Here is a 262,819-nt window from a genome sequence, read left to right as displayed (position 1 = left end):
AACTAAGTTGTATTGGTAGTCAAAGTACAGAAACAACAATAGATGACATGACATCTAAGTTGTATTGGTAGTCAAAGTACAGAAACAACAATAGATGACATGACATCTAATTTGTATTGGTAGTCAAAGTACAGAAACAACAATAGATGACATGTCATCTAAGTTGTATTGGTAGCCAAAGACAGAAACAACAATAGATGACATCACGACTAAGTTGTATTGGTAGGCAAAGACAGAAAAAAACAATAGATGACATCATCTAAGTTGTACAAAGACAGAAACAACAATAGATGACATACACTAAGTTGTATTGGTAGTCAAAGTACAGAAACAACAATAGATGACATGACATCTAAGTTGTATTGGTAGTCAAAGTACAGAAACAACAATAGATGACATGACATAAGTTTATTGGTAGCCAAGACAGAAACAACAATAAGACATTGTATTGTAGGTACAAAGTACAGAAACAACAATAGATGACATCACAACTAAGTTATATTGGTAGCCAAAGACAGAAACAACAATAGATGACATGATATCTAAGTTGTATTGGTGACCAAAGACAGAAACAACAATAGATGACATGACATCTAAGTTGTATTGGTAGCCAAAGACAGAAACAACAATAGATGACATGACATCTAAGTTGTATTGGTAGCAAAGACAAAACAAAATAGATGACATACAGTTGTACAAAGAAGAAACAACAATAGATGACATGAAGTTAGGCAGACATCTAATATTGTATTGGTAGCCAAAGACAGAAACAACAATAGATGACATCACAACTAAGTTGTATTGGTAGTCAAAGTACAGAAACAACAAAAGATGACATCACAACTAAGTTGTATTGGTAGCCAAAGACAGAAACAACAATAGATGACATCACAACTAAGTTGTATTGGTAGCCAAAGTACAGAAACAACAATAGATGACATGACATCTAAGTTGTATTGGTAGCCAAAGACAGAAACAACAATAGATGACATCACAACTAAGTTGTATTGGTAGCCAAAGACAGAAACAACAATAGATGACATCACAACTAAGTTGTATTGGTAGCCAAAGACAGAAACAACAATAGATGACATGACATCTAAGTTGTATTGGTAGCCAAAGACAGAAACAACAATAGATAACATCACAACTAAGTTGTACTGGTAGTCAAAGTACAGAAACAACAATAGATGACATGACATCTAAGTTGTATTGGTAGTCAAAGTACAGAAACAACAATAGATGACATCACAACTAAGTTGTATTGGTAGCCAAAGACAGAAACAACAATAGATGACATCACAACTAAGTTGTATTGGTAGTCAAAGTACAGAAACAACAATAGATGACATCACAACTAAGTTGTATTGGTAGTCAAAGTACAGAAACAACAATAGATGACATGACATCTAAGTTGTATTGGTAGCCAAAGACAGAAACAACAATAGATGACATGACATCTAAGTTGTATTGGTAGCCAAAGACAGAAACAACAAATAGATGACATACATCTAAGTTGTATTGGTAGCCAAAGACAGAAACAACAATAGATGACATCACATTAAGTTGTATTGGTAGTCAAAGTACAGAAACAACAATAGATGACATGACATCTAAGTTGTATTGGTAGCCAAAGACAGAAACAACAATAGATGACATGACATCTAAGTTGTATTGGTAGTCAAAGTACAGAAAAAACAACAATAGATGACATGACATCTAAGTTGTATTGGTAGCCAAAGACAGAAACAACAATAGATGACATCACATCTAAGTTGTATTGGTAGCCAAAGACAGAAACAACAATAGATGACATCACATCTAAGTTGTATTGGTAGCCAAAGTACAGAAACAACAATAGATGACATGACATCTAAGTTGTATTGGTAGCCAAAGTACAGAAACAACAATAGATGACATACAACTAAGTTGTATTGGTAGCCAAAGACAGAAACAACAATAGATGACATGACATCTAAGTTGTATTGGTAGCAAAGTACAGAAACAACAATAGATGACATGACACTAAGTTGTATTGGTAGCCAAAGACAGAAACAACAATAGATGACATGACATCTAAGTTGTATTGGTAGCCAAAGACAGAAACAACAATAGATGACATCACAACTAAGTTGTATTGGTAGCCAAAGACAGAAACAACAATAGATGACATCACAACTAAGTTGTATTGGTAGTCAAAGTACAGAAACAACAATAGATGACATGACAACTAAGTTGTATTGGTAGTCAAAGTACAGAAACAACAATAGATGACATGACATCTAAGTTGTATTGGTAGTCAAAGTACAGAAACAACAATAGATGACATCACAACTAAGTTGTATTGGTAGCCAAAGACAGAAACAACAATAGATGACATCACAACTAAGTTGTATTGGTAGCCAAAGTACAGAAACAACAATAGATGACATGACATCTAAGTTGTATTGGTAGCCAAAGACAGAAACAACAATAGATGACATGACAACTAAGTTGTATTGGTAGCCAAAGTACAGAAACAACAATACAAATAGATGTAGCAACGACAACAATAGATGACATACAACTAAGTTGTATTGGTAGTCAAAGACAGAAACAACAATAGATGACATGACATCTAAGTTGTATTGGTAGTCAAAGACAGAAACAACAATAGATGACATGACATCTAAGTTGTATTGGTAGTCAAAGTACAGAAACAACAATAGATGACATGACAACTAAGTTGTATTGGTAGCCAAAGTACAGAAACAACAATAGATGACATGACATCTAAGTTGTATTGGTAGTCAAAGTACAGAAACAACAATAGATGACATGACATCTAAGTTGTATTGGTAGCCAAAGACAGAAACAACAATAGATGACATGACATCACTAAGTTGTATTGGTAGTCAAAGTACAGAAACAACAATAGATGACATGACATCTAAGTTGTATTGGTAGCCAAAGACAGAAACAACAATAGATGACATGACAACTAAGTTGTATTGGTAGTCAAAGTACAGAAACAACAATAGATGACATCACAACTAAGTTGTATTGGTAGTCAAAGTACAGAAACAACAATAGATGACATACATCTAAGTTGTATTGGTAGCAAAGACAGAAACAACAATAGATGACATCACACTAAGTTGTATTGGTAGCAAAGTACAGAAACAACAATAGATGACATCACAACTAAGTTGTATTGGTAGCAAAGACAGAAACAACAATAGATGACATACACTAAGTTGTATTGGTAGCCAAAGACAGAAACAACAATAGATGACATCAAAGTTGTATTGGTAGCAAAGACAGAAACAACAATAGATGACATCACAACTAAGTTGTACTGGTAGTCAAAGTACAGAAACAACAATAGATGACATGACATCTAAGTTGTATTGGTAGCCAAAGACAGAAACAACAATAGATGACATGACATCTAAGTTGTATTGGTAGCCAAAGACAGAAACAACAATAGATGACATGACATCTAAGTTGTATTGGTAGCCAAAGACAGAAACAACAATAGATGACATGACATCTAAGTTGTATTGGTAGTCAAAGTACAGAAACAACAATAGATGACACATAGTTGTATGGTACAAAGACAAAACAAAGTTGTATTGGTAGCCAAAGACAGAAACAACAATAGATGACATCACAACTAAGTTGTATTGGTAGCCAAAGACAGAAACAACAATAGATGACATCACAACTAAGTTGTATTGGTAGTCAAAGTACAGAAACAACAATAGATGACATCACAACTAAGTTGTATTGGTAGCCAAAGACAGAAACAACAATAGATGACATCACAACTAAGTTGTATTGGTAGCCAAAGACAGAAACAACAATAGATGACATCACAACTAAGTTGTATTGGTAGCCAAAGACAGAAACAACAATAGATGACATGACATCTAAGTTGTATTGGTAGCCAAAGACAGAAACAACAATAGATGACATCACAACTAATTTGTATTGGTAGTCAAAGTACAGAAACAACAATAGATGACATCACATCTAAGTTGTATTGGTAGCCAAAGACAGAAACAACAATAGATGACATCACAACTAATTGTATTGGTAGCAAAGACAGAAACAACAATAGATGACATGCATCTAAGTTGTATTGGTAGTCAAAGACAGAAACAACAATAGATAGACATACAACTAAGTTGTATTGGTAGTCAAAGTACAGAAACAACAATAAGATGACATCACAACTAAGTTGTATTGGTAGCCAAAGTACAGAAACAACAATAGATGACATGACATCTAAGTTGTATTGGTAGCCAAAGTACAGAAACAACAATAGATGACATACAATAAGTTGTATTGGTAGCAAAGACAGAAACAACAATAGATGACATGACATCTAAGTTGTATTGGTAGCCAAAGACAGAAACAACAATAGATGACATCACAACTAAGTTGTATTGGTAGCCAAAGACAGAAACAACAATAGATGACATCACAACTAAGTTGTATTGGTAGCCAAAGTACAGAAACAACAATAGATGACATGACATCTAAGTTGTATTGGTAGCCAAAGTACAGAAACAACAATAGATGACATCACATCTAAGTTGTATTGGTAGCCAAAGACAGAAACAACAATAGATGACATGACATCTAAGTTGTATTGGTAGCCAAAGACAGAAACAACAATAGATGACATCACAACTAAGTTGTATTGGTAGCCAAAGTACAGAAACAACAATAGATGACATCACAACTAAGTTGTATTGGTAGCCAAAGACAGAAACAACAATAGATGACATGACATCTAAGTTGTATTGGTAGCCAAAGACAGAAACAACAATAGATGACATGACATCTAAGTTGTATTGGTAGCCAAAGACAGAAACAACAATAGATGACATCACATCTAAGTTGTATTGGTAGCCAAAGACAGAAACAACAATAGATGACATCACAACTAAGTTGTATTGGTAGCCAAAGACATAAACAATAATAGATGACATCACAACTAAGTTGTATTGGTAGCCAAAGACAGAAACAACAATAGATGACATGACATCTAAGTTGTATTGGTAGCCAAAGACAGAAACAACAATAGATGACATCACAACTAAGTTGTATTGGTAGCCAAAGACAGAAACAACAATAGATGACATGACATCTAAGTTGTATTGGTAGCCAAAGACAGAAACAACAAATAGATGACATCACAACTAAGTTGTATTGGTAGCCAAAGTACAGAAACAACAATAGATGACATGACATCTAAGTTGTATTGGTAGCCAAAGACAGAAACAACAATAGATGACATGACATCTAAGTTGTATTGGTAGCCAAAGACAGAAACAACAATAGATGACATGACATCTAAGTTGTATTGGTAGTCAAAGACAGAAACAACAATAGATGACATGACATCTAAGTTGTATTGGTAGCCAAAGACAGAAACAACAATAGATGACATGACATCTAAGTTGTATTGGTAGCCAAAGACAGAAACAACAATAGATAACATAACATCTAAGTTGTATTGGTAGCCAAAGTACAGAAACAACAATAGATGACATGACAACTAAGTTGTATTGGTAGCCAAAGACAGAAACAACAAATAGATGACATCACAACTAAGTTGTATTGGTAGCCAAAGTACAGAAACAACAATAGATGACATGAATACATCTAAGTTGTATTGGTAGCCAAAGACAGAAACAACAATAGATGACATCACAACTAAGTTGTATTGGTAGCCAAAGACAGAAACAACAATAGATGACATCACAACTAAGTTGTATTGGTAGTCAAAGTACAGAAACAACAATAGATGACATGACAACTAAGTTGTATTGGTAGCCAAAGTACAGAAACAACAATAGATGACATGACATCTAAGTTGTATTGGTAGCCAAAGACAGAAACAACAATAGATGACATGACATCTAAGTTGTATTGGTAGCCAAAGACAGAAACAACAATAGATGACATCACAACTAAGTTGTATTGGTAGCCAAAGACAGAAACAACAATAGATGACATGACATCTAAGTTGTATTGGTAGTCAAAGACAGAAACAACAATAGATGACATCACAACTAAGTTGTATTGGTAGCCAAAGACAGAAACAACAATAGATGACATGACATCTAAGTTGTATTGGTAGTCAAAGTACAAGACAGAAACAACAATAGATGACATGACATCTAAGTTGTATTGGTAGCCAAAGACAGAAACAACAATAGATGACATCACAACTAAGTTGTATTGGTAGCCAAAGACAGAAACAACAATAGATGACATCACAACTAAGTTGTATTGGTAGTCAAAGACAGAAACAACAATAGATGACATCACAACTAAGTTGTATTGGTAGCCAAAGACAGAAACAACAATAGATGACATCACAACTAAGTTGTATTGGTAGTCAAAGTACAGAAACAACAATAGATGACATCACAACTAAGTTGTATTGGTAGTCAAAGTACAGAAACAACAATAGATGACATGACATCTAAGTTGTATTGGTAGCCAAAGACAGAAACAACAATAGATGACATGACATCTAAGTTGTATTGGTAGCCAAAGACAGAAACAACAATAGATGACATCACATCTAAGTTGTATTGGTAGCCAAAGACAGAAACAACAATAGATGACATGACATCTAAGTTGTATTGGTAGCCAAAGACAGAAACAACAATAGATGACATCACAACTAAGTTGTATTGGTAGCCAAAGACAGAAACAACAATAGATGACATCACATCTAAGTTGTATTGGTAGCCAAAGACAGAAACAACAATAGATGACATGACATCTAAGTTGTATTGGTAGCCAAAGACAGAAACAACAATAGATGACATCACAACTAAGTTGTATTGGTAGCCAAAGACAGAAACAACAATAGATGACATCACAACTAAGTTGTATTGGTAGCCAAAGTACAGAAACAACAATAGATGACATGACATCTAAGTTGTATTGGTAGCCAAAGACAGAAACAACAATAGATGACATCACATCTAAGTTGTATTGGTAGCCAAAGACAGAAACAACAATAGATGACATGACATCTAAGTTGTATTGGTAGCCAAAGTACAGAAACAACAATAGATGACATCACAACTAAGTTGTATTGGTAGCCAAAGACAGAAACAACAATAGATGACATGACATCTAAGTTGTATTGGTAGTCAAAGTACAGAAACAACAATAGATGACATGACATCTAAGTTGTATTGGTAGTCAAAGTACAGAAACAACAATAGATGACATACACTAAGTTGTATTGGTAGCCAAAGACAGAGAAAGCAACAAAACAACAATAGATGACATGACATCTAAGTTGTATTGGTAGCCAAAGTACAGAAACAACAATAGATGACATACACTAAGTTGTATGGTAGTCAAAGTACAGAAACAACAATAGATGACATGCATCTAAGTTGTATTGGTAGCCAAAGACAGAAACAACAATAGATGACATCACAACTAAGTTGTATTGGTAGTCAAAGTACAGAAACAACAATAGATGACATGACATCTAAGTTGTATTGGTAGCCAAAGACAGAAACAACAATAGATGACATCACAACTAAGTTGTATTGGTAGTCAAAGTACAGAAACAACAATAGATGACATGACATCTAAGTTGTATTGGTAGCCAAAGACAGAAACAACAATAGATGACATCACATCTAAGTTGTATTGGTAGCCAAAGACAGAAACAACAATAGATGACATGACATCTAAGTTGTATTGGTAGCCAAAGACAGAAACAACAATAGATGACATGACATCTAAGTTGTATTGGTAGCCAAAGACAGAAAAAAACAATAGATGACATCACAACTAAGTTGTATTGGTAGTCAAAGTACAGAAACAACAATAGATGACATGACATCTAAGTTGTATTGGTAGCCAAAGTACAGAAACAACAATAGATGACATGACATCTAAGTTGTATTGGTAGTCAAAGTACAGAAACAACAATAGATGACATGACATCTAAGTTGTATTGGTAGCCAAAGACAGAAACAACAATAGATGACATGACATCTAAGTTGTATTGGTAGTCAAAGACAGAAACAACAATAGATGACATGACATCTAAGTTGTATTGGTAGCCAAAGACAGAAACAACAATAGATGACATCACAACTAAGTTGTATTGGTAGTCAAAGTACAGAAACAACAATAGATGACATGACATCTAAGTTGTATTGGTAGCCAAAGACAGAAACAACAATAGATACAAATAGATGACAAATCTAAGTTGTATTGGTAGTCAAAGTACAGAAACAACAATAGATGACATGACATCTAAGTTGTATTGGTAGCCAAAGACAGAAACAACAATAGATGACATCACAACTAAGTTGTATTGGTAGCCAAAGTACAGAAACAACAATAGATGACATGACATCTAAGTTGTATTGGTAGCCAAAGTACAGAAACAACAATAGATGACATGACATCTAAGTTGTATTGGTAGCCAAAGACAGAAACAACAATAGATGACATGACATCTAAGTTGTATTGGTAGCCAAAGTACAGAAACAACAATAGATAGATGACATGACATCTAAGTTGTATTGGTAGCCAAAGACAGAAACAACAATAGATGACATCACAACTAAGTTGTATTGGTAGCCAAAGTACAGAAACAACAATAGATGACATGACATCTAAGTTGTATTGGTAGCCAAAGACAGAAACAACAATAGATGACATCACAACTAAGTTGTATTGGTAGCCAAAGACAGAAACAACAATAGATGACATCACAACTAAGTTGTATTGGTAGTCAAAGTACAGAAACAACAATAGATGAGATGACATCTAAGTTGTATTGGTAGCCGAAGTACAGAAACAACAATAGATGACATGACATCTAAGTTGTATTGGTAGTCAAAGACAGAAACAACAATAGATGACATGACATCTAAGTTGTATTGGTAGCCAAAGACAGAAACAACAATAGATGACATGACAACTAAGTTGTATTGGTAGCCAAAGACAGAAACAACAATAGATGACATCACAACTAAGTTGTATTGGTAGTCAAAGACAGAAACAACAATAGATGACATGACATCTAAGTTGTATTGGTAGCCAAAGACAGAAACAACAATAGATGACATCACAACTAAGTTGTATTGGTAGCCAAAGACAGAAACAACAATAGATGACATGACATCTAAGTTGTATTGGTAGTCAAAGTACAGAAACAACAATAGATGACATGACATCTAAGTTGTATTGGTAGCCAAAGACAGAAACAACAATAGATGACATGACATCTAAGTTGTATTGGTAGCCAAAGACAGAAACAACAATAGATGAATGAATAAGTTGTATGTACAAACAGAACAAATGTACATGGTAGTCAAAGTACAGAAACAGAAACAAATAGATGACATGACATCTAAGTTGTATTGGTAGCCAAAGACAGAAACAACAATAGATGACATGACATCTAAGTTGTATTGGTAGTCAAAGTACAGAAACAACAATAGATGACATGACATCTAAGTTGTATTGGTAGCCAAAGACAGAAACAACAATAGATGACATGACATCTAAGTTGTATTGGTAGCCAAAGACAGAAACAACAATAGATGACATGACATCTAAGTTGTATTGGTAGCCAAAGACAGAAACAACAATAGATGACATCACAACTAAGTTGTATTGGTAGTCCAAAGTACAGAAACAACAATAGATGACATGACATCTAAGTTGTATTGGTAGTCAAAGTACAGAAACAACAATAGATGACATGACATCTAAGTTGTATTGGTAGCCAAAGTACAGAAACAACAATAGATGACATCACAACTAAGTTGTATTGGTAGTCAAAGACAGAAACAACAATAGATGACATCACAACTAAGTTGTACTGGTAGTCAAAGTTGAGAAACAACAATAGATGACATGACATCTAAGTTGTATTGGTAGCCAAAGACAGAAACAACAATAGATGACATCACAACTAAGTTGTATTGGTAGTCAAAGTACAGAAACAACAATAGATGACATGACATCTAAGTTGTATTGGTAGCCAAAGACAGAAACAACAATAGATGACATCACAACTAAGTTGTATTGGTAGCCAAAGACAGAAACAACAATAGATGACATGACATCTAAGTTGTATTGGTAGCCAAAGACAGAAACAACAATAGATGACATGACATCTAAGTTGTATTGGTAGCCAAAGTACAGAAACAACAATAGATGACATGACATCTAAGTTGTATTGGTAGCCAAAGACAGAAACAACAATAGATGACATGTCATCTAAGTTGTATTGGTAGCCAAAGACAGAAACAACAATAGATGACATCACAACTAAGTTGTATTGGTAGCCAAAGTACAGAAACAACAATAGATGACATGACATCTAAGTTGTATTGGTAGCAAAGACAGAAACAACAATAGATGACATACATAAGTTGTATTGGTAGCAAAGTACAGAAACAACAAAGATGACATAGTTGTATTGGTAGCCAAAGACAGAAACAACAATAGATGACATACATCTAAGTTGTATTGGTAGCCAAAGTACAGAAACAACAATAGATGACATGACATCTAAGTTGTATTGGTAGTCAAAGTACAGAAACAACAATAGATGACATACAATATTGTAGAAAGACAGAAACAACAATAGAGAATACATAAGTTGTATTGGTAGTCAAAGTACAGAAACAACAATAGATGACATGACATCTAAGTTGTATTGGTAGCCAAAGACAGAAACAACAATAGATGACATCACAACTAAGTTGTATTGGTAGTCAAAGTACAGAAACAACAATAGATGACATGACATCTAAGTTGTATTGGTAGCCAAAGTACAGAAACAACAATAGATGACATGACATCTAAGTTGTATTGGTAGTCAAAGAACAGAAACAACAATAGATGACATGACAACTAAGTTGTATTGGTAGTCAAAGTACAGAAACAACAATAGATGACATGACATCTAAGTTGTATTGGTAGTCAAAGTACAGAAACAACAATAGATGACATGACATCTAAGTTGTATTGGTAGCCAAAGACAGAAACAACAATAGATGACATCACAACTAAGTTGTATTGGTAGTCAAAGTACAGAAACAACAATAGATGACATGACATCTAAGTTGTATTGGTAGCCAAAGACAGAAACAACAATAGATGACATCACAACTAAGTTGTATTGGTAGTCAAAGACAGAAACAACAATAGATGACAAATACAACAATAATGTACACTAAGTGTACTGGTAGTCAAAGTACAGAAACAACAATAGATGACATGTCATCTAAGTTGTATTGGTAGCCAAAGACAGAAACAACAATAGATAACATCACAACTAAGTTGTACTGGTAGTCAAAGTACAGAAACAACAATAGATGACATGACATCTAAGTTGTATTGGTAGCCAAAGTACAGAAACAACAAAAGATGACATCACAACTAAGTTGTATTGGTAGTCAAAGTACAGAAACAACAATAGATGACATGACATCTAAGTTGTATTGGTAGCCAAAGACAGAAACAACAATAGAAGATATCACAACTAAGTTGTATTGGTAGCCAAAGACAGAAACAACAATAGATGACATGACATCTAAGTTGTATTGGTAGCCAAAGACAGAAACAACAATAGATGACATCACAACTAAGTTGTATTGGTAGTCAAAGTACAGAAACAACAATAGATGACATGACATCTAAGTTGTATTGGTAGCCAAAGTACAGAAACAACAATAGATGACATCACAACTAAGTTGTACTGGTAGTCAAAGTACAGAAACAACAATAGATGACATGTCATCTAAGTTGTATTGGTAGCCAAAGACAGAAACAACAATAGATAACATCACAACTAAGTTGTACTGGTAGTCAAAGTACAGAAACAACAATAGATGACATGTCATCTAAGTTGTATTGGTAGCCAAAGACAGAAACAACAATAGATAACATCACAACTAAGTTGTACTGGTAGTCAAAGTACAGAAACAACAATAGATTACATGACATCTTAGTTGTATTGGTAGCCAAAGAAGAAACAACAATAGATACATCACAACTAAGTTGTATTGGTAGCCAAAGACAGAAACAACAATAGATTACATGACATCTAAGTTGTATTGGTAGCCAAAGACAGAAACAACAATAGATGACATCACAACTAAGTTGTATTGGTAGTCAAAGTACAGAAACAACAATAGATGACATGACAACTTAGTTGTATTGGTAGCCAAAGACAGAAACAACAATAGATGACATGACAACTTAGTTGTATTGGTAGCCAAAGACAGAAACAACAATAGATTACATGACATCTTAGTTGTATTGGTAGCCAAAGACAGAAACAACAAAAGATGATATTTACATTATGTTACTGTTGAGCCAATGTTGGCAGCTCTACAACCCTGGTGTAGTAATACCTTCATTATAATTCAAGAGTAACATTAACTGATCTCTGTAATCATTCCTAATGGTGATATTATTGTATATTGTGACTCATTTGATAAAATAATAAATAATTGGCCATAGATGAAAAAATGTTCATAAATATAGAGGATATTGATGTTGTAAACGAATCTTTCTTTTATTACATAAACGATACACTGACAAATGTAGATTTGTAAAAGAAATTAAAAGATACATGTATGTAATATTTTTTTATAAAATGTCAATATTAATTGTATTTGTATACGTTGTGTACATTCAAATACACAAAATATTGGAACCTTAGAACTACAAACTACTATCACAACATGTTCACATAAAAAAATCAAATCGAAACTACGTCAGTCGTGGCAATAATGTAATATGGCACACATGTAACTCGTTTATATATTTTATAATGAACACAAAAAGAACGTAGAAAAGGAACATGTGCATATCTTTTTGGTAAAAAAATGTAAGGAGATCATAAAATCAAAACCGAAGATAAAAACATCTATTCGTGGAATGTCAAGAGAAAAACTTAATTCAAACACACGTTCGAAAAAAATCAATTATCTTTAAAAAAAAAGTGGCTGACAAAATGAAACAAAGGGAAGTAATTTTTAAAAGTTATTATCTGTTACATGCTACATGTACCTGTCTTTAATGAGTTTTTTTTTAAAGATTTTGCTCATGTTACTCGGCGGTTGTGTGGTCTCATAGCAGGCAACTTTTTATTTTTGGCTTTCCAGTGAATGTTTAGTATGGACTTGAACTGCTAAATATAGAGTTTCAGAAGAAATGACATTTTCGGGCGAAAAAAGTTCCAGTACAGTTAAGTCTTCATTGTGAAAACCTAGTTTTCCTAATGTTGAGTCTAGAACCACTTTTCACAAGCTTTTCACTATGTCCTGATTTGTGTTTGAATCAAGGTGGATAACTTTATTTTATCATGCACGTGAATGTCATTCAGAATTCTGTATTCTTCATTCAGAATTCTGTATACTTCCGTAAGTCACTCCTGAGACACCTGTAGTCTAGGGTTGGTAGTCGTCCTAAGTCTAATAGATTTTCTGTGAGATTTGTTTCGGATGGATATGATATCTATGACTCTGTACATTTTAAAGTGCAATCTTGTCTTTGTGTTTGTTGTCCAGTCGGTTGAAGCGTATTCTAGGTTCGGTCTCATGACTGCTATAAACGTATTTGGTTAGCTCTTTTTACTGATGCTTGAATGCAGTTTGTAAATTCCAATTGATAATTACGCCTAGGTCTTTCTCTTCAGTGAAATGTCGGATTGAAGTATCCCACATAATCTAGTTTCCAGTGCTTTGCTTTTTTGTTCCAAAAGGTAGGTGTTTCCATGTCTTTGTACTGACTTTGAGTTGTCAATAGTCGGACCATTTCTTTAGATTGTTGATGTCATGCTGCAATATCTGTTCATCGTTGGTATTGTTGACCACGAAAAACAAGGTTTCTGACGTTGGCGAAAAGTTTGGCAGCATTTTCAACTTCTTTTGGTAAGTAGCTTGTGGCATTTATAAATCAAAGTGCCAAGGCCACTCATAGATGCTGTGATTGAAGGATTCAAACCAAATAATAAAGAAATTGGTTTTTCATTTAAATATTGAATTTAGTATACTTTAAGTGTGCAGTGTTGAATTTCGGAGTTTAACCAAATATATTTACGGTATTTTCCTGAAATAACTGTAATAAATTTTATATCGAAATTATTTCTGAAATAACGATTTCGACATCAATGAAACCGTTCAGAATCTGAGTATCATTTTATATAATTCTTTTCTAATTACTAAATTATCAATTTCATCAATGTCTCTTCAAAACAAAAAATAATAAGTAAACATATCCGTATCCTAATATCCACTTAACATTGAAGAATATTTTCGGAAAAATATAACATTGGAAATATTACCATTTCCGGATATGTTTTGGTTTCCTTTTCAGAAAATTTACATGGGTTACTTTGACGATTTTTTACTAATAAATTATGGCCAGGTACTTTTGTCGAATAAAAGGTACATTATTTCATTACTATATCACTCTGATTTCTTTTAAATTCACAAGATAGCTAGCCGTTAACATCAAGAAAACTTCATGTAATGTACCGGACTTAAAAAGCAAGTCTTCGTAAGCCTAACGGTAATTTGTTGGCGAGATTATCGTGCAGAACATTATACCGTGAGTTGTGCTTTGCCGACTTTTGACTCATAATAAAACAGGGTGTGGTGAAAATGGATTTCACTAGGCTTTGTTAATTTGTAACTGATGATATTTACAATGTATAATCTGTCTAGTATACACACGTAAACTGACGTAATTATTCTAGCATTTTACATAACAATTACAAATTAACAAAGCCTAGTGAAATCCATTTTCACCACACATGGCCATATAATTTTGCCAAGTAAAGGGTACATTATTTGGTTACTTGGTTGGTTAGTGTTATTACTTATAACACTCAAATTTCTTTTGAATTCATAAGAACGCTAACATCAAGAAAACTTCATGCAATACATCGGACTTTAGCAAGTCTTCATAAGGCTACCGTACATTACACGGCAATATAAGTTTATTTGTCACTTTAAAATGCTCGCACATATATAGATCTATATTATCATTATATTGTAAGTTTATGTTGATAAATTTTGTACCTTTCCCCCTTCAATATAACGCAGTTGTCGATAAACAAAAGACACAACTCCCAGTGACAGTTCAAGAGAGGAAACGCATACTCAAAACTATAAACTATTAACGTTTACTGCGCAATAATTACATATATATAATACCATCGGATATAGTTCGTCAATGCAACCAACACAAAAACTTTATAAGCGTTATAAGAACTTTCTTTTGTAGTAACCTTCCTAACATTTGATTACAATAATCGATCAGTAACATGAATTACGTAAAATTTAAATAAACATACACAATCAAAAAACCACCGAAAGTCTGCCGCGGAGGAAGACAGCGAAGAAGGCGTTGTTCGTGATTTTCGGGAGACTACTATCTCGGAGTAATATCAATATCATAGAGTCCCAACTGAACACTTAAAACACTCCATCCGTGGTGTATATGTACGTAAAAATTCAATGACTGAGGTTTTGAATATTAGGGTTTTATTTTTCTGTACTGCAAATATTACACATCAGAAACAGAACAAGAGATCCCAGAGGGATCTTGGCGCCCACCAAAGAATGATCAATGTCTGACGATGGAAAGAGGGATCTTTTCCCTGCTTTTCAAACTTTTTCAAACACACTACATATAAAATTTGAGACAGATCGCTATAGTATTTCTAAGAAATAGTGGTAACAAACTTCAACAATGAAATCTAAGATGGCGGCCGGTTGCCTATCTTGTTTACCGATCAGTCCCGAAAGGCATTATGCGTCAGTCCTAAAAGGTACTATGCATAACTAGGGCACAAGGGGAACCTATGCATGGAATTTGAGAAAGATCCCTTCAGTACTTTCTGAGAAATAGCGATAACAAACTTTAACTATCAAAATCCACGATGGCCGTCAGTCGGCCATCTTGTTTACCGATCGGTCCCAAAATACAATATGCACAACTAGGATCCTAGGAGAACCTGTATATGAAAATTGAGAAAGATCCCTTCCGCACTTTTTGAGAAATAGCTGTAACAAACTTTAACTATCAAAATCCAAGATGGCGGCCTGTCAGCCATCTTGTTCATCGATCGGTCCCAAAATGCAATATGCACAACTAGGGCCCTAGGGAAACCTATATATGAAATTTGAGAAAGATCCCTTCAGTACTTTTTGAGAAATAGCGGTAACAAACTTTCACTATCAAAATCCAAGATGGCCGCCTGTCGGCCATCTTGTTCACCGATCGGTCCCAAAATGCAATATGCACAACTAGAGTCCTAGAGGAACCTACATATGAAATTTGAAAAAGATCCCTTTAGCACTTTCTGAGAAATAGCGGTAACAACAATTGTTAACGGACGGACGGACGGACGGACGACGGACCACGGACGAAAGGCGATTTGAATAGCCCACCATCTGATGCACCATCTGATGATGGTGGGCTAAAAAAGCCAGAATGAAATCAAATGAATTTCCCAAATCAAAATATATAAACCTACATTAAATATGCAAATGCCAGAAGATGTCCCATCCCCTAGAAAACAGATATACTGTATACATGTCCTAGAAAAATAAGCTTACTTAAAGGCTTTGTGTATCTATCAGTAATCAAATATCTTGTGGCCGACTTTGATATCATTTTTTTTTCAAGAATATATATACGACTGATCACAGAAAATAAAAATACGTTTTGTTTGACATTCTTCTTAATTAAAATTTCTACATAAAATAACAGATTTCCAAAAAAGAAGTCTTATATTCATATATAAAAAATGACTTTTTGTCCTAAGCTCTTGAGTCTTGTGTTGCACAGTTATTTAGGTACATGAGGGCAGCATTACATTGCCTTTACCTCAGATCTGTTTTCAACAATCATTAAAAAAAACCTTTAATTTAATGTACACAGAAAGAAACTCTTTTTAGTGTACTTTATAATTCGCATATCTATAAGCCTTAGATTGTAAGTCCAATTTTTATCATTGTTAACAGATTATGTAAGTTAGACAGATTGACCTAGATGTAGCTTCGGCTGCAATCTCATTTGCCGGTGTAACGTTGAAAATGGACCTCCGTTGAAAATTGACCTCGGGTCAGTTTTCAACGTTGAAAACGGACCCCGAATGCCGTTGAAAATTGAACATGCCGTTGAAAATTGACAGTGTCTAGGGTCAATTCTCAACGACAGGTCTGTTGAAAAATGACCGTTGAAAAATGACCTTGGCAAACTATCAACGGATGGTCTGTTGAAATATGATCCTAGTACAACATAATTCTCGAATTCTGTTATCGCAATTCCTTATATAAGCGACCCTTCTGTGCTGGTATTTAAATAACGTAATCACCTCGATTTGAATTGAGATTTGGTATTGTTATCGTCGTAACAAATACCTAATTTAAATATTTTAGGTGCTTGTATGTTTATTATGGAGAATACGGCACAACAAAACTTTCATTTTTTCTATAGTCATTTTGTTCGTCCGTGTAAATAATGTTAATTTAATTGTTCTCAGACTGAGGAATTGCTATATAACAACGAGGTAACGTAGTAAATAAAAATGAATTGTTGTTATCAACTGCATGCAAAGTTTGTACTATGTGGTGTTCACTTCCGAGTACCAGTGGATAGTGTTACAAAACTATAATTATGGGATATTATTAATTTGTTTCTTAATGATTTTTTATGATTATATTTTCGACGATTTAACGTTTGTCAGATATTCAGTAATTGTTAATATATATTTATTCCCTGCAATACAAGAATGCATGTATTATATATCTGCGTATGGATCAGTTATATTGTGTTCTGCGTATGGTTGTGTTTTTGTGTTGTTTTGTGGTTGTGTGTTTTTATGTTGTGTGTTGTGCCAGTGGTGTTGTTTTGTTGTTGTGTGATGTTGTGTTGTGTGGTTTTGTATTGTTGTGTGTTTTGATGTATTGTTATGTGTGGTTGTGTCATGTTATTGTATTGTGTGTCATTGGTGTGTTGTTGTGTTTTGTGTTGTTGTGTGTTGTGTGGCTGTGTTTTGTGTTGTGTTGTTGTTCCGTGTTTGTGTAATGTGTTGTTACGTGATGTTTTTGTGATGTGTTGTTGCGTTATGTTGTGTTGTGTAGTGTTGTGGTTGTTGGATGTTGTTGTATTGTTGTTGCGTGATTGTGTGTTGTGGTGTGGTTGTGTTGTGTGATGTTTTGTTGCGATGTTGTGTTGTGTTGTTGTGTAATGTTGTCTTGTGTTGTGTGTTTTGTGATGTTGGGTTTAGTGTGATGCGTTGTTGTGTTGTGTGATGTTATGTTGTTTAATGTTGTATTGTGTGATGTTGTGTTTTGTTGTGTGATGTGATGTGTTGTTGTGTGGTGTTGTGTTGTGTAGTGTTGTTGTATTGTGTAGTGTTGTTGTGTTGTTGGTGTGTTGCTGTGCCGTGTGATGCTGTGTGGTTTCGTGGTGTTGTGGTGTCGTGTTGTGTTGTTTTATAAAAACGAGTTCTTGTGGGGCCACTTTTCAACGGGGTCTATTTTCAACGGGTCGGTGTAAAAAGTGCGCTGAAAGTTCAGTTTCAACGGTTTTCGGGGTCATTTTTCAACGTTGAAAAATGACCCGAAGTCAGTTTTCAACAGGGGTCCATTTTCAACGTTACACCGGCTATAAAAAAGGACTAGTCTCTCTTCTCGGGACGTTATACATTTATATATGGATTTCGCCGTTACTATTATAAGATATACAACTTTGAATTTTTTATAGCCGGCATGTGACATTGCAGCCGAAGTCTCGCTCATGCATATTATATCGTCAGAACAGACAGTATGAATTTGAATTAGATGATTTTCAAGGTGTTTGTCATAATGGGGCTTATATCGTCTTAATGACGGCACTTTGTATAGATGTGTAGGATGATTTTGAAAGGAAAATTATCGCTCTTTCAAACGGTAGTAACCGTTTTTATGACGATGTACTAGAAATGTGCTTTTATAACCGCTTTAGGTATAGGCGGGTTAGAAATTTTGAGTCTATGAGTTTCCACCCTTCTCGTATATAGTACCATGTAGAGTATGATTTTTAATCGTTTTTTTTTATCTAGACCTCTAAAACGTCTAAAAATTTTCTTAGTGCATTCTGTTGGGTCCATGATTATATAATCAGTAACTAATTATCAGATCCCCGTGCTGGCGACGGCCTGAAACACAGGAATCTACGGCGGCTGGGAACGCACATAAAAAGAGAATTACTACCGTGTATACTGTGCGCGAACGAAATATTATTGTGTGTGAACTATATATCTAAAAACCAAAAATGTTATTATTTCAGTTAACATACAAATTAGAGACGGATTAATATACATGTAAGTACATCGTACTTGTTTCTGAATCCAAAACTCTCATGACATGCATGTTCTGTATTGCCCATATTGTTACTGTCATATCATTTATACTTCATTTGATAATGAGGTCAAAAGTATTTCGCTCGAACCCAATAATTATTTCGTTCCGACACAATATTTCTTTCGAATGCAATATTTCCTTCAAACGCAATAACATTTCATTCCCACGCAATAAAATTTCTTTTTAATACAAATTTGTTCAAAATCAAATAATAAATTCCTATGCAAAATTCTTTGTAAAGGACTGTGAGTAGCCGAGTATTTTTAATCATTGTAAGGCCCTTCTTCTGCATAGGAAGTTCAGCAATAAGTTCTATAGTTTTGAAGAAGAAAATATGTTAGTGACTTATTTATAATTGAGCAACACAGAATGGATGAAGATAAAGTGCTGGCGATTAGAATATGTTATTTCTTCACTAATCACCCAAAAATCCCTAAATAGTGCTGGGAGATTACATTAATGATTAACTTTTAGGTTATCAAAGGGTCAAAAACCTTCAAACTGCCAAGAAGCATTTGAAATATTAAATAATAGAAGGAATGACTAAGATAGAATATGATGTGTAAAAGGATTTATTCTGAACAACTTTCAACTAGAACTTCATGAATGCAGGTTATAGCAGTAAAATTACTAAGTAGAAAGTACAACACATTTATACATAATTCCCATTTATCAATTTACAAAAAACACATTTACTGGAAAATAAATACACACACTATAAATGACTTTGTATCACATAATCAACATCCGTATAACATTCAAACCTATAGGATGTTTTCAATGCCGTCCTTATGAATAATGCAGCCAATCATCACATGATTGATCCACTTCTCGTCAACATACATAAACAACTAGATCAATCTTCGTATCAACCACATACTCCTATATCCCATGTTCTATAAACAAACTTAGTTGCTTCATGTTAACGAAATTCATAATGTCACTTATCATATCCAGATCTATCATAAATAGAGATTGTCTTTATCGATAGGTATTTTTTCAGGAGGAATTAGTGCAGCTGCTACATTTCTCCCCTCTGTACTTAACATGTTAAACAAGCCACAAGCTTCTTCCTGAAACAAAACAAACAGTTTCTCATGTAAGAAAATAACCCTACAGTTTGCAGCTTTCTGAAATTAATCTATAAAATGATAATGACTTTAAACCAGACTTAGTACCCCCTGAAAAGATTTGATAAAAACTACCGTTAATCTATAAAATGATAATGACTTTAAGCCAGACACAGTACCCCCTGGAAAGATTTGATAAGAACTACCGTTGTCCAATCACAAATGGAAAGAGTCTTGGTTTACTCTTGTAGCCATATGGTTTTGTAAGATACTGTTCTAAAGTTTTCATTGCTTAGTAATACTGTTTTACTGCTTATAATATTTAGTATACTTACTGTAGGTAAAATTTCTGTGTTTATGCCCTTTGTTTTAAGGAACTGGTGAACTTCAGGATTGACCTGATCAATAAACATTCCTTTTCCAATGATCAGCATATCTAACAGAAAAATAGAATAAGAATTAGTATATAATACATGATTACATGCCTAGAGAGAACATGATACATTGCTGTATATTTACATTTATCCTGCAACTGTCCCACACACTGACCGATAACTACTGCCGGATAAACTTGTGCTTTATCCGTCAATACAAAATGCTTTATCCGTCAATACGATCACGTGAATTTGTTCCATATCTGACGGAACTTTTTCTAACTCGACCCAGAACTTGAACTTTCCGGTAAATGAAATGTCATTCAGTCCCGCTAAAACGTGACGTCACATTCATCGGAATAACGTCATTTTTACGGTATCCAAAATCTCGTATGGCGGTGTGGTTTTTTTCTTGGCTCATGGCAAAGGTATGTATTGCAAAGTAATTTTTAAACGGGTATATATTGTTTTTTGAGTATTTTCATATTGTTTCAGTGATATATTACACTGAATGGATTTACGGATGGTGTTTGTGAATGCGCTTATTTATTTCCCACGGCAGTAAAAAGGAGTACACTCTCATTCGGTTTAGTGAATGAATATTTACCTCCGCATCAAAGAAGCGTCACGCTTCGAGCGAAACCAAGTAAATAACTGTCAATTTGCTTTCGTTTTGAATGCCATAATAGTTGCAGGATAAACAGAATACACGATTAGTATCTTACAATACAAGTTTTATTTTGGTGCTCGACACGGAAAGCCGAGATGACTCGGCAAAGCCTCGTCATCTCGGCTTTCCTAAGTCTCGCACCAAAATAAACCTTGTATTGTAAGATACTAACCATATATTCTCTATTTTCACTGCAGTCCCACTATGTAACCTTACCAAGCGCAGTTGGCAGTCGTATAGACAATGAACTTCAAGCGCTTATTATGACTTCATTATCATTGTGACCTCACAATTGTCGTACCAGCGATCATGGTAAACGGCTGTTCAAATGGCTGTTCCATCCTTGACGATAACGAATGATTAATTCATTATAGATGCAAAATTGTTACCAAATGTAAATATAAGCATTGAATGTCAGTTGGCATTCATAGCCAAAATGAATGCAAACTGGACAGAGTCAAATCCAACATGAAGCGTGCTTCATGGAATTTGTCTGTCTAGTTCGCATTCATATTTGCTGTGAATACCTGACATATAGGTTCTCAAGCACTTATGATCAGTGCTGCTTATGTTTAGCTAAATGCTCTGCTTTCATCCATACATTTTTACTCTTAATATCTTTATGATGATATGTTCTTAATGATTTTATTTTTCTCTTACCCTTGACAAATATCTCTGCACTTCAGTTTATACAGAAGATATATCTTGCTTCCCATCATTCCCTGCCAGATACGTCAACAGTTTTATTCATGAGATATCTCTCTGTCAACCCCTAGAGTAGGACAGATTGTGTGTGCTAACCTTTTAAATTGAACACAACCCTCAGAGGAATGTCCACCCATCAGCTTTATTTTACTTGGATATTCATGGATTAGTCCTTTTGATTTAAAGGATTTGTGCAGTCAAAAATGATAATTTCAGTTTATGATGGAAATGGCTTTATTAGACCATGTAGAAACCTCTCCGTGCCGTGTGCGACCGGAATAACCTGTAAACCGCCGATATCGAGGTCAAATTTTCTGACCATCCGATTATGCATATTTTCTAGCTCTAAACCGTGTGACATCATAATAGTCCGTGGCTTATAGCTGTACTATAACTGATGTGCTATCACTTACATCGACGGTCACAGATAAAGCCGATAAAAGTTTTTTTATGATTATTTTTGAGTAAAGTTAATAGTTGGTTTGTTTATTTTTAAGTCCTATTAACAGCAAGGGTCAGGTAAGGACGTGCCAGGTTTGTTGGTGGAGGAAAGCCGGAGTACCCGGAGAAAAACCACCGACCAGCGGTCAGTACCTGGCAACTGCCCCACATGGGATTCGAACCCGCTTCCCAGAGGTGGAGGGCTTGTGGTAATATGTCGGGACATCTTAACCACTCGGCCACCGCGGCCCCTAAAAAGTTAATCGTACAATAACTCTGGCTCGAATATGAATAACTAAACGAGTGAAATTTGATGTTTCAAATACTCTAATTTATGCTCTAATAGCAGGTATCTTCGTGTAATTATGAAAGAAAATCCACACAGAAATAAAAGTTTCAGATTTTTTGTCGAGGAGTTCAGCAACGAATAAGTTTTAATTAGATAAAATTATCCTGTATCTTTGATACATTGTGAATTGCAAAGTTTGTGACAGTAATATGAAATTTTACGTAACAATTTAAGAAATCCTTGATTAAAGCATCAATGATATGATGCTTGACATATGTACACACCGATGATTGATCATTACAAACATTGTGTTGTGTGTTGTTAACCGAATAAATCGAGATACATTTATTACAATACCGTAAAACGTTTCAACATGGGGTAGAAAAAATTTACTTTTGATATTATAAAAGATCAAATACTTGAGATATTAAGCAAAACAAACTATTTTTTCAGACCGTGCGGTCGCTTTCAATTTTTAATCAATATACGAGTAGATACACTGATATTATAGATATATAATTAGCCATGCCTTTGGTTTGGTTGTTATGTAATACCTGGACCAGGATGTTGTTTACCTGTACACAACGCTATTCATCGAACTCACCTGTAATTACCTGGCCCCGGGCTATTTGCTATTCGGTGGACTATATCGGGTATTTGCTATTGTCTTACTGTCAATCGATCAGGTTAGGACATCTGTTAATTGGCTTGTGATTTGAATTATGGAAACCCCGTACATCTATGCTCTAGGTTTTTTGTTGTCACCTCCATTTTTAAAATGAAAATGTAAAAGCAAATGGAAGTAAACTATACCTGATCATACCTAGGAATATATATTACATACACACATATATATGTCGTACACAGGTAAAACAATCAAAGTACTGAAAGTACTAAATGGCTCGGTCTCAATGATTGGAGGATATATTTCTAAAGTCAACATTTTTTGGACAATAAGAAATAAAGTTTGCTAGTGTTCCTTCCAGTTTGGACTTTTGAGGATTCCTTGGACACCAAGGTGTTAAATAAGAAACATATACTAAACTCTTAGGAGCCCATTCTAATATTTCCTATGGTGTTATATGCCAAATGACTTTATAGCATCTTTAACCTTTTCCTTGTTAATTTGATGTCAATTAAAACATCCATTCTGAATTGCTATTCTCATTAAGTTCCTGGGACCAAAGTATCAGTTAACAAGTATTGTTTTGCAGCAGAGACAGACAAGAGGCATATTTTTCTATGCCAAAATGTCTTAAATATAGAATATGTCAGTCCTCAAGAAGACTTATCAATATAGTCATACCATTTCTGAATAAACTGGTCAATTGGTCTACTTTTAACAAGTTTTTGTAATTAGTCTTTTGTAAAACAGCAAGTTGATTGATATATCCAAACATGATTTAAACTAGCTCTGATAAAATATCTTAAACATCTTACAGCCATTTAAACAAGAGCTGTCGGAGAACAGCAAAGCTCGCCTATTCAGAAGAAGTTGTTGTTCAAGTATTTACTATTTAAACATGGAAATATGACAAATTAACAGACTAAAAAAACCTAAAGGGCCCCAAATTGGTTGTATTATCACGTTCAGCATCCATACACATTAGGAAAATAAAATCATAAACATTTATGATGACTTAAGCTTAAACAATAGACAAAATAGAAACTTGCTCAAAAACTTTAACGTGAAAAGGGACGCCAACGCTGACGCCGACGCCGACGCCGGGGTGACAACATTAGCTCCCCCTATTCTTCGAATAGGCGAGCTAAAAACGTCTGGTCTATTTTCATGTTAAGTATACATTATGCCAAAAAGTAATCATTCTACATTTTATTCCAATATCAATTGGATATCTTGTTAGCTCGCCATAAACCATTAATTGTTTTATACACTTTTTTAACTTGAGGAAATTACAAATAACTTTTTCTACAATATTTGTATTTTCAAAGCCCCATACTTCTGATGAGTATAATAAAACTGGCATTACAAGTGACTAAAATATTTTCAGTTTAAAATCAACAGGAAGGGATACATTCCTTTGTTTCTTAAAAATAGTAGACACTGATTTAATTGTTTGTTCAGCAGTTTTTTCCTTTTCTTTAAAAACGCTACCATTAATGTTAAAAAATATACATATATATGTATACCCTTCTTTTCAAAATAATTCTATATCCCATAACGTAAACTGGTGTTGTTGGGCCAATTTATGTTTTGAGAATATTACAACTTTTATCTTTCTGATATATTAGATTATAATTTCCATGTAATGCAATAATGTAATGCAATATTATTCAAATCCGTTTAACATTTGTTGTAGAACAGTGTCATCGCCATATAAAATGATAAAAGTTTGGGTTACATTTCAATATTATCTGTAAATAATTTGTCAATAGTTGTCAGACAATTAACATTCTTTTTCCGCCAGATAAGATTCCAAGTCATCAAGGTATATTGAAAATAGGAAAGGAGATATAAATAAGGTACCATACTGTGCATGTATATGTTCAATGTAAATTAACAATGTAAGCTGATCTTGCAGAATTGCCTTACAGTGTTATAATAAATGCAGTTGTCTCATTGCATTGGATATAATTGATTTAAGGCAGTTCATGTGGCGACCGAAAAAGGTAAAATCACCATTTTCAGAGTGATCAGAGAAGATTGATAGTCAAGGAGGGAAAACATAAGACAACCTGTGTTATGCAAATTAATATCTAATTTATTTTGAATAAAGTATGCCGAAGATGATGATTAGTGTATTATTAACAATAATCTTAATATGTTTTCTAAAAATATTAACAACTAATGTCATATTGTGTTATAAATTTAATGTTTTATTTTTATTCTTTTTATTTCAAGCATGTAGATGTCATAGAAAATAAACAAATACCAAGTATATGCATATTAAAGTAAAATTCACAAATCACAACACTAATGTGTATTGTATATATGGAATGAAGATGATGATGTTAATTATTTGGATCAAAAATGTTTACAACATTAAATGTATTATATATATGGAATTTGAATATGATGATAGTAATTATTTTCATATCAAAAACTATTACAGTATGAAGCTACCACAGTTGAAAATGATTTCTTTCATTTTGTTCACACATTTTTTCTCCTGGACTGGTTCCAATTGAAATGATACTTGCATGTAGACATTCTGTAAAACATAAGAAAACAATAAATGTATTAACAGAGTAATTACCGAAAAGGCTAATATCATATAATTAAACATTTTTTTTATAAATAACAATACCAGTTTAGAGTAAATATTATTGAAATTTATTTTCTGTTGTTCTTTAGTCCTCCTGTTCTTTAGAGTTTTGTCCTTCATAAATTGATTGTAATACAGCAGTTGTCATATAATGTATCTGATAATGTGCACACAGAAGTATAAGTATATGCATATGCATGTGTGCATGGGCACGGTGATAAGTTTATTTTGCCGAGTAAAAAGTTCAAAGAACTAGTATTGTTCATACTCAAAGATGTAATCGCACTAAAAACAGTGATCGTGTAGGCTTTTGTGTGATTGCATTTGTAAGGGGTGTATCTCTGAACGCCAACATTTTGGATTTAGCTGTAGGGTAGTTTGTTTTGACAGTGGTTATAGTCTTTTTCCTAAAGGCAGACCCAATGCCACAGGTAAATTTACCTGTAAAAGTTACCTGTGTTGATACTTATCTAAGTGTATAATGATTAATTTTCATTTCAATAAGTGTTCATATTTAATATCAGATACATATATACATAATATATGTTTCTGTTAATATCTATGAAAATATAACAACAGAATCTATGAATGAAATTAAATTAAATTCACAATGATTTTATTTCAAGAATTTTAAAGATTTCCTTGATATATCTAAAATCTCTGGTATAAATCTCTATAAACTTATTTCACATGGAAGTAACTTTACAATTCAGTAATATCAAAGAAAAAATCCAAAAAGGAATTATCCAATTTCAACTTAGTGTAACACCAATTTGATTAAAAGTTTGAAATAATATAAGCCTTTTGCCTGTTGAAACGTGATATATTTCCACAAGGTCTTCCATATATGTCTGTTAAGTGACCTTATATACATATATAGTACATGTACATGTAACATCTGCGTTAATAACCTACCAAAGAGTAAGTGAATTTATGTCAAATATGATTTCCAAATTTTACTTGTACTTGACTGACCTTTTTAAGGTAACAGAACATACAATATATTTTGAAAGTTGCATTAGGATGCATCATTTATCATAATTATATAATTTTCCTGCTTTCTTATCCTAAGATGGTATTTCTAGACCAGCGTGATGTTACATTATAATGTAAATGTACATGTACATTTGTATATCATTATAGCAAAAGAGCACCCAATAATTAAACTGTTGTCCGTTAACAGCGCAGTAAAATTATATATTTTTGTGCATGTTAGAAATAACATATAAATTTCTTTCCTATGGTTGAATTTCGGTCAAACATTGTTACTAGATACAAATTGGTATATGTACTATAATCTCTAAACAGAAAAAACTAGAACACTGACACGTCAGAAAGGGCCCCGCTATGTGTCTGACGTGCTTAAGTGGAAAAGTAGTATATTGACAACGAATTCTTCAGTGTTAGCTATATGTTGCTAATAAATAATTAATGTCAACATTAATTGGGAAACCGATGATGGTACATTATTATAATTCTTTGGAAAAAGTCTTCCAAGTATTTAACTTGAATCCTGATTCCAAGCTAACATTACATTAAGAGCATACAATTAACTCAAATACCCCTTTTAAACAAGGTAAACCTCATAGTTTGCTGAAGAAACACATAACAAATGTGAAAGGAAGGGAATAAAGGTCTTGCTCAAATATTTTAATCATGTAAAAGTGCATTAAGCAGTAAAACTCTGGTGAGTTGACTTCTTGTTTAATTCTGAACAACTCTGCTTCATTATAAATGTTGTAGCAAAATGTTCATGAGAAAATATTTTTTTTTAAATTTGACCTTGACCTTTGACTTAGTAACCTTGGCCCATGACCTTACCTTTGGACAGTCAACTCCTTGTTTAATTCTGAACAACTTTGCATCATAATGTTATAACAAAATGTTTATCAGTTAAGAGCAACAACATTGTGATTTTTTTAAATGTTAAAATCCAAGATGGCCGATTTTTTAATTTAATTTCAGCCTGAAAAATTACCAAGCAGATCTAGGATGGATGGGGAATCATCATGTAAAATATGGGGAAAATACTCCACTCCCTTCCATCATTAATGTGCAAAAGAAAAAAAAACGGACAGACGGACGGACGGACAGACGGACAGACGGACGGACAACCTGATTACTATATAATAGGGCACCCGCATCTCGATGCGGGGCCCTAATTAGAAAACTGTTAATTTGATATTCTGAGCACTAAAAGTTTGCAACATTTTGAGAATTACAAGACCTTCAACATATGGACTTGAAATAATTTTGCCAGTATTGCAACATTAACATCTATAATGTGTATTAAAATGAATATGGTTAGGACCCTAAGTAACAGTCTTCAATCTCATTTCATTTAGTATTTTTACATTATTAAGTGACTTCTAAAAATATTTTGTATCAAAAATACATATAGAGCATTAAACCCCAATGATATATTATTACCAATGTTTATAAAACATCATATATGTGTGTTTGTGTCGGCTTCAATAGATTACCAACTTAAACTATAATCAACAGGTCAAAATTTCCGACAATATTAATTTAAACTTTCGTGATATTGTTTTTCTCCACTCATTTTCTAACCAAATACTTCACGGTGTACGTCTATGCGATAAGAGAAATCATGCGCAACTATGCACGGTCACAAGAAATGAAAGTTGGCTAAGAATGTACACTGAAACCTGTTTTTCTGATAAAATTGAGATATGATTTGTAAAAAAATATTTCACCTGGAACTCAAAATGCATCGTTCTTAATAATCCACATGTAGCTCCATATTATCTGTGATTAATAATTTACGTTGTATATAATACGGAATATATTGAAGGAATTTTTATCCAAAACCCACCAATGTTACCTATGATACTGATTGAAATACAGGTAAATCTCAAGTGACTTTACAGGTGAAAATAAAGACAGCTTATATGAAACAGTATATAATTGCCTTCCTATTGTTTCCTAAAACTGTTGGCGTTAAAGTGTACACGGAATGGTTTGGTATATAAGGCTTGATAAATACGTCTTTGGATAAAATTTAGAACGGAGAAAGTACGAGTTTCATAGCGATTACGGTATTAGAGATAATGCGACTTTTCTCTAAAACACACCTGAAGCCCCAAGCCATTGACCCCGATTCGGGACCCCTGACCTGTGACGTCACGAGGACAACGGGACCTATTCTACTCGCATAAGATAGAGAGGCGATTTTTGGTGTCTGCCATCTAATATAAACTATCTGTTTGTAAATATCAATTTTGAAGACACAAATACCTGTGTTCATGTCCGATACCTATTTAATATTATCCTTAATCACAGATATGAGTTTGAAAAACGCTTGAAAACAGGGATTTATGCCATGCATACATGTATATTGATGTACCTGTCTTAGATAAATGAACATCTCTACGCAATTACTGCATAATTTTACACAATAAAATGTTCATAAAAATCCACGTACGTTGTATATCTGCGGTGGTTGGAACCACATATATGTGAATATTATATCAAGGATTCTTGATTATGTTATCCAAAGCCCGACTCGGGTCTTTGAATGTCTACTGGGCAAACCCGCTTAACAGATTTCTGACTTTTTTTTTTATAAAACCTGCCCATACGATTAAGTTATGATTCCAAACAGAATTTTTTGCATATATGTAAATGCATCTACATCTGAAATCGATCTATTTGTTTTTTGACGAAATATATTCAGCTTACATATAATACAGTACACTCGACGACTTGTTGATATTTCGCTCAAGTTCATTCATTAGTGTCTTTAATTGAAAAATAAATCATGCACGGGTCAGACGAAAACAATGAGACTGAAGATGTCTACAGTGTATGTGACAAGTCTAATCCAAGAAGCAGATATCGAATACAGAACAAAAACAGAACTGTCATTCCGAATAGCCAATGTCGTGCTGCGTTAATCTCTATACCTGTATACTGCAGTAACTAAACCGCGTGGTCAACCGAGACTAATGAGGGGGCTAACCATATTACGTAAGAAAGGTGTTTAGTGACCTGTCACGCTTTGTTGATTAGCTCGCGTCAGGTGTCAAAAGTGAGATCACAGGCAAGTTAGCGATTGACCATCATGTAATTGTTGTATAATGTAATATTTGTTTACACTTAAAAATCCCTGGTTTACAGTAAAATATACCGTTCTAACATAACATATAACAAGTGTATCAATTACTAGATGTACAGTATATATTTCAGAAAGACTCATTATACATTTGTCTTGTTTATATGTTCTGGTTACACGTAAATGTATTTTTATAACAAAAACTACAAAATTATCTACAAATGGCATGTCGAGAAAGAACAATGCAAATATAATGCTCAATGTCAGAATTTTGATATTTCTGATAGTAGATTTCGGATATCCATTTTTTACTCCCCTCCTAATTTATGTCTATGATATCTACGTGTATTGAACTATGAAATACATTTAAAACATTTTCTTTTCGTTATGTTGGTTCTTGAAATCAGAAACATACATACATATATATTTCTGTTGAAATCCATAGGCCTAGAGAGAATTTTTATTTATACAGAAACATATTCAAATGAATAATTATATAACCATCATTTTTCTAATTCGTCCCTTTTTAGATCACATTATGAAAATGGAATATTCCCGAGGTTTGATAATTTAGAAAGTTGTTAAAACAGAGATAAGATCTCTAGTTAAATGTACCAGAAACATAAATAACGTATACATGTTTCCGCTTATCTACATATGTATTTAGCCTGATTTCAGTTGTAATATTTCCTATTATATATATAATTAAATCGTCAACATAACTGTATACTGTATATATATTTGTAAAATTCTCGTAACCCCATTTCAGGAATACATATATGTCCCCCTTTTTGCTATAACCCCACTACCAAACACCTCACTGCCGTTGTCCTCGTGACGTCACATCCGGTTATTCCTCAAATTAGCGTGAGCGGCCGATTCCCTGATTAGCAGTCGATATACAGGTAAAAATCGAGCACTTCGGAGGGCTGTATCTCGGTACTGAAGCGGCCGATTTTGATACAGATTTCAACATTCTTGTCAGGAGATCAAACAGAATAACATATCTAAATATTATTTTCCGTTCCGTGTACACTTTAAGAGAACACCCCTTTGTAAGACTGTGCCAGGTGGTAGAGATTAGTTCCACTCGAGTGATCACACAATGCAAGTGAGAATCGGGAGTATGTTTATGTAAGTAAGTTTAATTACTAATCTCTGATGATTGTTGATAAAATATAACTCAGGATAATTGCTAAACATTTAACCGTTTTCTCCACGTTTGTTGTAGATTGAAACAGCTTTTTAAGTGCCGTTCTACGGAAGAATTATAAAAAAGAAATCGGCATTTTCATCGATCTACAAATGAAGTAGTCCAAAAAAATCTCACTTCGAGTTATACGAACATTTTATGTATGATTTTTGTCATTCGGACCAAAAATACTTCGTTAATTACGTAGTTTACTAAATACGTTATATATATTATCAGAACGTCAAGCTCCTGTAGGCCTACATGTGATGAAAGTGGCTAAAATGTTTTTAGTGACAACCTCTATACGTGCTTTAATAAGAGCGCAGCTCTCTGCGCGGCCGAAGGCCGCGTAGAGCGAAGCTCTACTAACCATAACATGTGTGTAAGCATAAAGTTCCAATACATTCCAGTACCCCTTTGGACTTTGAAATTGTGTCCCGCGGTCCCAAAATGCAATATGCACAACTAGGGCCCTTGGGGAACCTACATATGAAATTTGAGAAAGATCCCTTCTGTACTTTCTGAGAAATAGTGGTAACAAACTATAACTACCAAAATACAAGATGGCCGCCTGTTGGCCATCTTGTTAATCGATCGGTCCCAAAATGCAAAATGCACAACTAGGGTCCTAGGGGAACCTACATATAAAATTTGAGAAAGATCCCTTCTGTACTTTTTGAGAAATAGCGGTAACAAACTTTAACTACCAAAATCCAAGATGGCCGCTTGGCAGCCATCTTGTTAACTGATCAGTCCCAAAATGCAATATGCACAACTTGGGTCCTAGGAGAACCTACATATAAAATTTGAGAAAGATCCCTTCAGAACTTTTTGAGATCGTTCCCAAAATGCAATATGCGCAACAAGGGTCCCAGGGGAACCTACATATGAAATTTGAGAAAGATCCCTTCGGTACTTTCTGAGAAATAGCGGTAACAAACTTCAACTATCAAAATCCAAGATGGCTGCCTGTTGGCCATATTGTTGACCGATCGGTCCAAGATGGCTGCCTGTTGGCCATATTGTTGACCGATCGGTCCCAAAATGCAATATGCACAACTAAGGTCCTAGGGGAACCTACATATAAAATTTGAGAAAGATCCCTTCAGTACTTTCTGAGAAATAGCGGTAACAAACTTTAACTACCAAAATCCAAGATGGCCGCCTGTCGGCCATATTGTTGACCGATCGGTCCCAAAATGCAAAATGCACAACTAGGGTCCTAGGGGAACATACATATAAAATTTGAGAAAGATCCCTTCTGTACTTTTTGAGAAATAGCGGTAACAAACTTTAACTACCAAAATCCAAGATGGCCGCCTGTCGGCCATATTGTAGACCGATCGGTCCCAAAATGCAAAATGCACAACAAGGGTCCTAGGGGAACATACATATAAAATTTGAGAAAGATCCCTTCTGTACTTTTTGAGAAATAGCGGTAACAAACTTTAACTACCAAAATCCAAGATGGCCGCCTAGCAGCCATCTTTTTAACTGATCAGTCCCAAAATGTAATATGCACAACTAGGGCCATAGGGGAACCTACATATGAAATTTGAGAAAGATCACTTCAGTACTTTCTGAGAAATAGCGGTAACAAGAATTGTTAACGGACTGACGGATGGACGGACGGACCACGGACCACGGACGAAAGGCGATTTGAATAGCCCACCATCTGCATCTGATGATGGTGGGCTAAAAATGGAAGGGTGACTTATTCAGAAACAAAAATGGTTCTAAGAACTATTTCAACTAAAGGTTTAACCTTAAAAATTATTCAAGTCTAGTACTGTAATTACGGAATCGTGGCATATAGCAATCTTCCGTAATTTCTAAGGTATCAGTAAAAATTCTAAGCATGTATTTTCACCGTTTCGAATCTAAATGTACATGTATAGTCATACAAGAAGGGTTACAACATTATCACACTAAATATGCTTATCTAAATATCACTAAGTATATTTTCAAAAAGGTACAAGATATTATGTCTATTTATAATGCCTGTATACAAGTAATTTCAATTTTCATTTGAACACTTTATGTGGTTACTTTTTGGATTATACGATAAATGTTCATATATCATACTATTAAATCTCAGTAAGATATACAAAACGGTCGACAATGAATATACTATTTTAAGGATTTAGTATAATTTTGAAATAATTAATTTAAATTTAAACTTAAACTGTGATTTAGGAACATATATCAGAAATACCATTGATGTATTTCTGCTTTTTAGTAAACGTTATGGATAAAGTTTCAAAGGCAACAATATAGATATACATATTATTTTCGGAATAAGTTTGGTACTGCTACTCCAATATCACATAGCTGATAACCGTCCACATTTTATTTTTACTCAAAAACTGTGCCGTGTTTGCATCGTTATAGCAGAAGTTTGAAATAAAAACACGGATTCCAGATATATTCATGCTAAATTTTGGGATTTCACTCTGAAAAGATAGTGTTACATTATACTGTTTTTTTATTACACTGAAATTTACATCATATGCTATCTAAATCTCAGTCCAGACTGATCCGAACATCATTTTGATATCGCTATCAAATTGGACTGATTATCTAATCTAAAGTTAGATATATGCTTGTCTGAATTTTTTAAGTCGTGTAAATTGAATGTTTTGAAACTGAAAACATCTACATCATAAAGCTAGAATAACCATTTACTCGAAAAACTCAAATTGTAGATCTATTAACGTATACGTATATATGCTGTATACATGTATAGTACTAGGCTTACCTTGTGTAGCCGCGGATTACTCTGACATCACAAGACCATGTGACCACCTAGCTCATTATCTCTGAAGCGTAGTCGACACTACCCGTAAATCACGACCAAAACCAACCGATAGCGCTAAAATCCAAAGCATCCAAAGCAATATCCTGACGTATTATCAAAAAAAATTTTGGCTGCACAAATCCTTTAATACGAATTGATTTTAACCAGGACAGAGACAGTCTGCATACATAAATGCATGCACAGAACAATTTAATAACGTCATATGCATGACAATACATGTACTGTGTAGATTCTAGACATAACAGCAATTAAATTCCAATGCTTCACATAAACTTCACAACAACATTGTCATGCATATGTGTTATGTCAGAACTAGATACATCAGAAAGTAAACTGGATGGGGAAAAATAATCATTCAACCCTTGAATAGTGAGACAGGGTGGATCTCAAACCTTGAGACAAGATGCTGAAGCTGTTAAGATACTCGCAAGCATCACGCTGAACAACTAAATATCTTATCCTCAGGTTGAGATTCATCATCTGTCTCACCAATTGGCTGAAAGATTCTATGAATTTATGGACAAATAATTCCAGTATGTACCAAAGACATGTTCTTTATTAACATCATAAACAAATTTTCTGATAATTTCAAAATTGTGATAAGGGAATCAATGGTTAAGATAATCTTACCTAGTTTTGGTTCAAGTAAGTGGAATAAGACAAGACTGTTTTTGTCTAAATGCTTGGCTGACTTCACCTGCAAGAGGAAATTTATTGTAAAGTATATATATATGTATAAGAATATCATACCAGTACCAATATTTTCTTTTGCCAAGTATACTCTGAATTTGCAATCACTTTTAATTGAGTTAATAGTTCTTGGGATGAAAATATCGTCAATATTTCATTTCCTACACATTTTTTTCTTCTTCGGCAGTTTTCAACACTGATGAGTTAGGACACCTGTGGTTCATGCACCAAAACTTATTCTGTATTTGCATATTACAGAGTTATCTGCCCTTGCAGTTAGGTATTGATTGTCATATGTTTGCGAGTGTAACATCATACTTTTCAAAGACAAGAGGCCCAGAGGGCCTGTATCGCTCACCTGGTTTGTAATGCCAAGTAATGTTCTGGATACAGGTTCATTGTATCTTTTCTGAAGGAATTTGAATAATTACCTCTAATTCCCCTATTGAGCCCCTACCCTCCTGCCCCTAGGGGGTCAGAGCCAAAATTTATACAAGTTCATTTACCCTTCACCCAAGGATGGTTGTGGCTAAAGTTGGTTACAATCCATGCAGAACTCTAAGATAAGTAGCTATTTATAGAATTAACCTTTATTTCCCCTATTGGACCCTGCCCCTCCTGCCCCTGGGGGGGTCAGAGCCAAAACTTAGGCAAGCTCTTTTCCTTTCTCCAAAGGATGTTTGTGGCCAAATTTAGTTACAAACAATGCAGAACTCTAGGACAAGTAGCGATTTATAGGATTTACCTCTATTTCCCCTATTGGGCCCCGCCCCTCCTGCCCCCCGGGGGGTCAGAGCCAAAATTTAAACAAGTTCTATTCATCTTCCCCCAAGGATGTTTGTGGCCAAATTTAGTTACAATCCATGCAGAACTCTATGACTAGTAGCCATTTAAAGGAAATGTTGACACACAGACGGACGGACGCCGGACGCCGCGCCATGACATAAGCTCACCGGCCCTTTGGGCCAGGTGAGCTAAAAATGTTGTGGATTGCGCACACAAAATAAAGACGTAACAATCAACACCTACCCACAAGGGAGCTAACTCTGTAATATGCAGAGACAGCACATAGACTATGTACATTTTTAGATTACAGTATACATGTATGATTATTAACTTACATTCCAGTGGAGAACTGTCTGAGGGAAGATGGCTATTGGCCCCACCAGCTGAACATAGGGACTGACACGGAATCCCAGACAACTGTAGCTGGATATAATCATGCGCTCCTCATTCAAGTCAAAAATAGGCTTCATGTTGGTTGGAGCGTAATCTGATCGATCACACATGCCTCGTACAGCAGTTCTATAAACATGAATAAAACATTGTGAAAACCAATTTAACACATTATGTATATCAACATGTTTAGCATGTGATGTCCATGACCTAATCTTGTGCTTGAAACTCCAGATGAGTTGAATCACACAGCTATCATCATTTATTATTTCAAACCCTAAACCAATCCCATAAGAACAGTGGAAATTTTTCCCACCTGAAATTGCAGTAAAACTAATGAACCATATCTTCTTTTAAATCTGCTATTTGTATGCTCAATAATTAATCACACTAGTACTACTACAGTATCCCCTCAGGTGGGGCAAACACTGCATGCCAGGGGTTTTTCGTAGATTTTCATCTTTCATGAAGTAACAGGCACTATCATTTGACTGGTCGAAATATATCTCGATGGAATGGTTTAGTAATGAGTGATGAGGTATAAGATAAATGTTTCCTGAATAATATTGTACATCTAGCTTTCAAAGGAACTATTACCATGAAAATAACTGTTTTCTCTAGTTACTTCCCTTTCATCTATTTTTCTTTTATAAAAATAGTACTTTCATTTTCATTTTTTTTTTAATTTATTGAAATATTACATTGTGTTGATTTAAACATTCTAACAGATGTGTTTTAATTTTTTTGTCATTTTTGTTTTTTAATCAAAATCCTGTTGCATTTAACACTTTACATATTTTTTCTCTGTCTTGATTTGATATAATTTTGAAATACTTATTTTATTTACTAAAACGGATGAAATATATAAAATATCCATGTGCATTGCTGATAATAGTCGAATCTTTGCTGTAATTACCTGCCTTTAACTAACTGGGTACTGATATATAAAAGAGCAAGTCCAACTGGGTACTGAGTTACTGAGGCCAACATTTTGTTACATTACTACAATGTAAGTACAATATGTAACAGTTAGGCTATAAGATTAGAGCTGGTCGTCCTCCATAATCCAGGGGTTCCGATCACTTAACGATCTCTGCGCCTCTGGACTATCTCATAGTCAAACTGAAGGCAGCTTGATCAGGCCTAGGGGAACAAATCTGAACCAAACACAGACCTGCAAAAATAAATCCTTGGAAGACTACAGCGAGAGCGCCGCCCATATCCAAAGCCATGTGACACATACAGTCAACCACAGTGTGCCGTAATAAGGCTCTTTTGATGTACATCAAAGGACTAGCTTCCAGTTTTACTATGAGATAGTCCAGGTGTACTAGTTGGTTTACTATGAGATAGTCCAGGGGTGCACTATTTGGTAAAGATGGGAGCTGTTACACACTTCAAAGTACACCGTGATATGTATTTGCTATTTGAAATTAGCATTATTTTTAAAAAAAAACATAATATCAGAGATTTAGAAGTCCCTGATAACACTTTTAACTAAACATAAGTTACCTGTTGCGGTGCATTAGCCTTAGGCACAATTGCCTCATAGCTAAGCCTGTCTTCCACATGTTTTCAATGTCAGGATTTCATAACTAAATTGGAGTTATCTCCCGTGGACACGGTAAAGTTTGAGTCGGAGTCCGGAAACAAATTATCCGAACCGGTTACTTTGAGCAAAGAATTATACCGTCGAACTTTATAGATCCATATTGAATTGTTTAGGATGACCTCAATAGCTTCCATTTAGTAACCATGATGGGCGTATTTGAGTTTATACACAATCACAATGTGGTAAAGATAGTAAGATACTCATATACACTGTATAGATTCATTGGTCTTAGAACATCAGAATGAAAGCTAATCTAACCACAGGGGCCCGTTACTACTGTTTATATTATAATATATATTTTTAGTCACTGGGTACGTTATATCCCAGTGACTGAAAATACATATTATAATATAAACAGTAGTAACGGGCCCCTGTGATCTAACCCAGGCAATATACAATATCAGGCAAACAAGAAAGTAACTAGTTTTAACATTGGTGACATGATTTTTCATTGTGAGGATGCTGTAAAGCTTCTGGATTTAACTATCAACTCATATCTAAATCTCAATGCACGTGTCAGAAATAAATGTCCTTGGGCGTCTTGGAAGGTATCTTACCTCAGAGGAAGTCCGCTAAACCTGCTTATATTATTAGGCTTATTATTTAGTTTTTTGTCTAACATGTATTAGACAATAAATAAAATGAAAATAGTTAAAAATAAATAAATAAATAAATAAATAATATAGACAGGTTTAGCGGACTACTTAGAGGAACCATTTATCATGTTTTTGTAATGTCCTATTTGAACTTTTGTCCTTTGGTTTAGCATTTTGGCTCGAGGTCTAATACCCAAAAGCTTGAAAAAAATCCATTTCATAGCACTTAAATTAATGTACCAGGATTTTAACTAAAGTTATGAAGGAAGGTGAATTTACATTATGTGAATATAAATATTACTATTTGCAAAGAGAAATTCTACTCAAATACATTGTAGATACAGTTCAAATATCATCCAGTATTTTCATTGAAAATATGCAATAATTAAATTTTTCGGATATTTACCATTACAACTACCTACAATCTAGTCAGCTAAACCTGCCTATATTTTAAGGCTTTTTTTATATTTTTTTTGCCTAATATAGCGGTACCGCTTATTAAGTTTGGATCCCTTTGATCTCCCACACAGCTCAGCGACGTTCAGTTTGCAAAACTTTTCTGATTGGCCGACCAGGGAACAGTATCGGCGTTACTGTAACACATAGATTCTAGTTTTGCTTGTAGGTGGGACCGATGTTAAGTTGAACGTTTAAGGTAAAAGCCATTTCTTTCTTTTTGCTTTACAAGTATTTGGATAATTTCATTTGTCACTCTTAGTAGCTCGTATATATATTCTATATTATCATTATATTTTGTAAGTTAAGTTGATAAACTTCTTTTTCCCTTTCAATATAACGCAGTTGTCGATAAACAAAAGACACAGTTCTAGCTCACAGCGACAGAACAAGGGAGGAACGTCATAACCATAAACTTTTACTGCGCAATAATATCATCAGATATAGTTCGTCAATGCAACCGTAACAAAAACATCTATAACCGTTATAAGAACTTTCTTTTGCAATTGTCTTCCTAACATTTCATTACATTAATCGATCAATAGCATGAATTACGTAAAATTGAAAAAAAAACATACACAATCCAAAATCCATCAAAAGTCTGCCGCGGAGGAAGACATCGAAGGAGGCGTTGTTCGTGATTTTTGGGACCATACATGACGCGTAGGTATACAAAAATCATAGAGTCCCTACTGAACACTTAAAACATACCGTCTATGGTGCATATGTATTTACAAATTCAATGTTTGTGTTTTTGAATACTAAGGTTCGATTTACTCATAATATCAAGTAATATGTAAAATGAAAAAAACCACATTACATTTTCATCGTGGAGTGGTTTTATTGCTTAGATGTGCACAGGCTCTCCGAGCGTACCTAAGATGGCTGTTTCACAGCATCAAAAAACTAATGAAAATGTTTTCAGTGAAAAAAGAAAGGTGTCTGTTCCGGTGTAACGTTGAAAATGGACACCCGTTGAAAACTGACCTTGGGTCATTTTTCAACGTTGAAAAATGACCCTGAAAACCGTTGAAAACTGAACTTTAAGCGCACTTTTTACACCGACCCGTTGAAAATTGACCCTGTTGAAAAGTGACCCCATCAGAATTTGTTTTCACACAACAACACGAAACCACACAGCATCACACAGCACAGCACAACACAACAAATCACAACAAAATAACACAACATCACACAACACAACAACGCATCACATTAAACACAACGTCACACAACACACAACTACACATCACAAGACAACATTACACAACAACACGACACAACATCACAACAAAACATCACACAACACAACCACACCACCACACACAACCACGTAACAACAATACAACAACATCCAACAACAACATTCAACAACACTACACAACACAATATCACACAAAATAACACAACATATCACACAAAAACGCAACAACAACACAACAATACCCAATAACAACACACAACAACACAACACGCCTCACAACACAACACAACATAACAACAAAACATCACACAACAACACACAACACAACCACAACACACATTCACGCAACAACAATACAACGCCACTTAAAAACCACACAACCCAATAATACACAACAACACAACAAACAACACAACATCACACAACACAATATAACACAACAGCACATCACACTAAACACAACATCACACAACACACAACAACACAACACAAGACAACATTACACAACAACACGACACAACATCACAACAAAAACATCACACAACACAACAACACACAACCACACCACAACACACAACCACGTAACAACAATATAACAAAATCCAACAACAACACTCAACAACACTACACAACACAATATCACACAAAATAACACAACATATCACACAAAAACGCAACAACAACACAACAATACCCAATAACAACACACAACAACACAACACGCCTCACAACACAACACAACATAACAACAAAACATCACACAACAACACACAACACAACCACAACACACATTCACGCAACAACAATACAACGCCACTTAAAAACCACACAACCCAATAATACACAACAACACAACAAACAACACAACATCACACAACACAATATAACACAACAGCACATCACACAACATAACACAACATATCACACAAAAACGCAACAACAACACAACAACACCCAATAACAACACACAACAACACAACATGCCTCACAACACAACACAACACAACATCACACAACACAACATCACACAGCATCACACAACAACAACACATAACAAACAACACACAAACACACAACACAAAACACACAACCACAAAACAACACAAAAACAAAACCATACGCAGAACACAACATAACTGATCCATACGCAGATATATAATACATGTATTCTTGTATTGCAGAATAAATATATATTAACAATTACTGAAAACCTGACAAACGTAAAATTGTCGAAAATATAATAATATCATAGTGCCAAGGCCACTCATAGATGCTGTGAATGAAGGACTCAAACAAAGGAATAAAGAAATTGGTTTTTCATTTAAATATAGAATTTAGTAAACTATACATAAGTGTGCAGTGTTGAATTTCGGAGTTTGATAAAAAATATTTACGATATACCGTATTTATTTTATGATATTTGAAGTTTTTCAAGAACAATAAGTTGAATAACTTATTATCCTGAAATAACTGTTATAGATTTTATTTCTAATTACTTTTGAAATAACGATTTCAACACCAATGAAACCGTTCAGAATCTGAATAGGCCTATCATTTTTTTTTATTATTCTTTATTAATTGCTAAATTATCAATTTCATCAATGTCTCTTCAAATACAAAAAAAATAATAAGTAAACATTTTCGTATCTTAATATCCACTTAACACTGAAGAATATTTTCGGAAAAAATATAACATTAAAAGCATTACTATTTCCGGATATATGTTTGTTTCCTTTTTAGATAACGAACATGGGTTGCTTTGACGACTTTTGACTAATAAATCATGGCCAGATACTTTTGCCAAATAAAAGGTACATTATTTCATTACGTATATCACTCGGATTTCTTTTAAATTCACAAGAACGCTAGCCGTTAACATCAAGAAAACTTCATGTAATGTATCGGACTTTAGCAAGTCTTCGTAAGCCTAACAGTAACTGGTTGGCGAGATATTATCGTGCAGAACATTTATCGTGAGTTTTGCTTTGCCGACTTTTGACTTATAATAAAACATGGCCATATACGTTTGTCAAGTAAAGGGTACATTATTTGGTTACTTATAACAGTCAAATTTCTTTTGAATTCATAAGAACGCTATCGGACTTTAGCAAGTCTTCATATGGCTACCGTGCATTACACGGCAATATAAGTTCATTTGTCACTTTAAGTTGCTCGTACATAAATAAATCTATATTATCATTATATTTTGTAAGTTTATGTTGATAGATTTAATACTTTTTCCCTTTCAATATACCGCAGTTGTCGATAAACAAAAGACAGAACTCCCACTGACAGATCAAGTGAGGAGGCACGTACTGATGTGAAGAGTTTTACGTACCGTGAGCAAAGTATATAGAGAAAGCATAGAGTGAGGAGTCGTCTGCTATACCTATATATCTATTAATTTGGAAGACGACTCCTAAATCCTAAATGGTCCTACCATGGCATCGCCTAGCAGTAACTAGCCCTACCCATCAAGAGCAGGGGGAAAGGAAGGAACCTAGCCTATCAATTTGGTATATAGATTCTATAATTTTGAAGCCCTTCTAATTTATCTATGTAAAATATTTAAACTACAGAATGTATAACCTGTACCTATACCTATCCCCTGGGCCGGCGTTATCTCACCTACTCTTCATCCAAAGACCGCAGAGGGGTTTTTATCGTGCAAGGCTGGGCATCCTCACACGGGACACCGTCTTTAAGTCCCATCCGACGGACTAAGTGTTAGTAGTTAGTGGTTGCCGTGCGCATGCCTGTGAATTTTTTATGGTGTCCCTACATTAAAACACAAACTAAGACTGACTTCTTACGAAAACTATTCATCTTGCCAATGTCTCTTCTTTCTGTATAACCATACCTTTCTTTCGACACATAATACTGATTTTTTTAACGTACAATGTATGATTGTGCATATTGCGACATTAGTTTTGTGAGGGAGTAGAGAATTTTAGTAGGACGACTATGGGAAGTTATTATAGATATATGAATAATTTGGAGAGTAAATAGATAAAAAAAGGCATGAATATAATAGATAAATAAATAAATAAATAGATAAATATTTCCACGATAGTGGACAACAGGGTTGGAGATGAAAATAGGAGGACAGGAATGGGGATTGTATATGGGGCTGGGGGGGGAGTGGGTGGTTGTCGATGGATAATACTTGGATGTGTGGTGTGTGAACTTCCGATGCCATTTGTTGTGATATTTGTATTATCAATGTCAATATTGATATACGTTTGTGGAGAAAAGGAATAGACAGAAGATAATGGGGAGGAATTTAGTGCTATGTTCATTATGCAATTGATATGGATCGTTCAATGGCTAAATTGTCCCTGACGAGGGAAGAAGCCATACAATCAACATAATTTCCTACCGTATGTGTATGCTTGATGTGATCTATTTGATTATTTTGGTATGTTTTATAGTGCGATTGATATGGATCGTTCAATAGCTAAATTGTCCCTGACGAGGGAAGAAGCCATACAATCAACACCATTTCCTATCGTAGGTGAATGCCTGTTGTGATATTAGTGGTTATGAGGGGTGTGTGTGGGGAGAGGGGGTGGTTGAGAGAGAAAAAGATAGAGTGGAAGGAGGGTGGTGGAAAAAGATAGAATTTTAGGTAGTGAGTGAGGACGTAGAAGATATAGGGGAAATAAAGAACAGGGTGTGGTGGCCAATCAGGTTCACCACCCCGACCCATTTCTGGGCAACCCATAGTAAGGATATGGTGATGGTTTATTGAATGGATTTCACTCTTAGGTAGTGTGAAGATAGCTGAGAGGGGTTGGACGAAGTATGATGGTCATTCAGATCCCCCGCCCGACCTATTTCTAGGCATCCCATAGTAAGGAAATGGTGACGGCTTATTGAATGGGGTACTTACTTAGTTCCAGTTATGTGTTTGTTGTATATGGAAACTGAGAAGAGAGGAGAGAGAGAAAAAGGTATGTTGGCCAATTAGGTCCACCGCCCCGACCTATTTCTAGGCAACCCATAGTAAGGAAATGGTGACGGTCAGGCACGTACATGTACTCAAAACTATTAACTTTTACTGCGCAATAATATCTCAGATATAGTTCGTCAATACAACCAACGCAAAAAAAGTACATGTACTCATAACTATTAACTTTTACTGCGCAATAATATCTCAGATATAGTTCGTCAATACAACCAACGCAAAAAACTTTATAAGCGTTATAAGAACTTTCTTTTGCAGTTACCTTCCTAACATTTGATTACAATAATCGATTATTAGCATGAATTACGTAAAATTTAAATAAACATACACAATCCAAAATCCACCGAAAGTCTGTCGCAGAGGAAGACAGCGAAGAAGGCGTTGTTCGTGATTTTCGGGAGACCAGTGTTCTCGGAGTAATACAAATGTCATAGAGTCCCAACTGAACACTTAAAACACTCCATCCATAGTGTATACGTATGAACAAATGCTATGTCTGTGGTTTTGAATATTGGGGTTTTATTTTTTCATACTACCAAGTATTACGTGAAATGAACAAAACAACTTTTAAGTTTCATCGCGGAGTGGTTTCATTGTTTTATGTGCACAGGCTCTCCGAGCGTACCTAAGAATGCTGTTTCACAGCATCAGAAACAAATTAATAATATCACATAATTATATTTTTTGTAACACTATCCACTGGTACTCGGAAGTGAACACCACATAGTACAAACTTTTCAAAAGACCATTCGTTGATAGTTTGCCAAGGTCATTTTTCAACAGACCTGCCGTTGAGAATTGACCCTAGACACTGTCAATTTTCAACGGCATTCGGGGTCCGTTTTCAACGTTGAAAACTGACCCGAGGTCAATTTTCAACGGAGGTCCATTTTCAACGTTTACACCGTCACTTGTTACGTCGGGCATATCATTCATATCGAAGTGGTCCCAACACAGATCCTTGTGGTATGCCGTTTAAAACTGGATTCCTACTTCGACGTCTTTCCATTCACTACGACTCTTTTGTTTTCTTCCAAACAAAAACTTGGATCCAAGAGGAAAACTGACCACCAATGCCATATTTTGCGATTTTACCATAACAGACTTTATCGAACGCTTTCATAAAGTCTCAGTATATGATGTCCACGCATGCACCTCTTTTTCCAAAATATCTGTCCATCTATCCAGGACATTGTGAAGTTGAACATAGCAAGGACGTATATGAGATAAATCCTTGAACATAGTTAGAAAACATAATTGTGGCCGATATAATATACATGACCGAGGCTTCGGCTGCAATCTCATTGGCCGGCTATAAAAAAGTCTATCTTTTCAGGACGTTGTACATCTATAATATGGATTTCGCCGTTACTATTCAAACATATACATTGCAGCCGAAGCCCCTCGCTCCTGCATATTATATCGGCCATACAGCCAGGATGAATATTAATTAACCGCTGTTCAAGGTGTATGTCATAATGGGGCTTATATCGTCTTAATGATGGCACTTTGTGTAGATGATTTATAGAAAGATTTTGAATGGAAAATTATCGCTCTTTCCAACGGTAGTAACCGTATTTATGACGATGTATGTACTAGAAATGTGTTTGTATAGCCGCTAAAGGTAAGCGGGTTAGAAATTTCGAGACAGTGACAGAAATAATGTATAACTTTATACTTTCAATATTGGCGTTTAATTATTTACCATTGACAGATAAAAAGATTCTAGATTTTTATTTTAGATAAAATAACATGTATCATAAAAAAGTTTATGACATGGCTTTTTGATATCAGAGCGTCCATTGCGTCTTCGAACTTCAGGCCGATAATTAATTATATAAGGGTACGATACCAAAATGGTCATGTGATATTTCAAACCGAAAAAAAACCACTAGCCAACCTGGCACGTACACAGCTATTGGTAACTAGAGTAGAATAAGAAGAAACAATCACACAATGGTTCTTTAGTCGTGGTCAACCACAGTGTACCATTATTGATTCGTTTGATGTACATGAAAGGACAAAACTACAGGTACCTGTGTCATCTGTTGTTGCACGCAGAATTGTCAGTTTTGCTATGTCAAGACAGATACATGCACAGTATACGTAACCCCCTGGAGTATCGAGGATGGCCACGCTAATGCAATTGAGTATTTTCTACATCGCCTCTGGATTTTACAAACAAACTGGCCCAGGTAAACTATAAAGAAACACACAAAGACACCAACCTTAAAATTATCATTGTTAATTTTTTTTGTTTCTTCAAATACAAATGACATGCATCAAAGTAAATTGAAATTTTCACGTACAGTACAACTTGAAAGTGCCGAAAGTATCATTACAGACCAACAGCAACATTACTTCCCCCACAAAACAATACTTATCTGGCATACAAATGTGATAGTGTACTTGTATGGTGCGTGTACAACTAATTAATGGACAAAATCTCAGTATCATTTCTCTGGAACCTGTAAAATGTACTACTATAAAAGTACATATATTGTTGAAATAAATAAACACAAATGAAATATACACAGAATAAACTTGAAAACAAAACAATTTAATGGATTACAATGTGCATGCATGTACAATTGTATTTTATACCTACATGTACATTTGTAATATCATCCAGATCAAAGAGGGCCATATAAAAAATCTTTGACATACAAAAAGATGTAGAGATAAGAAAATCTGCGTATAAACTATTTTTTGCAGTACAGTACTATTTTTAAAACAAGAGGAGAGGAATATATCAGACAAATGTTTAATACCACAAGAAAAAATATATCTGGTAATTAATGTGGCATTTCCATGTCATTTCATTTTCAATGTATGTAAAGAAAACTTGGAGATCGATGCAGATGATGACTGAAAAATATTTTAAAAATTATCCACTTCTGAAAAATCTCTATTTTGTGACTTTGATACATTTCTGTCAATATCATAGTAATCTAATGTGAATATTTGTTACAAGCCCTATTACACAATGTAATTTTTAACAAAAAATAAACAGTAAAACAATCATACAATTTTAAAGCTTCAATAAACCCCATGCAGAATACAATGTATAACATAAAATTTGCATAAAGATTATTAATATCAAACACAACCTGATACACATACATGTACATGTAGGCACTTCCACAAAGTTATTAGGAAGGAAGTAACTATACAGTAGACATCCAACAAGCAGACTATGATCAACTGTTGCATAATGTAGACAAGTCAGAAAATATATTATATAATATTATTTATAAAAGGATGATTCCATAATAAATAGGAGTATATCTTCTATGGATGTCCACACATGAGCAGGTTTTTCTCATCAAATCAAAGTTATCACACTTCCTCAGTCAACATTCCACTGAAATGACAAAAACATATTGAATTAATAATTATAAGAAAAGAAGGATGGAAACAATATTATAGACAGTGTTCAGCTGACTAATCTGAATATCAAATTGAAGAGAAGAACCCCTTCTAATTAGCAGTGTCAACTAGAAATATCAATTGAAATAGTGTACTAGTTAAAAGACAAGAAAGCGGGATGATAGTACACAATGAACTAGCCCGAGAGACTCTGGCCCTGACACCAGACTTAGACATTATGACTGATAGATATCTGGCTTAACCTTAAATTAAGGTTGAAGGCGTCATATATATGCTGCAAAATTCCATGCAACTTCTTAACATGCCACCAGATGTGCATACTGTAAACACCTTAATTGAAACTTTATATTGGACAGGTTACTATACACATTGCACAGTTTGTTCAAATAAATGACATTGACTTTGATTCCATGTTAAATTTTCTATGTCCTTTTGATCAGTTACACACGAACCTTCCTTCTACCTATCTATACATGTACATTTTGTACTGTACACAAACGTACAGCATTAATACAATTCCATACACAGTACAGTATAATGAACATACTCTAAGGTTCCCGCCTTCTCCCCCTCCCATTCTGGCCCGTTTATTTTCTTCCTCTTCCAGCCTTTTTTGAGCTTCTTGTTTGCGTTTGACTGATGCGGGGTCTTTGATTCCACGATTTGTTGTGTCTTCTTGTCTCTTCATGGCTGCTGCTGCCATCTGTTCACGTCGTGATTCCTGCAATTATTGAGTATTATATTTTTGCATAATGAATTTTTTGATCATGCTTTAACAATAATTGCTACACATTTTCATGTCAACTTACACGAGTCTCGTTGTCATCGTATGAATCGCCGCCATCGAAACAAGGAAAACAAATGCCCATGTTACTGGTAGATGTTTTGACAGAAGAAAATTATTTTTGTGCGTGTTATATGCGACCTTTTAGTTAATTTGTAAATGATTCCAAATGACTCATGGGGGGATGGCTATAACTTTTCGAATTTTCAATTTGATTTATTGACACTGAATACTGTGTACATTGTATTTCGCGCAACATGTACAGTATAGAAAATAAATAAATAACTGATGTTGTTTTTTCCGTTTCCGCAATCCGTCGACAAATTAGTATCGCCTTACAAAAAAGATCGCTTAGGTATCGTAAAAGACAACAAACATTTTTTTCTGGGATCGGTCAGTGAAATCTACGATCTACATTTATGTATTTGACGGTACATATATGTCTATATTGAAAATGTTTTCGTGTTTTTTCAATACTTAGTACACGTTTGTGTTTAACAGTTCAAAATTTATCAGTTCACAGGATTGTTTACGACTGGTCAATAGAAGGCCTAACGTTACAGTACATTTCCATTTTTTACAGGACATGCCAGGATATACATTGTACTTATTATATAGACTGTAACAGGTGCTTGAAGTTTTGAATTTGAAGTAGTATCTTATTCATGTGTATACAAGTGTATACAGTGCTAAATATTTCATAGTGGTAAGAACTCCAGCACCAGGCCTATGGATATTATTTGTATTGTCAAGAAAAAATTGCAATATAAATTTTGTTGAAATATGGATCAAGCATATGCAATTAACACTTCCTGTGTGCCATTCATCTCTAGATATATGAATACTTGTCCATGTATTTTGTAAGATAATTTTATTGAAATTATGTTATTCACAATGAGTATTAAAAGTATATAAAGTATATGCAATATGCTCATAAATTTCTTACATGAAATGTACATTGTAATTCATAACACATGTACAAATAAAGGATCATATTATAGATTCAACTCCAGAAAATATTTAGGATATTTTGTTATTCCTAAATATACATGTACAATAATTACATTTATTTAAAAAGAAAAAATAATCCAAATGTAATATTTTTCAGGTTTTTGGGAGCTCATGGTGAGACAGAGATAGTCAAGACCAAGCCATAATGCTGCTGTAATCGATGGTCCACAATGTTGAGGCATAGTGTCAAAAAGACTTACCGGTAAGGAAATGGATTTTACAACTTCAAATTTGTCAAATGCTACAATCAAAGTAATGATCATGATTAAATCATTATGCAATATAATTTTTATTATATCAAACGCACAAACTTTTGGTTTATGTCTTAATGTTTATCCCCGTATTTTTAATTGTTACATGTGTATAACATTCATTTAACAAATCATATAATTACATAATCTCTATATACTGTATATAAAATTTCTTTTAAAATAGTTTAGGGAAATTATAAAAAATATATATCTTCACTTCTTACAAGTTTTGATAACCTCATACAGGTTATAATTAATTCTTGTATTTTTTCGTTGCAGTACTAGGGAGAAGTTCATATTTGACCCTACACAGAGATGGCTGTCCGACATTCGCTGGTCCACGGAAGCAGAATGTATGAGTGTCCTTCAGGGAAAGTCACTCCTTACAGAAATGGACAAATACAGTCTTAATGCTGCTGTTGTAAAAAGTAAGAAAAAAAGAGAGCATTTATACATTATCAGTGTTCCAGCTAGGATTTGAAAAGGGCAGGGCGCTGGGCGAAAAAAGGGCATTTTTTTCGCGACATAAAACTTTTAGGGCATTTTATATACAACATAGTACAGCTAATATCAGAAACAACTGTACAATATGTATATCATTGCATCATAATCATCAATGATTATAATATCATTACCTCTATTATGGCATCAAGAAGACTTTGGGAGTGTTTTGTGAATTTTCCAAAATGTCTGAGACATAGAAAGAAAATGTTGACTGTTTTGATAATGATTCGTTTAATTTTTATTTGGATTAACATGTACAGGATGCCACAATATCTGCTTTGTTTCAGTTCTGTATTTGTCTCTGTACTCTCTGCTGATTCCTTAAAGCTGACAATGCAAGTTAAAAACATGCAGTTGAAATTTAAAAAAAAAATATTAACGAAATATTTTTTTTTTCAAAAATTGTTTCTGAGACATCCCCTAGTTATGACAGTGTGGTATCTAAGGAAGTGGCAGCCATTTTTCTTTTGCTCTGCTTAGTAACCTTCACTGGCCAACCCCCTATATAAAGCACGGGACACTTGACACACGTGTATCATTCAAAACATATCTTGTCTCAGATACACATGCCCCGATATTGCAAATAACAATGTCAAATTGAAAATAAACACTGCACTCACCTAATAATATTTCATTGAAGTAATAGATGAATGTGTTGCCAGCTATATCCCAACATATGTCCAATACGCACTAATAAAACACTTCAATATACACTAAGTTTTACACGTACATGTACAACGACACGTGTGTGTCCTTGATAGTTGTCGCTCGTTCGGATCAGGTACGTAGGCACGTGTATATGGTCAGTTGAGTGCGTCGGGTACGATGATATACGTGGAGATATGTGGACGGATTATTTTTGGATTTCTATTCACTTGCGTTGGAATTTTATTTTGAGAAACATCTAAATGACAACTTCGAGGAGTTGACATGTTTTCTTGCTAAAAAAAGTCCCATATAGTTTTACAGGTGAGGGTTTTGTTTACCTATTTGTAGGTGACATAACCTGTGGACTGCTAGGTGTATAGGTACATGAATGAGCGCACGTGTGTCGATTCACGCGCTTTATATAGGGGTCAGTGAGTCGTCGGAATGTAAAACAAAAATGGCTGTCCTCAACCGGGGAATGTCTCATAAACGATTCTTGGAAAAACGAGTATACTTATTTAAAAAAAAATCATGTTAATAATTTTAACTTGCATTGTCAGCTTTAAGTCTTACTTCAAGAAACATCTTCCATATATTTATCTTTGCAATTTGTGTTGTCATTTACAAAGTCCATTCAGTCTCGCATCAAGTAACATTAACCAAATAAGTATTATAAATTGCCACAATTTGTCTTTAAGTGATCATGTGTTTACCATTTTGTTTCAGAATTTAGTTCTATCCATGAGCTTGAATGGATTTACAGAATGAAAAGAGAAGAAACAAAATTTTTTCAATTAAATTAAATTTATTTAACAACAAGTAAATAATTTATGATGTAGATATTATAAATCGTAGGATTATGATGTAAGATATTATGTGGATTGGTTATTAATTCAATGACAAATCATTTGTTATGTAATATCATTGAACATTTTTACAAAATCGTATATTAATTACACTACTAGTCAATAATATCATTTGATTGGATATCATTGGTTTTTAAATTTGGAAAGGAAATATTAAAATTGCTGATTTTGTTTCCACAGATGGGATTGACACTATACGTGACGATTCTCACCATATAAGCAACGAGTTCACTAAACTTTTCAAGTGAGTTTTGTAAATTTCTCGTAACAATGAGACTGTTTCATTTATAAGTACCAGGTAGTATTAAGTAGGAGCGGAAAAATTAATGGCCAAGCTGGGATCCAAATCCGGGACCTGGAGTGCTCTACTACTTTTTTGTAATTGGGCTATCAATTAGATCCAGAACTGTCACACTCTTCCCTTCCTTTATTAATCTTTGCCTCAAAGGTTCAGTTATTCCTCTGCTAAGCGTACCACCAATTCTTAAAACAGAGTTTGGTGAAAGGCTTCAAATGTAGTAGGAGCCGAAAAATGCACAGTCACAAAGTCCAGGGTTCGAACATGGGACCCTTTGAACAATACCTGCAGTAATCTACCAATTGAGTTACCTAGTCATCAAGGATCAGCCTAGTACTCCTCATTCCTTTTTTATAGAGTCTAGGCTTTCCAAACCCTGTTTCAAGTATTGGGAGTTACGTTTAGCAGGGGGATATGCAAACTTGTGAGTTGTTGTGTCTTCAATGTGAAGAATCCAGACTTGGAGAAAGAAGCCCTGGTCTGGATGCAACATTTTCTCCTCTCCTGTTACAAACTTATGCCAAACAAAATACCAATGTAGTGGTTTAATGTCTTGATATAAAGACCATCCTGTCATATAATAACGTGCTGTAAACCAACCTCTTTGTGATTTTAATGAGACATTTAATTATCTTGTTCTTTGTTTCTAGGTATGTGGAGGCAGAAAAGTGGCCTACGGTACAGTCCCTGGTGATCCAATTAACTTGTCACATCAGATCCCTTATCCAAGAATGTAACCTCTGCCTCCCAGATCCACCTTCCTATATTCTTGAGGTACTTTTGATTATCAGTTCATAATGTACTCTGATAGTCATGGTTACGTGCATTTGTTATGCTCTGAGAGCTTTAGTGTGGAGACAAAGAAACAGTTGCTATCGTTTCTCACATTCTCATCAATATTTTGAAATTGGACAAAGAGGAGCCAATATTTCTTTTAAACCATTGAATAATTTACATTTGATAGCTAAGACTCTATGATTTCTATAACATAATGTGCATGTCTTGAATCGGTTTTCAATTCAGATTGTACTTACATCGCCTTAATTAACCACACTCACCAGGCCCTGAGGGCTTTAAGGAGGGAGAGAGGAATAGGATTGAAAAACAGTCTATACTTCTCACACATATGACATAAAGGATTCATTATGCTAGACTGCTAAGATCCTATGTGTATATTAAGATCAGTTTTGGTCATTACATAACAATTTACTGTTACTTTGATTTTCAACAGCAACAAGAGACAGTGATGGGAGAATGTGCTAAGTTAGCCCAACAGGTGGAAAGGTAGAGTATTGAGTAGAGTATAGGGCCTGAGAGACGGGGCCAAAAGGTGTCAATTTGGCTATGGGTTAATTGTGGTCAATTTGGTTATTTCCATATAAACGACTTCTATGAAACTAAGCATGGGATAGCATTCATAATGCAATGGTAGCATCTGTATAGGGCGGGTATTCAAAATTGTACAAATTCTGGTATGCTTGTAAGAGTCTTTATGATAATTACTAAAAAAAACCAGGTGAGCAATATAGGCCTACTGGGCCTCTTGTTTTGTTATCACATTGGTTTACCATCCGATAATGAAGGAGCAGACTACATGTACATTTGATTAAAGTTGGAATAGTGAATTAATTACAAACTCACAAGGATGATCAGGTTAATTGTTTATAATACATTGGTTCCCATTTCAATCTTGTCCATTTACTGTTGATTTAAAGGTCAAAAAACAAAATCATTGATGATAGCTATAATTTACAGTTCATTGAAGAGAGTTAGAAACTATTATATCTATGATCTGATATGTATTTTTCACAGGAGTAGCAGTTCAGTGAAGGAGGATCGTACACCACCTAAAATTCCTGTCACTAACCAACTAACGTTTCTCGGTCAAGCCTTTAGTAGACTTGTAGACCTAGCTCTCGGCCATTTATTACAGGTATGTTATACTGTATAGGTTAAATGATAGGCCCATGTATATGTACTTTTAAATCAATCAGTTAGTGTTAGGTATGAGAGATGATAAGTCCATACCTGAATGGTAATTATGAGTCGGTGTATTGTAATACCTGGTAAGTTTACATGTATGTGTATGTCTGGTAATCTTAAAAAGTCTATTTTGCTGTTTCATATGATAAAATATCTGATTCATATCCTGTCATGTTTAATTTTGAATATTCAATGTTCAGTTTAGGAAACAAATCCACCATGTTGTAAAAGACAATATTTTGTCCTGTGAGATCTGTAGAAAAGATGTATGGCAGGCTATTTGTTGTCCCTTGGAGTTATCTACTCTTGATTGGCAAATGATACAAAAAATAGAAATATATATATATATACAAAGATGATAAATATAAAATATTAAATGCACTAACTGGCAGCTTATTCTTGCTAAGTAATTTTGTGTTGAAATGTTTTTAAAACTACTTGAAAGATATAACTTTCTGACAATCATATGTTATCATACCAATTAATCTTTAGATGTTATTATATAATATGACAATATGCTACTTCCGAATAATTTAGCAGAGTTTATATACAGAAGCAGATTTCAGCATGTTTTATTTGTTGTACATTACAGAAGGTAGTGGAAACTTTGGACGAGGCCAATAATCCTGTGACATTGTCCAGTGCCCTCGGGACAGTGGTCAGTCTAGGACTGGAAGGAGAACACATGTGCTATATCTTTGCTAGAGTAAGAGAAAGTCATGATTTAAAGATACAATGGTATCTGATAGACCTGTAAATAAGGGTTCTCCAATATGACCATTAATAATAGAATTTGTATCAAATTATTTTCTTCAACTTGCTAATTATTTTATTTGAAAATTGACAATAATTAATCGATAGCTAATTATTGGAACTGTAGAGGTAACATAATAACTATCATTTCTAATTTTTCCTAATGTACTATCTTGAAAAAAACAACATAGTGTAATTGTTTGATATTAAAAATATGAGGATTTGTGTATAGATTCCATGGAGTAAAGTCCTTTTGTGTATAGCTTTTCTATGTGTTACACAGGAGGGTGGTGTGCGGGCATTACTGGACATCTGTAGGACAGAATCACTGAGCTTCATTCACCCACAGACACTTAGAGCTCTGGCTACAATATGCTGTGTCGCAGAGGGAATATTTGAAATAGAAAAGGTATGCAATTTATTAGATATATAACAGGTATATAAATAATATAATTTATGTTGGAATTGATTTGATAATTTTATTTAGAAAAGTTTCCAGTTTATTTACTATTAATGAACGGAAGACACGCTTCTTGGTGCTAATTCTAAAAAAAAATTATAGAAAATTTGCACTAAACTTTAAAGTAAACATTGTACAAGATGGTACAAGCAGGAAAATTTGAAGTCTTCTACCTATATTTACTGAACATTAATAATGTTATTGACCTGTATGTAACACCATGTCTGCACAGGAGGGAGGCGTGGAATGTCTGATGGACATCTTGTGTGACTACTCTAATGGTGAAAAGGTACGAGGAGAAGTGGCTGGAGTATTTGCACAAGTTACCTCCCCCTGTCTGGAAAATTTTCAACAGCTTTCTGGCCTGGTTGAAAACATAGATGAAATTCTACGGGCATTGATAGGTAGGCCATTGGAAGAAAAACATTATTCATTTGTTTTTTATTTCACATAGAAAATATAATGTAAGCTTTTATTTCTAAATTTTGTTATTATTATTACTAGTTTTGCAAAAATATTTCACATAGAAAATGTAACGGGATACAATCATTGTACATGTACCAGTAAAGTGAAACAATATAGTTATATCACCCCAGTATATACACATTTATAGGGTTGAATTGAGTTACACTTAGAGCTATACATGTATATTGTAGAGGTGTGAATTGAAAAAGTTAAATTGTTTAATTCTTTTGAACCTGAGGTAGTATAATGTTAAATACAAAAACACGTTAATGTTGGAGTATGTAGAAGTCAATCAATCACTCTGTCTTTGTTTAATAGCAGTACCAGACAAGTCAGTGCCAATAAGAAAGATGATACAAAGATTTCATTATAACTCTTGTTGTCTTCATCCCTGTTTGATTTTAAGGTTTATGTGCCAATACTCTATCCCATGAAGTCTTCCTGTTGTCATCAGCGGCTATTGCTAACATCACATTTATGGACAGCATGGCTTGTGATATTTTACTTAAGTATGACGCCCCTCGTGTTCTTATCCAGTCATGCGGAACCAGTGTTGCTCAGTCTCTTTTTGCTAAAGACCAGGTGGGTTTGAAAACACTTTTCAAAAATGAAGGGGAAAAAATGATTACTGCCCATAGTTTTTTTTAATTTTGGCCTAGCTAGCTACTGCATTTGTGACAGCTAAATGAAAAAATGTAATGTTTTATTCATGTTTGACAGAAACTGTTACAGTTATTGACAAGTGATTTACCTCACATTAGTAGATACTGTATGGAATCCAACTGACAGAAATGAATCAATTATTGAATTTAAGGACCACATAATTTCATTGCAGGTAGCTACAGTCCTTGCAAACATGGTTGCTGTTGACAACTGCAGACAGTGTATTATAAATAGTGGTGGCCTTGACCTTTGCCTGCAGTTACTACAGGAACGACCTTTAAGCTACAAGTCTCCTTCCGAGATTGCTGCTTGTGAAAGAGTTCAGCAAAAATCAGCCATTGCCCTGGCTCGACTGTGCAGGGAGGAAGAAATAGCACAAATCATTGTTGAAATGGAAGGTATGATACTGAAGCATGATAAATGTGTTATAGAGTTACATATCATGATAAAAGAACTTGTTATAAATAAATCATATCTCATTGCTAAGTGACAGAGTACTAACTTTATTTGCCTCACTCCAGCCTTGAATGATAATTTGTGATGTTTCTATGGTTACTGTAGGTATACCCCGCCTGGTGGAGCTCTGTAGAATCAAAGGGGAGAGAAATAATAGTGACGCAGTATTAGTGGCTTGTCTGGTGAGTTCTCCTCCTATATCTGTTTGTGTGTAAAACTTAAGATAGTTTGGATCTATATAGTTAAATGTTAATAGGTGTTTCACCTTCACTTAAGGCATAAATCATAAGCTAGAAAGGAAACTTCAATTTTACTGAACTAAAATTTTGTGATTGGACTGTAAGAATTTATTGTCTAGTATTTCCTTATGCTTAGCTTTCCTTATTCCTTGAATTTATAGCATCGATAACAATGTCTTGGAAAATATATTTCTTAGAAAAATAACCAGAACTAGTCATTATCTTTGTTTAATTTGTAGGCTGTTGTTATAGCTCTTGTTAGCATTATAATGCTACTTCACGGTTGGTACTGATGGCTAAATAATACATAAAGAACTCCTGGAGAGTGATATTGAAACTTGACTACACCATCATAATTATAATGTATATAATGTAATATCAAAGCATTCTTACATGCTTTTAACTCATTCTGAAAAAAACCTGAAAAATAAAATGTTAAATAATATCATATTTCAGGCTGCCCTAAGAAAAGTGAGTGCATTATATAAAACAGAGAACATTATTGATATTGACTTTAAACAGCTGATTCAGCCTCGGCTAATGGACTCCTTCCTTATCTGTACAAACACAGACGAGAACTTTGTATGAGTGAGTTCGAATTGGAGAAATGGTTGCAACATTATTCATTTAAACCCCTATGTGTGAGATGCTGGTCAGACTACATACAAATGCTATCTTAGGTTATGAATATTAGAAATAAACTTTATAGATTTTCAAATCAAAAGAAACAAAAAATGAAAATTAAAGCAAATAAAAATAAATACTCAACTTTTATATGGGTCAATGTCACATCAGGCGACAATTTGAATACTGAATTTTTACGGAATAGCATTATCTGAAATCTCAACAAAAAATCACTCACTAAACAAGATTTGCAATGAAGAAATTGTTTAGCTAGTTATTTTCCGTGTGTCAAAATATTCACAATTTAGACTTAACACGAGAGAATCTTGTTTTAACTGTTTTAAGATTTCACTTTAAGGGTTTGCATCACTCATCCATTTCTTAATTTTTCACAAATTAAATTTTCACAACTATGGCAACGTCCTGTGAAACACGAAAATAATAGCCTTACAGTAATAACTGTACAAGTTTCCGACCTTGACAACATAGTAATAACATATCAAAATGATTAGAAATAATGATGTCTTTATATGGATAAAGTACCAATAGGTAGAAATATAACAGATTTGATAATTGTTATTAAAAAGAGTCAATGATATTGATTGATTTTTGAAAAATTTATTTCTTTATCAAATCTGATATAATGAAACTGTCAAAACATATTTTTCTAGTATGACACATGTTCATGTATTTTATCACAAAAAAAAAAATCATTATAATATTTTACCAGAAATTTTATTATACAGATATAAAGTATATTTGTATATTTATATTAAAAGTATATTTATATAAGCATATTTAGCCTTTATCTCTGGTTTTAATTTTAACTGACTTACAAATTATCTTGATATATCTAAAATATTTAGTAACGTTATTTGGTAATTTGAAACTTTTAAGATGTGAAGTACTCCATTTATCCATTAGATATATAATTTCTTTAGACCAATTGATGATACACATTTATTCATTAGATATATAACTTCGTTAGACCTATAGATGATACACATGTATGCGTTAGATATATAATTTCTTTAGACCAAGTGATGATACACATTGTCCTCTAGTGAGATATTGACCCATATCTACAAGATCTGTGATATTTACGTGAAGTCTTGCATTTTTCCTTTACTTGTAATGCAGTGGATATGTAAGTAAGGAACAGTTGATTTGGTTGTATTGAATATACATGTATTAGGTTTGGCAATAAGTATAACTATTATGTTAGAATATTATTTTTGAAAATCTAAACGTGAATAAGATATATGATCGTGAATCAGATATATGATCATTGATACAATATTACTTGCTGTTTTTATCAGTTTTTAATCATCTTTGACATCATTTTGATCTTGCGCCAAACATATATTGGAAAGTAATGCCAATTAATAAGTTAATTGTAAGGAAACATTTAGTGTTATGCATATTATATACCTTGTATAGACTGGAATACAAAAATGTATGTATTATATGTCCCCATGAAGCAAACAATTAATCATTCCATTATTCCAAGCTTAACTTAACTAAAATCGAAAAATGTAATAAGAATAGCGTAATATATATATGTACATTTAATTATATCTATATATATATACTCAATATTGGGAGGGGTTTATTTCAATTATGAGTTGTTTTATTTATACTTTTTATGATTTTAATCTCAATAGCATCCAAATATTGTATCCTTTGAATTAAGTTTTTGATATGTATATACATGTACATGCGTATGACGTCCTGATTCAATTCTTTTATGTCTATTATTTCTTTAATATCAATATTAAGAAATATAGATCTATCAATGACACATATATACAGAGTTAATATAGAATATTTACACATGTTTGTATACTTACCCAAAACCTTATATTGGTCTGAAAAAAGTTAAACTAATTGTTAAAGTCAAAGAGTATTTGTTAGTAATGTATCTGTATGTTTTGAGGTTAAATTTGACGTTTAAATTGTATGAAAATGTTTCATATTAGTGATCTTCAAAGAAGATGTGTGTTACCATGTCCCAATCTTTTTTATGAAGTGAAGAAAGAAAATATTACATTAAATTATACCTGTGATGACATTGTTTCATAATGCACATAACCAATAAGTTTTGTTCTGATGTTAATACTGGTGATATATCTGCTTTGTATATAGAAAAGATCCCCAGGACATTCAGACTAAGTTCTTTAAATTGCTCCAGAGTAAAAATTCCTGATGCATGTAACTGATTTATATTTTGAAAGCCAGTGGAGTGTTCAAAAAACCAAATACTTGTCACGTGTTTGTTCCCAAATAGACTTTCAAATTGAAAAGTTATTCAACATACTATAAGAGTCACATGTAAAGAATGAGAGAAAATGATGATGATCAAACGCAGAACTGCACATAACTGTACAAAGTCAATGGTAATGGATATGTATTGTGAAGGTCCCCAAAATCACTGTGATTCAAAATAAAGTACAAATATTATCTCTTATGACCAATGTGCGTATATACACCACTGTTACACTATCTGTCTGAGTGATGTACAATCCTCGTAGCATTAGACGTGTACGTAAGTTCAAACGTGGTGCTAATTTATTACATGTGTTTTCCAGAAAATTTTGAATGTTTGTAAACATAAGAATTAAACGTTTGATCTTACTTGCTTTTTTGTAAGCCATGTTTTACAATGGAAATTTGTATTTTCCAAGTCATATGATTATTGCTTAGAGCACTATGTTTATAATCATCCTATTTGTTACATTTACAATGACAAGATACATTGTTATTACTATTGACGTCTTCTATAATTCTATCAGATGTCCTATGAGCTGCCGTGTTAAGTGCTAAGAAGGCGAGGATGGAAGACGCTGTATAGTCTTTGCGTCGTTATGTCTCACAGATGTGTTACTGTTTTGATTAAAGAAAGTTTGTTTCAGCACATTTTAATGTTTTTAATATTGCTTTTAAAATTAGATATGTCAGTACTGAATAAACAATATATCATCTGTCTTTACATAAAGACAAAAGTAAAATCAATAATCAAAATACTTCATTAGTCATTAATGATATGTGATATAATTGGTTTCCCAACCTTATTCAACCTTATTCTACATGATTTTTGAAATATTTATTTTGAAATGTTAGGCTTTTTATCACATATTTTTGATATATTAATGTTATTTTAATCACACCAACAACTACACACATTTGATGTATAGTTCTTCTTGTCTGAATAATATCCTATTCCTTTGTATGACGATACAGGTAATTGATTTATATTTAATAAACGATCACTAGAATCACAGTTGCGTCATTATTTAGTTAGATATTGTTTTAGTGTATTGACCGTTACTTTCAATGGTTTGATGAAGTAAAATGATATAATGGAAACAAAACCATGTATGAAGCGTGTCAATTGACGTTCCACTGTCGTTCATTTTTTATCTTTGAGCTGAATGTAATAAAGGTGTGTTTTTGGGAGGCAGTATGTGTAAGTGTCCGCCTCGTGGTACAGACAGTAAAAGGATGCCACCTTGATAATCTTACCATGATTAAGCATACGTTTTGACTATCAATATCAACCAATGCTGAGTGCTGACAATCAGCGGCCACTATGGCTCTGCAGTCCTAAAAATCAGCGGCCACGATGGCTCTGCAGTACTAACAATCAACGGCCACTATGGCTCTGCAGTCCTAACAATCAGCGGTCACTATGGCTCTAAAGTACTAACAATCAGCGGCCACCATGGCTCTGCAGTACTAACAATCAGCGGCCACTATGGCTCTGCAGTACTAACAATCAGCAATCACTATGGCTCTGCAGTGCTGACAATCAGCGGCCACTATGGCTCTGCAGTCCTAACAATCAGCGGCCACTATGGTTCTGCAGTACTAACAATCAGCGGCCACTATGGCTCTGCAGTACTAACAATCAGCGGCCACTATGGCTCTGCAGTACTAACAATCAGCGGTCACTATGGCTCTGCAGTGCTGACAATCAGCGGCCACTATGGCTCTGCAGTCCTAACAAACAGCGGCCACTATGGCTCTGCAGTCCTAACAAAAAGCGGCCACTATGGCTCTGCAGTGCTAACAATCAGCTGCCATTATGGCTCTGCAGTACTAACAATCAGCGGTCACTATGGCTCTGCAGTACTAACAATCAGACAGCGGTCACTGTGGCTCTGCAGTACTAACAATCAGCGGCCACTATTGCTCTGCAGTGCTAACAATCACGGCCACTATGGCTCTGCAGTACTAACAATCAGCGACCACTATGGCTCTGCAGTACTAATAATCAGCGGTCACTATGGCTCTGCAGTACTAACAATCAGCGGTCACTATGGCTCTGCAGTACTAACAATCAGCGGCCACAATGGCTCTGCAGTACTAACAATCAGCGGCCACTATGGCTCTGCAGTACTAAAAATCAGCGGTCACTATGGCTCTGCAGTACTAACAATCAGCGGCCACTATGTCTCTGCAGTGCTAACAATCAGCGGCCACTATGGCTCTGCAGTACTAACAATCACCGGTCACTATGGCTCTGCAGTACTAACAATCAGCGGCCACTATATCTCTGCTGTACTAACAATCAGCGGTCACTATGGCTCTGCAGTACTAACAATCAGGGGCCACTATGGCTCTGCAGTACTAACAATCAGGCGCCAGTATGGCTCTGCACTACTAACAATCAGCGGCCACTATGACTCTGCAGTACTAAAAATCAGCGGCCACTATGGCTCTGCAGTACTAACAATCATCGGTCACTATGGCTCTGCAGTACTTACAATCAGCGGCCATTATGACTCTGCAGTACTAACAATCAGCGGTCACTATGGCTCTGCAGTACTAACAATCAGCGGCCACTGTAGCTCTGCAGTACTAACAATCAGCGGTCACTATGGCTCTGCAGTACTAACAATCAGCGGCCCCCATGGCTCTGCAGTACTCACAATCAGCGGCCACTATGGCTCTGCAGTATTAACAATCAGCGGTCACTATGGCTCTGTAGTACTAACAATCAGCGGCCACTATGACTCTGCAGTACTAACAATCAGCGGCCACTATGACTCTGCAGTACTAACAATCAGCGGCCACTATGGCTCTGCAGTACTAACAATCAGCGGTCACTATGGCTCTGCAGTACTAACAATCAGCGGTCACTATGGCTCTGTAGTACTAACAATCAGCGGCCACTATGACTCTGCAGTACTAACAATCAGCGGTCACTATGGCTTTGCAGTACTAACAATCAGCGGCCACTATGGCTCTGCAGTACTAACAATCAGCGGCCACTTTGGCTCCGCAGTACTAAAAATCAGCGGTCACTATGGCTCTGCAGTACTAACAATCAGCGGCCACTATGGCTCTGCAGTGCTAACAATCAGCGGCCACTATGGCTCTGCAGTACTAACAATCACCGGTCACTAAGGCTCTGCAGTACTAACAATCAGCGGCCACTATATCTCTGCTGTACTAACAATCAGCGGTCACTATGGCTCTGCAGTACTAACAATCAGGGGCCACTATGGCTCTGCAGTACTAACAATCAGGCGCCAGTATGGCTCTGCACTACTAACAATCAGCGGCCACTATGACTCTGCAGTACTAAAAATCAGCGGCCACTATGGCTCTGCAGTACTAACAATCATCGGTCACTATGGCTCTGCAGTACTTACAATCAGCGGCCATTATGACTCTGCAGTACTAACAATCAGCGGTCACTATGGCTCTGCAGTACTAACAATCAGCGGCCACTGTAGCTCTGCAGTACTAACAATCAGCGGTCACTATGGCTCTGCAGTACTAACAATCAGCGGCCCCCATGGCTCTGCAGTACTAACAATCAGCGGCCACTATGGCTCTGCAGTATTAACAATCAGCGGTCACTATGGCTCTGTAGTACTAACAATCAGCGGCCACTATGACTCTGCAGTACTAACAATCAGCGGCCACTATGACTCTGCAGTACTAACAATCAGCGGCCACTATGGCTCTGCAGTACTAACAATCAGCGGTCACTATGGCTCTGCAGTACTAACAATCAGCGGTCACTATGGCTCTGTAGTACTAACAATCAGCGGCCACTATGACTCTGCAGTACTAACAATCAGCGGTCACTATGGCTTTGCAGTACTAACAATCAGCGGCCACTATGGCTCTGCAGTACTAACAATCAGCGGCCACTATGGCTCTGCAGTACTTACAATCAACGGCAACTATAACTCTGCAGTACTAACAATCGGACAGCGGTCACTATGGTTCTGCAGTTCTAACAATCAGCGGCCACTATAACTATGCAATACAAACAATCAGCGGCCACTATAACTCTGCAGTACTAACAATCAGCGGCCACTATTGCTCTGCAGTACTAACAATCAGCGGCCACTATAGCTCTGCAGTACTAACAATCAGCGGTCACTATGGCTCTGCAGTACTATCAATCAGCGGCCACTATGGCTAGATGCAGTACTAACAGTCATTGGTCACTATGGCTCTACAGTACGTTATCTAGGTTTAAGAAGCTCACCCTTTTACCGTACGCAGTGAAGAAAAAGACTGAATGAAGGTATGATTGCAAAATAAAGTTTGAATAGGACGGCAATATTGCAACAAAAACAGATTTGTAGTTATACGTGGAGATATCTTTATATTTGCATAGCGTCTTAATTTTGGTAGCGCGGAATAAGGAATGAGAAAAAGTAATTTATTACACTTTTCGCAGTGAAATATAAGGTTTTATGGTGAAAATATAAATGATATTATCACTGGAGTGGAAATATCACTTTTGATATGTTCACTCGCTTTTGACTTATCGGAATGCACCATTGACAGTGAAAATATCATTTTGATTGTTTAAAAGTAATGAGTTTGTGCACAAAAATGACGTCATATTTTTTTTGAAAAATATGACGTTAGATATAATAATCGCAAGGGCAAATCGCTATGTAAAATACAATTGCGGAACTAGTATTGATGGTCTTCTGTAAATAAAAGCGAGAAAATAAATGTAATAAATAGAATATTCCTTGTTTCTTGATGAATACCAGTAATATTTCATCTCTTGAGGCGGAAACTTTGATATTTTTCACTCGTGAAAAATATAATATCAAAGTTTCTACCCCACTCTATGAAATATAACTGGTATTCATCAAGAAACAAGAAATATCCTCTATATAAAATAATTTTGTGGCATTCATGTATGACATTGACATGCTTGTAACAAGTAAAACCATTTTTATTCTCAGTTCTTTATTTGTAATATGTTCATGTACAATATACAAATGATATGACCGTCTGATCACAGCATAAAGTTATCGTTTGAATACTTCATGTAAATATTTAAGATGAAATAATATATATTGTTTGGGGTACCTTATCTGTAAAACAATTATTAGCACATAATTCATTGCAAAAATCTATTTTCTCTTTCGGGTACTCGATCACAGCTTATTCCACTGGATCGAACATGTAAGACTGTATCTTCTTATTCTTGGGATCTGTGGACCTTGATAGACTGTTGGTGAAGTCGGGAGTATATTTAGTGGCTCCTGTTGTTCTGCCGTATACGTCTGTCACCTCGCGGAAGAATGCCGGGGAGTTACCACAACACAAACCAATGTATTGAACGCCCAAAGCTTTGGCCTCTTCAGCGAACTCGCGTACTTCCCGTCGAGTACAGAGCTGGGCCGATAAGTTGTCGGGGTATAAGCGGTCACCTATGTAAAAATTACATTTTGGCTTGCAAGTTTGTAAATTACACAAATTTTGTATGAAGATGACATTGTCATCGAAAATAAAAGTTTTTAATCCATGCCTTTGCATTATACTTACCAGTATCAGGGTCTAGAAGTGACTGAAATGTTTTGTATTTGCCTCTACAGCGAAATGGAACTGGTATAGCTGCCAGTGGACCCTGTAAATAAAAGGAACTGAAACATTATTGAAGCAGTAGTCATTAAAAAGCCAGTCCGATAGCTTATTTAATTTATATTGTTCAATGACCTCTTTGGCCGGTTCTTACATGTATCTTGAAAAGAGCTAAGTTGCTTTACAATTTTAACATATTTTTAAACTTGCCATTCGAATGCCATTCAAATAAACTTTTTTTTTATCAGGTTTATTTAACTTTGTCTTTTGAATGCTGCATTCCAAAACCGTGTTTAAGTTTGCAATTGTTTTTATTACCTTACAAACTTTCCTGATCTCTTTCAGTAAAGGTAACATAGTTTTTGGTCCGCGTGCACAGTTGAGACCCACTACGGCCGCCCCGGCGTCTTCCAGTCGTTTACACGCCTCAGGGATTGGTACGCCGTCCAGCATGACATCCGGTTGGTAGGCCGTCAGTGTGATCACAGCCGGAAGTCCTACGTATGAATGTAATATCTTACTATCATGATGGTCATTTAGCGCCAAACACAGCCTCCATTTCATAAGATTTGGGACGCTGTTGCTTGTATAATCTTTATATATTCTTTTAATGATTTCCTCATGCATTTCACTTCAACTATATATTGTTATCGACTGTATTGTAAAAAATTGTTATGTATAGTTTTATGCACATTTTGCCATATCTACTGAAATTTTTCTAATGTCCTTTTTTATTGTACTTGTAATGATAATTCTTTGGGCCGAAGCTTTACTCAAAAATAGTTTTTTCTTTTAAAAAAATGAAAACATTAAATGAATTCTAATAATTAATAAAAAAAAAAAATTTTCGGTCATCCTTTTCATGCTTGATGTATTGTGGCATAAAGCTTAAACAATGGGTTATTGTTGCCTCTAGGACGATGTGAAATCCAATTTACACGAGAGTCTTTCTGAATTTTTTGTTGTTTTACTAGAATATTAACTTTTTGTTTTAATATAAATATTTAGTTACCATTGCCATATTTCTGTATCATTTCCAAGGCGATCATTGCTTCACCAAAATCTTGGAATGTCTCTCCAATGATGTAGTCCGCTTTTTCATCCACCGCCCATTCGATTTGTTCCTATTGATAAATGTTCGAATATTTCATAATGTGATGATATCTAAGATTCCATCATGGTAAGTTATTTTGGGGGATATTTTTGAATGTTCATATTACTTTAAAGTTTTTTAAAATAATTCATTGTCTGTAAGATAATTTCTTATTACACTTAAAGGACGTCTACTAGATTTTCGTTTCAAACTACGTCATCCATGGTTATATTCTTATAACTATTGCAAGACAAAAACCTTGAACATGGCTCGTAGTTCCTCCATGGCTTTAGGGTCCTCCGGTTGGTAGTACCATGTGTGAGAGATATCTCCCGCCATTAGGGACCCTGTGACGTCAGCTACCTCACGAGCCATTCGGAGAGCACGTCTGTTGAGTTCTTCAAGGCCTTCTTCAATACCAATAGCCCTCAGACGTTTTCTGTTTCCTAAATACTTTTAAAGAAATTTTAAAAATATTTATCAACTTTGAAAAAGAATTATTGTAGAACAATTGGTTTTAGTTTAGGCAGAAATTTAAATCTCTGATGAAGGCTATCTTGTGATAACGTTTTATTTTATTCTATCTGGTTTTATTTATTCAAATAAATATTGTGTGATTTACCAAAGTTGAATGATTATCAAATTCGAGTTCGTATTTTTACCGTAAACGCTTCAACAACGTCACTTCCGGCATGAGCATATTCTTCATGCATTATCCGAACTACTTCGGGATTATTGAGAACTACTTCCGGTGTGTACTCCCCGAACTTGACATAACCTTTCCGTTCAAGTTCCCACATGAATCCTTCAGCTATAATGATAGCCTCGCCATCGTTTAGGCGTTGTAAGAAACCTGAGTGAAACGAAAACATTGTCTCAAGAAAATGACATAAAATAAAAGTATTTTGAGTTTCTTTTTCATAATTCAGTCGTTGATGTGATAACTCTGTCGTCAAAATATATTTCTTATCTGGTAATTACAATACGTGATGTCATACCAAGAAAAGTTATCAGAATCATGAAAAAAAAAATAAAATTCAATCATGTATTGTTGTGTGTAAGTGTTGAAATATATTATTTGCTGTACAATCCAAACATATTCTATCTAAACATTACCTACTATTTTCGTATTTCATCTCTACATGCCTATCAAAACACGACTGTTCTTAATGCTACATACGGTACCTTTTATCATAGTTATCATGTTTTTGTCAAGATATCTGGTTTCTTTGATCTTGGTGTATTGGCTTTCTTCAATTAACAGCTATAAGCGTTTAGGAGAAATGAGGCCTTGTCGCTCCGAGACAATCTGGCAATATCCAACCACATAGAGTAACCTTCTTACAATTCTTCCACAAAGATCTCGAACTCCAGGACTAGGATGGTAGGTTCATTATTTTCTTTTTGTTGTGAACAAATATGAGTCTGAACTTTCTAATGTTGAGAAGACACCACACAGTAGATTTTTCTGTGATGCTAACATGAATTAAAAAATGTCATTATTGGGCAGTTTTCTAAACATGACATGATAAGGTCGCGAGCCGTAAAGGCTCCGAAATAACATAGCTGGGACATGAGCAAATACGACCAAACCAAAGTGTGACATTGGGGTAAGATTGGAACAGATGTCTTGCCTTGAGATAGTGATATCTACTGATATACACTGTGTTTTATCTTTGTCGGCGCTAGTGAGGACTGTATGCAGAATTGTTGCGACAATTTTTTAGCGTTATATGTTCATTGATATTTGTAATACTCGTAATTAATCATATTATTTACTCGTTACAATAATAACGCAGTATTACACCTTAAATCGTTTACCGCACCAGGGATTTAATTATTTCATTTCATCTAATTACGATGTTTTAATATTTTACAAAAGTATGCTGAATTTACAACGGATTTAATTTGTTTACCTTTGGTCGCCATGTTTGGTGTTTGTTGAAGTCTACAAACCGTCTATAATCAATTCGTAGTTTGAGCTAGCTATGTGTCGTATCTAGTGTCCAGAAACCTGAAATGACATTCGAGACCTGTAATACACTAGTGTAATCCTAGTAGCGCCACATCTAGGTGTACTTGTACGTGTGTCTGAATGCTTCACTAACCCACTGTATGGAATCCGCGCCGGTATTCGTATTTTTGATCGTCTTCTGGTTTCATTTCGACGCGAGAAGGATTATGTGATTTATATTGGATTTAGATATTTTTTTGAGATTATTAAAAGGACTAGTTGACGCAATGATAATTTTAGAGCAGAGAGAATGACCAGTTGTCGTATAAACATGTTCACTTTTCAAATATTGAAGCACAAATACAAATTCATGTGCCATTTAATCGAATGAGTGGTACTTTTTGATGTTTTATATGTATCCTGAGTGGCATCGTGACTCTTCGAATAATGGTTATGAAACTATAGACTATTAACATCCTTTTCCGACCATTGTGTTGTGTTAATGATGTGCTAGATAAGTAATGTTACTATTTATATTGCTGCTGTTTTTGACATGATGCTGCTGTTTGGATATGTGTATAAATCTGGTTTGGATAAAAAGTTGCTCAACGTATGAACCGGTTTGGATACCATTTTAGAAAATGTTAATCTTTGTTATAGGTTCGAAACAGGCAATTTTTTCTACTTCAGGTGCACTAAAGTGATTGGTCGTTGTCACAAATTGTAGAACATCTCCAACAGAGACACAAAAACTATTTACTTATGGGAAAACTTTGGAAAACAATGCGTTAAGAGAAATACTACCAATCGAAGTCTTAATCAATGTAATCCTTTGACTGTTTAGAGAATAAGATCAATGATTTGGATATGAAATCAGGCTCCAGGTTCATAAAAAACCAATCTTAAACCTAAGTTTAGAGTACGCCAAACTAATACTTGTATGGCGTATTTTTGTAACGTCATTTTTTATTTTGCTAAATGTATATACATGTATGTCTAAGCACATGGACTCGTTCCTGGTGATGACATATATAACATGGATCACGGCTATTTAGATATTGTGTAATCGGTAATGTATGTAAATATACGTTACCTATCTTACATTTATAAATCTCACACCACTAGGAAAGAGTCCAAAGAGACTTTTTTTAGAGTGAAAACTGTATTGTGATCTTTGGGCCGTGTGTCAGTTTTACTAAGCTTGATAGGATGCGATGGTAGCCTTAACTTTCAAACTAATCAGACGTGGTATTCCCTTCTCTCGAGTCTTTGTATCAAGTTACGCAAAAGGCTATTGTTTCGTAGAAATAATTGTAGGGGCTGTATGTAGAACAACAAAGGATTTTCATAACTGCTTGCGCTTATCTCTGTAGTCACCTATTTATAATTTTCATAACAGTTCCTTACCGTATAGCTGGTCATTTACTGGTATCAAAATATTCGCGAGTTCAACTGAACCTGAGAAAATTAAAGTTTTCGGATTTTGTTTGGGATTTGGTGTTCAGGGTACTCAATCTCTTTCTTTAGGGCCCGTATCTAATTTTCGTTATCAAATCGATGTCCCGTGAAATCATGAAAATATAGGCCTACTCACGAAAATAACCTGCTATATGGTGCATCTATATCGATCTACAAATATAATGCCAATAGTATAAACTTCGACGATGTGCTGACATATGATACTACCCCCGCGATTAACAAAGACCAGTAAATTGCAGTACTAGGACAGACTTACGGCGTTCTGTTACCGACTAACTGGAAGAATGTTTTTGTTAACCAGCATCCATTGGATGTATTGCATATTTGTTTAAATCAAATGTAATAAATGCATGCGAAACGACAACCAGGAAAAAATAATGAGTTGCGTCAGGAAAGTGTATGACTGTAAAAAATGTATCACAACATTTAAACTGTCAAAATAAGCCAAACAAATGGATGTTTTAAGAAAAAATCAACTAAGTTCTAAACATATTTCTATCACCAAATAACCATACCTTTTTGTTTACCCAGCTTGCAGGTACCACAAACGTTGAGGGAATACTATCATACCTTAATTAAGTGCAAAAGCTACATGCAGTTGTCATTTTGGAGTTCGATCCCTGGACACTTCAATAATAACTGGATGCTCTACAAGTTATGTTACTGATGATTTAGATAGTCTAGTCCTGCTACAGATACACAAAACATACAACTGAAAAAACACAAGCTGTCTATGAAAAGCCAATAAAAAGTATACTAAGGAGCAAACTGGTACAGTATTATGAAATATGAAGACAATTGAGTGGTACTCTGCTGCTACCCAACGGTATTATCTCGGCAATCAAATAGAAATCTGCTAAAAGTTCAAATGGCTCTCAAAACATTTAAAATATCGAATTAAAAAAATCCAAACCGTTGCTCTCAATTTCAAAGTATGGATCCAAATATGTAATATTTCTACGACAATGCATCATAATTTTGGGCAAAAAATTAAAATGTAACGTCGTCTGTACATGGATGTGTACATGGCACACTAATAGCGGAATGTTTATTTCTTGAAAACTGTCGCTTCAGATTTTCCTTTAAAGGTCGTTTTCCGATTTTAACAAATCTGACGACACCCCATATTTATCGGCATGGCATGAGTATTCATTAACTAATTTCGCCACAATAATGCCAAAATAAACATAAAGGACGTTACATGTACATCATAAGGGTATCTATAGATGCATATATACACCTTGTTGAAACTGTTATTATCTGTAACTTATGGAAATCGATGAAATACAGTTACCTTGTTGTCTTCATATAAAGCCGGAAGACGATCCGAACATATTGATACCGGCGCGGATTCCATACAGTGTAACCGATATAATCTGCCCCAGACCCTGTAAACCACATCTCAACTGTCACATATATGGACTGTCAACAAATTACCATTGTACTACTGTGTCATGAGAGGCAAATATCATAAATATTTCAGAATCAAACATGTCAACAGAATTTTAATATCGCTACGAGGCTGTTTTGTGTGAAGCCTTTATTGAATTTATCTAAAGATTAAAATATGAAATTCGCGAGACAGCAGAAGATTTGAATACGAAATCACTTATGATGGTGAATATGTATAAACCATGAAACAATGAAACAACATAATTATACATATTGATCTAGGGAGACTTGATGATCCGTTTTGAGAACGCAGGTGTATGATGTAATATTTTGTTATTAAACAGGTTGCAGAAAGAATGTAAGGCCTATGTACGGAGTACGTTACAGTCTATAGAGGAACATATTCACTTTATTCACCCAAATGTATCGCAAACCTATGATTGGCGGATGTACAGTATATATCCTATACTAATACACCTATTTGATATTGCAACATCTTTTTTCTTCGTCTGTTTTCCCCAGGCAATTATGTACATCAATTTCAGAGCTATACACGCACACACGATCTGCTTGTAACTTTTCTTTTTTAGAAATTCTGTCATTGTGCGGTGCCATTCAACCAATCATAAAATTTTAATGAATTGAAGCCAAAGGTCAGAATTAAACATCAAACGTTTCTTGCGCATTAAGAAATCATTTTGTATAAATAAGAAAGAAACATTTCACTTAAATCGCTACTTGGCACAATGGGAACAAGCTTTGTAAGCTTGCCGTCCTAGGATGGGAGGAGTGGAACCCAATAAGAGAAACAGAGGTAGGTTAATTGAAATGGTATTTTTTAATAAAGGAGAACAATGTATCAAAGTTTGGTCTAGAATGATCTCGTCCTCTATGGAATTGGCAAATAAAACATATTCTTTGGAATCTTCTTAGTCATTATGTAGGAATTTAATGTTTTGTCATAATCATTGTAAGTATCAAAGTAACCCTCTATAGCGAGTTCGAAACCCACTTTGGACAGTTGGCTGGTAATGACTGTTGATTCTTTTTTTTTGTTCGGGCACCCCTTCCTTTTTTGTGCTAAATATGTCACGTCGTCCTAAGGTAATCCTTGTTGCTCATAATTTCGTCACAACAACTTTGTTACCACATTATTATTACACGATTAAAACATTTAATTGTTTTGTTTGCTTCCAATTCACGTAATAGTTGAAAGGAGTAAAGTCTCTCATTTTTCTTCATATCTGAATTTTGAAACTTTATTCCTTTGCGTGAACAATTTAGTTAAAAACCGTTTACCGTCAAACAAAAAAATCCGTCTCTAATCCGCCCATGTCATATTTTTGTATGTATCACTAGTGTAATATGACATGATGTGCTTTTCATTGGCTAAGTCATCACAAAACTAATCGCTACATTTTTAGATGAAAACTAACTTGACGTCAGCAAATGATTATGTGAAATGATAATTTAGAAATGGCTGCCTTCTCATTTTTTTTATTTCATATTTAAAATTAAATTTGAAATTAACCAGAATGTAGGTGTTTAAAGCTATATGTATATGATAAGATAAACACTCAGTTAACATACTCTATTTTATTGCGATGGCGTTTGTGTGAATTTGAAAGATATTTCACAAGATTTAGTTTTAAATTTGTTCTTTATTGCCTTTTTAAAACATTGTCACTTTAAGGCATTTTAAACCTACGATTCACCAAACGTATAATCGTACGCGAGAGTAATGGACAGCATGTGTAGCTGTATCAGACACTATCTTGCAGGATCAGCATTGCAATCAACTCTTACAGCGAATATATATTACAGGTTTTATTCCACTGGATTGAACATGTGAGACTCTATCTTTTTATCTGTTTTAAACAGAAACTTGTCGTGGTCTGTAGTATATTCACTGGCTCCTGTTGTTCTGCCGTATACGTCTGTCACCTCGCGGAAGAATGCCGGAGAGTTACCACAACACAAACCAATGTATTGAACGCCCAAAGCTTTGGCCTCTACAGCGAACTCACGTACTTCTCTTCGAGTACAGAGCTGGGCCGAGAGGTTGTCGGGGTATAGGCGGTCACCTAAAAAAATCAAGGTGTAGCATGTTCTAAATCATTTTTGCTTGTAACGAGCATTTCCATTGACTTAAAAATTCCTTCGATATGCCAATTTAAAGAGGGGATGATTTCGCCGTTTGTAAAGCCGCTTCTGATTGGCTGATAAAGACGTAAATTTCATAGAAAAAAGGGCCAAATGTTTTTGGAAGAGATTATTTTAAGTAAATTGAATAATAAGGATTAATTTGAGTATATGTTGTTAGAGAAATATCAGACAAAAATCAGAGTGCACTTTCATATTTCGAGTACACTCACATTTGTGTGTTATATCTCAAAAATATTCTATTCATGTTAGCCATTGAGTATTTCAAATAATTGATCCATTTCCATACGCATATATTTACATCCTGGTTGATAAATTGCTTCTTATGAAAAATTTGAAAAAAGTATTGACATTGGAATTTGGAAGTCATCTGTACAAAAAGAATACTACATTATGTATACTCGGTCCTGGATTATTTTGATGCTAACATATAACAATACGTCCATGCACGTAATCATATTGAATTACAAAATTGTATGTAAAACGATTGCAAAAGCACGTATTTGGATAACATTGATTCGTTAAACAGTATACTCACCAGTATCAGCATCTAGTAGTGACTGAAAGGTTTTGTATTTGCCTCTACAGCGAAATGGAACTGGTATAGCTGCCAGTGGACCCTAAAGTGTGTGATCAGAAAATAAAATATGATAAACAGGAAAAATTAGAAATGTTTTCACTCTTACGAGTAGCTACCTACACGTAGGTGTATATTATACAAATATTGACTTTTCATAATAGAACAATACGAGGAATTGCTAAACTTGAGAGAGGTAAGGGAAAAAAATATCACATTTCATAGGGTTAAAAAGCCCTCCTATTAACCTAAAAAAATGACAAAAATTGTTTTGTTATCTGAAAGGATGCTGTTATACAAGATTTGCTATCTGAAACATTTTTGAAGAAAAGACAGCACAATGACATTAAACAAAAGATCAAGGGAAATCATCATCGATATATCACCAGTAGGTATTTTTAGTACTTCTAGATCTGCTATACATACATCTATCATGTGTAAACTATATCCGAATCCTATCGCACTGTCGTCTGTAATGTTTATTTAGGACCTATATTATTACAGTTGCCTGATGATCGACAAAGCTTTGAGATCTGTTTTGATCGGTCAAAATTGCAGAAGATACAGGGAATTGCGTATGTCTACTTTGTGCCAGGTTTGCAATGTCAACTTCTGAATTGGTGTTCATTGGTCTCCGGTTGGTATTGCATTTTGTTAAGACCTGTCCGAGAGTTCTAGACCAATCAGAAAATAGCAAAAGTCACATTCATGTAACGAATTATATTTTCTTCAAATAAGGTTGTCTAAAAGGTTGACATCAATGGTTATTTGTATTTTGCTTCCTGACTTTTTTGCCCTTGCTTTTGACCAGTTCTCATCCAGATAATCAATAACATGTCATGAGCGATATTTCGCCAGTGATAAACATTTATCTAGTATGACCATGTTGAGAGGGCACGTTTGCCGCACATCAATGTCATGGAATGGAAGAGTGCCTGAAGGCTAAAATGGGTTAAGTTCCACATTTTGTGTGACGTTCGCCTTCGATTTCTAACATTAGAAATATTTCGCAACGCAACATTTTCTTCATTTCTAAATTACAATAATGTACATTTCCATGCACAATAACATGATTGTCACATATTTTGTGTTATATCTCCGTATCACAACTGTATTATAGATAATGCCATAATTCAAGATTCATTTTGGGACTCTCTTTTTTCTATGGAATCATTTCACCACTATATCAGCTAATCAGAAGTGCTCAACGTTATTGACAAAGCGACGACATTTTGAATGTGCTGATGAAGTAAATGCTCGACCCACTACGACCCACTACGGCCGCCCGGCGTCCTCCAGTCGTTTACACGCCTCGGGGATTGGTACGCCGTCCAGCGTGACATCCGGTTGGTAGGCCGTCAGTGTGATCACAGCCGGAAGTCCTACCGATGACAATCATTTTTATTTGTTATTTAGCGCCAAATATACGGCATTCATTGTGAATGGCACTCGTGCTTGTGTCTATGAAGGCAATATGTTTGGGGCACGCTTTTATCTATTCGTCTGGTTTTAATATTTTATAAGAAGATATTTTGTTTGATTATAATTTTCAACCTTTCTAAAATTTGTAAGATAGTAGTGTTTGAACTTCATCACAAACAGTACTTTTAAATATTAGTACGTCAATTAATACAGTATATAGCATAATGTTGATGTTTTAATTTTTCTAGTATGATAATATTTATACCATTTCCATGTGTTTTTATCATTTCTAAGGCAATCATGGCTTCTCCAAAATCTTGGAATGTCTCTCCAATGATGTAGTCAGCTTTTTCCTCAACTGCCCATTCGATTTGTTCCTATTGAAAAACGATACCGTTATGGCAATTTATCATATCTTGCCAAGTGTAGATATGTAGATGTTCCTTTGGAATGGTCATAAATTGTAGGACATCTGTATCAGAAGTTTGATTGCGTGCAAACACATACATCATTTGAAGCATGTAGTGATATTTCTATATTTCCAATATGTAATATTTGTATTATTTCATTGTCCCGTTTTACTGTTTGTGTAATATTATATAATCGTGTTCGTTTTGTATGTCTTGATAAAGGGGTAGATCGCCTTGAAAATTTGACAATTGGTTTTGTCCACACGGTTAGAATTACTTCTTTTTTCCATAGATTTCCAATATGAAATACCTGCCAATAATATATATATATATATTTCATCGAGATAAACCTTGAACATAGCTCGTAGTTCCTCCATGGCTTTAGGATCCTCCGGTTGGTAGTACCATGTGTGAGAGATATCTCCCGCCATTAGGGACCCTGTGACGTCAGCTACCTCACGAGCCATTCGGAGAGCACGTCTGTTGAGTTCTTCAAGGCCTTCTTCAATTCCAATAGCCCTCAGACGCTTTCTGTTTCCTAAATACTTTTAAAGAAGTTTAAAGACGTAATGAATGCACTTCTTTTACACTTTTGTTCTGTAAAGGATCAATGTTATCTATCTATATTGTTGTAACTGTGAGATCTAATTTTATCAAGGGCACATATATGTTAAGAATAAGCTTGTAATTACTCTTGTGTTAAAAAATAGATATAGTGTATAATCTAATTTGTTAATTCGTCTTGAAACATTCCAACTAACGAAATAGCTTTTCCCATCCAAATTGATTACTACTTCGTGGTGTAGGCATTATACCATAGCTTTTGTTATCAGGGATATATATTTGTGCCTTTTAACAAAAAAGTTTCAATAAACATATTGATTGTGAGTTTTTAACAGATTTTTGAATTATTAGTTTAATTTACCGTAAACGCTTCAACAACGTCACTTCCGGCATGTGCATATTCTTCGTGCAAACTTCGGAAAACTTCGGGATTATTCAGAACTACTTCCGGTGTGTACTCCCCGAACTTGACGTAACCTTTTCGTTCCAGTTCCCACATGAATCCTTCCGCGATGATAATAGCCTCACCATCGTTAAGGCGTTGTAGTAAACCTCAGTGAAACGAATATCGATGAAATAGTAAACAATACAGAAATTTTCTTTTTACAAACACAACAGGCCCGATGGGCCTGAACGGTCATCTGGCTATTAATACAATACAACATACAGTAAAGTGCACATTATTCGTTAAAGTTTTAGCCTATTTGCCCCCTGTGACATTGAATTATAGTCAATTTGAACAAACTTTATTTACAAGAAATCGTTGAAATAGTTTAGAATATTTGACCTCTGTGACTATGAATTAAGGTCAGAATTGGTATTGGTAGCCCTTCATGTCAACATGCTACAAGCCCAATATAAGCTATGTAGGTATTATAGTTATTGAAAAGAAGTCGTTAATGTTTGACCTCTGTGACCTTATATTGGGTCTGTAGCATGCTGGGATGAAGGAATAATGAGTTTGTTCATATGAATGACATTGACATTCATTCAAGGTCACGTGAATCAAATTGGAGCTACATATAATGTAGTTCATTTTTATCGAAAAAACATACCGACTGTGTACGAGTTCATCAAGATTTTGCCATTCAATTAAATATATGTGGTACCTGGAGATATATACCGACCTATTGACAACGCTTTCTAGCTGCCCATCATTAGTACTACAGATATAGCGACGCATAGACTACAGAATATATTTGATGCATGTTTTCATGAAAGCATGTACATCAATTTCAAAGTTTGTTATAAAATAAATCTAAAGCATTTTTTTTTAATTTGTAAATGCAGACATGAGAACTAGACTGTGAAATGTTTGCTGTTACACAATCACGTTAACAGGATGATGTGTTTAAATGTAGTTATCGAGTTTATATGGAAGTTGTATTGAATAGGATCTCTGGAGATGTTGTAAGAGGATACACAGACTAAATAGTTCTAGTAAAACACACTATGAAATAAACAAATAATATTTATAAAAAAAGATACCACTATGAGACGGATAAACTAATTGTGATACTCAAATTACAAAAACTTTGAACTCTGTTGGCAAAGATAGAATTAGGTCAATTACAGAAATGCAAGAAATCGAAAAAAAGGTTAAAGCCTTGTTAAGTGGACAGTAGTTAAAATCCCATGCGAGTCTTTCAACTCCATTAGGCAGACTACAATACACTAAAGATAAAATCACCGATTTCAAAAGTTTCAGAAAATACACATATGTTACCTTTGGATGACATGTTCGTAATGGGATATGCATCGACAGGTGGAAACTTAAAACAGCTTTCACCGTGACACGCGGTGTATCTTTGAAATATAAAAAAGGAATATTGAGTCTTGAAATTTTTATGCTGTTGCATTTACAAATAAATACATCAAATAATGGAGTTACTAGTATTGGATTGACGTACACAAATAAAATTACTATTAACCTTTATTTAGATCATACAGATATTTCAAAATTATGATATTACATAGAATAAGTAAAAACAACATCATAATATTAGTACCTTACGTTTATGATTCATGATCGACTAATTATGATAAACACGTTAACTTTACCTAACGCTTACAAGTCTAAATAATTTCTATAAAGTTGAAAAATAATGTGAATAGATACATATTTCACAACTCACAATACAAAAGCTCCCAGGAACGATAACGGACCTTTTCTGAATTTGTAAAATGTCAAGATTTTGTTAACATTATAAAAGGAGACCAGGTACAACATACAAAACATATATATCACATATAACATAAGCTATCACTCTTTGGGCAATAACTTCCGAATATAAACAAAGTAATAATTAACCATATAGTTATAAAAATATGGATTAAAACATAACTGAAGAAAAAGATAATCTTATTTCAAAACATTCATAGTAATTTACAACATATAACCTTTTTTCAAAAACATAACGAAAATATTATCTCAAATAATCTTTACCTTAATTCAAAGAACACAACAGTGCTACGTATATTACATTGTAATTCTGCTATCAAGAATCATCAAGAATTAATTAACATTTAAAATTCTATCATTACTAAAATCAGATAGTATGCACAAATATCACGGTCTTACCTTTGGGATATAAGAAGATTCGAGTCCAATGTTTATTGCCGCTGCCCAACGATTAAAGGATAACAGATTGAACCCCACTATATCAAGATTCTCAAAACGTCCATTGACCAATCAAAACTGAATTTACATTTTATAATGTGGATCCAATGAAGATGAGTTTAACAAAGTGGATTGTAACTCTCAACGTTATCTGAACGTAAAAGGTACACGCAACTGTAGGCAGGAATAGATATCACTTCTTTACATAAGCAAAAAGTTAACGCTGGATTTGATGACGTGTATCAACACGAATGGATAGAAAACATAGCTTTAGTACTGAAATTGTCATAACAGCTTAAAACAGCTAACAGTGTTGTACACCTGTAGCAATGATTTCGTAATTGGAATCATAATGTTAAATCTTGTAAAGCCGATTGTCAGAGTCATGCATCTGTGTCAACACACCGGTACAGTAACAAAGAAATGATTTACAGTATTCAATTATCCAATAGTTGGATAGTTCAATTGTTGTGATGTTTGATTGGGTTTAGAATGACATGGGTCTTTTTAAAGTTGAATAAACCTCTCTTTGGTGTAAAATAGGTCAGAGAAAACACCCAACCTCGACCATCGATAGGTGAGGTTTCTGTTTCTGTGACCTATTCTTTACCAACTCATGGTTCATCATATACAAGCTATTTAACCTATACAATCATGCTAAAAGTACCACAGCCTCGTGTAACTCAGTAAACGTATCTCAATTTCATGATACAATGCTAAACCGAAAACCATTTTTTTCAGTTGTCACATCGATGTATATGGAACATTAATGGTGTTAAAATCAAAACCGATTGGTCGACCTTGGTGCTTGTCGCGTTCAAATATTTGGTGTGATAGACTATATCAATGTAACAAGCTATCCCAAAAGTATTGTCTTCTTGCATTTGTTATAAAAGGCTTTGAAAGGATGTTCATATCCTGGGATTTAAAAGGCTCTCTTGCAATTTGCAATGTATAATGTGTGCTATTTTGAGTTTGATATAATATTTATGCTTGTATATTCTATCCGTTATTCCACCATCGATATAAATGAGAAAATTGCATTTCGGCATATACTTATATGAAACCCGTTGTCGATGAAAATTAGATCCAATTGTTGAAATGTAATGTCAATGAACCAAATTTTCCAGCATTCCTTTTGTACTTTATATTAATTATCTTCAGCTGGCGTGAGTTCATTGTCTTTCGTTATTCCGGTGTACATGTAATATAAGTGCATCTTAATATTCATAATCAACACATAAATCATAAAGCTTTAGCAACAAATTGATGCGTTAAAATAACTCCTTTATTACAATTTGTACAAAACTAAGTGTTAAAAAACAAATACAATGTACATGTATGTTCATCATTTCTTGCCGGTTCCAGCATATACTCGTAACTTTGAGTAACTATCTTTACTGTCCCCAGCTAGAACACTTAATGACATATCCGGGGAGTATTTGCAGGCTCCCGGTTTCCGACCATAAACTTCTGCTACTTCCCGGAAGTAGAATGGAGCATTCCCGCAACAAAGTCCGACATAATTTACACCAATCGCCTTCGCTTCCTCGGCAAATTGTCTTACGTCTTCTCGACTGCATGTCATACAAGATAGATTTGCTGGCCAAGCGTGCTTTCCTACCAAGAAATAAATTATCACCGTATATTCTATTAACATTTTGTCGTACGTGAATATGAATAAGGATATTGTGAGTTATATTGGAAAATGACAGAAACTTACCAGATACTGTGCTGAGATACTATCTAACATTGATAGAACGACATCAAATAGTCTTTATATACAATTCTGAACTTCCGGGAATTAACATAATATTGCATTTTCAGCTAATTAACTTAACTTAAATTAATCATGTGAATCAAAGTAATTGATAAGTATAAACGTATATTATATCTCTTTCACTAACGTTTTAATTTGAAGTTCTACCTGTTGTAGGATCTTTTAGCGATGTCCATGAGTGGTCTTCCTCTGTCGTTCTAAATGCCACTGGCAGGGCAGCTATCGGACCCTACAGAGATATTATAATTACAGATTTCATCATGTCAATTCTAATCGTCAAATATCTTAAATTTCAGTATGTCAGGATATTTGTAGTGTTTATGTTAAATTCTACTTTTAAATGTTTTTATGTCTGCTTAAGAAGCAAGTACTTTCGTCAAGATGGAATCGAAGAAATCGAATATTCAACTCTAAATCATTATTTTAGGCTTTTCTTTATTCAATTATGTTAAAACTGTCTTAGATCTACGAGAAATATGATTAGCTGTGAGTAAAATTTAAAAAAAAATAGTGAAAGTTATCTAAAAGTACTCTTAAAGGGTTAAGAACAGGATGAATATAATCGTCATGAGAGGAGGTGTCAAGTTAATAGTGATTTTTCAAGTTGTTGGATGAGTACCATTAATTCAGAGTACCTTGCACGTTTTTCTTATTTCCCTGATAAGTGGAAGCATGGTTACGGGGCCACGCCCACAGTTAACGCCTACTACTGCAGCCCCACCCTCCTCCAGTCTACGGCAAGCCTCCGCTATAGGGACGTCATCCAGCGTTTTGTCGGGATTATAGCACACAATGGTTATAACGGCAGGCAAGCCTGAGTATAATGTACAAAATGTAAAGAATAACGTCGTACTGTATATCTGATGATGAAATGATACATTTGTTCTTCTATCAAAATAACTTTCTTCAAAAAGGCAAACTGCCTTGACAGAATATGATCCCAACAATATTTTTAAAATGGCTGCCAAAGACAACAGCACTTTAATACTTTTTTTCGTCATTTTGCTAGTTTTTAATTTAGGTTGCAATGTGTGTTTGATTTCTTCAGTGGTTACCAAATACTTTTTACTTGCGTTACCTTTCCCATATTGTAATATTGCATCTAATGCTAGTTTAGCTTCCGCATAGTCGTTTAATGTCTCCGCTATTATAAAGTCTGCCCCTTCTTCAAATGCCCAGTCAACTTGTTCCTGTTTAAGAAAGAAAAGATACATCAGTCATGGTTTAAACCTTTGTGTTTACTCTGTATGCCAGTAACAAGGAAAGAAGAAGTTTCTCCTTTAAGAAGAGTTTGTTATGTCCTCAAAGGATAACTTGTTTTGATTACCTTGAACATGGCCCTGATTTTGTCATCTATTTCTGGTTGATTTTCCTCGTATATAGTGGTGCTACATAGTCCGCCAGCCATTAAAGTCCCCGTCTCGTCTGCTACTTCTCGTGCCATCCTTAGAGCTGTTCTGTTCAGTTTCTCCAGGCTTTCCTCTCGTCCAATCAGTTTTAGTCTCTCTCTATGACCGTATTACTAAACAATGAGATAAGATATAAAGATGTTTGGTCTAAAAGCGATATATTGAAGAACGAATCAGTAAAATAAAAAAAAAGTAAAATTAGCTATGTTTTTTAAATCAATCCTGAAGCAGCCATTGGTTAAGTTTAATCACCAATATCTGATGAATTGTATGAACATGAATTGTATTCCGTGGTCACCGTATACTATGGAAATGTTTTTCGTTTAATTTCTTTTTAAAGAATCAGCCCAGACATATTTTCTAAAATCATTTACTGTTTACATTTTATCTTATTTTTTTGTGGAATACTGAATAGCGTGATTGGAATTTAAAGCCTTCACCAAACATAATTTACAATAGGGGTAAATATATCAAACAGTGATTTGCTATCTGTCAACATAATACTACCAGCTTTATACCGTAAACGCTTCAACAACATCCGACCCAGCGTGTACAAATTCTCGATGCATACTCCGAACCATATCCGGGTTATCTAACACCACTTCCGGTGCAAATGAGCCGAACTTCAGATAACCTCTTCGCTCGGTCTCGTACATGTATCCTTCTGCTACAAGGATGTTTTCGCCGTTGTTGAGACGTTCTCTCAATCCTGATGGCAAAAAAACAAATTTTATAAAATGTATCGGCATACCTTTAAGCAATAAACTGTTACCAGATTGAACATACAGTTGATATAAAGCCCATCCGGAAGGAAGATAAATAGAATGGTTAGGGCGCCATGAATATTTATCTTTCGGACGGATGGGCTTCATATCAACTGTATGTCCAATCAGGTAACAGTTTATTACTTATATTTCCATTACGATCATTCAAATTCAAAACTATGCACGTATATCCTTTGAATTTCCCGCTTGCGCTAGTGTTGACGTCACCAAGTTTAATAAACTGAACAGCCATAACATCAGATTCTGAATATAGTTCAACACAAAACGTTTTAAAACAAGTGAACAAATGAAAATTATGCGATGATATTTTTTAATACATGCTATTTTGTCAACACGGTAATACTATTAGATTTCATAGACCGCATAATTTTAAAACCACTTTTTAAATCATTTGACCGTTATGTATAGGCGTAAGTATACACTGCATACATTGTCAGCGACGCGGCGGAAACGTTAAATATTCATACGCTTGACCAGATTGGAGTTCATAGCGTGATATTGCCCATCTGGTTTAACATAGATCAAACGGGAAACTGAAAGTAGAATGGAAATATTTAGTGGTAACGCTTGTTTAAGGTTTTAATTGCTCATACAAATTCAGAAGCATTTGATTAATATTATAAGCAGGTTTGTTTTAAAATACATTCATTATACAGTACGTGTATATTGCGTTAATATAGGTCAATGAAGATATAACTAATAGGTTATTTTAACAAGGCACTTAAAATTGCAGTTATGGATGATGAATGCCAAGGTGATGAATTCCAACAGGAAAAATCTAAATTCAATGAATTGCACTATTATCATTGTCATGCTAGCGTTCATCATATGATAAATGCCAAATAAAATTGGTTTTACTTTTAATATTTTAACATGATATTTAACTACTGAACATCTAAAGTAACCGTTTGCTCATATAACGAATAAATCATTATGAAGCACAAATTTTCAATTTCGTGTGGTCGTCTTGAAGGTTAATTATATATTGTTGTATGAATTTAACTTTCCCGGTTTTCAGTATAACGCAGATTCATAATTCTTTTTGGACATTTATATAAACGTGATGAAAATTACAAGTATGAGAGACGGTTTCTGATTGTCTGATACTTCAGCTGTGCTTTAATTATTGAAGTCATCGGAGAATAACCTTTACCTCTTATTCTCTGTCAGGCAGAGTATTATATCGATCTAAGTTTCATCCGACTCTTTAAATCATTCAAGCATTGCAAAAGTTATTAAACTCATAAAATGTTAGATGTGTATTCAATATAAGATTAATGTTCTATGAATTATTCATTTGAAACTAACATTAAAACCACGAGTTTAATGATAAAGAAAACAATTATAAATATCAAGGCGTGTTGTCATTTTCGACTTTTCTATTTATAGGAATGCGATTTAAAATGTTTACTCACCTTTAGAGGTCATCGCGTACATCAGCTGATCAATGAAGGTTCAACGACTTCTATATAGATATACACTCATACATGTAGGTATAGAACGCTGACATACACGTGTTTATATGTATAACTGGTTACACATAAGATAACACTTTGTGCTTTAAGATAAGAGTTGACACCTCAAGGTCAAGAAATGTGGCCTTGTGAAACGGATGTCTGGGCTTATTACACACTTTCCACAGTAGGCCACGTGTTTTGTCCCGAATCGTACTTTACACAAGCAATGTCTCAGTAGAATCAAGAAACCTATGCATGTACTATGTAGAACGATGTTCATCGACTTGTGGGTTGGGCTATGATGCGTTGTACGTTTGACGGGTTCTGACATACAAGTTAATAATATTTGCATAGCTAGTGAAACAAATGCCATTATACAAAGGTTGAATCCTAGTTCATGGAAAAGGTATTGCGCTGGCATAATTCAAATATATTTGTCTAGATTTTGAAAATAGTATCTTTGAACTTTGAAAAGTTACTATCAATGTCACTAATCTAAAATATCAATTAATTCATTAATATCACGGCCATCACTGTGTTGCTACAATTTCACGAAGTCAAATGTCTACATATCAAATTTTGAACAGAGGAGCCAGGAAATCGAATCATAGCTGTCTATTTTCGATAGGCTAAAGAATAAGAATATCTACAGATTTACACCTGATTCACAAAGACTTCTTTTGAATTGGTGCATACGTCGAACTCTTTTATTTTGCTCTAATTTTCAAGAAATAAACACTAAACATACAATGGATATAGGGAAATCCGTTTATTCACTGAAACTTATTAGCTAATAACGTCATACTGGCCTCATGAACATAATGCCAGGCGCCACCAGAATAAAGCTTTGTTCCTCCGATTATTGCTGGGTGGTTTAATCAGTCGTCGTGCTTGTTTCATTTTCATACGTGGAGCAACAGTGTAAGGCTTCTAATTTGAATATTATAATTATCTATGAATGTGTTTTTGTTTTAATTATAAAAATGAAAATCAGCAATCACCAATAACAAGCGTTGTGGCTATGAAATGAACAGTTGTATCAAGAATAAAGCCAGGCATTCCAGATGAAAGAAATACCTTTATTTTCAAACATTGGCAGTACCCGTAATGTTCTTCATTTTTTTGGAGTTCCCGCATCATGATGACGTAATTTACACCAATGTTATTATTTCGACAGCAGAAAAATTGGAATCTTCTGAGTATGTCGCGTCAAACGTCAGGTTAAGCACATCATTATTGTAAACGTTTTCAATGTTCAAGTCGTATAATTTTTACCGGTACAATGATACAACCATGTGAACCTGCCCACGACAAAAGGTTGGGATGTTTCTTTTCATATGCTAAATCATAATCACAGTTATGATTTTGTCTGATTTTTTACCAAAATGCATTTAATATCATTTGATCAGCCCTTTGAGCAAATCGAAATGTATATACGTACAGGTATTTCAGAAATAATGTTTGGTTTATAAATACACGTGGAGTGACCGCACACACGTGGATTTATATTTTCCATGGATAATACCATTTGTCATGCTTGACAAGCCCGCTTAACTTTTTCAATCGTAAGCACGTATCTTATATATGCTTTCATACAGAATCCACAAAGAATGGTTGACAAAGTCGAAGTAAATCTTACCGATTAGGCTGCATGACCGGAGAGAAATACCGCCATGTTTGATGTGACCTCACGAATGGGTCAAAGGTCAGGGGTTAATATATGTTAAAGGCGGCAAAATTGCAAAAATAAAAACGTGCGCATAGCGGTATCGGCGTAACTGCATCGCATGTGTAGAGCACCTTCGGGTATTTTCGGCCGATGTATTAAGATTTTACTGACATATCTGACAAATTATCATTTTTTTCAGACCAATGGTAGTTTTCGAGTAAAATTAAACTGTTATTTAAACCACACACAAAAACGAAATTATTTTTTACCTGGTCATATTCAGCAATTATTACGCAATGTGCAATATTTGATGAAGTTGTCAATAAAGTTATATATTTATCGTATCAATGAAAATTGCAAAAAATCTATGTTTTTAGGCAATTACTCGTTAGAAGGCAAATGGAATGAAAAGTAGTACTTCCAGCTGCGAATGTGACGATGTCAGCTTGAATTTTTTAATATGACAATTTTGTTAAGCGTCTGTGAGTTCATTCGCTCAAAAAAGCCGGCATCCTGATAAGTGTTTTATCGGGTACCAGGTATCTAATTGATAGCAGAACCCTGTCTATCAGCGACATCACCGAGTTTTATTTTCTTCTATTTCAATAAATAATATTCACGTGACCTATAAACCCATATATTAATCCCGAGATTAACGGTCGATATTTTATACTAGAAAATGTCACCACAAGCACATTTGGCTAAAAATAATTTTACATAATTTTACTCACACAATGTAAACTGATTGCTTCCGTAGAAAAATTTGATTTTTAAGTCAAAGTAAATACGTTAGTATGTTTAAAACTGATGAAATTTCTCGACCAAAAGTACGCTCTTGTAATAAGATCTGAATTTCTATTTTTGCTATACTGTTTATGAACAAGTTATGGACAGAATGTTTACAACCCAATTAATGTATTTTGTAATTAATAATTTATTCAGATTTGAATACAATTATTACAATTTTATATGAAATTTTGTAACATCAGAATCATAATAATAAGATAGCTGGACTTGAGAATTTGCATAAAACTGTAATTAGGCGTTAGGGCTGTTCTAACTTTTAAAATTCCGATTCAAATAGATGCTGAAGGCATTTTCATAAGTTAATTGTCCAATATGAAAAACAGTGTTTGTCCTTATCTTTAAATCGTATCAATGTCATAAAGTAACATTGTGGTTTCACCCATAAGTCATAAATTTTGTGAAAACGATAATTTCGGTTCAACAGCCGAAATAAAAACATTCTAAACAAATATCAAGATCTAAAATAAGTAAATTTGATTCATGAATGAAAAACTTCTAAAAATTATCCGGCGGTAAATAAAATCAAAAGAAATGCAAAGTGGGGTTCAAAAAGAATTACTGTATTTCTTTTCATTGAATAATTCTGCCAGACTTGAATTCAAACCATTTGTTTGAAGTAACCACCGTAGAATTTAAACACTTTAAAATGTTAATTCAAGGATTATTATTATCTAATGAAGGAATTAATCAATTTTTCGTAAATTAAAAAGTTACATTTTCCTAGATATAAATGGAATAATTTAATTACCTATCTAAGTCAATCAGTTATACTGTTAGAGTATAAATATTGATATTATTGCACTTTAAATTGTAAACGAATCAACAATGCCTTTATGTGCACTTGAAGCTACATAATTATAATAAGAACCCTTTCGGAAATAAGAAGATCGAAATTTTCAGCCAAAAAATATTTGTGGATAAAAAAACACTGAAAACTAGTTTTTTAATAGTAGGAAATGTCTGCGCTACGTAGCATAATTTTGTCGTAAAATTTAGAATAAAAGCCATAACAGTATTCAATACTTGGCCAAATTTTGTTCATGTACAATTCAATGGAAAATGTCTACCACTTTTTCTCTTTAAGGCAAGAAGATTTCCAGATCAATTTGCATATAGAACCCATTTTATTAAAAAATCACGTTTTAATTAAATTCGGTTTTTCTCGACCAAGCTTCCCATTCAAAATTTTTATACAAATATATGTACAGGATGTATTATGTCATAGAGAAATTTGAGATGTTCTTTGTTGTTATATAATTGTATATTTTACCTATAGATGTGTTGATCAGTTTAAAATCTACCCTAAGGCATTGTGGTCTTATTTTCGTGGAGTGACCGACAATTACATATAGTATTCACATGTCAAAGTGTTTAGAACCTTCCTTGAGGCAATGGTGTCATTGATAAGCTTAAGTAGATATATTTCATATCAAAACTGTCGATATATTGTCAAGTCGTTTAATTGTGATAATATCTTTATGCTATTGATCTTGATTACATCCGGGTTTACCTATCGGACAATGGTCATTTTATTATAAAAACCCATGCCTGATTATGAACATAAGTTTTGGATTCCCAACCTTCAAGGCGGTCACTACGGATATTTCTTGGATTACCAGATAGTGAACTGTGTGTGTGAACATTATTCAAATTCGGAACTTTTATAAGGTGGATCGCCATCTACGGACAACTAATTCGGTGTCTACATATTGGATTACCAATACGAGTGAACTTTCATTTTATTTCTATGTAATGTGCCACATATGTTTGATATATGAGAAAGAAATACAATACAAGAGAAAATCAAATTCCACTTGAATTCTTCGTTTTGTGTCCTGTGATTTATATAATTACCAACGGTCCGAACCGAACCTGAAAACAACAAACATTTTCTTTATTAAAATTGGTGAGAGAATTCGGAGTAACTTGCCACAGGTAAGCCAAGTTACGCACAAGATCCCCGGGAACCTCAGCGAGACCCCAACCTTGAGCACCAAGGACTGTGCACCAAATTTGATCCCGCTTTTAAAATGGAGGCCCACATATCGAAACAACACGTCCGCACCAAAAGATCCACATTCCCTACCAGCGACACGAACAACGTTCCTACCAAATCTACCTATTCAACCGAAGATGGACACGTTTCACCTGACAAGTCCACATGTCATTAACAGATGAAATTGCCTCAGAAATAGTGTTTTATGTACTGTATTCAGTGGTCTATTGACTTTGACAATAGAAATACGTTATTGCGATCACATCGAAACTAGCCCAATGTTTGATACATAAAAATGTGCAAATTACTGGAAATCATTTGTAATGTTGTTTTGAATAGATACAATTTAAAATGTACAATCAATAGCCAAAATCATAAATCAAAAAGTAAATTTGGACATAAAAGCATAGAATTTAAAAAGCATTAACTTCATCTACGGTAAAATCAATACTGTTATGTCTCATTCAACATTTTCGGACCTTTCTGACTCAAATTCTTTACCTTTCTTAATAAACATAAGTAAAGAAATCAAAGATGAAAGTTCAAATTTTACCACGCATCAAAGTGAGAACCTTGCGTGGACAAATTTTAGCACTTTACTTTTACTTGCATTCTGCCGACTTTGAATTCACGTTCCATTTTTGTAGTAACCAGCCGCCATATTTAAAACTAGGTCAAAATGTTACGGAAGGGATTTATCATATCTAATCCGCTAAATATACTATTTTATGAGGCCTCAAGTTATGGTTTTCCTAGATAAATGGGAAAATTAATACCTAAAACTGTAAGTACACATCAATGTTATCACTGTTAGAGCAAGAAATATTGATATTATTGCACTTTTCCTTCCGCCTTCATCTGACGTCGGAAGCTGCATCAAAGAAATAACCCTTCGGAAATGAGAGTCGACAGTCAGCAAAATAACGTCCGATAAAAAAACGGCTGACCAGTCGACTCTCATGTTATGGGAGTAGGAAATGTCTAACGTTACCTAGCATATTTTTCGTAAATTTTCCCGATTCATCAAGCCATAACTTCGTCAATACTTGGCCAATTTTGTTCATCAAGCAATCAATGGAAACTTAAATTATTTCTCTTTAAGGCAAGATATCCATCAATGTTGTATAGAACCCAGTTATTAAAATAATCACGGTTTTAAAAAAATAGGTCGGTTTTTCTCGACCGCCGAGTTCATACCCTTGATACTATAATATATACAGTTGGTAGTAGTGTCATAGAGAAATTTGAGATGTTCTTTGTTGTTATATAATTGTATATTTTACCTATAGATGTGTTGATCAGTTTAAAATCTACCCTAAGGCATTGTGGTCTTATTTTCGTGGAGTGACCGACAATTACATATAGTATTCACATGTCAAAGTGTTTAGAACCTTCCTTGAGGCAATGGTGTCATTGATAAGCTTAAGTAGATATATTTCATATCAAAACTGTCGATATATTGTCAAGTCGTTTAATTGTGATAATATCTTTATGCTATTGATCTTGATTACATCCGGGTTTACCTATCGGACAATGGTCATTTTATTATAAAAACCCATGCCTGATTATGAACATAAGTTTTGGATTCCCAACCTTCAAGGCGGTCACTACGGATATTTCTTGGATTACCAGATAGTGAACTGTGTGTGTGAACATTATTCAAATTCGGAACTTTTATAAGGTGGATCGCCATCTACGGACAACTAATTTGGTGTCTACATATTGGATTACCAATACGAGTGAACTTTCATTTTATTTCTATGTAATGTGCCACATATGTTTGATATATGAGAAAGAAATACAATACAAGAGAAAATCAAATTCCACTTGAATTCTTCGTTTTGTGTCCTGTGATTTATATAATTACCAACGGTCCGAACCGAACCTGAAAACAACACACATTTTCTTTATTAAAGTAGACTAAAGGTTACACATTGTGCACACGGTGTGAACTACGAGTGGACACGGAGTGCACGAGGTTTAGACTACAGGTAGACACGGAGTGCACGAGGTTTAGACTACAGGTAGACACGGAGTGCACGAGGTTTAGACTACGGGTAGACACGGAGTGCACAAGATTTAGACTACAGGTAGACACGGAGTGCACTACGTGTGAACACGGTGTCCACTACAGGTGGACATCGTGTCCAGGTAAAATATCCACTACATCCAGACCACAGACAGACTAGATGATGTGCCACAGAAATATGAGAAAATATGTACTGATTCTGCAGTCTATATGGACTTTGACAGATAGAAATAGTTTATTGCGATCACATCGAAACATAATATTTATTGATACATAAAAATTGCCGTTAATTACTGGAAATCATTCGTAGTGTAATGTTTATTTGAATAGATACATATAAAGTAAAATGTATCAATATATATTATCATACAATTTAATTTATAAATGAGGACGTTAATTATAGAATTTATAAAAGCAAATTAACTGCGTACGGTAAACCACATACTGGTTATGTCTCATCAATGGATAGTTCCCAGTAAAAACTATCTTTCTTAGCTAGTGATAAGTAATTTAAAGATGAAATTCTTTTTCGTACGCATAAAGTGATGAACCTTGCGTGGAGTAAGATTTTTAGTATAAGCAAATCGTTGATTAAATTTGATTAAAAAGAATATATTGATGGACATAATAAAAGCAAGGACATATAAACATAAACACATTAAATTCTTCATACAATGTTTAACTATGTATGTATGGAATATAGTTTTCTAAACGGCAAGGTGCGCGAAATAGTTTGTATAATACGTATACATTTGCTACATGGAACCTGGCGCGTTGCAAAGCATTGGAAAAATGAGAAATCGTCCATAGACGTTAAAAATCGGCATTAGAAATTACACTTTATTACACTCAACCGATTGAGGAACCTGTAAGCACTGGCTTAAGAAAGCAAAAATTTAGTATCGGGCATGTGGCTGCTCGTGAGCACCAACACTGTTCAAAGGACCGATCGCTGAAATGTAGGTCAAATGTCTGATAACAAATCAAACAGACAGAATCAAAATAAATCCAACTTCTATCCATTTAAACTGTAGATTCATAGTTGTTGATTAGATTCTGAATTTGTCATAATTATTTTAATTCTAGAAACCTTGATAATTTGACAATATCCTATTCTGACCTTCTTTTTACAAACCGCGTGAGTTATATGATAACAATATATATATTAATGTATGATCCATACATGTAGTATATTGTTCACTTATTGCCTGCTCGAAAGGTAGACCCCTAGGCTAGGACTGCAGTTGCCATGGTCACTTGGACTTCATACTGTTCCAAATTACCTAACATTGGTCAGAGTGGGGCCAGGGGCCTGGGGCCTTCTTTGGGCACCCTTCAATATGTTCAGTCAAGTGTATCACAGACTAACAACACCTGTATACATGTAGTACCTTATCCCAACCCCAGGAGGTCCATTTATAGCATGCTGTACTTAGGTGGCCGCCTCTCTACATGCATACATTGTATTCATCACACAAATACGTACAGTTATACAACAATGCTAGTCAATAGGGATATGTGTTTTAACTGGTAGTGCATTTTAATTTATTTGTTAATGAAGCTTTATATATTAAAATTAAAAATAATCTAAATACCAAGTGTATAGTTAACTAAAACATTTATTTCAAGATTATTGGAATATCATATTTCATCCAATATCTTTTCATTAATTTTTTTTTTACACTGGCTTTTTACATATATCAGAAACCTGATTATCATGACTATGTATATAAAATACCATATTACAATGTTGAATAAGTACCTTATCTACATTAATTTTGATTAAAATATATATATGTATTATTGGTAAATTCAAGGTTGTGACAGACATGCATGATTTACGCATTGTACAGCTACCGTCAGCTCCACTTCACGGCTGCCTGTCATGACAATAATTGAGGTGTATTCAACAAGTTTTTACCTCATCCCTCATCCCAATCTACACCCCCCCCCCCCCCCACCCGGGAACCGGTGTACATGTTTACCCAGGCTCTACAACAAGCATGTACATGTATCTAATAAAAATGGTACTTATGTGTTTCAAACTCATTAAACCTATATGATTTTTTTAAACGGTAAAGTGTATTTGTTTGTCTTAACAGACTTCCATAGAAACAATTCTAAAATCACATCTTATATAAAGATACTGCCCCCATTCTCATAAAGCCGTGCAAACACAGAAGGTAACGATTCTGCCCTCTGGCCATCTATCGATGGTCACCTTGAGGCACCTGTATAGCTGGATACTGTGGCTTACCTGTATGTTTGACAAGTTATAATTATTGGACCATGACGCAATATACGATCAAGATAACTTGCGGGGTTGGGATCATAAACTTATTGTGTGTACCGGTAATTAAGAATCAAAACAAGCTGAATTGGGTACTTGTAGGTAGACTAGCCACCAATTAGTGGAGGACGTCATATAGTTTGAAGTGGATTTAATTCTGCATGATCTTTTAAAGACGTTCAGTTTTTAATAAAGAATATGTAATTAAGCTATTTTTACGTACAATACTTTTAGAACTTAAAATAGCAAGAAAAATATTATAAAAGTGTATATATTTTAATGAAAGACGATCTACAAGGGTATCGCTAGACAACTGATTGATAGGCACCAAATCTTTTTGTTTAAAAGCTATGTATTACCCGGTATATGATTGTATTACTGATAGCTTAAATAAAAGAAAAAGTGTCTCAAAAGCACATTAGGACTGATTTTTGCTGCAATTCAAAGTTGTTTTTGACTTGTGAAAATGCTTGATGTAAATGATATATATATATATATATATATATATATAATGCAATTTACCCATAAAACATTTACTTTTGAAAACGTAATATAGACAATTTAACATAAGAAATGGAAACTACAGATATAAAATTAAAAAGACATATACTTAATGAATATAAATCAATCTTTATTACTTTTGCAGTGAAAAGGTTTTATTCATGTATACTAAAAAAATATTGTATTATATAGTTATATATACTGTACATTAAATTGTAGATGTTGTAATTAAAAAAAAATAAACACTTAAAAATTATAATTATGTATTATTTCAAATTGAAGAACTTATTCTTCCCCGATCCCTAACTGTAACACATCACCTTGTCTGTCTAGGTCTCAATGTACCTGGACACGATGTCCACCTGTAGTGGACACCGTGTTCACACGTAGTGCACTCCGTGTCTACCTGTAGTCTAAATCTTGTGCACTCCGTGTCTACCTGTAGTCTAAATCTTGTGCACTCCGTGTCTACCTGTAGTCTAAACCTCGTGCACTCCGTGTCTACCTGTAGTCTAAACCTCGTGCACTCCGTGTCTACCTGTAGTCTAAACCTCGTGCACTCCGTGTGCACAAGGGTGTAACCTTTAGTCTACTACCAACTGTATATGTATACTAATGGTTAAAAATTTTCGTGTCAGGTCCCTGTGATAGCCGCCATATTGGATCGTGACTAAGCAGGCGGTCAGAATTTGAATTAGGTATTTTGTCTATGTAAGCTCCATGATCAATCTTATGATTTAATTCAGTGATCGTTAAGACAATAACAATACTATTAATCAAAATGTATGTGTTTAATACGTACTTGTGGCGTACAACGGCCGATTTCAAGACATATTCGGTCCAAGCAGTTGTACTGCTTTCACGGTGAAACTGTTGACGCTGACGTTCCGGCTGGTTTTTGTGTACATTTTTAAATACGGCTCGGAAACGGAATCAGATACTTGTAACTATATTTTGTGTATTTACAGAACATTTTTCAGTCAATAAACAGTTGGTTTACGCTATGTATAACATTTTCTTTGTGCTTTCATTTTTGGCACTATATTGTGACGTCGGCAATGTAGGACTGTTATTGTTGTAAACAGTCTGGAGGGCCTCCACTTTGCCTCCACATTGCCTCCACTTTTTCCATATAAGGAAATGTGGACGCCCGAGGGGTATATAAGGCGGAGCGATTACTGTGATTTTTAACGTCTCCTCCCGGCATCGGATACGTAATTCTTATGCCATTTTGGTTCTCATCATGACACATTAGTAGATAGGCCTACAGGAGTTATCTCCCTTATATAGATTATAGGAAAGTTGGCATCCTTATATACAAATCGTCTATTGTTCAATAGGGATTATTACAAGATGTTTAGAGATGAATCTTGTAATAGAGGAATTGATAACTTGATCAATTTCCATAAATAATTTGTACTGAGGTACAGGAGTCTAGTGTACTCTTGTATCTCTATTACAAGATATAGTTAATCTTGTAATAGTGAGATTGATTATTACTTGATCAATTTCTATAAATTATTCTTAAATTCTATAATATTTGTATAGGATAATACAAGAGTCTAGTGTACTCTTGTATTTCTATTACAAGATATAGTTAATCTTGTAATAGTGAAATTGATTATTACTTGATCAATTTCTATAAATTATTCTTAAATTCTATAATATTTGTATAGGATAATACAAGAGTCTAGTGTACTCTTGTATTTCTATTACAAGATATAGTTAATCTTGTAATAGTGAAATTGATTACTTGATCAATTTCTATAAATACTTTTGTTCATTACAAACACAGTGGTTTAAAAGCCTTGAGTATTTCTATTACAAGATATTTGGAATTGTGAATCTTGTAATAGGGAAATTGATGCATTGCTCAATTTCCATAAATAATTGTAGATAATTACATGTGTTAATACAAGAGACTAGGGTTCTCTTGTATATCTATTACAAGATATTTGGGTTGAATTCTTGTAATAGAGAAATTGATGCATATTGATCAATTTCTATAAACTACTAACTAAATATACAGAGTTACTATTATCTTTATTCTGTTGTCGCGATTGTTGCTACTGCATCTTAGTTATCACTTTGTTCTTTCTTTATAAAAAGACAAGTCATATATTATAACAGGGAGTTTAACTATCAACTTAGATAATTGTACATTTGTACTCGCTACCATTTATAACTTCTATATTCTGGCATAATCTCTAATTGTACAGTTATTAGAGTGATAGAGAGTGTGATTACACATTGTAACTCTGTATCTGCAGAACAAGAATTATATGTATGAACTTGTATTGAGGCGTTGAGTTATTCTTTCCAATAATTGGCTAATCAGATGATCTGTGATCACAACCCAGTATTATAGACTTGAGTGAAAAACCCTCAAGTAGAGACGAGGAAGCAGTTCGTTTCAATATTGTATGTTTACATTTTGTATACATTGTAGCATTTAGTCTGTAAAATTTAATCTATTCGCCAAATCTGGACTGCATGCGCTGATAGATGCAGACAAGATTAACACGGGGGTAATTGGAGACTTCAGTGCAAAATGTCAATTATTAATGAATGTTGATAATTTTCTTAGTACTTAGGTTCATATCTCTGAAAAGAAATTTTAAGGATAAAGGGAGAACGATTCTTTTGTCAACATATATGTATAAATTACAATTAAAAACGATATGCTGCTGGATCTTCAACTGCGAAGCAACAATGACATTTTTTATCTGATCACAAAAAGAAGAAATAAGGTACTACAGGTTTCGTGTAGCATCTTTAAACAAAGAGAACGACTAATTGTGCCTGTCTATAAGTAAATGGTTCCACAAACGAATAGTATATTGAAACAAAAAATGTATTCGAGATTCAAGTCCATTAGTTGGGAATATTTAATTTTCTGCATTACCAAGAATGTGTTAGGTATTATCAGCAACTATAGAGAGAATTGCGGATGGGCCAGGCTTAATCCGTGAAGCATTTTTTTAAGTTAAGAGTTTTCTACGAGATCGTCTGTTAGATAAGTGCTCCCAACCAGTTTCACAGTGATTGCATGCTGGAGAAAGATGGTTAACCCGCTACAATACGATTTGCTAATAGCTGTAATTTTGCTGATATTTCTGCTTCAGCAGCCGTACACCCGTACCACAATTCGCAGCAATATCCAAATATATATGAAGAATAAAAAAAATATCGCTTTTGACTATAAGTTGTATGTTTTTGATGCAGTTATATAAATCGCCCTATCTAAGACTACTTACTGATTGAAGTAAAAAGTACAACAAACACCTTGGGAGATCAGTGTCTTAACTATTTTGTTTAAAAAGTAATTTAGATTCTAAGAACAGTTATTCTATTATTCTTCCGACCAAGTTTCGTTTACGCTAGCGGTAAATGCCTCATGGATAATTAGGCTACATTATTATTCTCATACATGCACTTGTATGTAAATGATAAATTTTACATGATCAGGTACAAAACACTTCCCAGTTCAATGTTGACTAGTTGATCATATTGGAGACAAGATAACGGTGATATATTTTGACCCATGCATACCGTATATCATATATATATCATTGTCATTGAAATAAAGGCATAAATGATGATATAAGGACATATGTATCAAACATATCAAAAGTATTTTCTATCCATTTTTTTATTTCAATATTCAACATAGCTCAATGAATATAACTCTATTTTGAAAACTCATTTCCCTATATTTTTCAACATTAAAATATATTATCTTACTCATATTACGATACACTGGCCTCTACGTCGATTGGAAACTCAATCCGTAGGTCGTGGAATAAAGAAAAATGGCTTTTATTTCTGCACTTTTTTTTCTCAAGTTCTCAAAAGATCAAGAGTCAAAAAACGATATGTCCCCTTATGGCTTTTGTATGAAACCATACTGCTCCTCACAAATAAGTGAAATAAGTAAAATTTAAAAGAAAAAGTGAGCGTTTTTAAGACAAAATTGGAAGTAAATAAAACGACATATGTCTATAATAAGAAACTTCACTACAGTTACCTGTTTATAACATTCGAACAAAATTGGTATTTTTGAAAAATTTTCGAAAAATAATCTTTTTCTGTGAACGATCAGAAATGTTACACATAGGTACGCATGACTTTTCTGTACACCTTAGCACATTCCTTAAAATACCTCATGCTAGCTCTTTTTTTCATCTATTTCTTTCAGTGCCTTGTGGGTAGTTGTGTATTAAAAATATTGCTGACAGACAATCAAATTTCTATTTAAAATTTATTTAAGGACGTCAATAAAGAATCCACTTTTTGAAAAAGAGTTTAACATGGTTGTAGAATCTGTACTGTTAGCACCAGATGAGGAACCATTTGCGACTGAGTCAAGGTTCATCTCATTCCGCTTACCTTTTACAAAAAAAAAAAAAAAAATGTTTGGAATCATTTTAAAGTTGTCGAAATTCGAAATACATTGTAGTTGACTCAAAAAGGTTAATTTTTCGAATCTCGAAAAAGTTGACGCGAAACTTAATGATGCTCCATCGGCGACAGAGCATAAATGATATTCATCATTTTAACAATAATTGGTGTTTGTATATATATACAAATGTATAATTAACCCAAAAAATACTACAAGATAAAAATGTATAGGATAATTTATTTTGCCTTTGGTGCATGCAATTCTGTTTTTGATACTGAAAAATACCTTTTGTCAGCAGTAGACTCGGCAAAGAATTGCTCCCTTCTAAGTTATCAACATGTTTAGAGTAATGTAAGACTTTTACGTAAGGAGGCGCATTGACATATAATGGTAGAACTAACGCATAGTGCAATACAATGGATTTAATGTTAGAATAGTATAGTTACTGTAAGACCGGTTATTATAGCGGATGAACATTTTTGCGTTTTGATATAATTACCAGGTACATGTATTTGCGATATGGTCATAAGGGCATATATGATTCAACCATTTCTTCAAAATTCGCATATCAAGTTTTCAATGACTAGTCCGGTAAACCTGCCTATATTATTAGACTTTTTCCTGCGAAAATAACCGGCCATATTGTATTATTTAAATGATTCACTGCGGATAGTAATTTATGACAATGAAAAGAAGAATCAAATTAAGAACAAAGAAAAAATCTCGATGATGATTTAATTGCCCCAGTTTTCTCTCAATAAAACAAATCGACGAAGTTTTCAATAGCAAACAAATTAAAATGTTATGCCCTATTTTTCTTGTAGTTCGGTTTTACAAATTAACAAAAAAAATACAAAATCACAAAATTAACCTTCCTACTTCGTACGATGGCCCATATCAGCCGATATGACAACTGCTTCACTAAACTGTAGTTGTACACACATTTGTGGTGATTGTCATGGGAACTGCTTTAGTAAAAAGCACTTGCCAACATGTTTTGTCATTTTACTCGTTTGGCAACTGCTTTACTAAAGTAACTGTTTTGTCATTCTTACGCTTGGCCCATATCCGCCGTATTGGCGAATGTCTGGCTTTTAAGATAATTAACATTCCATGCCGATATCTATCCGAGTTTGACGCTATGCACGTGTACTGATTAAATGACCTTTGAAACCAAAACGATAGCCTACGACACTTTTTTGGTAGAATCATTGGTAGGTGACACAATATGTGGCTAATGTTGACGTTTGAATGAAAATAGGCTTTCAGTGAAGTAACTCAACATACATTAAATAAAATTAAATAATCATGTTTATTGATCTTTAATAATATCAGGTATTATATGAAAATTAGGGTTTTCCCTAGGTAGGGGCGTGTAATGAGAGATTTAGGTCAGTTGAATGCCTGCATTGAATTAGCTCCCCTCCTAGACTGACTACCAGTCCCTAGTATATTGGGGAAAAATTACTGAAATTTGGCTCGATTCTTTTTGTCTCTACTACATGTCTTATTAAGTTTCAAACTAGGGGGAGATAACCTAGCTATCATTTGGTTGTCCCCCTCCTAGTGCTGTAACCTCTCCCCATCCGTCTCTCAAAATTATTTACCATTACTTACAGTTTGTACCTTACAATAACCTGTTACCACCTATGGCTATATTATTTTTATATAATTGTAATCGCCTTTATCTTGGTAAAGTGTCGTAAAATATCATTTTGGTTTCAAAGGTCATTTAATCAGCACACCTGTACGGCGTCAAACTCGGCTTGATATCGGTGTGGAATGGTAATTGTCTCAAAAGCCAGACACTGGCCAATACGGCTGATATGGGCCACGCGTAAGGATGACAAAAAGGTAAAGCAGTTGCTAAACGAGTAAAATGACAAAACACGTTGGCAAGTGCTTATTACTAAAGCAATTCCCATGACAATCACCACAAATGTGTGTACAACTACAGTTTAGTAAAGCAGTTGCCATGTCGGCTGATATGGGCCATTGTACTGCAATTTTATTAATATGTATATTTAGAAAATTAATATAGGTAAACTGAAAGAAAAATACTTTTTAGTATTGATTTTGATCCATTTGAGATAGAAAACTTATTATAAGAAGCAATAATTTTTTGAAATTATTATATTCGAAGTTACAGACTTAACTTGCCATATATACATATGTATGTGGGTTTGTTAGGTTTTGTTCCAAATATCAAATCCCGAATTACCATTTATGTTTGGTTATTTTCACATTAAATCATCCCCGATACTCCAGGGGTTACTATCACTGACGTAATATTCACCCCTGGACTATCCTCGATACTCTAGGGATAACTATCAATGCATGATGGCAAATCCATCTCTGGACTATCTCATAGTAGATCTGGGGTCAGTTCAGAAGGAAAAAAAAATCCTGGCATGCAGATATTCCTTTTAAGATTGCAGAGAGAGCGACACCAAACAAAGTCACAGTCAACCATAGTGTGAAAATAAATACCACCTTTCTGTCTCTATTTTTTTTTTTTTGGGGGGGGGGGAGGGGTATGTTATACAGGTGTTACAGGTGTTTGGGTTTTATTTGTTCATAAATAAAATTTGTGGTCACAGTTAATGTGTGCTACGTTGGTCATTGATAATGAAATCTACACCTGTTAAAAAACTTTTGAATTACCAGCGATGTCTACTGAAGCTTTAAGGTAAAGCTTCAATTTCCATATGAAAATATCCACAGGAAAGTATTACAGATGTAAATGAAAATTTCCAGTCTAGGCATTTGACCTTAACTTCGGGAATGCCTTTCTATGGGGAGATTTAGGTTACGGACTTTCCTCAAATATGCTCCACCATCGAAAGAGCATAAACTCATCATTTGAACAATAATTAGTGTTTAACCTTGTATATTCATGTCTAATTAACACAAAAATAAAACAAAATTATTTCTTTTGCTTTTGGTACATGCACAATCAGTTATTAATTCTATATAGGACATAGTGTTATGGATTTTTTTTCGGGATGCAATTAATTATCTTCAATATTTTCATCTTAAAGGAAAAAAGGAAGGTCAAATTTTTTTTTGTGGTAATGGTGTGAAAGATACCAATTCATTTGCTACTGATTTTGATAGCGAAAAAATACCATTCGTCAGCGGTGTTGCATCTTTAAAGCTAAGGACCGCTGGTAGAACCGGAGTCTGGACGTCCAAGCTGCTATTGGTCACCAATTCCAGTTTGATTGTCAATCAGTTCCAACCGGCTAACTTCCATTTGATCTGAAACTTTCGAAGTCTATCTTGTAAATAAGTATTGGAAAGCGATGAGAACTATAAATAATTTATCATATGGATTTTTTTTCGGGATACAATTAATTAATTTTAATATTTTTTCTTAAAGGAAAATAAGATGCTCACACTATTCTTGGTGGTAATGGTTAATAACATTTGTAACTAAAGAAAGATACAGATTCGTTTGCTACTGTTTTTGGTAGCAAAACAATATCATTCGTCAGCGGTGTATCTTTACCGTTGGTAGAACCGGAGTCTGGACGTCCAAGCTGCCACGGATCACCAATTCCAGTTTTATTGCCAATCAGTTCCAACCGGCTAACTTCCATTTCATCTGAAACTTTCGATGTCTGCCTTGTAAACTAGTTTTTGAAAGTGATGAAAATTATAAATTATTTATCATAAGTAATATGTCGTCACGCTCTGTGTTTTACTTATCGCTGGACGTTATCAGATCTACCGACGTATCCAGCTAGTTCACGTCCACCTGCGCATGTACGGGAAAACACACTTTCTAAAGTTACCTTGGTAGCAAACGTAGCAGTGTGTTTGGGCAATCAAGATATTTACCTCACATCGGAACATAAGGGAATCATCAATATCATATGTGGACTTTCAAAGTCAAAGCATTGCGTTTCGAAATCGGAATAAAAATTTTCACTTCAAAGGCATATTTCAGACATTTCTGAAGGGCTTTCGTTCAACATTATAAAATGAAGATGTCGCACCTGAAGACCATTATATCAGGAGAAGTAGTGTTGACTTTGTTGTTACTTGGAGGCATAAGAGGTAAGCAGGACACCGATTAATCAAACATATCTGTAGATGTAGATTTATCTGTTCATAAATAAAATTTGGGGTGACAGTTAATAAGTGCTACGTGGTCATTTGTCATGAAATCTTCACCTGTTTGAACACCGAACTTTTGACCAGCGAGGTCTCCTGAAGCTTTAAGGTAAAGCTTCAATTTCCATATAAAATTATCTACTAAAGGAAAGCATTACAGAAGGAAGTGAAAGTTTCCTGTCTATGCGTTTGACCTTAACTTCGGAAATGCTTTTACATGGAGAGTTTTAGGCTATGGACATTTCTCAAAAACGCTCCACCATCGACAGAGCATAAACGATACTCCTCATTTGAATAATTATTTGTGATTAATCGTGTATATTTATGTCTAATATGCACACAAAAAATAATATAAAATAATTTATTTTGCTTTTGGTGCATGCGCAATCAGTACTTCATTCCATAATGGGCATAGTGCTATTAATTTTTTTTCGGGATGTAATTAATTATTTTTAATATTTTCATCTTAAAGAAAATAGGAAGTTCAAACATTTCTTGAAGTAATGGTGTTAATTAAAACCTTTGTAATTGAAGAAAGATACCGATTCGTTTCGATACTGTTTTTGGTAGCGAAAAATACCATTCGTCAGCGGTGTTGCATCTTTAAGGACCGTTGGTAGAACCGGAGTGTGGACGTCAAAGCTGCCACGAGTCACCAATTCCAATTTTATTGTCAATCAGTTCCAACTGGCTTACTTCCATTTGATCTGAAACTTTTCAGGTCTATTTTGTAAATCAGAATTGGAAAGCGATGACAACTATAAATTATTTATCACAACTAAGTCTGTTCAACATTGTAAAACGAAGATATCGCACCTGAAGGCGAGTATGCCAGGAGGAGTAGTATTGATTTAGTTGTTATTTGGAGGCATAACAGGTTAGCAGGACACCAATTAATCAAATATATTTGTAGATGTTACTTTTTTTTTTTTTGGGGGGGGGGGGGGGCTGGCTTGTATTGTTGTGTTTTAATGGTCTCAATGTGCGTTTCACTTCATTCATATGTTTATGTTTTCTAAATGGTATAAATTACTGTTAAAACAACTCTTTCCAAGTTCTCCACAATTGATAAACAATCTCAATATATCATACATGTATTTTGTAATACAAAAAGTAAATCAAACTTTCCATATTTATGTTTTTCTATGTAATGAACTTCATATAAATATTGATAAAATTGAGCGGTATTAAAAACCCACCAATGAGTATTGTTTCTAATAAAACTCAACTTTTTTTTTTTTTCGTATTTTTTGTCTTGTCATATTTAGTTTTTTTAATATGTTCTATGGTTTAAATTTCTGTATTACAGATATAATTTTCAGAACTATTCATAGTTTTTAGACGATTATAGAGTAAGTGATGCTGTAGTCAATATGGAATCCATTGCATGTCTGTATCTTTGATAATTTGAAAAGGTGTTCTGTACAGTATATGATTTTCAAAGTCCGATAAAATTTGCGACTTCTCAAAATTATCATTCTCGTTTTAAATTCCCCTTTAATAAAATTCCATCCTTTTCGGAAAGGTAGTAACCCTTATTATGTCTGATAATTAAGAGGCAGTATAAATTAAATAACACCGGTGTCTCTATTCATCGGTAGTTGAAATCATTTTGTCATGCTTAGGTATAGGAACCACATGTTTGTACACGTTGAGACATGTGCTTTAAACTGTGAATTTGCGCTTTACTGAACGTGCACGGTGCCTATTAATAATATAAGATCACGCGTGACCCAACCATGGATGATATTCCTAGATTTGGTATATCACTATCGTCTTTGCGTAATTCAGCGAATTCTATTGACGATTTTCTTAAATGTTAAATATACGCTTGCTTAAGTTTAAAGGGTTAAGTACGTAACCTTCACGATAACATTGTTTACGGGTACGAGAAAAACACGCTCACTAAAACGTCAATATATTAGAGGTCCCTAACACATGTGACGCCAGACTAACTGTCGACGAACTTTATATGATTATCAAAATGATTTTTGGAAACTTCAGACTGATATCCTGGCTCCAGTTGTTCTAAGGGTAATTAGCTTATTTAGATAATTAATTAAATGTCCATTTACCATTTTCTGCGAAACCCGTGTTATTATCTTCACATTTTTATTTGCCAAATAAAGGACGGAGTTATGAAAACTTTTGTAAAATTAGAAATTATTTTATTTTCCGAGAATTTAAAAACTGACGTTAAACTGTGATGAACCTCATCACCTTTGAACAGCGGGTCCTAATTAAAAGATTTGTGTCTACGTCTGAACAATAATCACTATTCATTGTAAGTTCATGTTTAATTATTAAACCGTCCAGGTGTGACAGGACAATATTGACGAGGCCCTTATCTTCCTATTATTGTTCTATAGCATTCATTACCCCATAAACTAATTTCACACTCCATGAACTTTAATTTTCTTAAGGAAGAAGGAATCAATAACACATAAAGAAAGGAATGTTAGAACGAAATAATAATTAATGCATTAATTAGTGAATGATAAAAATCAGAACCACGTGTTCGATCAGGATATCAGAAGCATATATTCCTTCTTTGCATATTTCAGAGTTACCTCCCTTACCGGTAGTTATCGATTGTAACATCATTATTTGTGAGCAAATTCCACGTCGTTTTCTCTGAAGTTACCTTACTCCATCGCTAGGGGTTACTATCACTGTCGTAATATCCACTCCTGGACTATATATGGTCAGAGTCATAGTATTAAAATCAACATAGCAGATATATTTACTACTCACTTTTTTCTGTTTAGAAACAAAACAAGATGACATTGTTTCACGGAAATTCGGAGTGGTCAGTGACGTAGAGATAGCCAGCAACATGGACAAATTGACAGAAGAGAAAACTTCCCGTACGAAGATGAGGTGTGCGTCACTCTGTGTAGAACTTGGATGTAATTGTACGTCATACGTCTATGTCAGCTCCACTAAAACATGTTACATGTTTAACAAGGCTCTTACCTCCGGGAGTGGGGACAAAGTAGCTTACAACAAACTTACAGGTAAGTAACGATTAATTTTGTTATAAAATGAATGGGAAAGGAGGAGGGTTAAATGTAAGGATGGGAATATAGTGCGTGTGTGTGTATCGGGGTGGAGGCTTTACTGTAAGTGTCTTGAATATATATTGGGAAGATATGTTGTATACCTTCGTAAAATGCAATTTTTTCATGCCATCCAACCTTTTCCAGATGACAGATGGCGGGATTGGATCGTGTGGTATTAAATGCGAAAATAAAGCATGGTTTATGTACAGATATTTGCTACACAACCAGTGGATATTTCCTTACGACGTACGATGTTGACCCTGTTACCTTCGTCACACAAAAGTGAAGGTGACAGTGAACATATCATACATATCACATGAAACAATTAATATCAGTGCTTAAAATATAATTGTTGTTAATTAAAACAAATATTGAACATTATTAATTGCTACGCCGCTTGAGGCGTAGCAGTTAGAATCGTATGCAAATCACGCCATCTTGCAGGATAACCATGTAGCAAGAACGCTTGAATTAGACGGATGTTCGGTTGGTTTCAAGCATTGCCAGTTGAAGTAATTATATAATATCAAAACGAATGACGGAAACATACCTGAATATGTCCGGGATTTTGGCGCCATCTTCATGATAAATAATGGTCACGCAGGGTTTGCATCTATCGAGATTTTAGTGTAGAACAAGCATTCATGGTATATCTATTCTGAAAAACCGAATGACTGTTACAGTCTGGCGGATTTTCCAGCAATTTATCAGTCATTTGATAATTTCCAATGAAATTTCATAATAAACATACTGTGGCAATGAATACATTTAGTTTCATAAGCAATTCCCGCCATCTTCCAGGATAGTCGTGTAGCAAGAACGCTTGAACAAACATCGCTTTTTAAGTAATATTAAAACGAATTATGGAAACAGACTTGAATCTGTCCGGATTCGGACGCCATCTTTCTGATAAAGCGTGGACATACAGCGCTTGCATCCGTACAGATTTCAGTGTAGAACAAGCATTCGTGGTAAAAATATCCTGAATGAAGATTTTCTAGAAATTAATCGGGCATTTTAAAAGAAACTGGTTCCATTTACAGATGGAGCAAATATATTTGTAGTAGTATACAATGATGAAGACATTACTTTTGTATTTCTTATTTGATTTAGATCACCATCGTGTAACAATAATAATCAGACAATGCGTATATGCTAATTAACGGGACACGGAACATACTAAAATGTGGAATGACAGTATATCTACACACTAAAAGCGGAATGAAAACGGAACATAGAAAAACACAGAAACATATGAGATTAAGTTCAATATTTTCCTTGCCTTTTTTCTGAGCTTAGCTATCTCTGCATTAAACCCTTTTTATTTTGATGGTAGCAAAGGTATCATTAAAACTGTTCGTCTGTACTATACCTGGCTACATTGCACTTACACAAGCTCACAAATTATAATATGGCTTTCAACAGAACAATTAAAATTGCAAAACAATATCGTCATATCATAGTTTAATTTCCATATTTTGTCCAATTAAAGGGTTAAGCTTCCGAGTAGCCCACTTAGCTTTTTGGGAATCTAATACTTGTTATGATTTGTTTTGTAACAGAATGTGCTACACCTAGACACATATCGAACGCCACAATACAAGAGTATACTGGCTGTAACGCAGAGTACGAATGTGACTTCGGATACAAGACCTCCCCGCCGGATGCATCTAACGTGATCACGTGTCAAGCAGACGAGACTTGGGCACCAAGCAACTACGCATGCGTACTCATACGTAAGCAACATTGCCTGAAAATTATAAGTGTGAATATGTCATTGTGCGCAATATGTTTTCCTATTGAGCAGATTTCTAACGTGTAGGAACCATACTAATCTTATTACACCTTTTAAAGGCTTTATACATTATGTCCTTTGAAGAGATGATCGATATCAAAGGGGACATTTGCAAATCTTTTGAAAGAAAAAAAATATGTATGCTTTATATGAACAGGAAACTTGTTTAAGACCGAGGTTATAAAACCGAGTCAGATTTAAATTGAATATGTCAGTTTTTAGTTCCTGTCAGTTTCTTTTTACCAAAAATAACTGTTTATGTAATTGTGATATCTGTCTATTTACAATCAAATTCGCACGTTTTTGTAGCGAAAAATAAAAATATTATTGGTTATTGATGAACAGCGTATTCTCATTTTTGTCTGAGTTATGTAAAAACAATTTTCTCAAAATATTAAAAAAACACATCACAAAATAAAATGTCATTTATTGTTGAATTAAACCCATGAATTGTGTAGCAACTTTTATGAAACAATTATGTTTCGGGTTAACAAGGCTTTCTGGTACCATTTGTAGCCTGTAACTCTCCGCCTCCACTCTCGAATGGAATCTTCCATGTTACATCACTCTCTGTCGGAGGAACCACGACGTATGCGTGCGACGCCCACTACATCAATACTGGGGGAGGCTTAGACACGCGCACCTGTGTCCTAGGCGGCACGTGGGCAGGAGAAATCAACATGGACTGTAAGTACACATTTTTGTAAGTTAACAAACAAAAAATATGCATCATTGGTGCAGTTGTAAGGACTATATTTTGCACAAAACATTCAATTACATTTCGGGATAATCAAATCGAATATAATACGTAAAGGTTCCATCCACAAATTTTGGCAGGTAAGAAATAGGAAAATAGCAGCAATATATGTACAAACGAAAGCGAGAAAAATTTATTTTAGATGCGTCTTCGATAGCGAAGGATAACGATCTGTACGATCCGACGGTCATGAGCTATAGTGAAAATATAACCAAAGATTTATAAGTGAGAAGGTTCGCCACTGTCACTTTACATTACTACACACCACGCGAGACGCCTAAGAACCGGAAATAAAAAAAAACATTTTTCTCAACAAATACTTGTCTTATCGAGTCAAACGAAACACAAAGACTTCTTTTGAATTGGTGCATACGTCGAACTCTTTTATTTTGCTCTAATTTTCAAGAAATAAACACTAAACATACAATGGATATAGGGAAATCCGTTTATTCACTGAAACTTATTAGCTAATAACGTCATACTGGCCTCATGAACATAATGCCAGGCGCCACCAGAATAAAGCTTTGTTCCTCCGATTATTGCTGGGTGGTTTAATCAGTCGTCGTGCTTGTTTCATTTTCATACGTGGAGCAACAGTGTAAGGCTTCTAATTTGAATATTATAATTATCTATGAATGTGTTTTTGTTTTAATTATAAAAATGAAAATCAGCAATCACCAATAACAAGCGTTGTGGCTATGAAATGAACAGTTGTATCAAGAATAAAGCCAGGCATTCCAGATGAAAGAAATACCTTTATTTTCAAACATTGGCAGTACCCGTAATGTTCTTCATTTTTTGTGCATGCTTTGTTTGCTTGCCTACAATTACATTAGCAGATACATTTGGTGAATATCTGCAGGCTTCTGGTTTCCGGCCGTGTACTTCCGCTATCTCTCGGAAGAAGTATGGAGCATTCCCGCAGCAAAGCCCGACGTAATTTACACCAATCGCCTTCGCTTCCTCGGCAAATTGTCTTATGTCTTCCCGGTTGCACATAACACATGAAACGTTTGTCGGATATACGGCATTACCTACAGAACAACCATGTGAATTCACGAAGAAAGAGATAGGTAATGAGGGACTACTCCACTTTATTTTAGTTAATTGCGTATTCAAAATATAAACATTGTGCTCACGAAAATAATCATTATTTCTATATATCAACGCTATCATACACACAATATTATCTTTCCCAAAGAACAAGTATTTATATTTTCAAATGGATATACATGTATGTCAAAACCAAGATCAATTCGACATCATTTTGAATGGTAAATCGCAATGTATGATTAATTAATTTCACTAGAATGGGGTCTCAAAAGAATTAATAATAAAAAAGTACCTGTTTCCGTATCTTTTAAAGCGATCCAAGTACGACACGTTTCCGTAGTCCGGAACGTCACGGGTAGAGCAGCTATTGGACCCTGTCATAAAACATTTATATGAAATACAATATTCTAGTAGACATGATGGTGAAGAAAATCATGTTCTGTTTAACAATTTTCATTACTATAAAGAGTACCTTTTAAGATGCAATTACATTGACCTTAATCTAAACGAACACAACAACCTTTGCTTTTTTAAATTGAAACAAGATATTTTTGTATAAATTAATCAGTTTATAATCTCTAGGCAATTTTATCTGAAAAAATAAAAACTCTGTTTATAATATGGGCCCCTAAAGTAATATTTTCCTTCTAATGGGAATCATTAAACTAATCAAGAATATTGTGAGCGAAAGAGAATCCACAATTTTCAACACTGTAACTTATTATTGCAGCTCCAGCAGCAGTCGGTTCTCGGGGAAGTTAAAATCCATCTGATGCTAAAGGCGTTACAAAGATTAAAGTGAATAGTCAGGCAAAGGAAACCAGTCTAAATGCGTTCTTTGGCCTTCCAAAAGTCATTGTATACCATAATGGTGATCAAGTTCTGCTTACGGTGTCCAGTTTTGACCATTGAAATTTTGGGGAAGCCCCGTGTAAATTTAGCACAGTTCTAAGTATAAATTCGCCAAACTCTTTGAAAACGAGGCTGCGTGGAAATGTCAACATGGACATGTGTTTCTCAGTCGTGTCGGTTTCGTTTCGTGTGATAAACCACTAATGCGGTATGCAAATTGTTGTTTTGAGATGATACATTTGATGCAAATGAAGTATTCTTACATTAATGACAATGCTTTGTAATCATTTTTCGATAAAAGCATCTTGTACATGGAAATCGACACAAATATTCGGCCGATGCAGAGATGGGGCCCCGGCAAGGGGCAATTATTGCAGCATCGCATTCGTCGTATTTTACATCAACCGAATCATGACGGTTAAATACAAATAATCGTAACATAATTTCCCATGTAAAACCACACGAAAACGTTCCATAGAACGTCCATGCATGTAGCTGTCAAAGATGTGAAAATAAATTAGCTCATACATAGATATTTTACAAGTACAATATATGTGTTCAATTATTCGTGTAGTTTTTTGCAGAGATTTAATTAAATTATCTATGTCTCTGTTTTTTTTTTTTTTTTTTTTTTTAAACAATATTTGAGTTCTGGAGAGAGATGACATGAATGTCCAGCTGGAAGGAAAGAAACTTTTATGATGTATATGTATCGTACAATGTATATATGTAAACGTACATTCCATGTAGCTGCTATAGAATTAAAACTAGGAAATTCTCTCAAACATTGATAATATTTAATTCTTTACATTCATGTAGGTCTATGCTGTGAGAATTAACACATCATATATATTTCCAGAAAACATATATGCCTACATGTATGTTACTTTCCTTTTCTGTTGTTTCCTGTTCTTTTTTGTGCTCTGGAGAAAAAGATGATTGAGTTGAAAGAAAAGTAATTAATTAAGAGAAATGTGTACCACAGTACTTTGTCTGTAGCCGAGGGGTTCAATACTGTTTTAATAGTCCAGTAATTAATAATTAAATTGAAAATTTCAAAATTAAGATGAAATTGTAAATTCCATTTTTGAATGAAGTGGTTCCCCTCCTTTGAGAGTACACAGTGTGTATACCCTTTTTGGTTTTTAGGAATAATACCTGAATAGGAACCTGAAATAACATGACAATCAATCAGGTATGTGTGTGTTGGGGGGTGGGGGGCTAAAAGACAGAAGAATCATGAGGTTGGGAAGTTGTAACTTGAGTGGGGGGTTGAAATATAGAATAGCTACAGATAACTGGAAGTGGAAGGGTGCTTTATCATTGATCTGGTCATTGCATATTTGGGGTTTACATGGCTTTTTTTTGGTTATTTAGTCTCATTGATTTTGGAGCAACTTTGAATCCATATGGTACTGTATATCTTTCTTTTTACCATGTGTAGCTATTTCTTCTGTATTTCACCCTTCGCCCAAGTCACAACTTCCCAATAGGTACCACTTTTTTGTTTAGAACTCATATCAGAGACAGATGTACATAGTACTACATACTACATTTTAGTCTATGTGTTTGTAATCACTGTTACTACAGTATTAATACATAAATGGTCTATGTACAAGTTACACATAGACAATAAATGTGAAATTTGGTTCAGACAAAAAGATTTTTAACATTTCAGATAACTTGCTAGTTTTATGGTTTTATTTATATGTTGAGTCTACTCTCTTGTAAAGTAGAATTTAGAAATCCTAAGACAATGGTATCTATATTGCTATATGTAAAAAAAATCCTTATATTTTAAAAGTAATTGAAAAGCTATCTCACAAGCCCTGACAAACAAATGGGCAAGCATATGGATGCAAGAATTATAATCACTGGATCTAGAGGACTAATATAAACAAATATTTCTACAAAGTTAAACAATGAAAAAGTATTGCATCATAATTTTATTTTAATGATTACAGTTGAAAGGAACATTTAATAAATTAATACTGTTTAAATGTTCTGTTCATGATCTTCTAGATCCATATTGGAAAAGTTTACTTTCAAGAGCACTCAAATCAACATTCTTCAGTCTTCATATGATGCTAATTGTATGTATTTGTATACATACACTTGTATACAGGTCCAAGGGATGAACTTTATGTATTCATGTCACTATGCATGCATGGTGCCTGAAAAAAAGAACCAACAATTTTTTATATCTGTTGAATGTGACAAAAATTGAAATGATCAATTTCAAATATATATATAAATGAATAAATGTAGGTTCATTCTACAGGTTTTTTTTTTTTATTTTAGAGAAAACATTTTATAAGTTGTGAATGTTTCACTGATGCATTTGATAGAATCAAATATTGTTTCAAAAAAGATACAAAATTCATTATCTATAGTTCCACCAAAAATTCAGAATAATTATAAATGATACATGGCTGCAGTACATTTCAACTCTGTAAAGTTTGTCATATACACATGTACAAACACTATTTATTATTATGACCAGAAATAATACTGTATGTGTCCTCCAAATATATCTAAAGAACAAGCTAAAACCTACATGTACATATGTATATGTGTATATCAGAACATATACAATACAATTTTACCAATTAACCTACAATGTAAATCCTATATACAATGTATGTGTATAACACTACCAGAACATGTACAGAACAAAAATTTACAAATTAAAAATCTATAAATATATACATCAGAACTGTATGAATTGACCGGTAGCATAATATTATAGATTAATTGAAACAAATCTTAGCTTGATAATGCACTAGCGGTTACATTCTAACTGTATATGCATTACAACGGTACATTTTATAAATATACAGGGCATTCATTACCCCTAAAGAGGCCCCACTAAAGAACCGCTATTTACCCCAGGGTTACGTTTTACGCGATTGGGGAACAGGTATGAAACATGTGACCATATGTGACCACTCATTTATGAAAAAATGCTGCTAGGGACTATTTACAAAATGATCAAAATACGAAGACTCACTCACTATCAGCTGAGCAGGGAGTACCGGGTAGTAGGCCTAGGTACGTACAGTAGCGGTCCGGAGCCGCGTGCTCGTTTGAACTGTTCTCTTCACTATAACAAGTTGTATTAACACTGTCCATGCGTTGTAATGTTTACCGAGTCAGTTGTTGGGATTGTCGCTGCTCCATTGCCTTTCCTTTCGCATTTTAGGTGAGTCAGTTGGTTGTTTTTGCGGAAACATTTTGGTTCAAAACTACGGTAGCCATGTTTTGTTTACTACGGAGAGTGGTGGGTGTTGCGCATGCGGTAAGGTTGAACTGCACTCATAGCCGGTCGGGAGGACTTTTAGGATTCCCATAGATCTATATTATTATTTTCTTCGCATGTACAGCGATTTTGAAGGAAAGTTTTATTTTTCTAATTTATAAGAAATTATACCGGATATATTAATACCATTTTTACCGATTTTACAGTCACTTGCCCGACTATTCGCTACTTTGGGAAATTCATTAAATCACTCCTACAACGCTTCTGAGTACTGGTTTACCTTACACACTTTTCTGATTTCTCTAATGGTTGGTAACATCGTCTTAGGGCCACGGCCACAGTTGAGACCGACTACGACTGCTCCAGCCTCCTCAAGTTTACGTAATGCCTCGGTTATCGGCAAACCGTCCATCGTCATATCCGGTTCATAGATTGACATAGTTATTACTAACGGGAGACCTGTGTAAATGTGAAAAGAGAGTGATAGATACTAATATAGTACATTAACACTTGTATAGACTATGGTATGTTTCGGCCAGATCAAAAAAATATCCACAGTCTTTCTCATAGGTGCAAACCTCCAACTTTGATGCTAAATGTGGAGTGGTTATACAGGAGACATGAGACGAAAAATAAATAATTAATATCACAAATTTAATCGCCACTTGTATAGACTATGGTATGTTTCGGCCAGATCAAAAAAATATCCACAGTCTTTCTCATAGGTGCAAACCTCCAACTTTGATGCTAAATGTGGAGTGGTTATACAGGAGACATGAGACGAAAAATAAATAATTAATATCACAAATTTAATCGCCATAAAGATATTAGATTTTAGAAACAACAGGTTTATATCTGCCATCGTGAAGGATTTAGTAATTGTAGTCACAAAAGGGATCATATTTATATTGGGAGTGTGACAGTGTACAGAGTTTTTTTTTATTTTAATCACTGTCTCCACTAGGGATCGAATTCGGGACTAGTCTGACGCTCAACTGATCGAGCTAAAGAAAATTTATCTCTAACCAAGATGAGATACGTGTATATTGCGGTACAGTACAATATTTGGGAGCATATTTTTCCAAATCGATAATCATAAGACAACGTACCATGTCCATACTTCTTTACGGCCTCTAATACCATTTTGGCCTCCCCGTAGTTACTTATTGTTTCCACAATGATGTAATCAGCGCCCTCTTCAACCGCCCACTCCACCTGTTCCTATGATCAAACAAATAGAATCGGGTTAAATGTCAATCTGTCTGATCGCACGACTGTTAGGGTATAAATTAAAGTCACAAATCCGTATCTGTCTTATTTTTTTCATGATTTAAAAGAATGTTGAAAAAATCCTGATGTAAATCATGCAAAGACAGGACTAAATCGAAGTCAATTTGAGCGATAATGATTAGGAAACTTTTGATTAAAATCAATAAATATTAAAGATCGCAAGGCGGATCCAACTCAAACAAGCCGAAGCGCGAAGTAAGCCGACATTGTAAGGTCGTTACCGAGAACGTCATGTGACTACTGTAACTATACGTTACGAACTCTCCCGATAAAGGGTCACGATCTTTCCGACTTCCGTTCGGCAATAATCGTAACTTCTATGGCGACCAGTTTAAAATGAAGGCATGATTACAAGTATCGACTTTCAACAGCTGCTGTAACAAAGGTATTCAGAAATTATTATAAATATTCTTTGATATAACTTAATTTCAACTACATCTACAAATATTAACAATATCGGGATCGAATCTAACTTGACTTTTTGTTTAACGTTACGTATAGTGTGGCTTTAGTGGCTTTAAAATAAGTTTCATCAAATCCCCACTTTCCATTGACAGCATACGAATATGTTATGTCGACGTGAGGATACTAACATGTCACTGCCAATATAAGATTGATAACGCTAGAAAAGTGGTATTTAGACAACACATAAAAATATTTTCGCATGTTTAATGCCACAGCAGCAGTTGATGATATGAACTCCTGTTAGAACTATACTATATATATATAGAAAATCTGTTATGAGATTCCCTTCATATCATGCCATGTATTACATTATGTTAATAACGCTTCAGTACCTAGGCGTTTGAGAGTTTACACGTACATCTTATGCATCGATAAAATAAACTTTTTTCTGTCATGAAGTAGACTACACTGCATTTGAATTAAATGACATTACCTTCAACATGGCCTTGATTTTGTCATCTGCCTCACGATTGTCTTTATCATATAGGTTGGAGTTGCACAGGTTTCCCGCCATCAATGTCCCTGTCTCGTCTGCCACTTCACGTGCGATTTTTAGAGCTGTTCTATTGAGTCTCTCTAAGTCATCCTCTCGTCCGACGGTCCGCAGTTTCTCTCTATGGCCGTAATACTGAAATACAGAATACAGAATAGCAACATTCCTCTCTATCAATACATGTTGATTACTTGTATTATACGCTATGCGCCTTTACCGTGTTCAATGGAAATAAGCAAAGATGGCGTGGTGTCATCCATAAACTATAGTCTGGTAGAAACACAATATGACGACTTATGATAAGCTAGGGTATAAACCTATAAAATGTCATTTGTACAACTTCTCACTTTCATTTACAACTTGATTTTTGTAGTTAATCAATTAATTATTAATTATTTCAATTTATCAATAGATTGGGTTAGCGGACCTGGTTTACATATTAATAATGGCAAAAAGCACTTGTCCAGTACATTATTGTGTAGACTATTGCAAAACTATACTGTAATCGCTAACGTACTGTAAACGCTTCCACCACATCGGAACCAGCATGGACAAACTCTCGGTGTAGGTTTCGGACAACGTCCGGGTTTTCTAAAACTACTTCCGGTACAAATCCTCCACACTGAAGATAACCTCTTCTCTCGATTTCCATCAAATATCCTTCCGCAATGAGGATCTTCTCGCCGTTCGCTAGACGCTCTATTAATCCTGTCAGATTGAAAGGCGAAAAGAAATTAATTTGCAATACTGTCCATTTACACACAACTTCTTTAAGCTAACAATTGATTTTTTCGCTCAATGTGTTTAACATGCCTGCCACTGTCATAAAGACTACAAACTGAATTAAGAGTTACTAGTGGCATACAGTCATTGCCATGTAATTAAACTGAGCACTTCTTAACGTATCCATATCTGCCACTTTACATTTTGATAGAAACAATCTACTAATCTAGCACATTACAAAACTGTTGCTTGTAAACCACCGGCATCTATACTGTATAACCTCCCTATAACGATAGTTTGATGCTTATATATACACTACAACTCATGTTGAGGGTCTCTGCTCTAAATTTGTTTTGTGTAATCAAAACATGTTCATCAACGATGTTATATCTCAGAAGATATAACAGCCATTTTGATGGGGATTAGACCTTAGTTTTCTCTTTATTTTATCTTTGTTAGAAGTGACAACTGAATGTAAATATATGATTATATTTATCAGTGAGTAATAAACTTATATACATAAATTTCCTTCTTAATGTAGTATTATATTGGTAAACCCATGCTCATAACTGCATGATATCTTTATTAACAAACTTGGGAGGCCGTCCTTACATGACCCTAGCTGTTAATAGGACGTTAATTGAATCAAACAAACAAACAATTATTAACAAACTATCTATATGTTTAAATAAAATTAGCGTATTATTTTAATTGCATGATCTACACAAAATAAATATAAAGTCTTGCTTGGAGAACCTTCTAAACATTATTTGTATATTTACATATGACATATTGTAATGTCAATCTGCTGCACTAAATATGAGATATAATTTTAAAATACTTAAACTAGCTGTATATTAGATGACGTAAAACTCCAGAACAGCTGGTGAATGTGATGTATTACAGTAAGTATTTGATCGTCTGTAGACGTTAACTTGTGGCTCACTAAGTTGAAAAACAGTATGAGAAATATCACATACATTTACAAGTCTTACTGGACTTTAACCGTACATCATTGTATTTCTTTGCATAACTAAACAGTGTTTGTATCAAATATTGTCAAAATAAATTAAGGTGCAACCAAAGTTAACAAAATTTGCAGTTTTAGAATTGTTACAGTATATTAACAATAAAATGGTTCAATATTCTCATCTGACATATGTACATTATCCATGACAATACTATACGTGATATCTATTAAATCCAGTGTGCTTTATCATATTGCGGTGCAACGAAACACTATAAGACTCCTTTATATGTGGATATGAACGACATGGATATTCTCACCGAGGGTCATAAAATGTAACAAACCCCGTGGGTTTATCAACATTTGGTAATTCCGAGAGTAAAATATCCGAATCCTTCTTATTAACATATGAAACATTATTTTCTTTCATATCTTGACGATTTGTTTAAATTTTACAATTATGATAACCCGTCATTTATATTTTTAACCCAAACCCCGTTATTAGCATTCTTTCTAGTACATGTTATAGCCATTATAGAATCTGAAGTTTATGTTAAAAAAATGCAGAAAATAGTAAATCTGCTGACGCAGTGGTGTCACGAAGTTGTACTGCATGGCCAGCCATATAAGACTATAAGACTCTTTCATATGTTGATATAATGGATAGGGATATTCTACCCGAGGGTCACAAAATTAAACCCGAGACTCCTTCATATCCACTTATGAAAGAGTAATTTTCTCTCATACCTCGACGTTTTATTGCAATTCTACTGCTATAATTTACTACCATTTTGAAATAATTTCGAAAAAAATGTGACGGCAAGTCAATTCTTCCTACATAATATTTGAGTAGTATTTTAAACATAAATTCTGTTTTTTTTTTTTTTTTTTCGTATCTTTTAAAGTAAGTCCAGCATAGTTTCTGAATAAAATGTTAAAATTGTACCGAGAAAATAGTAATTTTGTTGACGCTGTGACGTCACGAGGCTTCATTGCATGGGTAGTTACGCAGTACAGCGAAAGCCTCAGACGATATTGCCTGATATAAACCAGTACATGTACTACACCCTAAGTACCTGTGCATGGGAGAATATAATGTATACCTTTAGATGGCATTGTTTCTTCTCGTTCTTTCGACAGCTAGTGTAACATCACCCTCGGAAAGTCTGCTGCGATCCTTTTACCGCACACCAAAACATATGGAACGCCATAGCTGCCTGAAGACTAGATGTTATAGCATGATGTCACCATGTTATAGCATAATGCATTCCGAGTAGAAATCGTCTTAATAACTTGGCGAGACGATGCTATAACCTGGTGACAACATACTATAATATGGTGACACGATGCAATAACACGGTGACATCATGCTATAAAATTGTGACATCATGCTATAAAATTGTGACATCATGCTATAATATGGTAACACGATGCTATAACATGGTGACATGATGCAATAACACGGTGACATCATGCTATAATATGGTGATATGATGCTATAACATGGTGACACCATGCAATAACACGGTGACATTATGGTATAACAAGGTGACACGATGCTATAACGCGGTGACACGATGCTATAACAATGGGGCGTGATGCAATAACACGGTGACATCATGCTGTAATATGGTGACAAGATGCAGTAACACGGTGACATCATGCTATATCATAGTGACACGATGCAATAATATGGTGATATGATGCTATAACATGGTGACACGATGCAATAATATGGTGACACGATGCAATAACATGGTGACACGATTCAATATTATGGTGACACGATGCTATAACATGGTGACACGATTCAATATTATGGTGACACGATGCTATAACATGGTGACACGATGCTATAACATGGTGACACGATGCTATAACATGGGGGCGTAATGCAATAAAACCTATAGTCTTAAGGCAGCTATGGTGCTCCATAAACACATGTACAGTGTAGGCTGATACAGTGACAACGGTATTCAGTATTTGGGCTAAAGATAAAACAGTACTTCGTCACGAAGTGACAACACTCGTAACAAAATCTAATCTTATTTAAATTGTTATACATATAAATTGTATATACATTCATCCAGATCATAATCATCCATCGCGATACTATACTGACCTCTATAGACCTTGCTTTGCCGGTTCAATGAATGCCTTGTTAAATTGTTATAAATCTACACTCACATAGAACCCTTTTGTTGAACTTTCATAAGAAAATAACATATGCATTAATGGATTATTTAATGATTGATTTATGAAGCTATTTATGATAGGATAGGATACTAGCATAATCAACAATTGTCAGCTCGCATTACAAAAGACAGATACACGGTTAATGCTATAATGATGTTCGTTCTTGCCACTGACTGACCCATCTAGCACCAGCTTAAATGTACTGGACCTATTTGTTAGAATATGACAAGCCCGGTACATCAACTAATAAACACTTTGTGATTAAAATATATAGTAATGTATATGAATAAACAGTGATAAACTACATACAAACATTTAATTGAAGCCCTACGTGTACATACCATTTTATTGCACACCAATGTTACGAAATACAGTTAATTTCGTACTGGTTTCGTGACCGTTCATAAAACGTTTATCTATTGAATGAACGCGAAAGGTTTAAATCCGACTGACTTACGGTGAACACTTCTTATTGATATTATCTAGTCTATGGAAGGAAAACGTTGATTAATGAACGAGACAAGCAACTCAGCAACACGTTTCATTAAATGTTGTGAGAAACGTTCAGTCTTAGATGATCCAACATGCAATTATAAATCCGGTACCATTACGAGTACAAACATGCAGTTATAAGTCAGGTAACCATTACGAGTACAAACATGCAATTATAAATCCGGTACCATTACGAGTACAAACATGCAATTATAAATCCGGTACCATTACGAGTACAGACATGAAATTATAGGTCAGGGAACCATTACATGTGTGAGTACAAACATGCAATTATAAGTCAGGTAACCATTACATGTGTGAGTACAAACATGCAATTATAAGTCAGGTAACCATTACGAGTACAAACATGAAATTATAAGTCAGGTAACCATTACGAGTACAAACATGAAATTATAAGACAGGTAACCATTACGAGTACAGACATACAGTTATAGGTCAGGTAACCATTACGAGTACAAACATACAATTATAAGTCAGGTAACAATTACGAGTACAAACATGCAATTATATGTCAGGTAACCATTACGAGTACAAACATGCAATTATATGTCAGGTAACCATTACGAGTACATACATGCAGTTATAAGTCAGGTAACCATTACGAATATATACATGCAATTATATGTCATGTAACCATTACGAGTACACACATGCAGTTATAAGTCAGGTAACCATTACGAGTACAAACATGCAATTATATGTCAGGTAACCATTACGAGTACATACATGCAGTTATAAGTCAGGTAACCATTACGAGTACAAACATGCAGTTATAAGTCAGGTAACCATTACGAGTACAAACATGCAGTTATAAGTCAGGTAACCATTACGAGTACAAACATGAAATTATTTGTCATGAAACCATTATGAGTACAAACATGCAGTTATAGGTCAGGTAACCATTACGACAAGCATGCAATTATTTGGTTTTTTTTTTACTTTTTTCAATTCTTGCATATAACACATTTACAAATACATGGGACATCAACATAAACTTATCATGACATATACATTACATTTTTATCAGAAGGAAACAAAAACACATAAGAAACATAAAATAGCGTGCTGAGTAAGATGAATTTGCAAATTACTATATTGGATTAATTAGTTTTGTCGACTATTAATCTTATAGGGAAAATTATATTTGTATGTGTATTTTGATTGATTTATGAACAACTATTAAAATTAATAATATTGGTAAGGGGATGTAACCCAGATTCACTTTACTCAGCAGCTATAAAGACAGGGAAAACACAACAGAACAAAAACAACAAAAAGTCATACATACTACACAATAATGAATTGGAGCCTATATAGGTATAAGTATATGTAGACAGCATATTGATTTTCAATGCTAGAGATATCTAATAAACTAAAAAAAATAAAATATAGCAACCAATATGTAAATTCAATACTACGCACATGTAAATAGAGAAATCATGAACTGAAGATGGTTTGCCAGCCTTCCCATAATTTGTTGAAATGATCCATACTAATATTTATCTGTGCAATTGTTTTTTCAATATCAAATCGATACATCAAATACTTTTTAATATAATTGAAAGTAAGTTTATTAGTTCTCTGGAAGAAACATAGATAAGGTATTTTGTATGAAGTATTAAAATTTTTAGAGGAAAGTAAGTTTGATAACTGTTGTTTTTCCCGAATAGGATTGACATAAGATCCAGATCTACATTTTTATCGATTGTATTTTTAATCCATCTAATTAGGATTGCCAAAGAATTTTAGTTTCAACACATTCCCAAAATAAAGCATGCAATTATAAGTCAGGTAACCATTACGAGTACAAATATGAAATTGTCGTGAAAAATTCTTCAAGCATTACAACGCGATATTACGTCGCTTGGTTTACAGTAACAAATGCTAACATAATCTGAACGTAAGGCGACTCCTGAGAAATAATAAGAACCAGATACTCTCGTAGAGTAAGCGTCACCATATCCATCGACGATATCTATCATACAGAGCTTTGCCAACAGTCCATTAAACAACTTTCAGTTATTTGTGATTTGTCGTATTGTTCATTATTATTATTTTTATATTATTCATTTGCTTCGTACTCTAAATAGGAACGAGAAAGTTATCACTACTGCACGAAGAATATCACAACAAAAATATAGCAATTATAGTTGTTCATTTAACCAAACACTTCAAAATCATAAATGAGATTAATAGTATTAATTAAACTCGCAATCGACTAATTATGTATCAATAGTTTTCAAATTTTTTACAGAAGTGGATTGTTTTTGGTTAAAAGACAATACAAGTACAAAGAAATATCAATGGCCAGTAGCATTTATTTAACATAACTTATCAAATGTTGATAATGACATTAATGAAAGATTTCTAGAGGGATACCAATCATTACTTCATACGATTGTTAGAAACATTATGCATGTATATATATTGGAAATATGTCTGAGCTATTCGATTGCTTCGTCACTTTACATCCCATAAAACGATACTACGTATGAGGACGTTTTTAGAAGAAAAGGTTCAGTATTTAATACGGTGATAAATTCTATACATTTATTATACATTTATTCATGGTATGAAGAGTTAAATATTTTTTTCACCGGTCGTTAGCATACAGGTCAAAGATATTAATTCATAGAACAAGCTCGTTGTTTGCACATCCACAGTTCCATAACAGATACTACAATAAAGCGTTGACCACGTATTTACTTTCACTTCAACATTGCTTTATTTTAAAGGAAAACATTTTTCCATGAAAGTGATATACCATGATAGTAATGTATTTGTCCCGAGCAACTAATATACTCTTAACACACGTTCTATATTTCTATATTTACACTTGCTAGGCTTGTTCACTATACGCAAGTACTAGCCGATTTTGTTTACCATAACTGCAAGGTAACATTGAACTTGCGTATGAAAATGTTCTATGCAACGTAAAGGGGCTACTTTTTTTAAAAGAAACACATGGCTTTGTTTACATTTTGACACAACATTACGCGTATATTGTTGTTTTTCATAGAATTTTGGGAAACTGTAAACAATACATATATGTTTTATATTTATATATACGATACCAACATTTTTTGAATTAACAATTGTATAAAGAAACGGGAAAATATCCCGACCGGGGCGACGTGCAGTGCTGTCAAATGTAAACATTACTTCTGTGACTGTGTTCATATATCCTACGATCGCGTCTTTGGGGTGGACGGGCGTAAGCCCCTCTGACAAAGGTCAGTTATAAACATATCCTCTTGTCTTTGTTCTTTGAGAATTTAATCATGTGTATTATAAAACATGCACCGCTAGAAATCCACGTATTGACAGTTGCGCGTCACCACAAATACATTGTACCCATCGAACACAAGTGAAAATGTTCCGTCTGTAGATGGCGATGGATCTAAGCGTAGATTATTTAATCACATGGCTCCCAAGGATGTAATATCGTCAAGTCAGACGACAATCTCAAACACGTTGAGCTACTTGAATATCGGTGTTTTGACAACTTCGGCAAACTCCAGTGTGTAGGTATAAGCGTGCGTCAGGTTCGCCTTGCTGCACAAAAACGGTCACCGAGTTCACACATGTGGCCGAGTACAAATTCTTTATGTTATTACGCTATAAATTAACTTTTAGCAAACTTTAATATCTATTCAAAGTTCCGATCTGATGAAATAAAATTTTCTCTGAAATTTGTTTGTCATGTTTGTTTTACAATGAAATATTGAATTTTATTGTCGTCGCGGATGAATAATTCTACCTTACGTGAAGAGTCATCTTTCGCTGTTCAATTGAGTAAGCACCTCCCACTTTTGACCGACTTTTATTAAATAATTACGTCAAATTCAAATGACGATTTTATAGCATAAAATATAAATAAAAACAGTCGTATGAGTGTAAATATAGGGATTGGATTTCGCTTTTATGTTAACCATGCTTGTATGGAGCAATTCCTCTAATAATATATTCAATAACGCGCCCCATAGAATATATTTATAGAGGAATTGCTCCATACAAGCATGGTTAACATAAAAGCGAAGTCCAATCCCTATATGGATAAAGTCATAATAATGACATATATCTCTATTGTTCAAGACACATGGTGCTGTATATAAAAAGGTCATGCAGGAACTCTTTTTCATCATCCAACATTCAATTTATTACTTTTAGGTATTCAATACATCTTCATAAAGACAAAAGTGACACAAATAAAGATATTTATATGATTAATTAATCATTACTCTCAGTGGTTCCAAATGCATACTCTCTTAATTTTCGCAAAGATGGATTCGTTCCTTCTAAAATTACATTAAGTGAAAGGTTTGGTGAATATTTGCTGGCTTCCGGTTTTCGTCCATACACTTCCGCCAATTCCCGGAAGTAGAATGGAGCATTTCCACAACATAGACCGATGTAGTTTACACCGATTGCCTTCGCCTCCTCGGCAAATTCTCGGATGTCATCTCTGCTACTCATTACACAAGCTAGGTTCTTCGGAAACACATTTCTCCCTACTCAAATAGAAAGAAGATATCGAATATTAATCATAAGAATTTGAGTATGAAGATCGAGGGAAGCCACTACATTTTTGTCTCAGAGTAGCATTTACTTAATTTGAAATTTTCATACATCGGTTAACACTTTTTTTCCGAAATTATTTTGCGCTATTTATTCAGATCCTTTTTAAGCAAGAGCATACACTTTCTCCTCCAAATGACTGATACTTCATCCTTTAAAAAAGAAGCTTTAAATATATTATCCGTAAATTGGTTTTATTATTATATTAGTTTAGAGTGAATTATGTCCTCACCGGTATCTGGGTCGTTGAGGGAGTGCCATGTGCGGCAGTGCTCTTTCGTCCTGTACGTTACTGGAAGGGCAGCTATAGGACCCTGTACAACACAACATCAACATCATCCATAGAGAAAAGACAAAATACAATAGTGGATACAATTAACATGATTGATATATTGCTAACACTGTTAATAGTGTAGCACGCATATTGCTAACACTGTTAATAGTGTAGCACGCAAGGTTCAAACTGGTCTGAATCTATATTTTGCAAAAGGACATAGATGACCTTTTGGAGATCCTTCATAGCCGTCGTCAAATTTCATATCTAGATATGGTAACAAATTTCGTTTGATATTTACAAACGTGCATTGAAATTTCAGGATTATCTGTAATATACTTGAACAAGAAGCAATAAATGTAAAGGCAGTGATTCAGTATATCGTCACCGAAATCAGTTTTACTAAATACAAGGTGTACCGAGAATAGAATTCCAGCATACCTTGCAAGCTTTTCTGATCTCTCTAAGCGCTGGAAGCATGGTTTTAGGGCCACGCCCACAGTTAAGACCTACTACAGCAGCCCCGCCCTCCTCCAGCCTACGACACGCCTCCGCTATTGGTACTTCGTCTGTCGTCTCATCCGGAATCAAACAAGTAAGGGTTATGACAGCTGGGATTCCTGTCGTTATGGACAGGTATACAAAACAGATTGATGATAACAATGTTACATTAACGAATAACAGAAAGGAGAAACCAGCAGCTAAATTCAAAACACAATTTAATTATATATACAATATTATACAGAGATGGTTTACGATATCTAAAGTAATTGGTGGTGGTACAAGACTAGTACGATGATTTAAAGTGTTACTTATCTGTATGTGAATGTCCTGGTATAATCCTTGATCCTTCCAGGTTTCAAATTAACAATAATCACAAATCCACAAGGAAATTGAATGTCCCCCGATGATTTGTAAAGTTCCAGGCAATATGAATAAATCCAAACAAAGTGTTGTAATAATCCACAGATAAAGTCACAATAGCTCTCCCAATAGAATCTTATATGGCGCTGTACAATTCTTGATATGTCTTATTACAGGTCTCATTACAGTTCTGATTAGCCTTGGACAGCTGGAGTATATATAGCTAAACCGTAATTCAAGAATATTGGAGAACCTTCTACTTCTAGAAATATCTAACTAAAAACAGTAAACAAGTAAACACACATAACTTTCTGGAAATAGATCATTCTAGATCTCTACTTAAAATCAACATGTTTTACAAACATATTTGTTTATACATGATTATATTCTAGAAAGTTCTATAACCTAAATCAATGATATGACCTTCATAGGATGTATTGATAAAAAAAAGCTATAGGAGTTATCTCCCTTATCTCATAACTACATGTATTTAGTGTCATACATAACACACCCCTCCTTAAAGAAAAGAATGTTTTCTTGAAAAGGAAACTTTCTTGACATATCAAGTAATATTTAAATCCTTGATAAAGCATCTGCTAGAATATTGTCTTTCCCTTTGATATGTTTGATGTCAAGATTGTATTCTTGCAAAGTCAAACTCCACCTGAGAATTCTTTGGTTTTTGTTTTTCATTTTCCCAATGAATGTCAAAGGGTTGTGGTCGGTGAAGACCAACACAGGCACAACTGTAGTGCAGAGATACACATCAAATTGGTTCAAGGCCAAAATCAACGCTAAACATTCTTTCTCAATGGTGGAATAATTTCTCTGGTGTTTGTCAAACTTTTTCGAGAAATAACAAATTGGATGGTCAATTTGTTCAGTACCTTCTTGCATCAAAACAGCACCAACACCTACATCACTGGCGTCAACATACAGTTTAAACTGTTTATTAAAATCTGGAGCAGTCAGAACTGGTGAGTTTGATAGTATGGCTTTCAATTTCTCAAATGCAGACTTACATTCGTCTGACCAAACAAATTTGACATTTTTCTTTAACAAAGCAGTAAGTGGAGCTGCTATAACAGAGAAATTTTGACAATTTTTTCTGTAGTATCCAGCCATACCAAGAAACCTCATCAGCTCTCTCTTGCCTCCAGGAGCTGGAAAATCTATAATTGATTCTACTTTGGCCTGAACAGGTTTAACCTGCCCCTGTCCTACAACATGGCCTAAAAATTCAACAGTTGCATGACAAAATTCACATTTCAATAAGTTTACAGTCAATTTCATGGTAGTGAGTCTTTCGAAGAATTCACGAATCCCGCGTAGATGGTCTTCCCACGTGTCGTGGTAGTTGATGACGTCATCAATGTATCCATCACAGCCTTCCAGGTCTGATATCACGCTGTTAAGAAGACGTTGAAATGTTGCCGGGGCATTCTTCATACCAAATGGCATAACTTTGTACTGGTACAAACCTTGCGAGGTTACAAATGCCGACACTTCTTTAGCTCTTTCTGTTAATGGCACCTGCCAATATCCTTTCAACAGGTCAAACTTGCTTACGTACTTGGCTTTGCCAACTTTGTCAATACACGAGTCAATCCTTGGAATTGGATAAGAGTCTGTTTTACTGACAGAGTTTACTTTTCTGAAGTCAGTACAGAACCGGTATGTCTTGTCTGGCTTTGGTACCAGAACACATGGAGAGCTCCATTCACTTTTGCTTGGTTCAATAATATCATTGTCCAACATGTATTGAATTTCTTTCTTTAAGTGTTCTTCTTTCAAAGGATTGACACGGTAAGGATGTTGCTTGACAGGTGGCGCATCGCCTACATCCACGTCGTGATAGATAGCATCTGTTTTGCCTGGTGTATCCGGAAACAAATGTTTATACTCAAGTATCAAATCTTTAAGTTCATTGCGTTCCTTTTCCGATAGATGACATAGTTTCTTGTCCAAGTTCGCGAGCACATCTGAGACCGTAACTTAACACCACAGTCTAAACCTACATCTTGTACACCACCATCTAAGTCTAATTTACAAATATCAGCTGTACTTTCACTTTGTGATGGTACAGAGGCCAAAGTAGCAATAGGTTGAGAGGTCTTGCTCTCTTCTCTATCTACATATTCCTTAAGCATATTAACATGACATAATTGAGTTTTCTTGCGCCTCCCTGGAGTTTGTACAATGTAGTTAACATCATCGACCTTTTTCTCAACAATATAAGGTCCAAAATATCTAGCTTGCAAAGGCTGACCCGGTATTGGTAATAGAGCCAAAATTTTGTCACCTGGATCAAAACTTCTTGCACGGGCATCTTTATCATACCATGTTTTCATTTTGGTTTGAGTAAGGGCCAAATTTTCTTTTGCCAATTCACATGCCCTTGTCAACCTTTGCTTAAAGTTACACACATAATCTAAGAGATTCACTTTAGAATCTTCGTCCAAAATTTTGTCTTTCAAAATTTTCAAAGGACCACGTACAGTATGTCCAAACACAAGTTCAAAGGGACTGAAGCCAAGAGATTCTTGTACAGATTCTCTAACGCCAAACAACAACATGTGTATACCTTCGTCCCAATCTCTTTTGTTTTCAAAACAATAAGATCTCATCATATTCTTCAATGTCTGATGAAAACGTTCTAAAGCACCCTGAGACTCTGGATGATAAGCACTAGACTTATACTGCTTGATCTGGAGCTGGTACATGACTTGTTGAAAAATACCAGACATGAAATTCGAACCTTGGTCCGATTGGACAGCTTTTGGAAGACCAACCAGTGTAAAGAATTTAACCAAAGCCTTGACTATGTTAGGGGCTTTAATATTCCTGAGTGGAATGGCTTCAGGAAAGCGTGTGGAAGCACACATAATAGTTAAAAGATACTCATTCCCAGACTTAGTTTTGGGTAGAGGACCTACACAGTCTATAATGACTCTACTAAATGGTTCCTCAAATGCTGGAATGGGATGCAAAGGTGCAACAGGGATTTTTCTGATTAGGTTTCCCTACCACCTGACAAGTATGACAAGACCTACAAAAATCAGCCACATCCCGTTTCAACTTGGGCCAAAAGAAGTGATCTAAGATCCTGTTATAAGTCTTGGTCACACCTAGATGCCCTGCCATAGGTACGTCATGAGACAAACTTAGAATATCTTGCCTATACCTCGGTGGGACAACTATTTGATTGACAACCTTCCAGTCTTCCTCGGGAGACACATCAGGGGGGCGCCACTTGCGCATCAACACACCTGACTGACGGAAGTAACAAACCGGGACTTTCTCAGCCTCTTCCTCACTCAAAGCCCGATTACACAATAAGGAGATTTCAGGATCTTTCTCCTGTTCTACTATAAGCTCCTCTCTAGACAAAGATGATTTACTCATCATGTCAGACAAAGAAGTACCCTTGTTAGGAACAACTCTATCACTATCAAAGTCTACAGGATTGCTCAAAAGATCACACTTGCTCCCGACATCCTCTATATCATGAGCCAAGAAAGTGTCACCTAACCCTGGACTATAATGATCCTCAACTACTGCAACATCAGAAACCTTCTTACTCATTGAACGAGTTACAGCACAAGAAGGGAAAATACCAGGAAATTCCTGTTGAATAGTCTCAGCATCATCTGTTTTATCTGGAATACTGGACACTAAGGGATCTACCCTAACTTTCTCTCCAGCCAAGTCATTGCCTAAAATGAGCGACACGCCCTCTATGGGAAGTTCCGGTCTAACACCAATGGTGACAGGCCCAGTAACCAAATCTGACTTTAAATAAACACAATGGAGAGGCACATTAACAAAACCTAACTCTACACCTTGAAGCAAAACACTACTACCAGATGAGGTCTCCTCAGACAAAGGCACTACGCCATCTAATATCAAAGAATGAGAAGCCCCAGTATCTCGCAAAATCTTCACAGGTTTCAAGTTGGTAATATCACTAGTAAGTGAAACAAAACCTTCAGAAATGAAGGGAGAGTACTTCTCCAAGACACTATCAGACTCTGAGCTCTTAATCTCAACAGACACTTTAGAATCTTCCACAATATCACTAAGTTTCTGACTAGGCTTTGACATAGCTAACACAGAAGGAACTGACTGTTTACGCCTTTGCTCCTTACGCTGGAGAGAATAACATTCAGACATAACATGCCCTACTTTCTTGCAGTAATTACAAACAGGACCAGAAGGAGACCCCACACCTACCCTATCATCTGTTTTAGAAGCAGACTTAGTTTTATCACCTAATTTAGGTTTGTCGTTGGAAGGGCCACTAAAGGTTGGGTTCCTAGGCTGACCAAATTTACTAGTACCTGTGGTACTGTTTTTGTCTTGAGAACTGTTTTTAACAAATGAGCCTTTGTGGGTGAGAGCGTAATCATCAGCCATTGTAGCTGCTTCACTAAGTGTTTCAACTTTTCTCTCATCTAAATGAGTTTTTATGTTTGTGTGGACACAACGTTTAAACTCCTCTATCAACAATAATTGCCTCAATTTACCGAAATCGTCATCAATTTCTTTAGAATCACACCACCTATTAAATAATTGTTCTTTTTCTCTGGCAAATTCTACATGAGTTTGTTCATCTCTCTTTCTCGAGTTTCGAAATTTCTGGCGGTAAGCCTCAGGAACTAACTCATAAACTTTCAAAATAGCTTTCTTGACTACTTGGTAATTTGAAATCTCATCTACAGATAAAGAAGAATAAATGTCTCTAGCTTTACCAATCAAGACACTTTGAAGAAGCATTGTAAGCTTATCTTCAGGCCATTTCATACTATCAGCTATTTTCTCAAAATGCAGAAAATACTTGTCAACTTCTTTCTCTTGAAAAGGAGGAACTAACCTAATGTTTCTACTGACATCAAAACCTCTGTTTCCTTGTAAACCCCTAAAAGTTGGATTACTTGAACTGTCTTGAGAAGCTAGTTCTAATTCTTTAATTCTAAGTTCTGTTTCAGCTTGAATTTTTTGCTTCTCTAGCTCTAACATCTGATCTCTCTCTTTTTCTTTTAATTCTTTCTCAATTTCTTTTTCTCTTAACTCCTTTTCTATTTCTCTTTCTCTCATTTCTTTCTCTTTATCTATTTCCATTTGTCTTAGTTTCATTTCATGTTCAAGTTCCATTTGTCTAATTTGAATTTCTGAACTGACTGTTTCCTCTATACTATCTAATGCACTAGAGTCAAATTTGCCATTGTCAACAAAATATCTTATAATTACATTCCTAATTTCAGCTTTCCTCAAATTAGTTTTGATAGTAAGGCCTAAATGTTTACCCAATAACAGTAAATCCTTCTTACTAACTTGCAAAAGAACTTCCAGGGATGGCGCTTTAACAAACTGTTCTACCTGCATAGTAGTCATATTTATCTAGCTGTTGGTTTCAAATGTAAACTCAAAGTTTGTACACAAATTTTGAAAATTTCTTAATTAATTTTTCAAAGTTAGATTTCACAAATTGAATATCGATCCCGGACGAGCCCCCAATTCTGTTACATTAACGAATAACAGAAAGGAGAAACCAGCAGCTAAATTCAAAACACAATTTAATTATATATACAATATTATACAGAGATGGTTTACAATATCTAAAGTAATTGGTGGTGGTACAAGACTAGTACGATGATTTAAAGTGTTACTTATCTGTATGTGAATGTCCTGGTATAATCCTTGATCCTTCCAGGTTTCAAATTAACAATAATCACAAATCCACAAGGAAATTGAATGTCCCCCGATGATTTGTAAAGTTCCAGGCAATATGAATAAATCCAAACAAAGTGTTGTAATAATCCACAGATAAAGTCACAATAGCTCTCCCAATAGAATCTTATATGGCGCTGTACAATTCTTGATATGTCTTATTACAGGTCTCATTACAGTTCTGATTAGCCTTGGACAGCTGGAGTATATATAGCTAAACCGTAATTCAAGAATATTGGAGAACCTTCTACTTCTAGAAATATCTAACTAAAAACAGTAAACAAGTAAACACACATAACTTTCTGGAAATAGATCATTCTAGATCTCTACTTAAAATCAACATGTTTACAAACATATTTGTTTATACATGATTATATTCTAGAAAGTTCTATAACCTAAATCAATGATATGACCTTCATAGGATGTATTGATAAAAAAAGCTATAGGAGTTATCTCCCTTATCTCATAACTACATGTATTTAGTGTCATACATAACAACAAAAATGCAAATGTCCTGAAAAATGTTCTTTTCCTGGCGTTCCAAAATTTAGGAAACCTTTTAGCTTTCACATGCCAATACAACAATCTGTGATAAAAGTGTGGATTTTAAATCTCTTTTTTTTATTATTTCAGCAGATTTAAAATTATATTGAAACTGTTTTACTGTAATAATGTATAAGGGAAATGATGTACTATCAATACATTGTTGTCCTACTTTTGCCGTCTTTTTGTTTTGGTGTATAAGAGAAATGATGTATTAATATCAATTTACATTGTTGTCATACCTTTGCCGTCTTTTTGTTTTGGTGTATAACAGAAATGATGTATTATCAATAATCAGTATACATGACTGTCCTACCTTTACCATGTTGTTGTATTGCCTCCAGTGCTAGTTGAGCTTCACCATAAGAATGTATTGTCTCAGCTATCATGTAGTCCGCCCCCTCTGTCACTGCCCATTCCACTTGTTCCTATATCGTAATGGTATACTACAGGTTTGTGTGTTTAATTCGTGTGTATAAAATAAAAACACGTCAATAATGAATAGCGACAATCTTACATTAAAATTGAATGTATTGTCTATGGAGACCAATGCAGACGTCAATATATATTCCTCTCTGTTCCTAATGAAAGCACTGCATTTAGTCACAAACGATCTTGTCAAATACTCCTTGTCAAAGTTTAAAAAGCATTATCCAAACAGAAGGGGGTTAAAAATGCAAACTATACACGCATTATTAAAATGGATCTAGACTCCCCAAATCCATGATTCCGCATTATTCAAATACAACAAAATAAGATTATTTCCAACCATTGATCTGTGATCATTCGTTATGCATTACGCATTGTTTAGTGAAGTGTGTTAAATTGTATTAATATTTAAAAGATTTGTTCAGGTCCACATTCACTTGTTCACATATACCTTGAAAATGGACCTGATTTTATCGTGCGTTTCAGTATTATCTGGGTCATAGATAGTCGTACAACAGAGTCCGCCGGCCATCAGGGTGTCAGTCTCGTTAGCCAAATCTCTTGCAATTTTCAGAGCCATTCTATTCAGTTTTTCCAAATCGCTTTCTCTGCCGATAGCTCGAAGTTTCTCTCTGTGGCCAAAATACTGAAAAGGAAAGTCATTAAAAATTGAATAAAAAACATATTCTTTCTAGATTTCTCTACTTACAGGATGAATGCATCCATAAAATAAATGAAACCAGTATACATCCCTATGCCATACATCCCTATGCCATCCTTCAGAAATTATTGAGTACATTGTATTTATTAGTTATCGTTTACAGTTAAAATTGACTAGTGTCGCACGAAAAAAAAAATCCTATTTTACCATCAATGCCTCTACAACGTCAGTTCCGGCGTGTATAAACTCTCTATGTAAGCCCTCGACTATTTCCGGATGCTCCAAGACAACTTCTGGTACAAAGCCTCCAGCCTGTAGATAGCCTCTTCTCTCAATTTCCATCACATATCCTTCCGCTATTAGGACACTTTCGCCATTCCGTAGACGCTCCAACAGGCCTTGATCAATATGACAGATATGTAATAAATGAGTGTTCAGAAACTGGGTTACATTTGTACCGACAAAACTGGGTCAAATTCAAAATATTTTGTGGAAAATATAATTTTAAACATCTTTAATAGGTTGTTTATTTTTATAGCTAGAAGATTTGTTTTGAACAACTGACTATTGTTCCATATCGGGTTGTAAAATGTATATATTTGTACATGACAATATTAAAACTGTCGTTTCCATCCAATTATACATATCTGTTCACCAGAATGATTTTCGTTATATATTTTTTTGTTGTTTTTTTTTCCTGAAAACTATATTAGCACAAGGTCTTGACAACCACCGTAAAATGTTTTTTTTTTTTGATAGAAACTGTCTAGAACGCGGCGAACGCAGGTTAGTCCTAAAACACAAATCTATATGTTTATCAATTAAGACAAGTACAACGCCCCACATTTTGAAGAATTACAATTTCAATGCGTGTTGAAAAAAAGCCCCACTCCGTCAGCAAGATATAAACATATGAGATGTTGTCAGATTACTGAGGTATTTAACGGCATTTATCTTTTAAGTAGAGCTATACATACCTTTAGAGCCCATGTCGTCAATATGGTGGTGTATATACTTGTTCTCTGTAGAAACATTATTTTATTCAAACTTTAACGTTCGACAATAAAATTTACATAACTTATATCTAAATAATTTATAAGCGTATGGGCTGTCAGGCAACAGGTAGAATCCGTCTGTTCATGCCATAAGTATGAAACACACTCTGTCTCATTACTACATAGATCTACATCAGTGTAAGGTGTATGTAGTGATTATACAGGAATATCATCATAGCTATAGTTGGCTATTTATAAACTGTAATATTATAGATTATAAGACTAGGGATATTATATACGAGGGTCTAAAAATGTTGTAAAACCCGAGGCTTGTCGAGGGTAGAATATCCCTATCCTTCACATCTACGTTTGAAAGAGTATTTTTCTCTCATACTTCGACGTTTTATTGCAAATATACTACTGTAATTTTCCGTCATTTCAAAATAAATTCGAAAAAAATTCGACTGCAAGTCAATTCAAAATACATGAAGATATGCGTGATATTTTCAATGCAAATCCCATTGTTTGTATCTTCTAAAGTAAATCCAGCCTACTTTCTGGAAAAAAAATGTTAAAATTGCACACACAAAAAAAGAAGAAGATAATTTTGTTGACGCTGTGACGTCACGAGGCTTTATTGCATGGGTAGTCACGCAATACAGCTTCAGGCGAAATCAGTGCATTTGCCCTAGATCAGCCAGTATTACAAGTGCGGGTATGAGAAACCAGCCAGTATTACATGTGTAGGTATAAGAGAAATACATTTATTACATGTGTAGGTATAAGAGAAATACATTTTATACATTATGTTACAGAATTATTTTATCTTTTGACGTTTATTCCATCTTTTCTGACATGATTTGAACAATTTTTATTCATTAGCATTACAGTTGGTCAAAAGAAACTAGGCTCAGCAGCATACATTGCACATTATATACATAACGTTTTTCGTTAAAGCATGGCGAAATGGATTAATCAATATGTCCTAATAATCAAAACAACTGTCCCTACAAGAGATCGAACAGTGGATTTACCAGCCTTATGCTTAACAGGTCAAGCTGAGGATTTCAGGGCATGATCTATAAATTTTGGGGGAAATATAAAGCTAAACAGTAACATATAGCAGGTGTACAGCTCCACGATATTTATAAGAGCTGACTTTCCAAAACGCACAGGTTGACAACACACACATTTATATAATTTATTATTTTAAGCCTTGCATGCACAAAACATCATTAAATAAAAAACATAAAAGAAAAATAAATCAATTTAGTGATAATTTTGTAATTTGTAAATGTTATTTGATGTTTATAGTGGATTTTATATCAAGCTAGGCCTAGTCACAATTCTTGCTTTGAGTTCAGGAACAGTTTTTAGAAAGATTCAGTGATATTATTCTACTGTATATCAGTACTTTGATTTACAGAAAAAAACGTAAAACGAGTTATCAGGTCATTGTGAGACGTGAAGGATACATTTGGATTGTAGTTAAATCCATGTGCGAGCTATCAGGTCAATGTAAGACGTGGAGAAGATGACACACTTAGATTGTGGTTAAATATTCTGAATTATTTTATTAATGTATTACATATTTTTTTGTTGATATGGCAGTTTGAAATCGTACCGATGGTAAATCATGACCTTTCTCTCACCTCAGTAATGGTCTTCTTTCTACACGAGATTGATTGATATGCCCCTTTGGCGCTATCTATGATTGGTGACGTGTATTCCGTGTGAGGAAAGCAGATGTTAACTTCATTCTCAGTGTGGCGACCACATTGCTATAAATAACGAAATCGTTCGACCATGTACTATTATATTTGATGTACTAGAATATTGTATTTGATAAGATAAGTGCCCCCGCAAGCATACACAAAGTTAGTTCTACTCGAAGTCATATTACGTTTAATTCTGGACAATAAAAACAATCTGGATGATTTTGGAAAAGTATTTTTCACAAAATCATCGTAGATAAGAATTGTGCCTCATTAACGTATTTCTAGCGTATCTTTTCCCCTATGAGTATGTGTGAGTTATAAATTATAAATAATAGAATTCAAGTTCTGTTGGCATCGACCATGGACCTGTTTCCAAGCCAACGCCCAAACTGGTTCGTAACCATAAAAACACTGATCATGACTCTACTAGTGTTGTCATACCGTAAAATGTTTGGATGTGTTACCGAGGAACGAACCCAGTAATATGTCTAATGTAAGGAGAACATCTCAATTCGTCATATGTGCACGTCATGTCCCCTAATCATGCTAATGTCATTGTTTAGGCCAAAAAAGAAATATGTCTGTATAGAGTTACATCGGTAGGTCGGGAATTATTTGGGATTCTTGTTTTCTTTTTTTAGTGTCTTTCACACTAAAATAATGGCCGGAACCGGAGTCTGCGATCGAAATCCCGACTTTTAATTTTTTTTCGTAGAAAAGTGGGAAAATATTGGGGTCGGGGGTATAAAATTAGAGTCGGTCGGGTAACCCTAAACAGGCATTTTTTTTTTTTTTGCCTTATGGTTTATTCGTATGCCAGACCTCTATGAATGGTCAGAGGGGTCTCTAGTATACAGTACGCGTTTGGTGCAGTGTCACCTTATTTATAGTCTCCGACTTATCTAACTTTCTCATAAGAAACATTTGCATTGCGAAGCTATAGTTATTTTGTTGTTGTTTTTAGTTTGAGTTTAAACATATTTTATTGTTAATACAAAAGGATAAGGTAAACGTTTTTACAACTTATAAAGCCTTCTTCTAATATACATGTACCATACAATGACGAAACAAGACACAATAAACCCAGACAATATTGATAACATTAAATAACAAATTTATATTTGTCCTTGTTAATACAAATAAGATATTTGGATTTTGAAGGTCATTTTTATTACCTGAATTGATAAGTTCGAAAAATTTAAACTTGATAAGTCTTAATAACTTAATAATATATTTTTAAATAAATCGTTTTCTTAATTCGTGAAATATCACAGTTACGTATAAATGAATTTCGTCTCCAGTGTCACCTCTATCATAACTTAAGCAAATTCTCTCCCTATTACATTTCAACAATTTTATTTTACACCCAGACACATGATAATGTGTAAAATGAGGGATATAACAAATACAAATATATAGGCATGATAGGATGGACAAGTATATGTATGAGTCGGAGGTCCCATACGGCTTTCCACATGTACATAACATTATTATATAGCAATTACTCTCAACATTTGTACATTACACATGTATGAAACACAAAGTGTAAATATATCATTCATGGTTCAATAAGAAAGGGGAAAAAAGGAAAAGAAAAAAAATTAAATGATAAATGTAGAATATTTTGATTTTATAGTAGCATCATTATAACGATAATCGTAGAGGAATAAGTATTTTAAGAAAAAGGGAGAGTAAGAGGACACTCTTATTACATACTGATAGCAAACCTTTCATCTTATCATCATTTGGGTTAATTCGGAAGTAGTTTGGAATATACTTTCTTTGCAAATTTTGGACAACAGCATTATTACAAACAAACAAATAATGAAACTCATTTCCAACATGTTCCAAGCACATATTAAAAAGTCTATCTTCTTTAGGAATATTTCGCCATCTGAATGGGGAAATTTAAGTTACAGGTACGTATTTGGGTTATTTGCAATCTGTTATTTTGGACATTATTGTCAAATACTTCTCAAATTTAAATTCAGGTTTCAAAATTAAATAGAATTGTCCACTCGATGAGTTCTGGACATCAGAAAACCAGTTTTGGATGAACTGGTCTTGGAGCCTTTGTTTTAAATAGTGTTTGAAAAACATCTCAGGCATGATAATTTCATTATCAAATATACATGAAAAACCAGTTTCATCAAATATACTATTAATTTTGCTAATCCACTTGAAGGAATGAGTCCCATTATCTTGTAGACAAAGAGCTAATTTCATTAAAATACTACTTGATTTTTCAATTTATTCCAAAAACGAGCCATTCGAAGTTTGACATTTAATTCCAACGGAAACCGACCAAGTTCTCCATATACCATGAAATCAGGGATGCTAGATCTCACTCTCAATATCATTTTACAGAATTTCAAATGCATTTGTTCTAGTTTCTTTAAATTTTCAAACCCCCACACTTCCGAGCCGTACAAGAGAATAGGCTCAACTACCGAATCGAAAATCTTTAATTGTAAGTCAATTGGAATAGCCTGGTTACGATTTTTTTTTATATAATGCAAAAAGGGATTTTTGGGCTTGATCCATAAGTCGAACTTTTGCTTTTAAAAAGGTTCCTTTGTAATTAAATATTACACCAAGATATATAAAATTATCCACAATTTTAAGTGTTGCATCTCGCAAATAAAACTCAAGATTTTGGGGTGACTTCCGCTTACAGAAAATCAGAACTTTAGTTTTGTCGACATTTACCTTCAGTTTCCAAATATCACAATAATGGCGGAAAATATCCAACGCTTTTTAAAGCCCTTCGGGAGTTTCTGAAAACAGAAGTGTATCGTCGGCATATAACAAGACGAAGATTTCAATAAAAAGCTGTAACTCAGATGATATATCTTCAATTATCTTTGCGAGAGGAACGCTTTTCATAAACTTAAAAAAAGAAGTTTCTAAATCATTTTAGAATAATGAAAATAGTATAGGGGAAAGATTTTCGCCTTGTCTTACTCCAGATAAACACGGGGGAAAATCTGATACTTTTCCATTATGTTTAACACATGACTTAATATTACTATATATATATATATACATATTCTTAATAACAGTAAAACATTTGCCTTTGATATATGATTTTTTAAGTTTCATCCACAGTCCAGCTCGCCAAACCGTATCAACATTTGTGAAATAACAATATTATCGACTGTAGAATGATCTTTACGGAATCCTGCTTGATTAATAGAAAGAATTTGCTTTTGCTTTACATAAAGATTTAGGAGATTATTTATTATAGATGTAAAAAGCTTTCCTACACAGCTTAAATAGTTACAATTTCTGGAGGTGAATGTTTGAATATTTTATCATAACCAGGGGCTTAACCATCTTTTATTTGCCCGATCCCTTTTTTTAACTTCCTCATCCGTTATTTCAATATTAAATATATCATCATCATCATAATCATTATCATCGTCATCGTTCAAGTCGTTATCATTATCATCATAACCACCATCATCCATCATCATCATCATCATCATCATTATCATCATCATCATCATCATCATCATCATCGTTATCATAGTTTAATATATCATCATCATCATCATCATCATCATCATATTTCAATAAATCATCATCACCGTCATCTTTCAATACATCATCATCATCATAATCATTATTATCATCCTCATCATCGCAATACATTACCATCGTCGCTATCGTTCGATTCATCGCCATCATCGTTATCGTCATCTTTCAGGGAATTGAAATGCTGGTACAGTGAATCTAGTGGTATATCAACTGTCTTTTTTTTTATACTGACGAAAATGTATTAATAGTTTTCCAAAATTCTTTAGAGGTTTTTTTTTGACAAAGAACGAAGTTTCTTACAACACTTCTCTTGGATTTAGGAGATTATTTATTATAGATGTAAAAAGCTTTCCTACACAGCTTAAATAGTTACAATTTCTGGAGGTGAATGTTTGAATATTTTATCATAACCAGGGGCTTAACCATCTTTTATTTGCCCTATCCCTTTTTTTTAACTTCCTCATCCGTTATTTCACTATTAAATATATCATCATCATCGTCATCGTTCAAGTTGTTATCATTATCATCATAACCACCATCATCAATCATCATCATCATCATCATAATATCATCATCATCATCATCATCATCATCATTATCATCGTTTAATATATCATCATCATCATAATCATATTTCAATAAATCATCATCACCGTCATCTTTCAATACATCATCATCATCATAATCATTATTATCATCCTCATCATCGCAATACATTACCATCGTCGCTATCGTTCGATTCATCGCCATCATCGTTATCATCATCTTTCAGGGAATTGAAATACTGGTACAGTGAATCTAGTGGTATATCAACTGTCTTTTTTTCCACTGACGAAAATGTATTAATAGTTTTCCAAAATTCTTTAGAGGTTTTTTTTGACAAAGAACGAAGTTTCTTACAACACTTCTCTTGGAACTTCCTATAGCTTATTCGAAGCTATTTACTGTACTCGCTATTTTTTATTATTATTATCATTCATATCAGTTTTATTAATGACTGTTCTGTTAAACTTATATTTAATCCTACTTTTGTTAAAAGCATTTCGTGTTAAACCAAATTCTTTGTCAAACCATGGTTTACTCATGTTTGTTTTTTGTTTATGTCTAACCGTCAGAGACACAAAAACTTTGTTGGCCGCCCCTTTTAGAACTTGACAAATGGCCTGTAACCACATCATTGATTTGGTCAATATCAACCTCATCATTACCGACTAGCTCGTCTAAAGAGTTTCGAACTGCGCGCAAATTAATATTTTCAATCAGTGACCCTCAAGACACTTCATTGAGTAAAAGGAGACATCCAAGTGGTAAGGTAGATAAAGCCAAGCTGTGAAAAATTACAGTTAAAGGTTGAAAACATCGTCCGCAATACAGTGACAATAGAGCTAGTGAAAGATCAGTCTTTAAAAATTGAAAAATTAAATTTGAATTCCCTGAATCTATCATACGTTTGTTTTTTCAATCTCAACATTTTGTTTTAAATTGTTTTGCTTAAATTTACGTTTTGGGAAATAAAAAGAGAAAGATCAATGACAATATTGCATCTTGCATCTGATAGTACAGAGTAGATAGACAGATAATTCAGTAACCCAGCATCAAAAACTGGCGGAAAAAAACCCAAAGTAAAAGGAGTACGCTGGATCCAGAAGAGATGTATATTCCTTTTAGTTTGCCAATGTGTCTTTAAGATGATACTATCCCTTTTGATGGCATTTTCGAAGGTAATCCCTCAGGCCTGGAATATCGACGATGGGTATATGTCGTAGACATCGAATTTCTTCAGGAAAAGTTGATGTGGCATCCTATTAAAGTCCTTAGGGATACCCTATATAGCTAGTTGACGAGGTCTATCTGGAGTTCTATATCGACGTTTCTTGTCTTGCTCATGACTTACAACAGAAGCTGTAGCGACCAAAAGTGATCGTAACTCTCTATGGCAAATAAAAAGGCCGATGATTTACTACCTGTTTTCTTTACATGTCCTCTTTCTTGAAAAAAACCACTTATGGTACATGTCTTTGTTATCCTTTACTACTCATACCGATTCTGGTCATTAAAGGTACCATGACATTTCCTGAGAAAGGTTCTTCTGTCCTTCCTCTTCTATTGTGATACTCTCCATAGAATAATATATTAGATACATCCACTTCTTTTGGTACATATATTACTACGATTGTTTTTAATCCGTCATCCGCATACTTATCTACATGTACTTCCGCTTTACATTCTACTTTCGCTTTCTCTTTGAGTTGTACCGGAAGGTGTACATGTGGAACGGACGCATTCCCAAGCTATTTCGTGTAGGTATCCTATATGTCATATAGATTTGTAATAAAATATATGATATATACTATCTAAATAATGATATGTAGTTAATATGTACAATCTGTTTACATGCACACTTTAGATACAGCACAGGGCCTCGTTACTAATGAACAAGATAGGTCACATAGACGTGACTTATCTTATATAGATACAGTATATAGATACATTGTACATGTATGGTGTATGCCCTTGCCTTGTATTTTGTAACGTTAAAACACATTCAATGTGCAAGCTTTCTCAGCCTAAAGCCAAACTTTTACATTTTGACAGTCTAGTACCATTGTAGTATCAAATATAACACTGTTTTATTGTTAAATATAACCTATATAGTATGATTTCCTTTCCAGACTGTTAAAACAGTGACATTTTGTAGGATGTCTTCCTGTCCTAATGTGTTGATATATAAAGGGGAGGGTGCTAAAGAGGAGAATGTGGAACGGCTCTTACATCAGATATCAAAATATACACCACGGGATAAATACAATATTCAAACCATTTCTCCGGAAGAAACTAAACAAGGTATTTCAAAAGTATAGTTGTTTGTGTATATTCTGTAAATCTCAACTACTAGGCATACATGACAGCAATTCCAGACAGACTTTTTTTGTTAAATAATGACATTGAATCAATTTATTATACTAAATGTATATATATATAAAAAATTCCAATTTCCGCAAGATTTTTCTGAGTAATGTTTAAAAAATTACATTATTAACTACTATGCACTTGTCAATTCCTTAGCAAAATCGAATCTTACACCACTTTTTCAATTCTTTAGGAGATTGGACGTCGACAACAGCTCTGTATGTTATAGGAGGGGGGTATGATCTTGGATTCATCAGAGCTCTCGGAGACGAGGGGACCATAAAGATCAGAGACTATGTACGGGCAGGTGGCAGGTACCTAGGGATTTGTGCTGGAGCTTACTTTGCCTGTAACAGTATAGAGTTTGACAAGGAGGGACCTCAGCAAGTTTGTGGAGACAGGATCCTTAGGTTCTTTCCAGGTAAGTTATCCTGTATTTACTTTATTGACATATTTATCTAGAGCATTTAGACTAACTGTTCATGGTCACAGGCATTTACAAACTACAATAATAGTCTGACCACATGTCATAATAATCTTGAGATCAGAGAACTATAATTGCCAACTAAGACATCTGTTATAATATCTTTCCTATGACAAAATATGTGCGCCTGTGTTCATGATTAGTATACTGTTGAAGATGAAGTGCTCATTTTAATGATGGAATACCAATATCCCTTTGATATCAGAAGTAAAAATTTTAGATAAAATGGCCATCATCACCTAACAGTATCTACACATTTTGTGATGTCTCCAAGAGGGGATCACAAAGTTGACACACACTAGTCCAAGTACTTGTATATTGACAAAGTACAAAAAGTCACTGAAGATGGGATGGCGATATACACTGTACAGAAGCCCATGAGCTATTAACATATTACTTTCAGTCATATCACATATATTTTGTTTCACTCCATCGGAAGAGAGCATGGTAGCTTTTTTAGCATCTTTGATTATTTAAGGGTTACAATTCACCTACTTCTTTGAATATTAGTGAAGTAATCCTTGGCAAGTGAAGATTGGGTCTGGGTATAATACAGTTCTGAAAATTTCAAAAGTCAACACAACTCCAATGACAAAGTAGAGTTGCTTTTTCGATGAATACAGATAAAACAACATGTCAAATTGAGTTTTGTACATTATTTAAATTACAGATGTGTATTGACCCTAGTACTGACCTCAACAGCTTCAATGTCAAGGTTAAAATGAGTACAAATTATGGATATATGTTGAATCTTTAAGGGACCTTCATACAACATCAATACCAAGGTCAAATTAAATGCTAATCAATATTTTACCTTACAGGTGTTTGTGTCGGTCCTGTTCATGGCCCCTATAACTACAACATTAAGGTCAGTACAAGGGCAGTACCAGTCCAGTTCTCGGACCCAAACTGGACCCCACAGGAAAAGGTTTCCTTATGTGGCTACTTTAATGGAGGTGGGATGTTTCTGCCACAAAAATTATACAACAAATGTAAAATTACTAGAGACTCGGAGAGCTACGACCAAGACATCAGTGATGAAGATGAGAAAATTCTCCAGGAGATCAAAGACAGACATGTATTAGGTGTTGATGCTGAAGCAGGAACCAAGATAGATGACAAAACCTTTAGCAATCAACCATCTGGAACTATCAAAGACATTCTTTGTCGTTTTTCTGAGGTTAAAGGTCAGCCATTAGCAGCTGTAACATGTAAGGTTGGCAATGGATTGGCTGTCTTGTCGGCTGTTCATCTGGAGATGGACAGCCAAGGTCTCGACAAGGAGGACAAATTTTTGCAGCCAATCATCAGTCAGCTTAAACCCTACGATGGGAAGCGTGAGAAGTGCTTTGGATCTTTGTTACGTCATGCTGGATTGGATGTTTTAACATCTTGATTAGGCTGGCACCTTCCCATATTAATTAGCTTCAGGAATTCTACACTAGTAGCTTTTGCTTTATCAGAAAGAATTCTTTATTCTTAATTAAGGAACATTTAAATTGACTTTTGAGGATATACAGGGCCCAGTTTCATAAACATTCCTCAACTTTAAGGAATTCCTTAACTTAAAATTTCCAATACAGAAGTTAAGGAAAAACCCTAAAGTTAAGGAACCTTCCCTAAAATATAAAATGCTTTCCTATGGAAAATTTTAAAATGAAGGAATTCCTTTTAAGGAATGAAACTGGGCCCAGATGTTCAATTGGACTGAGTAGATTTTATGCAGGAAATGGTCTCTGAAGAAAAAAACAATAACTATCATAGAAAATGAATCAATGCTAATCATGTGCAATAATTTATTCCTTTTTCATGCTTGCTCTTCTACATTAAAATATATAATTATCATAAATGGCAAAAGCAGTCATACAATGGATAAAATATGAGTAAGAAGCAGATCTTCCGTTTACAACATTGTTACTTTATTAGTCCACTGTAACATACATTATTTAGAAAAAGTCTTAGAAATCAAATAGGTATTTACACCTATAGAGAAACACTGTTTTTCACAATTTTTTATCATAAAGCTGACAATGCAACTTTAACGTTTGTGTTCATTTTTTTTGTTAATGTTTTGCAGATAAATAATATAAATTATTTCAAATCTCAACAAGAATTTGTTTAAATCACATTGTCAGCTTAACTAAAGGAAACAACAGGTATAACAAAAAGTCACTATTATTGCTGTATATGTATTACAATTAATAAGAGTCACAAACTATCAATCCATAACATGTCATCAAAGTGCTCAATACAATTATTGGATGTAATTCATTTTCTTATTTCAAACCTGTCAGTTACACTGACAAAATAGATACAATAAAGACCCCTATTATTGCTCCATATAGATAAGATAGTATACCTGTTATCAGTAAACACATGTGATCATTAAATTATCTCCATTAAAACAAAACAAGGGCTAAATCATTTCCCTATTTTTTAGAAACATATTCTGCAGATGAAGTATCTGTACGGAATAGTTATGTTTCGTATTTGCACTCAATTTTATTGATTTAATTTTAAACTTAATCCCACACCATACACAACAAATATTACAATATACAGATGTACATTTCAGTGTCCTGTGCTTTATACTCCATGTGTTCACTAGCAAAACCTGATATACACAATGGGAATACTCAAATTAGACCAACCAAATTCACTTTGATATCACACTGATAGTAGACATTCATTTGTTGGCATATAGATATCATATATCTATAAATTTATATTATATACAGGTATCTATAAATTTATATTTATACCCGGTATATCTATAAATCTACTCAATCATGCTTACAATTGGTGGATAACAAACAGTAACTATAGACTTTAAAACTTAATCAAATTATCAATAAATAAATCCATATCAATATATCACAGCTTGCTACATTGTGTCTTACACATATTGCTAACATAAATTTTACAATACAAACAGTTAATACTGATATATATAGATATCATGGTACAAAGGTATATCATATTGTGCCTTTAAATCCATACGGTGCTAATTTGTTGAATAGCCATTGGCCTTCAAGAACCTGAGAATTAACAATCAATGTACCATACCATACATTTATATTTTAATTATTTAATGTTACAGATGTTTTTTTCTGAATTAAACTATAGGAGGCGACACTTTTGAATTCAGAATAACATTGTTTCGTATATATATTTGTATTTACAATTGGTCATTGATCCTTTTGTAAACTAATTCTAACTAATTGATTTATCCCTTTCTATTACATATTACATATGTATTTAAGCATTTCTTGGTAAGATTGTAAACGTAGAATCTAAAATTTGATTTCTGTTTGAGACAATAAGGTATTTATACACTTCTTATGATCAATAAAGGAGACAGATTTTTGTCATAATCTCATATAATCACAGGACATGTATGTGTAGTCACAGATAATTACCAATCTGTAAAAAGCGGAAAAAAGCAGAAAGCAAATTAAATACAATAAAAGAGCTAAACAGTATCAACAATACATGTATCCATATCAAAATCAGTAATGCTGCATCATGTAATGTAGGTGATCAGGAGCATAGCTTAGTGAATGAAACTTGCATATTTTATGTATTTCGATACTTTAGACATTTTATTCAGTCATTTACACCTGGATAAGGTTGGTGTCATTAGTGCCATCAGGTGCCATTTCCTGAACATGAGGAGCCATGATAAAACAAAGTGTTTTGAATAGACACACTATGTACAGTATATGTATATCAAGATAAACTTTTATATTCATCACTGGCCTCAATTAATGTAGGTCATGATAAAAATTCTTAATTTGAAATTATTCCCTTTGCATCTAAGATGAGAATTATACATTAATTGTATTATTTAATTAAATATGAAGCAAATAGTGCAAAATATTGTTGATTTATTAATAAAAATATTTTTTTGTTAAGGTAGCTCCATACTTTTGGTAAAACCCATGTCATTTTTTTCTAACAGGTCTTATTTTCTTGCATTTGTCATGTAGATTTCAAATCTGTAAAGATAAATGGGTGTTCTCGAACTACTTTTTAAGATATTTGAGCTTGAAATATACCATCCATGCAAATTTGCTGACCGAAAATAGAAAAATTCATAAAATTATGTTTTCTGTAATATTAGGGTGAATGTAGTCTCGATCCTGTTGATTTTTTGTCCTAAATTTCTTACGATAGAACAATGTACAAAACTATTTTATTTTTATAAATGCTAACTAATTTTTGTTATTTCCCAGGACCGTTTCTATACGTAATTACCATGTTTTGCCATATTTTCGCCCGTAAAAAATCAATGAATAGGCCAAAAAGGAAATGAAAACCCATGTCAATTTCACAATATTTGTATATGATATGCCCAAGGTAATATGTTTTTCAAATATCATATAAAAAACATGGGGTCCTCGATCAAAATTTCACAATTTTGTAAGCTTGAAGTTTGTAACTCGCAACCCTACCCCCATTTCATCTAGTGCTAAGATGGGTTATATTTGACTATTTTTTGAAAATCATGCCGCAAAAAAACATTCCACATCAGTTCATACGTTTTTGTGATATTATTTCTTGTTTATGTCTGTTTGTTTTTTATGATTTTCTCCAAATTGTGTGTTTAAAGGAAATCCGTATGCGATTTTTTTAGAATTCTGGAATTTCGGTCCGGCCGGGTCCCGTCTTATGATTTATAGCGACAAACGGCACTTCCGGTGTTTAAAAATCCATTCCTATTTACGACAGGGACCGCAAAAACCTCAGAGATAGCATTTAATTTTCACTTCACTGCTTTTATTTGATTTATTTAATGATTTTAAACATTCAATATTATATGTAGACAATTTTCACCTATTGAAAAAATATCCAAGTGTGATGTCGTGGCGTATCGGAAACCATTCTGGAATTCAAAACAACCTCCGCAACTTCCGGTATAGCGTCAAATGAATTGGCGCGATTTTCAAAAGTATGGACCTACCTTAATGAACATTTTTCAATTCTTTTTTTTATTTCTTCAAATTTATATTGTAATTTTGGTATGGAATTTTTGTCCTTATATCCAAACCATTGATATCATGTCGTGAATGTACATTTATATAAGAACCAAATTTATAGGCAAATTATTCATAAAGTCTAAAGAAACAATATTCCAGCTTTAAGCAAACGTTTCGTAAGATTTCCTGAAATCCTCTGAACAATTTAACAGACCGTTGCGATATTCCACCAACTCATCCCAATGATCTTCATGTTTCATCATTTCTGTATTCTTACTACATTCGTAATGGAAATCTGGGCCTTTAGACTCATACCTAAAATTCAGTAAGACAATAAAAAATAAAATTAGACATTTTTACTTCAAAACTTTGTAGACAATGCAGAGGTGTAATGATTATTTTACCACAGGTAGCTAGATGCATGGTGACATAATGTAATGTACTGTAAAAAATTATTTGCTCCGAATATATTTATTTGTAAACCCATTATCAATGAACTTTAATGACTGACAAGTGTATGTCAATGATTAATTAAAATTCATGTCAGAAATTTTCATTTCAAATCTATATCAATAAAGAATACATGTACAGATTATTTATTCACCTGAAAATTAAATTTTGACCTATGCCTCTATAATCTTTTCAGGTTAATGATTATATTAGTTTTTGAACAAGACAGGAAATACCATTTAGGATTTGGTCCTCGGATTCGTTCAATTTCTTCACAACGTTTCACCTCCAACAGCCTATCCTGTTCTATACGTAATCTTTCCATGCGGAGTCTGGCAATCTCTGGCTGGTAAGGGGAGGTAATCACCTTTGATGATGTGGCTTTGTAAACAAATGTTTAGTTTTAGTAGAATGCACAACATTTTATCATTTACAGTCATTAAATTACACATTTTGCAAATATGCATCACAATTACAAGGATTGTTGATTGGATTTATATTCATCTAGCATGCAGTCAGCAAATTTTGAAATTGTGGGAAGCGAAAAAAGCAATTATGCTTTTAACAAATTACAGCCCGATTAAAATCAAAGCAATAGGTTGATATCAAAACCACAAAACCTACCATTGAAATGTTATTACAATAATGCATACAGTGTGTATTAGCAAATATATATTGGCATCATACTAGTATCTATTATAACTGTACTGGCTGGCGAGCAGTTCCAGTCAAGTACAATTTCTCACCAATGATGCATGTGTACTTTTTATTTTTACTACATGCAAAGTCTCAAACAATGTTTGTGGAAATATGCCTAGTAGTGTTTTTTCAGTTCAATGTTTTTTTTTTTGTTTTTTTTTTTTTAATTTTTGCACCCAAATTTGATAAAAATACACATGCATTGATAAGACTTTGTCCTTGCAGACGAAAACTGTTTGCCAGACAATCATGAGATACTGGTAATGGGAGAGCAGCTATTGAGAATTACCTACAGCATAGAAGTATTTAATGTTTTTAGCATTATCAGAAATAGAAATAAATATACAAATAAAAGACATTGAGTTTTATCTACATCTATAAAAGGAAATCTTCAAAGATACAAGAATAGAATATTAATTTTGTTGTTTTTAAATTAGATAACCACCCATTATGCATGATGTACACACAGTGGAAAAACCCATTAAATGTTGGAATGTCAAATGAAAATGTCATTAATATTTTTTAAAGCTTTAAAACTGAAATTATCTATCAATCTAATGTTAAATAAGTTTTCTTGAAATGTTTACATAATGTATAAGACTAAATATGATTTATCAAAATTGTTTACCTGTAGCTGGGGCTTCAGATGACATAAGAAACATTTTATCTACATCTGTTCTGGTGAACGGGCCCACTTTTGTCTTCGATTTACTGGACTTGAATGTGAATCTTGGGGCAGATTTTGGTCGTATGTTGTGTTTTTTAGTAGAAGGAATATTGATATCTAAGTAAGAGAGTTCATAAGGAGCAGACATAGTTACAGGAAAGTATCGAAGAGACAAAGAGTCCTTAGTACTGAGAGGGTACTCAGCCTTCTCCTGTTTTGTGAATTCTTCCTCTTCATCCATCTCACCTTTATATGGAAAACTGGTTTTGTATGTATTTGCAATCCTTTGAGACATCATCGAATTTGATCTGTCCAACCAATCAATTTCATTTTCCCGTAAAGGTTGACCCCTAAAGCTCAGGTCAGATGTCTGTGATCGAAGACGAGATAATTCCTCGTCAGTATCGATGAAACTTGTTCTAAGAGTGTTATTGCTGAATTCTTTAGATTGCAGTTTGTTGCTGAAGGAGACATTTTTGTCCAGATTTGCACTGAGAGATCCTAGGTTGTTTGCTATATCTCCCAAGGATTTGACATAGTGTCTATCGCTATACTTTGCTGGGTTGAACATGGTATGCTGACTTGTTAGCCTTGATGATGATTTTGTTATTTGGGAATTGTTCAAGTACGTTGGTTTTTCCCTGTAATAAAGAAAATATTTAATAACATAATAACTAGTCAATATTGAATATAAAGTTGGTAGTTTGCATTCTGTACAGTGTCATACCAGAACATGCAGTAACACATCTTGAATTTCCCGCCTTTCAAGTTCCAGTATTTAAAATTTAAACACTCGTTACTTGTGCACACATGGGTGACGGCATATGTTACTCGTCTATGGACTTCAAACTTGCTAAATAATTAAATTGTGCATTTGATCATTGGCAAAGTCGACCGGTTCTTTTATCAATAAAACATTTTAGTTTTATTTGGTGTAATAAAATTGATCACCATATATTGACCAACTCTGTAAATAATCTTTAGCAAACCCTTATATTGCAAAAGCTCTGCTGTTGTAAGAAAATCTGCTTATGCATCGACTCCAACTTACCAAAAAGAGGAAGAGCGTCCATGTAAAACAAAATCTTCGTCTGGATTTCTGAAGCCTTGGCTTCGACTAAAACTTGCGATCGACATCTTTGTTTACGGAAGTGAAAGTGATTAGATACCACGCATGCGCAGATCGGCTTTCCGTTTTACTGGTACTCTGTGTCAATAAAGTCCTTAAATTAAAGACGTGTTGTCGTTTGAGTTACAAGCGTTTCAAAGACGTGGTGGAAGGAGAAAAGGCGTGCAGACAGGAGGAGCACATTACACTGACTTTTAGTAGGCTTGTTTACAAGCAAAACCATTTGTGTACATTGAAAATAAGGACGCAAGTACCATGGGTGATCCCGAGAGATTTGACGGAATGCTGCTAGCAATGGCTCAGCAATGCGAAGGTGGAGTTAAAGAGGTATTGAAAAGCTGTCGTTTGATCTATGTTTTGAAAACGAAACCAGAACGATGTTCTAGATTTTTCTGTGAGGATGAATGTTTAATTATTTTATTTATTCATAGACAATTATTTCACATATTTGTGCTGGTTTTTTTAATGTGATAAGTTATACTGTCAACACTTTGCATATTGTAGATTTATACCGATTTATATGATTTAGATCTATATAAAAAAAATTAAAACATTATTTACATTTCTCAGAATCCTCTATTTGGATATCTAAATGATTACTAAAATGAGTAAATGTTACTCAAATGCAGGATTGTTACCTATATGTAAGTTTGTTAATTATATGGTGTTGATTTCAGCTGTTGTAGACCTTCTAGCACATATTTTTGACATTGTTACCATAATCATTTTGTATGAAGAAAGCAGTTGTAACATCCATGTATTTACTGTATTTGCCATAATTAGCGTTCCTCCTCATTTAAAGCGGAGTTGAGTTGTATAAACACCCCCACCCCATGGATTTAATTCTTATCATGGCCGAAACTTGCATGATATGATTCTGACATGGTCCCGACACAGTGTTGTTTTTTCGGGTTGATCCGAAATCCAAGATGGCTGCCAAAGTCGCCAACTTGAAAACACATTTTGAACTTCTTCTCAAGTTCTACAGGTGCGGTTTGGCTGAAACTTGCATGAACTGATCCTGACATGGTCCCGACAAAGTGTTGTTATTTTTCGGGTTGATCCGAAATCCAAGATGTCCGCCACTGCCGCCATCTTGAAAACACATTTTGGACTTCTTATCAAGTTCTATCGGTGCGATTTGGCTGAAACTTGCATGAAATGATCCTGACATGGTCCCGACAAAGTGTTGTTACATCTCTGGTTGATCCCAAATCGAAGATGGCTACCATGACACTATATCTAATTAATTTCCTATATGATTATTGCCAAGGTAGTCAGATGACCGTTAAGAGTCAATGTTCAATTATGCCTGAATGTGAAAACCAAACACCAGATGAAATAAAAACCCATGACACCCAGGTCTTTAACCAGTTATGTACAGCCCTCACTGGATCCATACCGGAAACACCCTCCATGTATAGACTCGGCAAGTATAACAAAGACAAATCCAGGCCACTAGTAGCTGTAATGAAGGCAAAACAGGAGCGTAAACAACTCCTGGAGAAGGCAAGAAATATCAAAGACAGAGCACCTCCATCTCTAAAGAATGCCATATTGACAAGAGATCTTACCAAACTACAACGTGAGGAAAGAAAGGCAAAATTCAAAGCAAGAAAGACTGTGGAAAACTTAAAGGAGTCCTCCTCAAGCTCAAGCTCCTCTGGAACCAAGATAAACAAAAAATCTAAGGAGAAAGACCTGCTGTCTGGGGATAGCCCCGCCACAGGTCCTATCCGAAACCCTAGTCATCAAAACCCTTCAACCATCCAGAAATCAACAACCGTGGATGACGTTAGGTCACTACAATCAGTAGACTTTATAAGTCCTATAAGGCCCAGCCAAAGGTCAGCCAAGTTGAGAATGGTTACAGCTAGTGTATATAATGATACAACTCTCAACTCTTCCCAAATATCCATCATGGACGACCAAGAGGAAACACTAGCATATGCAATTGATTCGGACGATGACCCGGTCAACGATACCATTACCGAATCAGGTTCCCAAAAGACCATATTATAGGATACCTGTTTTACCAGTTTTACCCAAGATGATGTTCAAAGTGAAGTATGTGGGAAACTAACTACTATGTACTCGAACTGTGATACACTAACACAAACCAAAAAAGCTGAATTAGAAGACATTATACGGATTAGTCACCCTGACATAATATGTCTAACCGAGATTCTTCAAAAAACACCATCATATACTTATGAAGATTGCCACTACAAGATAGAAAACTACCACCACTATGTAGCTAGCAACATGAAGAGAGGAGTAGTGATCTACATTAAGAGTAACATCAACTCGGAATACGTTGAGCTAGACCCTCTAGAAGATCAAGTATCCTGCACCATTAATCTACGAAATAGAGACCAACTCCTTATTTGGAATATCTATAGGAGCCCAAATAACACAGAAGAGAACAACAATAAAATACTAGAAATCTTTGACAGGCTGTATACTATGAACTTTACACATATATTAATAGTAGGAGATTTGAACTTCAAACAGATCAACTGGGAGACTATGTCAACAACGGTCGGAAACAACCACCCTGCTAACAAATTTTTGTCTACTATCGAGGACTGCTACATGTTTCAACACGTAAAGGATCCGACTAGATATAGAGAAGGCCAAGTAAGTAATATCCTGGACCTGATCATCACAAATGAGGAAGGAATGGTGGAAAATCTTGAGTATAATCCAAGTCTAGGTTCCAGTGACCACCTAGTACTAGCATTTGACCTAATCGTGTATGTTGATAGCAACCCTAAAGACAACACTAAAACAAGATACAACTTTCATAAAGGAGACTATGAAACTATCAGGCAAAATCTTACAAACATCCAACTACAAGACATTGAGAACTGTTCTAATGTATCGGAAGCCTGGGAAGTCTTCAGTCAACAACTCGATAGGGAAATTAGGGAGAACATTCCACTACATCAAACTTACAGCCAAAGAAATTCAAAACCATACATATCCAAAACAGCAAAGGATGCAGTTAGACGAAAACGGAAATGCTGGACCAAATACCTACATTGTAAATCTGCTCACAATTTTGCTGAATATAAAATGGCTAGGAACCGAGCTACACAAACTCTGAGGCATTCCAAATACTGCTACGAAAAAGACCTGGCTGACAAAATAAAAACTAATCCGAAGCTTTTCTGGAAATATGTTCGAACTAAAACTTACACAGCTACAACGATTGGAAATGTTACAATGCCATCAGGAGAGCTAACATCGACCTCCGAAGAAATAGCCAACACTATGAATAAATACTTCGCCAGTGTGTTTACTGCAGAGGAAAGAATCAGAGAAAGACCACACCTTTCAACCAGAAATTATGCTGAACCCCTTGAGACGATTACTGTGACTGTCACATAAGTTGAAAAAGCCATCAATAAAATCAACCCTAACAAATCACCAGGTCCAGATAATATCCATCCAATGCTGCTGGCAAAAACAGTTAATGAAATAAAAAGTGTACTAACTATTATATTCAACAAATCAATCCAAGAAGGGACACTCCCAGACCCATGGAAAAAAGCCAACGTCTGCCCAATATTCAAAAAAGGTTCAAGGAAAGACCCAAGTAACTACAGACCAATCAGCCTGACCTCAGTACCTAGCAAGATTTTACAAAGAATAGTGAGAGACGAAATTGTCAAACATATGGATACCAACAACCTATTCACAAAAGAGCAACACGGTTTCAGACAGGGACGTTCATGCACCACTCAATTACTGGAATGCCTGGAAGACTGGACAATATCAATGGATGAAGGGCACAATACCGATGTGATATACCTGGACTTCAGCAAGGCGTTTGACAAGGTATGTCACAGCTTACTGCTACACAAACTGGAACAATATGGTATTAAAGGGAGAGTACTCCAATGGATCAGAAATTTTCTCACGGACATGGAACAACGAGTAATTGTTAACGGAACACGTTCCCATAGTCTACCTGTAACAAGTGGAGTTCCCCAAGGAAGTGTTCTGGGACCTGTACTGTTTCTGATCTATGTAAATGATATTCCAGAAGTTGTGCCATGCCTCGTTAAAATGTTTGCTGACGACACCAAACTTTACAAACAAATATCTACTCCGGGTAGCAGACAAGAACTACAAAATAGCATAGATAAAATGGTAAAGTGGGCAGAGAACTGGCTGATGACTCTCAATCTTACCAAATGTAAACATATGGAGATTGGTAACAACGAGAAAACATCACAATACAACATCCGGAACGAATCCTCAAACATAACTATCCAGAAAGTCTCAACAGAAAAGGATCTAGGTGTGATCATAGATGAGAAGCTGAACTTCTCGGAACAAGCTAACATAGCAGCACAAAAAGGAAATCGTATCATGGGAGTAATTTTTAAGTCATTTACATACATGGACCAACATATATTCAGAACTCTTTACAAATCCCTGGTACGACCGCACTTAGAATATGCCACTACCATCTTGTCACCATTCCTACAAAAAGATATCATCAAAATCGAAAATGTCCAACGGAGAGCTACTAAGAGGATTAAAAATATCAAAGACTTGTCCTACGAAGACAGACTTAGAACATTGGGTCTCCCTACACTGAAGTATAGACGAAAACGTTGTGATTTGATTCAACTATACAAGATTATTAATAAGCATGATAAAATAGTCTCAGACATAATGTTTAGTAGTCGACCATACCAGTCAACCCGAGGAAGTACCCACAAACTGTTCAAGAGACAGGTCAGGCTGAATACAACAAAAAAATGCCTTCTCCAATAGAGTCGTCAACCACTGGAATGCATTACCAAACGAGGTAGTCAACGCCAAGTCAATCAACAGCTTTAAGACTCAGCTAAACAAATATTGGAAGACCAACAACAAGTTTGTCCTAAGTGAACATCCTTAGTGAGGCCGGTAGTGTAACTTTAAAATAGATTTGGTCTAAGGAAACTGCAAAAGAGACTCTATTAAACACATATGCAGCCTATAGACCAATTCTAATCGCCAGTCTACTCAGGTTTATATATACTCATTTACCATTAAGTAGTACAAGTTGTTTGGGGATTGCCCCGCCACCTGTATCAGTGTTCCCCATTATATATCATTGTATCAATCTACCCTATAGATAGATCATAATTTTATGAAACTAAATCTATTAACTAGTACGTATACACATAGGGTACCCTCAATTCATTTGACACCAATATTTTAAAATGATACATATTTTCAGTCCCTATGACTGGAATTTATAGATATTTTATTTTTTTGTTAATAGTGATACTTTTAAATTTTTGTAAATAACTCTATAATATCTGTGCGTGCGTATCCGGAACTCAAAAGTCGGTGTAGGAGGGGGAAAAACCCCTATCTCCACCAAGATCTATAATACCATCAATGCCTCTCTACAAGTGTGTACACTTTCAACGAGGCCGCCATCAGCGAAGTAATTATATGGTCCAATATGTGCTTCTTAGTATATACATTAAATGTAATGTCTGAAAGAACAATATCAAGTGTCTCATCTAAATTAATGTAGAGGTTGAATATTTGACATTTACTTAAAACATTACCGGTAAATTCATTTCTGTTTCGTTTGATGAACATAACCTTAATAATCTATAAAATTACCCCAAAAAAATGTTCAAGGGTCTGTTTCCTTGAATTTTACACGACAGAATGAAATGGTTGGCCAGATTATTGGACAGTTGAAAGCATGCGTTTTTAAACAAATGAAAGACAGAAAGATAAGATTATAAGCTAAATACACTGTTGAATGCATACATATTGTCTTTTGATTTTTCTGATATTTTTTCAGATTCTGGACTGTCTTTTCAGTTTTCTCTCAAGAAAAACCGACTTTTATACAGGTGGAAAGGAAGGATTAGCTGAAGAGGTAATAGTCCTGAACAAAAAAATTTAAAAAGTACAGAAAATAAAACTTAACATCAAATTTTAAAGGCAGTATGTACTGAAGGAATATGCATTGACATCTGTTTTGTCTGATTGTTGGGAATGCAGTGGCAAAGTAAATAAACTGTATTGACACATTACCACTAGCCCTCTGGGTTGCAAATTTGAAATGGACAAGGAGGTGACTGTGGGTCAGTGTTTTTCTCCGTTACAGCAGCTTTTCTCCACCTCCTAAACAAATCATTCCTTAAATGGTCCTGACTGTAGAATGGGCTTACTGGAGCTTAAATAATCATTGGTAACAAAACTTGTGAAATACCTGGTATATCTGCCTTAAAATTTATGCAGAGGAGGTAAAATAATGTACACTATTTATAAGTGCATCAAATTTTGATTTTTTTTTTCTCTTTTAGATTGTCATGAGTGTGTTCAAAAAGTACCAAAAAGATGCAGAAGAGGAAAAACGAAAATTGAGAGAGGAAAGAGAACAAGAAGAAATACGAAGGAAAGAACGTCTTGCTAAGAAAAAAGCTGAAGCAGAGAAGAAAGCGCAAGAAAATAAAGCTAAGGAAGAAGAACCCAAAATAAAGGAACTGACAGACGAGGAGGCACAACAACTTCAGGATGAAATTGATATGGTATAACTTTTTATCCTACATTAATATATTTGTATTCTTAGTTTCCCTCTGAACATTTTAGGTTATCTTCTGGGATTTCATCATCTTAAAATCACATGACTGTTGTACCCGAAATATAATAAGAGAATATTTGGACAACTTATTTTTATTTTCTAAATCATTGGTATATGTTTTGAAAGACATTCTAAATAAAAGCATGTGACAGATTCCTCTATTGTAATGTTTGAATGGCTGACTAAGTATTACGTTACTCTATTACTATAAACTCATACATTATTTATTTATTATGACTTGTGTCAAAATATTTTTTTGAAATGAAGAGTTGTAAAGGATGCAATATCTCCAGTTCAAAGTGTAGCCAAAAATTGAAATTTGTATGTCTTTTGATCATTTATATTATATGAATATTCTTTTTAGGAAAAATCTGGCAAAAAACCAACACCAACAGAAGAAAAACCAAATGCAGAAAATGGAAGCAAGGTGATCATGTGTAAAACCTCTTACATTGTTGCTTAACCATCTTTAAATTCATAAAGTAGGAAATAGAAATATCTTCACATTTCCAGAAGTAAGAAAATCAGATCAAATCAAATAACAGTTTGTCTTTCACATAAAATAAGTGAGAATTTTTAGACTGAATATGATTCTAAAACTAAATGTTTAAATGGATAGAACTGTGTAGGCTTATAATTTAAAGCTGAAGATTTGACTCTACCATGCTTATTTTGAAGGGAATTTGTTTAAAATATGCTTATCAATATACTACACCAGAGATTCATAATAATATCAGTGACATTTGTTGAATAACTGCAGTCTGATGATGAAGAAGAAGATGAAAAAGACAAGGGAAAGTTAAAGCCCAATACAGGAAATGGGGCGGACATGGAGAACTACAAGTGGACCCAGACTCTGGAGGAAGTTGAGGTAGGCTTAAGATATAACAGGCATGGGAATACATAATCAATGTTAAACGATTTTCAGTTAAGATTACACTTTTTGATTAAATTGCAATTTATGTAGAATGTAATCATTGGTAATTTTTTCTGTCAGCTATTTTGTTTAAAGATGATTCAGTTGGTCAAAGTTTTGAATCTTTTTGCAGTAATAGAATAATCCAAACAATTTCGTTACCCTTCCTTGAGGGTTGCTCCCCAGATACATGTACTTTACATGCTTCAAACAAGTCAAAAATAGATAATTGAAACATCACTAAGAATATGTACAGGGTACTTTAATTTTTACTGTATTTGAAAAAAATGAGATTTGAATACTGGTATTGACTTTTGATAATATTAAAATGACTAACAATAATTTTATGTGGCATTACAATAACTAAACATTGGTTTTTGGTTACAGTTGATTTGGCATTACAATAACTAAACATTGGTTTTTGGTTACAGTTGATCTGGCATTACAATAACTAAACATTGGTTTTTGGTTACAGTTGATCTGGCATTACAATAACTAAACATTGCTTTTTGGTTACAGTTGAGAGTGCCATTTAATGTTTCATTCCCCTTGAAAGGAAAAGATATGGTGGTACAGATTGACAAAAGGGTGAGTATTTTAAAATGATTATTCCCTGGTTGAATGTAGGTGTTAATTATCAAATCTTTGAAAAACTGCTTATATGAAATTTTACGAAATATATTATTTAATGTGGTAATATAATAGACCATTTAGCCTTGAAACATCCCTATGTATACACATACATAATGTATTTAGGTTTAGACATCAAATGTATCATGTCATTTGAATTACTTAATTACTAATAAATAATCTAGAAGTTAAATAAAGCAAACGTGTGATATGCCCTCGCCATGCTATAGTATTACTTAGTTCTGTCATGCCCCATCCCACCCTTGCCCAGTCCCGTCCAGCTCCAATTTCATATTGCTTTGTAACCATTGATGTCTAAGGCTACCTTGTATACAAAATCACATCCCGAATTTATAACAAGCGGAAAATACAATAAAAACCAAGAAAACTTCACCATGTTAGAGATTGAAAATAAAGGAGTATCACAAAAGCATTTGTAAAAATCTGCTGGTAAAGTAATGATAAATCTTACGGTAAATCCATATCTATACTTGTTGCAGCATATCAAGGTAGGCCTAAAGGGACACCCACCAGTGATTGATGGCGAGACTTACAATGACATCAAGGTAGAAGAATCAACATGGTGTATCGAGGACAGGAAAGAACTCATTGTCAACATAGAAAAAGTAAGTGTTGTACCGTTTACAGTGTTATATATATATACGTGTGAAGAGTCTTTGTCCCTGTTTACAGTGTTATATATATATATAGGTGTGTAGAGTCTTTGTCCCTATTTAAAGTGTTATATACGTGTGGAGTCTTTGTCCCTGTCAAATTGCTAGTGTACTTGCCTGCCAATGAGACAGGACTATTATCACCCTTGCTTCTATATTCATTACTAGTTGTCACGTCAAAGTTTTTCAGTAACAAATGATAAAGGGTTTGAAATTTTACATGGAAGATATTTTCTGATCAAACATTAAAATTTACAAATGAAAAAAATGGTTTGATTTTTTCCTATATTTGTGTTAACTTTTCACCAAACTATTCAGATTGTAATTTTTGACATAGTATCGTTAGGCCACTGATTTAAGCTTAGGATGCTCTTAACGTGTCAAGTGTCAATTTTGCTGATGACATAAAAGACTACTGGAGGTGACATAGGAATGCTCTGACAACTCTTGTCATATCTTGAAAATATTATTGGACGTTCGGATCTTTTTCCAACCTCAAAAACTCTAGTCACATAAAATCTGTCTCTGAGTATATTTCTTCTGTTGGCTACTTTTATCATTAGAATTTACATAAAATGCAATTGTATACATACCATGCAAACAAAGCTGTAGAGTTATCTCCTTACATTTTCTCTTTACCCAATATATATTTTTTCATTATTTGATCATATTTGTGGCTTGAGTACAGTTTTTAGTTTTTTTTGTTTTTTTTTTTTCTAATGGAAGATATTATTACACTTTAGATTAACAAAATGGAATGGTGGAGTCGTATTGTCACAACAGATCCAGAAATCAACACCAAGAAAGTTTCACCAGAAAACTCAAAGGTATGCTCCATTGTGATGTTGCTTATTTTAATGTCTCAAAGTATTACCATCTTAATGTTTGGATGTTATGTCAGAACCTCATCTTCACGGTCTCTGTGTGATAACTTATTGTCAGATTTCAACCAAATTTGGTATATTGCTTTATATCTCGGATGAGTTTGATACCGGTCAAACTCAAGTATTTTACTTTACATACTTTACATATTAATGATATCTTGGATGGGTTAAATACTGGTCAAAATGTGTCAATATTTGCGAGAGTTACGAGACATAAAATCGTCAAAATAGATAAATTCATTATTTCCGCTCGATAACTTTGTTATTACTGTCCAATTTAAAAAAAAATTGGTATCAATGAGATTTCGAATTGGTTTGATACTGGTCAAAATCGGTTAATATTTACAAGAGTTACGGGACTTTAAAATCATCAAAACAGATAATTTCTTGGTTTCTGCTCAATAAGTTTTGTATTCATTATCCGATTTCAACCAAATTATGTATATTGCTTTATATCAATGAGATCTCAGATGGGTTAGATACTGGTCAAAATCCATCAATATTTGCTAGAGTTAATAACTTAACTTAGTATTAACAATATTTTCAACTGTAAATAACTGTTTTTTAGTGCAAGCGTACTCGCACTATTATTTTCCTTGTCGTGTGTAGAGTCTGTGTCCATCCGTTATGAGCAGATTCCAACTGCGCACGAGATACCGGAAGTCAGTGTCTTATACCGTTAGATTTCGCCATGATTTAGTGACACCAAACTTTCAAAACATATACAAAGATATACTTGTCAGCAACAATCTACTATAAATTAACAACAGTGACATTACACAGTGCTTAACGCATTTGTTTTGTGTAAACTTAAAGCGGCGTAACATAAAAACTCTTGCATTGGTCATGATATTCTAAGCATCTGATTGACTTCGGAAACTTCCGGAACAATACAATGCCAATCAGGTTTATATAGTCACTAAAAGTGACTAAACGGAGGACTTTTAGTACCGGCCACATATTTAATTTATTTCACATTATCCTTGGTCCTAGGTGTACGTTACACTGTCACTTACTTACCCTGTGACCACAGACTGCATTTGCTGCAGTTTAATAAATATTTCTAAAATTACACAGCCATGCGTAAGAGGAACAGAATAGAAAAAAAAGAACACATTATAAAATATCAGTCTGAGTTCTAGATCTAATGTACTCCATAAAGGCGTTCAAGCATGGCACAGGTAAGTCAATATGATAATAAACACAATACTATGTAACAAAGTTCAAAGTAATTTCACATTTAAAGTTCTGGTGAAGTAAAGGGAAGTATTTATTACAATAAACAGAGGGCGTAAACCATCTCCTTGCAATAGTCTCCAGGATAATGAGCGAAAGTGCTATATATACACCTGGGCCGTTTTCGATTATACAGTTTGACAGGTTGGACCTAGTTGTTCATTTATGAATTAAAGACGGACCTGGTGATTTTATATTGTTTTCAGGCAATTCTTGTCAAACCCCTCACAGGCCTGTATCATAAACTACAGGTCCGTCAGGATTTATACTTGAAATAATGACTTTTACAAACGGCCGAAGCGGTTGTTCCGAAGAAAAAGGCCCAGTTGCCGAGGATGATTTCATACTGGAAATTACGGATAGAAGTATTTAGCGAGCACTGAATGTCTAACAGACATATTTCTAGTTTTTGATGTTTTAAATGGCTATGCAGACGACACATTCACTTCCGTGGAATTCTTGTTCTTTTATATTTAAACTTACCATATTAATTCTTTCCATGAATATCGATGAAAAAATGGTTTATTTACAAGTTTAAAATCTTTTATAGTTGTCTGATCTTGACGGAGACACTAGATCCCTAGTGGAGAAAATGATGTACGATCAAAGACAGAAAGAGATGGGACTTCCAACGTCAGAGGAACAGAAGAAGGCGGACATCATGAAAAAGTAAGTTTATCATTATTTACATTAGGTGTATTGGAGTGTCTTATTTACAGTAGTTAGTACAATAGCATACTAATGTATATGAGTTTGTATGTTATGTTTTGTTGAAATCTTGTTTTGAAAGTCTTACATCAAGTAATTGTCCTTGTAATAAATATACGTTGCTTTAAAAAGTATCTTTATGAACATTTTATTAACAAATTGTTCTCTAACATACATTTGATTGTTATGCTGGTCATGTATCCTTTGTATTCAAAAGTATGATCAAATCTATTTCTATTTCGTTGCAGATTTATGTCACAACATCCGGAAATGGACTTTTCCAAGTGTAAATTCAACTGATAATTTCCGACAGACAGGCAGCACATTTCCAGGAGAACAAACATTGTGTACAGGGGCTATGATAATGTTACCAAAGCGTAATTGGACACATGGCAAAATATGTTACTGTGGACTTAAAACCCTGTTGTTTATATCATAAACTTTATCATTTAATTTAATGTGAAGATAAAACTGCAGCTTGTTGATCTTCATTTAATTGATAACTTTAATTTACAACACTAAACCTAGGATACTAGTACCTGTAAGGAAAATTGGAGTGAGAATGAACTGGTGTTCTGATTATAGCCCCAGCAAAATTATTTCTTATGAAGAGTTTCTCCTAAACGATGTACATTTCGAGAAGTAATTGTTTTGTGTACACTTTAAATCATACCAGATTCATTTTCTGATTGTTAAGTATACATTGGTAAAGTAAACCAAGCATCACTTTTTTGCATTGATATGATTTCATTTATTAAGCATTTGAAATAAATATAAAAATGAACGACACATATTTGATTTCTTTGTTATAAAATTTTGGACCGAACTTATCTGATGAATGAGAATAGTTTGATATTTCCATTATAATATACACAACGTAGTCTTTAATTACATCTTATATTCCCCATTTGTTCCGTAATGCTTCCATGGTTACTGAATTTGATACTGTCCTACTGTCTGCATACAAGCCATACTGAGACTCGTTTTCAGTATTAAAATGACCCATGAACCTCTTGTCTACCTGTTCACATGCGGGTTGCCATCTGAAACAGAAATCGTGTTGAAAATAAAATGACATTTCAGACAGAGGCAACCAGGTTTAGTAGCTAATAGAAAACAAGAGATTCCAGAGGGATCTTGGTGCCCACCAAAGAATGATCTATGTCTGACAATGGAAAGAGCTGCTTTTCAAACGTTTTCAAACACACTACTGGTACATTGAATTTGAGACAGATCGCTTCAGTACTTTATAAATAGTGGTAACAAACTTCAACACTGAAATCCAAGATGGCGGCCGGTTGACCGATTAGTCCCAAAAGGCATTATGCTCAACTAGGGTCCGAGGGGAACCTAGGTATGGAATTTGAGAGAGATCCCTTCAGTAATTTCTGAGAAATAGCGGTAACTATCAAAATCCAAGATGACGGCCGTTCAGCCATCTTGTTGACCGATCAGTTACAAAATGCAATATGCACAACTAAGGAACCTACATATTAAATTTGAGACAGATCCCTTCAGCACTTTCTGAGAAATAGCGATTACAAACTTTAACTATCAAAATCAAAGATGGCTGCCTGGCGGCCATCTTGTTGACCGATAAGTCCCAAAACACAATATGCACAACAAGGACCCTAGGGGAGCCTACATATGAAATTTGAGAAAGATTCCTTAAGTACTTTCTGAGAAATAGCGATAAAAAACTTTAACAATCAAAATCAAAGATGGCTGCCTGTCGGCCATCTTGTTGACTGATCGGTCCCAAAACGCAATATGCACAACTAGGGCCCTAGGTGAACCTACATATGAAGTTTGGGAAAGATCCCTTCAGTACTTTCTGAGAAATAGCGATAACAAACTTTAACTATCAAAACCCAAGATGGCTGCCTAGCGGCCATCTTGTCGTCCGATCAGTCCCAAAACGCAATATGCCCAACTAAGGCCCTAGGGGAACCTACATATGAAATTTGAGAATAATCCCTTCAGTACTTTTTGAGAAATAGCGATAACAAGAATTGTTAACGGAAGGACGGACGACGGACTAAAAGCGATTTGAATAGCCATCTAATAATGGTGGGCTAAAAACTGCCTCAAAATTGGTTTGACTTAATTCTTTTGATATACACAAGTAATTGGATAAATGTATCTGGAGCAATTTGACCGATCGCCAGGTGGTATGAAGCCACGCCTCGTGCTCGCACACGCACGTGTTGCCATTCAGTGTCGGAGCGAACATTGCAGCATATTCAATACAACTGCAAAGTCACGTGCGGTTTGATTGATAGCATGCGACCGGTCAATTCATTGCCGTGAATGTCTTTTAGTGGAATTTTTGAGTTTACTTTTATCCTATATGTGACATACAGAAGTATAATACCGATAATATGATAGTGAGATCTTCAACAAAACACTAAACGGTATCATATCTTGTTTCATCTCAAATACCATGCGATAAATTTTGATTTTAAAAGGGCAATTCAGTTAGGCTAATTCTGTTACATAACCACGAAGAACAAGAGATACCAGAGGGATCTTGGTGCCCACCAAATAATGATCTATGTCTGACAAACGAAAGAGGGATCTTTTCTCTGCTTTTCAAACGTTTCCGTTATAGCCTATTACTACATATGAAATTTGAGAAAGATCTTTTGAGTACTTTCTGAGAAACAAACTTCAATTATCAAAATCCAAGATGGCTACCTGTCTGCCATCTTTTTGATTGATCAGTCCCAAAATGCAATATGAATAAATAAGGTCCTAGGGGAACTTACATATAAAATTTGAGATAGATCACTTCAGTACTTTCTGACAAACAGCGGTAACAAACTTCAATTGTCCAAATCCAAGATGACGTCCTGTCGGCCATCTTGTTCACTGATCGGTACCAAGATGCAATATGCATAACCAGGGACCTAGGGGAACCTGCACGTGAAATTTGAGACAGATCCCTTCAGTACTTTCTGAGAAATAGTGATAACAAGCTTCAACTATCAAAATCCAAGATAGCGTCCTGTCGGCCATCTTGTCCATCGATCAGTCCGAAAATGCAATATGCACAACAAGACCCCTAGGGGAACCTGCACATGCAATTGAAGATAGATCCCTTCAGCACTTTCTGAGATATAGCGTTAACAAACTTCAATTGTCAAAATCCAAGATGGCTGCCGGGTCGGCCATCTTGTTCACCGATTGGTACCAAAATGCAATATGCATAACTAGGGTCCTAGGGGAACCTACATGTGAAATTTGAGAAGAATCTCTTCAGCACTTTCTGAGAAATAGCGGTAACAAACTAAAACTATCAAAATCCAAGATTGCAGCCTATTGGCCATCTTGTTGACCGATTGGTCCCAAAATGGAATATGCACAACTAGGGTCCTAGGGGAACCTGTATATGAAATTTGAGAAAGATCCCTTCAGCGCTTTGTGAGAAATAGTGGTAACAATTTTTAACTATCAAAATCCAAGATGGCTGCCTGTCGGCCATTTTGTTGACCGATTGGTCCTTAAATGTAATATGCACAACTAGGGCCCTAGGGGAACCTACAGATGAAATTTGAGAAAGATCCCTTCAGCACTTTCTGAGAAATAGCGGTAACAAGAATTGTTAACAGACGGACGGACGGACGGACGACGACGGACCACGGACGAAAAGCGATTTGAATAACCCACCATCTGATGATGGTGGGCTAAAAATATGACATAAATGTTTTGTTCTATATTCCTTATGAAACATTTAACAAGAACTATTGACAAATATCACGACATTGTTAAGTATTTTAATTGATACCGTTGAAATTCCAAATCGTTGATCAATGCGATTAGCGGGTACAACATGTACGTTGTACCAATACCCAAGCCAAAGTCACGCACGTTAAACAAATGCAATACATAACCATTGAGAAGTTGATGAAATTATTTTTAGACAAAAACATGCATCTAATAAGGTAAACACACTACTGTAAGAACAATTTGAGTAGTTTTAGACAAAAAATTCTTTACTATACTGGCAAGGCCCAGGGTTTGGCATACAAGACACCCGACCACTATGTATAATGGCGGACAGTAAGCGAGCTTCAACATTTCACTACAGTTGACATTTCTGGCATATCAAAATAAAACCAACTAATCTAATTTCTATTAGAACTGATTTGTTTCCGAAATGTGTGCAAATTTTAATGTACTCTTAGACTGAATTGTCTCTTTAAAGTCTTTGTAATTAATGGTTTCCAACTGATTGAATTACATTTTGCACTATAAATACAGCTCATAATTTGAAGATAAAAAGTGTTTACTCACCGCGTATCACAACTAATTCGCATGAAATCTGTTAAGTTGGAGGTTGACATGTGAACAGTCCTATAAAAAAGAAATAGCATTAACAAAATCTGAAAAGCTTTCTTTTTCAGTCAATATATGCATTTTGTAAGTTGGTTAAAGAAAAACGTACTGTACAAGCCATTAACAAGTTAAATTATAAGCAGTGGCAACTGTTTTATCATTCTAGGACTGATCAGTGATGCCAATGGACAAAAGCTTAGTTATCAAACTAAACTATTCTAGTGTATGATTAATAATGCACGACCAACCCATTAGTTAAGAATTAGAATTGAACAATACTAGACTAGAAATGATAGCTTTTGTTATTAAAAGTGCGCATGCATGAGATCATTGCTATAATAAAGAGTATATACTAGATTACACCCCACCTCATGGTAAACAGGATGGCGTCTCCAGCCTTGAAATCTGTTGTTTTCCATTGGCCACCAAACTTCGTGCTGATCTCATCCGGATCGTGTGTAAACCACCCACTGCCTACAAAGTACTTGCTATGTATACCATTACTGCTTAAGTTTAACTATACAAGTTGGCAATTTGTTTTGTGATTTTTGAAAATTCTTGACATGCCCTCTTTCACGATTACTTCCTGCGTTTTCAATGTTCTTGGTTTAATCTAGTTTAGTCCTACAGCCGAATAAAGTCTTCAAAAAATAAAACTGCTATAAAGAAACGTTTTGAAATCCGTGCAAACGAGCCGAATATTTAAGCTCAGAGAGTCTTTCTCTATCGAAGAAAAGATATATTTGAATGTAATGGTTGTGTCCAGGTTAAAATTTATAGCAATTCTACGAACTCCTCCTAAACTTCTTGACAGATTTTGATAAAATGTGGTACATAGAACCCTGCCATAAAGGGGAGTTGAGTAAACTATATAGGATTCTACAATGTCCACTATTAATGGAGTTATAACTAAATTTGTGCAGCAGGTGTATAAGTCTGACGACGGTTCTAGTTTTGGTACCTTTTAGATTGACTGCTTCGATGTCCAAGTCGCCATACGTTTCCTGGAAACGTTTAAAGCTGCAAAAGATTATAATCAAAATGTATATACATTCGACTGTCCTTCTAGATGTTAACATTCGCTTGACTCATCTTTATTTAAAATTATTTAGTGATTTAATTTTGACAAGGAAGTATAAAAAGTCAACATTGTTAGATATCACGTCAAACAGAGGTATGTAGTACAGCTGTGGTTGATTTAACATTGATATTGGGCGATTGAAAAATCACTGTATTCGTAAAATAGTTTAAATATCTCGAGGAACCTAGTGCACTGCACCGCTTTTTGACAAAGGGATACCATGGACATTGCAATGGAAGAAGCTTCGCCACCAAACTTAATTTTTGTTTTATATGAAAACTTGAAACAAACATTTCCACATTACATACGTTGCGAGCTTGTGTGACCCTTCGCACATACAGAGTGTACCCATTTCGACATTGACGTCACCGAATGGTGTCCACAACGTCACTAAGTTCTTGGTTCCACGCCCCATATACACATTGTCCACGTGCGCCCCAGTAAATCCGCGACGATGTATCCCCCTATTGAAAGATTTACAGAGTAGACAATCATTTTTAACCCTATCAGCTATAAAAAGAGTCATCTTCAGCGGAGATTAAAACACTGTTTCATCCCATCCACTATTTAGAGGATTGCAGGAGTTTCCACTTTGAGATCAGAAACCTAATTTACTATTAGTGTACAGCACATGATGTGTCAGTATGACACAGGATAAGATAATATATATGATATGTAAAGGCACAAAAGACAATTCGTCAATCAATAAACGTTGTGTACATCATGGTACAGTTTCTTCAGCGTCAACAGTGGTGACAAGGGAAGACTAATATCATCTGAGAGCATTTTCTAAATACATGTATCCCAAGTTACTGTGAACTATTGTACATTTTATTTGACCGGTATATGACTCCACAATACGTTGTACTAGTATGTAACACATAGTCTTGGAATACTAACTTACCTTAACCACTTGTAGTCAAATGTGATAGAGTCTGTCCCAAACAATTCTTTGAAGAATGCTTTTGCTGGAAGAATGTACACAAGTGATTATGCAACAAGGAACGTTTCGATGAATAGAACGGTGGGTACACTGTCACCTTCAAATGACCAGGCAGCATAAGTACACAAAGGCGTAAATTGTAGAGGAGTTGTAATCAAAATGAAAGTCGAAAATCGATGTTCAATGTCCATTTCGGTCGACATAGAATTACACACATACCCCTATTAACGTCTGTCCGCAAAACATGTCCGGACAACTACTCCTAATCTACTGGGACATTTTCAATTAAACATCACAGTAATGTTGGAGTCCATGTGTGTATGTCACAAAATATCGAACAGCTTTGTTGTTATACTAATCAGGTCCACTATACACGGGTTTTGTAAAATGGCAAAAAAAGTTACTCGTTATTTGATATTCTTTAATGAAGTGATGCAACACATGAATGCCTATTATTTCACACACCACATGACTTAATAACGGTTACTATGGAAACACAATTAGATTGTATGGAAACATAACAAATGCTTCTGATTGGTTTAATTTTAGATCCACTATTTAAAAAATGGATTTTGAAATGCTCTTTGAGAGTTATCAAAACAACCAAATATTGCACCAACACACGTAGCATTTAACGATCGCGTGGAAAAAGGTAACAACACATAGGAACACATATTGTCAATACAGAAATCTTCATAGTGTTGACAATCATTAAACCAAAGTTCAACTGTACACATATTTATAAATGCAACAATAATTGATTTTAATATCAACTATAAAAATGATTATGACAGAATACATTATAAGCACGTATTTGCAGAATCAATTGTCTCTTTAGATATACAATAGATATCAATAATTGTACTTACGTCTTGGTCCCTCAAGGACACGAGAAACTTCTTGTGAATGTGTGATGTCATTGCGGCCCTATAAAGATGTGATAGAATAATTAAAAAGATTTGTTTATTTGGTTTTTCAAGAGCCCTTTTCTTTTTTAACTAAGGTAAGATTTAATTCGTTAATTAATCCGGCCAGGGTGTCCATCATACTTACCTCCATAAAGGGTATGCACCCGATACCACACCTTGAATCCAATACTCCTTGTGTTGCTGGTTCAATGATCTTTCCATCGCCCCCAGAGACTACGTGACGTATCACTGCCTCTCGAGCTTCGAGAACCTCCATTCTGTCATGAAACCCTCGGATAAACAAGTACCTGGAAACGAGAATTCTACAAGCTAATGTTGTTTATTAACCAACTGTAGGCCTACTTATTAACATTTACAACACATTTTACATCAGCCATGTCGTAAATTTTGACAGAATCATCAAACACAGAATGGGAAACCTTATCTGCAATATCAGTAGAATAAAATAATCACATAACTTTCTCAACAAATGGTTATACATTTGTATATATACAATCTTACCTTAATCATTTGTTTTATCAATCAGATGTCATTGTATTCTAAGTATATGTACGTGTATAGTAGACTTACCCTTGCTCCTGAAGCTGGTTTCGCAATGCCTGTGTATTTCCGAGGAGATGGTTTGAGTCTTGTAGCTCCTGGAGTTGGGGTGATGGAAAGGTTACAACACGTGTTCCCAACTCTACAATTCGAGGTGGATTAGTCGCCATGGACACCAGGGAGTAAGGAAGACGTTCTAATCTACAAGAAGGAATCAAATTAAGGTATACTTTTCTCGAAAGATATGCATGGGGAAGACGAAAAACATCAAAAGTCTCACGTAGTCAGTAATGTGACGATTCTTTCGTAACTAGACCTAGCAGATAATTATATTGACTATATTACAATTAATCCAAATATTGTCGTTTTTTAGCATAGGTATTTAACAAGCTGAAAAGCCAGACACACTTTAGGCAAAGTCCAGTCGTCTATAGTGGCCTTTGACTTACCAGCGTTCTAAACGCCTATGATTGGAGTGTAGATTATAGCAAGTACAATCTAGTCGTCCACTGTTGTATGTTGTGAAAAATCAGAACCGGTAAGTTGAGTGTGATAGAAAACTTGAATAAGAAAACTTGAATACATCAGAAGTCATAGCAATACATATAGCTTATTGTGCTTACAATTTGACACATAACGATTTTATCATGTGCAACCAATATTCTGAACGATGTTATCTATCTAATGTTGATTTCGTAGTATTTCTGACCTCACTCATGTAAAGAAATCTGAACACTTGAGACGTTTCACACAAGCCCTTATCGTAAGTATAAGGTTTGGTCACGTCGGGTACGTTTGTTTATACGTCAGATAAAACAATCAGTACTTAATGATATATCTTCACTACACCTACGGTTTTGATGACATCATATACACACTGTGGATCAGTCAGGAAAATTTGTCAGACTTATACAACAACGTTAGAAACAATTTCAAATATACCTCAAGGTCACACGCTTCCTACCTCAAGGTGAGCCTGCTGTGTGCTTCCTAGATCTTTACCGGTCCCCTGTCTTGTTATCAGAGATACAGTATCCCACCGTCACATCAGTGGCCGACAGATAACAGACCGTGTAACATCATATCCCAGGTGGCCGTGCTAGTTTATTATACAGCAAGGGTGACTGGTGTCTGACGCTGTAATACCATATCATTAGAGCTGTTCCTTTCATTTGGCTCTCTTCAGCTAAAAATGTTCCTCTTTTGAGGAGTGTATTGGAGGTATAATGGATACATGGATAGAAGATAACATACCATTAAAGGTGATGACTGATAGTTAGAATTAATGAAATATAAATTGTACGTAAAAGTGCTTTAGGGATTGTTAAAAAGATTTAATACTATATGACTCTCATATGTGGATATGGAGGATAGGGATATTCTACCCGATGTCACAAAATGTTGTAAACCTCGAGGCTTGTCGAGGGTTTTACAACATTTTGTGATCCAGAGGGTAGAATATTCCTATCTTTCAAATCCACCTATGAAAGATCGTACCTCGACATTTCATTGCAATTTTTCAATTATGATATTCCACCATTTTGAAATCAGTTCGGAAAAAAATGCGACTGCAGGTCAATTTTCCATACATTGCATATTTTCCACCCTATCCGTTGTTTGCATAGCAAACCCAGTCTAATTCTGGGGGAAATGTTACAACTTATCCGAGAAAATACATTATATTAATTTTTTTTGACGGGTAACCATGCAATACTTCCTCAGGCGGCATTAGTTTATTGCACGAGACCAGCCAGTAATACACCCGTAGGTATGAGAGAAAATAATATCTATCTATGATTGGTGTTGTTTTCTTCTTTATAATCTTGTTCTGGGTTTTGGATGTTTTGAAATTGAACTGCACTATTTAACGGATCTGGAGGATTCGCCGGTGATGTATGATTTCAAGAAGCGACTAAACGAAAACATTAATAAAGATAAAAGAAAAAAATAATGAACCATGGTCATTTCGAGAAGAGTCATCTGCAACATTTTCAGAAATAACAACAGACATGTACATAATACTATAATTAAGAATTCCTTATACAAACGTCGTTATTTTAAGTGAACTCCAAAGATATAACCATGAATCGTGCGTACGTGCAATGGAAACTTTTCATAACTTTAGCTTGTCAATTACGCAGTAAAACCGTTCAAGTGAAAAAACAAGAGGCCCAGAGGGCCTGTATCGCTCACCTGGTTTGTAATGCCAAGTAATGTTCTGAATATAAGTTCATTGTTTCTTTTCTGAAGGAATTTGGATATTTACTTCTAATTCCCCTATTGGGCCCCACTCTTTCTGCTCCAGGGGGTCAAAGCCAAAATTTATACGAATTCTGTTAACCCCAAGGATGTTTTTGGCCAAATTTGGTTACAATCCATGCAGAACTCTAGAACAAGTAGCAATTTTTAGGATTTACCTCTATTTCCCTTATTGGGCCCCGCCCTTCCTGCCCCCGGGGGGTCTGAGCCAAAATTTATACGAATTCTGTTAACCCCAAGGATGTTTTTGGCCAAATTTGATTACAATCCAGGCAGAACTCTAGAACAAGTAGCAATTTTTAGGATTTACCTCTATTTCCCTTATTGGGCCCCGCCCTTCCTGCCCCCGGGGGGGTCTGAGCCATAATTTATACAAGTTCTGTTCCCCTTCCCACAACGATGTTTCTCGCCAAATTTGGTTACAAATCCATGCAGAACTCTAGGACAAGTAGCGATTTTTAGGATTTACCTCTATTACCCCCCGCCCCTCCTGCCCCCGGGGGGTCTGAGCCAAAATTTATACGAATTCTGTTAACCCCAAGGATGTTTTTGGCCAAATTTGATTACAATCCAGGCAGAACTCTAGAACAAGTAGCAATTTTTAGGATTTACCTCTATTTCCCTTATTGGGCCCCGCCCTTCCTGCCCCCGGGGGGTCTGAGCCAAAATTTATACAAGTTCTGTTCCCCTTTCCCCAAGGATGTTTCTGGCCAAATTTGGTTACAATCCATGCAGAACTCTAGGACAAGTAGCAATTTATAGGATTTACCTCTATTTCCCCTATTGGGCCCCGCCCCTCCTGCCCCCGGGGGGTCAGAGCCAAAATTTATACTTGTTCTGTTCCCCTTCCCCAAGGATGTTTCTGGCCAAATTTGGTTACAATCCATGCAGAACTCTAGGACAAGTAGCAATTTATAGGATTTACCTCTATTACCCCTATTGGGCCCCGCCCCTCCTGCCCACGGGGGGTCAACGCCAAAATTTATACATGTTCTGTTCCCCTTCTGTCAAGGATGTTTGTGGCCAAATTTGGTTACAATCCATGCAGAACTCTAGGACAAGTAGCGATTTAAAGGATTTACCTCTATTTCCCCTATTGGGCCCCACCCCTCTTGCCCCCGGGGGTCAGAGCCAAAATTTATACAAGTTCTGTTCCCCTTTCCCCAAGGATGTTTCTGGCCAAATTTGGTTACAATCCATGCAGAACTCTAGGACAAGTAGCAATTTATAGGATTTACCTCTATTACCCCTATTGGGCCCCGCCCCTCCTGCTCCCGGGGGGTCAGAGCCAAAATTTATACTTGTTCTGTTCCCCTTCCCCAAGGATGTTTCTGGCCAAATTTGGTTACAATCCATGCAGAACTCTAGGACAAGTAGCAATTTATAGGATTTACCTCTATTACCCCTATTGGGCCCCGCCCCTCCTGCCCACGGGGGGTCAACGCCAAAATTTATACATGTTCTGTTCCCCTTCTGTCAAGGATGTTTGTGGCCAAATTTGGTTACAATCCATGCAGAACTCTAGGACAAGTAGCGATTTAAAGGATTTACCTCTATTTCCCCTATTGGGCCCCACCCCTCTTGCCCCCGGGGGTCAGAGCCAAAATTTATACAAGTTCTGTTCCCCTTCCCCCAAGGATGTTTCTGGCCAAATTTGGTTACAATCCACGCAGAACTCTAGGACAAGTAGCGATTTATATGTTTTACCTCTATTACCCCTATTAGGCCCCGCCCCTCCTGCCCCCGGGGGAGTCAGAGCCAAAATTTATACAAGTTCCGTTCCCCTTCCCCCAAGGATGTTTCTGGCCAAATTTGGTTAAAATCCATCCAGAACTCTATGACTAGTAGCGATTTAAAGGAAATGTTGACGGACGGACGACGGGCCAGGTGAGCTAAAAATGATCAGTCGACTTTCATGGTTGTAAATCCACCAATTATCGAATACATTTGTATACGAATAATCACATCCGAAGGTAAAAGGTCTCTATGGCATTGAAATTCACCCGTGTCTTCAACACAAAGGAAGTCGTAGTTCCTTCCATATACATGTATTGAGAAATATAATCTAGAAAAATCCAAAAATGATTTGACGTTTAAAAAAAGATTCGTTCTTTTGTAAGACTTCTATTAAAAAAAGACTTGCATATGTGCATTGAATTATATGTATTTAAATACCCGTATACAATTACAATCGTATATACAATCACATTGATTGTGGTGTCCAATAGAATTATTTTTAGACTGATTGCATGAGTACTATGATTACACACTGTGTTACCTGGAAAACAGGATGTAAAATACATGTGCGACCAGACTATCATCAAAAATTTACCCACTACATAGCTACCATATACAAAGTAAGCTAGAAGTGTGCCTCATGGCCGCCCAGGTTTTACGGAGCTACGATCCAATGCGATATTACGTTAATAATGTCTCAGAATTCAATCCAGCGATTGTGAAAGCATACAGGGATAAAGACTCGGCGAAAATCAAGACCATCCTCGAAGACGGGTTCAAGACGGACTTCGATGTTTTTATATGTGTAAACAAAGGCTGGCATGCATTTGTTTTATGTGCAGCCAACAAGGTTGAAGGGGAACCGTTTGCGGACATGTTGTCTGAAAACCCATTTGACATCCCTGGTCTACTGATGGTGAGTGAGATAGAGTTGTGTTTCGAAAACGAGGAACTTGGGACATACAAAATCCGCAATAAAATGGATTTGTTTAAAAATACTGTCAATAAGATTACGAAGTCGTATTACATCGGGAAATATACCGACGTGAATATCAAGGCTTTTGAGTTTGCAGCATTAAGAGCAGCACCTCACAGATATGACGTGATACTGAACGACTGTGTTGAATTTGCCAAAGAGTTCTGCGTCCAAATGTTGGCTTACTGTAGCAACTTCAGGAATTTAGAGGAAGATGTGCATACCCGTATCGCCAAGGCAACTGCCTCAGGACTCAGTGTAGAACAGCTTTCTAGGCGGATCAGGAGCTCGGGATGGATAGCGAACACCTTTCTAGGAGGAGGTGAGGTGACCACCTTTTTCGCCAGCACTGGACAGGGAACTACGCCTGGTCTAGTGTTTCTGATGATTTATACAGCGTTTGTTGCAGTTATTGTGTCTAGTATGACATTCTATTTCATGAAATAAAAACATATGCTTTGATGTTGGCTTCCTTGGGATTTTGAATAAAATGAAATCAGAGCGTTCCAAGCGTAATTATCGATCCGATAGAAATCAATCTCATTTCAAGGATGTCAATACATTGATTTACTTTTTCAAAACATTTGCGTATGTGAAAGAGGGCTAGCGATTAATTTATTGACATATCATTCACAAAATGTATTTTTGGATTTAAATGAAATAAAATGACGTTATTTTTAAAATGTATTTCACGGTTTGATAATGTTTTCTTTGACATATTAAACAACTTTCAAAATAGCACAGCCGGTGAATTCTGTACAGATTTGTACCATTTCTATACTATCGAAAACATATGTATATATCTAATCATCATGCAGTCACGAAATTATGTAGTTTTATGCATAATGGATAAATAATGAGCATGGCTTTCAAGTCTGCTGGAAATCCCACTCTAAGTTTGATCGTTACGCGTCTGTCGACATCTACACACATGCATGTGCAGTTCAACAGACATGTACGCGTGTAATAACATACCATTGCTCTCCCAATGCATCGTTTTACGGAATTACATGGTTCTATAAATAGATACTCATTGGTCCTAACAAAGTCTGATATACACGTCATACATATCTCATTTTCGGCTTTGACATGTATAAATCGTGGGAGAGAAATTCACTATCGTTCTCAATGGTCACCCAGGTGTTACGGAGCTATGATCCGATGCGATACTATGTCAATAATGTGTCGGAATTCGATCAAGAAATCTTGGAAGCATACCAGAGTAATAACGCATCCAAAATGAAGGCCATTCTCGAAGACGGGATCAAAACGGACTTTGATGTTTTTATATGTGTTAACAAAGGCTGGCATGCGTTTGTTTTATGTGCAGCAAATAAAGTTGCAGGAAAACCATTAGCGGACATGCTGTCTAAAGACCCATTTGACATCCCTGGTCTACTGATGGTGAGTGAGATAGAGCTGCGAAATGAAGAACAGGGGACATACAAAATCACTAATGAAACACCCTTGTTTGATAATATTGTCCATAAAATCGCCAAATCACATTTTATTGTGAGGTAAACGGATGTGAATCTCAAAGCTTTTGAGTTTGCAGCATTGAAAGCAGCACCGCAAAGATATGACGTGATTCTAAATGATTGTGTCAAATTCGCCAAAAAATTCTGCGTCCATTTGTTGTCCTACTGCAGCAATGCCAGGGATTTGGAGGCAGAGGTTAACCGAAGTATTGGCCAGGCCACAACTTCAGGTCTCAACGTGGAACAGCTGTCTAGGCAGGTTAGGAGCTCGGATGGATCGGTCATACATTTCTAGGAGGAGGTGAGGTGACAACTTTCTTCACAAATAACGGTCGGGGAGGAGCACTAGTGTTTCTGATGGCTTACACAGTGTTTATTGCAGTTGTTGTATCCAGTTTGACAGCATATTTCATGAAATCATATTAATTGTGTATTTTCATCGACATTCTTAGGCAAAGACAGGATCTTTAAAAGGAATGCACATATGCAAACTGCGTGCCCAGTACATGATACACGCGTTCACGACAAGATGCCCAAGGGCCTTAACGGTCATCTGACCACCTTGAAAACTGTCGTAAAGGAAATTAATTAGATATGGTGTCATGATGGCCATCTCCAATTTGGGATCAACCCGAAACACTTTTCAAAAGCATATCTGGGTCATATCAAGCAAATTTCAGCCAAATCGCACTAGTTCGAAGTTCAAAATGTGTTTTCAAAATGGCTGCTGTGGCGGCCATCTTGGATTATTGATTGACGCGAAAAATAATTTGTCGGGGCCATGTCAGGATCATCTTATTTACTGCCAGGATTAGTTAAGGCTAAAATAACCCCAGCAGTTAATGATAAGTTCCTAACCAAATAGGAGGTGAACGATGTGGTGAAGGAAAGCCAAGGACCACTCGTCAAATTAATTTTGAGACTAAATTGCAGATGATATTTAGTATGATCTAATATAACTGTCTGGGGTAATTTGTCCCGTCACAACTCTGCAACATTCAATAGCTGTCAAATTAAACTCCAAATACTACCAGACCAACTTATACCACCATACGTGATACCACGCTGAATATGACGAACTGGTTGTATCTGCTGTCTGGGGTAATTTGTCCCGCCACAGCTCTGCAACAATTAATTCAGCACGAATAATCTGGGGATTACTGCATCCCCTTTTAATATGTTAAGTGACATTATTTAAACCAAGCATGAACTATGTGTAATGTTGTATATATGAACTACAGGGGCGACTGAAAGCCGTCTCAAACTACAAAATTTTTATAGTGAATGAGAACTGTGAATATGTTCTTAAGATTGAGGAGATTGACAATTAAATTACGTTTGGCATGGAACCATGCAAGTCAAAATATATAAATGCTACCAGTACTTGTGTAAATAGACTGTACAGTTTGTGTTTTTAATGCTATGCGTAACCGGAAGTGAAGTGACAGTTGAAACTGTAACCAGTAATTAAATGACCACGATGGATCTTAATTCACAAGCTAGAACTAGCTTACAGCGATCCGATCACAGCGATTCAGCGATAACATAATACATGTACATATCAATGAACATGGCTTATTAATTCTTGTTAAATGTGTTCAACGGACTCTTTACAGATTCAATGCTAAAAACATTATATATTTGCATCTGATTAAGTGAACATTATCAGGTTTTGTAATCCTGATAATCTTAAGTTAATATATACCATATTTACTATAATTAGTGTCACTCCCCACTATTGAAAATGTTGAAGCTTTTTAATGCCTCAATTACATGGATTAAATGTTATATAACTTTGTGATATTAACATCTGTTGTTGTATCCCATATAATTTTACATGAAATTCATGTTATAAGCATGTCTATTAACTTTCACATGTAGACATAATAATGTATCTCAAAGGAAAGAATGCATATGCATTTTTACTGTGACAGATTAATGTGCCATGAATACGGAAAGAGTTATTATATGGTTGATGTCTGAAAAGAGTTTTTCATCCACAACTTTAATATATTTTAGTTTCCTATTGAACTCCCCTTATGTTACAACTTTTTAAACACCCTGTGCACTAATTACGGCAAATATGGTACAGGTATTTTGACATTTCCTTCTAGATGTCTATACAGTCATGCTATTAGGAACTTATGCTGTTGTGGAAAGAGCAAAAATCCAATTATTTAATTTAATGTTTTATTTGTAATCCATCCATCACTATGGGTCAACAGAATTAAAATAAATTAAAATATTCTAAATAAAATGAGAAATTGCTTCTTTTAAAACAAGTACACCATTCAGTCATGCACACAAGCCTATAACATCTGTCATGGCACTTTCTATCAAACTGTTGCGTGCTTTAATTGAGACTAAAATTGCACATTTATGAATTTAGCAAATATACTTCCACTTTGAAATTACTGTTTTATCAATTAACAAATTAATATATAACTATTAATTTATATCATGACAGTAGCCAGGATTAATAACAATAAAATGAAATAAAACCAGAGAAATGTCTTTTCATTTTACATATTCAGTATAGTAATCTGTCAATTAATCTTTCTTTTAGTTGTTAACTTAGACATTAAAGACTCAAAACATTTCTTTGTGCCTAACCTAGAAATATAAAGATAATTCCTCAAGTCAAAGTTCAATGAAAATAAAAATTAGTCAAATTAAGAGTCTAGAAAGAAAACATTCATGAAATAACAGAATAAAGATGTCTAACTTTCTGCGTCGTATTAATATAGCAGAATTATTCATTTTTCTCGCAGAATATAAATAACACTTACAGAATTGCTTTTTGTAGTAATACAAGTACACCATTGAATAGTGTAACAGACTCAAAACTTTAAGGTAACATTTTTAGTGACAGACATTAATGTTCAACAAAAACAAATCATATGCTTAACAAAATGAAGCAAGAACTAAAAGAAATAGATTCAATAGAACCGAACAAATAGAAGTATAATTCTTTATCCAACTTTGCCTATACAACAAAGTTTTGTGATTAAAGTTTTACATACCAAAGATGAAAAATGTTCAGAATGATTTTATCAAATTAACACTTGCAATAAAGTTTTAAATTAATTCACATGTACAATTCATAACTGAAATTTTAACAATTCATGTATTTTACCCCAAGATACCAAAATGTACATACAGTCAAACCTCGATGTATCGAAGTTCAAGGGACCGTCAGAAAAACTTCGAAACATCGAGACTTCGAATTATTCGTGGTTGAAATTAAACAGATGTTTTTTTTTTACCATGACCAACTGTGGTAGTTGTGTACATGTCGTCTCCGTTCTGTAAACTTTATAATCATTGTACCACAAGCAAAACAAAATAAAAACAAGTATGCATTTAATCACATGTATTGCTATCGTTAGCAATACATACATATATTATAAACAAGACTTACATGTACTAGGCCTAACCCATGTACAAGTGTTCATTTGGTGACTATTTAAGCGATGGTAAATATTACGGAATGAATATAGAAACGAAAACACATGTGTACGTTGTAAAAACGAAACTAAAAAGGAGGAACCGAAAGCACTACAACACCTACAAAATACTTCGATTTAGAATGATCGATTTGCTCCAGTATTTATGCCAAAGTTGTGCAATGTAACAGTTTTGAGTATGAGTTACTCATAATGTGGCTCGCTATCTACCGTTCCGTAAATTCTACAAACTGCTTCCAATGGCGGCGGCGAACATAAAAAACGACTAACTGTATATTCGCCGTACTAATGATTTAATAACGCAGCTTGTAAAAACAAAGCACCGGGTATCGGCCTGATTAATGATATTAATTATCTTGATGATATCAAGCTAGCAACATAAGCTGTCATAATCCCTATTGTCCGGCGAAGGGCCGTCGCGAGACAGCAAGGTGTGACAGCATGCCGCGGGGTATCGGCGAACACCTGATCTGTACAGGTAAATTTTTATTCGAATCATCGAGTGTCAGTTACCTATGATTCTATAATAAATGGTCCAAGAAAAAAGTTCGATACATCGAGAACTTCGATTCATAAAACTTCGATTCATACATGGGTTAGTTAGTAATGTTATATAGTGAAGAAATTCGGGACCAGACAAAAAGTTCGATACAACGAGAAATTCGATTCATCGAAGTTCGAATCATCGAGGTTTGACTGTATTTAAGTTTGATATTCGTTAATTGCTATTATGGTATGTGTTTACAGGTTTTAACACAATCTGGTAACTAAAGCACCAAAACTAGGCTATGACCCAAATGTTGAAACTCTCCTCAACTATTGTCAAACACAGACAACAGACATACCTGATCAAAACCTTACAGATACTGCATCAATTTGCTGTGAATGTTGGTTTCTGATGTAGCATATTTTGGAAAAATTCTTCCTGTTTGTGGTCGAGGTGTTGTAGAAATTTGTGAATGCGAGCCTCTCTGTCCTGAGCATATTGTTGTACCCTACACTGTATACTAACAAGGTCCTCACTTTTATCCAAGCTTTTCTGTTCTTTCATTTCCTTCAACACACTCTCATAATCACTTTCCCTCTGTCGCCTCTCTTTCTCCGAATCATTCTTCTCCTTGGCATCCTAAAATGGAAGAAAATATTTCAGATTAAGAATATGTTTACCAATAAGTTCTTCAGATTAAGAATATGTTTACCAATAAGTTCATCAGATTAAGAATATGTTTACCAATAAGTTCTTCAGATTAAGAATATGTTAACCAATAAGTTCTTCAGATTAAGAATATGTTTACCAATAAGTTCTTCAGATTAAGAATATGTTTACCAATAAGTTCTTCAGATTAAGAATATGTTTACCAATAAGTTCTTCAGATTAAGAATATGTTTACCAATAAGTTCTTCAGATTAAGAATATGTTTACCAATAAGTTCTTCAGATTAAGAATATGTTTACCAATAAGTTCTTCAGATTAAGTATATGTTTACCAATAAGTTCTTCACAATTTGAAATGAAACGTTTTCATATTTCTAACCAGCACTATTTTTTAACTAACTTCAAAAATTCCCCTGTGTGAAAAAGTAAGATAGAAACACCAATGCTTTATGACTGTATATAATATTCAGGCTAATCTGAACAGAATTTACCCAATTCAAAGTATCCTCTGGCAATAAGCATGTCCTGGAATTTTACAATCATTAGGCAGATTAATCTGATCCAATGCATTTTGTTGAAATCACAGTGTTAAATAGATACAAATGAATGGAAAGACCACAGAACATTGATAAAGGCCAGACAGAGATATAAAACAGGACAGGTCACTGAGGCATGTGAAACCGCACACACATAATGGTATATATTTATCTACAACAGCATTATTTAATTAGATGCATAAAAACAGTCCTGTGATGGTGGAAAATACCTCTAAAACAACTGGAATATCATCACATTCTACAGAGTAGGAGAGAAAAGCAATCAAATGTAAGTTTACTAAGTAGACATGGATTTCTTTTAACCATGGGCATGATATCGCATCCTAGGGTAAAGACAAGCAACGGATTATCTTTACAAATGCTCAACAACTGTATGAACTAATGGTAACAATAGTATTTCGTCTTTGCATATTACAGAGTTAGCTCCCTTGTGGGCAGGTATCGATTGTGACTTCATTATTTTGTGAGCGCAATTCACGCCGTTTTCTCCGAAACATATTATGTTACACGCGCAAACACATGACGTCACAATTAATACCTACCTGCAAGTGCAGATAACTCTGTAATATGCAAATTCGGAATAACCTAACAAGGTTGGTGAAAGCATCAAGGTCACACCATCCATGTTTGCAATGCAAACTCATCAATATTATTAGAGCCAAAATGTAATGCACATAACAGATTTTGGCTGGTCATCGTTCAGTAAGCCTTGTGCAGCTAGCCTTAGTCTCCTTTGGATAAAGATATCATTGATTTCTTGACAGAACTATGCAAGTTATTAATATGAATACATTATTTATACATAAAACATAAAAGTGAAACAAATACATGTAGCTATTACCTTGAGAGCCTGATAATTCTTTTGGTAATGCAGAATTCCTGAATACAGATGCCATACACTGAACTCAGGCCACAATACACTCACAAAGGCAAGACAACTGTATGCTGTCTGTAAATAGACAAAATATCATAATAGTATTTTAGTTTATTATGAAAATGGAAATACACAAATGCAATGATACACATAATTTTTACTTACAATTTCACTTAAAATCCTTATTAAAATGAATATAAACAAGTTAACTTTTGGTATTGGAGGTCATCATACCTGCCACAACAGAAAGTCACTGAGACGCACCTCTCCTGAGGTTCGGATGAGGAGATCTGGATCTTTTGACTTCCTTGTATATAAACATTTATCAAGGAGGTCTTCAGAGATATCACTGTGTTAGAAAGAATCAGGTAAATTTTTGCATGTCATGAGAAACTCTTGTAAAAAGACACCTTAAAACTAGGTACACAAAAAAGTTGAATCCTTAAATATGAAGCTGAATCATATCCTTTTTAAAAGCCAACTTTGACCATCCACTGAGTCTTACGACATAAAGAATTATTGTTCCCTGAAGTTTTATTGTGACCTGTCTATTATTTTAACACTATACAATATTCAGTCTGGTATAGAGTATCATAAAATGTATGTATCTGATACTTATGTAACAGTATCTATAACAATCTATACAATGAAGATCTACCTGGTTTTTAGGAGCCCCATTGAAACTCCCTCAGCCAGCTCTCGCATCCCCTCACAGATCTCGTCTCTCGATGTATATGAGAAGCATACATTCAGTATTGCCCTGTATACAAGAAATCACACAAATCTATTTATACAACAACCTAACAAGAATAATGAACGAAATAGACTTGTCTGTTGTAGCTGGATTGTGACTAGCCCATATCCTCCATTATCATTATCAAAGACACTGTTTACCTACCCGTAAATAACGAATTTCAAAATGAAACTTTATCATTTATCCAACCATAAGTGTATGAAACAGTAAAGGAATATCAAACACGTTGTCAACACTACTAAATCACTTTTAGCTATTTCTGTAACACATGATAATATCTGCCTGTAACTAAGAGTTATCTCCCTTCATCCATCACAGTGTAGTATAAGACACTTCACTAGTAAATTCATAGATCTCTGTTACTTTGTAATTTGTATAAGTACTCTTCTATTTTGCTTTATATATAAGAAGTTCATATCCTGATGGAAGTTTAAGTTGTATAAAACAAGAAATCTATAACTGTGGTTACTTGCAAAACATAGCATGTGCATACCCCATGTTGTGTTTTCACATGCTAAGCATGTGTGTTGCTATAATTAGAATATACCTGCACCAGTATATACAGCTATAGCTATTACATACATTTTATTTCTGCAAGAGTTATTCTTCTTTCACATGTTTCTAAAAATGTTTATCTGCTTTTCGGTTTTTCCTAAAAAATATCAACATAACAAAAAATATTTGTGAAGACTAAAACCAAAATGTTGGATATTATTTACATATAGTTTTCAACAAAATTTTCAGTTAGTAAACCCAAAGAAGAAATATTTTTTTGAAGTATTTGAGTGACTATGTTAATTGTCCTGACACTCCTGTCATGTACAGACTGAACTGAAGGGTATATATAGATGCTAGATTCCCACTACGGCTGGGAGGTACGATGCTGTTGGATGAAGTTCTCATTGCCCTGTTTCATTTGGTGTGTTACTACCACAGTTTCAATAGTTCTTAGTCTCCAATGGTGAACCTGGACCTCCCTTTTGCTTCTTGATAACCCCTACTTAGTAGCCATCATTTCACTGAGACAAGCCCCTTCCTTACTTCCAATGGTGATTACACCTGGACCTATACCTCACTTTTGCTTTTTTAACTCACAGCTCATTACCATTTCAGGGGCAGGGGTGAGCAGAAATATATTTCATTAGCGACACCATATTTTAAAAAAGGTAAACTCATCCCTTGTGTCCCCTGGAATGAACATGAATCCTTCTTTTTTCGCATTATTTGATACTGATATCTTGAAAACCATGTTTGTTTTTAAAATGCCGTTTAGGGTTTTACAAAAGACTGATATATCTCAACAGTCAATTCAGTACAGCTATTCACATAGACGTAAATCAAATAACAAAACTAATTGATTATATGAGAGAAGTTTCCTACCTGGTGTTATGTTTGGAGAATTCTACAGCATCTGCTACCACCTGTTGTATATCGGGAGGAAGTAAGGACAGATTACCTAGTACCCTCACACAAACCTCATGCTTCTGGATCAGCTCTCTGTCAACATGTAAAAAAATCATTATTCTCTAAATGTATGTTGGCTTGTTACTATAAGGCAATTGATCAAGCTTTCACTTAGCTGATACTGAGTGGAATATAAATAACTTTGCATCTGGTGCATAGTCTAGCTTTCATGAAACAGACCTTAAAATGATAAAAATTGTTGTCATAACTATATCTCCCATTCACATCCTGCTCAGAAAATGTTGTAAGAAAGTATTTGGAGTTAAGAAAATCATGACAGATAACTGTCCTACATATGACTAAAAATAGCAACCTACATATCTAATATTTTCCATTAATTTCTGTAGGTGATCCACACAAATTAGGTTGCTGTATAGTGTATCATAAAACATTTTTAAAACTTTTAAATCTACATTCATGATGTTATTTACCTTAAAAATGAACAGATGAGGGAAAGATGGGCGATAGTGAAGTAACCGCCGTTCATTTAAAGATGATGCATACAGGCATCTTTCAACAATCACCTACAGTAAAGCCTACACATAATACGAGAAACCTGAATGAGGGCCAAAATCAGTTTAAACGACAGGACATTCAACTACATATAGTTTAGATTTTCCTTACCGCTCCTGCATGAGACGAGCAAATTTCTGTCGAGCAATTTCCATCAGGCACCCGACTTCTTCCTTGGACCGTTTGAAGTTCTCAATACTGAAGGCATAAACTGTTACCTCGGTAATGCCTAAATCAAGGCACCATTCCAGAGTCTGAAAACAATGATTATTTTTACATAAGATGGATCTGCACAAACACAATGACAATTACATTGTACTACATTGTGAATCAGAAGTTTTCTATTTTGGCTACTTTTTTAGTTGTCATTGATAACCATCAGAAATACAGATAAATTATAAATTTAAATTAATTTAAAATGAACTTTTGCAATCTTGAACAAAGTTAATATTTATCAAGAATATATATGATCTTACATATATAAGATACATGTTTAGGAGAAATATAAAGTTTGTTCAAGGATGAACTCTGTGGACGAAATAAATTTGAAAAAGTTGTCCGAATTATTTCCGTGTACGTAGTCATCTCGCCCAAAGTGCACAACAAAGCTAAATGTATATGTATACTGGAACAAAAAAAAAAGTTTCTTTAGGGTTACATTGGCAAAAAAAATAGGGTTGGTCGGTCGGGAGGATTTTTTTTTCACTCTAAAATGATGGCCGGAACCGGAGTCTGAGGTCAAAATCACAACATAATATTTTTTCGTAGAAAAGTGGAAAAAAATTAGGGTCGGTCGGGTAACCCTTTTTTGGCCTTATCAATTGATGTAGCAATGTGTAGAAAATGTATTTGATCTGAAGTACACGTGGTAAAAGGTCATTCGAACATGACCCCTTATGGGATGTTTTCAGATCCTCTATTGAACGGATCTGTTTTTAACCATATTGCATGTTACTTGAAAGTAAGTAATGTCATGCCTATTCTGTCTTGGCACATTACAGAGTTATCTGCGCTTGCGGGAAGGTATTGATTGTGACGTCATGTGTTTGCGAGTGAAACATTATACTTATCAGAGAAAATGTCTTCAAAGATATGAATTTCACTCACAATATGATGTCACAATGGATACATATCTGCAAGGGAGGTAACTCTTTATAATACAAAGACAGTTAATTGGAAGAGAAATTGAAAAAATAAATGGAGCAGAGACAACTTTCTATTGGTAATAACTTACAGCATAATGTTCTAAAATATTTAAAAAGGAATATTACCGCTGTAAAAAGACTATGTGGTAAGGGCCAGATTTTGCCTAAAATTGCAAGTATGCAAATCATTTGAAAAGTATGTACTTGTTTGAAATAAATCATTTTGAGATGTTTTTTTATTATGATAATTCATAGCAACAAATCAAATACATGTATTCAGGAATTTAGCCAATCTTGAATCAACCTGCACTGATCATTTTGAAAATAATAATCAAAATAGATCATTCAAATGATCAACGAATACCATTGAACCATCTATGAGTGAATTACCAGAAAAAAATATATTCAAATTTAATCACCTCTTTTGTAAACTTTAAAAAAATGTTTTCTGTGAATATAGGAAATATTTAACCCTTATCACATATACATAACTTCTTTGTAAACTTCTTACCTTAGAATTAAAAATAGATTTTTGCAATAAAACAAAAATGTGTGGCGAGTCAAATTTAACTCACCTCTGCTAGTTTATCAAATCCTTTGAGATGTCCCTCTGCTCTCTCCATGCTGTTTTTCTTGGCAAAGCGACGGTTTCCATCCATGATAATGGCCACATGTTTGGGAACAGGACCCGTTTTGAGGATCTTGGTACAAATCTGGTGTATCCATGATTTGCTTGTCCTCTTCTCAGGAAACCATGACATGGTATCTTGTTAATCTACAAAAAAATAGAAAAATAAAAGTTGCTAACATCAAGCTCCATATTGTGTAGGGTACCACAACACCTTATAGACTTACAGTCCCCTTGTCCTAGCTATACACACTACATATACCAGCCCTTGTAATTAATATTTCAATTATGTGATGGTATTTCATTATTTATTGGTGTGCACATGTATGAAGAAAAGACAGTCACACATTTTTTACTGTGCCCCCAGTCAGAGATCTGGGTTCGATTTCTGACTGGGGGCACAGTAAAAAATGTGTGACATTTCCCAGTCAGAAATCGAACCCAGATATCTGACCGTCCTGAAAATTAAGTGATAAGCCAATGAAGCATGAAGCATTGGGCCATTTTAACTCTTATATGTATATGAGCAAGAATGGCTAAGTACTTCTTTTATACATACCGTATGCACATTAACATTGGAAACTCTAGCTAGTGGTCAAAATATGATAACAAATTACCAAAATGTCTACCCTAATCTACTCAATACTAGATATAACTAATATGCATACTCTTGTATTAAAGGCTCACTATGTTTTTGAAAAAAAAAAAAAAAAAAAAAAATTTTAAATTTTTAACTGTAAAATGAGTTTGATCATTTTTGAAAGTCCCAAAAGTCACTAGCTTTCCATTAATGCTATGCATGTCATCACTTTCATATTAAATATATACACCCAGTAAACTATAAATGTTAATATTTTTATATTATTTTTTACACGGCAATACAGTTAACTGAACATTCTCTGTTAACATAGATTATTTGTTGATTTAATATCATCTTAGGACACAGGCTTTTGACTGATTTATAGATAAACAGACATCTTTTATGTGTAATACCCAGTATTACATATATAGAAGTTAATGTACATGTATACATGTATCTATAGAGTCAAAAGTCTGTGCTTAGGCCATCAAAACAGATTTTCTGATGTTATATTAATAATTGTTGCTAAACTGATTAGATTTCGGAGAAAATTGGATGTTCTGTTAAAATCAGCATGCAATATGTTGACCAACTATTCATGTACTGGATCATCAAAACAGTATTAAACATTACCATTTAAAATACACAGATGCATAATTGAATGGTATAGACCTATCTGTACAAGACAATGTTGCATTACAGGATGAGGTAAAATTATACAATACAACATCAAAGTTCAAACACCATATACATAATATTGTAATAATGTATTATCCAACAATAATGGACAACATTGTTTTTTTTAAGATTTTGTTGAGGTTGTAATAAAGCCCATGATTACATATATGACATGTCTCTGTGTTTAATGCTGATTTAGTTAGGCTACAGCTGAATCCGTTTGTGTTCACAACTTTTCACACATAGGTGATTCACAAGGGCCAAAGGCATATTAATTTAAAGACTTATAGCACATTGGAAACATAAAATTCCACAGCTGTATAAAGATGATATGTAGGTGATTTCTTCAAAATGGAGATAGCTTAAATAAAATTCCAAAATATGTGATGAAATGATTCAAACTTTCCTCATGTGCTGATGTGAAACAGAAGTGTGTAGCCATACATTGTGTTTACATTTTGTACACAATTCCATCACATTGTATTTTACGACAAGATAAAATTCGTGTGGTGATATGTTAATCGATTGACTTATTAAGCATTCGATGTTGGTAGAAATCGCAGTTGTATCATGAATTTAAGCCTATCGATAGTGAAAACCAGGAAATTTGACACACCCGTCAAGAATCAGCTGTATTCACACACCCGCATGGCTTTCTCGCTGTACAAGTGTACGTAGTGACGTATCGCTATAGGTGATAAGGCCTAGCGCACTAGTATCCGCGTAAAAAAGTAGGGCATTTCGAATCGGACAGATTTTTTAACACTGCCTAAATTTTGCAAAATACATATTTAATGTATTCCTTTTGAGATCTTTTTTAAGCCAAATAATAAAATTTAAATGAATGTTAACTGCAACTGACACTATTCCGAAAGGTCAGTGACCTAGATATTACTCCGCTTATATTCCGCGTGAATCTGTTGCGATCGATGAACGAAAATAACACAAAAATGGCGACTCATTTCCTAACCTTTGGTTAGTTATCGTTGGATATTGAGGACTGTGGGTGAGCTAGGGAGAGGAATATGCCTAGCGAGGGTCCCTCAGACGTATCTCTTTCCACTGTTGAGTCAGGTATTGTGAAATTACTTCGTGAAGTTGCACAATTTCGACCATTTGTGGGGAGTCCAAATTCACGATTTTCGTTTTCTTTTCAGAACTTTATTTCCTAATCTCCCGGTTCCTCGCATCAGGACCATGTCAGCGGGCTTCAGAGGTAGGTGCAAGTCATTTTGTCGATTAATTGAAATCAGTTTTTATTCTAGTTACTGATGATTTCATTTTCTTTTGTAGGCGTTGAGGCAGGAGCTGAAAGAACACCAGGTAAGTCGAGTCGTTGTGCTGTCGACTTTATTTACAAATTACGCGCTCTTTACGGTGTTTTCCGTACCTAACGAGGTGATTTTATGAAATTTTGAAGCTTGATTTATAATAATTTCACTTTGTTGCCACATTTTTTGACGTGTGCACGGAATTTTGGTGATATTGAAAATGTTATGTTTTGCAGCTTTTACCAAAAAGAATTGATTGGGAAGGCAGACAACATGAAAGAAGTTACGAAAATTTGGTAAGAAATGTGAAAGTGGATAAACTTGACATGTGGGAAGGATGCTGAATTTTATGAAAATTTTGTCTTTCATAGTCATCTCCGTCGATGCCATTATTTTCTGCAGAATTTCAATCTCATTAATTTATCTTATTAGGTTTTATTGAGAAAATTAGCGTTGTTAGACTATTTACGTCCAAATTCGAATAATTTTCCTAAGCATTATCATATCAAATGTGCAAGGTCATATGCGTGACGTCATCGTGGAACGTGGCGTGCTAAGCCAATGAAATCGCAGCAAATCGACAAAGGTCATGTGGCTATTAATATCCATTGAGAAAAGGAAATGCCCAACAGTTCTGTACGCTGATTGGTCCACCTGTATTGATAGTAAACATAAGCACGTGGTCATGTTGAAAAACTTGTTCGGAGTGATTTTACCAAACGCATTTAACTGATAGTTAAAAGTGATTATTGTGCTTTATTCTTAATTAATAAAGTATTTTGAAAACATGTTTCAATAAATAATAAATTTAAATAATTTAGGTGAATCTCAATCGTCACATATCATCAAGTCACCTCTTGCAAATATGTCAACGCTTGGGCCCCCTTCTGGACAAGGAAATCAATTCATCTGCCACAGGATTACAATCACTTTTAGGAGCTGGACAACAGTCTCTTCTGAGGACCAAAGAATGTGAGTCATATATATATATATATATATTATTTTTTTTGTGAGAAATTTTGATATTTAAATTAGAGAACGTGCACATATATCAAGAAACCAATTTTTTTTTTGCTTCAGAATGTGGGTTGAAAGCATGTGCATATCCAAACCAATGTGAAGACAAAAAAATCCTTCTATAGCAAAATATTCAGATTTAGTTTGGAGATAAAGACTTTGGTTAGAAACACAGGATGTATATTGCAAACACAAATGTTAATGTCTTCCAGGTTGTTGCATGATAAAAAGGTTGATAAGTAAAACATATGATTTTTATTTCGCTGCCAAGGTTCCTGTTAGATGATTGTGATACATGTATAATGACTTTAGGTAATATGCTTATAACGAAATAAGTTTGATGGTCACTAGAGGTTCTTTATAACCATGTTTTTAGTACTGTATAGTAATTGTTGAAATCTATATTTGCAGCTGTGCACCATCCGCGATGGCGACCAGAACGACATATAGCCACACATCATCATCGCCCTCTACAGCCACCTATAAACCTAGTTGTTCCTTCTCTAAGTATGTCTTGTATATTTGTGTGTTTATACACATCTTATATAACCACTTTTTGGGACATATATCTGTTAAAATTTGGGTTCATAGTCAAGAGTGGTACACTTACTTTTCAAAAGTATGAGTAGGCTGAGTACAATTACCCACCCTCCAAAACTTATCTGGAGCACTTGAAGTGGTCATAGCTTTGACTGTAAATCAACTCAGATGGTCAATACGATCTTAAAATATATTCTGTTAGATACAGTCTATATCATGACATGACACCTGAAAAATTAAGAAAAAGCACTGTTATAAGATCCTATATCCTAGGTCGAACATTTTATTGTGATTGAAGTAAGTATTCAAAAAACAGATTTTATTACAATATAACATACCTGGTATATATTTATGATAATAAATAAGCAATTGGATCCCTATGTATCAGTTAATTGTTATTTCTTTATTTCTACTTAACGCCGATTGTGAATCTGTTTTGTTCACAGGCCATGTAACAAAAGCACGCGAGATGACGGGACAGAGTCGAAGAGACCTCATCTGCCCCATCTTCATCTTCTCAAAAGTGAACATGCATGCCAGAAAGCTTGGGCATCTATCAGCTGTGTACTGTGTAGCCTTTGATAGGACTGGCCAGTACATCTTCACTGTAAGTTACTATTGTTAGCATGAGAATATACCTGCATGTGATTTATAAAGTTGAGAAGAGTTAATGAATGTTTTAAAAATTTATTTTAATCGTGCGTTAAGATTTTGAGTAAACTATCAAACTAAATTGTATATAGGCTATGTGTAACAACATTATCATGTAAAGGAGCAAATAGTGAAATTTTGTTATATGTGTGATTGCATTTTGTGTTATTTATTTACTGCACCAAAAAAAAAAAAGAAAAAAAATTATAATGCTTTATGAAAATGACTTTCATTTGATCACATTATCTTTGCTTTAAGGGTGCTGATGATGCCCTCATCAAGATTTGGTTCGCAGCAAGTGGGCGACTGATTGATACACTAAGGGGTCATAACTCTGAGATTACTGACATTGCTGTGAACTTTGAAAACACATTATTAGCCTCGGGTAGTTGTGATAAGATCATTCGAGTGTGGTGTTTACGGACCAAAGCTCCATTAGCTGTGCTACAGGCCCATACAGGGATGATAACCTCTTTACAGGTAAGACAGCATGTCATGTAATACTTAATTTTAATGTATAGTGTATGGCTAGGTGTTAAAGCAAAACAGATAGATTCTATACTTTTAACAGTTTGATTGGCCCACAGCTGTGTTATTGATTTGTAATTAGCTCGCCTATTCGAAGAATAGGGAGAGCTAATGTGTCACCCCGGCGTCAGCGTTGGCATTGGAGTCCCATTTTACGTTAAAGTTTTTGAGCAAGTTTCTGTTTCGTTAATTGTTTAAGCTTAATTTATTATACATGTTTATGATTTTATTTTCCTAATGTGTATGGATGCTGAACGTGATAATACAACCAATTTGGGGCCCTTTAGGTTTTTAGCTCACCTGGCCCGAAGGGCCGGTGAGCTTATGTCATGGCGTGGCGTCCGTCTGTCCGCCAACATTTCCTTCAAATCGCTACTAGTCATAGAGTTCTGCATGGATTGTAACCAAATTTGGCCACAAACATCCTTGGTGGAAGGGGAACAGAACTTTTATAAATTTTGGCTCTGACCCCCCGGGGGCAGGAGGGGCGGGGCCCAATAGGGAAAATAAAGGTAAATCCTATAAAACGCTACTTTTCCTAGAGTTCTGCATGGAATGTAACCAAAATCAGCCACAAACATCCTTGGGAGAAGGGGAACAGAACTTGTATAAATTTTGGGTCTGACCCCCTGGGGGCAGGAGGGGCGGGGCCCAATAGGGGAAATAGAGGTAAATCCTATAAATAGCTATTTGTCCTAGAGTTCTGCATGGATTGTAACCAAATTTGGCCACAAACATCCTTGGGGGAAGGGGAAGAGAACTTGTATAAATTTCGGCTCTGACCCCATGGGGGCAAGAGGGGTGGGGCCCAATAGGGGAAATAGAGGTAAATCCTATAAATCGCTACTTGTCCTAGAGTTCTGCATGGATTGTAACCAAATTTGGCCACAAACATCCTTGGGGGAAGGGGAACAGAACTTGTATAAATTTTGGCTCTGACCCCCCGGGGGCAGGAGGGGCGGGGCCCAATAGGGGAAATAGAGGTAAATCCTGTAAATCGCTTATAGTCATATAGTTCTGCTTGGATTTTAACCAAATTTGGCCCAGAAACATCCTTGGGGTTAACAGAATTTGTATAAATTTTGGCTTTGACCCTCTGGAGCAGAAAGATGGGGCCTAATAGGGGAATTCAGAAAAGAAACAATGAACTTGAATTCAGAACATTCCTAGGCATTACAAACCAGGTGAGCGATACAGGCCCTCTGGGCCTCTTGTTTTTGAGTCTATTAATTTGTCATATTTCCATAAATAAGTATTTATTATATGCTGAACGTGATAAGACAACCAATTTGGGGCCCTTTAGGGTTTTTTTAGCTCACCTGGCCCGAAGGGCCGGTGAGCTTATGTCATGGCGCGGCGTCCGTCGTCCGTCGTCCGTCCGTCCGTCCGTCCGTCAACATTTCCTATAAATCGCTACTTGTCCTAGAGTTCTGCATGGATTGTAACCAAATTTGGCCACAAACATCCTTGGGGGAGGGGGAACAGAACTTGTATAAATTTTGGCTCTGACCCCCCAGGGGCAGGAGGGGCGGGGCCCAATAGGGGAAATAGAGGTAAATCCTTTAAATCGCTACTTGTCCTAGAGTTTGGCATGGATTGTAACCAAAATCAGCCACAAACATCCTTGGGGGAAGGGAAACAGAACTGTATAAATTTTGGCTCTGATCCCCCAGGGGCAGGAGGGGCGGGGCCCAATAGGGGAAATAGAGGTAAATCCTTTAAATCGCTACTAGTCATAGAGTTCTGCATGGATTGGAACCAAATTTGGCCACAAACATCCTTGGGGGAAGGGGAACAGAACTTGTATAAATTTTGGCTCTGGCCCCCCGGGGGCAGGAGGGGCGGGGCCCAATAGGGGAAATAGAGGTAAATCATTTAAATCGCTACTTGTCATAGAGTTCTGAATGAAATGTAACCAAATTTGGCCACAAACATCCTTGGGGGAAGGGGAACAGAACTTGTATAAATTTTGGCTCTGACCCCCTGGGGGCAGGAGGGGCGGGGCCCAATAGGGGAAATAGAGGTAAATCCTTTAAATCGCTACAAGTCATAGAGTTCTGCAGGGATTGGAACCAAATTTGGCCACAAACATCCTTGGGGGAAGGGGAACAGAACTTGTATAAATTTTGGCTCTGATCCCCTGGGGGCAGGAGGGGCGGGGCCCAATAGGGGAAATAGAGGTAAATCCTTTAAATCGCTACTTGTCCTAGAGTTCTGCATGGATTGTAACCAAATTTGGCCACAAACATCCTTGGGGGAAGGGGAACAGAACTTGTATAAATTTTGGCTCTGATCACCCAGGGGCAGGAGGGGCGGGGCCCAATAGGGGAAATAGAGGTAAATCCTTTAAATCGCTACTAGTCATAGAGTTGTGAATGGAATGTACCCAAATTTGGCCACAAACATCCTTGGGGAAAGGGGAACAGAACTTGTATAAATTTTGGCTCTGGCCCCCCGGGGGCAGGAGGGGCGGGGCCCAATAGGAGAAATAGAGGTAAATCCTTTAAATCGCTACTAGTCATAGAGTTCTGCAGGGATTGGAACCAAATTTGGCCACAAACATCCTTGGGGGAAGGGGAACAGAACTTGTATAAATTTTGGCTCTGGCCCCCCGGGGGCTGGAGGGGCGGAGCCTAATAGGGGAAATGGAGGTAAATCCTTTAAATCGCTACTTGTCACAGAGTTCCGCATGGAATGTAACCAAATTTGGCCAGAAATATCCTTGGGAGAATAAGAACTGAGTTTGTATAAATTTTGGCTCTGGTCCCGGGGGCAGGAGGGGCGGGGCCCAATAGGGGAAATAGAGGTAAATTCTTTAAATCGCGTACTTGTCATAGAGTTCTGTATGGATTGTAACAAAATTTGGCCACAAACATCCTTGGGGGAAGGGGAACAGAACTTGTATAAATTTTGGCTCTGGCCCCCCAGGGGGCAGGAGGGGCGGGGCCCAATAGGAGAAATAGAGGTAAATCCTTTAAATCGCTACTAGTCATAGAGTTCTGCAGGGATTGGAACCAAATTTGGCCACAAACATCCTTGGGGGAAGGGGAACAGAACTTGTATAAATTTTGGCTCTGGCCCCCCGGGGGCTGGAGGGGCGGAGCCTAATAGGGGAAATGGAGGTAAATCCTTTAAATCGCTACTTGTCACAGAGTTCCGCATGGAATGTAACCAAATTTGGCCAGAAATATCCTTGGGAGAATAAGAACTGAGTTTGTATAAATTTTGGCTCTGGTCCCGGGGGGCAGGAGGGGCGGGGCCCAATAGGGGAAATAGAGGTAAATTCTTTAAATCGCTACTTGTCATAGAGTTCTGTATGGATTGTAACAAAATTTGGCCACAAACATCCTTGGGGGAAGGGGAACAGAACTTGTGTAAGTTTTGGCTCTGGCCCCCCAGGGGCAGGATGGGTGGGGCCCAATAGAGGAAATAGAGGTAAATCCTATAAATTGCTACTTGTCCTAGAGTTTTGCTTGGATTGTGACCAAATTTGGCCACAAACATCCTTGGGGGAAGGGGAACAGAACTTGTATAAATTTTGGCTCTGACCCCCTGCGGGCAGGAGGGGTGGGGCCTAATAGGGGATTTAGAGGTTAATATTAAAATTCCTTCAGAAAAGAAACAATGAACCTGTATTCAGAACATTACTTGGCATTACAAACCAGGTGAGCGATACAGGCCCTCTGGGCCTCTTGTTTTTGAGCAAGTTTCTGTTTTGTCTATTGTTTAAGCTTAAGTCATCATAAATGTTTATGATTTTATTTTTTGAGCAAGTTTCTGTTTTGTCTATTGTTTAAGCTTAAGTCATCATAAATGTTTATGATTTTATTTTCCTAATGTGTATGGATGCTGAACGTGATAAGACAACCAATTTGGGGCCCTTTAGGGTTTTTTTTTTGAGTTTGTTAATTTGTCATATTTCCATGTTAAAGTTTTTGAGCAAGTTTCTATTTTGTCTAGTTTTTAAGCTTAAGTCATCATAAATGTTTATGATTTTATTTTACTAATATGTATGGATGCTGAACATGATAATACAACCAATTTGGGGCCCTTTAGGAGGTTTTTGAGTCTGTTAATATGTCATATTTCCATGTTTAAATAGTAAATACTTGAACATCAACTTCTTCTGAATAGGCGAGCTTTGCTGTTCTCCAACAGCTCTTGTTTTATTTATTTTACTTGATATGATGTTTATTTGTAGTTTTGCCCTCAGGCCAGGGGAGAGCACCGCATACTTTCCTCCACTGGTGGAGATGGCTGTGTATGTTTTTGGACCTGGAATGTCACCACAAACAAATTTAAGTAGGTCACATTCTCACAACATTTCCCTTTAGTAAAGATACCTGTAACAGTTGACAGTAGTATCATCAGATCTTGTATATACATTGACATTTAAAATAAGAGCTCTTCATAATATATTAGTCATACTATAGACAATTAAATGACAAGACAGTTTATTTGTTTATATAATACTTTGTTTGATGTATAAAGTTTATTACTCAATGAAAGATTAAATTAACAAAAGTAAGTGATATATTTAACCAGCATGCATCTTTAACACTTCCAGCCCGAAACCAGCCAAGTTTATTGAGAGATCACGAGCCGGAGCCCAGATGTTGTGCTCATCGTTCAGTCCAGGGGGTGTTTTCCTGGCCACAGGAAGTGCTGATCATGTGATCAGAGTATATTTTCTACATGTCACTACGCCAGAAAAGATATGTGAATTAGAGGCTCATACTGTAAGTATAGCTATTTTCCAACACAAGATTGTGTTCACTTAAATTCGTACAAGTATACATAAAGCTGCATAAAATCTTTTTGGTTCAAAATACTTTCACTTCATCTTGCCTAGTAACTTTTTTCATGGCAATTCAACTTTAAGATTTAAAATGGTTGTATTGTTCTTGTAGCTGACTTTGTAATTTTCGTATATATTCAGTGGCTGGGACATTAAAGTGGTTACGAATGTAAGTCACTGAGTACATGCACCCACTTTCATTACACAAAAGGCCAGTACAGCACATGTATATTAATAAAGGTTGTTGTAAATAAATTGCTACAATTGACTCCATTTTCATCATCATTACAGGACCGAGTTGACAGTATCTGCTACAGTAATAGTGGTGAAAGGTTTGTCAGTGGGAGTAGGGACGGCACAGCTCGCATCTGGCGCTTTGATAGACAAGAATGGAAGTCCATCATCCTGTCAATGTCAACAAGATTACCTAGGTATGTAGAGGAAGAAGATTGGAAGTTTCAACATAACTGCCAAACTGTGTTTGATATTAAAAGAAATTTTGACAGAAAAACTACCATTTGTCAGTTTGGACAGTTTTTGCTATTAATTAGGTTTTGCTATTAATCGGTTAGTTCATGCAAAAATCCTTTAATGAATTAAAACAGTGTTGTCTTAGCATCTAATTGTTTGTGATATCTTGGCATTGGTTTGTAAGTTTATCTGGGAAGTACTTATAACCGGATGTGCAGTGTCACAGTTTTTCTTTTAGAATCTATTTCAAAGGAAGTTTAATTGGTGAGGGGGAGTGGCATTCCAGTTTTTGTGTTGCATGTGTTTGTTAATACAAAACTACTGTGTTCTGTATAATGGTTATGTATTTATTCTCTACTGTTCATGTAGTTGTCCAAAACCAGAAACAGAGGACAAGTCACAGAAGCCACGTGTCACTATGGTTGCTTGGAACCTGGATGATAACTTAGTGGTGACGGCTGTGAACGATTGTACTCTCAAGGTTTGGGACTCTCATCACGGCAAACTGTTACATGTGTTGAAGGTAAGTGTATCACAGTTCAGTTTAGAATTAAAACTTCACAATATGCAATTAAATCTAACAAAAACAATTTTTGAATAGCATTAAATGAGGGAAATTAAAAAAAAATGAATAAAATAGTGAATAAAGTACACTACTGTTTTATTTCAAAACTAAACACAAACTAAATGGATTTGAGTACATTGCTGGTGTATTGTTATCAATCATCAATTAGTTTTTAGAATTATTAGTATTTCGTTGTCGTCAGTTGTTTTTTTTTTTACTATTATTTCTTTTTACCAAAAATATGAGTCCCTCAAGTTAAAATGAAACATTTCTAGAAATCTATGGTATAGCAGTCTTTTCAATATGCATACAGCATAGATAGAGATATGATTGTGAAATCTTTCTGTTGCAGTCCCATGAGGATGAAGTGTTTGTTTTAGAACACAGTCCGACAGATCCTCGTATCTTCCTCAGTGCTGGTCACGATGGATATGTGATTATCTGGGACCTCAACACTGGCAACAAAATCAAAAGTTACTTCAACATGGTACGATAATGATGAGTTTAATCTTGTTGATTTTATATGGAAATCTGTTGTTTTGATTTTGATGGTTGGGATTTCTTTATTTGTCTTTGATATATTGTTGTTGATAATTGATATGCTTAATAATTATTGGTGGTATCAATTTAAATGATCACTGGTGACTTGTACTTTCTCTGACCTTTGAAGTGTCCTCAACACATTGGGGAGACCATAAACCATTTTATCAATACACAATGTAAATATTTTTATGTTACTCCATGAATTGGGATAGAGGGATCATTATTACCCGTGTTCTAGTATAATAGCAAGGGCATTTAGTTATTTACAGATGTTTTCTCAATTTGTGTCAACATCTTGTCCGGCATATCATGATCATACACAATCATGTTGTGTTAGTATATTTCATAGTAAAAGTGCTTTATACACTTTGTTACCTCAAGTTGGAACATAAAAAGTTTTGCTGGTAATTTTCAGATTGAAGGCCAGGGACATGGTGCTGTGTTTGACTGTAAATTCTGTCCAGATGGTAACAGTTTTGCTGCTACAGACTCTCATGGACATCTGTTGCTGTTTGGATTTGGTTCACACGACAAATACAAAGAGGTGAACTATATTTTATAATGGTTTCTGTATAGAAAGTATTTCATTGTCTTTGTTATTAACTTGTAAGAAAAAAAAACTTGATGATCCTTTTATGTTCCATCCTTTAGATATATTATCAGTCAAAAATAAATGTCCTCTTCTGATTTAGATAGTCTTCAGGATTTTCCCCTTTATATATTTCTGTCCAAATTTAGGCAGTCTTTCTACAAACCTGAAAACTATTTTTTATAAGTTTAATTTATAATCAATACAGATACCTCAGGAATTATTTTTCCACACCGACTACCGTCCATTGATGCGTGACAGCAATAACTACGTTCTGGATGAGCAGACCCAGCAGCCCCCTCACCTCATGCCACCGCCATTCCTTGTTGATATTGATGGCAATCCATACCCACCAAAATTCCAGAGACTCGTACCTGGCAGGGAGCATTGTAAGGACAACTTACTTGTACCTCAGATGGCTGTCAATGAAACAGGTGAGGATTGGAATTATAAATATTATGATATGAATTTAGAAAAGAGAATTTTTTGTCTTTGTATATTGAGTGATCTGTGTATTTGAGGTAGGTATTGATTGTTATGTCATTGATGCAAAAATGATGATACTACTCTTCTTAAACACATGTAACATTAAACGCCTACTTTCAATGATTAAAATGAAACAGATAGCTCTACTGTGTGCAATTATAGAGTTTGTAAGTCTTTATTACTTCAGTAACAACGTACAATTTCACTGTCAATAACCTACTTACCATGCATTACTTTATTTTACCTACAGAATTTAGTTGTACTAACAGTATAATACTGGATTTAAAATCAGACCCAGGAATGTATGTAATGTCACACAAATACTAACATATCTTTACTATCCGGTATAGGCCAAGTAAGACCAGAAAGGGGAATTGAGGGTAGATGATTATTAGTAAACCACTACAAGTTTGATGTGCTGAAAAAAATGTGTAATTCTACTAAGTAATGGAGATAAGATGAATTAAGTATCAAATGTTGACTTGTGTAGGTATAGAAAATAATCTGATTATTTTGACATTGTTTAGGGGACCAAGAGGTTGTAGGGGAGCGAGTGGCAGAAGACAATGATGAACAACTGATGCCCCCTCCTGTTGCCCCAAACAATCTAGACAGCCTCATCGAACAGCTGCAGCGTGAACAAGACAATCGTCTCCAAAGGGCACAGGAGAATCGTACAGCTGGAAGTGGTTCACCTAGAGTCTCAAGGTCAAATTCTGGTAAGATAATCCCTCTGTATGTTATTTTGAATCACAATTACTTGCATGTGTTAGATATCAGAAAATACATCTTGGTCTTCTGTTACGGAAGTACTATTTGATCATTTGAAATAGTTATACCTCTGTGATGTTTCAGTTTATAGAGTGTAATGGTAAAGGAATAGAGGTCCATTGCCACAGTCCGAACCCTATAGTAATCCCTTACTTCAAATAGTTGTGTAATTGTTCTCGATTGCTTACAATGAGATTCCTGCAAAAAAAGTCTTTAAAATGTGTTGAAAACCTGTTAGATTCATTTCATGTGAAGTTGATTTTAGTTCCATTTTCATTTTGGCATTCTTATTACAAAATTTACATTCTTTTGGAAAGTTTTGTTTCATTTCATCAGACTGCAGTCAGTATTGACTGTGGCTTATACTCTGGTGCAGATTATACAGTTTAAATTGCAATATTTTATTGACACCAGCCAAATACTTCCACTTTCATGATGCTAAATAATTTTCCTGATTACATAATTTGATGGCTATCTGTTAGTAGCGAGTGGCGGTAACCATGGTCACAGAGTTGGGATGAGGATGAGTGGAGAAACAGAAGGTGTACGACAGTCACTAGGAAACATCAACCAACAAGCCACTCAGTCTGACCTCGCTGCCTGGAGCAGACGTATCATTGTTAAGGAGCTTCACCCTTCACTACTCTCGTAAGTTTTCACAAATCTAAGTAAAGATCAGTTTAAGATGTTATTAAAAAACATTTACCACTTGTAATTATTCACTTTCATATCATTGACTAATATTTGTTATGAAGATGTTTAATGATGTTTTATATTGTGCAGGAGTTGTGAAGAAGTGAGAATGGCCCATGCAGATATTGAAGCCAAGAGGTTTCTCGCAGAGAGAAAGAAGAAGCCACATCTATTCCATACTGTAAGTTATACCAGCTTATTGTATAACATATTATATACAGGGGTGTACAATTCTGAAAATTTTGCACTAGCCCAAGGGCTAGTAGCATCAATTTTTCACTAGCCCTGATCAGAAGTCTACTAGCCCTATTTTTCGTTCGTTTTTATATGTGCATTTTACTCTATCTGGATTTTTTTAACAAACCTGTACAAAACAAGTACATGTCTAACAGTGTGTTAAATACCATTCTAATAGTAATAATAAAGATATCACACCAATTGTTCACAGGTACCAGGTATTCATTTAGTAAAAACATTCTTGAGTCAATATTGATAATGCAACAATGCCATCGCATGCAAATTCTTTAGATTTGAAATTATGGTTCTTATTTCACTCAGATACTTCCTTTAAAACTATCATTAGAAAGAAAACATAATCAGTATATCTATTTAAGTTTAACTTTGATATTAAAAGCTTAGCAGGAAAATGTAAAGTGAACAATCAGTATCTATTATCTGCTAGCTGTGTTCATTTTATAGGTATGATGAATTTAGTAAATAGTACTGTTCATGAAAATTCTGTAAAAATCTTTAATTGAAATTACTGTTTTACTGAACACTTACTTATTTTCCCTAATTTTCTGAGCATTGAAATAAACCTTTATCGAGTAACATTTGCATGATACATTCGTATTTGAATAAAATGATACCAATTTCATATAGATTTATTCTAAGAACTACACAAAATCAATTCTACAATTTACTAATAAAATATTTTGTAAATGATTATTAATAAGCACTGCTGATTTTCATTTACAAGTTTTCAATATATCATAAAAATATGCGAAAGATAAGATGAAAAATATGCAAAAATATTGTACCTATAATTATGAAACCTCTATTAAAGTTATTTTGGAAAACATTCAGTGAGTTTAGTTGTGTCAGCTGTGTTAACTAAGCATACCTATGTATCTGCAAGTGTATACGTACATGACAACATTTACATTTTACCGTGTATTTTAATTACTTCAAAATGATCCGCTATCCATCTCACAGCAGTAGTACTTTCTGAATCCAACCCCCATATACTCAAATTTATAACACTAAAATGATAATGATGCTAGATAATAAAACTGTCGTTTCATAATTGATTCTTATCTAGAGTCAAGAAATCTAGATTTTCCCTTTCCCTGTCTGTCAGCAACCTCGGCAAACACATGGCCATCTTGGTCACTCAAGCGCTTAATTTTCATCAATTACATAACAAAACGTTTGATGCACCTAGATGAAGAATGTTATTTACGTTTGGGAACCACCTGTGGTATGCATCGATATCGTTTGCTTCAGTTTTGACGACACATTTACTGAATTTTAGAATTCTGAACGGCAATAAAAGGCTAAACTGCTGATTTACAACTAAAATTTCAATGTGAATAAAGGATTTTAACAGAAATTTTCACTAGCCCACGGGCTAGTAATGATCGTGAAGCCACTAGCCCCGACCTGAAATTCACTAGCCCCGGACGTCGGGCTAGTGGAATTGTACACCCCTGATATACAAAGGATCATCCAATTTTAAGGATGTATTCTTCTGAGGTTTCAGTCCCGTTGAAGTTTCGTTTCAACATAGACCAAAGAAGTTATGAGATTTTCAAATATAATTTATCAGTATGTGTAGCAAGTTGCCAGATGCAAATTTTGTCAAAAAATTACATTTCTATTTTTAGTAGATTTTTTTATACGGGGATTTTAAGAAATGGCCCATTTGGCGGCCATATTGAAATTGTGTCCTTTTTTGCTTCAAGTAGAGCCACAGTTTTACCATTTTTTAATGAAATTGTTTTTATTTAAATCATTACTGCACCAGCATTTTTAGCTGTATTTAGCTCATTTTTGCTGCAAATCGTTACTAGGTTCGTAGTAATTAAAATATTGAGCATTAATATGTGAAACGATACACTTTTGTGACTTTATTTTTACATTTAATGGTAATTTGGGCACTTTTATTTTTTACTCTAAAATACTGAAATATAACAAAAATTCAAATGGGGCAAAAAAGTAAGCACACGGACCCCCAATTTTTCTTCCTGATTTAGAAAGAACAACCGTTTCCCTATTGATATGCAAAATAATAACAAAAGTTTAATACCAGAACTTTTTCTATAAAGGGTTAAATTTGGCAAAAATGGCTGAAAATGGTGCATTTGGTAGCACAAAATTAAGGGGTAGGGGTAGCATATGTTGTTATTCTGAGAAAAAATATTAGTCTAATTGATCAAAACTGGTATATTTTTAAAGAAGACTACTAGAAAATGAATTCTACAAACATTCATACATATCAAACACCTCATTAGGAAATTATGGCTTTAATCTCTATCTTATATGGTCAAAACGGCAAAATTCCCATAAAATCCAATATTTTGTCAACTAGGTGTCTTTGAGTGACAAAAGCTCAAAAACGAGCACACAGACATATGTTTTTTCTTCCATTTTCTTTTATGGTATGAACTCCTTTTTCCAAAAATCTATATGAGAAAAAAAGTTTAATACAAGAAAATTTTTACTTCTCTGAGGTGTACATCCTTAATTAGGATTCGTTAATTGTTGTATACACAACTTGTTTGAATTATCACTTCAAATAAAATAATTAAAAAAAAACACACAATCAATGAAGAGATTATTTTGGCACTTTATTCAAAAGCCTTACAAACCATAATCATCACCAGGAATATGAAACTCATCATCAAAATAGGTAACAAGATGGAAAAGGTATTTGATTTAAGTTAATCATATTGAAATTTCAGCAAGGTGAAACGTCAACCCCAGTTACTCCACAAAACAAGTCACGTCGACGACCTCGGGTTGGACAACATTCAGACACTACCTCACCTGAGAATGAGGAAACAGCTACTAACAGACTGGCAACAAGAGCATTATATGATACAGAGGAAGAGGTAGGAATTGGTCTTGTACACAAGTAAATAAAGGTGAAACTGATCTAACATGAAGATTGAGAGGAAACTGATCATTGTATTCATGTTTTATGATCTGATATGTCATGTTATGTATTCATTGCTCATGGATAATAGAAACTTTATAGTACCCATGAAGCCAAGTGAGGAGGAAGCATTCTGTTCTAAATGATTACATTATTATTGATGAAATGTTATTTAATAAAATAAATAAATGTCGGTTTTCAGGAGGATGAGAACGACCAATCAGGGCTATGGAACAGCAGTAGTGGAAGGTAGGTGGCTTATAGTGTGTAATGATGATAGGAATGGTCCTGCTGATGTACCACTAATGTCTTTGTTACATCGCTGTTTCCACAGTTGATGGTATGACACGGATGACAAAGCTAGAATTCTTTTTCAAATTCAGCATTGTTTTATTCAAAGAAACAAGTTAAATAGTCAAAGTCCTTATTTTATGATTTATAAAGAAAACTTGAAATATATTATTTTACAGATAGATGTGTTGTTTGTAGATAGAAAGCTGTATTATTATGAAAATTGTGAGAAGTTTGTTTTTAACTTAAATCTTGTTGGTAACTTCAGTGAGTCGAGCGACTACTCAGATTGGGTAGGTGATAACAATACAACGAGTCTACAGCCTCCCAAGCGTACCTCTCTTCGGCGACGAAAACAGCGCCGTCTTACATCATCAGACGACGATGACGAGGATCAGAGTGACACAAACAATGATACCACCACTACACGACGACCGAGACCTCAGAGGAAAAAACCTGAACCAAAGGAAAAGAAGCCAAATAAAACTACAAGGGTAATTCTGAACTTTTCAAAATCAATTTTGTATTGTTGCTTAAAATGTTTAGTACTGTAGAATAGTTGCCAAAATGTGTAGTGCAATACTTGCAGCAAATTTCAACTAGCCTAACCACAAAATATTAGCCAGTGAAATTTACAAGCACTATAGTTAATAAGTAAGTTAATTACTATGAAATGGTGAATACATGTACATCTATATAACTCACTAGGCTTGGTATCTTGTCATCAACTATTTTGATTTTTTTTTTTTTTTTGTATAGAGACGACAGCAAATTGTGAAGAAGATGGGTGGGGTGGAGGAACTACCTGAGGAGTTCCGGCCCCCAGAGTGGCTGACCGACACCAAACCAAGGAAGACACCTTATGTTCCTCAGATGGGGGATGAGGTGATGTACTTCCGTCAAGGTCACGCTCTCTATCTACAAGCAGTCAAACGCCATAATGCCTACAATGTCAACTCTAACAAAAACCAGCCGTGGAACAAGTATCCTAATCTCAGGGTTAGTAGCTTCCATTCATAAACAAATCTTAGGATGGTGTGTTAAAATTAATGGTGACTTCAAGCATCATTTATCATAATGTTCAGTTTCATATTAAAACAGTGGATATTAGTACAAAAATAAGGACTTATGATTTCTATCTATGTTGTAAAATTTTGACCTTGAGTCTAACCTTCAGTTCCTTGATATTTTGTATAATTTGTCAACCGTATTGACCTAATGAAAGGTCCATGATTACCAGGTTATGTTATTATAGGAGGTTGTCTAGTATCTAGTAATGTACGTTAACGTATCATTACACCCGGTCCACCCCAACTGCGAATGATAAATATTATGAAGTTCCTTACCGTCAATCGATTGATTTGTAACACAGCGAGAAATTCTGTACCGTGTAGCGATAAACGCTAACACTCTACCGACACAACGTGGCTATTTTTAGACTCGAGTACTGTCGCCAAATCCACAGGTAAATCGCGGGGCGCTCTGGCTACATCAGCTATACCAAACACAATCGTAAATGTTACAAATACCGTAAAATCTTGTGTTACTTACACACCAGTGTACTTTGCACATGTATTTTTTCTTATGGCTTTAAATACTGAAAAAAATCTACTATCGGTATATTTTGCGCATTCAAATTTTGGGGAAAACGATGTCCGGGGAACCACAAATTCAGTGTTATAAAGGTGGTAATTTCATTGCAAAACATTCACAATAAATGCTTGACAACTTGCACAAAGAAGTGTTGTATTTAGAAGAAATAACATAATATAATTGCACTGTGTTTATTTTCTTTTAATGGCCACCGTAACTGAAACAGTGAAATATATCTTGCAGAACATGTCAAAAACATTGGCAGTCCGCCGTACTCGATCCGTACACATGTCAATGTCTGGAGATATTACACATGAATAGTTATCAGAACTATTTGAAAATATTATAATTTAGTTACTTTAAAATTGCCACAATAAGTTATAAGTGTGTTTGAGATCATTAACAAACTTTAAAGAGCATTCCGATAGCATTTACGTTGGCTTGCAATAATCACATCGTGAGTGAACTCACTATCTGTACGGCACCAGATCCAAGCTGATGGCTAATTATATATAACATATATATATAACAGTACGGTTAAAATGACACTAACCTTGTAGCTTGTCAGTTTTGCTGTAATAATATTACAAACCACTTATTGAAAATCCTAAATATAGGACAGTTTAGGACTCGTCTTATAAATCCCACGTGTGTTTTGACTTTTTGCACACGGCCTGCAGCCGGGACATGTTATGGCGGTTCCCTACGTAATGAGCATAGCTAGATCTATAAGGAGTTTCATATGCAGTTTTACTAGAAATATGAAGATTTGTTAAAATATCTAAAATAAAGAAATACTAGTCAAGTGAATTTTTATGCAATTTGAAGAATATTTGTTTTGTTTTTAAGTAGATACAGACGCATTGTTGATGATATATAGATCGGTTAAGCTAACTAGCCATTCAGTTTCGTTAAGCTGGATGAGAGGCCCGAGCGTAGCATCCAGTACCAGTTTACCTGTGGATTTGGCGACAGTACTCGAGTCTAAAAATAGCCACGTTGTGTCGGTAGAGTGTTAGCGTTTATCGCTACACGGTACAGAATTTCTCGCTGTGTTACAAATCAATCGATTGACGGTAAGGAACTTCATAATATTTATCATTCGCAGTTGGGGTGGACCGGGTGTAAATTGACAAGGTTTGTATTTCTCTAACACTGATGAATACCGATATAAAAATAGAAACAATAATTATGCATTCTTTTTCTAACCTCAGGAACAAGAGTATGTAAAGATAGTTGGGATAAAATACGAAGTCCGTCCTCCTCGCCTCTGCTGTTTGAAGCTGATGAATACCGATATAAAAATAGAGACAATAATTATGCATTCTTTTTCTAACCTCAGGAACAAGAGTATGTAAAGATAGTTGGGATAAAATACGAAGTCCGTCCTCCTCGCCTCTGCTGTTTGAAGCTGGCCTTCATCGACCCAGAGACGGGGAAAACCTCTGGGGGGTCATTTAATATAAAGTAAGTTATAGTTCATGTATCGTTAGAGCTAGAGGGTCTCTGTTTCTATCACCTCAAGTTCATTTCAATGATTTTGATAACGTTTTAATTAAATTTTGATGTGATATATATTTGCTGCTACCAATGAACCTTTATAAGTTTTAAAATTTTCTTTCTTTTTTTTTCTGCTGAAAAGAGCTATAATTGAAAATGATCTAATATGATACATCTTTAGTGATGAATACCTAATTAGTATAATGATTTGAAATACTCTTTCTACAGGTACCATGACATGTCAGATGTAATAGATTTCCTTGTGCTCAAACAAACCTATGATGTGGCCATGAAACGCAGATGGAAAGCAGGTATGCAAAAATGTGTATTTTACAGACTTTAATGTCTGCAGGATGATGTTTGTGGAGTTTTTAATATGAAATTGAAATAAGGAAAAAGAAATTTTCTCCAATAATGAAGCAGTAACTGTTTCAGCGTATTAGAAACAAAAGTGGTATTTTAAAAATCAATTTGCTATTTGTGTGTGCTTCCTTGACTGGAATTTCAATAAAGCTTAATTTCATTGTCATGATGTTTCTTTTCAAAATGAGCCTGCATTATTATTTATAATAAAATAAAATAAACAAATTGAATTTCTGGTAACCATCTGTATTTTACAATATTCCTTGTCAACAATCTTTAATAGACAGTGGTTGTTATATGATAATTTTGAATTACTTTTTATATGTTGATGATATTTCTATCAATTATAATGCCAATGTATTTGCATTCGAACACAACAGATCATAACAAGGATGGACTAGCATATCCAAAAGGCTGTGTATTCAGAAATTGCAATAAGAACTTTATTATCGGTATAATCAATGACTCCAACAGTGTAAACATTGGCATAGATATTCACAAAAAAAAGACCAGCACTCTAAAAATGTGTGATGCTCTTTATGTCATGGCCTTTAACATATATAAGTGGGGTATAAAATAACCATTGTAGGAAGAGATAGGTACCCCAAACTATGAACAAAAACTTTGATGTTAATGGATCATGTTGGTATTTTACAGATGATCGGTTCCGGTCTATGATTGACGATGCTTGGTGGATGGGAACGATAGTATCACAGGAGCCGTTCCAACAGGAGTACACTGACAGCATGTTTCAGTGCTTCAATGTTCAGTGAGTGGTATCTGTTGTTCTGTTTATTTAATTTGGGCGTTTTCTTTTGACAGACTTGATTTATCACACCAAAATCTTATATCATCAGTAGGAAGAACCAACACTGCTCAAGTAGTGCTTATACTTGGAAAGGAATTGTATGGAATAGAATGGAAATTTGTTTTGATATTTTTGACATATATAGAATGGTATGTAGAACATATATAATCAAGGATTTTACGAAAAGGGAAAAGGAAACTCAATTAATTTCTTGGTTCTTCTGTTTATGTTTTCATGATTCCAAAGAATATTCCTAAGATATAAAATTCATGATGCAGGATGATTTTGTATGCTAGGTCAAAGCTTAGGTTTACTGTTCTCATAACAGAATAGTAAAATAATAAATTCCATACAAAGATATAAGAATGTAAATAGACACAACATGACATGTGATTGTTACTAGTGAAGGTATACTATGAGTACTGATCTATTATTTTGATCACAGCTGGGATAATGGTGAGATAGAGAAAATCAGTCCCTGGGATATGGAGCCTATTGGAACTTGTCGTAAGTAGTGATTTTCAAGTCTTTTAGCAAATTATAGATGAATTTAGTTTCATAGATTTCAGTTTCTATGTATTGTTACATTATCAATTTTAATGAAAAATTCCATCATTATTGCTAATATCATGATAAATTATGCAATACAAAAAAATGTACTTTACTTAAAATTTGTGAGTTACTGGAACCAGACGAGGTATTTACTACAGAAACATGAAAACCTATGTATTTATTTACTAACATAGATGTCAGGCGAGGAATTTACCACAGAAACATGATAACCTGTGTTATTTATATACTAACAGAGATGCCTGATGAACAGGGAGGAGGGGTACCAGTCACACAGGAGGAAGTGAAGTCCCTGATGTACACGCCCACATCAGGGGAGTGGCCGTCGTGTGGGCGCGACGCTGAATGTGAACGTATTATTAGGTGTATGGAGATAGTAATGGAACATTCTATAGCTGAACCGTTCCTCACACCTGTCGATCTCAACGCATTCCCCATCTACGCCATCGTCATTGAATATCCCATTGATCTCACAACCATTAAATCCAGACTAGAAAACAGATTTTATAGGTAGGCTCTCTCCCTGTAATAAAGTTACCTGGAATGTTCCAAATTCTATTTTAAAACAAAAAATACAGTTTTCAACTGTTTTAAATAAGAATTGTGATTTACTTTAAATTATCATGTGGTTTTACTATTTTGAATTGATATTTTGGAGTTAAAAATAGTTTTCATTTTGAAATAACTTTAAGTAAATAAACTCATATTATGGTAAAATGACTACCCGGGTACATATAGGTGGAGGTTTTATATTCCATCAACATTTTAAAATGTTACTGTAATTGTCTGTATTTCAGGAGAGTGAATGCTTTACAGTTTGATGTGCGGTATATAGAAAACAATGCCAACACCTTCAATGAACCAGGGACACCTATTGTCAAAAGTGCACAGATTGCTACAGAAATACTCCTCAGAATCATTAGGTATAAAGTTATCTAGTGACAGAAGTTTTAGCATAAATCATTTGGTTCTTCGAGTGTATGCTTAGAGAACTGGTAAAAAATTAACCATTTTGTAAAGTATGTGATATTCAGTGGTTTTGTATGGTTTGTGATTTTCAATGATTTAGTATGGTATGTAATCAATCTAATTAAAGTTAGACTTGTAGTTCCGCTCAACTACCATGCTTTATGATATGCTCCAATACAAGATCTAACAACTTCCAATTTGGAGTCACCTCAGCGTGACCCCTGACCTAGAATCGAAGCATCTCGGATGTACTAGTAGCCTTTTATACTTCAGACGAATCCAACCACATCAAAGATTTCATAGGCGACACGCTGATTAGCTCACAACAGGGGTCATTCTGAGATGTTCCCAAATGGAGTTTTGTTAGATATTGTATTGGAGCTTTGCATAGAGCATCATAGTGAAGCGGAATAACAAGTCTAATTTTAATTAGATAGGTTTGTGATGGTCAATGTTTTGGTATGGCTTGTGATGTTCCATGGTTTTTGTATGATTTGTGATTTTCAATGGTTCCTGTTCTAGTGATGAGGACTGTACAGATCCACATTCCATAATCTCGAGGCTGTGTCAGGGAGAGGAGTTTAACTGGAGCTCTACCACCTCAGACAGTGAGCATGAGGATAACAGTCAGACTAGGAAACGCAAACGGGTAAATTACACATCCCGACTCTTAGTAATGTTGAGTCGAAGTTGGTGAATGACTATTTAATGCTTAAGTATGTATTCCTAACCAACTTTGTCTTACTTTGATTTTCTTGTTGGAAAGGGTTAGGGGCAATTATCAGAGACATGAAAGGAGGGGAGGGCATATAGTGTTAGCCTTGTCCATTTTGTTCCGTCCTGTAAGTTTATAAATAAACTTTAAATGATAAATAGAATCATCTTGAATCTTCAATATATACCCAAAAATATGTTTATTGAATTGATGAACATTTTGGTCCTCTTTGATGTCTTTTAACCAGGACAATGTATATTTCTTTGATAGGGTGACTCCGATACACCTCGGAAGAGACAGAAAACAGAGCAGCGACACAAGACGATTAATTCTTGGAAGGAGGAGTGCCTACAGTTACTGGACACCATGCTGCACTGTGAGGACTCGGAACCCTTCAGGGAACCTGTCAGCCTCGTCAACTATCCTGTAAGTAATATTAGCCTATGAGCCTTGTCAACTATCCTGTAAGTAATTTTAGCCTGTCAGTCACATCAACTACCCTGTAAGTAATTTTAGCTGTCAGTCACGTAAACTAACCAGTAAGCAATTTTAGCCTGTCAGCCTCGGTAATTATCCTGGAAGTAATTTTAGCCTGTCAGTCTCATCAACTACCCTGTAGTAATTTTAGCCTGTCAGTCTCATCAACTACCCTGAAGTAATTTTTGTCTGTCAGTCTCATCAACTACCCTGAAGTAATTTTAGTCTGTCAGTCTCATCAACTACCCTGTAAGTAATTTTAGCCTGTCAGTCTCATCAACTACCCTGAAGTAATGTTTGCCTGTCAGTCTCATCAACTACCCTGAAGTAATGTTTGCCTGTCAGTCTCATCAACTACCCTGAAGTAATTTTAGTCTGTCAGTCTCATCAACTACCCTGAAGTAATTTTTGTCTGTCAGTCTCATCAACTACCCTGAAGTAATTTTAGTCTGTCAGTCTCATCAACTACCCTGAAGTAATGTTTGCCTGTCAGTCTCATCAACTACCCTGAAGTAATTTTAGTCTGTCAGTCTCATCAACTACCCTGAAGTAATTTTAGTCTGTCAGTCTCATCAACTACCCTGAAGTAATTTTAGTCTGTCAGTCTCATCAACTACCCTGAAGTAATTTTAGTCTGTCAGTCTCATCAACTACCCTGAAGTAATGTTTGCCTGTCAGTCTCATCAACTACCCTGTAAGTAATTTTAGTCTGTCAGTCTCATCAACTACCCTGTAGTAATTTTAGCCTGTCAGTCTCATCAACTACCCTGAAGTAATTTTAGCCTGTCAGTCTCATCAACTACCCTGAAGTATTTTTAGTCTGTCAGTCTCATCAACTACCCTGTAAGTAATTTTAGCCTGTCAGTCTCATCAACTACCCTGAAGTAATGTTTGCCTGTCAGTCTCATCAACTACCCTGAAGTATGTTTGCTTATAAACTACCCGTGTTTCTCCTGTCAGTCTCATCAACTACCCTGAAGTAATTTTAGTCTGTCAGTCTCATCAACTACCCTGAAGTAATTTTTGTCTGTCAGTCTCATCAACTACCCTGAAGTAATTTTAGTCTGTCAGTCTCATCAACTACCCTGAAGTAATGTTTGCCTGTCAGTCTCATCAACTACCCTGAAGTAATTTTAGTCTGTCAGTCTCATCAACTACCCTGAAGTAATTTTGCTGTCAGTCTCATCAACTACCCTGAAGTAATTTTAGTCTGTCAGTCTCATCAACTACCCTGAAGTAATTTTAGTCTGTCAGTCTCATCAACTACCCTGAAGTAATTTTAGCTGTCAGTCTCATCAACTACCCTGAAGTAATTTTGCCTGTCAGTCTCATCAACTACCTGAAGTAATTTTGCCTGTCAGTCTCATCAACTACCCTGAAGTAATTTTAGTCTGTCAGTCTCATCAACTACCCTGAATAATTTTGCCTGTAGTCTCATCAACTACCCTGAAGTAATTTTAGCCTGTCAGTCTCATCAACTACCCTGAAGTAATGTTTGCCTGTCAGTCTCATCAACTACCCTGAAGTAATTTTGCCTGTCAGTCTCATCAACTACCCTGAAGTAATTTTGCTCGTCATCTCCTCAACTACCCTGAAGTAATTTTAGTCTGTCAGTCTCATCAACTACCCTGAAGTAATTTTGCTGTCAGTCTCATCAACTACCCTGAAGTAATTTTAGTCTCAGTCAGTCTTCATCAATCTACCCTGAAGTAATTTTAGTCTGTCAGTCTCATCAACTACCCTGAAGTAATTTTAGCCTGTCAGTCTCATCAACTACCCTGAAGTATTTTTAGTCTGTCAGTCTCATCAACTACACCGTGAGTAATTTTAGCCTGTCAGTCTCATCAACTACCCTGAAGTATTTTTAGTCTGTCAGTCTCATCAACTACCCTGTAAGTAATTTTAGCCTGTCAGTCTCATCAACTACCCTGTAAGTAATTTTAGCCTGTCAGTCTCATCAACTACCCTGAAGTAATGTTTGCCTGTCAGTCTCAAGTAATGTTTGCCTGTCAGTCTCATCAACTACCCTGAAGTAATGTTTGCCTGTCAGTCTCATCAACTGTATCCCTGAAGTAATTTTAGTCTGTCAGTCTCATCAACTACCCTGAAGTAATTTTAGTCTGTCAGTCTCATCAACTACCCTGAAGTAATGTTTGCCTGTCAGTCTCATCAACTACCCTGAAGTAATTTTAGTCTGTCAGTCTCATCAACTACCCTGAAGTAATTTTAGTCTGTCAGTCTCATCAACTACCCTGAAGTAATTTTAGTCTGTCAGTCTCATCAACTACCCTGAATAATTTTGCTGTCAGTCTCATCAACTACCCTGAAGTAATTTTGTCTGTCAGTCTCATCAACTACCCTGAAGTAATTTTGTCCTGTCAGTCTCATCAACTACCCTGAAGTAATTTTGCTGTCAGTCTCATCAACTACCCTGAAGTAATGTTTGCTGTCAGTCTCATCAACTACCCTGAAGTAATGTTTGCCTGTCAGTCTCATCAACTACCCTGAAGTAATTTTAGTCTGTCAGTCTCATCAACTACCCTGAAGTAATGTTTGCCTGTCAGTCTCATCAACTACCCTGAAGTATTTTTAGTCTGTCAGTCTCATCAACTACACTGTGAGTAATTTTAGCCTGTCAGTCTCATCAACTACCCTGAAGTATTTTTAGTCTGTCAGTCTCATCAACTACCCTGTAAGTAATTTTAGCCTGTCAGTCTCATCAACTACCCTGAAGTAATGTTTGCCTGTCAGTCTCATCAACTACCCTGAAGTAATGTTTGCCTGTCAGTCTCATCAACTACCCTGAAGTAATGTTTGCCTGTCAGTCTCATCAACTACCCTGAAGTAATGTTTGCCTGTCAGTCTCTCAACTACTGAGTTTCTCATCTCATCAACTACCCTGAAGTAATTTTGCCTGTCAGTCTCATCAACTACCCTGAAGTAATTTTAGTCTGTCAGTCTCATCAACTACCCTGAAGTAATTTTAGTCTGTCAGTCTCATCAACTACCCTGAAGTAATGTTTGCCTGTCAGTCTCATCAACTACCCTGAAGTAATTTTAGTCTGTCAGTCTCATCAACTACCCTGAAGTAATTTTAGTCTGTCAGTCTCATCAACTACCCTGAAGTAATTTTAGTCTGTCAGTCTCATCAACTACCCTGAAGTAATTTTAGTCTGTCAGTCTCATCAACTACCCTGAAGTAATTTTAGTCTGTCAGTCTCATCAACTACCCTGAACGCAATTTTAGTCTCATCAACTACCCTGAAGTAATTTTAGTCTGTCAGTCTCATCAACTACCCTGAAGTAATGTTTGCCTGTCAGTCTCATCAACTACCCTGAAGTAATGTTTGCCTGTCAGTCTCATCAACTACCCTGTAAGTAATTTTAGTCTGTCAGTCTCATCAACTACCCTGAAGTAATGTTTGCCTGTCAGTCTCATCAACTACCCTGAAGTAATGTTTGCCTGTCAGTCTCATCAACTACCCTGAAGTAATGTTTGCCTGTCAGTCTCATCAACTACCCTGAAGTAATTTTAGTCTGTCAGTCTCATCAACTACCCTGAAGTAATTTTAGTCTGTCAGTCTCATCAACTACCCTGAAGTAATTTTAGTCTGTCAGTCTCATCAACTACCCTGAAGTAATTTTAGTCTGTCAGTCTCATCAACTACCCTGAAGTATTTTTAGTCTGTCAGTCTCATCAACTACACTGTGAGTAATTTTAGTCCTGTCTCAATATTGATGTGGCGATGGTGCTTTTAGATGTCACGGCCATACTTTACTTCTATAGCTAGCCTGAAAATACCTCTAGATTTACACTCAATTCTTTGTACATTATTAACAAACAAGCTCATCATATTTAGAGATAGGGTTCAACAGAGAAGTTAATGTGATGTTTTGACTTGTAGAATTACAACTGTGTCATTGAGGAGCCTATGGACCTGGGAACTGTCAAAGAGAATTTAGACAATGGGGTATACTCGGACCCTACAGAACTATGCAAGGACATTCGGCTGGTCTTCCACAACTCTAAAGTCTACAATACAAACAAACGGTCGAGGGTAAGTATAACGCAATCCTACTTGCTGCCCCCATAATTTATATATAATGAGAATACTATGCTGGGATCTTATCTATTCTCTTGTTTCTAGTAATGATAATGCTTATTCTTGTTTTTCTTGATACTGCTGTACTTTCAGACTTACCTGCTATATTGAACAATGAAAGCTCTGTGTTTGTCCCTATTCAAAGAGAGTTTGTACTATTTTCAGCTGTATGTTTCAATAAGGTAGCACTATAAATTGGCCATAGTTTATACAGCCACAAGGAGACATATACTGCAGTATTAGGGGAAGTAGTCCTTTAAAACCTGGACCTGTTGATACAATGCAACATAAACTGCACTATATGTGTTCATCATGGAAATATTGTAAAGCTTCTTGATATACTTTCGACGTTTTAATATAAATTATTAAAGAACAGAAGAACATAATATGAATGAAGAATTTAATAGGATATCATTGATTTCTAATTGAAATATTCCAAGCAGTAATATCATGTTTTTATTTAACCATTGCTATTGGTATTGATTTGTAGATCTATACAATGACGTTACGACTGTCAGCAATGTTTGAAGAACAGATAAAGGATATTGTGGGGGATTGGAAATCTGCTAAGAAACGCATGTCTCGGTCCAGGAGTATAACCGAAAAGTTAGTATACACTTAAAATGTAGCCTTACAATGCAGGCCAAAGTTAGTAGACACTTAAAAAGTAGCCTTACAATGCAGGCCAAAGAAGGTCTTAGAAGGTTGAAGATGTCAAACTTGACGTGTGATTGGAAGTTTAAAATGACATATTCAGTTCAGCTGTTTTCGGAAAATATGATCCATACCAAAGGAGATATTTACAGACTGTTATTGTAAATAAAAATATATCGTAATAGAATCATTAAGAATGGTTGAAGTCTCCAAAGGTTGTGAACTGATGCATTCATATATTGCGACTCTAAATGTATGACCATATGATTAAATATTAATTAATAATGTTGGTAATCCCCCAGATTCAAAAGTGAACATTTTAGCAATTAATTTTTGATAAAAAAAGTCATGGTTTTATGCAAGATTTTCTGACATATTTGGTACAAACTTTGTTTAGTTCCCGGTATACAGAGCGGCGACTGACTCTCAACAGTCTATCTTCGGAAGATTTACATGATACAAGTAGTGCAAGACCTGGTCCTTCATCGTCAGGACTGATGTCCACACGGCGAACCCAGCGTATGATGAGCTCCTCAACAACCCAACCTGACGATGATGACGATGAGGATGAGGATGTAGAGGTTGATGTGGAGATATCAGGACCAAGTACACGATCTTCAAATTCTAACCATGTGGGCAAACGCACACGTGAGTTAACAACTAGCCAGGTTTTATATTGATTTTGTTAGGTTAACATCAATACAGTTTTAATGCTCTATTAATGGATGGATGAGAGGTTGTTGCTTCACATAAGGAAAGATATAGTATTTGTTGCTTTGTGAGGTTTTAAGGTTGACCAGCTATGTTGTGTAAAAATTGCAATCTTACCATTCTCTTGACTCTTAACATTCTACTGAAATATGCTGATACCATATGTGTTCTGGGCAATCCTTCAGGAAAATCAAGGCTCAAGAAGGTGGAACCTAACCATTACGATTCAGAGACAGAAGTAGAGAGCGATACAGAGGAGGAAGAAGAAGAAAGCCCACCTGCAAAATCTCAACGAAATCGTCCAACAAAAGCTTCATCATCAAGACAATCACAAAACAAGTGCAATGGCAAAGGTTTGTGTGGTGAAGTTTAAAAGAAGTTTAGTCATGTTATACATTCCATTTCAACTGTTTGTCAAAATTTTCACTAGGAATTTACGACCTTGCACAAATTTTAAGTTTCTTCTGATTTTTACAGCTTTTGTCTCATTACAATGGTATGCCTTAATTGAAATTGAAGCATGCGTTGTATGAACCTTGGCATTATGTTAAGATAGTGAGAATTACTTTAAATCAATTAAGAACACTGCAATCACTTGAAATTGGTTGATTACTATTAAGACTATGTATTGTCTTACATTTTAGGTAAAATGCCCGTGACATCAAATGGTCAACACAAAACAAGAGCTGCAACAGGATCAATCAAACCTAGGCGGTACTGTGTTGATGGATCATTCACCGATGAAGACAAATCATCGTTAAAAACTGCATCCCCATCTCGTTCATCTTCATCTTCATCGTCAGCAACAGAAGTTGACTCTAATGACAGTAGTTCATCAAGTTCATCCTCATCTTCATCAGACTCAGACTCGTCATACAATTGTGATGAAGCCAAACCTTCAAGACATACTAGAAGGAGTAAACCTGTGCGACCTTCAGTCAAACCAAGGTTAAAAGCTTCAGATAACAGTTTTGTGATAGATAGAAATAAAAAGAAATCAAATAATAATTCCAAAGTGAAAAAGACCAGTAATAGTGCTACCTCATCACGGCGAGCAAAATCGTCAGGGACAGTTAAACGCACGACCAGAAATCAGGGTCGTCAGACTGTGAGGTATCAAGAGGACAGTGATGGTGAACCTGATGATTCTCGGGGTCAGGAGGGGTCAGGGTCGGGCACGGACTCGGACTACAGTGTTGGACACGATCGGCCAGATATCAGCACTAGTAGCCGAGGGAGGGTCAGAAAACTCACAGCCCGGGCTAGGGCAAGTCTCATGGGGGAATAAGTGTCAATGGGTTGTGTCCAGTGTGTCATAGAATTCTGTTTGTTAATATCATAGATGTTTACTGCTAAATTATTGAAATGCTGTCACAATTTGTCTAAATTTATTCCTGCTTGATGGGGTATAAGCTGCAAAATCAGAATTGTGCCAAAATGCAATTATACAAAAAGTGATGGAAACTTTGGCTACACACCGAAATATATTCATGCCATATTATTTTCTCATAAAATACAAATATATAAGGAAAGTAATACTATGTATCAGATGCTTGTTCAAGAAGTATATTATTTTTCAGATATATATATATATATATATATATATATGGTTGGTAAATATTGCCTAAAATAATCAAATCTATAAAAAGAGAAAACAACAGTTTTGACGATCTGAGATGCTGGTACGTGTACCATTGTTGAACAAAGCTATTCACCGTAAGGATTCAGATCTCTGTGCATAACTCTTACCATAGGCATATATGTTGCATTGCAAAACTCAATCATGTTTTATATTGATTGATTCCAACACCATTAAAGCAGTGTATAAATTTGGTAATGATCTCCGCTAGCAATAAAGATTCTATGTGTTAAATGGATTGTTTTGAGTCCTTTTATTATACAGTTATCTGCCCTTTAGAGATTGACCCTAAGGGGAAATTGTAATGCTGTTGGTGAGTGTAGGCAGCCAATATACATTCTCCAACCCCTGACTTTATTGTCTGTCAATCTACTAAAAATTGACCCCTAAAAATTCATAATGAACCCATCCAGCTTTTGATTTAGAAGAGGTCAAATGTGCATTCAGGAGAATAGCACTATCAATTTTTGAGAAAAATTAAAAACTTTTCTCATTCGAAGTAATTTGGTTACAATCAATACCAGACGGCTCCAATGGGAAGATAACTGTGAAATGAAAGGACTCTACAAAACAAGTTTTTACAAGTGTGTCCAACGAAGACAATATGTTAATTATTTGTTGTTCTTGTGAGGTGTAAATTTCTATCTAGGCCTATATATACTAATTAATTACTAGAGTGCAATGATTTGTTTTAAGTGTGTGTCTACTCAATAATATTTCAGATACATGCATTTGCATATGTTTGTGTGAAAATGAAATTTTGAGAAGTTTGCTAGGACTACACAATGAATGGCAATATAAATTATAGAATTTGAAAATTGTAAAGCATTGGCATATTATAAATTGAATTTTAAATCTTATTAATTAACTTGATAGTCATTCTGTCTCTCTTGGTAAATGTTTCAATAATCAGTGGAATTATTGGGATTACATCACAGGACATGCTCTGTGATATATGTTTATAGATGTTACTAGTAACTGTATTGTACCTGGGAAGGTTCATTCTATTTATTGTTCACTTTGCAAATATACCGAGACATCGTGGATTTTTTCTTCTTCATGAATATAAGTGTTCTGTAATTAAATCTGGTTAATACTGAAAAACAAATAACATATAAAAAGACAAATACTGGTGCAGATAATTTTTTCAAGCTTCACCCAATATTTTTATCTTGTTTCTAAATTAAAAAAAAAATAGCCATATATCAAGAAAGAAAAGATGGGCTTAACGCTGTTTTGAATTTGTCTCAAGCATTGGATAGTTTGGTGCAAAGATTTTATGTGGAAATAAGCAAACAAAGTGTATGAGTGACCTTGGTATGTGACTATTGCTGTGTTGATACATAGATACTGTACATGTGATGTGGAGTAAGATTTATATACTTCTTACCCTTGTATTCATATTGCTCAAAAAAGTATTCCAGAATGTGTTGTATGAATGTTACTGCATCACATGGCGATATTTCATCTGTAAAATTGTTTCTTCTTGTACAGGTCTTTCCCTTTTCTGGATTTTTTTTTTATTATTATATTTTTTAGGTTACTAGCTGAGACAAAATGACCTATTCTAATCGCCATTTGTCAGTCAACGTGCGTCTGCGTCTGTGAACAAATTATATTTTCATTTTCTTCAAAACTGCTGAAACCAATTCAATGAAATTTTGCACAAACCTGCTAAGACATAAAGCCAAACAAAATTCACAATTGGTATAGGGCCTTAAGACCCTTCACAATTGGTATAGGGCCTTAAGACCCTTCTACCACATATGTGCATGAAGAAGATTTTTGAAATTTTACCCCTTCTGGCCCCTCCCACAGGGTGGAGGCCATATAATTCACAGGTGCAGACGGGGGTAGGGAAATGGGGGTTATGATTAAAAAGAATACAAAGTCTTGAAAATGTGTAAACAACTATTTATTCTGTTTAGTTGTAAACAGTGTTAAATTTCATTTAATAAAAAGTATATGATTCATTTAAAACTTATATATTGCATTATTTATTTCCAATTGACACAAGAATAAACATTTCATTCATACAAAATAATCATGTACTTCAATCAAAGATTACTGTGCTGTATCATCAGCTACATGGATAAAAGTGTGTGAAAAATTTAATAAATGTAGAATCTTTTGTAGCAAAAGTGTTCAATGTGTTTAGTTGGCAATAATGACGCTTACTTCATCAAATCATTTCTACACTTGCTCCAACATTGCCTTTAGTTAGTGGCCAGGAATATCTTTCATTACTTCATTTTAATGCTTGTGTAATGATATGTGCCAAATTTCTTTTCACTGGGTTGAAAGTTTGTTTATGTCTGTTGCTTGTGACAAATGGTGGCTTAAGCTGTGTAAAGTGGAATTAGACATAAATTTTTGAGGGAATAAATTTCTAACATATAAAAACTCTGGTAGTTACATTATTGATTTATGTATGTTAGAAGAAAAAAAATCTGTTTGATGTTATCCTCGTAACATAAAGGACATAATAGGTCACAAGAGCAGATAACTCTGAACAGTAAAAGAAGTAATATTAAATGTCATATTGATGGTGCCTACTTACATTCTGGCTTTATAAGTTATCAAATTTTTATTGCTGTATTTGACCCAATAAGCACCCATGTCCCTATAAGTGCCCCTCCTTTTTGAGGCCTCAATTTCAAATGCCCAGGCATAAATAAGACCAAAACTACACTAACTAAACTGCATAGATTTGAATAATTTCATCTAATTCGCACTTTTTTGTTTTTTTTTTCAATTTTTTTAACGCCCTGGGCACTTATTGGGTGGAGAATGATAGTTTTAATGCATGGAATCCCTTGTTTGCTGTTGTTATAACACATTTAGCCAATTTTTTATCTACTGTAAGTCAATTTACATTGAAAATATTTACTGAAGTTCATGAACAATTTCAAGATGTGATATATAGCCTTTCATTCACTACTTCTAAATCAGAAATAATGTTTTGATGCCAAGGCATGCTTCAGAATTTGTACAATTATTAAAGTTTTAATTATCTATCCATAAGGAAAAAACCCAGCTGATTTAAACTAATTTAAATTATCATTTGTACTGATATTTAGTAAATTATTATTCAAGATCGTTAAAAAGACTTATCAGAATAAATTGTTTTTAAATTCTGTATAAAACTTAATAATGGCTACTGTGTATTAGTAAATGTTTGCAGCAATATCATTGTAGTGCAGTTCTTGGTTGTGTTAAACCGAGTTGTTGATTTGTGAATGATGTCAAATTTCAATGTAATATGGTCAGTTTTCTGAATTTAGTGTGAGATAATGATCACCCCGGATATAATGAGAGCTTTTTTTTGTAAAATAAAAGTTTTAGCTTTTGATAACTGTAACGAATAATGCACATTTCTTGATGTGGTATAATCATAAAATACTTCATTGATTTGATGAAACTGTATTTTCAATAGATGAAATTAAAGGACTTTCTGTATTGGATAGATAAGCATGTTATTCTTGCTTACATGCAACAGATTTGATTCAATACATGTATTACCTGAAGTCTCATGGTAATTTTTTGTTTTTAAATATTTTTGTTGTTGATGAATAAATGTTTGAATGTTTATGTATATGTTGAATGTAGTTGAAAAAGTCAAATTTTCTGTTTTGAAATTCGAATTTGTTGAGTGTAGCTATTTATAAGGTGTTCATATATAAACAGTATGTACATACATGTATAAGGCTTATTATCATCAATTCACTTGTGCCCCATACAGCTGTGCTTGTATTAAGGGCTGGATTTTCCTGACCATTACAATCTTTGTACATTAACTGCTAACGGGTGTCATCTGTTCCAAATTGTCTGGCTGCATTTGATCTTTTAACATTCCTTTGCGGCCAGTTGTATGAAATACAAAATGAATATTTTTTCCAGAACTATGTCTCGTGTCTTATTTGTGCTCTTTCCGAGAGTTGTTTTATGTGATATTTGCCACTGAGACCAACAACAATAACTAACAGGCCAGAGACGTGATATTTGGCCTATAGCACACTGGGTTGAAGGGCTAAACAAAATTGTTCAGATGAATGACCTAGACCTTCAGTTATGTTAGCATGGGTCAAATCAGAAACACATATTAACCAACATTTTAAAAGGTCTTCGCAATATCTACATAATACATGTAAGAGGCCATGAAACTGGATATTGGACATGCAGCAAGCTGGAACAAATGTTATCGAATTGGTTAAAGTGAACAGTCGGGCAAGGATGGCTAAAGTCGGTAAAAATGGTGTGAATGTATCCAGCATAATTTCTTATGAAACGGAAAAATAAAATCTCTCGTCAATATCTGTCTGCGTACGAAGAAATTAATTTAAAGTATGGAAATTCTAAAACGTCCCTCCCGGCTCACTATGTCCGTGGTTACATTTCCACGCAGCCTCGCTTTCAATGCTTTCAACTTGTTTTTACTTTAAAGTTATATGTGCCGTAACTGGGCGATAATTTTGACATGCTATTTTTTCATCATTAATTTATTAAAAAACAAAAGGTTTGATGAATAAAGCTGTAAAAACCATTCAAATGGCTTCTGATGACTTATAAACGTTAGTTATAATACTGAAATTTTGTACTGAAAAATTGTTGTTTTTTTGCTTTAAATATGTTTAAATGAAAACATATCTGCAGAAGTCACTTTATAATTACTAAAAACATTGTAACAATGTGTAATGAAATTGTAGACCACAATTTGGCTTCATGGTCTCACCGTATGTACTCATTTCACTTCACTATTGATGTAAATAAATGATTTTTGGCAATACTGCCAAAAATCATTTTCAGCTCTTATTTGTACATGTAAAATTAAAACCTATGCATTGAAAGCACTGTAATTTTCAAAAAGTTGGTAATTTTTGGTGATGAATAACATATTAAAAGCTCATCTTGATTCGTGAGTATGAAAAATACGGCACATATAACTTTAATGGTCAGAACTGGGAAACTAAGCAGAACTTGACCGTCGTATTAATATGTGAGAACTTTTGGAAGGCCAATGAACGCATTTAGACTGGTTTTCTTTGCCCGACTATTTACTTTAAAATTAATAACATTGACCTTCATTCAAGGTAACATGAGTAAAAACTACAATATCATAACAAATTCTTGTCAGTAACTGATGGACCAAAAACCTGATATTAGGCCTACAGCATATTGAAATGAAATAGCTTCCAAATTGGTTCAAATGAATGATCTTGACCTTTATTTAAAACAAGAGGCTCATAGGCCTTTACGGTCACCTGCGTTTGGATACAGAATGAACAAAGACATACAGTAAAAACTATATTGGCCCATCAGGTCTTATATAAATCACAAATAACTAAATGAACTATATATTTTATGATTGGTACGAGTTCGCCAAATTCTATGAGTACGGGTTCGCCAAGCTTTAGTACGGATTCGCCATGCTTCGGTACGAGTTCGCCAAATGTACCGATGAGCTATCAATTGAAGTTGGCGCATACCCTGACCTTAACGATATATAATTCTCAATTTTGCTTGTTACAAGCATTTTCATTGGCTTAGAAATTTACTATATCAGCCCATTAAGGAAAAAATTACGTCGCCGTTTGTAACGTTGCTTCTGATTTGCTGAGATGACGGCGTAATGATTTCATAGACAAAGGAATCCCAAAATGAATTTTGAATATTGAAGAGATTATCTTTAGTAAATGATATTATATATCGTGACGCCATACCATTGTTCTACTGTGTGTCTTGCCCTGGGTAAGATATTTCTCTTACACTCTGGTTGAGATTCTCTTGTCTCACCCCAAGGGCATATAGAACTACATGAACTAAGGAGGACTGAAGAACAGCGGGGAATTAAACTTCAATAATCTTTCCTCTATGCTGTTTGTAATTATATGATATAGCCTTTTCAGTAATTACTGTTAATACATTTATTGTTTCCTTATGTTTTACAGAATGTCAGCATGCATGTATCATTTCAAACAGGAAACAGTCTAGGAGAAGAATGTCAGGCATGCATGTATCATTTCAACAGGAAACAGTCTAGGAGAAGAATTGTGTGTTGTGAACAAAAAGAAGTAATTTTCAACTATGGAAGCTTAATATTGTATCATTTTCAATCCGAAAATAATTACTTATCATCATCTTCAAATTCCGATTATTGTGAATTTAAACTGTAATATGATTTAAGCATTATACCTGTTAATTTGTTTATTATTCTATGACATGTCCATGCTTGAAATGAAAGGGATAATTAAAAGATTATTTAAATTTTAAAACACAATATGGTTTTAGCTGTTTATATTTTTGTCAAAAACATATTAAGCTTATCGTTCATAACACACTAATCATCACCTTCAAGACAAATTAATGAAAATCAATTAAACATTAATTTGTATAACACAGGTCGTCTTATGTTTTCCCCGCCTTGACTATCAATGTTCCCTGATCACTCTGAAAGTATTGTATTTTACCTTTTTTTCGGTCACCACATGAACGTAGCCTTTAATTCAATCGCACCAATGAGACATACATTTACTACATTCATTATAACCACTGTAAGGCAATTCTGCAAGATCAGCGAACATTGTTGATTTTACCTTGAATATCTACATGATCAGGTAGCGTTTACCATATGTAACAGGAGAGGGAGAAAAGTTAGCGGCAAGACCGGGGATTCGATCCCGGGGACTCTCCGAACACTAGCTGAGTGCCTCTACCGGAGCTGAACTACCTGGTCATCGATCAATCGACCAAGTCCAGTCCCGCTACAACTCCTCCCTCCTTTTTTGAATACATACGAGAACCTTTTCAAACACCACAGCCGGTTGGTTATTTAGTTTTGGGTGCCAATTCTGTAACAGGAGAGAAGGAAAATGTAGCTCTTCCGATCTGAGCTACCTGATCACCGATAATAAAGACCAGTCTGATGCCCGCTACAAATATTTATCTGGTTATTTTATCTCCCTTCCTATTTTCAAGCTCTACATTTATGACTTAGAATCTTACCTGGTGGGAAAAAATATATTTTGTCTTACAAATCTTGACAAATTGTTGCACACTGTGATTGTTGCAAGCTAATCTACGTATCCGCTAGCTGATTACTGTTGATTGTTAATGATCTCAAAACACACTAATTACTTATTGTGCCATTTTAAGTAAATAGATTCTACTCTTTTCAAATATTCCTGATTATCTATTCATGTTGTAATATCTTTAAAACATTGACATGTTGCACGGAGTACGGCGGACCAGCCCGCCGATGTTTTGGACATCTGCTAGATATTTCAGTTTCAGGTTACGGTGGCCAATAAAAGGAAACAAACACAATGCGGTTTTCATATGTTATTTCTTGCTAAATACAAACAGTTTCTTGTGCAAGTTGTCAAGCATTTATGGGGGAATAGTTTGCATTGAAATTGTCACCTTCATACATCGGTTTTGGGACTCCCTGGACATTGTATTTCCCCATTTTTTTTGATGCGTCGTTAAATATACTGATAGGTAGATTTTTTAAGCATTTTCAGCCCTGAAAAGTAACCACTGCGCAAATAATATACCAGTATTTTACGGTATATTGATATTGGGATTATATTCCCAAACTTTTTATCATTATATATTTGCCAATAACTATGTTTATTTGGGATATCAGAAATATTCTGATGGTCTTTTACACACAAATTGTTTATTTGAATTTTAACAATAATTGCGATAACATGGAACATTAGAACTTAATATCAGAATAATGATAAATAATTGATGAGTATTCTCATGACGTAAAATCGGTTACAAAACACGCCAGTTGATGTTATGGAATTACAGAATTAGATTTTTAAGAATTGTTTACATATCTAGGTCACAGAGAAAAATAAATGTTAATGTGGTAGCGTTTTTTAGGTCATTCTGACCGATACGAAGGTCAGGATGACCTTATTGTCATCGTGTTTCGTCCGTCGCCGTCCGCCCGGTGCCGTCTGTTGCGTAAAGACTATTTATACAAAAGCCTAATCCCTCCTTCATCCCTTTGGATGGATGTACAATCCATATTTTGGTTTGAAGCTGTTTGTTTGATTGCTTTGTTTGAGTTTTACGGGCCCACTCGACCAACTAAGGTCATTTAGGGCCCAAATACAAGTCATGCAATTAATATCAGGGATAAAAGTTTAGGGTAAGAAAAAGCAAGTCAAGGACTACTAAACACAGATTGTAAACGTTAATTTGGATAAAAAATAGGTTTTGAATGGGATCTTAAAAAATAAATTTGGCTAAAAACACATGAGGGAAACTTTCATTTCACAATGTTGCATGGAAACGATGAGAAATGTTGAGGTTGATACGAATGTATGCATGGATGAAAAGGGGAAAAGTTCTTATTTTGCTTGAAAATAAACGATCTCTTTGATGATAATTAAAAATACGATTTATGTCTTCACGGCATGAAAACAACGTGTACATGTCGGGAGGAATCGTTAGGTATTATTTGGATCTCGTAAGTGTTTAAAAATCAAATACAATGGCAATAAAATATGCTCCACTGTGAAGAGGAGAATTCACATGCTTGGCATGTAGGAGGATTCCCTCCCTCTCAATAGATAGGAATGTGGTAAAAATTTTTGTGTGTCCAGTTTCGGAGCCTGAGAGAGTACAACTATTCACTCATGCTGCGGTCTCTTCGACGGAACAGTTTATGGATTAAGTGGTAGGGTTGACAATTTTAAACCGTTTATGGTTTGTTTCCGGTAGGTCACACCTTTGTTGCTACATGGTGTTTTGTGTCGGTTGTATAGGTTAGTTTCCAAATCTGTTCTTGTGCTATGGCGTATGAGGTGTGTCTGAGATGCTTTCATCTCAGCATGTTAATTTCCCCTTGTATACCCACATGACTGGGAGATCCACAGATAAGTAATTTGAGTTATAGAAGATAATCGAAATGTTCGGATTAAAAGATTTTGGATTTAGAGTATTTCTAGGGCTTCTTGATTTCAAAGCCTGAAGAACCGAAAGAGAGTATGAACAGATGATTGCCTTTTCAATGCGGTGTTCTTTCGATATGGTCAAGCGCCAGACCGATAGCACATGCTTCCACAGAGAAAATGGAGGCAATATCCGGGAGTCGGATAGAGGAGCAGTGATTAGATGTACAGCATGCTGCCGCAACTTTATCACCATCTTTTGAATCCGTCAGTGTAGATCTGAACATGGTGCAGGGAAAGCCCTAATGCACTCCCGGAAAGGAGGATTTGTGTTCTTCGGGTAATGCACTGGGATTTTTGCCCTCTCATGTAGAGGATAAATGATATCAGAGGTGTTTGAATGAGCCATGGTGGTACATCCGATACGGTGTACTCGTCAATGGTTGTGGAAAGTTATATTAAGTTCCAGCAAAAATTTTGAAATTCTGATGCCAAATGTTGGTATGAGCTTTTGATTTTGTGTGGTAAATATTTCTTGGTGTTGTGGATTGAATACAAGTTAAATGCAGGATTTTTGGGGTTGGGATTTCAGTTGAGCAGGTCATACTGTAAGGATAATTTCTTTCGTCGATCGTAGGGGCGCCGGTGGCCGAGGGGTTAAGATGTTTGTCACGACATATATTACCACAAGCCCCTCCACTGGGATGCGGATGCGGGTGTTCGAATCCTATGTGGGGCAGTTGCCAGGTACTGACCGCTGGCCGGTGGTTTTTCTCCGGGTACTCCGGCTTTCCTCCACCAACAAACCTGGCACGTCCTTACATGACCCTGGCTGTTAATAGGACGTAAAAACTAAACAAACCAAAATCGTCGATTCGTCTAGAGATGGCTTCATTAGCTATCCCACATGGAGGACTCTTCACAGGTGTTGTTCGAAAAGCTCCAAGTGCGAGACGCAGTCCCTGATTCCTGTATAGGGTTCAAGCATCTGTAGATAGGTAGCTGCGAGCCGAGATCCATAGGACCAATAGAGCCGTAGTCAAGTTTTTGATTCTAATAAGTGCCCGATAGACCGATAGTAGTAACGCATTCCCGGTCTGCACCCCAATCAGAATGGGGGTGAAAGAACTTCGTAGAATGTTCAGCGCCTTCGAGCACTTATCCTTCAGATGTTTGATATGTGGAACAAAGGACAGTTTCGAATCAAATATTAGTCCAAGAAATTTAGTTTGTTCAACTACTGGAATTTTAATTCCATTGAGTGTGAGGTCAGGATCATTGTGTGGTTTTTCGTTTTTGGACAGAAGTGCATACAGACAGTTTTTGATCTTGAAAATCTGAAGCCATTTTCGTCAGCCCAATTTTGTAATTTGCCTAAACATTGTTTGTAGTTGCGTTCTATAGTGTGCATGTTTTTTGATCTGTAACAGAAGCATCATTAGGGAAAGGACAATCATATTTTATATAAATGAGCCTGGTCCGACCCCTAGGGGCTGAGGGCGAGTGGGGCACCAAAAGGGCAAATTTTTCTTATTTTAAGCTTTAAAATCCTACTCCCCCTTCATCCTTGGATGGATTTCATCCATATTTGGTGTGAAACTTCATTGGGGAAAGGACAATCATATTTTATATAAATGAGCTTGGTCCGACCCCTAGGGTCAGAGGGGCAGGGCCTCAAAAGGGCAAATTTTTCTTTATTTTAGCTTTAAAATCCTACTCCTCCTTCATCTTGTATGGATTTCATCCATATTTGGTTTGAAACATCATTGGGGGAAGGACAATCATATTTTAAATAAATGAGCCTGGTCCGACCCCTAGGGGCTGAGGGGTGGGGCCCAAAAAGGGCAAATTTTCTTATTTTTAGCTTTAAAATCCTACTCCTCCTTCATCCTTGGATGGATTTCATCCATATTTAGTGTGAAACATCATTAGGTAAGGACATTCATATTTTATATATTTGAGATAGGTGTGACCCCTAGGGGCTGAGGGGTGGGGCCCCAAAAGGGCGAATTTTCTTATTTTAAGCTTTAAAATCTCTACTCCTCCTTCATCCTTGGATGGATTTCATCCATATTTGGTGTGAAACATCATTTGGGATGGACAATCATATTTATATATAAATGATGCCTGGTCCGACCCCTAGGGGCTGAGGGGTAGGGCCCCAAAAAAGGCAAATTTTTCTTAATTTTAGCTTTAAAATCCAACTTCTCCTTCATCCTTGGATGGATTTCATCCATATTTGGTGTGAAACATTATTTGGGACGGACAATCATATTTTATATAAATGAGCGTGGTCCACCCCTAGGGGCTGAGGGGTGGGGCCCCCAAAGGGCAAATTTTCTTAATTTTAGCTTTAAAATCCTACTCCTCCTTCATCCTTGGATGGATTTCATCTATATTTAGTGTTAAAACATTATTGGGGAAGGATAATCATATTTGATGTAAAATGAGCCTTGGTCCGACCCTAGGGGCTGAGGGGTGGGGCCCCCAAATGGGGAAATTTTCTTAATTTTAGCTTTAAAATCCTACTCCTCCTCCATCCTTGGATGAATTTTATCCATATTTGGTGTGAAGCATCATTGAGGAAACACAATTATATTTTTATATAAATGAGTCTAGTCTGAAGCCTAGGAACTGAGGGGTGGGGCCCCAAAAGGGCAAATTTTCTTAATTTTTAGCTGGCTCACTTCCTGTTTTAAGGTTTCAGTCTCGATCTCAATAAAAATTGGTCTATAGGGGTTTTAATTGATGCGAACAACATGCAAACATTTCGTAAAGATTTTTGGTATTCCAAGATGGCCGCTGGCCCACTTCCCTGTTTTAAAGGTTTCAGTCTCCGATCTCAATGAAAATTGGTCTATAGGGGTTTTAATTGATGCCGAACAACATGCAAACATTTTCGTAAAGATTTTGGTATTCCAAGATGGCCGTTGGCCCACTTCCTGTTTTAAGGTTTCAGTCTCCGATCTCAATGAAAATTGGTCTATAGGGGTTTTAATTGATGCCGAACAACATGCAAACATTTTCGTAAAGATTTTGGTATTCCAATATGGCCGCTGGCCCACTTCCTGTTTTAAGGTTTCAGTCTCCGATCTCAATGAAAATTGGTCTATAGGGGTTTTAATTGATGCCGAACAACATGCAAACATTTTCGTAAAGATTTTGGTATTCCAAGATGGCCGCTGGCCCACTTCCTGTTTTAAGGTTTCAGTCTCCGATCTCAATGAAAATTGGTCTATAGGGGTTTTAATTGATGCCGAACAACATGCAAACATTTTCGTAAAGATTTTGGTATTCCAAGATGGTCGCTGGCCCACTTCCTGTTTTAAGGTTTCAGTCTCCGATCTCAATGAAAATTTGTCTATAGGGGTTTTAATTGATGCTGAACAACATGCAAACATTTTCTTAAAGATTTTGGTATTCCAAGATGGCCGCTGGCCCACTTCCTGTTTTAAGGTTTCAGTCTCCGATCTCAATGAAAATTGGTTTATAGGGGTTTTAATTGATGCCGAACAACATGCAAACATTTTCGTAAAGATTTTGGTATTCCAAGATGGCCCCTGGCCCACTTCCTGTTTTTAAGGTTTCAGTCTCCGGATCTTAATGAAAATTGGTCTATAGTGGTTTTAATTGATTTCAGAAGGGGGAACTTTAGGTAAGGACAATCATATTTTATAAAGGACCGAGGTAAGACCCATGGGGATAGTATGACCGAGGTCCAAAATGGGAGCTTTGCTGAAATTTGGCTTTAAAATCTGACTCCTCCTTATATTAATCCTTGAATGGGTTTCGACCATATTTGGATGAAGGGCTACCAAGTTTGTTCAACAAATGACATTTACCTTTTTCAGAAACTTACACATTCAACTAAGGAGTTCCTTGTATTGTTTATATTAATCGTTAACCAATACTTTATACTGTGACTTTGTTGTTTTGTGCCATGAGTCAGATGACCGTTTTAGGCCATGGGCCTCTTGTGAAAGAAAGGGAAAAAACCTGCTGAACAAACAATTAAATCGGTGTTTGCTATTTATAAGAAATAAAGGAATGTATCTTTTCCTGTTCATCTTAAACTGAAAATATTTGATTCACTTGTAATGACAGTTTTATTAGCTCACCTGGCCCGAAGGGCCGGTGAGCTTATGTCATGGCGCGGCGTCCGTCGTCCGTCGTCCGTCGTCCGTTCTGTCCGTCAACATTTCCTTTAAATCGCTACTAGTCATAGAGTTCTGCATGGATTGTAACCAAAATTTTGGCCACAAACATCCTTGGGGGAAGGGGAACAGAACTTGTATAAATTTTGGCTCTGACCCCCCAGGGGCAGGAGGGGCGGGGCCCAATAGGGAAAATAAAGGTAAATCCTATAAAAACGCTACGCTAGGGGATACTTGTCCTAGAGTTCTGCATGGATTGTAACCCAAATTTGGCCACAAACATCCTTGGGGGAAGGGGAACAGAACTTGTATAAATTTTGGCTCTGACCCCCCAGGGGCAGGAGAGGGGCGGGGCCCAATAGGGAAAATAAAGGTTAAATCCTATAAAACGCTACTTGTCCTAGAGTTCTGCATGGATTGTAACCAAATTTGGCCACAAACATCCTTGGGGGAAGGGGAACAGAACTTGTATAAATTTTGGCTCTGACCCCCGGGGGGCAGGAGGGGCGGGGGCCCAATAGCAGAAATAGAGGTAAATCCTATAAAACGCTACTTGTCCTAGAGTTTTGCATGGATTGTAACCAAATTTGGCCACAAAACATCCTTGGGGGAAGGGGAACAGAACTTGTATAAATTTTGGCTCTGACCCCCGGGGGGCAGGAGGGGCGGGGCCCAATAGCAGAAATAGAGGTAAATCCTATAAAACGCTACTTGTCCTAGAGTTTTGCATGGATTGTAACCAAATTTGGCCACAAACATCCTTGGGGGGAAGGGAACAGAACTTGTATAATTTTGGCTCTGACCCCCTAGGGGCAGAAAGGGCGGGGCCCAATAGGGGAAATACAGGTAAATCCTATAAATCGCTACTTGTCCTAGAGTTCTGCATGGATTGTGACCAAATTTGGCCAGAAACATCCTTGGGGGAAGGGGGAAAGAACTTGTATAAATTTTGGCTCTGACCCCCCGGGGGCAGGAGAGGGTGGGGCCCAATAGGGGAAATAGAGGTAAATCATATAAATCGCTACTTGTCCTAGAGTTCTGCATGGATTGTAACCAAATTTGGCCACAAACATCCTTGGGGGAAGGGGAACAGAACTTTTATAAATTTTGGCTCTGACCCCCCAGGGGCAGGAGGGGTGGGGCCCAATAGGGAAAATAAAGGTAAATCCTATAAAACGCTACTTGTCCTAGAGTTCTGCATGGATTGTAACCAAATTTGGCCACAAACATCCTTGGGGGGAAGGGGAACAGAACTTGTATAACTTTTGGCTCTGACCCCCTGGGGGCAGGAGGGGCGGGGCCCAATAGGGGGAAATAGAGGTATATCCTATAAAACGCTACTTGTCCTAGAGTTCTGCATGGATTGTAACCAAATTTGGCCACAAACATCCATGGGGGAAGGGGGAATGAACTTGTATAAATTTTGGCTCTGACCCCCCGGGGGCAGGAGGGGCGGGGCCCAATAGGGGAAACAGGGGTAAATCCTATAAAATCGCTACTTGTCCCAGAGTTCTGCATGGAATGTAACCAAATTTGGCCACAAACATCCTTGGGGGAAGGGGGAAAGAACTTGTATAAATTTTGGCTCTGACCCCCTGGGGGCAGGAGGGGCGGGGCCCAATAGGGGAAATAGAGGTAAATCCTATAAATCGCTACTTGTCCTAGAGTTTGCATGGACTGTAACCAAATTTGGCCACAAAACATCCTTGGGGGAAGGGGGAAAGAACTTGTACCAAATTTTAGCTCTGACCCCCCGGGGGCAGGAGGGACGGGGCCCAATAGGGGAAATTAGAGGTAAATCCTATAAATCGCTACTTGTCCTAGAGTTCTGCATGGATTGTAACCAAATTTGGCCACAAACATCTTGGGGGAAGGGGGAAAGAACTGTATAAATTTTGGCTCTGACCCCCCAGGGAGCAGGAGGGTGGGGGCCCAATAGGGGAGAAATACAGGTAAATCCTATAAATCGCTACTTGTCCTAGAGTTCTGCATGGATTGTAACCAAATTTTGGCCACAATTACTCCTTGGGGAAGGGGAAGGAACAGAACTTGTCTATAAATTTTGGCTCTGACCCCCGGGGGCAGGAGGGGCGGGGGCCCAATAGGGAAATAAGAGGTAACATATTCAAATTCCTTCAGAAAAGGAAACAATGAACCTGTATTCAGAATAAACCCATGACTTGACATTACACAACCAGTGGCTGTGAGCGATACAGGGCCCTCTGGGCCTCTTGTTATACTCATCAGAGGTATGGGGATTTGAAAATAAAAAAATGTAGAAAAATTCATTGGTAATTTTGTAAAACAATCCTGAAGTTAAGAAAGTGTACAAACAATTTCATGGTCTAATGTGAGCTAACAAGTTATCCGGTTTGAATTAAAGTTATATCAATCAACTTGCTGTTTTACAAAAGAATAATTGTTAAAAGTAGACCAATTGACCAATTTATTCAAAAATCACATGGTGATATTGATAAGTCTTCTAGAGGACGGACATATTCTATATTTAAGACATTTTGACATAGAAAAGCTTGCCTCTTGTCTTTCTATGCTGCAAAACAATACTTGTTAACTGATACTGTGGTCCCAGGAACTTGGTGACAGTAGCCATTAAGAATGGATATTTTCATTTAACATCAAATTAACAAGGAAAATGCTAAAGGTGCTATAAAATCATTTGACATATAACATCATAGGAAATATTAGAATGGGCTTCCAAGATTTTAGTATGTGTCTCTTTATTTTACACCTTGGTGTCCAAGGAGTCCAAACTGGAATGAACACCAGCCAAATTTATTTCTTATTGTACAAAACTACAGTAGTATTGACCTTAGAAATATATTCCTCCTATACTCGAGACCGAGCCATTTAGTACTTTCAGTACTTTGATTATTGACTGTATTGCCCGATATACCATAAACACCAATACCACTTTCAGAAACAGATTTCGTAAATGATTCAATAAATTAAGACAACACTGGGTTTTGAGAATTAATTATTTTGAGTGGATCAATGTTCTTCATAGAATCAAAGGAAATCCCGTTTTTTAGCTCACCTGGCCCGAAGGGCCGGTGAGCTTATGTCATGGCGCGGCGTCCGTCGTCCGTCCGTCCGTCCGTCGTCCGTCCGTCAACATTTCCTTTAAATGGCTACTAGTCATAGAGTTCTGGATGGATTGTAACCAAATTTGGCCAGAAATATCCTTGGGGAAGGGGAACAGAACTTGTATAAAATTTTGGCTCTGACCCTCAGGGGGCAGGAGGGGCGGGGCCCAATAGGGGTAATACAGGTAAATCCTATAAATCGCTACTTGTCCTAGAGTTCTGCACGGATTGTAACCAAATTTGGCCAGAAACATCCTTGGGGGAAGGGGAACAGAACTTGTATAAATTTTGGCTCTGACCCCCTTGGGGCAGGAGGAGCGGGGCCCAATAGGGGTAATAGAGGTAAATCCTATAAATCGCTACTTGTCCTAGAGTTCTGCATGGATTGTAACCAAATTTGGCCAGAAACATCCTTGGGGGAAGGGGAACAGAACTTGTATAAATTTTGGCTCTGACCCTCAGGGGGCAGGAGGGGCGGGGCTCAATAGGGGTAATAGAGGTTAATCCTATAAATCGCTACTTGTCCTAGAGTTCTGCATGGATTGTAACCAAATTTGGCCAGAAACATCCATGGGGGAAGGGGAACAGAACTTGTATAAATTTTGGCTCTGACCCCAGGGGGCAGGAGGGGCAGGGCCCAATAGGGGTAATAGAGGTAAATCCTATAAATCGCTACTTGTCCTAGAGTTCTGCATGGATTGTGACCAAATTTGGCCAGAAAAATCCTTGGGGGAAGGGGAACAGAACTTGTATAAAATTTTGGCTCTGACCCCCTTGGGGCAGGAGGGGCGGGGCCCAATAGGGGTAATAGAGGTAAATCTTATAAATCGCTACTTGTCCTAGAGTTCTGCATGGATTGTAACCAAATTTGGCCTGGGGAAGGGAACAGAAACATCCTTGGGGGAAGGGGAACAGAAAATCTTGTACTAAATTTTGGCTCTGACCCTCAGGGGGCAGGAGGGGCGGGGGCGGGGCCCAATAGGGGTAATAGAGGTTAATCCTATAAATCGCTACTTGTCCTAGAGTTCTGCATGGATTGTAACCAAATTTGGCCAGAAACATCCTTGGGGGAAGGGGAACAGAACTTGTATAAATTTTGGCTCTGACCCCAGGGGGCAGGAGGGGCAGGGCCCAATAGGGGTAATAGAGGTAAATCCTATAAATCGCTACTTGTCCTAGAGTTCTGCATGGATTGTGACCAATTTGGCCAGAAACATCCTTGGGGGAAGGGGAACAGAACTTGTATAAATTTTGGCTCTGACTCCTCGGGGGCAGGAGGGGCGGGGCCCAATAGGGGTAATAGAGGTAAAATCCTATAAATCGCTACTTGTCCTAGAGTTCTGCATGGATTGTAACCAAATTTGGCCAGAAACATCCTTGGGGGAAGGGGAACAGAACTTGTATAAATTTTAGCACTGACCCTGGGGGCAGGAGGGGCGGGGCCCAATAGAGGTAAATCCTATAAATTGCTACTTGTCCTAGAGTTCTGCATGGATTGTAACCAAATTTGGCCAGAAACATCCTTGGGGGAAGGGGAACAGAACTTGTATAAATTTTGGCTCTGACTCCTCGGGGGCAGGAGGGGCGGGGCCCAATAGGGTTGATAGAGGTAAATCCTATAAATCGCTACTTGTCCTAGAGTTCTGCATGGATTATAACCAAATTTGACCAGAAACATCCTTGGGGGAAGGGGAACAGAACTTGTATAAATTTTGGCTCTGACCCTCAGGGGGCAGGAGGGGCGGGGCCCAATAGGGGTAATAGAGGTTAATCCTATAAATCGCTACTTGTCCTAGAGTTCTGCATGGATTGTAACCAAATTTGGCCAGAAACATCCTTGGGGGAAGGGGAACAGAACTTGTATAAATTTTGGCTCTGACCCCCAGGGGGCAGGAGGGGCAGGGGCCCAATAGGGGTAATAGAGGTAAATCCTATAAATCGCTACTTGTCCTAGAGTTCTGCATGGATTGTAACCAAATTTGGCCAGAAACATCCTTGGGGGAAGGGGAACAGAACTTGTATAAATTTTAGCACTGACCCCTGGGGGCAGGAGGGGCGGGGGCCCAATAGGGGTAATAGAGGTAAATCCTATAAATTGCTACTTGTCCTAGAGTTCTGCATGGATTGTAACCAAATTTGGCCAGAAACATCCTTGGGGGAAGGGGAACAGAACTTGTATAAATTTTGGCTCTGACCCCCTGGGGGCAGGAGGGGCGGGGCCCAATAGGGGTAATAGAGGTAAATCCTATAAATCGCTACTTGTCCTAGAGTTCTGCATGGATTGTGACCAAATTTGGCCAGAAACATCCTTGGGGGAAGGGGAACAGAACTTGTATAAATTTTGGCTCTGACTCCTCGGGGGCAGGAGGGGCGGGGCCCAATAGGGTTAATAGAGGTAAATCCTATAAATCGCTACTTGTCCTAGAGTTCTGCATGGATTGTAACCAAATTTGGCCAGAAACATCCTTGGGGGAAGGGGAACAGAACTTGTATAAATTTTGGCTCTGACCCCCTGGGGGCAGGAGGGGCGGGGCCCAATAGGGGTAATAGAGGTAAATCCTAAAAAATTCTATTTGTCTTAGAGTTCTGCATGGATTGTAACCAAATTTGGCCAGAAACATCCTTGGGGTTAACAGAATTCGTATAAATTTTGGCTTTGACCCCCCTGGAGGAGAAAGAGTGGGTCCCAATAGGGGAATAAGAGGTAAATATCCAAATTTCTTCAGAAAAGAAACAATGAACTTATATTCAGAACATTACTTGGCATTACAAACCAGGTGAGCGATACAGGCCCTCTGGGCCTCTTGTTCATCTTGTTTTGTAGTTCGTCTTGAATGTTCTCTTTCTCCTTAGCTACTATTCGCTTGACCATTTCTATACGTTTCTTTTGCGTGTCTATAACCTGATCAGCATCATTCTTCAGTTTCTGTATTTCATTTTTAAGTTCATTTTTCTCACGTTGTAAATCATCGATCAAACCAGTATAATTTTCAGTATTTTTAGCCCACCATCATCAGATGGTGGGCTATTCAAATCGCCTTTCGTCCGTGGTCCGTCGTCCGTCCGTCCTTCCGTCCGTCCGTCCGTCCGTCCGTCCGTTAACAATTCTTGTTACCGCTATTTCTCTAAAAGTACTGAAGGGATCTTTCTCAAATTTCATATGTAGGTTCCCCTAGGACCCTAGTTGTGCATATTGTATTTTGGGACTGATCGGTCAACAAGATGGCCGCCAGGCAGCCATCTTGGATTTTGATAGTTAAAGTTTGTTACCGCTATTTCTCAGAAAGTACTCAAGGGATCTTTCTCAAATTTCATATGTAGGTTCCCCTAGGACCCTAGTTGTGCATATTACATTTTGGGACTGATCGGTCAACAAGATGGCCGACCAGCCGCCATCTTGGATTTTGATAGTTAAAGTTTGTTTACGGCTAAATTCTCAGAAAGTACTGAAGTGATCTTTCTCAAATTTCATATGTAGGTTCCCCTAGGACCCTAGTAGTGCATATTGCATTTTGGGACTGATCGTTTAACAAGATGGCCGCCAGGTAGCCATCTTGGATTTTGATAGTTAAAGTTTGTTACCGCTATTTCTCAGAAAGCACTGAAGGGATCTTTCTCAAATTTCATATGTAGGTTCCCCTAGGACCCTAGTTGTGCATATTGTATTTTGGGACTGATCGGTCAACAAGATGGCCGCCAGGCAGCCATCTTGGATTTTGATAGTTAAAGTTTGTTAACGCTATTTCTCATAAAGTATTGAAGTGATCTTTCTCAATTTTCATATGTAGGTTCCGTAGGACCCCAGTTGTGCATATTGCATTTTGGGACTGATCGGTCAACAAGATGGCCGACCAGCCGCCATCTTGGATTTTGATAGTTAAAGTTTGTTACCGCTAATTCTCAGAAAGTACTGAAGGGATCTTTCTCAAATTTCATATGTAGGTTTCCCCTACGACCCCAGTTGTGCATATTGCATTTTGGGACTGATCGGTCAACAAGATGGCCGACCGGTGGCCATCTTGGATTTTGATAGTTAAAGTTTGTTACCGCTATTTCTCAGAAAGTATTGAAGGGATTGTTCTCAAATTTCATATGTAGGTTCCTCTAGGACCCTAGTTCTGCATATTACATTTTGGGACTGATCGGTCAACAAGATGGCCGACCAGCAGCCATCTTGGATTTTGATAGTTAAAGATTGCTACGGCTATTTCTCATAAAGTATTGAAGGGATTGTTCTCAAATTTCATATGTAGGTTCACCTAGGACCCTAGTAGTGCATATTGCATTTTGGGACTGATCAGTCAACAAGATGGCTGCCAGGTAGCCATCTTGGATTTTGATAGTTAAAGTTTGTTACCGCTATTTCTCAGAAAGCACTGAAGGGATCTTTCTCAAATTTCATATGTAGGTTCCCCTTCCTGTACGAAATTCAGAATCGGATTCTGATCGGAAAAACAGAAATTCCGATTGGAATCCAATCGGATTCTTAAAAATTTACCAAAAATCCGATCGGACACGGATTCTGTGTGCAATATCTGATCGGATTCTAAGAAGCAAAAATCCCAGTCTGTAAAATCCTATTCTATATCCAGTTGGATTTTAGAGAACTGGAAAAATATTCCGACTGTGACACAGATTTCTGAACTTTGTAAATATTGACAGAGTCAGATTTTCTGACTTAGAGTTTTCACTGACACAGATTTCTGACTTAGAGTTTTCACTGACATACAGATTCCAAACTTTAACTTTAAACAGACAAAGATTTTCAAGCTTTGAGTATATATAATCCCACAAATTCACTTAAACACTTGAACATATTCATAAAAAACAATTAGTTATCTTCTTTTAATTTTAGTTTCATTTAAGATTTTTTTATCAGCAGATATTGATATAAAACATGTGTAATATCATCATACTAATATGAGCAAAGAGGCCAGCAAACATTTATTTTTGTGTCATATAGATTAACTTTGAAATCAATAATTCTACACAATATAATTTTTTCTACTATCCAAAGGAGTTTTCCAAATCAAATATGATTCAAACAGCAACTAGTCTATTTGGTATGGTGAAATGTAGTCTTTTTGCAAGGTTCAAGAATATATCCTGTACTATTATGATCATCAATACCATCAGTCTCTGGCAATTTTCATAATACATGTAACGGGTATTATAATAAATACATATTCCAATTAAAGAATTCATTTTATAAGTTCTTCTTATTTAATTATTTAATAGCTATCATAACAGGTAGGTAAATTAGGTCATTTTAAATTTTTCTGTCTTGATATTATATATGTATACTAATTAAGTCCAGATCCCAGGCCAGTGTGTATAACCAATATGTTGCTGAGATCTACATCTCTTATCATGTAGATGGGCCCAGCTGGGCACTGGACTAGGGAGGTCAAGGGATAGGATTCTGAGTCATAAAAATTCATGGGGCCAACCAAAGGGCATAGGTTTAATAAATAAAATATCTAAACAAGTATGATTTATCTATTAAATCTATTTACTGGAATATATGATAATTATGTTTACAGAATTATATAAACATGTCTGTAATGTAGTTGTTTTCAATCAAATATGTCAAATGAAAAACAAAATCACTTTTTAGCCCACCAGAAAGTACTGAAGGGATCTTTCTCAAGTTTCACATGTAGGTTCCCCTAGGGCCCTAGTTGTGCATATTGCATTTTGGGGACCAATCGGTCAACAAGATGGCCGACTGGCGGCCATCTTGGATTTTGATAGTTAAAGTTTGTTACCGCTATTTCTCAGAAAGTTCAAAAGGGATCTTTCTCAAATTTCACATGTAGGTTCCCCTAGGGCCCTAGTTGTGCATATTGCATTTTGGGACCAATCGGTCAACAAGATGGCCGACTGGCGCGCCATCTTGGATTTTGATAGTTAAAGTTTGTTACCACTATTTCTCAGAAAGTACTGAAGGGATCTTTCTCAAATTTCATATGTAGGTTCCCCTAGGACCCTAGTTGTGCATATTGCATTTTGGGACAGATCGGTCAACAAGATGGCCGACTGGCGGCCATCTTGGATTTTGATAGTTAAAGTTTGTTACCTCTATTTCTCAGAAAGTACTGAAGGAATCTATCTCAAATTTCATATGTAGGTTCCCCTAGGACCCTAGTTGTGCATATTGCATTTTGGGACAGATCGGTCAACAAGATGGCCGACTGGCGGCCATCTTGGATTTTGATAGTTAAAGTTTGTTACCGCTATTTCCCAGAAAGTACTGAAGGGATCTTTCTCAAGTTTCACATGTAGGTTCCCCTAGGGCCTAGTTGTGCATATTGCATTTTGGGACCAATCGGTCAACAAGATATCCGACTGGCGGCCATCTTGGATTTTGATAGTTAAAGTTTGTTACCGCTATTTCTCAGAAAGTTCAAAAGGGATCTTTCTCAAATTTCACATGTAGGTTTCCCCTAGGGCCCTAGTTGTGCATATTGCATTTTGGGACCAATCGGTCAACAAGATGGCCGACTGGCGGCCATCTTGGATTTTGATAGTTAAAGTTTGTTACCACTATTTCTCAGAAAGTACTGAAGGGATCTTTCTCAAATTTCATATGTAGGTTCCCCTAGGACCCTAGTTGTGCATATTGCATTTTGGGACAGATCGGTCAACAAGATGGCCGACTGGCGGCCATCTTGGATTTTGATAGTTAAAGTTTGTTACCGCTATTTCCCAGAAAGTACTGAAGGGATCTTTCTCAAATTTCATATGTAGGTTCCCCTACAAGATGGCCGACTGACGGCCATCTTGGATTTTGATAGTTAAAGTTTGTTACCTCTATTTCCCCAGAAAGTACTGAAGGGATCTCTCTCAAATTTCATATGCATGTTCCCCTTGAACCCTAGTTGTGCATATTGCATTTTGGGAGCGATCGGTCAACAAGATAGCCGACCGGCGGCCATCTTGGATTTTGATAGTTAAAGTTTGTTACCGCTATTTCCCAGAAAGTACTGAAGGAATCTTTCTCAAATTTCATATGTAGGTTCCCCTAGGACCCTAGTTGTGCATATTGCATTTTGGGACAGATCGGTCAACAAGATGGCCGACTGGCGGCCATCTTGGATTTTGATAGTTAAAGTTTGTTACCTCTATTTCTCAGAAAGTACTGAAGGGATCTTTCTCAAATTTCATGTGCAGGTTCCTGAAGGGGTCTAGTGCACATTCGGACTTATCGGTCAGCAAGATGATCGACAGGTAGCCATCTTTGATTTTGATAATTGAAGTTTGTTACTGCTACATATCTCAGAAAGTACTGAAAGGATCTTTCTCAAGTTTCATATATAGTATCTAATTAAAGTTTGAAAAGCAGGAAAAGATCCCTCTTTCTGTTGTCAGACATAGATCATTCTTTGGTGGGCGCCAAGATCCCTCTGGGATCTCTTGTTATGTAACTCACTTGGTTCTGTTTTTTAAGGTTTCTATGGTGGTACACTTACTATTTATAGTTGAGTTTTTGTCGGCGTTTGCGCGATTTAGCTCCTGAACCTCACCAGCCAAAGATACAATCAAGTTTGCCGTTAGCAACGCCATTACAGTTTTCATTCTTTTAAGCCAAGAAACACATCTGTCTGTATCATTTCCCTTGTGCTTGACCATATGACGTTTGCTGTCGCCTTTAACATCTTCGTCTGTTATCTTTCTTTTCTTCTGAAAATAAAGACATTCAAATGTTAAAAACATTGGCATTATTAGTATTGTTAAATTGCATTGAAAGGAATATTTGTGTACCCCTTCAACCCACCCGTATCCAACTTATATACACATTGCCAACTTTTAAAAATATTAAATTTAATATCTGCATTAATGAAATTTATTATAAATATCTACATGTATACTCATCAATATACTTTCATTTTCATTTGGACCGAGTGTCTCTACCTCCGGGGAGGATACAATATTTCCGTCTGTTGACTTCGGTCATATTGGACGCTGTGGATATACATCCCTGACAGAATTTCCTTCGACCATCTAATTTAGTTAGATGGGAAAAAGCATTCTTCGCACGCGCAGGGACTTTACTTATTGACAACAATGGCCATCCGCCGTTAAAAACATCATGTATAGGATTACCACAAATGGTAACAAATCTACCAGCCATTATGAAAATAAATACCAGTAGCACCATGGTATATAGTGAGTGTAAAATGGCGACGTTAGTATCGAGCAACTTGTTTAAATACCAGAACAAACTATGAATCGCACGAGAAAGTTGTTTGTCTTTCTATGAAAACACACTCTACCATGTAACATTCATGAATACCCGAAGACATTGCAGTGTTTTACATTTGCTCGTGCGATACATGAAAACATGTGGTCAAAAGACATTTAGATATAATAGTAAGTGCATGTAATAGTCAAACGGGTACGTGAAACATCCTAGATTAATAATAATGTATATATTTTACGAATTGATTAAAAAAAAATGATTGATATATTATTGATTACATAAGTACAAAATTATTGATATGTTTTATAAGAATATTGTTATATACAGATAGAGCCGTATAAAGACAAAAACATTTGTAAGATAGCTACATTACATTTGTAAGATTCAAATACTGTTTTCCAAAACGTCATTTTTCTCCGTGCGATGAGAGAAGCAGAAAAGAAAAGAAAATGAAATATTATATAAGTAAACGAGAATTTCTAAATAATTTTTGACAATTAGGTTTTTTTATGGATATATAATACATCAATATTTTGTTTGTGATGCTTATTTCATATTTAAACTGAAATATCTGATAATGACTTACATAGTTAAGCTATTATATATGAAACTGTTGATTTAAAATCATTATTGTTAAAAAACGCTGCATTTCCCGAAAATGGCGTGCGGTGAAAATGTGTACATTTAATTACTACACATGATGGACTTCATCTTACAGTTGTGCTATCAAAATTGTGACTCGCAGGGCAAATTAAAGACAGTGCCCCCTCAAAATACTACGCGTTGCTATGCGTAGTAACAGAGTCCCATTCATAAATGTTACTTTCCATTGATCGATCAGCATACAGACCACGTGTATGGCGACAAGGGGAATAACTCCCACAGGATTTGTGTCTGTTCCATATAATGGTAATTCAGTCGAACCTAATTCAGTCGACCTGATAATAACATATCATTTATCTGCTTGCTTACGTAATTTACACGTTTGGTTTTGATTTTATTGAGCACTAATTGAGCATTTTTGAAATTTGATTGTTATTAATTGTTGATCACAGCGGAATAAGGAATCGCATTTATTGACACAATAATACAGATTTGAGTAAGTTTCATGGAACCAAATAATGCATACAATGTGCATTATGGACATAATTCAATCACACGATATTTTTAAGGTGTATATATGGAATTTCCATATCTTGTTTTCTTACTCTTGAATTAACACTTACTTTTGCTTTCAGACAACCACCGGTTCTTAAACTCAGATGTCACTACATATGGGGCCCTGGTCGCTCACATCATTTAGGCTTCGTATAGGACGAGGCTCCTTGGTTTCTAAGATCTTCCAAGAAGGCTGTGTGATAAAGGTCAAATCAGGAAGTTACACTTAGTACTTGAGAGATCAATGACTTTCTGATAAATCTTGTTCGGGTTTAATATTCGTGAGTGAAGTGTCTGTACGACAAAGCTTGATTTGCACATGTTTGTTGTGTCGAATTAATCTTCCGAAGCTCAATACTATATGGACTGTAAATGCCTGGCACTTTGACTCTGGATATCACATAGTCTATAATGAGGGGTAAAGCCCCTCTTTGGGATCCCGAGGTGCGCGGTGGCGGGCAACAAAGTAAAGTTATTGGTATTTATAGAGGTTTCGTAGGGATTCACAATACAATTACATTATTGTTACTATGAAAGAATCTAAACCGCCAAAAGGCAATCAGTTACTACAATGCACCGATACTTAAGAGCGGTTCAAGAAAAACTAATACCCGCATCTGATGTAGGGTTGGGGTGGGATGTCGATAGAAATTGGGTTAGGGTTTGGTGCGTATAGAATACGACAAAGGAGTAGGGGAGAATGCTAGTTGAAGGCTTTTATTCAAAGTGTAGACAAGAGATCTCACTTCTTCTCTCCTCTCAACACAGAATGGTCCCTCAGAGGAGGCGGATGACGCTAGGTGTATGTGAGGCGAATGTACAACTGTCTCAGTCTGATGTCCCGTCTGAATGTCCGTTCTGTCAATTTTTCAGTCTAGGTTTCAGTCTGGTTGTTTATCAGTCTAGTTTACCGTCCTCCGTCTGGTTTCATGTCTGCGTCTCGGGACTGGGGTACCTTATTGAGCGGCCCTCCTATTTATAAATGATTGGGTACGTGACTGGTACAACGTGACCGATTGGGACAATGAATAAGTGCCCACGAAGAGGTTACCTCCTCAGCTCATCATAAAACTGTCATAAAGGTTTACTAGTTTTAATCTCAGGATATACAGCCTTACACAGCGCGCTGACATGCCAGGACGCTTAACACAAATAGACAAGTACTGTATTGAGTCTTTGTTACTTTACTGATACCTTGTGTTTAGGCCCCCACAGAACCAGCCTATGCTTATCCTCTATGCCCACATTTTGCACAAACTATACTGCGCAGTTAAACAGGTTGTGACTACGAAAGATGTCCTGGTCATCGTCACCTTCCAGACATTCCACGTAGCTCCGCTACATACACCCATACCCCTATTCGAGGTAACAATTAACTAATAAGTTTGGTCCACCTAGTTTAACACGTGCATAGACCGTGCGATAGTCCTGCATGCCTTCCAGAACATCCACGTAGTCGCGTACTAAGTAGGTGCCGTAACAATTTACTGAGATTTCGGTCACCTAGCTTTGGATCCATGCCTTAAAACAACAACCTAACTCTGCTGCAAACATGAGTAAACAATCCCGCGTTACTGACCTTTACAAATATACTACACATCAAAACTAGGTCTAAGCAACACTATATACACCACAATAATTGCACTATGAAATTAACAGAACAGCCTAATATGACTCCTACAATGGGTCTTGCATTACAACAACTCATTACTTTGTTAACTCTTAGATAATATTCACAAACTACTAACTTAATATAGTTCTTAACTCAAGACCACGCGACCTAGAAATTCTACACGGCTAACATTGACTCAACTTCAGTCTAGGTTCATACAGGTAGCACCCACTTCCTGTTTACCCTAGGCGGGAATAGTCCAAATATCATTGTCCTATATATAGTTATTCATGGGGTACTTAAAGCAGGGCTACAAGCCATTTCAATCTCTAAAGGGTTAACAAAACAAATATCACCAATAATATCATTGGTGCTTGAAGCAAAGGCTGACCAGCACTGCCTACCTCGTGTCTAGGATACAATTCGACCACGTTTCCTTCATACAAGACAAGTATGTATGGCATTTCCCAGAATTGCTTACATAAATTCTTAACGCAAAAGTATGCAGATATGAACAGATACTATTTCCAATTATACCACCGCCGGTTCCTTTAAAAAAAATCCCTAAATAGTAACTAGTGGCCATTTCATTCATTTCTCCTTTCAACCTTCTTTCATTCGCATGCGTCATGCAGTATATTTTTAATTATCGCGAAGTTTATCCTATTAAACGTTACAACTCTTTACCTTAATGCACAATATGTACATACACATATTGTAATTATCTTGGACGTTATACTTTAAACATCTCTTTAATATATTCATGCAATATAAAGTCTTATTTACAGTCACAGTTCTATGGTCACAACATCATAAAGTTGGCAGTACTTATATATTCACAGTTCGTCCATTGTAGTTCAAACATATTTCACAGTTCGTCCATTGTAGTTCAAACATATTTCACAGTTCGTCCATTGTAGTTCAAACATATTTCACATTCACTTCTCCATTGTAGTTCGAACATACAATGTATTTAACACTCACACAGTTCCATGGTAACTACGTCGTTGAAAATCAGTAATATTATTTCACAGTCACGTCCATTTTAGTTTGAACCTATTTAACAGTCACCGAGTTCCATGGTAACTTCATCGTTAAAAATCATTCGTAAAATAATATGGCTGTTCCTTTATAAAAATCCACAGTTTATCTCCACAGTTGCTGCTTATGTTCTTAGGTCCGTTATCCACCACGGTTCTTGAAGAGGTCACATTTTGTCTTATCCGCACTAAGACATTGTGATTTTTTTAATTGATTAACGTTAATATCCAGACAAGAGTTGGTCTTGTTAACACCAAGACATTTCCTTTATTGTCTTGTAATAACCGAGACATTATATGTATATCTTTGTCTCGTAAGTATCTTTAATCGTTAAATATCAAGGCATAATGTTTCAGCCGGTCATTATCATTTCCTTTTTCACATTTAGACAATTGTCTTGTTAAGACCAAGGACGTTACTTTTATATCTTTCTATGGAAGACTGAGCTCTTTTTTCTCAAGTCTGGTTTAAAATATTACACTTCGTACTCCGGTTGTAAAGCAGTCTTGTTTACCCCCGATTCAATTCCTCCACTTCCTGATGGGGCAGTTACATCTGCCTCGGCGAGGTCAACGCCGCCTCAGGGTAACTTCCAGTGACATCAGTGTAGGTTTTTCTTTGTTTTCTTGTTCCTGGTGGTATGAGTTCCTTGATGTATGTTGTCATCAATTCTTTCTAAGGCTGAGTCATGTCTTCTGTGGATTGGTTACTTTTGTGTCTTTGCATGGGTCTTGAGGCTTGCGAGACACTCGACTCTGACCTTGCCCCTTTTTCACTGACCATTTAACCTAACCTACATTTCTGACATTTATCCCTAATTCTCCCTACGACATAAATATATCACATAAACAACGCACTACAACCACACCTACTAACGACAAGTAGGTCGAGAAGGGGCAAATCAGATTCCCATGGGGAAGTGTCAAGATCAAATGAATTGTCAATTTCATTTATCAACTCATCAATGGGGGATTTCCTTTATTAGACTTAAGTTTATGGGGTATCTTAATGTTTTTTACATTTGGTAGTCTTTGGGATCAGTGGCGGTTCCAGAGTTTCAATAGAGCCCTACAAAATAGATTTGAAATCACCTGTTAAAATATGATCTGTTAGTTGATGATTTACTCTCCTGAATGATTAAGTATTTGGGAGGGAAATTTGGGGGGGGATATTATATAAAGGGGGATCATGGTATATATAACAAGGTCCTATATTCATTGGAAGCAGAACAACCTTCCGCAAGGGAGATAAGTGTCAATAGGGTATCTGGTCACCACAGTACAGATTGGGATTCTATAGGGGCATTTCAGTGTAAAAGTCAAGAGTGATCTATCATGGACAACTATCCATTGGCCATTGGTCAAAATACTGGGCCCAGTAGGGGAAGTGTTTTGTATTTTGTATCTACTGTAGTACAATAGGTTAACTAAATTTATTGGTCCAAGTTCATAAAAAAGTTAACAATACATTTCTTATTTCCCATTATAGTATACATTGGACTACGAAAACCTGCAGTAGTTTGTTTTTAACGCTATGTTACACATTGATTCATCTCCTCAATTGTCATTGTAACCAATTGTGTTTTTTCCGCTTCAATTGATTTGCAAGAGCTTCTGCATTCTAATTTATTAAGAGTCCGCCAAAATATTTGTTTGATTCGATCCAAGGTACGGAAGAGGAAGGTTATGTGCTCGGTACACAACAAACTTGCCAATCATGTCTATTAATGGAATGGAAATAACTTACAATAAGGCTATCAGTACTAATAAGTGTCGGTACAGGTCACTGTCTTATAAAATTCCCAAAGGTCAGTTTCCGGGTCAAAAGGTACTCTAACACCTGGGTCAAGTTTGCTTTCTACTTCTATAAGAAGTTCGTACAAGTCTGGGGTGAAATGACTGAAGGGCTTAAATGTCCTAAAGATAGCATATTGATCTGAAGTTTCAAATGATTAAGATAATCTCTAGCTAATATCCAACTAATTCCTTTGCTTCACTAAGGGCCCTCGTCGATCTTAGTGTATGTACTTAAATATTCATCAATATCTTGTATTGCTTCTGTTAAATTTAGAGCTATGCTTCTTAGATTCTCTAAGGTATCAATCACGTCATTTTATATTCCTTCTATTATCAGTGATTTGATCTGTGCAGCATGAATTATATGCTAAGCTTTCCCTTACTGCATGCTGAAGATTGACTTGATTACGTCTTAAGAGGTTTAACGTTAGTTTTGATTGTATTGATATCACCTTCATCTAAAGTACCAAACAGGAAATTCAGTGCTTTACCTAATTATAGGAATTAAAGCTCTTTTAGTTCTGGCTTGATCTAGTGTCCTATTATGTCGGTAAGTTCTCTGACTGAAGAAAGTCTTGTGTATTTCTTAAATTTTCAAACTTCATGTTTCAGTATTTATAAGGTTGTTATTCAGACCTAATCTCGTTCCTAGATGTTGTTCATGGTGTTTTATTGACTCTGCTAGGATGCTTTTTAGTTATTTCTGACAGACTAGTATTTAACTTTCTAAGAACTTCCTCGTAAGGATTAAGATTAAAAACAAAAGTTTACAAGACAATAGGTTTTTTTTTTACGGAGCCTTATATTTCGTTTTCTGAAACGATAAGAAACGATTCAATAATGTATCTCGTTATTGATCACGAAGAAACTATTGCAGACATTTTTTAAATAGCTCTGAGTTGTCCTCAGAGTCTCTTGATATATCTCTCTTAACTTTTCTTTGTCTGATTCTTAGAATCTACATCTTTTCTATTGTGGAGCCTATCATCTTGACATGTTTTTATCGTGGAGATTTGGGGCGTAACTTCATTTGCTAATTTATTTATCGCATCAATCTCCATGTCATCAGCAGAACCGCCAGTCTCAGACGCAATCTACAAATCATCATCATCGTCATCTGTCTGAGTGTTCAGCGTTTATTGATTTCTCTTATTAAACTTACGCTACAATTGTGATAAAAATATAAGTTCCATCATCTGAATTCAATAGAGGACTAGCTATTGTCCAATGTCTCGATTCCGGAGCCATGTCTTAGCACCATTACCGGAATAATCATCCATCAAAGTCCGTATCGACCTTTTCTTGTCTTCTATATCTTATGAACTCTATTTTTAAGGATGTTTCCCTCCACCTCAGACTCCTCCTGAACTGCTCCCAGGGGAAACTACATAATTCGATTTCCTAAAAGTCGACCTAATATTATCGTTGGGCATCTCCCAGTTCAATCACCATTTGCTACATCAGTAAAGTCCTCGCGTGTGTCCTTCTGGACTTCATTCACCTGTAAGCGGGATTCCTTACCTTAAAACGTTTACTGTTCCAGTTTGCTCAATAATCCAATAGTAAGTTGGTTTTTATGTAAACCGAAAAAAAAAAAAAAAAAAAAAAAAAAAAAAAAAAAAAAATCTCCTTCTTAAGATTTCTCGTCTTTACACAGTTCCTATCAGCGATTTCTTCTTGTTTCTTTTCTTCGCTTGCTTCATGTGTGGGCAATAATAAGAAGTGGTTAACATGGTGGATATTCAATGCTTCTAGTGTCTCCTTTACTGATCTAGCGATATTCTCCTAGAACCCGTTATCTGTAACCAGTTCTAATACGCTACCATATCATGGAATAGTTCTTCCAAGATAAGATGTACAATGTTTGCTGCTGATTTGTCAGGGACTGGAAATGCTTCCGAAAGCCAGAGTAAACATCTATGAACGACACGATGTATTTTGTTTTCCTGATAATGTCTGGGGATAAGGGCCTACAATAAAGACCATTGCTACCTTAGCAAAAGGGTATGGGGTATCGGGCTTCTTGAAGAGAGGATGAGGGTTACTGTGACTCTTGTCTGACAAGTCACACACTTTTCAATGGTTTGGTGAACCTTCTTGTATAACAAAGGAAAATAATACTTCTTTCTTATTACGTCATATGTTTTATTTGTCAACTGCCAAAGATGACCTAGCTCCTAGGAAAATCATTGATACTGTCTTATCACCATTCCTTCACAAGTTCCTTCGGAATTAAAGTCTCAAGACCGGGTCAATCTGATTCCGCGTTTGAACAGATAATACACTAAGTTATCTACAACCAAGAAGCGCGTCCTCCTCACTCTTGTTTGCTTGTCCATTACAAAGTCTAATCTCAGCTTTTGATATGTCTTCCGTCATTGTCTTGAATTTTTCCTTATACCTATGTCTTTAGGGAGATCCATATGAGGTTTAAACAATATCGTCCTGGAGTATCAACTGTACGGACTGACAAAGTCACTTGGCTTAAATTTTGTTAGAGTTGAGAAGCCTCCAATCTCTAAGGCCTCTGACATCTACGTCCAAGACATACATGAATGTCCATTAGGTTGCCTGGGTTTTCTCCTTGCTTCAATCCTCAGCTTCTTCTTCCTGTATCTGGTTGGTAAACTTGTTAGTAAGTCGCGCGCAACAATTGAAATCTACCTTCACTATATTCTAAACCTTTCTATTATAAGACGCCTACAGTAAGGGACCATAAAGAGAGTTTCTTATTCAAGATGTCTTCTTGTCTGAAATATGTAAGAAAGTGGGGGGCAGTGGTCCTTTCTTATTACAAAGGAACTGTTGAGTGTAATGTAGTTAACAAGCTTCTGAAGATGCATATATTCCCAACATCAAATGTACTTCCCGTTCTCTATCACAGCACCGACCTACGCTGTGATGGGCCTAGAGCTTTATGTGACAAGGTAAGGAAAGTGGCCATTGATCTTCAACCTTCCTTTTGTCTTCTGTGTAAGACAAGCTCCTATCATGTGTCTGATTCATCTATCGTATAAAGCCACATATGGTAGGTTAGGGTCAGGGTAATACTAGTAGAGGGCACTACTGTAAGACTTTCTTTTAAGATAGTCAAATGACTTTCTGAACATTCTTCAGTCCCATTTGAACCTAGCATACTTCTTGTTTAGTTCTGTAAGACATTCCGCTATTTTTTGAGAAGTTGGGGATGGTGCTTCCTGTAGTAACCGACACATTTCCAAATGAATGCTCTTACATCTCTTTACGCAAGTAGGGTTGGTAAGGCCCTAATAGCTTCAACTTTCTTTTGTGGTCAGGAGCCTTTACACCTTTTTCCGATAATCATAAAGCCAAGATTATTCCGTCTCTTTTCTTGAAGAAAGTACATTTCTAAGCTTTAGTTTTGAGACCATGTGTGTCTTAACCTGTTGAAGACTATCTGTAAAGTGTTTCAAGGTGTTTCCTTTCGCTGTCCTACTGTAAATTTATGACATCATCAAGTAAGCTGTGGCGAATTGTTCACATCCTTGTAATGACAATATTCATCAATTTCTTGGAAGACAGCATGGGGGGGGGCGTTACTTAGTCCGAAAGGCATTCTGTTGAACTGGAATAATCCTTTGTGACAGGCAAAAGCTGTCTTTTGTTTACTTTCCCTCGTCGAGTTCTACTTGCCAATATCCACTTTTCAAATTTAATGTAGTAAATGTTTTGATAGTCCTAGGAGGGTCAAAATGTCATCTATCAAAGGAAGAGGTACTTGACATCGGGTAACGATCTTATTTAAACTCCTAAAATCTACACACATTCTCTTACTTCCATCTTTCTTATCAACTACCACTAAGCCAAAACTCCAGGGACTTCTAGACCTATCTATGACCTTTGCCTTTAACATCTCGTCAATAGCTTCGTCCACTACTTGACGTTTCTTCAGGGGTGTCCTGTAAGGTCGGTTCTTAAATTGGTTTCTGATCTCCTGTTTCTATATGCATCTTAACTGTCTTTGTATGTCCAAGCTGAGAATCCTTTTTGGCGAATAGATCCTTGTTTCTTCTTAATATCTTTAGTGTCTCAGCACTGTACTCGTCTGGTACATCTACCTCATTAAAGTTTTCTTCGTCCTTTGTCCATCGTCTTTGGTCGCAGTTATACTTGAAATTTTCTTTGTCTATCTAAGGCCTGTGCTTTGCCTACTACACTTCCTCGTTTTAGGTTAATCGTTCCCTGTTTGTTTGGTTAAGTATCAAGATAGCTACTCTTGCGAGTGGTTCGTGACCTGCTTGTTTACAACAACCGTTTTTGTAAGGTCAAACCAGGTTCATCATATATACAATTTGTCATTTGCTGATATCTCTATGAGCTTTGATACCTTGTATCTTAAAAAGTTCTTGGGAGTCTTACCGTGACATCCGTTGGCCGTTTGCGGTCTTAACAAAGTCTTTGTGAGGGGTCCATATTATTGAAGGCAATATGAATTTCATTCCTCTAATTGAACATAGGCCATTACCTATAAGCATACATGCAAGGTCAAAATACATTTCTAACCGCCATTTTGTTTAAGAAAATCTAAACCAAGGATGCAGTTTCTGTTTCATCGGCCAAGTCAATCAACATAAATTTATGTCTTAAGGTCAAAATGTCTTATTTGAAAATGAAATGGTCCGCTGAACCTAATACCTTGAATCGGTGTACTGCTGACGGATTGGAGAGTCATGCTTTCTTTTCTTAGTCGTGGTTTATTCGGTAACATCTTAAAAATCCTATTGCTGATTATGGAAACCTCAGCACCTGTGTCTAAGAGAGCTCTTATTTTTTGTTTTACCTATTTTTATCACAGTTGTACTGGGTTACCTGAACTTTCTATTTTCTTAGACACATGCTTCTTATTTCTTTTCAACCTCGCCCCATCGTTTTCCTTATGAAGCGAGGTCTTTAGTTTTAACGGCCTACCTTTTCTATTTAATTGGGGACAGTTTCTTTCTTATGTGACCTTCTTCATTATCATTGAAAACATCTGTAATTGTGATCTTTGTTTATTTGGACCTAATGACTGCACTTTGGGGGGTTCTGAGTTTGCAACTCTGTTTACCCTGTACTATAAACGACCCTATTTTGACTTTGGTTATGATATCTGCTATTGTCTGAATACCAATTTCTAGGCTCTATTAGTGGGGTTCCTGTCCTCTGGTGTTTCCCTAAAACTATTTCTGTCTTGTACTGGCGTGGTCAATTCCTTATAGATATTGTTTTGTTTACATTTAATAACACTGTCTCTGTCTGGTTGTGGTCAATGTCCATAGGTACTTCTCGCCTCGTGTTAGTTTCGTATATGTCTAAGTTAAAGTATGTGTCATGCGTAGGGGCTACCTGAGGGTCAATACAATGTTCCTGTCTTGGCCTTAAGACCATGTCATTGTCATTATTCATGTCTTGTCTTAGATTGAACCTTTTCCTAAGGTTCTTGTTCGCGCATAGCTATATGTACCGCGCCTTTCTAATGTGTCTGGGTCCCTCGCGCATAACTTTTCATCTTAATATAGTCCAAAATGCAACCCATCACAAAAGGCGTTAACTAATTGTCTTTGAACAATGCCCTTTTCACATTCCTGGACATCAGGATACGCGTCTTCTGCTACTTGCAGGAGTCGTTCAGCGTATATCTGACGCTTTTCGTCCCCTGTTTCTGTATCGTTTTACGTAATAAGGCCATAGCTTGATGCGAATCTGTTATGTCACGAATCTTTGTTTGAGGAGTTTTCTTAAGGTCCTCCCAAGAACAGATCTCCCTCTAAATCGTTCTAAATATCGTTTGATAAAATCCCCTACTGAACCTACACTTGTTTGATACGCTATTTTAGGGATTTCCTTGTCATCTAGCCCTACTAATTTCGCGTATTTTTCTATTTCTTTTATCCAGGTCTTGAATTTAGTGGGTCACCCTCAAGATGACCTAACGACCTGGAAAACTCCCTGTGCTGTCATAGCTGTAGAGAAGTTTCTTAAAATGGTGTGCCATGTTTTCTTAACACAGTACCTCACTATCGTCCTGAGCAATATTCTAGAATCTGTGGGCATATTTTTATTTTGTTCTGTCTGTGTTAGACCTGCCATACGCTCAGTTAATTGGGCCATGTCTACATCTCTAAATTGAGAGACATATTTCTTTTTAAGATATTGCCAAAAATATGTATACTGACAGTACCTGGTTTCTAACTAACCAAATTAAACCACTAAATACCTAAACAACATTAAAAATGGTCCACTACTAGGAGTACTAAATCAAAGTAGAGATATTTCGCTTACCTTTAGCCGTCTGTTTTCTTTCGTCTCAGGTTCTATTCTTTTTCTTCTTTATATTGAAGAGCCTGTCATGCAGCACCAAATAACATAACCTCTTCCCCCACCTTGTCGCCCTATGGAAGGCTTGAGTTGGTCGAAATGACGACAAGGAGTAGGTAGAAGCTTGTTGACGGCTTTATTTCAAAGTGTAACAAGAGTTCTCACTTTCTCTCTCTCTGCAAAGGTGGCCCTAGAGGAGGCGGTGCGACTGGGTCTATTGCGCCCTCTATTTATAATGATTGGGTACGTGACTGGTACACGTGCCGTGGGACAATGCTTGCCCCAAAGTTACCCAGCTCATCATAAACTGTCAAAATTACTAGTTTTAAATTCAGAATACAGCCTTCCCGGCGCCTGATGCAGGCTTAACAAAATAGAAATGTTTTGATTTTCTGACTGGACTTGGTTGAGGCTGGACAGAACCGCCTGTAATATGCACATTTTGCACAAACTATACTGCGCAGTTAAACAGGTGTGTGGACTACGCGATGTCCTGTCATTCCTTCCAGAACATTCCACGTAGTCCCTACCATACCCATCACCTATTCGGTAACAATTAACTAATAAGTTGGTCACCTAGTTTAACACACGTGCATAGACCGTGCGATGTCCTGCCATGCCTTCCAGAACATCCCACGTAGTCGCTACTAAGTAGGTGCCGTAACAATTTACTGATATTTCGGTCACCTAGTTTGGCCATGCCTTAAAACAACAACCTAACTCTGGCTGCAAACATGAGTAAACAATCCCGCGTTACTGACCTTTAAATATACTACACATCAATACTAGGTCTAAGCAACATTATATACACCACAATAATGCACTATGAAATTAAACACAGCCTAATAAATATATACATGGTTGTTATTAAACAACTAATACTTGTACTCTTATATAAAATACACTATAATTTAACTCAGCCCCGCGATCCACAATTATACACGGCTAACATGACAACTTCTGTCAAGGTTCAACAGGTACCCCACTTCCTGTTTACCTAGCGGGAATATTCAAATATCATATCTATTAATGATATTCATGGGGACTTAAGCAGGGCTACTAGCCTGTCTATCTCTATAGGGTTACAATCATATATCACCAATAATATCATTGGGGCTTAAGCAAGGCTACCATGCCTACCTCTGTAGGGTTACATGCAGACCGTGAAATGCTTCTGCGTATCTACCGTGCACTTATTAGATCAAAACTTTACTACGGCTCTATTGTCTATGGATCGGCTCGCAGTTCCTATCTACAGATGCTTGACCCTATACAGAATCAGGGACTGCGTCTCGCACTTGGAGCTTTTCGAACAACACCTGTGAAGAGTCTCCATGTGGAAGCTAATGAGCCATCTCTAGACGATCGACGAAAGAAATTATCCTTACAGTATGCTGCTCAACTGAAATCCAATCCCAAAAACCCCGCATTCGATCTTGTATTTAATCCACAACACCAGGACATATTCAGACAAAATCAAAAGCTCATACCAACATTTGGCATCAGAATTTCAGAGTTTTTGCAGGAACTAAATATAAATTTCGACACCATTGACGAGTACACTTTGGTTTGGTTTATTTATTTTTACGTCCTATTAACAGCCAGGGTCATATAAGGACGTGCCAGGTTTGTTGGTGGGGGAAAGCCGGAGTACCCGGGGAAAAACCACCGACCAGCGGTCAGTACCTGGCAACTGCACCACATGGGATTCGAACCCGCATCCCAGAGGTGGAGGGCTTGTGGTAATATGTCGGGACATCTTAACCACTCGGCCACCGCGGCCCCTCGAGTACACCATATCGGATGTACCACCATGGCTCATTCAAACACCTGATATCAATTTATCTCTACATGAGAGGGCAAAATCCAGTGCATTACCCGAAGAACACAAATCCTCCTTTCGGGAGTGCATTAGGGCTTTCCCTGATCATGTTAAGATCTACACTGACGGCTCAAAAGATGGTGATAAAGTTGCGGCAGCATGCTGTACATCTAATCACTGTTCCTCTATCCGACTTCCAGATGTTGCCTCCATTTTCTCTGCAGAATCTTGTGCTATCGGTCTGGCTCTTGACCACATCGAAGTACACCGCATCGAAAAGGCAATCATCTGTTCAGACTCTCTTTCGGTTCTTCAGGCTTTGAAATCAAGATGTCCTAGAAATACTCTAATCCAAAATCTTTTAATCCGTACATTTCAATTATCTTCTAAAAGTCAAATTACTTATCTCTGGATTCCCAGTCATGTGGGTATAAAGGGGAATGAACAGGCTGATAAAGCAGCTAAGACTGCTCTTCTCCTAGCACAAACAGATTTGAAACTACCATACACCGACATCAAACCTTCAATTCACTCAGCCATCAAACACCATTGGCAACAAAGGTGGTCTACCGAAACAAACAATAAACTGTTTAAAATTCAACCTACACTTAATCCTAAACTGTCCAGTCGGAGAGACCGCAGAGAGGAAGTTGTTCTCTCTCGGCTCCGAACTGGACACACATATTTTACCCATTCCTATCTATTGAGAGGGGAGGATCCTCCCACAGTGGAGCATATTTTAGTGCACTGTATTGATTTTAAGCACATACGAGATAAGCACTACGATGTCTCCGACATGTACACTTTGTTTCATGCCGTGAGACATAATCGTATTTTTAAATATCTCAAAGAAATCGGTATTTTAGATAAAATATGAACGTTTTTCTCATCATATCAACTCAACATTTCATCGTTTCATCAACATTTTGCACGAGTTTTCTCGTGTGTTTTAGCCAAAACTATTTTATCCCATGCAAACCTTTTTTATCAAATAAACGTTTACAATCTGTGTTTTAGTCCTTACCTGCCTTTTCTTACCCTGATCTTTTATCCTGATATTAATGCATGACTTGTTTTTGTTTGATTAATTAACGCCCTATCAACAGCCATGGTCATGCAAGGACAGCCTCCCATGTATGCGGTGTGTTGCGTAGTTTGGCCCTAAATGACCTTAGGTGTCGATGGGTCGTAAAACTCGAACAAACAAACAAACAAACCATATCTTCCAGGCGTTGCAGAGTACATCAGGAAGCTGATGGCGCTATCTTTCCTGCCATCACCACAGATACACGACGCCTTTGTGAAGCTCTAGCGATTGACCAACAGTCCAGAGTTGAAGCAGCTGGTTGACTATTTTGACAGGTAATATAAACATGTACCAAATTAAATCGAAGTAAAAAAACCAGAGATTGAACTGCAAATTTATCATTTTACTATAATTACACTCCTATCATTCATTGTTAATGATATGGATTTAACTTAGAAACAATTACATAATTTCATTTTTCATAATGATTTTTTAAAATTATTGTGTTAATATATAATTATAATGATTTCTTTCACAGGTAGTGCGTCAGATCCAAGCTATCAACCGATTTTTCAACATAATATAAACATTTGATTTGATTTACACGTCTTCTGTAAACACAATATACTTTACTGAGAACGTAATTAACTTATTTTTTCTTTATAGCATTCGATCCAGCTGATTCAACAATAAACCCTGCCAGTCAGACCTACATTATATTACATGTATGTATGACATTTTGGTTCTTGATAGAGGAGGCCTCCCCGTGGCAAGAACTGGAAACGGTATACATCATTTGACTGCATACATCTATACAAATGCAACGAAATGATGAATACCGGCTGACATCCTCTAATAACACGTACTAACCCTTAAAATTAATAATATAGTAACAGTTGATGAACTACTATATAGAACATATATGGGCCGAGATGTCTTAGGCCGATAACGGAACAGTGCCGAGGTGTCTTAGGCCGAGAACGGAACAGGGATCGTTCTCTCAAATTGTAGTCGCCTTCAAAATGTCCTCGCTGAGAACTTACTAGCCAGCCACGTTAGATAGAAACCGGTGCCAAGGGCAGATAACTCTAACCACCTTAGGAGCAGCTAGTAAAGGTTGCGTTCGACGAAAGTTTCACCTCAAAGATGAAACACAGTGTAGTGTAACCTCAAAGATGAAACACAGTGTAGTGTAATAGGGAGGGGTTCCTGGTGTTTATCCACACACCGTCGGGTTCTTCAGTAGCTCCAGTTACATTAGCTATATGTATAAGTGTACGTAACACGTCCACTGTCGTTGGGGCTATCTCTGGAACTGAGGCTCCAGTGAAACCCAGAGGTCACTTCCGGTAGTCCGGGTCTATGGATTGGCGTCTGTGCAAAGGTTTCTGACCGGAAATGGCGGTCACTGTCCATCTTAATGGGAGTCTTGTAATAGTCTCCTGCGTTTCGGGAAAGCGCCCAGCATAGCGCGTCCCGACACTACTCCTCCCTGAACCCGATGCCTCAGCGAATCTAGTAAACTTTAATTTAAACAAGACCAGCTGGATTTCCCATTAAATTCCAGGGTTTTATGCAATCTGATTAAAATTCAGATCCTTATAACCACTCCGTTCATTACTCATAAAAACATCCATTGCTAACTTAGTCCACCAAACCCAATGCCATACATGCCATATTTTTCTAGGGGTGGAGAGGGAGATTGATAACCATTTAAAGGGATTTTGGTCTCAAAAGAGGGAGGTATACGCGCGACATATATGAATAAATTAAATATCTGCTTTTTGGCAAGGGTCACCTCGCCATTGTGATCGTGGTTGCAAAATTCCCTTACAGTCAATTTCCTCAATATGATTGGCTTAGAAATTGCTCGCAGATACTAGCGCTCCTAGCGGCAGTGTATTCAACAACTTTGATTTTACCGGGAATTTTAAATAGCAAATTTTGAATATGAAAGTTACTGAAATAAGCGTATCTGTAATGTTGAAATAGGAGAAGTAGATAACTGCTTTCATATCCTTACCATATACACTATCCAAATGATCTTAGGTTGGAAAATTTTCACTTGAATTGTTTACAATGTATCTAGACTTTCCGTCCCGAAAATGTTGTTAACAATGCATGAAGACGTTTCGTCCCGAAAATGCTTCGCTTCGCCCCACGCGTTTTGTCCCTACTAGTGACAATTATCCCGCAACGGAAAAAAATGAAATCAGTGTTTCACCTCAAACATCAAAATTTTTACAATAATGATTTTTGTATTTTGAATCATATTAGTTCGGGAGCAAATAAATCTCAGGACGAAATGGAGATTTGTTTATCACGGCTGCGTTATGCGTACGTGTAAATCCACAATGGAAGAAAGACAACTCTAAGAAAATTTAGGATAAACTTTGTAAACTGATCAAATAGCGCGTGATGACAGACGATGAACATTTTCTAAATGTCCAAGCTGGCGTAATCTTCCAACTTACGGCAGTTAATAAGGTATGAATATTTACCACATCCATAATTATCGATAATTTTATAAGCACATGTATACATTATCAGATTATATATACATATTAAAGCACGTATAGAGGTTGTCACTAAAAACATTTTAGCCTCTTTCATCACATGTAGGCCTACAGGAACTTGACGTTCTGATAATATATATAACGTATAGTACTTATTCAGTAAACTACGTAATTACATAAAATTTTCGTATAACTCGAAGTGAGATTTTTTTTGGCACTACTTCATTTGTAGATCGATGAAAAAAAACAAAAACAATACAATTCCTCAGGGGAGTGTTCTCAGAAATGAACGCCAAATATTTTATCAACAATAGGTAGGTGTTGTTTTAGGAAACAATAGGAAGGCAATTATATACTGTTTCATATAAGGCTGTCTTTATTTTCACCTGTAAAGTCACTTGAGATTTACCTGTATTTCAATCAGTATCATAGGTAACATTGGTGGGTTTTGGATAAAAATTCCTTCAATATATTCCGTATTATATACAACGTAAATTATTAATCAAAGATAATCAGTGCTTTAATATGCTAAGAATTAATATGGAGCTACATGTGGATTATTAAGAACGATGCATTTTGAGTTCCAGGTGAAATATATTTTTACAAATCATATCTCAATTTTATCAGAAAAACAGGTTTCTTGATCAGTGTATATTCTAATGTAACAGTATTCTGTTTTGACATAGGAGTTCCAGTAGGGCTACATTCTTAGCCAACTTTCATTTCTTGTGACCGTGCATAGTTGCGCATGATTTCTCTTATCGCATAGACGTACACCGTGAAGTATTTGGTTAGAAAATGAGTGGAGAAAAACAATATCACAAAAGTTTAAATTAATATTGTCGGAAATTTTGACCTGTTGATTATAGTTTAAGTTGGTAATCTATTGAAGCCGACACAAACACACATTATGATGTTTTATAAACATTGGTAATAATATATCATTGGGGTTTAATGCTCTATATGTATTTTTGATACAAAATATTTTTAGAAGTCACTTAATAATGTAAAAATACTAAATGAAATGAGATTGAAGACTGTTACTTAGGGTCTTAACCATATTCATTTTAATACACATTATAGATGTTAATGTTGCAATACTGGCAAAATTATTTCAAGTCCATATGTTGAAGGTCTTGTAATTCTCAAAATGTTGCAAACTTTTAGTGCTCAGAATACCAAATTAACAGTTTTCTATTTTTTTTTCTGTTTAAAGATTATAGTACATATACCAATTTGTATCTAGTAACAATGTTTGACCGAAATTCAACCATAGGAAAGAAATTTATATGTTATTTCTAACATGCACAAAAATATATAATTTTACTGCGCTGTTAACGGACAACAGTTTAATTATTGGGTGCTCTTTTGCTATAATGATATACAAATGTACATGTACATTTACATTATAATGTAAACATCACGCTGATCTAGAAATACCATCTTAGGATAAGAAAGCAGGAAAATTATATAATAATGATAAATGATGCATCCTAATGCAACTTTCAAAATATATATTGTATGTTCTGTTAACTTAAAAAGGTCAGTCAAGTACAAGTAATTCATTTTTAAAATTTGGAAATCATATTTGACATAAATTCACTTACTCTTTTGTAGGTAATTAACGCAGATGTTACATGTACATGTACTATATATGTATATAAGGTCACTTAACAGACATATATGGAAGACCTTGTTGAAATAAATCACGTTTCAACAGGCAAAAGGCTTATATTATTTCAAACTTTTAATCAAATTGTGTTACACTAAGTTGAAAGTTGGATAATTCCTTTTTTGGATTTTTTTTTTTGATATTTCTGAATGGGAAATTAAGTTACTTTCATATGAAATAAGTTTCAAAGAATTTTGCTTGATTTTAGTATCAATCTATTGAAAATCTAATGAGATTTATACCAGAGATTTTAGATATATCAAGGAAATCTTTAAAATTCTTGAAATACAATCATTGTGAATTTAATTTAATTTCATTCATAGATTCTATTGTTATATTTTCATAGATATTAACAGAAACATATATTATGTATATATGTATCTGATATTAAATATGAACACTTATTGAAATGAAAATTAATCAATATACACTTAGATAAGTATCAACACAGGTAACTTTTACAGGTAAATTTACCTGTGGCATTGGGTCTGCCTTTAGGAAAAAGACTATAACCACTGTCACAACAAACTACCCTACAGCTAAATCCAAAATGTTGGCGTTCAGAGATACACCCCTTACAAATGCAATCACACAAAAGCCTACACGATCACTGTTTTTAGTGCGATTACATCTTTGAGTATGAACAATACTAGTTCTTTGAACTTTTTACTCGGCAAAATAAACTTATCACCGTGCCCATGCACACATGCATATGCATATACTTATACTTCTGTGTGCACATTATCAGATACATTATATGACAACTGCTGTATTACAATCAATTTATGAAGGACAAAACTCCAAAGAACAGGAGGACTAAAGAACAACAGAAAATAAATTTCAATAATATTTACTCTAAACTGGTATTGTTATTTATAAAAAAAAAAGTTTAATTATATGATATTAGCCTTTTCGGTAATTACTCTGTTAATACATTTATTGTTTTCTTATGTTTTACAGAATGTCTACATGCAAGTATCATTTCAATTGGAACCAGTCCAGGAGAAAAAATGTGTGAACAAAATGAAAGAAATC

General features: G+C 35.4%; 15 protein-coding genes, 1 long non-coding RNA gene and 1 pseudogene across 30 annotated transcripts; 6 read left to right on the top strand and 11 right to left on the bottom strand.

Moving 5' to 3' along the window:
• Window positions 1-19,983: 19,983 nt before the first annotated feature.
• Window positions 19,984-42,785, bottom strand: LOC138335801 (NADH dehydrogenase [ubiquinone] 1 alpha subcomplex assembly factor 3-like). 2 transcript variants are annotated; one of them, XM_069284972.1, is made up of 5 exons: window positions 42,651-42,785; window positions 36,100-36,283; window positions 34,919-34,985; window positions 20,833-20,933; window positions 19,984-20,500 (listed from the first exon to the last, which is right to left on the bottom strand). In XM_069284972.1, exons 1-5 carry the CDS (start codon window positions 42,659-42,661, stop codon window positions 20,390-20,392), a joined length of 474 nt encoding a protein of 157 aa, XP_069141073.1. In that variant the 5' UTR covers window positions 42,662-42,785; the 3' UTR covers window positions 19,984-20,389. The 2 variants fall into 2 exon arrangements, with proteins under 2 accessions (XP_069141073.1, XP_069141066.1); XM_069284965.1 differs by lacking the exon at window positions 42,651-42,785 and adding an exon at window positions 37,667-37,824.
• A 3,743-nt stretch (window positions 42,786-46,528) lies between these two features.
• Window positions 46,529-48,331, bottom strand: LOC138335790 (small VCP/p97-interacting protein-like). The gene is made up of 3 exons (XM_069284956.1): window positions 48,189-48,331; window positions 47,927-48,100; window positions 46,529-47,353 (listed from the first exon to the last, which is right to left on the bottom strand). The coding sequence occupies exons 1-3, from the start codon at window positions 48,246-48,248 to the stop codon at window positions 47,339-47,341; spliced, it is 249 nt and encodes an 82-aa protein (XP_069141057.1). The 5' UTR covers window positions 48,249-48,331; the 3' UTR covers window positions 46,529-47,338.
• A 165-nt stretch (window positions 48,332-48,496) lies between these two features.
• LOC138335760 (protein inscuteable homolog) lies at window positions 48,497-60,662 on the top strand. 4 transcript variants are annotated; one of them, XM_069284929.1, is made up of 14 exons: window positions 48,497-48,594; window positions 49,272-49,376; window positions 49,705-49,853; window positions 51,624-51,687; window positions 52,392-52,515; window positions 52,973-53,025; window positions 53,554-53,674; window positions 54,317-54,430; window positions 54,761-54,886; window positions 55,170-55,341; window positions 55,809-55,984; window positions 56,238-56,463; window positions 56,627-56,703; window positions 57,217-60,662. In XM_069284929.1, exons 2-14 carry the CDS (start codon window positions 49,345-49,347, stop codon window positions 57,346-57,348), a joined length of 1,566 nt encoding a protein of 521 aa, XP_069141030.1. In that variant the 5' UTR covers window positions 48,497-48,594; window positions 49,272-49,344; the 3' UTR covers window positions 57,349-60,662. The 4 variants fall into 4 exon arrangements, with proteins under 4 accessions (XP_069141030.1, XP_069141048.1, XP_069141044.1 ...); XM_069284947.1 differs by having other exon boundaries at window positions 48,535-48,556; XM_069284943.1 differs by lacking the exon at window positions 48,497-48,594 and adding an exon at window positions 48,641-48,791.
• A 184-nt stretch (window positions 60,663-60,846) lies between these two features.
• Window positions 60,847-62,793, top strand: LOC138336498 (uncharacterized). Its single transcript, XM_069286028.1, has 2 exons — window positions 60,847-60,850; window positions 60,986-62,793. Exons 1-2 carry the CDS (start codon window positions 60,847-60,849, stop codon window positions 62,791-62,793), a joined length of 1,812 nt encoding a protein of 603 aa, XP_069142129.1.
• Window positions 62,794-64,611: 1,818 nt separating this feature from the next.
• LOC138335743 (betaine--homocysteine S-methyltransferase 1-like) lies at window positions 64,612-68,379 on the bottom strand. Of its 2 annotated transcripts, none has more exons than XM_069284917.1 (7): window positions 68,242-68,379; window positions 66,988-67,178; window positions 66,584-66,778; window positions 66,245-66,356; window positions 65,551-65,729; window positions 65,197-65,278; window positions 64,612-65,081 (listed from the first exon to the last, which is right to left on the bottom strand). In XM_069284917.1, the coding sequence occupies exons 1-7, from the start codon at window positions 68,252-68,254 to the stop codon at window positions 64,813-64,815; spliced, it is 1,041 nt and encodes a 346-aa protein (XP_069141018.1). In that variant the 5' UTR covers window positions 68,255-68,379; the 3' UTR covers window positions 64,612-64,812. The 2 variants fall into 2 exon arrangements, with proteins under 2 accessions (XP_069141018.1, XP_069141011.1); XM_069284910.1 differs by lacking the exon at window positions 68,242-68,379 and adding an exon at window positions 67,511-68,152.
• A 4,352-nt stretch (window positions 68,380-72,731) lies between these two features.
• On the bottom strand, window positions 72,732-79,121 carry LOC138335716 (betaine--homocysteine S-methyltransferase 1-like). Of its 4 annotated transcripts, none has more exons than XM_069284886.1 (7): window positions 78,868-78,924; window positions 78,422-78,457; window positions 78,013-78,092; window positions 76,648-76,838; window positions 76,073-76,267; window positions 73,852-73,933; window positions 72,732-73,234 (listed from the first exon to the last, which is right to left on the bottom strand). In XM_069284886.1, exons 3-7 carry the CDS (start codon window positions 78,023-78,025, stop codon window positions 72,978-72,980), a joined length of 738 nt encoding a protein of 245 aa, XP_069140987.1. In that variant the 5' UTR covers window positions 78,026-78,092; window positions 78,422-78,457; window positions 78,868-78,924; the 3' UTR covers window positions 72,732-72,977. The 4 variants fall into 4 exon arrangements, with proteins under 4 accessions (XP_069140987.1, XP_069140979.1, XP_069141001.1 ...); XM_069284900.1 differs by lacking the exon at window positions 78,422-78,457 and adding an exon at window positions 75,578-75,689 and having other exon boundaries at window positions 73,181-73,234; window positions 78,868-79,121; XM_069284895.1 differs by lacking the exons at window positions 72,732-73,234; window positions 78,422-78,457 and adding exons at window positions 75,153-75,272; window positions 75,578-75,689 and having other exon boundaries at window positions 73,868-73,933; window positions 78,868-79,013.
• A 1,055-nt stretch (window positions 79,122-80,176) lies between these two features.
• LOC138335708 (betaine--homocysteine S-methyltransferase 1-like) lies at window positions 80,177-118,249 on the bottom strand (annotated as a pseudogene).
• LOC138308423 (sushi, von Willebrand factor type A, EGF and pentraxin domain-containing protein 1-like) lies at window positions 104,648-108,772 on the top strand. The gene is made up of 4 exons (XM_069249404.1): window positions 104,648-105,167; window positions 106,775-106,948; window positions 107,524-107,694; window positions 108,627-108,772. Exons 1-4 carry the CDS (start codon window positions 104,987-104,989, stop codon window positions 108,770-108,772), a joined length of 672 nt encoding a protein of 223 aa, XP_069105505.1. The 5' UTR covers window positions 104,648-104,986.
• Window positions 118,250-123,709: 5,460 nt separating the features above from the next.
• Window positions 123,710-135,319, bottom strand: LOC138335688 (betaine--homocysteine S-methyltransferase 1-like). 3 transcript variants are annotated; one of them, XM_069284858.1, is made up of 8 exons: window positions 135,302-135,319; window positions 133,632-133,676; window positions 132,862-133,052; window positions 132,445-132,639; window positions 131,881-131,992; window positions 124,869-125,047; window positions 124,386-124,467; window positions 123,710-124,089 (listed from the first exon to the last, which is right to left on the bottom strand). In XM_069284858.1, the coding sequence occupies exons 2-8, from the start codon at window positions 133,642-133,644 to the stop codon at window positions 123,806-123,808; spliced, it is 1,056 nt and encodes a 351-aa protein (XP_069140959.1). In that variant the 5' UTR covers window positions 133,645-133,676; window positions 135,302-135,319; the 3' UTR covers window positions 123,710-123,805. The 3 variants fall into 3 exon arrangements, with proteins under 3 accessions (XP_069140959.1, XP_069140953.1, XP_069140964.1); XM_069284852.1 differs by lacking the exon at window positions 135,302-135,319 and having other exon boundaries at window positions 133,632-133,835; XM_069284863.1 differs by lacking the exon at window positions 135,302-135,319 and having other exon boundaries at window positions 123,710-124,086; window positions 133,632-133,819.
• Window positions 135,320-139,345: 4,026 nt separating this feature from the next.
• LOC138336407 (secreted acidic protein 2-like) lies at window positions 139,346-139,657 on the bottom strand. The gene has a single exon (XM_069285934.1). It carries the CDS (start codon window positions 139,655-139,657, stop codon window positions 139,346-139,348), a length of 312 nt encoding a protein of 103 aa, XP_069142035.1.
• Window positions 139,658-141,126: 1,469 nt separating this feature from the next.
• On the top strand, window positions 141,127-144,525 carry LOC138335637 (uncharacterized protein CPn_0128/CP_0643/CPj0128/CpB0130-like). The gene is made up of 4 exons (XM_069284805.1): window positions 141,127-141,207; window positions 141,580-141,751; window positions 142,011-142,238; window positions 143,123-144,525. Exons 1-4 carry the CDS (start codon window positions 141,175-141,177, stop codon window positions 143,695-143,697), a joined length of 1,008 nt encoding a protein of 335 aa, XP_069140906.1. The 5' UTR covers window positions 141,127-141,174; the 3' UTR covers window positions 143,698-144,525.
• Window positions 144,084-150,265, bottom strand: LOC138335648 (uncharacterized). Of its 2 annotated transcripts, none has more exons than XM_069284812.1 (4): window positions 150,148-150,265; window positions 149,058-149,737; window positions 147,967-148,111; window positions 144,084-147,595 (listed from the first exon to the last, which is right to left on the bottom strand). In XM_069284812.1, exons 1-4 carry the CDS (start codon window positions 150,231-150,233, stop codon window positions 147,442-147,444), a joined length of 1,065 nt encoding a protein of 354 aa, XP_069140913.1. In that variant the 5' UTR covers window positions 150,234-150,265; the 3' UTR covers window positions 144,084-147,441. The 2 variants fall into 2 exon arrangements, with proteins under 2 accessions (XP_069140913.1, XP_069140917.1); XM_069284816.1 differs by having other exon boundaries at window positions 149,343-149,737.
• Window positions 150,266-150,345: 80 nt separating this feature from the next.
• LOC138335660 (nuclear migration protein nudC-like) lies at window positions 150,346-162,670 on the top strand. The gene is made up of 10 exons (XM_069284825.1): window positions 150,346-150,552; window positions 156,053-156,130; window positions 156,561-156,785; window positions 157,203-157,265; window positions 157,599-157,709; window positions 158,274-158,342; window positions 158,885-159,010; window positions 159,802-159,885; window positions 161,729-161,847; window positions 162,135-162,670. The coding sequence occupies exons 1-10, from the start codon at window positions 150,481-150,483 to the stop codon at window positions 162,184-162,186; spliced, it is 999 nt and encodes a 332-aa protein (XP_069140926.1). The 5' UTR covers window positions 150,346-150,480; the 3' UTR covers window positions 162,187-162,670.
• LOC138335670 (1-deoxypentalenic acid 11-beta-hydroxylase-like) lies at window positions 162,664-170,892 on the bottom strand. Of its 3 annotated transcripts, none has more exons than XM_069284831.1 (10): window positions 170,682-170,892; window positions 169,748-169,918; window positions 169,302-169,464; window positions 169,118-169,175; window positions 168,210-168,273; window positions 167,614-167,769; window positions 167,186-167,244; window positions 166,593-166,698; window positions 166,183-166,242; window positions 162,664-162,929 (listed from the first exon to the last, which is right to left on the bottom strand). In XM_069284831.1, the coding sequence occupies exons 2-10, from the start codon at window positions 169,885-169,887 to the stop codon at window positions 162,782-162,784; spliced, it is 954 nt and encodes a 317-aa protein (XP_069140932.1). In that variant the 5' UTR covers window positions 169,888-169,918; window positions 170,682-170,892; the 3' UTR covers window positions 162,664-162,781. The 3 variants fall into 3 exon arrangements, with proteins under 3 accessions (XP_069140932.1, XP_069140939.1, XP_069140945.1); XM_069284838.1 differs by having other exon boundaries at window positions 170,660-170,746; XM_069284844.1 differs by lacking the exon at window positions 170,682-170,892 and adding an exon at window positions 170,167-170,316.
• Window positions 170,893-178,340: 7,448 nt separating this feature from the next.
• LOC138335627 (dehydrodolichyl diphosphate synthase complex subunit DHDDS-like) lies at window positions 178,341-188,698 on the bottom strand. Its single transcript, XM_069284795.1, has 8 exons — window positions 188,599-188,698; window positions 186,672-186,871; window positions 185,063-185,205; window positions 184,355-184,471; window positions 182,879-182,980; window positions 182,455-182,569; window positions 182,188-182,295; window positions 178,341-180,760 (listed from the first exon to the last, which is right to left on the bottom strand). The coding sequence occupies exons 2-8, from the start codon at window positions 186,855-186,857 to the stop codon at window positions 180,506-180,508; spliced, it is 1,026 nt and encodes a 341-aa protein (XP_069140896.1). The 5' UTR covers window positions 186,858-186,871; window positions 188,599-188,698; the 3' UTR covers window positions 178,341-180,505.
• Window positions 188,699-188,890: 192 nt separating this feature from the next.
• LOC138335601 (PH-interacting protein-like) lies at window positions 188,891-220,171 on the top strand. Of its 2 annotated transcripts, none has more exons than XM_069284783.1 (35): window positions 188,891-189,056; window positions 189,140-189,198; window positions 189,276-189,305; window positions 189,490-189,549; window positions 190,075-190,225; window positions 190,682-190,777; window positions 191,257-191,417; window positions 191,720-191,941; window positions 196,191-196,291; window positions 196,557-196,728; window positions 197,079-197,218; window positions 197,628-197,781; window positions 198,176-198,310; window positions 198,782-198,910; window positions 199,164-199,389; window positions 199,969-200,160; window positions 200,698-200,860; window positions 200,996-201,086; window positions 203,869-204,018; window positions 204,265-204,311; window positions 204,622-204,847; window positions 205,113-205,352; window positions 207,289-207,413; window positions 207,675-207,757; window positions 208,467-208,578; window positions 209,063-209,124; window positions 209,424-209,697; window positions 209,985-210,110; window positions 210,679-210,805; window positions 211,142-211,297; window positions 215,254-215,406; window positions 215,942-216,057; window positions 216,503-216,753; window positions 217,002-217,169; window positions 217,461-220,171. In XM_069284783.1, the coding sequence occupies exons 1-35, from the start codon at window positions 189,008-189,010 to the stop codon at window positions 218,102-218,104; spliced, it is 5,391 nt and encodes a 1,796-aa protein (XP_069140884.1). In that variant the 5' UTR covers window positions 188,891-189,007; the 3' UTR covers window positions 218,105-220,171. The 2 variants fall into 2 exon arrangements, with proteins under 2 accessions (XP_069140884.1, XP_069140877.1); XM_069284776.1 differs by having other exon boundaries at window positions 200,695-200,860.
• Window positions 203,736-204,811, bottom strand: LOC138335619 (uncharacterized). The gene is made up of 2 exons (XR_011210314.1): window positions 204,691-204,811; window positions 203,736-203,953 (listed from the first exon to the last, which is right to left on the bottom strand). It is a non-coding gene; the product is annotated as an uncharacterized lncRNA (long non-coding RNA).
• Window positions 220,172-262,819: the final 42,648 nt, after the last annotated feature.

Source organism: Argopecten irradians, chromosome 1 (assembly GCF_041381155.1).
Source record: "Argopecten irradians isolate NY chromosome 1, Ai_NY, whole genome shotgun sequence".
Lineage (NCBI taxonomy): Eukaryota > Metazoa > Mollusca > Bivalvia > Pectinida > Pectinidae > Argopecten > Argopecten irradians.
The sequence above is the reverse complement of the archived record's forward strand: the minus strand, read 5'-3'. Positions and strand labels throughout refer to the sequence as shown.

Bases quoted from the DNA above. Each gene is read 5' to 3' on its own strand.
- LOC138335801 (XM_069284965.1), bottom strand. From the start codon at position 37,725: ATGTGGAAGACAGGCTTAGCTATGAGGCAATTGTGCCTAAGGCTAATG. The intron at 20,934-34,918 runs GTAAGATTATCT...TTTTTCTGTTAG, and splicing joins CTTACTTGAACCAAAACTAG to ATATGCTGATCATTGGAAAA. The intron at 20,501-20,832 runs GTAAGTATACTA...GTTTTGTTTCAG, and splicing joins ACACAGAAATTTTACCTACA to GAAGAAGCTTGTGGCTTGTT.
- LOC138335790 (XM_069284956.1), bottom strand. From the start codon at position 48,248: ATGGGCATTTGTTTTCCTTGTTTCGATGGCGGCGATTCATACGATGAC. The intron at 48,101-48,188 runs GTAAGTTGACAT...CAATAATTGCAG, and splicing joins ACGATGACAACGAGACTCGT to GAATCACGACGTGAACAGAT.
- LOC138335760 (XM_069284929.1), top strand. From the start codon at position 49,345: ATGTTGAGGCATAGTGTCAAAAAGACTTACCG. The intron at 53,026-53,553 runs GTAGAGTATTGA...TATTTTTCACAG, and splicing joins TTAGCCCAACAGGTGGAAAG to GAGTAGCAGTTCAGTGAAGG. The intron at 55,985-56,237 runs GTGGGTTTGAAA...ATTTCATTGCAG, and splicing joins CTCTTTTTGCTAAAGACCAG to GTAGCTACAGTCCTTGCAAA.
- LOC138335743 (XM_069284910.1), bottom strand. The intron at 66,779-66,987 runs GTAAAAATACGA...TTTCTTTAAAAG, and splicing joins ACGTTGTTGAAGCGTTTACG to TATTTAGGAAACAGAAAACG. The intron at 65,082-65,196 runs GTAAGTATAATG...ATTTTTACATAG, and splicing joins ACTTCTAGACCCTGATACTG to GTGACCGCTTATACCCCGAC.
- LOC138335716 (XM_069284878.1), bottom strand. The intron at 76,268-76,647 runs GTAAATTAAACT...CTTCTTTAAAAG, and splicing joins ACGTTGTTGAAGCGTTTACG to TATTTAGGAAACAGAAAGCG. The intron at 73,235-73,851 runs GTGAGTATACTG...TGATTTTTTTAG, and splicing joins ACTACTAGATGCTGATACTG to GTGACCGCCTATACCCCGAC.
- LOC138308423 (XM_069249404.1), top strand. From the start codon at position 104,987: ATGGACAAATTGACAGAAGAGAAAACTTCCCGTACGAAGATGAGGTGT. The intron at 105,168-106,774 runs GTAAGTAACGAT...GTTTTGTAACAG, and splicing joins AGCTTACAACAAACTTACAG to AATGTGCTACACCTAGACAC. The intron at 107,695-108,626 runs GTAAGTACACAT...GAATATCTGCAG, and splicing joins AGGAGAAATCAACATGGACT to GCTTCTGGTTTCCGGCCGTG.
- LOC138335688 (XM_069284858.1), bottom strand. The intron at 131,993-132,444 runs GTATATGTGAAC...ATTACGATATAG, and splicing joins AAATCAGGTCCATTTTCAAG to GAACAAGTGGAATGGGCAGT. The intron at 124,468-124,868 runs GTATGCTGGAAT...TGTGTTGTACAG, and splicing joins AGATCAGAAAAGCTTGCAAG to GGTCCTATAGCTGCCCTTCC.
- LOC138336407 (XM_069285934.1), bottom strand. From the start codon at position 139,657: ATGGCGATGAATCGAACGATAGCGACGATGGTAATGTATTGCGATGAT.
- LOC138335637 (XM_069284805.1), top strand. From the start codon at position 141,175: ATGTGGAACGGACGCATTCCCAAGCTATTTCGT. The intron at 141,752-142,010 runs GTATTTCAAAAG...TCAATTCTTTAG, and splicing joins TCCGGAAGAAACTAAACAAG to GAGATTGGACGTCGACAACA. The intron at 142,239-143,122 runs GTAAGTTATCCT...TTTACCTTACAG, and splicing joins GATCCTTAGGTTCTTTCCAG to GTGTTTGTGTCGGTCCTGTT.
- LOC138335648 (XM_069284812.1), bottom strand. From the start codon at position 150,233: ATGTCGATCGCAAGTTTTAGTCGAAGCCAAGGCTTCAGAAATCCAGAC. The intron at 149,738-150,147 runs GTAAGTTGGAGT...TCTTTATTACAG, and splicing joins GGACGCTCTTCCTCTTTTTG to GGAAAAACCAACGTACTTGA. The intron at 147,596-147,966 runs GTATTTCCTGTC...ACTGAATTTTAG, and splicing joins CGAGGACCAAATCCTAAATG to GTATGAGTCTAAAGGCCCAG.
- LOC138335660 (XM_069284825.1), top strand. From the start codon at position 150,481: ATGGGTGATCCCGAGAGATTTGACGGAATGCTGCTAGCAATGGCTCAG. The intron at 159,011-159,801 runs GTAAGTGTTGTA...ATTACACTTTAG, and splicing joins TCATTGTCAACATAGAAAAA to ATTAACAAAATGGAATGGTG. The intron at 161,848-162,134 runs GTAAGTTTATCA...ATTTCGTTGCAG, and splicing joins AAGGCGGACATCATGAAAAA to ATTTATGTCACAACATCCGG.
- LOC138335670 (XM_069284831.1), bottom strand. From the start codon at position 169,887: ATGGCGACTAATCCACCTCGAATTGTAGAGTTGGGAACACGTGTTGTA. The intron at 168,274-169,117 runs GTAAGTACAATT...ACATTCTTCCAG, and splicing joins TGTCCTTGAGGGACCAAGAC to CAAAAGCATTCTTCAAAGAA. The intron at 167,770-168,209 runs GTAAGTTAGTAT...ATCTTTCAATAG, and splicing joins TTTGACTACAAGTGGTTAAG to GGGGATACATCGTCGCGGAT.
- LOC138335627 (XM_069284795.1), bottom strand. From the start codon at position 186,857: ATGTCATGGTTTCCTGAGAAGAGGACAAGCAAATCATGGATACACCAG. The intron at 185,206-186,671 runs GTGAGTTAAATT...CATTGTTTTCAG, and splicing joins GATTTGATAAACTAGCAGAG to ACTCTGGAATGGTGCCTTGA. The intron at 182,296-182,454 runs GTATGATGACCT...GTCTATTTACAG, and splicing joins GTGACTTTCTGTTGTGGCAG to ACAGCATACAGTTGTCTTGC.
- LOC138335601 (XM_069284776.1), top strand. From the start codon at position 189,008: ATGCCTAGCGAGGGTCCCTCAGACGTATCTCTTTCCACTGTTGAGTCA. The intron at 204,848-205,112 runs GTAATTCTGAAC...TTTTTTGTATAG, and splicing joins AGCCAAATAAAACTACAAGG to AGACGACAGCAAATTGTGAA. The intron at 209,125-209,423 runs GTAAGTAGTGAT...ATATACTAACAG, and splicing joins GGAGCCTATTGGAACTTGTC to AGATGCCTGATGAACAGGGA.